This window comes from Hoplias malabaricus, chromosome 6 (genome assembly GCF_029633855.1).
Source record: "Hoplias malabaricus isolate fHopMal1 chromosome 6, fHopMal1.hap1, whole genome shotgun sequence".
NCBI lineage: Eukaryota > Metazoa > Chordata > Actinopteri > Characiformes > Erythrinidae > Hoplias > Hoplias malabaricus.
In genome coordinates this window covers 9,683,657-9,942,796 of record NC_089805.1, presented here as the reverse complement: position 1 = coordinate 9,942,796, position 259,140 = coordinate 9,683,657, and the positions used below count along the sequence as shown (strand labels likewise).

The 259,140-nt window shown below is 42.9% G+C and overlaps 10 protein-coding genes across 17 annotated transcripts in view; 6 read left to right on the top strand and 4 right to left on the bottom strand.

The window, feature by feature from the left end:
* Positions 1-25,151: 25,151 nt before the first annotated feature.
* On the bottom strand, positions 25,152-34,468 carry polr1f (RNA polymerase I subunit F). Of its 2 annotated transcripts, none has more exons than XM_066674983.1 (5): positions 34,147-34,468; positions 32,850-33,067; positions 27,327-27,468; positions 26,862-27,070; positions 25,152-25,882 (listed from the first exon to the last, which is right to left on the bottom strand). In XM_066674983.1, the coding sequence occupies exons 1-5, from the start codon at positions 34,207-34,209 to the stop codon at positions 25,450-25,452; spliced, it is 1,065 nt and encodes a 354-aa protein (XP_066531080.1). In that variant the 5' UTR covers positions 34,210-34,468; the 3' UTR covers positions 25,152-25,449. The 2 variants fall into 2 exon arrangements, with proteins under 2 accessions (XP_066531080.1, XP_066531081.1); XM_066674984.1 differs by lacking the exon at positions 34,147-34,468 and adding an exon at positions 33,876-34,114.
* Positions 34,469-37,509: 3,041 nt separating this feature from the next.
* On the bottom strand, positions 37,510-47,557 carry LOC136700538 (transmembrane protein 196). Of its 3 annotated transcripts, none has more exons than XM_066675926.1 (4): positions 47,378-47,557; positions 44,229-44,285; positions 38,947-39,201; positions 37,510-37,619 (listed from the first exon to the last, which is right to left on the bottom strand). In XM_066675926.1, exons 1-4 carry the CDS (start codon positions 47,540-47,542, stop codon positions 37,551-37,553), a joined length of 546 nt encoding a protein of 181 aa, XP_066532023.1. In that variant the 5' UTR covers positions 47,543-47,557; the 3' UTR covers positions 37,510-37,550. The 3 variants fall into 3 exon arrangements, with proteins under 3 accessions (XP_066532023.1, XP_066532024.1, XP_066532022.1); XM_066675927.1 differs by having other exon boundaries at positions 47,396-47,557; XM_066675925.1 differs by having other exon boundaries at positions 37,551-37,640.
* Positions 47,558-47,637: 80 nt separating this feature from the next.
* On the top strand, positions 47,638-74,992 carry LOC136699447 (uncharacterized). Its single transcript, XM_066674157.1, has 7 exons — positions 47,638-47,831; positions 71,199-71,349; positions 72,135-72,318; positions 73,579-73,698; positions 73,802-73,888; positions 73,980-74,084; positions 74,892-74,992. The coding sequence occupies exons 1-7, from the start codon at positions 47,638-47,640 to the stop codon at positions 74,990-74,992; spliced, it is 942 nt and encodes a 313-aa protein (XP_066530254.1).
* A 489-nt stretch (positions 74,993-75,481) lies between these two features.
* On the top strand, positions 75,482-78,469 carry LOC136699446 (uncharacterized). Its single transcript, XM_066674155.1, has one exon. It carries the CDS (start codon positions 75,482-75,484, stop codon positions 78,467-78,469), a length of 2,988 nt encoding a protein of 995 aa, XP_066530252.1.
* A 22,650-nt stretch (positions 78,470-101,119) lies between these two features.
* On the top strand, positions 101,120-128,894 carry itgb8 (integrin, beta 8). Its single transcript, XM_066674921.1, has 16 exons — positions 101,120-101,467; positions 103,303-103,388; positions 104,684-104,855; positions 106,666-106,912; positions 110,162-110,327; positions 114,393-114,551; positions 114,959-115,054; positions 115,168-115,257; positions 116,287-116,430; positions 118,902-119,097; positions 119,661-119,861; positions 120,043-120,265; positions 120,414-120,517; positions 121,172-121,282; positions 125,368-125,528; positions 126,217-128,894. Exons 1-16 carry the CDS (start codon positions 101,386-101,388, stop codon positions 126,340-126,342), a joined length of 2,364 nt encoding a protein of 787 aa, XP_066531018.1. The 5' UTR covers positions 101,120-101,385; the 3' UTR covers positions 126,343-128,894.
* A 5,150-nt stretch (positions 128,895-134,044) lies between these two features.
* sp8a (sp8 transcription factor a) lies at positions 134,045-137,030 on the bottom strand. Its single transcript, XM_066675611.1, has 3 exons — positions 136,938-137,030; positions 134,711-135,262; positions 134,045-134,653 (listed from the first exon to the last, which is right to left on the bottom strand). The coding sequence occupies exons 1-3, from the start codon at positions 136,956-136,958 to the stop codon at positions 134,045-134,047; spliced, it is 1,182 nt and encodes a 393-aa protein (XP_066531708.1). The 5' UTR covers positions 136,959-137,030.
* A 58,225-nt stretch (positions 137,031-195,255) lies between these two features.
* Positions 195,256-209,713, top strand: sp4 (sp4 transcription factor). 2 transcript variants are annotated; one of them, XM_066675899.1, is made up of 6 exons: positions 195,256-195,476; positions 196,431-196,516; positions 198,383-199,871; positions 204,424-204,628; positions 205,795-205,991; positions 206,342-209,713. In XM_066675899.1, exons 2-6 carry the CDS (start codon positions 196,448-196,450, stop codon positions 206,653-206,655), a joined length of 2,274 nt encoding a protein of 757 aa, XP_066531996.1. In that variant the 5' UTR covers positions 195,256-195,476; positions 196,431-196,447; the 3' UTR covers positions 206,656-209,713. The 2 variants fall into 2 exon arrangements, with proteins under 2 accessions (XP_066531996.1, XP_066531997.1); XM_066675900.1 differs by lacking the exon at positions 195,256-195,476 and having other exon boundaries at positions 196,251-196,516.
* Positions 209,714-211,734: 2,021 nt separating this feature from the next.
* Positions 211,735-218,756, bottom strand: cdca7b (cell division cycle associated 7b). Its single transcript, XM_066675107.1, has 10 exons — positions 218,615-218,756; positions 217,586-217,714; positions 216,985-217,116; positions 216,225-216,623; positions 216,058-216,120; positions 215,759-215,923; positions 215,352-215,498; positions 213,949-214,098; positions 213,580-213,716; positions 211,735-212,801 (listed from the first exon to the last, which is right to left on the bottom strand). The coding sequence occupies exons 1-10, from the start codon at positions 218,630-218,632 to the stop codon at positions 212,783-212,785; spliced, it is 1,359 nt and encodes a 452-aa protein (XP_066531204.1). The 5' UTR covers positions 218,633-218,756; the 3' UTR covers positions 211,735-212,782.
* Positions 218,757-224,190: 5,434 nt separating this feature from the next.
* si:ch73-345f18.3 (uncharacterized) lies at positions 224,191-230,642 on the top strand. The gene is made up of 4 exons (XM_066675579.1): positions 224,191-224,391; positions 226,922-226,979; positions 227,741-227,956; positions 229,163-230,642. Exons 1-4 carry the CDS (start codon positions 224,308-224,310, stop codon positions 229,531-229,533), a joined length of 729 nt encoding a protein of 242 aa, XP_066531676.1. The 5' UTR covers positions 224,191-224,307; the 3' UTR covers positions 229,534-230,642.
* Positions 230,643-231,126: 484 nt separating this feature from the next.
* Positions 231,127-259,140, top strand: part of hycc1 (hyccin PI4KA lipid kinase complex subunit 1) — a 38,543-nt gene continuing 10,529 nt past the window's right edge. Inside the window, exons 1-8 of one of the 4 annotated variants that reach the window (XM_066674501.1) lie at positions 231,132-231,310; positions 236,986-237,130; positions 251,414-251,495; positions 253,624-253,725; positions 254,876-255,055; positions 257,078-257,158; positions 257,261-257,376; positions 257,752-257,847. In XM_066674501.1, the coding sequence (XP_066530598.1) occupies positions 251,445-251,495; positions 253,624-253,725; positions 254,876-255,055; positions 257,078-257,158; positions 257,261-257,376; positions 257,752-257,847 (626 nt within the window). In that variant the 5' untranslated portion in view covers positions 231,132-231,310; positions 236,986-237,130; positions 251,414-251,444. Of the gene's footprint in view, positions 231,311-236,985; positions 237,131-251,413; positions 251,496-253,623; positions 253,726-254,875; positions 255,056-257,077; positions 257,159-257,260; positions 257,377-257,751; positions 257,848-259,140 lie in introns of all 4 variants that reach the window. The other 3 variants (XR_010803655.1, XM_066674502.1, XM_066674500.1) reach the window with 3 other exon arrangements.

Sequence of the window (259,140 nt, the reverse complement as noted above, 5' to 3'; positions counted from 1 at the left end):
ACCAAGGCAAACTTACAATTACCTAGGATACTTGTGCAGGCTACGGTGTATAATCTGCATTGATTGAGTTCAGAAGCATACATCAGCCTTCACCCTGCCCCTAACCCTAAGAAACCTAAACCTATGACTTAAATGTTAGCTCCCACTCACTTTTATCAGAACAGGAATCCTTGAACACTACTTACTCATGTTGCTAATTACTCAGGTCTGATCTAATGGATGAAGTTACTTGTTTGTATCTATCTAGCCATTAGTGGCAAAATCTCTGAAGGCCTATAAGCCCTAAGCATTTCCCACTGAGATGCAGTGACACAATATATATGTTATTTTTTATAAGTCACTATGATATATAATATATAGTGCTATAAATGTCCAACAATATAAATTCAGCGTGTTGTCCACATTCATAAAGTAGCCCTCCAGTCTCTCCCCACGTCTCTCAGACTGGACCCGAGGGTGTTTGCACCACACAAAGGTTAGTTTAATCATTTTAATGGCTCTACAAACTGTCATTTTTCATCAAAGAGCAATGAACTCTGTTCCCTGTTTGACCCACCCACGAGAGCCCACTGTGGTGAGGCCAGTCCACCTGCAACTGAATGGACAGTGACGGCAGGTGGAACAGCTGGTCAACAGATGTGAAGGCCATTCCGAACGCACGCACCATCCCACTATCAACTCGGACCGCCGCCTTATGAAAAACATGCAGCGGTCACACGTGGCCCTGGCAGCCATCTTGTTTCTGTGGCGCATGGCTGGGTTTCCTGTTGTGCGCCCGGATAGAGGCCAGTGCGGTGGGCGGCTGTCCGGCTCAAAGGCTGAGGTTAGTTAGGGCCTTTTAGCACTTCTTCTGCTCTCCTCTGGATCTGGTTGAGGAGAAGCCTGTGGAAAATCTCAACCAGATGTCCAATTTTTCCCCCTCCTCTTTCTCTAAAACATGCATTTCCAATTAGCCGCCAGCCACTGAAGCTGTGCGCCGCTCGCTGCTAAACCCAACACAGCTTTGCGCTAATGTCCAGGAAGTATTACATCACTGAAAAATAAACTGGGCTGGGTGTAAATATATTTGTGTGGCTAGTTAACAAACTATAAATAAACCTATTACTCCCAGATCCTCTTAAATTTCCCCTGATGACGAATGGCCACTACGCCTAATATTGTTCCCTCTGCCAGAAATATGAGCACTGTACATAAATCCGTAAAGCGGCTATCCAATGCAATAAAGTAAATGCAATTATGGCTCTAAGTGGCAGAAGGTGGGTACACCATTTTTATGACCTCGCAGGAAGTGTTTTGCTGAAGTGAAAATAGATTGTGAGCAGGTTATAATGGTCAGCATGAAGAATATGTAAGCCTTTTTAGTGTCTGAGACTTGGCCAAAGCTGGCCTTTGAGGCACATTCCTCAATGGGTAAAGATTAAAGGAACACTAGGTAGTATTTTTACCCTAAAATTACAGCTTCATCATTGTGATGCTTCACTAACCTGTAATAGTAGAATAGAGCCTCTGTTATTGCTACTCCGGGCTCGGCTCTGTAGAAACTGCGCTATGTAACATTTGGAGGAGGATTGGAACCCCGCACCCCCCTCCCAGCTTTGATTTCAGGACAGTGCTATAAAAATAAATAACATTCTGCAAGTGCAGGGGCAGGGGCGGCAGCAGGTAGTGTCGCAGTCACACAGCTCCTGTGTTGTGCCTGGAGGTTGTGGGTTCGATTCCCACTCCGGGTGACTGTCTGTGAGGAGTTGATGTGTTCTCCCCGTGGCCGCGTGGGTTTCCTCCGGGTGCTCCGGTTTCCTCCCACAGTCCAAAAACACACGTTGGTAGGTGGATTGGTAACTCAAAAGTGTCTGTAGGTGTGAGTGTGTGAGTGAATGTGTGTGTGTCTGTGTTGCCCTGTGAAGGACTGGCGTCCCCTCCAGGGTGTATTCCCGCCTTGCGCCCAATGATTCCAGGTAGGCTCTGGACCCCCCGCGACCCTAAATTGGATAAGCGGTTACAGATAATGGATGGATGGATGGATGCTATAAAAATAAATAACATTCTGCAAGTGCAGGGGCAGGGGCGGCAGCAGGTAGTGTCGCAGTCACACAGCTCCTGTGTTGTGCCTGGAGGTTGTGGGTTCGATTCCCACTCCGGGTGACTGTCTGTGAGGAGTTGATGTGTTCTCCCTGTGTCCGCGTGGGTTTCCTCTGGGTGCTCCGGTTTCCTCCCACAGTCCAAAAACACACGTTGGTAGGTGGATTGGTAACTCAAAAGTGTCTGTAGGTGTGAGTGTGTGAGTGAATGTGTGAGTGTGTGTTGTCCTGTGAAGGACTGGCGCCCCCTCCAGGGTGTATTCCCGCCTTGCGCCCAATGATTCCAGGTAGGCTCTGGACCCATCGCGACCCTGAATTGGATAAGTGGTTACAGGTAATGAATGAATGAAAGTGCAGGGGCAGCCCAGGAATAAAATACCAAATCTTACGTAGTGTTCCCAATTCTAACCATTTGTCCACTAGAGGACACAGTTCTGGTAAAAATAACAGAAATCCCAAACACCACAGCAGCATTCCCCTGTCTAGACAGCCCTATCCACAACGGCCAGGAAAATGAGTCTCTGTGTAAAGCAAGTGCAAGAGTCCAGGAGCAAAATGCAGAAAAGCTGGCTTTAGTCACTTCTTTAGTCTTCCATCCTCGCTTTCACTATATTTAATCAGCTCACTTATTTCCCCTGCGTTAATTGTGTTTGTTTTGCTCCTTTTAACTTTGTCTTGTTGCTCTCGCATAAACGCAGGTGCAGCTCTGTGATTGGAAATATTCAGACAAGGGGGCGGGACAACTCCGAAGTGCATGCTATCCATAAAACACGCAGAATAACATAATAATGACTCATTTTATTTCATGTTTACTGACTGCCTGGGTTGTTATATTTCACAATGTGTGGGTTGGTAGGCTCCAGATTCCTAGATTAATGTGCTAATGCACTCCAAAAGTGCTTTTTTTTCATATCATGTCTCCTTTAAGTGAACTCTTGAGTGTTTCTAAAGCACTTTCCCAGCAATCAGCCAGTTTGTGTACACAGAGAATCTCATCCCCCCTAATTAACAGACCTCAGCTCTCATTTGCTCATGCCATCGTGCTCAACTTGGAATGATGCACATCACGTTATGCATGGAAAAACCCCTCAGTGCAATCAGGCGGCTAAAATCAACAGTCTTCATGTGGTTCCAGCTGAAGTTCTGCTACGTTTATGTGGCAATCCCATTAAATCACGGCACGCTCGGTTTTCTTCCTGCACCTTCTCCTGGAGGGCTGACGCACAGCTTGTTGTATCTCTACTTTGACACTGTCCTGGTGGGCACAGTTTGGCCCTGAGTTTGGCCTCGGTTTCCAGTCTCTCTCAGCGTCATCTCTCTAAGGATCCAGGCGTTTGGTTTCGAGAAGGAGAGCCCGGGCCTGATAGTGCTGTCTGGGTCGGGTCCAATTCGGGAGTGAGTCCTCCTGGGTCTTAGTTTCACAAAGCGTGAGGAGGGAAAAATGAGCAAGTGAAAAAGAACATGCACCGAGCGAGAGGAACAGGGGAGCAATTTTTCGAGAGGGGGAAAGAGACAGCGGAGTGATATTTCTCCTTTCCTCCCCAGCTGCACAGTCTCACATCTGGCTCCATCTTGGCCAGATTAATGCCAGTCTGTCAGGCAATGGTGGCCTTACCCCACCGACGGGAAATGTTGTTTTTGGAATACCTCACCACCCATCGAACCCTCAAACCGAGCCACCACCAACCCCCACCCTCCTCCAACACTCTCTCCTCCCCCACATTCCCTCCTCCCTCTCTCGGTCTCTCTCCTTCTCTCGTCCGCCAACACAAACCCCCAAAGCCGCAGCCGCTTCACTGCTGACGGGCAGAAATTAATCGTGAAGGCCTTACACGGAGTGATTTATCAACGGCTACTCCAGTTCACAGTCTGCGGCGAGGCAGGCCGGGGCCTGGGAGCTCTCAGGAACCCCGCCACAGGGGAAGTCCGAGAGAGAGAGAGAGAGAGAGAGAGAGAGAGAGAGAGAGAGATATTTGGACAGAGCAAGGAAGCATGTGAACGGTACCAAGAAATGAAATTGGGTAACGAAATGGCTATTATTCAACCATTGATCCAGAAAGAGAGAGAGAGAGAGAGAGCGATAGGCAGACAGACAGACAGACAGACAGGCAGACAGACAGACAGACAGACAGACAGACAGACAGACAGACAGAGAGGAAGGAGGGAGAAAGAAAGCATGTGTCAGATCTGAAACTGGACGACGAATGGGTTTTTATTAAAAAAAAGAAGAGAGAGAGAGAGAGAGAGAGAGAGAGAGAGAGAGAGAGAGAGAGAGAGAGAGATAGACAGAGAGAGAGACAGAGACAGAGAGAGACAGAGAGAGAGAGACAGAGAGACAGAGTGAGACAGAGAGAGACAGAGAGAGAGACAGAGAGAGAGAGAGCATGGGTAATGATCCAACTAATGATTCAGAAAATGAAACTCTGACTATATGTACTACATTTAGCCTGCTTTTTGGAACAACCGAATTCTGGGAAATTCAGAGCGGGGGTGACTCCCGTCTCTCCCTATCCCTTTTTTTGAGTGTCACTGTGCCCATTAGACCTTACTTAGTGGTCCAGTGGTTCAAATCTCAAGAGCCTGAAGAGCAGCGCTTCATTCCCAGGCGACTAGAGGTGCTCTGTTGGCAGCTCTGCAAGTCTGCACTGACGTCAGAGAGCCCTGGACCTTAGTTAAATTTAAGGTGTCAGATGATTTTGGAAGCATCACATATTATCACTCACTCCTAACTCTTCTGTGACATTAAGCCAAATCCAGCTTCTAATTGTGTGCCTTTCTGTTCGTGTGTGTACCCTTCCAGCTCCACCTATAATTTGGCAGCAGCCTCAGGAGCCAGAATGTAATGGCTTCACCACTTAAGGTGGAAATGGAAATTTGCTAGCTAACGACTGAGACGTCAGCCACTACTAGCACAATGCAAGTGATAATTCTGACATCTGTGGGTTTCTTTGTAACTGCACGGAACCTCGCATCTGAAACATCTCAGTTTAAAGGGTCATGTCGCCCTCACACTTCACCCTACCCCTCTATCCCAACAAGAACTGAGACACCCCACCCCTAGGCAAAACAAAGTGGTAGGGCCAAGTGGTGCAACCTGAAGTTGAGCAACAAATATGTTCATTTCTAGCCATTGAAACTAAAACTGCATTCCATGTCTATCTTTACAGCATTATTAGTAAATGGAATTGTAACCGAGTTCAGGGGAAGTCTGTGTGAGAGAGAGAGAGAGAGAGAGAGAGAGAGAGAAGGGGTGGGAGGCGGGGGTGTCCTGAAAATAAAACAAACTGTTTAGCATTAGCATGTGTGAAATGCCCAGAAACTAATATTGTGCAATAAATGGGTTATTTTCCAACCATTGATCCCGAAAATAAAACTGCATGCACTGTCTATCTTTACTGCCGTATGTTCTAAATGTTTTGGAACACAGTACAGGGGAAGTCTGAAAGAGAGAGAGAGAGAGAGAGAGAGAGAGAGAGAGAGAGAGAGAGAATAGCCAGTGTCAACATTAGCCTTTGCCAAGTCCCAAGAACCGAAAACTGAGTAACCAATGGCTCATGGTACAATTGCCAATGCTGCAAATGCATGTCCTCACTACTTTTATCTTACTCTGATTTCTTTAGAGTTTGTGGGCAAGGGCAGTCCAGACTAAAGAGAGAGAGAGAGAGACAGAGAGAGAGAGAAGAACAGAGTGCTGAATAAAGAAGAGGGTGTTAGCCTCCATTGGCCTGTGTTATGTACCCAGATCCTAAAAGTGCTCAACAAATGAGTCGTGGAGGAATGGCTGAGTGTTCCTTAGAATGTGTAATACATATCCTAACTCCTTTTGGGCTCTCCTAATTTTTTTGGAAGTCTGCAAAGGTGTATAGAATTCCGGCATTGTCTTGTAAATAGGAACCATGACAGTATCCTCCGGTAAAATTGCAATAAATGGCTGGGAACGTTCCTGTTAAATGTGCTGAATTGTCATCACCTTTTCTTTATCCTCTTCTGGATGCTTTGGTAAGTCTTCCCCAGAGTGAGACAAAGCTGTGGAGTCTGATCTATTCTGGTTCATGTGGAACATCACCAAACGAATAGGAAGGACACCCTGCTTCTCTCGCACATCAACAAAGCCCACCACCACCTCGGAGTTGGAGAGTCCGACTGATCCCATCAGCCATGTAAACACTGGCCTGGCCTCAGCTCTGGAAATCAGTTGCTACGGTCCCCAGAAATGGTAAACAATGGCTAGGTCTCAGGAACACAGAGAGCTTTATCCCTGAGGGCTGGAAAGAGAACACACATGCAGGTCTAGTCAAACACGTAAAAATTTAATCAAACATCGCTGCGCAACACTGTGACCGCGGTGGACACGGCCAGTCTGGCTTTCTGACCAAGGCTGAACAAGCATTCGGTGCCAAGTACATGCATCTCCAGGGCCAAACACATCATGTTTATGGCCTGACCTCTTGCATAAGGACACTTAAGTTGCCTGTGTCTGCTGGGCCTTGTTTCAGCCCAACAGCAAGATCAGAGGGAAACTCAACAGAGTCTCACCTACTGCTCAGATGTTCCTCTAAAGGGAAAAGAGTCCTCTTCAGTCTTCTCTTGCATGGAATCATACATATTTGACCTGTAATCCATCCCTGGGATCGGTATAATGCGTACCATACAAAGTTTATCATTTGTAGATGTAGATGTGAACATTTTCAGTTCTACGCAACCTCACAAATGAGACTAAACACTGACCATGACCCTAAACGTAAACCTAACCCCGCAGCTAAACCGAGCCTTAAAGAAGAAATCCTTGACAAAGAATACTGACAGGAAGTGTTAAAATGGGTACTTCACTCCAAAGAAAGTTGTCAGCCCCAGTCCCCCTCCTCCCAGACACGAAGCTTACACTCGTTGCCAGGTCGAGGAAAACTGAACCTAACAGAAGGAGTGCAAGATGTGTTCAATTTATTTGAACCTTCATAGCTAAAAAAGAATGTGTCATAACCAGCCTGTTTACACAGAAAAGTGTATATAATTTCACTAAAACACCTCCCAACGCTACAGCGAAAGGTGAAGATTTATTTAAAGGAAGGCAAAAGACAATGATTTTCATTAATGATTTTCCATTTCCACCTTAAATGTTTCTCTAGATGAAGCTGATGTTACCTTCCTCGTTGATTTTTCCCCTTCCACCTTAAATATCATGCTAGGACCCCACAATATTTGCTTCTTATTTGCAATTTTAGTATTCAAACTTTTAGTTCCTCCTTAAATGGGTCAGATTTTAATGGCATTATTCACCAGCTTCTTACTGGAATTTTCTGTTCCACCCTAAATACGTGACTATGCATTACCTGTGTATTGCTGTTACCTGTTAGCTAACCTGTGTATTCCTGTCACCTGTTAGCTAACCTGTGTATTGCTGTTACCTGTTAGCTAACCTGTGTATTGCTGTTACCTGTTAGCTAACCTGTGTATTGCTGTTACCTGTTAGCTAACCTGTGTATTGCTGTTACCTGTTAGCTAACCTGTGTATTGCTGTTACCTTTTAGCTAACCTGTGTATTGCTGTTACCTGTTAGCTAAATTAGCATCTGTCCTGTTGAGCTCTAAGCTGCCTCCATCTTTCAAATACAGCTCCAAAATTGGCTGACTGCTTGGTACAATCTATTTTTATCTCACTTCACTTGCAGTCTTCCATGGCTGTAGCCAACCATTTCTCATCAATGCTAATGCTACAATGTGAATGTAGCCTTCTTAGTTTTAGACACATTTAGGAATCTAAGTGACCTACACCCAAGTACAGTGTAATATGTTTAACACAAAAGCCATCGTTTTTTCACCCGCGCAGTGCACTATGCAGGGAGCACAGAGTCGTTTGGGACACAGCCTGCAGTCACTGCCGGTGCTGGCTGATGTCGACCGCACTAAGCACAGGCAAAAACACAAATTAAATCTCAATGACTGTTCACATTCATATCGCATTCTTATGAATCGAATACGTATCTAAGTCCACATACAAAAGTGACCAGATTTAAAAGATTGGATTTGACATGTCCACACAGCCCTGAAAAAATCTGTGTTACATTAATACAAACAAATCAGATAAGAGTTATATCAGCCGGGTAATGTGAACGTAGCCAAAGAACCTTCTCTGTTCCGAAGCCCTGAGTAACTGTAAATATACCATAATTATCTGAGGCAGAAGTATCTCATGTTTTCATTTTGTCTGATAATGTTTCTCCTAAAGGGCTTTTAAGAGAATAACCAGGATGTCTCTTGAGTCATCACTGAGCAAGTCTTGAGCAATAAGATTTTCCTCTGGACAGTGCTTTACACAGAGGGTCCCACTGCAGTGAACTCTCGTCTCCGCTGAGGGATGTAATAGTGTCTCTTAAGCTCCACTGTGCAGAAGCTGGAAAACGTTTACTGGCTCTGACTGTCATTTTGTTATTTTTGCCCTAACTGATTACATCTCCATAATCTTTCTTGAAATGCACTCTCAGTAAAAAGAGGAGGCTCTAGAAGCTTAACAGCGATGTTCATGATTTTAATCCAATGCCCTTTTTGTTTTATATAAAATTCAGGCAATGTTTCTTCGTAATTTGCTAGCTCTCTGGTTTGTTTGTTTGCTGGAACAAAGTCCGATGTTAATACGCAGCCCTGGCTCGATAAATGGGAAACAAAGAAAATGTCTTGTTTCAAGCACCTGGAGGTGTTTGTTTAGAGAGATCCCTGAATGATGAAAAGCATGTTGCAGTTACATTACTTAAGGTGGAACTGACTGTAAATTTGGGAGATTGCTAATTGCATGAAAGTAAACGCAGACTGTGCTAAAAAACTGAACAGCTTGAGTTTCTGTTTCAAAGAATGAATAAAATCTTACAGACAAATTAATGTTCAGCCATAAACAAGTTACAGTTGCCTTCTAACATACTGTTCCACCTTAAAAGACGTGGAACATATCCATGAATGAACACATATGTTGTGCAGGGGGCTTGTATTTCTGCTTGGTATCTAGTCCTATTGAGAGTCATTTATCTCAATAAGCTGCTACACTACCCTCCAGTATCAGCAGGGCTTTCTTTGACCCTCGTAAACTCCAGCCCTCTCTCGTCCCATGGGCTTTCCATCCCGCTGACGGAGGGGCATTACCTGTGTCTGGCCTTTCTGCGGTGACCGAGCCCCCAGGCATCTGGAAGGCCGTGAGAACCTGGGTGAACGCCTCACTGTGTCGTTTCTAAATACCCCTCACATATAACATTACCCCAAAACCCCACCAAGACCACCAGGCTCACCCCTGGGTGAGGAAAAAAACACAAACTCCTTCCTGTTTGAAAGAGGAGCGACGAGGATGGCAGTTTGTTTTTGCGGCTCAATCACGAGCGGCAAAGATTTCGCTTTTTTGACCGTGCTAGGTTTGTTGATCTTTCCCTCTCGTCCAATGTCATTTTAATGCTGATGTTTTTAATGGTCTAACCACAGCGTTAGGACTCTCTCTCTCTCTCTCTCTCTCTCTGTGTCTCATTCTCTCTCTCTTTTCCCCTACTATCTTTCTCTCTCGTTTTTTTTCCTTTGACCCTATCTTCCTCTCACATCCTCCCTAGTTTTTCTCTCTCTCTCTCTCTCTCTCTCTCTCTCTCGGTCTGTGTCTCATTCTCTCTTTTTCCTTACAATCTTTCTCTCTCACTCTCTCGCTCTCTCTATCACTCTCTCGCTCTCTCTCTTTCTTTCTGTCCGTGTGTCTCATTCTCTCTCTTTCCCCTACTATCTTTCTCTCTCGTTTTTTTCTTTGACCCCATCTTTCTCTCACATCCTCCCTAGTTCTCTCTCTCTCTCTCTCTCTCTCTCTCTCTCTCTCTCTCTCTCTCAGCCTCCTGTTTCTGTGCCAGCTCTTGCTAGATTAATTGGGCTTTCTAATCTGCTGGAATTCAAAGGTTTTAAAGATGTCTAGACAAAGCTTAATTGTGTCAAGGTCCTGTAAGGCTACGGCTGTTCGTTTCTTTTTTTTTTTTCTTTTGCCCTTTCCGAGCTTTTTATTAAGGCATTTACGTTGACGTGAGAATGCCAAAAACATAAACAAAAACGTCTTATTAGAAAGAACCGATAAAACGGGAAAAGGGCCTGGGATGTGAGTCGTAAATCTCTCTGAATCTTGTAAAAGCACCAACGTCTTTTGAAAAACGCCTCAAGATAAATTTGTCCAAATGACTTTGCAGCATCGGGGAGGTTTGAGGAGAAGCTAGAGCCCTCCCCCTCATTTTCCAGCAACACCTCGCCCTGTCTGAGAGCGCTTCTCAACACAGGAGCACCAGCAGAGGAGTGGGACATATAGCGGAGGATTTATCAGCCTGTGTGTGATGTGAGGGAACAGAAGCATTCCTCTGCTCTCCAGGGCACTGTCTCTCTCCCCACTCCACTCTGGGTGATGTATGTGGGGCCAAAGGGCCGTTCAGCCCTTAATTCATGAGATGATTTAATGCAGCACTTGAGACAGTACTTTCTACACATGCACCTAGATACACTCACACACACCTACACTGACAGAAGCCAATGACACAGGCTTATTGCTTATGGATTCCCACATTACAACATGATGCCGTAATCAGAAACCACCATTCGTCAGTTTGTTGCTTCATTCACTCATACATTCATCCATTTATTGGTCGTTCATTCATTAATTTATCTCCTGTAACCACTTATCAATTACAGAGCACTACACACTCGCTCAGTCCATCACACACACACACCTGTGGACACATTCACACACTTAGCCAGTCCCTCACACACGTGAACAGTTTCATACAGTCACTCCTCCTACCAACGTGGGTATGGACTGTGAGAGGAAACCCACGGAGACACAGGGAGAACACACCACACTCATCACTGACAGTCACCCAGAGGAAACCCACGCAGATACAGGGAGAACACACCACACTCCTCACAGACAGTCACCCGGAGGAAACCCACGCAGACACAGGGAGAACACACCACACTCCTCACAGACAGGGACCTGAGGCAGGGTCCCAAGGCCGCTATGTCGTCCCTTTCATTTGTTTAGATTCCAAACAAAACTGACATCAGGTACAAGGTTTTCCGTTCATTTCAGAGAAATCTGCAGCTAGAATGTGGGAATCAGGTGTGTTTGATTAGAGCTGCAGTAAAACACTGCAGGGGGAATCAGCAGCTGCTCGACTCATTAAAAGACCGACATCATGGAAAAACAAATCTCACTTTTATCCAGTAAAAGGGTTTAATGTGGGATGTAGACATTGTTGATGTGATGTCATGAAAGGAAAACGTACATTTACATATTTATGCCTGTTCAGCCTGAGGCTCCCTACCTCCCAGTCCGGTGTGAGTGTGAATTCGTACATATTTGACTAAAAAAACCATAGGAGTCAAAAATAAATGTGCAAAATACAGTTCACACTTGTGCAGGAGACTATTCTGGTGTCTACTCAGTGTGAAAAATCAGCTTTAACTCTGTCTCTAAACATAACACTTACCCCAACCCTAACCCTAACTCCAGAAGGTCAGTAATATAATGTTCTCTCATAGCAGTTTACTGCAGGCACTGTTTCTGTAACTCTTCTTCGGTACATAATAAAGAGTTTGAGTGAATTTAGCGAAACAGTGCCACCAGTGGATGGGAGCTCACTTAATAGGAGAAAAAAACGCTCCACAAAACCTATTACAAACATCTGTAATCGTCTATGTTGGCCTGTTATCACAACTGTTTTGTTTTTGTGGTCGATACATTGCACCAGAAATAATTGCAATAAACAATTTAATTTTCATTTTAAGATAATTTTATGCCACTGATGTAATGATAATATTAAATCATAATAATGCAATTACGTACCATATTGAGATATTGCAATTTGAATATTAAAATATTTCAATATTATATATATTAAATAAAATATAAAATATTTAAAAAATATTTTTAAATAAAAGCAATTAAATACAGCCCGTCTTTTCAAACAAAACAACATAATGGCTACAGAACAGAGAACAGAGAAAAGAACATATAATATATTTGTCACGTTCATTCTTATGTAAACAATGGACAATGCTGAGGTCAGCAAAAAGTATTGAGGAAATGTCTGTATATTATATGATAAATCGATAATGTAATTATTGTGAAAGACCTAACTATGGCGGATGTGCTAGTTTTTGAAGATCTTTTTGAAGCGCTCTTGTTCAAATTAAATTATATGGTTTATAAAGTTTTTCGCTAAACAGGGAAATCAATCACTGCAGGCATCAGTTGAATATATCAGTTTTAAATGTTTACAGAATCATAAAGAAGCTGTTAAATTCTAAGCAGTGAAGGAGAGGTTTGAAATGAGCTTAAGGACCTCAGGGAAAAACGAGAACAAATGTGAAGTGAATCATTTTTGTCTCGTGTACAAAAAAGTAACACACACTTTCTCTTTCAGTGTTTGTATGTATGTGTGTATGTGTGTGTGTGTGTGTGTGTGTGTGTGTGTGTGTGTGTGTCTGAGAGAGAGAGAGAGATAGAGAGACAAAGTCTTGTTGACGGATTTCATTAACACACCTCTTATCCGTCCACCCCAGGCCTGAAACACAAGACTGTGATTGGAGTGGGCTGCTGAGAGATGGTCAGGGTCAAACGAACAGTCTCAGAGTTGAGTTTAATTCTTTACAGCGAGAGCGTCCAGCTCCGGCCTGAAAGGCTATAGTCCAGCACTGCTCTAAAACATCTGTTAAACCTGCTCAGTTCAGTCAGATGTGTTCGGACACTCCTGCTGGACGTTCCGTGTCTGATAAAGCATGGATCAATGAGAACTGACGTTCTGAGCTGGAGTGAGACCTCCAGCTGTAGCTGACCTCTTAAAGGAACAGTATCTAAGATTAATATTTTGTATGCTCCTGAGCTCCCTCTACAGTTGCAGAGTGTAATTCACTTGTACAGCACTGTCCTAAAATCAAGTGAGTAGGAAGGGTCGTCTCCTATCCTCCTCCAAAAGTTACGTAGTGCAGTTTCTGTAGTGCTGAGCAAGGAGTAGCAAGGACAGAGGCTGTATTCTCCTCAGTACAGCTCAGTGGAGCATCACAGTGATTTTGAAGCTGTAATTTTAAGGTTAAAATACTACCTAGTGTCCCTTTAAAGACAGAAACAAAGCAGAAGTGACTGAGTGTTTTAAACTGAAGCCACATGTGTGTAATGACTCAAGTATTTCCTCCAAACAATAACTGCAACTTCTAAGACTTACAAGAACTTTGGAGGTATGAAAAATATCAACTTTTCCTCTTTTTATTGTTTTTGTTTTTCAGGAGAAATATCTAAAGGGAAACCCTTTCCATCCGATGTCATGTTTGTGAACAAGAAATCCCTGAGATGTTAAAGATGTCTGTCTTGTTGTGTTGTCACTGATCCGGGACAGTGTTTGATGGTATTTTCAGGCTGGATCTTTGGGACAGAGCAGAGGAATGCGAGGGGCAGCTGGCATGCGGCCTCAGAGAGACACCCACTGACCTCACAGCACTTTTAATTACATCAGCAGACATCCAGAGAGGGGCCAGGCCTGCAGGTGCGGACTTTCTGATGTCTGCTGAGAGTGTGAATAATGGCCCCAGCAGATCTGCCACGCTCCTGTAAAGTGACTGGACCCGCCCCCTGTCTTCGTCTCTGTCTCTAACCCTCACCCTCAGCCCATCCATCACAGGCATTATCACCTTACATCACAACAGAGCAGGACTCGGGGGACCCAAGACACTCCAGTCGCCCGCTCGAGTCACACTCGAGTATGTTGACTGACATTGGGAGTGTCCTTTGAAGTAGGAACATTAACACAGCACATGAAAATATAATTATTTAATGCATCGTTTTGTTTCTGTTGCATGTCAATGTTGTTCCTCTCTGTTTATGGAAAAAGCTGCATAAAGGAATGCCTTGTTAGTGTTTTATATAAAATATTTAGAAATTACAGCTTCAAAATCATTGAGTTGCTGTACCGTCCTTAGACCTAGGCTTAGGTTTCTAGGAGTAGGACCTGTCTCTGCTGATCAGCTGTGTGTGGGGTGTGGTGGGAAAACTGTGTAAATTTGACTTGCTGGTGGACAGTTCTTTTAAAACGAATGAAAATTTAGCCTCTTTCTCTGAAGCTCATAACAGAGGCAGCTTTTATAGGCGCTGGTTCTTTGAGGATTATTTGTAAAGTGCCTTTCATCTTTAAGAGTTTTCTCCCAATCTCCAGCTTTTAGTACATACAGGTTCACATCAGCTGAGATTCTCTCTCTCTCTCTCTCTCTCTCTCTCTCTCTCCTGGTGCTTTTGCACTACATGGAACCTACACAACTCGATTTGACTCTGCTCGGCTCTTTTGCGTTTTCACTGCTCCCTAGAACCAGGTACTTTTTTAGTCCCTGCTCGCGCCTGGTTCCAACAATACTGAAAATCGAGATTTGTAAACCCTGCCGAGCGCTGATTGGCCAGAGAGACCAGTCAATCCACCAAATACAGAGCTCCAGAACAAACTCGCCGCATGTAAAATCTCTGGAGATACAGCAGCTTTCATATATATATATTTTTTTTCAGACTCACAACAGCAGCTGCTAGCATTACCTCCGGATGTTTTGAAGAGGTTTAAACGCTCCTTGGGTCGGTGGCTGACGAAAATCTCCAGTGAAAGCTGCACGTGAGACAAGGAAAACTGATCAGAGCCACGTTCAGTCAAAAAAACAAAAACAACACGAGTAAACAGCATTTGATTGTGTTGCTGGGTTTTCAAAGCGTGCGGTTTCTTTTAGAGACAGGGAGCTCAAAACAAGCCGAGCCAATCCCATGAAGTGGAAAAGCATCAGACCACAGTTTTCCCAGTCCATTTTTCCTCACTTTTACTCTTTCCCTCTTTCTCTTTCCCATTCTTTCACTCTTTCTCTCACAAAATCACTCTCTTTCTTGCTTTCTTTTTCTCTGTATTTTCTTTCTCTCTCTACTTCTACCCCCTCTCTCTCCTGGCCTCCTCATATAAACCCTTGCTCTCAGAGCTGCTGGATTTATAGTGGAAAATCTTGCCTCCTCAGTTCTAATACCTTTTCTTGGCGCTGCTCCTAAACGCCGCGTCTCTTGGTGGAGTGTGTGTTTAATGTGCTTTTACAGAGTGGGGGGCCGAGGGTCAGGGGCAGGTCTTCCACCTGTGCAGGAGAGTACACTGATCTCCCGTTCCTGGACAGGAAGCTCCATCACAGGATGTCACATGGCCAAAAGGCCTCCAGACCCACAGCACTGTAAACAAATAAATACAGCAGGAAAAAAAAACTTGCCACCCGTCAGCAGACGGGGAGACGGCATTATTTCCTGCCGAGCTTCCACTGAGAAATAAGCGCCAATGAAAAAGTTTATAGAAACAGTCGTCTGCGACTATAAGTCGTCCTTATAAAAGCAGCAGAACGCCATAAAGGCTTTTACAGAGGTGACACCCAAGTGTTCACCTGGGCTGCCAAAAGGTAAACACATCAGCAGAGCCCTCATATCTGCACCATTTTTCACAGTTAATTAACTTAGATTTGCTTTAGTAAAATAAATGGCCAGCGATGTTGACCTTCCTAACCACGGTGAACTGGCTTCGAGCTCAGAGGGCTTTTTAAAACTGCGGTAAACCACCATTTAATACCGGATATTTCAGGCTCTGAGCATACCCCCCTTTTGCAGTGTTGTTTTTCCTCCAGGCCACCAGCGCTCATACAACATGATCGATATCTATCTACCTGAGGATAATTGGCTGTTTGAGCAAGTGACCCGGTCTAAAGTTGCCCATTTCTGTACACAGAAGACTTTCTTTGCCTCCCTCTGTCAGTTGATACAGTACACATTTCATTATATCATTTACAGTTTAACACATGAGCAACAGAATTAAAAAAGACAACTCCTGTGGGTGGCACGGTGGTGCAGCAGGTAGTGTCACAGTCACACAGCTCCAGGGACCTGGAGGTTGTGAGTTCGAGTCCCGCTCCGGGAGACTGTCTGTGAGGAGTGTGGTGTGTTCTCCCTGTGTCTGCGTGGGTTTCCTCCGGGTGACTGTCTGTGAGGAGTGTGGTGTGTTCTCCCTGTGTCTGCGTGGGTTTCCTCCGGGTGACTGTCTGTGAGGAGTGTGGTGTATTCTCCCTGTGTCTGCGTGGGTTTCCTCCGGGTGACTGTCTGTGAGGAGTGTGGTGTGTTCTCCCTGTGTCTGCGTGGGTTTCCTCCGGGTGACTGTCTGTGAGGAGTGTGGTGTATTCTCCCTGTGTCTGCGTGGGTTTCCTCCGGGTGACTGTCTGTGAGGAGTGTGGTGTGTTCTCCCTGTGTTTGCATGGGTTTCCTCCAGGTGACTGTTTGTGAGGAGAAGACTCCTAACACTGCATTAAGTTAATTGTAATGATTCAGTACTTGCCAATTCACTGCTGATCTGATACTAATATCAGCACAATTCCATTCATTTTGTGTGTCCAGGATTTACACTGTAAGGAACAATCATTTCAAAGCATTGTTTCACTTTTTGTCTGCCATATTAAATTTGAGACAAATTTAATATTTAATATGTCATATTATTTTCCACTCTACTGCTTTTGTTTAAAACACTGGCTAGATGAGTAGAAGAGCAAAGTAGTTGGTGTTTCTAAAAAGTGGCCAGTGTGTGGAGCTGAGGAGGTGTTTCTGATAAAGTGGCCAGTGTGTGGAACTATGAAGAGGTGTTTCTGATAAACTGACCAGTGTGTGGAGTTATGAGGAAGTGTTTCTGATAAAGTGACCAGTGTGTGGAGCTATGAGGAGGTGTTTCTGATAAAGTGGCCAGTGTGTGGTGATATGAGGAAGTGTTTCTGATAAAGTGGCCAGTGTGTGGAGGTATGAAGAGGTGTTTCTGATAAAGTGGCCCGTGTGTGGAGATATGAGGACGTGTTTCTGATAAAGTGGCCAGTGTGTGGAGATATGAGGAAGTGTTTCTGATAAAGTGGCCAGTGTGTGGAGGTATGAGGAGGTGTTTCTGATAAAGTGGCTAGTGTGTGGAGATATGAGGTGTTTCTAATAAAGTGGCCAGTGTGTGGAGATATGAGGAAGTGTTTCTGATAAAGTGACCAGTGTGTGGAGCTATGAGGAGGTGTTTCTGATAAAGTGGCCAGTGTGTGGAGGTATGAGGAGGTGTTTCTGATAAAGTGGCCAGTGTGTGGAGATATGAGGAGGTGTTTCTGATAAAGTGGCGAGTGTGTGGAGCTGAGGAGGTGTTTCTAATAAAGTGGCCAGTGTGTGGAGGTATGAGGAGGTGTTTCTGATAAAGTGGCGAGTGTGTGGAGCTGAGGAGGTGTTTCTAATAAAGTGGCCAGTGTGTGGAGGTATGAGGAGGTGTTTCTGATAAAGTGGCGAGTGTGTGGAGCTGAGGAGGTGTTTCTAATAAAGTGGCCAGTGTGTGGAGCTATGAAGAGGTGTTTCTGATAAAGTGACCAGTGTGTGGAGCTATGAGGAGGTGTTTCTGATAAAGTGGCCAGTGTGTGGAGGTATGAGGAGGTGTTTCTGATAAAGTGGCCAGTGTGTGGAGATATGAGGAGGTGTTTCTAATAAAGTGGCCAGTGTGTGGAGATATGAGGAAGTGTTTCTGATAAAGTAGCCAGTGTGTGGAGCTGAGGAGGTGTTTCTAATAAAGTGACCAGTGTGTGGAGCTATGAAGAGGTGTTTCTGATAAAGTGGCCAGTGTGTGGAGGTATGAAGAGGTGTTTCTGATAAAGAGGCCAGTGTGTGGAGGTATGAGGAGGTGTTTCTAATAAAGTGGCCCGTGTGTGGAGATATGAGGAAGTGTTTCTGATAAAGTGGCCTGTGTGTGGAGCTATGAGGAGGTGTTTCTGATAAAGAGGCCAGTGTGTGGAGCTATGAGGAGGTGTTTCTGATAAAGTGGCCAGTATGTGGAGCTATGAGGAGGTGTTTCTGATAAAGTGGCCAGTGTGTGGAGCTATGAGGAGGTGTTTCTGATAAAGTGATCAGTGTGTGGAGCTATGAGGAGGTGTTTCTGATAAAGTGGCCAGTGTGTGGAGCTATGAGGTGTTTCTGATAAAGTGGCCAGTGTGTGGAGCTATGAGGTGTTTCTGATAAAGTGGCCAGTGTGTGGAGGTATGAGGAGGTGTTTCTGATAAAGTGGCCAGTGTGTGGAGCTGAGGAGGTGTTTCTGATAAAGTGGCCAGTGTGTGGAACTATGAAGAGGTGTTTCTGATAAACTGACCAGTGTGTGGAGTTATGAGGAAGTGTTTCTGATAAAGTGACCAGTGTGTGGAGCTATGAGGAGGTGTTTCTGATAAAGTGGCCAGTGTGTGGTGATATGAGGAAGTGTTTCTGATAAAGTGGCCAGTGTGTGGAGGTATGAAGAGGTGTTTCTGATAAAGTGGCCCGTGTGTGGAGATATGAGGACGTGTTTCTGATAAAGTGGCCAGTGTGTGGAGATATGAGGAAGTGTTTCTGATAAAGTGGCCAGTGTGTGGAGGTATGAGGAGGTGTTTCTGATAAAGTGGCTAGTGTGTGGAGATATGAGGTGTTTCTAATAAAGTGGCCAGTGTGTGGAGATATGAGGAAGTGTTTCTGATAAAGTGACCAGTGTGTGGAGCTATGAGGAGGTGTTTCTGATAAAGTGGCCAGTGTGTGGAGGTATGAGGAGGTGTTTCTGATAAAGTGGCCAGTGTGTGGAGATATGAGGAGGTGTTTCTGATAAAGTGGCGAGTGTGTGGAGCTGAGGAGGTGTTTCTAATAAAGTGGCCAGTGTGTGGAGGTATGAGGAGGTGTTTCTGATAAAGTGGCGAGTGTGTGGAGCTGAGGAGGTGTTTCTAATAAAGTGGCCAGTGTGTGGAGCTATGAAGAGGTGTTTCTGATAAAGTGACCAGTGTGTGGAGCTATGAGGAGGTGTTTCTGATAAAGTGGCCAGTGTGTGGAGGTATGAGGAGGTGTTTCTGATAAAGTGGCCAGTGTGTGGAGATATGAGGAGGTGTTTCTAATAAAGTGGCCAGTGTGTGGAGATATGAAGAGGTGTTTCTGATAAAGTGGCCAGTGTGTGGAGGTATGAAGAGGTGTTTCTGATAAAGAGGCCAGTGTGTGGAGGTATGAGGAGGTGTTTCTAATAAAGTGGCCCGTGTGTGGAGATATGAGGAAGTGTTTCTGATAAAGTGGCCTGTGTGTGGAGCTATGAGGAGGTGTTTCTGATAAAGAGGCCAGTGTGTGGAGCTATGAGGAGGTGTTTCTGATAAAGTGGCCAGTGTGTGGAGGTATGAAGAGGTGTTTCTGATAAAGAGGCCAGTGTGTGGAGGTATGAGGAGGTGTTTCTAATAAAGTGGCCCGTGTGTGGAGATATGAGGAAGTGTTTCTGATAAAGTGGCCTGTGTGTGGAGCTATGAGGAGGTGTTTCTGATAAAGAGGCCAGTGTGTGGAGCTATGAGGAGGTGTTTCTGATAAAGTGGCCAGTATGTGGAGCTATGAGGAGGTGTTTCTGATAAAGTGGCCAGTGTGTGGAGCTATGAGGAGGTGTTTCTGATAAAGTGATCAGTGTGTGGAGCTATGAGGAGGTGTTTCTGATAAAGTGGCCAGTGTGTGGAGCTATGAGGTGTTTCTGATAAAGTGGCCAGTGTGTGGAGCTATGAGGTGTTTCTGATAAAGTGGCCAGTGTGTGGAGGTATGAGGAGGTGTTTCTGATAAAGTGGCCAGTGTGTGGAGCTATGAGGTGTTTCTGATAAAGTGGCCAGTGTGTGGAGTTATGAGAAGGCGTTTCTGATAAAGTGGCCAGTGTGTGGACTTATGAGGAGGCGTTTCTGATAAAGTGGCCAGTGTGTGGAGTTATGAGGAGGTGTTTCTGATAAAGTGGCCAGTGTGTGGAGTTATGAGAAGGCGTTTCTGATAAAATGGCCAGTGTGTGGAGTTATGAGAAGGCGTTTCTGATAAAGTGGCCAGTGTGTGGAGTTATGAGGAGGTGTTTCTGATAAAGTGGCCAGTGAGGATGTGTTAAATTATTTCTGTAAACTTCAGAAGTGCTGTCTGTGAGTGTGTGCCGCTGATGCCTATCTGTCTCTGGTCAGACGTCATTAGGCAGTGTACGGTGCAGTGTGTGTTGTAAAGACCTTCACACACTTGTGTAGAGCACATTAACACACTCCTGTGAGTGGACATCACACAGTGAGGGCTGCAGCGTGATGAGCCGTAAACACTCACTAAAATATGACACATACTTCTGTTCATTCTGCTCTACACTCACCTAGACACCCATCAGCCACAACATTAAAACCACTTCCCTGATTCTACATTTATTCTCTCAGCTCCAGTGTATAGTTCTACAATTACAGACTGTAGTCCATCAATTGCTCTGCATACTGTTAGCCCCCTTTAGCCCTGTTCTTCAGTGGCCAGGACCCCAACTGGACCTCCACAGAACAGGTATGGTGTGGGTGGTGGGTCATTCTCAGTGCTGTAGTCCCTGGGTGTCAGTCAGTGTTACAGTTAGTGTGTCATTCGAGAGGATCAGGCAGGTTTTGCTTCAGTGTGTTGACCACGGGGGTGGGGGGGGGGTGTTCCTCTTTTGAGTCTTGTGGTGCTTTTCCACTGCATGGTACCCGCTCTACTCTACTAGACTCTACGGGACTCCACTCACTGTTTGGTCTCTGGTCCCTAGTTCGTTTTCCAATGCAACGGTTCCCCACAAAATGTGGCTGGTGACATTACAAACAACCACCTACAAAGGGAACAGCGGGCTTTGGAAACCACAACAATGGCAGCTGTTTGGGAGTGAACACAGCTCCGTCATCAGTTCAGACAGATCAGTAGAGTTGGTTCCTTCCTTTTTGCAGCGTCCAGCTCTCCCTGGATTCTTTCCTCGGCCACTGATCCAAGGAGCGTTTATCCAAGAGTCGGATAAAAACAAACGTGATCTCTGCTGCAGCTGGAGATTTTACAGATGGAGAGTTAGTGCTGGATGTCTGCGCTTCGTTGTAATGGAAATAATAAAAGACATGTCACCTGTGGTCACCTGAGGCTCGGACCCCAAACTCAGTAAAGCGCCTTTGTGACAAGTGTTGTAAAAAAGAGCTGCATGAAGACAATTGAATTAAATAAAATAAAATAAATTACATTTACATGTGAGGTCTCCTGAAATAAACCCTTTAACCCCCTGAGGGCTGGACTACGCGTCTAAAAATAAAGTAAACAAACAAACGGCCGTGGACCGGCTCAGAGAGAAAAATGTAAAGCGCGCAAGTGAAATACAGAGGTGCCAACGCTGCCATAAATTTGCCTTTGAAAACACCATAAAACGATTTCATGGATGTCAATAACCCCCAGGAAGGGCCTTTGATATGATTCAATTCCAGCAGTTAAGCCAAGATACAGGCTCTGGCTTTGAAGAGGAAGAAATACAGGTCGGGCTGTTAGAACACTTAAGAGGGTTTTTTTCCCTTCTCTCTCTCTCTCTCTCTCTCTCTCTCACACACACACACACATACACCCATTCTGTCTCTCTCTCTTCTCTCTTCCTTTCTTTCTCCCTCTCCCTCTTCTCTCTTGCTTTTTTATGGCTTTCCAACACTGGAAGCTCTGGAAAGGCTGGGCAGGACTGCTTACAAATCACTAATTAGGCAGCGGGTGGGTTGATGGTTGGTTTGGGGGGTGGGGGGGGGGGGGGTGAGGGGCGTGTCCACGTCAGAGCCCACGGGCCTTTCCCATAAATCCCTGCTTCTTTCATGTGTGCGGTTCAAAAGCCTGTGTGTCCGGCCTGGAAAGTCTGACACAGGACCAGTGAGGAGTGAAGAGACTGGGCTGATTAGTGTCCATCCCCTCAGTCAGAGCATGATAATATGGACACTATGGACAAGAGAGAGAGAGAGAGACATAATGCTCCTCTGTGGTGGTCCTGATCATGAAGGACCAGGATGAAAGGGGCCACAGAATGTATGCAGAGTGACTGTAGGAATTACATTTTATTTATTTATTTTTTAATTGTACAGAAATCGTTAGGCCTTAAGTGCATAAGGCAGCACCCTGGTCCCTCCCATCCCCCACTTAGTTAATAGGGCTCTTTTAAGGAGAGTAACGATTACCCAATTACAGGCCCACCTTCCAAAACCTCTATTTTCCAACACAATAAAAATGGCCCATTTGGGCGTGAGGCGACCTCATTTGGCGCAGAGTCCTAAAGAAGGCGCAGGGACTGGGGGGAACTTGGAAGAAAAATTATAGTCGGCATAAATCACCTTGGGCTTGGCTCATTAACCCCGACTCCGAACACTGCACTTCAAACTGAACACGGGAAAACAACAGTAAAAGCGAGAGTGGGGTTAGACAGCGCAGCGAGGGGATGTTTATTAGGAGAAAGCTCGCTAACGAATGATCAATTATTCCAGGCCCAGTGAAAATAAACAAGCGAATCAAAAGGGGGATACTCAAACAGAGATGATGTCATTTCCTCCTATCTCCCGGGGGACAGCGTCTTTATGTAAACCGACATCAAACAGGCCGGCGGATCTCTGAAAGCCCTTGGCACTCGCCGTCTATTAATTGCTTGTTTTTGTTTAGTATGTTACCAAATAAAAAGCCTCCCCCGAAGGAATTAAACATGGGCTGTCTCCAAAACAGTGCCATCTCCATGGAAACCCGCTGGGGAGGATTGTTTCCGCGCAGCATTACGGGCCATTATAGATGTTTGGATGTGGAATCTCGGGCCTCGGGGACCACGCTGCGGTTAGTGCTGAACCCCGGCCCAAAAGCTGAGTCAGCGGTTCGCTCCAGGTGAAGCACCACAGTCTCGGCTCCGTGTGAGGACGAGTTCCCAGAGTGATGGAAAAACAAAGAGGATACTCCTCGGTGTCTTTGTAGTTAAAGGAAAATACGGTGGAGAGCGGTAGTCTCCGGCGGCTCAGGTATTTCTCTCGTGTCAGGAGAGGAGCTTCTCCAGGACCAGAGTTGGAAACGATGGGTCTATTGGCTTTGCTTGTTCCTCAAGAGATGCTAAGGGCCTGTCCCTGTCCAGAACAGGGAGACTGTGTTTAAAGTCAATGTGACCTGAAGGGAGTCAAGCTGCTGAGTGGGAAGAGTACACTCCTGTATCAGCGTATGATTTAAGGGCATCGGCGTCCACCCCAAACTCTCCTATCAGCTCCTAAATCATCATTAATCACAGCGGGGGCCATTTATCCGAGCCGGAGGCCCAGAAAAGCTGCTGAAGCTGCCAACTCTCACCAGCTCCAGGTAGTGGAAAAACAAAGAGCAAAACAATTCAAAATACAAGCGTCACTGGCTTGCATCCTGCAAAAGGCTGAGAGATTCCCAAGAAAAGTCCTCGGTCTGGGTCTCGTGGGGTAAGAGTCTCAGTCTGCCATGAGCTTGTGAAAACGACCCGGTTCTGTCTATTTCAAACAAAGGGGCAAAAGAATAACACTATGTATCAGTCTGTGCTTAATCCCCCAGTGACTTAGAGCTGAAATAAAGCCAGGTGCTGCTCTGTGTAAAACTCACACACTCAGGGGAGTGCACTACTGTAAAAACGGTGCAGTCTGGAGCCATGAAAATGAGAGTGGAGCACGATGAGGACACGAGAAGAGTCTAACTGGCAAGATCAGCAAGTTCGGGATGTTCCAGCTCAGTTTAGATGATGGAGAAAAAAGAAAAAGCAAAAAAAGCAAATAAAAGGCCCAACACAAAGCAATAAACAAGTTTCCCACATACACAAGATCCCACGTGAGTCTTAACTGCAGAGGAGTAAAGGATCATACACTTTCCAGAGTATTCCAGACACTGAGATTCCCAGAAGCCTAACAGAGAATGAATATCTGGGAATCATGACATTCATTGGCTAATGAGCGCTTTAAAGCAGATATTCTACATGTTTTCTACAAGTGAACACAGTTCTCTTAATTAATAACTCGAATAAACACAGGGATCACAGAAGCGGTTTTCTCCGTCTATACAGCCCTGTTCAGAACGGCTGGCTCCTTTAAATGATAATGAGCCACCGTTCACCCTGACCTGAGCGCACAGCAGTGAGGAGTGAGGATCCAAAGCTTTGTTTTCCACTGTTTTTACTTGATCCTCTTGCTCTTCTCTAATTTACTCAGCGCTCTCATTGCTTCACACTTGTGTCTGCTCTGCTTTGTTAAACCTGGTCTTTGCACTCACTCATAAACCTGGGTCCAGTGCTGTGATTGGACAGACTCAGGTGAGAGGGTGGGGCATTAATAAAGTCTACATTTTATCACGTTTTATGACAAAGGCAATGTCTACGATTGTGGGTAAACACAGTTTTCCCTGGTTGTTAACATTCAGAAGCTTAGCATCTTTTAAACGTGGAAATAAACCACTGTTGTTTGTAAGTGGCTGAAGTGTGTCCAAGTTTTATACACTGTTTAAATTACCTGAGAAACTCTATACTGTCCACAAAACGGGCAGGAAATACAGCATATATATTTATATTTATACATCTACTACTAATATCAAAATACATCATTTGTAAGACACAAACACATACTGTAGCAGATCCTTCTTCACGTTTCCCTTTCCACCTTAAACTGTTGAACCTGTGCTGACGGATTAATGCTGTGTCCCACCTGCCTTCACTTTACCTTCTTTAATACTGAATGCCTCTCTGATAATGATTATTTATTATGTTTTATACCCAGTGTAGTGTGGTAGGGTGCAGTTTGGGACAAAGCAAAGTATCACAGTGGGAATCAGCCATGTACATTTTAGCTTTCTTTCTTGTTTACTACAGTAACACGACATAAACCAAGACAATCAATGTGTGAGACTGGAGAGAGGTGTTACTCGTGTACAACTCTGAACACTAAGAAGGGAAGAGACGGGGCACCTGCCAACAGTGCAGTTTTTCCTTGGGATTTTTCCCCCCATCTGGAGTCAGGAATCTTTTTTTTTTTTCCTGACGTTTGGAATGGCCCTTTGTTTCCTGTGCATGTTAAATTAGAAACTTTATACCTTCGACATGAAACGCTGGCGCTAAGCTGGGTTCTGAGAGGTGGATCCAACTGGGGAAACCTCTCTCAGACAGGTACAAGAGGAGACACTTAAGATCTTTTAAAATCTCTGGGGACTGTTATGGAGAAAGTTTTGATGCTGAGATGATGGCATTAACAGTATTTATTTTATTAGAATTCAGCATATTCCAAGGGGTGTATTGTACAAAAGGGCAATAGGTTCATGTTTTAAAACTGTTCTGAAATTCAACAATCAACTCGTTTCAAAATCTGGAAGCAGTAGAGTTGGCTCAATCTTTGAAAACAGGAACAAATTTGAAAAGAAAAAATCTGCTGCCCTCTATTGGTGACAAGGTGAAAATGTCATTTCCACACTGTTACCAACAATTCACTGCCAACAAGCACTTCTCAAAATAAAAAGTGGGAAAGTCACAGTTCAAACACAAAAATCACTTGGTCTTCTTTTTCTTTTTGGACACAGGCGTGTCAGAGTTGTCCTGAAGACCCTCGCTGTCCTTTGCTTTCCTCTTCCTGTTGATTTTATCGCTGATGTACCCGCTAGAGTCACTGTTTAACAGATCCGTGGATAATGGAAGCTCCTCAATGGCCTCCTGGGTTTTGTCCTTTTTCTTCTTCTTCTTTTCTTTAGAATTATTAGAGTCTATCTCCACTGCGATACTCTCCTCCTTGACTGCCCGGTTGCCGTTCAGGTCTTCCACCTCCTCTCTGTCCACCTCTTTGTCCCTTTTCTTCTTTTTCTTCTTGGGTTTTGACGCTCCGGAGCCTTCTGTCAGTTCTTCTGTGGTGGTGGCGTCCGGTTCAGTGGCTGGTTCTGTTTCCAAATTTTCACTGTTGCTAAATGATGCAACCAGTTCTTTAACCCTGGAAACACATCCAAACAGAACAGGAACGTCACAGGAAAGTCATAACAGGTAGGTCACACAGTGGATGCTGGAACAAAACCTTGCGAACTGTGATGTCGTCAGTGGGCATGTCATTGTTCAGTAACTCAAGAAACCGCTCAGAACTTCAGATACAGCGTTATAGCCCAGTGGAGCTGGACGGGGTCATTAACAACGTTTCATATAAATAAATAATAGGAGATAAAACAGGAACATGCTCTGTTTGTGTGTGTTTCTGGGGCTGTGTTTGGCACGACACCATGCGTGTTGGTCAAAGCCGCGGCTCTTGGTTATGTTTCTCCGCTGTATAAAAAGCTCAGCAGGACGCCTCTGAACTCTGCAGCATTTACACACTATTATATCTCACTCTGATCTGACTCCACGGTAAACAAAACATAAACAATGACCCTATCATGACTCTGACAGTTTGTCTGTGGTTCTGACGCTGTATTCATGCCCCTCCGCAGATGACATATTACTGGCTCACCTCAAAACGTGTAGAAACGTTATCCTGAACAATCCATCTCCACGTCTGAGCCTCCTGCCGCTAAGGCTACATGGCGAAGTGAAGACGCATTTAACAAATATTACTCAGCTTTACTTTTCTGGAGACTGCAACATATGTACTGTTTTGTACAGTATTCCCTCTGCCAAAGTGTGTTTGTATATGGGCTGATAACTTCAATAACCCCCAAAATATTTGTGAAATCACAGCCTCCATTCAGCGAAAAAGCTAAAAAACGCAGCTTCTGTCTCTCAAATCTGTGTCAGTGACAGGGGATTCATTACAATATTAAGACCAGGGGTCTTACAAGAGCATTTTGGCCATTTTTGAGGAGTGTTTTATCATATTCCTGCTTTGTGTTTTCTTTTTAAACCTTGCTGAGCACTTCACAAAACACTCAAATCTGGTCATAATAAAAGCTGTTGATTGGACCAAAGCTCTAGAGAAATCCTACCTGGCTTTTCCCAGTCTTCCTCTGATGAGAAGGACGCCTGCCACATCAGCATCCAGCTGGAACACTTCAAACTCCAGGGGACTTCCCACCATCAGGCCGCTGTCCCTCCACTGCTCAGGGGTCAGTGAAGCTGGCTTCACCACACAGGCGTTAAAGCAACCATGCACCAGGCAACCCACATGACCAACGGATATCTTGTTTATGACACCCTGAAACACACACACACACACACCACATGAACAATAAGAACTAAGGAACTATTAGGAGAAAAACATTCTTTACATTGGTCATTTGATGTGTCCAATGTTTTATCCAAAATTTCCAAGACGCAAGGCACACAAAACATTGTTATTTCTCATATTTATCTCCAAACAAATCTTTATATTTATAGCAGAATGCCTGGAGTACATTCTTTAGTCCAGTAACTTTAATGTTTGATTCTTTATTGTAAAATCTGACACTCACCACAAGTTTTTGTCCTATCTTTGGTTTGAAGATCACAAAAGAGGCCTCGATGTCCAGGTGGATGAAGCCCTGGTCGTCAAATATGTCGCCGCGGTGTCCTAAAACTTTAATGTCGTCGTATGCCAGGGGCACACCTTCCACACTAAAAGGAGACGAGAGAAATGTTTAGTGTCTGTAGAGCATCTGTTGGTGAGTCTGAAGAGTGTTTAGTGTGTGTATAGTAAATTATGGTGTGTTTAGTGTGTGTACAGTATCTGTGGGAGTATTGGAGAAGTGTTTAGTGTGTGTATAGTATATTATGGTGTGTTTAGTGTGTGTATAGTATATTATGGTGTGTTTAGTGTGTGTAGAGCATCTGTTGTAGGGTTTGAAGAGTGTTTAGTGTGTATAGTATATTATGGTGTATGTAGTGTGTGTGGAGCATCTGTTGGAGAGTTTGAAGAGTGTTCAGTGTGTGCACAGTGTCTGTTGGAGTGTTCAGTGTGTGCACAGTGTCTGTTGGAGTGTTCAGTGTGTGTACAGTATCTGTTGGAGTGTTCAGTGTGTGTACAGTGTCTGTTGGAGTGTTCAGTGTGTGTACAGTATCTGTTGGAGTGTTTAGTGTGTGTACAGTATCTATTAGGAGTGTTAAGTGTGTGTACAGTATCTGTTGGGAGTGTTTAGTGTGTGTACAGTGTCTGTTGGGAGTGTTTAGTGTGTGTACAGTATCTATTAGGAGTGTTAAGTGTGTGTACCGTATCTGTTGGGAGTGTTTAGTGTGTGTACAGTATCTGTTGGGAGTGTTTAGTGTGTGTACAGTATCTATTAGGAGTGTTTAGTGTGTGTACAGTATCTATTAGGAGTGTTAAGTGTGTGTACAGTATCTGTTGGGAGTGTTTAGTGTGTGTACAGTGTCTGTTGGGAGTGTTTAGTGTGTGTACAGTATCTATTAGGAGTGTTAAGTGTGTGTACAGTATCTGTTGGGAGTGTTTAGTGTGTGTACAGTATCTATTAGGAGTGTTCAGTGTGAGTACAGTGTCTGTTGGAGTGTTCAGTGTGAGTACAGTGTCTGTTGGAGTGTTCAGTGTGTGTACAGTATCTGTTGGGAGTGTTTAGTGTGTGTACAGTGTCTGTTGGGAGTGTTAAGTGTGTGTACAGTATCTGTTGGGAGTGTTTAGTGTGTGTACAGTATCTATTAGGAGTGTTAAGTGTGTGTACAGTGTCTGTTGGGAGTGTTTAGTGTGTGTACAGTGTCTATTAGGAGTGTTAAGTGTGTGTACAGTATCTGTTGGGAGTGTTTAGTGTGTGTACAGTGTCTGTTGGGAGTGTTAAGTGTGTGTACAGTATCTGTTGGGAGTGTTTAGTGTGTGTACAGTATCTATTAGGAGTGTTAAGTGTGTGTACAGTATCTGTTGGGAGTGTTTAGTGTGTGTACAGTGTCTGTTGGGAGTGTTTAGTGTGTGTAGAGTATCTATTAGGAGTGTTAAGTGTGTGTACCGTATCTGTTGGGAGTGTTAAGTGTGTGTACAGTATCTGTTGGGAGTGTTTAGTGTGTGTACAGTATCTATTAGGAGTGTTAAGTGTGTGTACAGTATCTGTTGGGAGTGTTTAGTGTGTGTACAGTGTCTGTTGGGAGTGTTTAGTGTGTGTACAGTATCTATTAGGAGTGTTAAGTGTGTGTACCGTATCTGTTGGGAGTGTTTAGTGTGTGTACAGTATCTGTTGGAGTGTTTAGTGTGTGTACAGTATCTATTAGGAGTGTTAAGTGTGTGTACAGTATCTGTTGGGAGTGTTTAGTGTGTGTACAGTATCTATTAGGAGTGTTAAGTGTGTGTACAGTATCTGTTGGGAGTGTTTAGTGTGTGTACAGTGTCTGTTGGGAGTGTTTAGTGTGTGTAGAGTATCTATTAGGAGTGTTAAGTGTGTGTACCGTATCTGTTGGGAGTGTTAAGTGTGTGTACAGTATCTGTTGGGAGTGTTTAGTGTGTGTACAGTATCTATTAGGAGTGTTAAGTGTGTGTACAGTATCTGTTGGGAGTGTTTAGTGTGTGTACAGTGTCTGTTGGGAGTGTTTAGTGTGTGTACAGTATCTATTAGGAGTGTTAAGTGTGTGTACCGTATCTGTTGGGAGTGTTTAGTGTGTGTACAGTATCTGTTGGGAGTGTTTAGTGTGTGTACAGTATCTATTAGGAGTGTTTAGTGTGTGTACAGTATCTATTAGGAGTGTTAAGTGTGTGTACAGTATCTGTTGGGAGTGTTTAGTGTGTGTACAGTGTCTGTTGGGAGTGTTTAGTGTGTGTACAGTATCTATTAGGAGTGTTAAGTGTGTGTACAGTATCTGTTGGGAGTGTTTAGTGTGTGTACAGTATCTATTAGGAGTGTTCAGTGTGAGTACAGTGTCTGTTGGAGTGTTCAGTGTGAGTACAGTGTCTGTTGGAGTGTTCAGTGTGTGTACAGTATCTGTTGGGAGTGTTCAGTGTGTGTACAGTGTCTGTTGGAGTGTTCAGTGTGTGTACAGTATCTGTTGGGAGTGTTTAGTGTGTGTACAGTGTCTGTTGGGAGTGTTAAGTGTGTGTACAGTATCTGTTGGGAGTGTTTAGTGTGTGTACAGTATCTATTAGGAGTGTTAAGTGTGTGTACAGTGTCTGTTGGGAGTGTTTAGTGTGTGTACAGTGTCTATTAGGAGTGTTAAGTGTGTGTACAGTATCTGTTGGGAGTGTTTAGTGTGTGTACAGTGTCTGTTGGGAGTGTTAAGTGTGTGTACAGTATCTGTTGGGAGTGTTTAGTGTGTGTACAGTATCTATTAGGAGTGTTAAGTGTGTGTACAGTATCTGTTGGGAGTGTTTAGTGTGTGTACAGTGTCTGTTGGGAGTGTTTAGTGTGTGTAGAGTATCTATTAGGAGTGTTAAGTGTGTGTACCGTATCTGTTGGGAGTGTTAAGTGTGTGTACAGTATCTGTTGGGAGTGTTTAGTGTGTGTACAGTATCTATTAGGAGTGTTAAGTGTGTGTACAGTATCTGTTGGGAGTGTTTAGTGTGTGTACAGTGTCTGTTGGGAGTGTTTAGTGTGTGTACAGTATCTATTAGGAGTGTTAAGTGTGTGTACCGTATCTGTTGGGAGTGTTTAGTGTGTGTACAGTATCTGTTGGAGTGTTTAGTGTGTGTACAGTATCTATTAGGAGTGTTAAGTGTGTGTACAGTATCTGTTGGGAGTGTTTAGTGTGTGTACAGTATCTATTAGGAGTGTTAAGTGTGTGTACAGTATCTGTTGGGAGTGTTTAGTGTGTGTACAGTGTCTGTTGGGAGTGTTTAGTGTGTGTAGAGTATCTATTAGGAGTGTTAAGTGTGTGTACCGTATCTGTTGGGAGTGTTAAGTGTGTGTACAGTATCTGTTGGGAGTGTTTAGTGTGTGTACAGTATCTATTAGGAGTGTTAAGTGTGTGTACCGTATCTGTTGGGAGTGTTTAGTGTGTGTACAGTATCTGTTGGAGTGTTTAGTGTGTGTACAGTATCTGTTGGAGTGTTTAGTGTGTGTAGAGTATCTATTAGGAGTGTTAAGTGTGTGTACAGTATCTGTTGGGAGTGTTTAGTGTGTGTACAGTATCTATTAGGAGTGTTAAGTGTGTGTACAGTATCTGTTGGGAGTGTTTAGTGTGTGTACAGTATCTATTAGGAGTGTTTAGTGTGTGTACAGTATCTATTAGGAGTGTTAAGTGTGTGTACCGTATCTGTTGGGAGTGTTTAGTGTGTGTACAGTATCTGTTGGGAGTGTTTAGTGTGTGTACAGTGTCTGTTGGAGTGTTAAGTGTGTGTACAGTATCTGTTGGGAGTGTTTAGTGTGTGTACAGTATCTGTTGGAGTGTTTAGTGTGTGTACAGTATCTGTTGGAGTGTTTAGTGTGTGTACAGTATCTATTAGGAGTGTTAAGTGTGTGTACCGTATCTGTTGGGAGTGTTTAGTGTGTGTACAGTATCTGTTGGGAGTGTTTAGTGTGTGTACAGTGTCTGTTGGGAGTGTTTAGTGTGTGTACAGTATCTGTTGGGAGTGTTTAGTGTGTGTACAGTATCTGTTGGGAGTGTTTAGTGTGTGTACAGTATCTATTAGGAGTGTTAAGTGTGTGTACCGTATCTGTTGGGAGTGTTTAGTGTGTGTACAGTATCTGTTGGGAGTGTTTAGTGTGTGTACAGTATCTGTTGGGAGTGTTTAGTGTGTGTACAGTATCTATTAGGAGTGTTAAGTGTGTGTACCGTATCTGTTGGGAGTGTTTAGTGTGTGTACAGTATCTGTTGGGAGTGTTTAGTGTGTGTACAGTATCTGTTGGGAGTGTTTAGTGTGTGTACAGTATCTATTAGGAGTGTTAAGTGTGTGTACAGTATCTGTTGGGAGTGTTTAGTGTGTGTACAGTATCTGTTGGAGTGTTTAGTGTGTGTACAGTATCTATTAGGAGTGTTAAGTGTGTGTACAGTATCTGTTGGGAGTGTTCAGTGTGTGTACAGTACCTGTTGGAGTGTTCAGTGTGTGTACAGTATCTGTTGGGAGTGTTTAGTGTGTGTACAGTATCTGTTGGAGTGTTTAGTGTGTGTACAGTGTCTGTTGGGAGTGTTTAGTGTGTGTACAGTATCTATTAGGAGTGTTAAGTGTGTGTACAGTATCTGTTGGGAGTGTTTAGTGTGTGTACAGTGTCTGTTGGGAGTGTTTAGTGTGTGTAGAGTATCTATTAGGAGTGTTAAGTGTGTGTACCGTATCTGTTGGGAGTGTTAAGTGTGTGTACAGTATCTGTTGGGAGTGTTTAGTGTGTGTACAGTGTCTGTTGGGAGTGTTTAGTGTGTGTACAGTGTCTGTTGGAGTGTTCAGTGTGTGTACAGTATCTGTTGGGAGTGTTTAGTGTGTGTACAGTGTCTGTTGGGAGTGTTCAGTGTGTGTACAGTATCTGTTGGGAGTGTTCAGTGTGTGTACAGTGTCTGTTGGGAGTGTTCAGTGTGTGTACAGTGTCTGTTGGGAGTGTTTAGTGTGTGTACAGTATCTATTAGGAGTGTTAAGTGTGTGTACAGTATCTTTTGGGAGTGTTAAGTGTGTGTACAGTACCTGTTGGAGTGTTCAGTGTGTGTACAGTGTCTGTTGGGAGTGTTTAGTGTGTGTACAGTGTCTGTTGGAGTGTTCAGTGTGTGTACAGTATCTGTTGGGAGTGTTTAGTGTGTGTACAGTGTCTGTTGGGAGTGTTCAGTGTGTGTACAGTATCTGTTGGGAGTGTTCAGTGTGTGTACAGTGTCTGTTGGGAGTGTTCAGTGTGTGTACAGTGTCTGTTGGGAGTGTTTAGTGTGTGTACAGTATCTATTAGGAGTGTTAAGTGTGTGTACAGTATCTATTAGGAGTGTTAAGTGTGTGTACAGTATCTTTTGGGAGTGTTAAGTGTGTGTACAGTATCTGTTGGAGTGTTTAGTGTGTGTACAGTATCTGTTGGAGTGTTTAGTGTGTGTACAGTATCTGTTGGAGTGTTTAGTGTGTGTACAGTGTCTGTTGGGAGTGTTAAGTGTGTGTAGAATACCTGTTGGAGTATTTGAGCAGCTCTGTGTTGAGCTCTTGCTGAATGCCTGTTCTCTTCTTGTTGAGGTAAAATGGCGACAGCAGAATGTGTCGGCGGCGCGTGTCCAACACGAGACACGAGTACGGTGACTGCACGAGCGCGCAAGCCTCCGCGAACGACGGTAATATCCCGGGAGAATCGCCGCTAGCTCCGGGTTGCTGAAAGTTCGCCATGCTCCTCTACAACACGGAAAACACACGTGGTTTGTGTCGCTGTACTTCTACACAGAGACGCTCTACTGCCGCCCGCCGGGGAGGAGGACAAACAGAGGTATTGCACGTATTACCAGAGCAGCAGTCCGCTAACGCTCGCCTGCCGTAATAATAAGCTACAACTCTGAAGAGGAAAATAGGCAGCGTTTTATACAATTATTCAACGGTTATTAAATTCAGGCATAACTTAGCGCCTTCATCCCTTCAAATACTTCCTTAGACAGCGTTCAGTGTTCGGGTCGTGTTCCAAATCTCAGACGGATCCCTACTATCATCTCTGAAGTGCACACTTTCGAGAAAAAAAGGGGCAATGACAACAGGATTTGGCTTTCACCTGCAAAATTTGATATGGTTAAAGTCAGATGAAGAGCATTTTGCATAATGCAAACAAAAATATAACAATACAATTCTATGTTACAAATAAAAACATCCAAACTCTGCAGTTTCTTTTTAAAAAAATAATAAACTCTAAGGCTGGATTAAACTGAACTATAGTGACCTAGTGCCACTCCTTATGCACTGGCCTTCTTCCATGTATTAATCCCTGCTCCTGGCCTGGTGTATAACCTGAAAGGCCTCTGGTGCGACTCTGAAAGCACTCCACTGGCTCCGCTATGTCAGTACAGATCAATACAGGACTCTACTTTCTTTGTCAGCCTCATTGTGCTCAGTCCTGTTCATCCTCCAAAAACCAGGGCTCAGAACTACAGTCCAGACTCAAACGTTTGAAATCAAGACCCTGAGTATATCATTCTCAAAGAGCACACATGCTTACACAGCACTGTTAAAAATCGTTGTGCCTCTGAGGTGGAACGTTCATTCATAAATTCATTCATTTTCTGGAATCACTTCACCCTGCTCTTGGTCGTGGTGGGCTGGGTGCAAGGCAGGATCACAACCTGGACATGGCAGCACCGAGGACGCCAGTGTCCATTTACATTTTCAGTGTCTATTTACAATTATCCTCATAGAAGAAACTAATAAAATATCAGAGCTATCAGCAACGTGTACAGAAGCATTATGTGCTGCGCATGCGTGATTCAAACCTGGTAGTAACAGGCCTCAGTGTGGAGTCTGCCAGCTGAATTCTGATTGGCTATCTGCCTCATTACACGTCAGGCCATCATAGCAAGCTTGTGTTTGGTCCTTTTGCACATCAGTCAAATTCCTTTTCCTGCAGTAGTAGGCGATTTATGGCCATATTACATAACGCACCAGACTCCCTAGAGAGTATGGAAATGCGAGTATAGGACACCACACTCTCGCCCTGTCCCTCACAACCATGGATGGACTGGTTCTAATAAAGAGTACTGGGCTTTGTCCCAAATAATAGGCCCACCACAGTCAGCACGTTTTCTCCTTTTCTTCTTAAAATGAAAAAGCCAAAGGGACCACTCAGTTATAGCCAATTAATTGTTTCATTAGCGCCCTCTGCTGTCAGATTTCAGTGTCTCTCTTTCTCAAATTAATTACGGAGCCAGGCTGAAGACTACAGCAAGGGGACCTTTCTGGACCTCTGTCCGCCCTTGCTCTTACACTCACAGCTGTGGACAATGTTACATAATCGACCTAACAATGTGTTGCTGGAGGAATCTGGAGCAACCGGAGGAAACCTACACAGACACAGGGAGAACACACCAAACTCATCACAGACAGCACCACCCAAACTGGGGTGAAACAAGCATCTGCTAAACTACCGTCACCAGTCTAACAAGAAAAACAGGCATGTAAATAGGCTGCCGGAAACAACACACAGGTGACAGCCAGGTGTGTGTAGAGCAGAGAAAGAGCAAACATGGGCCAGTGTATGTTTGGCTGAAAAGCCAGAGGCTGGAGAGACCTTGGTGTTGTATGTGTGTGTCACAGTGCAAAGATGCTACTTATTTATGTTGTGAATCTTTTAAGACACTACAATTGACATTGTTCAGAAGAGCATCCTCCAACCATCTTTAATATTGACCGTCTGAGTCTTTAGCACCATAGTTGACACAGCAGAGGCAGCTCCAGTGAAGGTCAGGCAGCTGGACAGTGTACAGTAACCACAGTGAGTTTATATGTGGGCAGTGGACAGCGCTGTGTGGTGACAGGTAACACGCTGATGAGTAACGACAGTAAAGCTTACACAGCATTGGCAGCGGGCTGTTTGTGCTATGGTGGTCCTCTTTCTCTCACACATACACACACACACACACGAGTGAGAACAGCACTGAGCCATCGAGCTGATTTAAGCAGTCTATGGTGATGTGTGATTATTTGTGATAACACCACATCAGTGTTCTATTTTCAACCAAATCATAGTCCATCCGATCTTTTATTTAATTTACGCTACACTCAATATATCTATTAAGCAGGCAGTATCTGTACATTTAGGAAATATATCTGAGGAGGTCAGACATGTCATAATACACTTGGAAGGCAGGAAAGTTACAATTAGCCCTAAGTGAGGAAAGGAAATAGACACGAAAGAAAAACACTGGCAAATTAAACAATGACGCTGCTGATGAACGTTTGAGTGCAGTTGATGAATCACCTTCAATGTGTGAAACCAAGTGCCTCATTAACATATTATTTACAGGAAACCCCCACCCCCCTCCCAGGTCTGCTGAGCTATTAGCTGCACTCAGAGGTGGTGTTTTAAGCAATGAGTGCACAGCCCCCTTTACTGGCCAAACATTACAGTGTTTTATATCATTTTTCATTCATTCATTATCTGTAACCCTTATCCAGTTCAGGGTCACAGTGGGTCCAGAGCCTACCTGGAATCATTGGGCGCAAGGAGGGAAAACACCCTGGAGGGGGCACCAGACCTTCACAGGGCAACACAGACACATTCACTCACACACTCACACTTTTGGATACTTTTAGCTGGATACTCACCAATCCACCTACCAACGTATGTTTTTGGACCGTGCGAGGAAAGCGGAGCACCCGGAGGAAACCCACACGGACACAGAGAGAATACACCACACTCCTCACAGACAGTCACCCGGAGGAAACCCACACAGACACAGGGAGAACACACCACACTCCTCACAGACAGTCACCCGGAGGAAACCCATGCAGACACAGGGAGAACACACCACACTCCTCACAGACAGTCACCCGGAGGAAATCCACACGGACACAGAGAGAACCCACCACACTCTTCACAGACAGTCACCCGGAGGAAACCCACACAGACACGGGGAGAACACACTACACTCCTCACAGACAGTCACCCGGAGGAAACCCACACAGACACAGGGAGAACACACCACACTCCTCACAGACAGTCACCCGGAGGAAACCCACACAGACACAGGGAGAACACACCACACTCCTCACAGACAGTCACCCGGAGGAAACCCACACAGACACAGAGAGAACCCACCACACTCCTCACAGACAGTCACCCGGAGGAAACCCACACAGACACAGAGAGAATACACCACACTCCTCACAGACAGTCACCCGGAGGAAACCCACACAGACACAGGGAGAACACACCACACTCCTCACAGTCACCCGGAGCGGGACTTGAACCACAACTTCCAGGTCCCTGGAGCTGTGTGACTGACACACTACCTGCTGCGCCACTGTGCTTTATATCAGCTGTTAAAAAAAAAGAGAGTCCTTATTCTGAGTCCAGAATAAGGACAACAGAGGATCGACTCTCCTTATTACAGGTCAGAGAATCATCACAATGAGTTTGAAAGGTTAATTTTACGGTACGTTTAATACCTAATGTTCCTTTAAATTTACACGCACAAGCACCAGACATGAGTTTAAAATCCCAATGGTCAGTGAAACTTTCTAAGAGCTTCTTTAACGAAGAAATCTGACCGTTCACAGCTGAGGTCATTCTCTCCCATTCAGAGGTGAAAAACCTTACAATCATTTTTGTGTGCTGTGGAAACAAGCAATTAAAACTCCATAGATCCATTTCATTCATTTTTATTACATATTCATATGAAGCCTCTATATAAAAATACGGTAAATCAACAATTTGTTCGTTATACAAGCATTTTACATTGTGCATTTTGTAGGTTTTTGAGGTCAGAGCATTCAGGATGCCATAAAGGTCAGCATTACAGTTTCAGCATCGACATTCCAGTGTCCGATCACCAGGGATTAATGGATAGTTGCAGGAGGAGGAGGGATAGCAGGACAGGAAGAGAGAGAGAGAGAGAGAGAGAGAGAGAGAGAGAGAGAGAGTGAAAGGATTATGCATGCTCATTTTGTGCACATTTGGGGGTACGAAGTTCTAGGCATGTCATCGGTCCACTGTGCTCATTACTGACCTCTCCTGGGGTCAGTAACTGGATGCTGATTGGCGGTCAGTCCTCAGAGGTGAGGTCGTTTTATGCCTCAGCAGTGTAACCGGACCCTGAGAGCCTGAAAGCATCTCAATAACGTCAGTACCAATCAACACAAAGCGGTGGTCTGCCGAGACTCTGGAGACAGCCCACCCTCAGGGCGATGCACTGTGGCCATTATAAGTGATCTGGGGGATGCCATTACTGGAGTTATCTAGAACCTCCTGAAAGAGACAGAGAGCAATCTGTTTACACACTCACAATATTAGTACACTCACATTGTGGGGGCTTATTTATGTTGATGAGCTCTTGCCCCTCGCTGCCGTTGTATGATTAGCTGAAACAAGGTGTGCTTTTAGGTCCTTTACACCTTTATTTGCTACACAAAACATGGGAATTCATCCGTGAACTTACATTTATGTTTCGGCATAGCTGCTCGAGATGAGGGTAGGTACATGACCTTTGCCTCTGATGTAAACAATGACTACTGACATGCAGACTGACCAATTAAATGTTTACAGAGAAGGTTATCGACCAACAACAGTAGCTCTACAGTCAGATTGTCCAATCAGAAGATTTTAGGCTACTTCACCACGCCCCCTTCTCACTCAAGCGAACCCAACACTCAAGGGTGACTATCGGAGTAGGGGAGGGCGGGACTAGTTTGTGAACGAAACGCTTCTCGAAGTTCTATGTAAGCTCTAGAAAAACAAAATCCAACTCCAACTCCAACATTTTTTTAAGTCTAAGAAAGAGGACATGTCCGGGTAAAAGAGGACGTCTGGTCACACTATGTAAAATGTACCCACATTGCCATTGGTGTAGGAACCGCGGGGGATGGGGGGGGGGCATCCAACCGCAAAATTGGATACAGCTGCATTTGCCCCCCCCCCAAACATATAACACTACTGAGAGATATATGCTTTAATTTGACAAATTTTTATTTTCAAAGTGCGCCACCATGTTTTGGCAGCAAGTCAGACAAGTTGTGTCTTCTTTTAGTCTTCATTAAGGCGTCTGTTCAAATATAAAGCTGCTCCAATCATCATCTTCACTGGCCTCCACTTCACCGTCAGAGTCTGGTTTATAAAGTTAGTGTTGACCAGCTCTGGGCCTGTGGTCAGTAACGAGAGCACAACAGATAACACTGACGGCTAAACATGCAGCAAGTTAATGTTAGTCTTTAGCCGTGTCCCAAACTGCACTGAATATTGTGTAAAAAAGATATATATATACCATCCTTAGCACTTTCTAACGTTAATGTTAATCAAACGCTGTTCCACAACATTATAAATGCAGGATTGTACTGCCTTATCTACAGGACTCAGCTTATAGTTAATATTTTGAGTATGGAGTGGATTTTGACAAATATGCCTCACTCCTACGCCCTCCCACATTGCCCCCAGTGGTTGAGGGGCTGAGTATTTGTTTAAAACAGTTAGCGTTTCCTTACAAATCTTCACACAAGTTTAGCCCCTGGTAAAACTGTCAAAAGTCACGATTCACACATTTGCAAATCGGGACGTACATGTGTGTGTTTGTGTCCCCTACCTTCTCGGCCATCTCGTGAGAGTGGTGCAGAGAGTGCTCGCGCTCAAGGAACATGCGCTGCTGCTCGCTGCTGGCCAGTCTGCAGGTCAGCCAGGTGGACAGTGTGCAGCTGCTGATGCCCAAACACGCCAAAGACATGGTAGCGAGGTGCAGTGACCTCACCGCGTCTGGGCGCTTGACCAGCGCTCGGACAAACTGCAAGTTCAGAATTCCTCCAATCAGACCACAGATACAACAGGCTGAAAATAGTATCATCTGAGAGAGAGAGAGAGATGAAAAAGCATAGCATGTAATAAAACAAGTTGCTCTAGAGCAGCCACAAACCTAAAGTTATCACGTCCAATGCCATGTGTTGTTTAGAAGGGTATAAACCCACCGGCAATAGGTGGTAGAGCTGTAGAACTATGTTGTGTTGCAGCTCCATTGAAGTACTTTATAGTCGTTCTGACAGATTGTAATACACAGCAGGAAGTATAGGGGGCGATATGGCTTTTGTTGTTTCATTCATTCATTCATTGTCTGTAAGTGCTTATCCAGTTCAGGGTCACTGTGGTTTGGGAGCCTACCCAGAATCACTGGCCGCAAACCAGGAACACACCCTGAAGGGGGCGCCAGTCCTTCACAGGGCAACACACACTCACACATTCTTTTGTTGTTTCATTGCATCCAAAATCCTAAACCCTAATACTAATCTCAGTACTAAGCATCAACTTTAACCTATCCTCAACACTAGGTAGAGATCATATCGTCGATGTCCAAAATAAAGCATGTATCTCCAAAATAGTAACTTCACAGGGGAAGGAAAAAGTTTTGAAAAAGTACTATGATGTAGTAAACTAAACATCCACAAAAATGGAGAAGCATGTTTTGCTTTGGAAACAACCATGGAAAGAATGAAAAATGAGACTGAGACTGAGACTTACATTCGAACAAACATCTTTAGACATGCACCGAAGAAGCTATAAGCGGCTACCGTTAAACAAACTCCAGGCAACCTTCGTTATAAAGTTTTGCCATTGTGTATATTTTAAGGATCCTAAAGGTTAAAGCACAGTCAGCGAAAGTGAAACAGAATGAATGAGAGATGGAGGGAAAATGCAGAACGTTTTGTGGCCATTCCGGTTTGTGCTGGCCTGTTGTTTTTAATTGTTCGGACGGGCTGCAGACAGAGCCGTTATCTAATGTCAACCAAACCACCCACTCAGCACTTTCCAGCAACTTTTACCTCAGATTACAGCGAGAGTAGACGCTCTCTCGTGCTATTTAGTCGCGGTCAAGGCTCTCTTTATCACTGTACCCTTGATTAGACACACACTGACTCTTTTTGCTCAGAATGCACTAGAGTACGCGCTGTAAGAAAACACACACTCTGCTCCTCATTGATTATTAATGTTACCAATCCTGCAGCAGTGGTTCAGCTAAAACACTAGTTCACACTATTTCCCACTTGGCACAAATGTAGTCTATCAGCCGGGGCATGTCCAGTGTCCAAAACGTTGTTAACAAACACTTGAACTCGATAGTTACCAATGTTCGCAGTGAATGAATGCAGAAACCTTATCTCAATCCCTAGTTCAGATCTGTTGATGTGGTTACAGACAGTGTGATTTACTGTAAACCATAAAACTCTACAAAACTTCACTGTGTAGCTGAAAGCTTCGGTCAGCCATTTTTGACAGATTAGATTGCTGCACATAAAGAGACATCAGACTAGTCCTAGTGTTTGCTAGCAGCTCTAGCTTAGCTTTGCAGTTCCAGTTACAAGCTAATAAGAAAAATGTGGACACAATGTGTGTTTTGAATGATAGATTACATTGAAAGTCAGTTTAAAATAGTCCTTGGGCAGAATTGTATTTTAGTTGTTGTGTACTTGAGCAAACATCGTTCCATTGTTGCTGTTAATTAATCAAGCTAGGCTAACGTAGCATGCTAAAGTGGTCCTCAGTGTTCTGTAACAATTCTAAACAAACACGGCAGTGGTTCAATGCATTTAGCCTTTGTCAAAAACAATTGCCCATGCTCTGCCCACAAATGCATCAATTCTTAGCTGCTATAGTGAGGTTGGGCCACTATTTGGACCCTCAAAGTTATTCTCTTTGGCATGTTTAATTCAGCTCCGCTTGCTAGCATGATGTGCGCAACTCACATAATGCTACCAAGTCTGTAGGGGAAGCTCAGTGCTAACAACCCTTGAGATGTGTGTTTAAGCACAGCTTCATTATACACCTCCACACACTTGGAGAAGAAGGCTAGCTAGTCATTCTGATGTTACCTAGAAGATGTACAAATTGGTTGGCACTGTGTATAGCTCTGTTTCAGTCTGTGTATGAATTCTGCAGTGAAGCCTACAATCTGTGAAAAGCAGTAGAAAGGCACTGGGTCACACACCGGCTGTCCACCCTTAACTGGCCATATGGCGATTCTGAACACAAGCCCAATGCTGTTAAACCCTCTCCTCACTCAGATGGTCTCTTCCCACTGTGGTGCTTCTGTGAATTTCTGATATTTAGATAGTTTTGGTAAGTTTTAGAGCACTTATGTGCAGCCCACTCGGACACTGTGCTGTTTACTGGAGAGAGATGAGGCAATGGAAAGTGAGAGGGAGTGATTTACAGTGGACATTGAGATGGTAGAGTGCCCTGAATGCCATAACAAACAGCCATTACAGAGGAGAGGGCGCATCAGTCCAGTCATTTTTCCACTGTGTGCATAAAATAAATCCAATCAGAGGGAGGGAGAGAGAAAAGGAAAGTGAGAAGGAGAAGGGGGAGAGAGAGATAAAGAAAACACAGAGAGAGACAGAGACAGGAGCAGATGATGGAGAGAGAGGAGGAAGGAATAAAAAAGACAGAGAGAGAGAGAGTGAGAGAGAGGCAGCCAGACTGAGGGAGAGGTGAAGTCCTTCCAGACTGGGTTTCACTTTGCTATCGATTGGTCATTAACACTCTCCCCTGTGACTCCTCCGCTCTTCTGAAGGAGCTTAATTGAATCTGCAGCAGGTTTATGGCGCATGTCCGTGCACACACGCAGCACAGCGCAGTGGAGAAATGCATGCACAGGACTGGAGCGCCATTAACATCAACATGAAGCGTGAGAGTGGAAAGGGTCATGGTCCGTCGTTAGAGTATTATGGGCTGTGGACACCTGTTCCTTTAACATTAATAGGGAGCTGCCCCAGCCCTACAGTAATAGCCTCTGCTCGTCGGATAGGGCTGTACACTAGGTGATGGAACACTGCTGTGAGGATTTGATTGCATTCAGCCTCCCTCAACACCCATGGCTGAGGTGCCCATAAACAAGGCGTTAAAGCCCCAGTTGGTCCCAGGGCTCACCCAGTGTGTGTGTGTGTGTGTGTGTGTGGGTGCACCACCATAAATGTGTTAAATGAAGAGGCACAGTTTTGTTGTACTGTTGCTCAATAACAAGAAAATCGTATGTGTGTCACATGATCTATGCCGTGCGTACACTGGAGGGGCTTTATCCCCCTTCATACACGCAGTTATACTTCAACACTGCCCCTCAGTACTTCAGAGTATTTCTATTTCCAAGTCTGTGGGTCCATGCTACTCCATGCTACTCGACTCTGCCTGGTACCTGGTTCTTTTTCTACTACAACAGTGGGCTTTGGAAACCACAACGGTGGCGGTAATGTTAAGCGGTATTTACTCATGGTGTACTGGTGTGTTGTTGTTGTTTGGGACTGAACACAGCTCCGTCATCAGTTCAGACAGATCAGTAGAGTGTGTTCCTTCCTTGTTGCAGCATCCAGCTCTCGCTGGATTCTTTCTTCGGCCACTGATCCAAGGAGCGTTTGAACCTCTTCAAAAAACGACGGCGTAATTTTACGAGCTGCTGTCATGAGTCGGATAAAAACAAACGTGATCTCTGCTGCAGCTGGAGATTTTACAGATGGAGAGTTGGTGCTGGTCGTCTGCGTTGCGTGGTGTAGAGTGACGACTCTCTGGATGATCAGTGCCAGGGTTTAGTCCCTACTCGGACTAACAGCGACTAAACAAGAACCCGCTTCCAGAACCGTAAAGTAATGTAGGTTCCATGCTGTGGAAAAGCACCATTAGAAACATTAACCATATCCACTGTATGGCCAAAACTTTGTGGACATTTTCCCATTCAATATGAAGATTCAAAATGAAGAGTCCTGGGTTTTTTGTTTTTTTTTTGCAGTAACAGCTTCCAAGCTCTGGGAAGGTTTTACATAAAATATGTGCCATAAAACATCACAAAATGTAAACCTAAGTGTACACAATGCCCTGGAGCTCTGTTGAGGGTGTGTTCCCGTCTGGCGCTCAGTGATTTGGGGACTCACCGCAGTCTTAATCAGGATGGAGCACTTACAGAAATGAATGAATGAATGACTATTCACAGCACTGCAGCGGTAATAAAGCGTTTTAAACATTTTAAACATTTCACAACATTTGTGTTGCTGCACTTTAACTAAAAAGATAAATGAGATACTTTTGCTTTTATTGGAGCTCTATTAAAAATGTATGAAGTGTATCTTTATTTTCACTCTAGTAGACGATCTGCATGCATTATCCTCCTTATCCTCTGTGGTCATGAATATAAATATATTCACATCTCCATTAACATTAAAGTCAATACAGCGTATCATAATGAATATAAGTTAGAGGGGGGTGTAAAGTGGAGCTGCGTTCTCTGTGTTGGATATTCGTCTGTGAACCTGACATCACCAATATCTTTGTGGCTAAATGTCATCAGATCCTCACAGCTATGTTCCAGTATCAATTAGAAGGAGTGGAGGCTGTTACTGCTGCAAAGAAGGCAGATGGAAGTATTGGATGAGCATGGGCTGTGGCCCACTCCCCTAGAAGAATGGATGGAGGGGGCTCAGTACGACCTCACAGCTGGCTGCCCACCTCCCTGCTGAGGACCCGAGCAGGAGGCTGACTCTTCTCAACTGCTTCGGCCCTAGTTACACACCGATGCTGCTCTCAATGAGACACTCCTGGCACAGCTGTGCTAATGGATATAAAGAGAGAGTGAGAGCGAGAGAGAGAAAGAAAGACGGAGGTTTGGTTTTGGTTGAGCTGTCGATGAAAAGCTGTTTTGATGATGCTTTGTGTAAGTCCAGACTGCTCCTGTCTCCTGGGGCCACGGGGGGCTTGCCATAACCACAACTACTGCATCGACTGCAATGACTGAAGCTTTCAAGAACTCATGGCCTATTCTCCACTGACACACATATGACCGGAAGAAACAGAAACAGGTGTTTAGGGGAAAAGCTGGAACAGAAATGCACTCACAACCAGGCCAGTCCTTTTCTTTGCACACAGCATCCCACAGAGGCCGCACACCAGGAACTGAGAGAGAGAGAGAGAGAGAGAGAGAGAGAGAGAGAGAGAGAGAGAGAGAGAGAGAGAGAGAGAGTGATGAGAGAGAGAGAGTGAGAGAGAAATAGGAGACAGAGAGACAAAGAGAGAGAGAGAGAGAGAGAATAGAGAGAGAGAGAGAGAGAGAGAGAGAGAGAGAGACAAAGAGAGAGAGAGAGAGAGAGAGAGAGAGAGAGAGAGAGAGAGAGAGAGAGAGAGAGAGAGAGAGAGAGGTTATTGGCGAAATTGCTCATGACCCCCTGAGAGGCTTTCAAACTTTTGGCAAAGAAAATGTAACAAAAAACAGAATCTGACCATCTGACCAAATACTTATGGACACACTGGTGTAGCACTAAAACAATGCAACACAGTGGCTCACTATAATTGACAAAAACACCTCCAGTTTATATCTCAAGCACAGTACAATATAATCTTAAACACTCCTTATAGTTTCAGCATTAATGGGTGGGCCTTTAAGCTGAGCATCTGTTTTTGTGACATCACAAAAACATCGGCGCCATTTTAACAGCTTAGTTGACATATAATATATATATATTGTAATAGTTGTAAACAAAATATATAGAAACATAAAAGTGTATTCATTCATTCAACATCTGTAAGCGCTTATCCAGTTCAGGGCGGCGGCGGGTCCGGAGCCTACCCGGAATCACTGGGCACAAAGTGGGAAAACACCCTGGAGGGGGCGCCAGTCCTTCACAGGGTCATTCACATTCATTGTGTTTTTGAACCATGGGAGAAAATACCAAGAGTCAGCAAGAGAGCCCCGGCACAGGCTATGGATTAAACACTGTATAAAAAGAGCATAACTCATACCCAAATAAACTTTATCAGAGGAGAAATAATGGACAGGGACTGTCTACCTGGTCTACAGCAACGATCACAGAAATTTGTTTTTTCAAAGCATGGACTTCAGTCCCATCTGATAACTTTGGGTTGAGGTGGAGTTTGTGATAGAACTCATGCAGCATCAACACCTGACCTCACTCATATTCTTACAGAATTAGAATCACTTTACTGACCACCATTTGTTCTCCGCATTTAACCCAATCCGTGCAGTGAAACACACATTTACACACTAGTGAACACTAGGGGGCAGTGAGCACCCTAGTGTTAAGTGCCTTGCTCAAGGGCACTTCTGTCATGACCTGCCGGCTCTGGGGGTTGAACCAACAACCTTCCGGTTACACGCCCAGTTCCCTCACCACCAGGCCACGGCTGCAATCAAATCCTCACAGCAATCACCCAATATCTAGAGTAATGCCTTCCTGATAGAACAGAGGCTGTTACCGCTTTTCTAAAGAAACATTAGTCGAGCAGTGGACGCAAACTTTCTGGACGTTGCGTGTGTAAAAGTTGCGCTCCAGCAACTACAGCCCGACAGCTTTAAGACTAAACTGTGTATGGATCAGTTACACATTGTTTAAATACAAACCAAAGCCTAATTAACCACAGCTATGGACAATCAGTGCATGGAAGGCATGAAGTAGTTTGAAAGAATAAACAGCGCATTGGTGTGAGGCTCAAAACAGAAGCGTTCACAACAACATTAATGCTTTTCCTTTTAATTGAGAACCCCACAGTTTAAAATTATGCATCAGTAACCATTTAAAATGTAATTAGAGTCATTCACAGAGCTATTAAATGTGGTTAATTCCTTCCTTTAGAAAGAACTTCTGGCCCAACTTCGACAGCAGCAACAAACTGTGTTTAATTCCACTCTTGATTTATGTTTAATTTTATTGCTTTTTATTACCCTCCAATCAACCATTTAATCTTTTCTAAAACAATGGATATATTTGTATTTTTAATTTAACTTTTTATATTTAACATGTTTTTATCTGTGCGTATGTTTTATTTTTAAATGTAATATTTTTCACTGCAGATAAATCACACGTTAAATGACTTTCACTCTTATTCTACTAAAGTCAGCATTATATTTTTCAAAATAAAAGCCCACTATGCAAAGTTTGCATTTGTAATTAGCATGTAATAATTAGATAGTAATATGATTAAATTATTCGGTAGCTGCATGTGTAAATATTTATTTTATAATATTAAAGATATTACTCTTAAAAGTGTGACGTTTCTGCTTTGTCTTATGATGTCATAACCTTATAATTACAGACAGAAATGACAGCGAATGTCCACTGTGTTACAGCTGTAAAACACACTTTTTTCATCCTATTCCTCAGTGACTGCGCTTCACGTCAGACGACAACAGCATCACTGTAGTGTGTGGCGCATGTAGTGAGTAAAGCCACTGGTTCGATTCGCTGCTCAGGTTAAGCACAGATCTTTAAGAACCCATGTTCTCAGCTGGTGTGAGGTGCAGTAACTCTGGACATCACACTGGAGCTGACCACTTAAAGACAGAACAGGTCAGAAACCACTTCAGCAGAACTACTGTCCTGTGTTTGAGAGAACGACCCTATAATATTATACACTTCACCAGAGCTGCATTTACTGCACTGTTATTTACTGACAACTAGGGTGCTGATATTTCATTTAGCCAATAAAACATGATTTCCATTGTTGTTGATTTTAGTTTACTGCAATATTTGAACACAGCAGATGTCCTTCACATCGTGTGAAAATGCTACCAACAGAAATGCTACAGTATTAATTGCAATATCTTTCTATATTCACATTCATTGAAAGTTAAGAAGGGTTTCTCTGTTACTATTTTGGGACATGATTTTGATTGGACAAAGTAAATACAAATTATTACTGTGTTATTACCATATTGTTGTCATTTCTGTGAAATCAAGCGCTACCTAGAGTTTCCTGCCCCTTGCCATCGAGGAACCACTGGTTTCCTAATGAACCTCTCAATTCATGGTCCTTTGGAGAAGTTTAAATCGTGAAGTTCAGTGTTATGCAAATCTAAACACATCCGGTGGTCCTGGGTAGTCGATAAATCAGCTCTACCCCGGTTCTCATCACTGTAAACAAAATCAGAGTCAATGCACGCCTTCGCTGTGTTTCTATGTGCACCAAGTGCACACGTCACCACGTCACCACTTCACGCATTCAAAAAGATCCAAGTTAGAAAAGAGACGTACACACACTCCGCTCCACACCGGAGACGCGTCCCCCTGCTGGGTCTTGTGGTTCCCGTGCGCTCTGCTGAGCGCCACGGCTCCGAGCGCGATGCTGGACACCCCGAGCCCCAGCTCGAGCGCCGACAGCACGAGCAGGCTCCAGATGATCTTGCGGCTGGTGCACATGCTCGCTCGCGCATCCTTCCCGCCGGAGCACGCGCTGTTAATCCACGGTCCGTGCGCTCGCCCTCTCGCTCGCTCACTCACTGGGTCCAGGACGCATGGCTGAGGAGGAGGAGGACGAGGAGGAGGAGGACGAGGAGGCTGGCTCTCCGCGCGGACGCTCCTCCATGAGAAGTGATGACGGAGCCTTAACGCTGTCCACGGTCCTGAAACTCTGCGGGTCAACACACCCCTCCCCAACCCCCCCACCACGCCCTCCAGCACGCGCCCGGGCCCGCCCCTTTCCTGGCAGGTTCACGTGCTCGTAGTAAAGCAGCGGAACTGCACTTTGTCCGGTTCTACAGCTCCTCCCCCTTTTTCCACCACCACACATTTACCCTTTGTGCTCTTTCCAAAGTGCAGCCTTTCGGTCAGTGGTGTCCAACAGTTTGTGGGGAGTAAACAAAGAGGCATGAACACACTTTACATACTACACCAAACTCATTGATTAATAAGTGAGTGAGTGAAATATCCCACAGGTGTGAGGTGGCGGAGCGAGTGATGTCCTGTGATGGTCTGGAGCTCTATCCAGGCTGTGTTCTAGGCTCCAGACCCACCACGAGTCCCTGATCAGGTTGAAGCTCTTAGAGAAGATGAATGAATGAATGAATGAATGAATGAATGAATGAATGAATGAATGAATGAACAAATCTCAAAATTCTGTCTCAGCATCTCACAGTGTGACTCTGTCCTTTCTCATTTCCATCAGAATATATTTACAATAACAAATAAAGATACAGCAAGATCCGTGATCCATAATTAGTGCAATAACACCTCAGTTAGAAGCATATGCACGAGGCATGAGCAATAAATATTAATAGGAAGGTCTTGGCTGGAACTTTAAAGAACCGTGTTTGTAAACGACACATAACCAGTGGGTTCTCTACCAGTTTATGGTTTTGTCTAGAACCATGTGTCAGTGTCAGGAGTCATTAGGCAGGTTTTATTTTTAGGAGTGTCGTTCTGTTGAAATCGATTGGAGTGGAGATCAGACTGACTTCAGCACTCCACACATGAGCGCAGGAAAAAATCAATGAGCTGCAGTAAGTGACTGCTTGGCATTTTCTCTGCAACAGCTGGAAGTGTGTGTGTGTGTGTGTGTGTTGTCAGCAGGTTCCAGCAGTGAGATCTGGGGAGACTAGTTTATTTAAGAGGGTTGGATCATAAATCAATTTGTCTCGAGTAGTTTAGTGGTTATTTTTGGTCAGTTCTCACTGAAGGCCATTGCTAGTTAATGGTTTCCGTTGGAGAAACTCAAAGAAGAGTTTCCAGAGACCGCCGACTCCGCAGATCATCACAAACATGCATTCTTTCAATTTGACGTGGTGCCCTTTCTCAAAATGCTGTTCTTATATTGTGTTTATTGCCTCTGTCTCGTTTATTACCCGTGTCTGGACATCAGTAATGATCCTCAAAGCCTTATATAATCAGAGAATTCAGCCACATTAAGGTGTGCCCAGTTTGGACTTCTCCTTTCTGTAGAAAGCAGTGGCGGATGCTGGTCTTTCAAGGAGGGGAAGCTCAACTTCGGCCTACATCATAAAATGTGTCGGTTTATTTATAGGTAAATTCTGCCCTCCGTTCCTTTTCAAGAAAATGATCTGTGACCCTGTCGTACCAACAAGGCGTCTTTTCCAGGGACTTGACTAGTGTCCTCTCAATGGCCAGCAGAGCTAGGCTGCTTAAATGGATCTTTATACCAAAGGATCGCTGATTCGCTCATTTCTCTGTCAATCAAAAAGGGATTCAGCCTCAGACAGATCATCCAATCATCATGCAGAAGCTGAGCGTCCGGGCCAGCCGAGGTCAGCCCACTGCCCCATAGACCCCCAGAGACGCTGAGCGTCCGATGGGCGGGACAAAGCCCAGCATTTATCCAACGACTCGTCTCGTTTCGCTGCACTTCGCTATTGAACCGTTTAAAGCACTGTGAAGCTGCGGGAATGATTGAGAGGAAAGCCGCGTCTTTACCAGTGATAAGAAGCTGATTCTGAACAAAAGTTGAGCGCGTTGTAGTGCATATTTATTCAGTGACATGTACACACAACAGTATATATTTGATCACTTATTTTTTTTACATTTTAGGGGAAGCTGAGCTTCCCTTGCAGTCTTAGAGCAATCACCGCTGGTAGAAAGCTTAAAACACTATGGGCCACCCTTTAGCACCTGTACATGAGCCTATAGTCACTAGGCTCAGTCTGGGATCCCTGCACTGAGGCAGCCTTCCTGTATCTTTGGGATGGGTTGGAGTGGTGTTTGTGATTCACAGCTAATACCTTCAACATCAGCACCCCACTCATGTTCAAGTGGCTGACTACAGTCAAATCCTCACAGAAATGTACTAACATCTAAAACATTCACAAGAGGAATAAGAGGCTCTAGTGATGCCCTTTATTTCAGAAAGTATGCCGGACAATCTGTTGTCCATTGTTGTAAAACTGATGACCAATCAAACCAGTGATACTCAGTTTTTCCAACCTCCGAGAGCTAGATCAGACCGAGCTGACAGAGGTCTGTACAAACTAAGACAAACAACCCTTTCATGTCATTTCTGATTATACCCATTACATCTGGCCCGCAGTCACAACAATAGGTGAAACATAACAATAATGAAGGGCTCCACCCAAGCCCCTCATTCAGCCAATCTTCAAATAACAGGTTACGCTGGCTGACAGCTGTCCAGCAGTTCATGCTTTCTGAAAATACACGCTATTGTTAGCATCATTCCCTGTAGGCTGTTTCAACAGGAGGCTGCCATTATGCAATGTTTTATAGGAAAGAATGCAGCGGTCAAAATAACAAACAAACCACAGAGGTCAACATAACAGTCGTATGGTTTTAACACATGGGAGATTCACAATCAGGGTCCACACCACTTCTTACACATATGCTGGGGGCGTATCATCTGCGAACTGGTCAAGCTACAGATACTTTAGCTGGGCTTGTGGGTTGTATTGGAGGCATGTCATGGATGTTGAGTTCTCGTACGGCATGACCACGCTCCTAAAAACAAATGTGACATAGTAAAACCACTTTTGTTTCCATAAGGAACCTCTTAAGCTTCTTTACCAATTTGAACTTTATCAACAAAAGTGGTTCTTAATGGAACCCAAAGTGGTTCTTCTATGGCAGTGATCAAGTAACCCTTTATAGCACCTGTATTTTTAAGAGCGCATAAGCACCTTCCACAACATCCTCCATTCATCCTACGTTCATGGCTTGTTTGAAACATGTGAGTCCCAGTGAACCGTACTGCAACACCGTGACCCACCCCAGCAGTGTGACTGGCCTGACTACAGTCTTGTAGATCTGACATGCTCTTATTGCATGCAGCTCTAGTGATCTGCAACTGCTTCAGCACCAGCTTTCATGTGGGTTTTTTTCCATTCGTGGTATCAAAGGAACCCAGGCACTTGAATGGACTGGCTTGGACAAGGTCTTGGCAGTCAATCTTGAGTCTGTTTGCACTACCACAGACCCTTAGTCCTTTTCCACCAGTGTGAAACTGGCATGTTCTTCAGTGTATCTATGACAACAAGACGATCCAGAAAGAACACAGAGCCTCAAATAAAGTGTTATCACACAGTGGATGCGGTTGTTTACAGCATGTGTTACGTAAATAAAAACAAAACAAAAGCAGGAATAAACTGTGACTAAGTGATTTCTGAAGCTGTGATCAGCACAAGAGGCACATTTTTTTTACTGTTCTACTGTTCACATGCTATTTACTGACGTGCATAATGCCATATGTGATCTGAAGCCACTGCGAACAGTAGATTAACCAGGACTCTGTCCTGACTCTAACTGTTTATCTCTGGCTGTGTGGCTGGAACTGAGCATCCCTGCAATGCCCCCTGCTGATGACGTATACTTGGTTCCCAACAAAACTGGTGGAAACGGGCCGGTTACAAGAGACCTGAAGCAAACCCGTTCAAGGACCATTTTTTATTTAACTCCAACATGTCGGGCGGCACGGTGGCTCAGCAGGTAGTGTCGCAGTCACACAGCTCCAGGGACCTGAGGGTTGTAGGTTTGATTCCTGCTCCGGGTGACTGTCTGTGAGGAGTGTGGTGTGTTCTCCCTGTGTCTGCGTGGGTTTCCTCCGGGTGACTGTCTGTGAGGAGTGTGGTGTGTTCTCCCTGTGTCCGCGTGGGTTTCCTACAGGTGCTCCGGTTTCCTCCCACAGTCCAAAAACACACGTTGGTAGGTGGATTGGCGACTCAAAAGTGTCTGTAGGTGTGAGTGTGTGAGTGTGTGTTGCCCTGTGAAGGACTGGCGCCCCCTCCAGGGTGTATTCCTGCCTTGCGCCCAATGATTCCAGGTAGGCTCTGGACCCACCGCGACCCTGAACTGGATAAGGGTTACAGATAATGAATGAATGAATGAACTCCAACAACTCTGGCGAGATGAAACCCCAGCCTATAGGAATGTTGCCCCCCGCTGATCCTGAAATCACTAAACATAGGGACAACCAGGCAGGGTGTGGAGTGCATTAGCTTGACCTTAGGAACTGATGCTCTACCAACTGAGTTTATATCCCACTTCTGGAGAGTTGATACTGTAGACACTCCCCTGCTTAAGGGCAAGGCTGCCCTGTTTCTGTATGTTACAGTTTCCTCTCAGGAGAGATTCCTAATTTTCAAGTTTCAGAGTTTCAGGAGTCTCTGGAGCTTTGTCTGTATTTGTGCAAGTAGTCTACTACAGTCCGGCATCTGCCGTAATGGCTTTATACTTTGGAAACAGACCTACAATACAGATGCAGCAAATGTAGATGGAGCTTTCATTATAGCAGAGTGAGCACAGGTCCATTCACACTGTTGATGGGCTTCTACTATAACAACAGGATAATGTTCCACTTCAAGTGTCCATTGAAAAACAAACCTATTGCTGTCTTATGATATCTGACCTCCAAGTATTTTTAGCATCGTGTAGCTGGTTATCCCTTGTTACCATCAGGTCCCATGTCACCAGGGGAACTCCATTTGTCTCACTGCTACTGATCACTTTAAGGAGCGCATGCCAGCGTTCTGCTGACTCATCAAACTCCTGCCTCATCTTTTCGGGCGTCTCTCCTCCCTTCTTGCGTCTTCTTTCCTCTCTCCTCCTCCTCCTCTGTGAACCAAGTGATAAAAATAAATAGAGCTGATGGTATTGTCAGCCCCAGAGAAGAGCCGGTGGAGAGCGGACCTGGAAATAGAGCCCGAGCTGAAGGGGAAGCGATTATTTTTAGAGCTCCCTGCCACTCAGTGTGGGCACTGGAAGAAAGAAGGGTGGAGCTGTGTGTCCCTGCAATTCATACCGGAACACAGCTCCAGAGAGGAGTGAGAAAACTCTTCGCCAGTTCTCAGCAATACTTGCTGTTTACATTGCGTCCTTTTCGGAGCTGGATTACTCACTGAAACACTCTGAGCATGTCACTCTGGTCTGGTTCTTGGTCTAAAATCACTTCCTGTTCAATCTGACATTGACTAAAAGGTCTCGCTCATGACTTTTAAAACTCCTAATGGCTTGACTCATAATGGCAAACCTTCCTGATTTGCTGAAGCATTACTGCACTCTCAGGCTGGCTGTAAACTCCTCAGGACACTTACAGCTTGGTTTTCTTCTTGAAAACTGTAGAAGTGCAACCTTGATAACTTTTAGATTGAAAAAATGTGGTGGTGTTTTGTTTTTATTTTGTAATATTTATGCAATTTGAGATCGGATTGAAAGCGGGGTCTACAAATACAGATGTATTATCATTAATTAATTGATGTTAATTAAATAATTAATTAATTCATTCATCCATTAATTCATTGTCTGTAAGTGCACTTATCCAGTTCAGGGTCGCGGTGGGTCTGGAGCCTACACAGAATCACTGGGTGCAAGACAGTCCTTCACAGACCGACATTCTATTATTCATTCATTCATTGTCTGTAACCCTTATCCAGTTCAGGGTCGCAGTGGGTCCAGAGCCTACCTGGAATCATTGGACGCAAGGCAGGAAATAACCCTGAAGGGGCGCCAGTCCTTCACAGGGCAACACACATACACACACATTCACTCACACACTCACACCTACGAACACTTTTGAGTCTCCAATCCAATCTCATGTGTTTTTGGACCGTGGGAGGAAACCGGAGCACCTGGAGGAAACCCATGTGGACACAGGGAGAACACACCACACTCCTCACAGACAGTCACCCGGAGGAAACCCACGCGGACACAGGGAGAACACATCAACTCCTCACAGACAGTCACCCGGAGGAAACCCACGCAGACACAGGGAGAACACACCACACTCCTCACAGACAGTCACCCGGAATGGGACTCGAACCCACAACCTCCAGGACCCTGGAGCTGTGACAGAGACACCACCGTGCCGCCCCCATTCTATTATGATGATGATGATGATTATTATTATTATTATTATTATTATTATTATTATTATAAAAGGAATGGAAAGACAGGGAATTCCCTCTGACTTGCAGAGTTAGACATCCTGCTTTAGACCGGTGCCCTGTCCGGGGTGTGTTCAGTGATCCCTGATCAGGACAAAGTTGCTACAGAAGATGCATGAATGGTATATATGTGTGTGTGTGTTTGTGTTTATATCATATAGTGGGGACCTTGGCCAGTTTGCAGGGACTTCATATTGTGGGGACTTTTCTTTTTTGGGGGGCCACAATCTGGTCCTATTAATATTAATAATTAAACCTTAAGCTGAAGACATTTTAATGCTACAGTAGCGTTCAGGTAATGGTTAGGCTATTGGTACTTAACGGTAAGTTAAGTGTAAATCTCTGCAAAATGACTGGAAATCTAGGTAATGTCTCCTCAATACATGGAAAAATGTGCATGTTTGTGTGGGTTTTTTTCTCTCTGCTGGCACCTTGTCCTGTCCTGTTCTGTTCTGTCTCTCTCAGCTTACATCTCTGAGCCATATTACCTCCTATTAACATCACAGCAGCAGAGCAGGAGGAAGTCTCAGTCATTTATCTTTTTAGAGACTGCATCTATAACACAGATTATTATTTTTTTATTATTATTTTTATTTATTTTATTCTTACAGCAAAAACAGCCTGAATCTGAGACAGGACCAAGACAATGTTCACTCACAACACAGTGTTCCTCTCAGTATTAAACTTTGTAATTCATAGGCCATATTTTGACATCCCTAACTGATTCCCACTGCTGATGATGCTCAGTGATAAAACTCCATTGCTATTCATTCTAAAGGTAATTATTTAGTGTTGCTGTCACACAGCTCCAAGGTCCTTGATGTTGTGGGTTCGAGCCCTGCGCCAGGTGACTGTCTGTGAGGTGTTTGGTGTGTTCTCACTCTGTCTGGATGGGTTTCCTCCCACAGTTCAAAAACACACATTGGTAGGTGGATTGATGACTCAAAAGTGTGCGTAGATAGTGTCTTCTAGATATTTATGGAGTCCTACACAGGGCAGTAGCCACATTTTTAGCCTTTTTAGTTGACCACATTGACCTGCTCCCCTCGGGCAGTAGGAGAGTGATAACTGATAGCCTGTTCACATGTAATGTAAATTTATAGTCTATAATAGTACTTGTTCAGGGTATTAAAAACAAAGCTCAGTACTGTGAGAAAGTGACAAGAGTTTTCAAGGCTATCCCCTGGAAATCTATTGCTAATGCTGTGAAGGCTGAGACACTTCAATTAGCCTTTAGCCATTTTGTTATTTATTCATGGTCTGTAACTGCTTATCCAGTTCAGGGTCGCGGTGGGTCTGGAGCCTACCCAGAATCACAGGGTGCAAGGCAGGAACACACCCTGGAGGGGGCGCCAATCCTTCACAGGTAGACACACACACACACACAAACATATTCACTCACACACTTTTGAGTCGCCAATCCACTTACCAATGTGTTTTTGGAGTGTGGGAGGAAACCGGAGCACCCGGAGGAAACCCACGCAGACACAGGGAGAACACACCACACTCCTCACAGGCAGTCACCCGGCGGAAACCCACACAGACACAGAAAGAACACACCACACTCCTCACAGACAGTCACCCGGAGGAAACCCACACAGATACAGAGAGAACACACCACACTCCTCACAGACAGTCACCAGGAGGAAACTCACACAGGCACAGAGAGAACACACCACAATCCTCACAGATAGTCACCCGGAGGAAACTCACACAGACACAGAGAGAACACACCACACTCCTCACAGACAGTCACCTGGAGGAAACCCATGCAGACACAGAGAGAACACATCACACTCCTCACAGACAGTCACCCGGAGGAAACCCACGCAGACACAGAGAGAACACACCACAATCCTCACAGACAGTCACCCGGAGGAAACTCACACAGACACAGAGAGAACACACCACACTCCTCACAGACAGTCACCCGGAGGAAACCCACACAGATACAGAGAGAACACACCACACTCCTCACAGACAGTCACCCGGAGGAAACTCACACAGGCACAGAGAGAACACACCACAATCCTCACAGATAGTCACCCGGAGGAAACTCACACAGACACAGAGAGAACACACCACACTCCTCACAGACAGTCACCTGGAGGAAACCCATGCAGACACAGAGAGAACACATCACACTCCTCACAGACAGTCACCCGGAGGAAACCCACGCAGACACAGAGAGAACACACCACAATCCTCACAGACAGTCACCCGGAGGAAACTCACACAGACACAGAGAGAACACATCACACTCCTCACACAAAGTCACCCGGAGGAAACCCATGCAGACACAAAGAGAACACATCACACTCCTCACAGACAGTCACCCGGAGGAAACTCACACAGACACAGAGAGAACACACCACACTCCTCACAGACAGTCACCTGGAAGAAACCCATGCAGACACAGAGAGAACACACCACACTCCTCACAGACATTCACCCGGAGGAAACTCACACAGACACAGAGAGAACACACCACACTCCTCACAGACAGTCACCTGGAAGAAACCCATGCAGACACAGAGAGAACACATCACACTCCTCACAGACAGTCACCCGGAGGAAACCCACGCAGACACAGGGAGAACACATCACACTCCTCACAGACAGTCACCTGGAGGAAACCCATGCAGACACAGAGAGAACACATCACACTCCTCACAGACAGTCACCTGGAGGAAACCCATGCAGACACAGAGAGAACACATCACACTCCTCACAGACAGTCACCCGGAGGAAACCCACGCAGACACAGGGAGAACACATCACACTCCTCACAGACAGTCACCTGGAGGAAACCCATGCAGACACAGAGAGAACACATCACACTCCTCACAGACAGTCACCCGGAGCGGGACTCGAACCCACAACCTCCACGTCCCTGGAGTCCTACACAGGGCAGTAGCCACATTTTTAGCCTTTTTAGTTGACCACATTGACCTGCTCCCCTCGGGCAGTAGGAGAGTGATAACTGATAGCCTGTTCACATGTAATGTAAATTTATAGTCTATAATAGTACTTGTTCAGGGTATTAAAAACAAAGCTCAGTACTGTGAGAAAGTGACAAGAGTTTTCAAGGCTATCCCCTGGAAATCTATTGCTAATGCTGTGAAGGCTGAGACACTTCAATTAGCCTTTAGCCATTTTGTTATTTATTCATGGTCTGTAACTGCTTATCCAGTTCAGGGTCGCGGTGGGTCTGGAGCCTACCCAGAATCACAGGGTGCAAGGCAGGAACACACCCTGGAGGGGGCGCCAATCCTTCACAGGTAGACACACACACACACACACACAAACATATTCACTCACACACTTTTGAGTCGCCAATCCACTTACCAATGTGTTTTTGGAGTGTGGGAGGAAACCGGAGCACCCGGAGGAAACCCACGCAGACACAGGGAGAACACACCACTCTCCTCACAGACAGTCACCCGGCGGAAACCCACACAGACACAGGGAGAACACACCACTCTCCTCACAGACAGTCACCCGGCGGAAACCCACACAGACACAGAGAGAACACACCACACTCCTCACAGACAGTCACCCGGCGGAAACCCACACAGACACAGGGAGAACACACCACTCTCCTCACAGACAGTCACCCGGCGGAAACCCACACAGACACAGAGAGAACACACCACACTCCTCACAGACAGTCACCCGGAGGAAACCCACGCAGACACAGGGAGAACACACCACTCTCCTCACAGACAGTCACCCGGCGGAAACCCACACAGACACAGAGAGAACACACCACACTCCTCACAGACAGTCACCCGGTGGAAACCCACACAGACACAGGGAGAACACACCACACTCCTCACAGACAGTCACCCGGAGGAAACCCACACAGACACAGAGAGAACACACCACACTCCTCACAGACAGTCACCCGGTGGAAACCCACGCAGACACAGGGAGAACACACCACACTCCTCACAGACAGTCACCCGGTGGAAACCCACGCAGACACAGGGAGAACACACCACACTCCTCACAGACAGTCACCCGGTGGAAACCCACGCAGACACAGAGAGAACACATCACACTCCTCACAGATAGTCACCCGGAGCGGGACTCGAACCCATAACCTCCACGTCCCTGGAGCTGTGTGACTGCAGTTTTGTTTCTTGTTTTTTCAAAAATCTGTAATGAAGGCTGTTAACTGGTGTTCATGCTCCTCACTGAAACACCATCTCTGGGCCTGTTTCTCGGCGAGCTGGCTCCTAACAGTGGAGTAATGCTCATGTGAAACAGCATCTTGTGTCCATCAGGCCGTAGTCCACACAGTGCTGACTGGGGACTATTAGATTTCAGCTGTGCTGCGTTAGCCACGCTGATGTGTAAATTTGATTTTGGCCGAACAAATCCTTTAATGCCACAGAGCTTTCTGTATTTGAGGGCACAACTTCTCACATTTCTGGCTGTAAGACCGACCTCGCAGGCTGGGCTTTAATCCAGTGTGAGCAGCTGCTGCAAGCCCAGCCTCTGAGCTTTGTTTAATGGACCACAAGGGACCGCTGGTCTCTAGAGGCATCTTAACACTCTTCAAGGGCTTTGGCCGCCACATGTGAGGTTGACTTATAAAGGAATGATCAGTGACTGATAAACTAGACATCATTAATGGACTGTAACCTAACAAGGAAAGACCCTGTCTAAGGCGGAATGAGCTTGAGGTTTTGGAAATCGAGAGGCAAACATTGTAGATTGTGAATGTTAACGTTCACCCAAAAGAGCTTTGATTTATTTTTATAAGTCGGATGGAAAGATGGGGCTGCACTAAGCTTACGGTTAGATAAATGAAGAGAGAGCAGAGCTATGTGTTGGTGGAAGCCTCTTTATTGGGCACAGTGTACGCAGGCTCATTAATCTACTGACAAAACTGTGGAGTAAACAGCTGAACAATGCAGTGGTTTCCAATAAAGCACCAGTATGCAAGTCTGCACTGCAGTGTTTTCTTCGATATAATGCTGTTTGCCGCCTTTATATCATATAGCTGTGTTTCCTCCTGGTTACAGCGGAGAATAAATATGCGGGAAAAGGGTTACATCATGTGTCCAAAAGTTTGTAGACACCCCTTGTAACCAATAACTTCTGCAGCTGCACCCACTGTGGACACTGAGGTTAAAGGAAAAATATTATCCACCTTTTTCCATGAGATAACACAGTTCTGGGGTCTTACTGATGTGTGTGTGAGACCTGTTTAGGTTAGAATACCACAAGGATCAAACAACACAGCATCATTCTCCCCCCGTCTAAACAGTCTTGTTCAGAACGGCCAGTTTCAGCTACTGTTCCTTTAAATGATAAAGAGCCACACACCCTTCACACATGTGTAAATAAGATTGCAGAAAGCCATGAAGAAGCACTCTTCCTTCTCTCTTCTGTTGTTTTGGCTTGATTTTCTCATGCATCCTCTCTGTTGATGTCGTAATAACACAGTTTAATGCCCTGCTCAAATGAACCTAGCTCCAACACAGTCACTGGACATGCTCAGTTGGGGGCGTGGTATAATTGTACTCAGTTGTCCAGTTCTGGTGGGTCCTACCCGGAATCACTGGGCAGAAAGTGGTAACACACCCTGGAGGGGGCGCCAGTCCTTCATAGGGAGCCACTTTATACAGTTTTGGAAAAAAAAAGAAATTCTAATCAAGAACTTTTCAATACCAAGTTTTACAAGAAGGAGATAAATCTATTGCATTGGGACCCACATTGCGGAATGGTGGAATTGTGTAGCATTCTGGGAAAAACCATCCAGAAGATCACTGATGGTTCCTCTTTGTCGTCATTCCAACGGCCCCTTCATTTTTAATGAGTGAAGAGAGTAGGAGGCAAACCTAAGCCTGGAGACACAGTGCCATTACCAGTGTAAACCACTCTCCACTGACCTGGCTCCTTCTGACCTTCTCACTGGACCTTTACAAAGTCAATCTGAAGGGTATTGAGCGTGCCCTGTCAGGCTTGTCCAGGGCTTTGTCCGAGTCTGCGGTTAAGGAGACAGGGTCATATGGTCCAGTGGATAAACACTTCAGAGATACACCCCATGGGTCACAGGGCGAGCTCAGAGTGGATTTTAATGGGCCTGTGTGAGCTAGTGCACTGCACATTAGTGTTTATTGGGAAACAAGGGAGCTGCCCTCCCTTTTCTGAGTAAATGCTTTCAAGAGAGAGTCACAAATGATGGGAGAAGTTGGTCTGATTAACGCCAGCTCTCTAGGGGGGACGTAAATGCATTGACAGCTGTGTTTTAGCATTGATCGGCTGAGCACTAATCGCAGATATCAATGAACTCTAGCTGTTGGGTCTGGAAGGTCACCTATGTTTCTTCTAAAGTGATCTTGGGTGGTCATACAATATCTTTTTACAGGTGAAAATAACAAAACTCTACACCTGAATACATCGTAACCCAATCAAGACACAGTAGCCGTCCCCAATGTCCAGCTACTTCAAGCTTTACCCTGCTCTGAATCAGCTGTACACAAGTCTATGCTCACTCTGCTCAATGCAAAGTGTCAGCTAAGAGAGTAAGGCCCTGGGCTGTGGAGGAGTGGCCCTGCAGTGTTCATTACCTGACCGCACCAAGATTTTCATGGCTGGGTGCCATCGTATTTTCACTGAAATGTTTGAATATTTACTCTGAACCTTTCCTTAGAGGTTATTACTGCAGAAAACATTACTTATTGATATCTTTGATGAGCAAGTGTTTGCTGGTGGTCAGGGGTGCAGCCAGGGGTTTTGGCCCCATGAATGGATATCACAATGAGCCCTTCATCCATCGTCTGACCTGGGGTCAGGGGAAGTGGTGGGGGATGTTGCTGAACTAGCGATGGAGGGAGAACGTGCATTGCATAACAGGACTGTGTACACGGTGCACTATCAATGGAGCGGAGGGTGGAGAGTTGTTAATCAAACACATTAAGCATTCAGTGTGGCTCCTGAAGTCCTAACCAATGGAGAAACTCGCTTGGCTGTATCTACATGCAAAGGCACTTTATGAGGGGGTAACGTCAGGGCAGATCTAAAAAACCATGACTCACTGAGGCACAGAATAGTGATAATTATTTGTTTGTTGAGGTCTGTTGTGATCTTTTTTATAGTATCCAAAATCTGTGGTGGTCTCCCTGTCCAATGGGTGGAAAAATAATGACCGGAGAGGTCTCCACTGAACGGTGCATGAACTCAACTCTGTTGTTTCTAATGAAACTGTAGCAATGAGATATGATAATTAAAGCAAAACTTAATTTATGGTTGTCTAAGGACAGATCCCAAGTCTCAGAGCTCATATCAGTTATGCTGTGAAGCCCAGTGGACACATGTTCTGATAGTGAGTCTGAATGGGAAGAGAGGAAGTCTCAGATTGGATGTCAGTACATCAGCATTATCATCAGAGCAGCTCTGTGAGACAGCAGTGAGACAGAAACACAGTCTGTCTGCCGTCTCAGCTCGGATGTGTTGACCTTGTTGTCATAAGCCGGGTCTGGGAAGAAAGTCTGTCATAAGGTAAACATCTCTGAAGGCAAAGGACAACTTTTCTGGGATCAGCACTTTAACTCTGGGCCATATTATTGTTGATTCATTCATTCATTATTTGTAACCCTTATCCAGTTCAGGGTCGCGGTGGGTCCAGAGCCTACCTGGAATCATTGGACGCAAGGCGGGAATACACCCTGTAGGGGGTGCCAGTCCTTCACAGGGCAACACACACACACACATACATTCACTCACACACTCACACCTACGGACACTTTTTTGAGTCTCCAATCCACCTACCAACGTGTGTTTTTGGACTGTGGGAGGAAACCGGAGCACCCGGAGGAAACCCACACAGACACGGGGAGAACACACCACACTCCTCACAGACAGTCACCCGGAGGAAACCCACGCAGACACGGGGAGAACACACCACACTCCTCACAGACAGTCACCCGGAGGAAACCCACACAGACACAGGGAGAACACACCACACTCCTCACAGACAGTCACCTGGAGGAAACCCACGCAGACACAGGGAGAACACACCACACTCCTCACAGACAGTCACCTGGAGGAAACCCACACAGACACAGGGAGAACACACCACACTCCTCACAGACAGTCACCCGGAGGAAACCCACACAGACACAGGGAGAACACACCAAACTCCTCACAGACAGTCACATGGGGGAAACCCACGCAGACACAGGGAGAACACACCTTATTAACTGCCTTATTATTGTATGATAGGATAATGTAGTACACATATAACAACCCATCTTCCACATTTTTAAATGGAAAACATATCTGTTCAGGGGTCAGTTTTTTTATCCATGTTTTTAAATGTATTGGTTATGTCCTTTAAGTTTCTCAGTTTTCCAGAAATATTTCCCAAAATTGTATAAATATCTGACTCCTAACAAAGAGCTGATTAAGACGTTTTTGGTGTGACATCAGGTCTTGTGCGATTGTTAGGAGTCTAATTATTTAATGTAGTAAAACTCTGGTTTTGAGACAATTGGGAAATTCATGATTTAATTGTCTTTAATCTCTTATCCAGGGAACACACCCTGGAGGGGGCGCCAGTCCATTGCAGGGTGACACACACTCACACAATTCATAAGGGAAATATTTTTCAAAAACTTACTGTGAAAATTTTCGACACATTGTTCTGGGCACTCCAGCCCTCAGTGTTTTTGTGTCTATTTGTTTTTCTGGGTCTGGTGTCCTGAAAGGACATGTAGCTGTTCAGAAGAGTGCAGACTGCTCCCTTTTTGTTGATGCTTTCGGTTTGTTAAATATGCTCTTGTCATTTTGGAAGGAAAATATAAAAAACAAAATCTTTAATTTTTACACATTACTGGAGCTTCACAATAAGAGATTACCTCTGCCCTGGGCATCACAGCACTGCAGGTTGACTGGGGAGTCTGTGAGGAGTTTGGTGTGTTCTCCCTGTGTCCGCGTGGGTTTCCTCCGGGTGACTGTGAGGAGTTTGGTGTGTTCTCCCTGTGTCTGCGTGGGTTTCCTCCGGGTGACTGTGAGGAGTTTGGTGTGTTCTCCCTGTGTCTGCGTGGGTTTCCTCCGGGTGACTGTCTGTGAGGAGTGTGGTGTGTTCTGCCTGTGTCTGCGTGGGTTTCCTCTGGGTGACTGTCTGTGAGGAGTGTGGTGTGTTCTCCCTGTGTCTGCATGGGTTTCCTCCGGGTGACTGTGAGGAGTTTGGTGTGTTCTCCCTGTGTCCGCGTGGGTTTCCTCCGGGTGACTGTGAGGAGTTTGGTGTGTTCTCCCTGTGTCTGCGTGGGTTTCCTCCGGGTGACTGTCTGTGAGGAGTGTGGTGTGTTCTGCCTGTGTCTGCGTGGGTTTCCTCTGGGTGACTGTCTGTGAGGAGTGTGGTGTGTTCTCCCTGTGTCTGCGTGGGTTTCCTCCGGGTGACTGTGAGGAGTTTGGTGTGTTCTCCCTGTGTCCGCGTGGGTTTCCTCCGGGTGACTGTCTGTGAGGAGTGTGGTGTGTTCTCCCTGTGTCTGTGTCGGTTTCCTCCAGGTGACTGTCTGTGAGGAGTGTGGTGTGTTCTGCCTGTGTCTGCGTGGGTTTCCTCCAGGTGACTGTCTGTGAGGAGTGTGGTGTGTTCTCCCTGTGTCTGCGTGGGTTTCCTCCAGATGACTGTCTGTGAGGAGTGTGGTGTGTTCTCTCTGTGTCTGCGTGGGTTTCCGCAGGGTGACTGTCTGTGAGGAGTGTGGTGTGTTCTCTCTGTGTCTGCGTGGGTTTCCGCAGGGTGATTGTCTGTGAGGAGTGTGGTGTGTTCTCCCTGTGTCTGCGTGGGTTTCCTCCGGGTGCTCCGGTTTCCTCCCACAGTTCAATAACACACGTAGGTAGGTGGATTGGAGACTCAAAAAAGTGTCCGTAGGCGTGAGTGTGTGAGTGAATGTGTGCGTGTGTGTCTCCCTGTGAAGGACTGGTGCTCCTTCCAGGGTGGCATCCTTTCTTGCGCCCAGTGATTCCGGGTAAGCTCCAGACCCACCGTGACCCTGAACTGGATAAGCGCTTACAGACAATGAATGAATGAATGAATGAATGAATGAATGTTTCTGCTCTGTTTTCTGCTCGTGTTTATTTCAGCTGGCCCTCAGTCCAGCCCATGCCAGCTGACATTTCCTCTGGACTCCACGGAATCTGAGTCTAGGGGATTTTCCCAAAAGCATAGTGTTATTGTTCGAGTCAAAGCAGATTTATTCAAACCCACAGCTGGTCTCAGTGCTGTCTCTGATCTGTATGTGATGTAACATCATCGATCACCCATTTCCTGTCTGCATGTAAACAAACTCAGTGATGCGAAAGAGAGAGAAAGAAATAAAGAGAGAGAGAGAGAGAGAGAGAGAGAGAGAGAGAGAGAGAGAGAGAGAGAGAGAGAGAGAGAGAGAGAGAGAGACAGAGGGTGGGGTTTGGATGAGGGGCTGATGTATTGGGTCCTGTGCTGGAAGTCTGTAAGTAGGTGAAGATGAGGCTGGGAATCGATCAGCTTCCAAGCACAATGCATCCATAACTTCTCACCCAGTAGCTCAAATTAAACATCTGGAGAAAGCGAGAGAGAGAGAGAGAGAGAGAGAGAGAGAGAGAGAGAGAGAGAGAGAGAGAGAGAGAGAGAGAGAAGCGAGAGAGAGAGAGAGAGAAAGAGAGAGAGAGAGAGAGAGAGAGAGAGAGAGAGAGAGAGAGAGAGAGAGAGAGACAGAGGGTGGGGTTTGGATGAGGGGCTGATGTATTGGGTCCTGTGCTGGAAGTCTGTAAGTAGGTGAAGATGAGGCTGGGAATCGATCAGCTTCCAAGCACAATGCATCCATAACTTCTCACCCAGTAGCTCAAATTAAACATCTGGAGAAAGCGAGAGAGAGAGAGAGAGAGAGAGAGAGAGAGAGAGAGAGAGAGAGAGAGAGAGAAAGCGAGAGAGAGAGAGAGAGAAAGAGAGAGAGAGAGAAAGAGAGAGAGAGAGAGAGAGAGAGAGAGAGGAAATAAAGCCGTCACACCCAAAAAACAAAAAACTGTTGTGAGTTTTTCCTAATCGTAGTCTAAATGCAGTTAAATGGCACGGTAAATAAAACACTCTGAGAAGTTTTCTAGGAACTTGTCCCCCTAATGACATCCATTGCCATCAGCTGAGATGCTGCAGTCTGCGTCAGCAGATTTCTGAACCACAGGCCACACACTACAACACTGGAGCTGTAAACATAACACCAGCTGTCATCTCTGTTCTCCTTTTGTGTCTGTTTCCTTTTCTCAGTATGAATCTCTAAATAGCTCCACATCCTTTCAGACCCATAGCGTGGAGTCATTCTTCTCCATGGACACAGACATCTTGACTTCCTCTCAGGGATGAAAGCCGAATGCTGTGTGTCTGATGGGGATGGGTTTGATGGCCTGCCAGGACTCGAGCTGTATAGTTAAGACTCCCACATATGATTTGTTGGACGTCCCCTTCCTTGAGCAGGGGCTTATCTCATATCTAATCTCTTCAGAAATAGCTCCTCAAGATGAATGACTTAGATGAGAATAATATAGATGTTCACGGCTGTCCTCAGGCAATAGAGACTCTATGTAAAGACGTATGGAAAGAAGATGAAAGCATCTGTGTGGACAGAGGGACGGTTTTGTTGAGTAAAGAAAAAGAGGACAGTATAGACACATGGCAGAAGTGCTGAGCCTCAGGATCATACACACACACACACACACACACACAGCAGGAATGCATGTCCTTCAGTGTCTGTCCCCCTTCTCCAGTCAACAGGACCTGGCCTTAAAAACAGCACTGGTCAGAGAGTAGGTTTAAAAATATTCTCATCTATTTAAAGGAGGCACTGCAGAAAACGTTTGGGAACCACTGCTGAAGTCGTTAATTACAGGACGCTGTTGGCTGGATGTTTTTGGTCGGTGGACTATTTCGAGTCCAGCAGTGACACCAAAGGCTTTAAAAACTCCAGCAGCAACTGCTGTGTCTGATCCACTCACACCGGCACAACACACACTAACACACCACCACCACGTCAGTGTCACTGCAGCACTGAGAATGACCCACTATCAATAAAGATAAAGGGGGTCCTTTGTGGGTCCTGACCGTTGAACAACAGGGTGAAATGGGGATAACAAAGTATGCAGAGCAACACGAGATTGAGTGTGTAATTGTAGAGCTTCAAAGTATATGTTCAGTGGAGCTGAAGGAGGTGGCTTTAATGTTGTGGCTGATGGGTGTATATGTTGTTAATGTTGCCTGTGGAGTTTGTGGCTGTCATTTCTCGTGCCCTCTGGTTATTCTCTGGATTAAAATAAACTCCTTGCAGCACTGAGATGATGAGGCTCCAACGACACACAAACTGCAAAATGTCCTCTCTGTGGGACAGGGCTCCAGTAAACAGCCCTACGGATATTTATCGATGGGGTAATTTGGATATTATGCCGTGTAACGTGTCCGTAGCAGCAGTAATAGCAGTAGTCTGGAGGAGAATGGACTCTTCCCTGTGGTGTTTATAAATTATTTATAGAAAACGTCTGGAATATAATGTATGTCATGTTTATATGAATTTAAAGAAGTATTGTTTTGTTTGTGCAAAATTAATCACCAACACTAATGTAAAGGACACAGCGTCATTGACGTAAAGCACTGAACAGTGCCCCTTGTGGCACTTAATGAGATTGAGTGAGTAAGTTAATCAGTGGGTCTGTATGTGAATTAATGTATGAGTGAGTGAGGGAAGGATTATGTATGTAATTGAGTGATTGAGTGAGTGTGTGAATGAGTGATGAAAGTGAAATGAACTGTGCCCCTTGTGGAGCAAGGTGTTGAATGTGAGTGAGTCAGTGAATAAATGGTGAATAAATGTGTAGCTCTGTGACTGAGGGAATGAGTGAGTGAACAAGTGAGTGTGTGAGTGAATGAGTGAGTAAAGTATTTTTATATCACTGAGGGAGTATTTGTGTGAAAAGTCTGTGAGAGTGAGACTCTGAGGTAGTGAGTGAGTGAATCTGTGTGTGAATGAGTGAATATGACATGAGTGTGTGGCAGTGAAGGTGAAAATCCTGCTGAAGGTCAGTCCCCAGCTGGATCATCCCTCTCTCTGAGCTGAGAAGAACAGCAGTCCTCTACCTGCTGATCACACCATGGGGGTCAACTGTCTCCCTGAAGAAATCTGATCTGGGATCAGGATTTAGGGCTCCAGCCTGGAGGAGTGTGTGGTGGTGGGAAATGATTCTAGATCAGCGTTTTTCACTGAGAGTTGTTTTTATCTTTGTGAAAGCGAGAGAGCTGCTGGAGGCACTGGGGCGAGGAGTTTGGCTCCAAGCCCTGGAGTAACTAGCATCACCCCCCCCCACCCCCAACTAACCCTCCACCCACCAAACTGCTGCTGCTTATAACAGCAGAAATCAGCTCTCCTGAGAGTGTACATTTCCTGCAAGCGGTAAAAGCTTATTGCTGGTAATTAATCTGGAATGAATACATGTACTTATAATAAAAACTTGTTTTATTGCTTTGTACTTGAGGCTATCTTAAATCATCAGATATTGTTAAATAAACAGATGACCCTTAGCACTTGCACTGAGTATGATTAACTTAAGCTCTTGTATGGCTTCTCGGGAACGTCTCATAAAAACAAGATTGTATTTTTTATGGAAAGCCATCAAAGTGAATAATCAGAAGTGCTGAATTCACATTCAATTTAATTCAGTTTTATTTGTTTTGTGATTTTAACATTTGGTGTTGAAACACTTTGATGCTAGCAGGAAAAGTTGTTCATAACATGAGGAAGAATCCTTGAGAGGAATCGAGATACCAGTCGACACCAGAGCAACATTTAACCAAGAAGAGTATATAAACAATGAGCAGTATATAAACAATGAGCAGTATATAAACAATGAACAGTATATAAACAATGAGCAGTATATAAACAATGAACAGTATATAAACAACGAGCAGTATATAAACAATGAGCAGTATATAAAAAACGAGCAGTATATAAACAACGAGCAGTATATAAACAATGAGCAGTATATAAACAATAAGCAGTATATAAACAATGAACAGTATATAAACAACGAGCAGTATATAAACAATGAGCAGTATATAAAAAACGAGCAGTATATAAACAATGAGCAGTATATAAACAATGAACAGTATATAAACAACGAGCAGTATATAAACAATGAGCAGTATATAAACAACGAGCAGTATATAAACAATGAGCAGTATATAAATAACGAGCAGTATATAAACAATGAGCAGTATATAAACAGAGCAGTATATAAACAATGAGCAGTATATAAACAATGAGCAGTATATAAAAAACGAGCAGTATATAAACAACGAGCAGTATATAAACAATGAGCAGTATATAAACAACGAGCAGTATATAAACAACGAGCAGTATATAAACAATGAGCAGTATATAAACAATGAACAGTATATAAACAACGAGCAGTATATAAACAATGAGCAGTATATAAACAACGAGCAGTATATAAACAACGAGCAGTATATAAACAATGAGCAGTATATAAATAACGAGCAGTATATAAACAATGAGCAGTATATAAACAGAGCAGTATATAAACAATGAGCAGTATATAAACAGAGCAGTATATAAACAGAGCAGTAATAGAGGGCAGTGTATAAGCAAAGAGCATCATTAGATCAAATATAAATGAAAGATAGTGTATTAAAACCAGTTTTAAAAACAAGGAGCAATATAACCAATAACTTGTGTAGTTACAGTGAGTGTAGTCTGTGCTGTCATGATTTGGGTGTGTTAAGATCTGATTTATTATAGCACACATGTAGCTCAAGGGAGATTAATTTGGAGCAGTTCTAGTTAGAGTAAAATCCCAGTCTCATTGGTCATTTGGAGGCTGTGAATGTGAGACACTCAGACACATGCCGAAGGCTCCATGGAGTGCGATCAGGAAGCCCTAACTCTTCTGGAGGGTGGGCAGGACATTTAGGCCTGAGATATTAGGTAGGCAGTGACACTAGGACTAGGCAGTCAGACAGGATGGGCGGAGTTCCTGATGTCATTTAAACTAGATAAGAGTTATTAGAGGTGTCCAGAAACCTTTGGACAGGTTTTGTACCATGTTCATAAAGTTAAAATGAGATCACAGTGGGATCATTTTCCTTGCGGCTTCCCAAAAGAGCAGATCAATGGCATCTGTTTCTGAAGAGTTCTCCATTGATTCCCACTGAATTTCCACGACTCATGGGAGAAAAGGAGACACTTATTTGCACAGATGTGACATCCGTTATCCGTCCTAGAAAGGTTCACTGCATGTCTGTGTGTGTGTGTGTGTGTGTGTGTGTGTGTGTGTGTGTGTGTGTCGGAGTTGATTGGGCCTTGTGGGCAGTAGATGTCCAGTGGAGGGTCCAGACTCTGTGTCTGACTGAGGCTTGATTGGATCTCTGGGGTGTGTAAAGTATCTCACATCAGCAAACTGAATCCATAGGTAAACAAAGGGTATGTGTTCACTGAAACTGAATTGATTGCAGCAATAAAATATCAGTTATAAAAACATAAAGTTTTCACAGTAGTCAGTTTTGCACATGTTCTAATGACTGTACCATTAGACAGAGGCAACCAGACTGCCCTTCTTTTTCAGCTACCGTTGTTTTTATTCTCCTCAATTATCAGTAATCTCCTATTGCTCTTGTCAGTGAGTCTCCCCTGATCTCACACAGTGCCTTCTAGTGTCTCAGTGCATCACTTGTTTGCCTCCACCCTCCCAACACAAGAAGTCCAACCACTGCTTCTTTTTGAACTGATGTCGCCAATGCAACACCACTGAATTGTTACAGCACCGGAGGAGAATGTAAACTGCCTAGATCTGTCACATCAGCTGACAGAGGAGATGGGGAACAGGCAAGACCAGTCCTACCCTACTAGAGAGAGTCAAGCTAGTGGTGCTGTCTAAGATTTCCAGCCCTGGATATCAGCGACATCAGCAAAGATCAAACCAGCAATCTCCTTATTTTTAAAGAGAATTCCATATATAATTGCTAGATTCTTAAGGATTTCACAGTGGTGTTGATAGGTACCAGACGTCTAAAGACTATAATGCCTCTAAAAGCTCCATTAAAGGAGCACTATATAGTATTTTTAATTTAAAGTTACAACTTCAAAACCATTGTGATGCTTCACAGATCTGAAACAGTGCGAATAAAGGCTCTGCCATTGCTACTCCAGCATCTAAGACTGCACCGAACATTTAGAGGCACTGATACTCTGCACTCAGAACTATCTCAGCTTCCATCATCGTTGTGTCTCTGAGCTCATGTGGAAGGAGTGGAAGGAGAAGGAAAGGAGGGAATGTACTGTGCTGGAAGAAGAGAGATAAAGTCAGTGCAGGACCAGAGGGAGCTTCAAATGAGCTCACAAAGTTTGGGAGAACAGTTCCCCACTGAAGGGTCACTCTTAGTGAAGAATGTTTCCAGGGCTCAGGTTTAGCGGCTTTCTGGAAAGACTGGAAGGAGCTCTTCATCTCCAGAGAAATAGAGAAGAAAAATAAAGGTAAAATAGTAGCACACAATACATTCATGGCTTTCAGTGTGAGTCAATGCGACAAGGTGTAAATTCTGTGCATTTCTGTTGTTGCCATTATGTGAATATTTACTGCAGTAAAACTGCAGCTGAAACACAACATACCTGCAACTTTATACGTGAGCGTAATACATTAATAACTTGTAATGTAAGTCCATATATGCCTCTCATATTAGTCCACACTCCCACAGTGTTTGTCAGTGTCAGTAAAAGTTGGTGTTTTCGAATTATGAAAAGGAGAGATATGAGAGTTATGACAGCGCTGTGAAGGACTGGTGCCCCCTCCAGGTGCATTCCTGCCTTGCTCCCAGTGATTCCGGGTAGCCTCTGGACCCACCGCGACCCTGAACTGGATAAGCGCTTACAGACAATGAATGAATGAATGAGTTATGATATTTACATATTTCCTCTCTCTTCAACTCCTGGTTCTACCTCGAATTACAACATTGTTATACGTTTTAAGCACCTGAGAAAACTAGATTTAAAAAAGCTATTTATGTGAGCCTTAAGTGTTTGTTTCCTCAAAAAACACCAGGCTCAAAAGCACCAGGCTTACTGAGAAATGATTTTAAATGACTGTAATAATCTTATGTGCCTAAGACAGCACAGTACTGTATCATTTCCCAGAGTGCTGAATCCTGACTTGTGTGAAACAGAGGTTTGCCGACGGAAATGCCCTGCAGCTTCGTCTAATGACGAGAGAAGAACCCAGAGCCCTGCTGCTGGAGAGAAGTGCACTGAGGGGGAGAGCGAGGGGCAGAGGGGGAAAGTGCTGCTGGTGACAGGTGTAAAAGATCTGTGACTGGCCTCTGTGCCTTTATGGCCCTGCTGACATTCTTCAGTAAATGTTATGGCTTTTAGTTCTGCTGCTTCTGCCAGAACCGGCTGAATCCATTCTGCTCTCCGCAGTTGAATTTTTTTTAATGCAAGCTTTGCATTTTCTCTTTGACACTCATATAAACGGCCTGTGAATCACTCTGGCCGCCGAGGCTGGAGCGCGGGGGCACTCTTTTTATACACTGCATGATCCTCATCCAGCATTTCTTCCCAAAACAAGGGGATTAATTGGGAGTTCATTCCTCTGTTGCTATGCTAACAGCCTCGGTTCGTCTGGGAAGGCTTTACAATAGGTGGTGGAACATTGATGTAAAGGTCTGAAGGCATTCAGTCATCAGAATGTTAATGAGGGCAGGTGCTGATAGTGGATGATGGGTTCTGGATCATGAAATCTCTCCATGGTCTTTCCAAAAGTATTAGATGTAGCTCCTTTACTTCTGAGTTTTTATCCCCTCCAGATGATGTTTATAGGTTGCTAGTGTTTATACATCATGGCTAAAAACCTTTGGACATGCAGTGGTAGTTGGACAATATAGAGATCTGTGCAAAGGTTTTAGGCACCTGAGAAAAGGACATTTTGAAAAGCTATTCATATTTTTTAATATCTCATTCATTATCATTAATTTCTATCAGAGGCCAGGGGTGTCATTATATGGGCATAACATCTGCTGCAGAATGTTGAGGACCTCAGTGTTACATAGGCTCTGATGTATTGAAAATCTGAAGGAGCCTGGTTGTGATGTCACAGAGATGAAAGGGAGTCAAAAGAATGTTCCTCTGCAGTTCAGGGTCAGAGTGAGTTACGGCGCAGAAGGAGTATCACACAAAGACAGAGAGAGAAGCCAGAGAGTGAGGAGAAAGAAAAAACAAACCTCCAAGATGGAGGAAGAGGCTAAGCCCTCAGTTATGAGTGAGTAAATATGTTAAATATATATACTTTACTTTAATTAATTTACTTTAGTTACAGACAAATTTATTATAGCTTTTAAATAATTCATTTTAGATGCTGAAAATGCTAGTAACTTTATATTTATAGGAACTAATGAGCATTTATTATTGAGATAATCATAGAGAAGGGAAAGGGAAAGTTTTTCAGTCAAAAATCAGCTCTCTATGTTTAAAAAGCTGCCTTGCTGTTGATATGGGCCTATAGTAGAGGAGTGCTACAAAATGGCTGACACCCTGAACTGAAGTCTGAACAGTAAGGGCCCCCAGGGGCTCCTTTGATCCCTGCCCTGTGTCCAATGGGGTCGCTGCACTTAAACCCGCGCTGTGCCCTATTCACTATATACACAGTAAATTCAGCAGTGTTAAATCAACACTATTAGTGTTAAATTAACACTATCAATAGTGTTGATTTAACACTGGTGAACTTACTGTGTAGTGCACTATTTTGGGGTTCCGCCATTTTGTAGTAGTGTCTGAAAACATAGTATACAATTTTCAGTGCACGCAAACAATCCCACAATGCAAAGAGTAGTGCACAACCCATGTACACTAACAGATATCAGGTTACCCATAATCCACTGCGTTGTTTGGTAACAACCCACATGAAGTAGTGTCCGAAATGTCTCCATATTCCCTATATTATTCACTATATAGTTCACTATTATAGGGAACTGAATTCAGGAGGGTAGAGAATGATTTTGAACACTACCTCATGCAGGTTTTCACCAAACAACGTAGTGGTTATCTGTGAGCATACTTGGGTTGTACGCTACTATTTGCAGTGCATTGTGGGATTGTTTGAGTGCCCTCAATAGTATGCTTTCAGACACTACTACAAAATGGCAGAACCCCCAAATAGTGCAGTGGATAGTGAATACAGTTTTTAACACAGCAAAAATCAGTTTAGTACAGAACCTGTGACACATACAGGCCACTAGGTGTCAGTACAATGACCGAAACATCAGGTAGAATCATTGGAGAAAAATCCGAGTGCTTCTTTAATGATTCGTGAACTTAAACGCTCAGCTTGCAGTTAATAAAGAAGGTAAAAATAAACAATGTTTTATGTAAACGACTTAGTAATGTGTTATTAATTTGTTTATTTCATGTATTAGTAACACTTCTGAGTATGTTATTTACTGTTTGTTCCCTCATGAGTTAAATGCAGATACGCTGAATCTATATGAAATAGTTTCTAAATATTAGCTGTGTTTGTTGACAGAGGAGAGCACTAGAAATACTCTCACAGCGATGATGATGCTTATGGCTGGGGATGTCATCAGAGACCTCTATCAGCTCTACAAGCAGCAGCTGGAGGTCAAGGTTCTGGACACAACTCTGGGTAAGAAACAGAAGACATCATTATAATATCATCCATGACATTTTGTGAATTCTGTTTATTATTAGGATTAATGTGTATAAATAATGTGTTTAACATAATTCAGTGAACATCAACGCCCAAATCAAGGCTGCCACTGAGGTCTTAAAAATCCTTGTTGACCAGCTCAGGCCCCTGAGACACCACCCCCTGAGTGAGTAAATTACCATTGCCAGTGTCGGTCGACCACAGACTATGATACTGACCCCACTGTAACACTGTTAATATTTACTCACATGAAACAGTCGGAATCATGAAGGACATAATGAGTTTGAAGGAGGAGGATGGAAAAGTCGTCGAGTTTCTGGAGAAGCTCCTGAAGCATCAAAGCTCCGACACCCAACCTCTAGGTGAGTAGCCAGAATTTGATTAACAAAAATTATTTGTTGTAATGAGTTGTAACTCTACCTGTTACCGTGGCGACCAAGTAAACTGGGCTGCTATTGGTCCATTCCTGCTGCTTATTAAGTCATTCAGTGGTTCCCAAACTTTTCCTGCAGTGCCATCTTCACACTTCGGAACAACACAGGATATAAACACTTTAAATCACTCAAAACTACAACTTATTATTGAACCAAAAAAATTAACAAAATGATTAATCACCTTTAGCATCTTTTTTTTTTTGCTTTCCACTTTGGAAATCACTGAATTAATTTACCAGCTGATGATGATCAGCTAAACTCAATCAGGTCAGATTTACAATGATTGATCAAAACATACACTATGTGGCCATAAATTTGTGGACACCTGTCAGCCAACATTTCTTCTGGTGCAAAACGTATTAATGGAGACGTTTACCTCCCTTGACCCTTTTTGGGAAGGCTATACACTAGATGTTGAAAGCTTTCTGTGAAGATTTGATGGCATTCAGCCACAAGGAGTGTTATTTTCAGGTCAGGTCTGGGTCTGATGATGAGTTTTGGATCATAAACACTGCACCAAATCATACTATAGATATAGAATGGAGCACCACTTCACCAGTGAAGCCCAGTGCCGAGGGGCTTTAATACCCTTTTTGCTCTGATTTATCGTTTGCCATGGTGACCTCGCACTCATGTACAGCTGCTCCAGCTTTATTAAGGTTATATAGCTCTGATGTCTGTGACTATATAATGGGTATATTTTGAAGTATCTGAAACCTCTGCTGATTCTTTCAGAGCATGACTCAGGAACGGACCTGGAGGCCAAGACAGGCTCTGTTTATTCCGCATTCACTGGTGAGTGGTGGAAACAGTGTGAATACATGAGGAATGAATAGGGATTGGAAAACTGACTGGGTTTATTTATGTTAAAGGAGAGCTCTTGGCAAGAATGGAGGAGGTCATGCAGAGGGTGAGGCACCTGAAGGATGATGCAGTGAAGATGAGGATGAGTGAAGCAGTGGGTGAGTAAGATCCAGCAAAATTAACTTGTGGGAGAGAAGCAGAAAGAGCATGGTCCAGTGGTTTTTAGAAGGTTGCTAGGTTGTTGCTAGGGAATTGGTAGGTAGTTGCTATAGTGAGTTGTATTGTTCCTATAGGCAAAGAGGTTAAGTGTTTTTTTCCTCATCAGAGATAATTCAGAGATAATGAGTTTGGACCCTGAAAAATAAACCAGACAACAGTGCTCCAGGTTCAATAATTAATAACACTCATTTCTTCTAACAGTAGAGGAGAATAAGACAGGTGCCAAGGAAGAGGAGTGTGAGACAGGAGGAAAGGAAGAGAATGAAACAGGAGCAAATGAAGAGGAGTGTGAGACAGGAGGAATGGAAGAGGATGGTGAGACAGGAGGAATGGAAGAGGATGGTGAGACAGGAGGAAAGGAAGAGAATGAAACAGGAGCAAATGAAGAGGAGTGTGAGACAGGAGGAATGGAAGAGGATGGTGAGACAGGAGGAATGGAAGAGGATGGTGAGACAGGAGGAAAGGAAGAAGACTGTGAGACAGGAGGAAAGGAAGAGAATGAAACAGGAGCAAATGAAGAGGAGTGTGAGACAGGAGGAATGGAAGAGGATGGTGAGACAGGAGGAAAGGAAGAGAATGAAACAGGAGCAAACGAAGAGGAGGGTGAGACAGGAGGAAAGGAAGAGGATGGTGAGACAGGAGGAATGGAAGAGGATGGTGAGACAGGAGGAAAGGAAGAAGACTGTAAGACAGGAGGAAAGGAAGAGAATGAAACAGGAGCAAATGAAGAGGAGTGTGAGACAGGAGGAAAGGAAGAGGACTGTGAGACAGGAGGAATGGAAGAGAATGAAACAGGAGCAAATGAAGAGGAGGGTGAGACAGGAGGAAAGGAAGAGGACTGTGAGACAGGAGGAATGGAAGAGGACTGTGAGACAGGAGGAATGGAAGAGAATGAAACAGGAGCAAATGAAGAGGAGTGTGAGACAGGAGGAATGGAAGAGGATGGTGAGACAGGAGGAATGGAAGAGGATGGTGAGACAGGAGGAAAGGAAGAAGACTGTGAGACAGGAGGAAAGGAAGAAGACTGTGAGACAGGAGGAATGGAAGAGGATGGTGAGACAGGAGGAAAGGAAGAGAATGAAACAGGAGCAAATGAAGAGGAGTGTGAGACAGGAGGAATGGAAGAGGATGGTGAGACAGGAGGAATGGAAGAGGATGGTGAGACAGGAGGAAAGGAAGAAGACTGTGAGACAGGAGGAAAGGAAGAGAATGAAACAGGAGCAAATGAAGAGGAGTGTGAGACAGGAGGAATGGAAGAGGATGGTGAGACAGGAGGAAAGGAAGAGAATGAAACAGGAGCAAACGAAGAGGAGGGTGAGACAGGAGGAAAGGAAGAGGATGGTGAGACAGGAGGAATGGAAGAGGATGGTGAGACAGGAGGAAAGGAAGAAGACTGTAAGACAGGAGGAAAGGAAGAGAATGAAACAGGAGCAAATGAAGAGGAGTGTGAGACAGGAGGAAAGGAAGAGGACTGTGAGACAGGAGGAATGGAAGAGAATGAAACAGGAGCAAATGAAGAGGAGGGTGTGACAGGAGGAAAGGAAGAGGACTGTGAGACAGGAGGAATGGAAGAGGACTGTGAGACAGGAGGAATGGAAGAGAATGAAACAGGAGCAAATGAAGAGGAGGGTGTGACAGGAGGAAAGGAAGAGGACTGTGAGACAGGAGGAATGGAAGAGGACTGTGAGACAGGAGGAATGGAAGAGAATGAAACAGGAGCAAATGAAGAGGAGTGTGAGACAGGAGGAATGGAAGAGGATGGTGAGACAGGAGGAATGGAAGAGGATGGTGAGACAGGAGGAAAGGAAGAAGACTGTGAGACAGGAGGAAAGGAAGAAGACTGTGAGACAGGAGGAATGGAAGAGGATGGTGAGACAGGAGGAAAGGAAGAGAATGAAACAGGAGCAAATGAAGAGGAGTGTGAGACAGGAGGAATGGAAGAGGATGGTGAGACAGGAGGAATGGAAGAGGATGGTGAGACAGGAGGAAAGGAAGAAGACTGTGAGACAGGAGGAAAGGAAGAGAATGAAACAGGAGCAAATGAAGAGGAGTGTGAGACAGGAGGAATGGAAGAGGATGGTGAGACAGGAGGAAAGGAAGAGAATGAAACAGGAGCAAACGAAGAGGAGGGTGAGACAGGAGGAAAGGAAGAGGATGGTGAGACAGGAGGAATGGAAGAGGATGGTGAGACAGGAGGAAAGGAAGAAGACTGTAAGACAGGAGGAAAGGAAGAGAATGAAACAGGAGCAAATGAAGAGGAGTGTGAGACAGGAGGAAAGGAAGAGGACTGTGAGACAGGAGGAATGGAAGAGAATGAAACAGGAGCAAATGAAGAGGAGGGTGAGACAGGAGGAAAGGAAGAGGACTGTGAGACAGGAGGAATGGAAGAGGACTGTGAGACAGGAGGAATGGAAGAGAATGAAACAGGAGCAAATGAAGAGGAGGGTGAGACAGGAGGAAAGGAAGAGGACTGTGAGACAGGAGGAATGGAAGAGGACTGTGAGACAGGAGGAAAGGAAGAGAATGAAACAGGAGCAAATGAAGAGGATGGTGAGACAGGAGGAAAGGAAGAAGAGGGTGAGACAGAAGGAAAGGAAGAGGACTGTGAGACAGGAGGAAAGGAAGAATTGGATGATATCAAAGCAAAAGCAGAGGAGGGTGTGGCAGGAGCAAAAGAAGAGGGGATTCAGAACGTAAAGAAGGCAAAGGAGAGTGAGAGAGGACAGAGACAAGAGGAAAAACGGAAAGCAATTAGCAAACAGCAGAGCGATCGAGGACAGAGGGAGCAGAGGTTTGGAGGACGGAGTGGACAGCATAGAAAGGGAGGACGCTCAGAACAGCAGAGGCTGAAGGAGCATAGGTTTGGAGGATGGAGTGAACAACATAGAGAGGGAGGACGCTGGGAACAGCAGAGGCCGAGAGAGCAGAGGTTTGGAGGATGGAGTGGACAACATAGAGAGGGAGGACGCTGGGAACAGCAGAGGCAGAGGGAGCAGAGGTTTGGAGGAAGGAGTGAACAGCGTAGAGAGGGAGGACGCTCAGAACAGCAGAGGCTGAAGGAGCATAGGTTTGGAGGATGGAGTGGACAACATGGAGAGGGAGGACGCTGGGAACAGCAGAGGCAGAGGGAGCAGAGGAGTAAACAGGAGACAGAGGGAACAGACAGACGCTGGGAACAGCAGAAAGAAGGAAGACAGAGTGAGGGGGAGACAGTGAAAGGAGAGAAAATCACCAAAGGACAAAAGAAAACCTTTAAACTCATGTGGATGATGATCCATAACCAGCACTGATTCAACCAAAAAAAAAAAAAAAACCACCCCTACCCCAAACCCCCATATCTCCCCACAACCCCACCACCCCTACCCCAAACACACCCACCCCAAACCCCCCACCACTACCCCAAATCCCCCCACACCTTCAAAAGCATAAATAAAAAATCAAATAAAAATGATCTATGTGCGTCTGTGTATATGGATGTGTGTGTGTGTGTGTGTGCGCATGTGCGTGTGTGTGTGTGTGAATGTGTGTGTGCGTGCGTGTATGTGTGTGTGTGTGTGTGTGTGTGGGTGTGTCTGTGTATATGGATGTGTGTGTGTGTGTGGGTGTGTGCGTGTGCGTGTATGTGTGTGTGTGCGTGTATGTGTGTGTGTGCGTGTATGTGTGTGTGTGTTAGTGTGTGTGTGTGTTAGTGTGTGTTCCCCTGTGGGAGCTCTCTGTTTGTGGTCCAGTTTAGAGATGTTGATAATGAACTCTAATTGTGGAGTTGATATTAAACCTGTCCAGTGCATTCTCCTGGTGGGACGCCCTGCAGGACCCTAGTGGGCTATCTTTGAATTACTAACACACCTACAGCCCTCTTCTGGCACTTCAAATGATCTAATTATAACTCTAATTAATAATGAAAACAGGTAATTAAATAGTGACAGAGGACAGTCCTCTGAGGATTAGATTTAAAGGCTAATGAATGGTTTAAATGTATTCTGTAATTGAGCTGCTCCCATTTGCTGCACTAACAGTCTTCACTCGTCTAGGACAGATTTACAGTGCCGTTTCGAACATCCCTGTGAGGATTTGATGGTTTTCAGGCATGAAAATTTTAGTGAGGTCAGACACTGATGTTGGATGACTGGTTCTGTATCGCAAACTCCACTCCAGCTCATCCCAAAGGAATTGGGTGCAGTGTGTGTAACATCCACTTGTAATCGGGGGCGGTCCTATGTTCTACTACGGGACACTTAAAGATGGCATTCATTATTCCAATCAAAAACACTTTTTATGCATTACGTTTCCTCACCATTTGCTGCTCTGCAGTTTGTCTGTGCACTGGAAACCAGTCTGATGTGTTTACGAAGCCCTAGTGTCAGAAAATGGGTAAAAAAAAAAAAGCATCTCGGTTCGGAATGCTCCTCTTTTTCTCTCTACTCACGACAGAAAAACTTCATCTGGACCTCTAAATGTCGAAAAGCATGAACCCAAATGAGGATATTGCTCTCTTCCTGCTCCAAAGCTGGGTAATATTGACTTATTTTTGCTGCCTCAAGTGACCTAAGGTGGAGACGGCTAACTGCAAGAAAGTAAAAGCAGATGAATGTGCTACAAACTAATCACGATTTACAAATGTGTTTCTGTGGTAATCCAACCTCAGCAACCTACAAACTACAGTCATTTATTTCCTCAAACATAGAGTTCCACCTTCAAAGAAGAAGTGGAGCTTCTGAACGTAAACAAACCACATGTGCATGAAGGATAGCATGTACGGATAGAAGAATGCTGACAGAAAGAGGGTAAGGAAGGAGGACAGTGAAAAGACACTACATCAGCATTCATAATATGGACATATTATTCTCTTATTAACCCTTTAAAATCAGGTTATACTTCAATAAACAGGGTGCTTATTATTATTCATCTTTCCCAAAACTGTCATTAAATATAAGTTAATACATTTTCATGAGATACTTCTGGGGAGTTTGAAGAAGTGGAGGCGGCACGGTGTCGCAGTAACACAGCTCCAGGGACCTGGAGGTGGTGGGTTCGATTCCCGCTCCGGGTGACTATCTTTGAGGAGTGTGGTGTGTTCTCCCTTTGTCTGTGTGGGTTTCCTCCGGGTGACTGTCTGTAAGGAGTGTGGTGTGTTCTCCCTGTGTCTGTGTGGGTTTCCTCCGGGTGACTGTCTGTGAGGAGTGTGCTGTGTTCTCCCTGTGTCTGCGTGGGTTTCCTCCGGGTGACTGTCTGTGAGGAGTGTGGTGTGTTCTCCCTGTGTCTGCGTGGGTTTCCTCCAGGTGACTGTCTGTGAGGAGTGTGGTGTGTTCTCCCTGTGTCCGTGTGGGTTTTCCTACAAACTACATTCATTTATTTCCTCAAACATAAAGTTCCACCATCAAAGAAGAAGTGGAGCTTCTGAACGTAAACAAACCACAGAGAACAGAAGTTCCCCACAAACGGAGACGTTGCCTTTAAGTCGTATTCCTTTGTTATGAAAGATAAATTAATATTTTAGATAACCATTCCACACTCGTCATAAACATGTTACTAAAACTTCAAACATAAAAAACGTCACCGCCTCAGAATTACACATATGAGCCACGGTCCATGAGGCAGCGCTTTATTTGTGTTAACAGTAAAACAGTTAATATAAAAGTTAAAAGCTGTGCCATCCCACCTTTGGAGCAGAGATGAGGATACATTGTTGCTGTTTTCTCAAGCAGAGCAAACAAGAGGGAGATAACTCACCAGTTGGCTACAGCGCCCCCTTGTGACAGACTGGTGCTGCTTTGATGGTTGGTTAAGAAAAATAAAAGCAGAGAAAAAGAGTCTAAAATTTAATTAAACTTATTTTTAAAAGGTTTTTGAAAACAAATTCATGCCATTATTTTTGTCACAAACTCTGTAGGGTGTATCATGTTCTTAAGGGAGTCTTTATGACTTTCAGGGGGTCCAAAGGGTTAATTACATGGGTCCTGGACACCCTGGGACCCACTCCATAGAAAATATAATCCACTGCTCCACTGCCCAATACAGGGGATTTTATCCTTCTAGCACATGTCTGGCATTGAGCATGATAAGTTTTAGCTCATGTGCAGCTGCTCCAGAGCATGCCGTTCTGTTGAATGCTTTTCTATGGAGTCTCCATAGAAACACAAACTCTGTTTATAAAGATTCCGTCCTAAAGAAGCTAAAAATAACCAATTATGGGTGTCAAAATACTTTCGGACATACGGTGTATGTCTGAATCATCATCACCCCCTCAGTGATGTGAGGCAGTGAATCAGCAAGGTAAAAAAAAAGGCATTTTTACATTCCACCTTAAATAACCCAGTAGATAGTGTTTGGAAACGTGTAACTGCTGCATCATTTAAGGTAGAATTCCAACCAAACAGGAGCACACCCTGTATAACTCTTTAGAGGCTAGTGGATTAAAGAAGTAGAATTAGGTGTGCTCCTGCAGCCACACCAGTCCTTTGTGGATAACATTGTTGACCCATGCCCATCTACTGTACGCCCAGCTTATTATTTAAGGTGGATCTGAAAGGTTATTTCATGTCTAACACCAAAACACAATCAGGCACCAAGGCCGTAAAAGTTTAGACACTGACAGTCACACACTGCAGGCTGGCACATTCCTGCAACTGAATCCACAATCAATACGACCTGTGGGCAGAGGTGAGGGAGTAACTGAGTCAAAACATCCCTACCCTGCTGTAAGGTTCAACTCTAATCATTAAATACACCATTAGTTCCAACATTCGTAGAGACTTCTTACAGTTAGTTAATTCACCTACTTTAAGGGGCACTCATGGACGCTGGAGCAGCTGCACATGAGCTTACTTCCTTATGCTCAAGGCCATGGTTAGAGGTGTTTAGAGCACCCAGTTCTGGACTGTGGAGCTGTGGAACTGCTTTCAGTAAAGGATTTCCTATGAAGATTTTGCATGCTTTGTACATGTTTTTATATATTTGTGAGGACTTTTGTTGTATTGTTTAGTGTGTGTCTGTTTGTGTTTCTGTGTGTGTGCACTGCCACGCATGGGTTAATTTTGTTGTGCTCCTGTATTATGACATAGTCATAAAAAATAGTTTCCCATTTAAAGTAGCAATTAACAGTAGAGTGTTAGAAGTGTCCACAAACTTTTGGACACACAGTGTACCTCACAGTTCTGTCAGCCTTTCATTGATTCCCCAAATGAAACCACTACCAGAGCCGCATCTGTAGCAGTGTGACCCGCTTTCTGTTTTTGAGGTCATTCTGAAACACCCTTGGTGCATCCAAGAATAAGGGCAGCTCCTGTTAAAGGTAATAAACAATGCTAGGACATAAACAAACCTGAGAGAACTGCACCTCCCCAGAATTGTCAACGTTGCCTTTAAATATTTATAAATATCCATTACTCCGTGTGAAGAAATGAAATAAACTGGCTCTGACTGAAAGGGTAAGCTGCTCAGGTTTTCAGAAAGACGCAATACGGCATTATGGGAAATGTAGTCCTGTACTTCCCCTCACCAATCCAGGATAAAATTGACTTTTGTTGCCGTGGGGCACAGCAACATTTTACCGAAACACATGCCCCAGTAAATTGGGTCTAGTGATGCCCCTGGACCCTGGGTTCTGCAAGAGATCCAAGAATTTTACACATCTGCAGTGTCAGGTCACTTCCCTCGCCAAGTAAACAAGTGCCTTATTAAGTATTAATTGACACTGAGAAGAAAAGGGTGAAGTGCACACTTTCCGAGGTGTGTGGGAACTGTCCACTAAGACGGTTTAAGGCCACGGAATGGCTGTGTATTCTTTAGGGATGGAGCAGTACCTTCCGGTGCTCAGCGAAATTGAAACACACTCTGGTGATCAGGAGAGAGTAAAGGCCCGTGTCCCACATAAAGCATGTGCGGATAGAAGAGTGCTGACAGAAAGAGGGTAAGGAAAGAGGACATTGAAAAGACACTACATCAGCATTCATAATACGGAGATATTATTCTCTTATTAACCCTTTAAAATCAGGTTATACTTCAATAAACAGGGTGCTTACTATTATTCATCTTTCCCAAAACTGTCATTAAATATAATTTAATACATTTTCATGAGATACTTCTGGGGAGTTTGAAGAAACCGTATTCTTAAGAATGATAATAAAGGATATTGAAGGCGGCACGGTGGCGCAGCAGGTAGTGTCGCAGTTACACAGCTCCAGGGACCTGGAGGTGGTGGGTTCTCCGGGTGACTGTCTGTGAGGAGTGTGGTGTGTTCTCCCTGTGTCTGTGTGGGTTTCCTCCGGGTGACTGTCTGTGAGGAGTGTGGTGTGTTCTCCCTGTGTCTGTGTGGGTTTCCTCTGGGTGACTGTCTGTGAGGAGTGCGGTGTGTTCTCCCTGTGTCCGCGTGGGTTTCCTCCGGGTGACTGCCTGTGAGGAGTGTGGTGTGTTCTCCCTGTGTCTGCGTGGGTTTCCTCTGGGTGACTGTCTGTGACGAGTGTGGTGTGTTCTCCCTGTGTCTGTGTGGGTTTCCTCCGGGTGACTGTCTGTGAAGAGTGTGGTGTGTTCTCCCTGTGTCCGCGTGGGTTTCCTCCGGATGACTGTCTGTGAGGAGTATGGTGTGTTCTCCCTGTGTCCGCGTGGGGTTCCTCCAGGTGACTGTCTGTGAGGAGTGTGGTGTGTTCTCTCTGTATCCGCGTGGGTTTCCTCCGGGTGCTCCGGTTTCCTCCCACAGTCCAAAAACACACATTGGTAGGTGGATTGGCGACTCAAAAGTGACCGTAGGTGTGAGTGTGTGAGTGAATGTGTGATTGTGTGTGTTGCCCTGTGAAGGACTGGCGTCCCCTCCAGGGTATATTCCCGCCTTGCGCCCAATGATTCCATGTCCTCACTCTTGTGCACCTTGTGTTTGGTTTAAACAGAGGTTCAATCTCAGGACTCTTCAGACAGGGGAGGACACTGCTGTGATGTTTGATCCTTGTGGTGTTTTGACCAAAGCATATCACTGACGTTTTGTTAAGACACCAGAACTGTGTTCACTTGTGGAAAAGGGGTATAATATGTCCCCTGTAAATATGCAGCAAATAGTGGAATTCCCCTTTAACATTGCTTGGATCTGTGGGAATTTTTTTTTAGTGATCAGCTCTACACTGATTCATGCTGCAACCCTCGACAACACAAAACATCGCAACGAACAACATGTGAACACAAAAAGTGCCTCACAGTACAATGTGATATTAATTAGCGGTGCATTTACATGGAGTCAGTCAGCCGTGCACGGAGCATGTTCTCGCTCCCTTTAGATGGCGACGTGTAATTTATACACAGGGAATTCCCTGTGAGATCAAACCAGATGGAGCCTTTCTAAGATAAAACACTGGAAATGAGTTCACCGTGGGCACAGATACTGCTGTTATTACTCCAGATGTGAATCCCAATCACAGTTCACGGCTCTACATCCAGCTGCAAAAGTGCAGGCCCCCGCAGGTCCTTCGTCAGCGTGACTCAGGCTGAAAACTCTGCAGATGGAGGAACATCTCGCTGTCGTGTCATGAGAAAGTGTCTTGACAGCGGAATCCTGCTTCTTCGCGAAGTTTAGAGAAGCAGAAAAACACAGTGACTCATAACAACAACACACGGATCCAATGAGAGCGGGAAAAAATGGCTCAGGTGGAGATGCAGAGTCTGACCACATGTCTGCGACTAGCCACTAGATGGTGGTCTTTCTTGGTTGCCTCTTTATATAAAATAACATATTTATAAGGAGTTACAAACTGATTCTAACACTGATTAATCAGCTTTAGAGTGTAAACACCACTTAAAATCATCCTAAAAATACTGGCAGGCCCTTCATGACTCCGGAGAACACTCATTATTCTTCTCTAGCCAACACTTGGCTCATGTTCAGCTGCTCCAGAGCATATCCACTCTATTAAACACTCGTGTCAGTAATGGATGCACCCTAAAGTAGTGGACATTACTCGTTAGAAGAGATGTTAACAGACGTTTGGTACAATGTTGTTAGCACTGTTCTCAGGTCTCCTGTGATTGAGTGGAGACATCTTGTGGCTACAGTATTTAATACAGGCGCAGTAGAGCAGACACCTGGTCGTTTCAGTAAAGGTTAATGTGAGCAGGAGTTTTCTGAGTGATGTGGTTTTGGCTGTTTCTCAAAGTCAGGGCTGTGGCTGATGTGCGCTACATTTAGTCGACGCAACGTCAGAGAAGGCTGTTCCAACGTAAAGGATCATAGTAAAGCCCCCTTCTTTATGAAAGTTTAGGAGGATTAGCCCAATGTATCCTTCACGTCATTCCCCTACCCACAATTCAATGTGTGTCACGAAGGAAAAGCACAATACACTTAGTGAAAAACAGTATCCAAAATGGAGGCTCTCTTTAAAGTAATTTATGCTAAAAATAAATAAGAGCAAGGAGGTGGCGGACCACTGTTGACCCACTGAGGGCAAAGTTGGGGGTCCACTAGTGTTTTACACAGCGTTTTCTGGGCGGACCGCTGGTGATTAAACAGAATTTTAGACAAAATGTGACATTTTAGCACTTTTCCATTCACAGTCCAACTTACATTTTTTTCCTTCATTAGGTTCTTTTTGTTATTTTTTATAAATAAGATTAGTATATCACTTTAATCCAGCACAGTGTCAACATTTTTAGCATTTAATCATTTTATATCAGGCTTATACTCATTGTTATATCTCTCATAGTTGTTGGTAATGTTTGTATTAGCTTGTTTTTCAGAATAAAAGTCTCTGTGAATGTAAAATCTGTTTGAGGAGATTATAAGTGAGTTATATCCTGTACAGGACAGTAATCTGAGTGACCCCATGGTGGACCAGCAGTGGTCTACAGTCAGGGGTGTGCCAGCCTTTTTATGCCAGTGGACCGATATATGCTCGATGTCTGGGCGTTGCATGAGGTGGAAGCTTCCTAATGATGTCACCACACAGCATTACAATGCTGCATTTTAGTCCTGTCACAAATATTGTAATTACGAGACGAGTACACATAAATGCCACCATAATAGTCCTGGCCCTAAGCCCTGTGGTCCTCCTAAATAGCCTGCACTTGCCGATGTCAACAACATGCAGACCTACAGGGCCAAAGACCTCAAGGGTGGTGTGTTTTTGGATCTAATGTGTGTGAGCTGCAGGCTCTACAGGCGCCAGGCAGGGCTTGTGCTTTCACATGAGCTGATTTGGGATTCTACAGCGGCTCAGTTCAGATCACAGCAGAGGGGATCAAACAAATGCATTCTTGGCGCCCCCTCCAGGGTGTGTTCCCGCCTTGCGCCCAGTGATTTCGGGTAGGCTCCGGTCACACCGCGACCCTGAACTGGATAAGCGCTTACAGACAGTGAGTGAATGATTTTCCCCAAGAACAGAACAAATCCATCACATGCTTTTGCAGCGTATTTTCTTAATGGAGCTCATAACGAATGCAGCGAGCAACACATTTCAAAATTATTTAATTTTAGGTTATACTTTGTTTAATAAAATGATAATTATCATTTTTAATACTACACAACAGATACCACAGTATGGCAAAAGAGTGGGAGAATGCCTGAGCTTACAATTACGATCACAAAAAACCTTTAAAACTTATTTTTCCACCTAATAATTAGGCATCCATGAACAAAGGGTGTATTCTGATTGGCCCTTGCCGGAATATATCCTCTGCTGAGCCTGCATCCTTAGGCTGTCCCTTACAGAGAGAGCTGTAGGCCCCTCAGGAGGAGTCTTGGGAGGTCTTATCTAATAAGGAACCCTCCTACCGAGGCTACAGCTTTGGCTTCGAGAAGCAGTCTTCTATCTCTGGTTGTTCTTCCTGAAGACTCCCCGCTCAGTGTTTGTAGCCTTTGTGGCTTCTTTTGACCTTGAGAATGTGTAATTGTAAATGTATTCTGTACTCACTGGCCGCCTGTCTACTTCCAAGGAAAGTCCCCTGAACTCCACTCCCTCCCTCAGAAGAAAACAGGCTTGTATTTCTCTCAGAAATCAGCTCCAGGTCAAGGCTGTCCCCAGCAGCTGGAGGAGGGAAAGCACAACCAAACCAAAAAATGTGAAATGTGGCTTTTTTTTTTTTTTTTTGTTCCTTGCCTTTGTTTCCTGTTTATTTTTTTTTAGCATTTTTTTATTTACCATTATCCCTCTTTCTTTTTTTGCTTTTGATCTTGTTCTTTGTTCCCTACAGTATTGTAAAACGTGGAGTGGACTTCCTAAAAGGAACGACAGGCTTGAATTATCTGGCTATATGAAGAAACCCCGCTTTGTGAAATAAAGTTCTAAATATAAAATGCCAGCCAGCACACCCTAGTGGGGCCCACGGGGTTTAAACCTGGGCTAGCTGGGTCTGAGCCGGCCCTGGGCTCTGGGTGTGAGGGTACATGCGCTATTAATGGGACCCAGGTGGGCTGCCTGCATGGGATAAACGTGCACAGCCCGGTTACTCTCTCCACATGGGGCATACATGGACCCGTTTAGGAAGACGATGATGTGTTTTTAGGTGGGCTGCACATGTGGACCACATGTTAAACCCTCCTGGTCCCGTCACTGACCCCAGAGGGCATGCATATGTGGGGAGTTTAAATCACATGTTTTGTTGGCTTGGGAGCCTTTGTTTCCAGTAAAAGTCACAGGATTGTGGCTGTAGTGTAAACTATTAGTGAAATAATGTTCGAAAGACATTCAAGGAACAGTAGGAGCTTATTCTCAAAATAGTACTCAATAGTCCTCAAAATTGTTTATTTTGTTTTATTATTAAAAATTAAAAAAAGATGAATTTGTTCTGAAAAACATTTGTGTGGATTAAACCCTCTGACTCTTCTTTGCTGTTGTTCCCAGCGGTTTCCCTGCGTTTAACTTTGCTCTTCAGGAGCATGGGCAAGATTCAGTTTGTCTTGGGTGAACGAGTGAACATTTATGTGCTTTTCTCTGCGAAGGAATTGTGAAACTCAAGTGGACAATTCAAACGAACAGCGTGAATGAAAACATCAGAGCTGATAGAATCTCTTTCCGGCTCCTGGGTTGAGAATAAGGTCACAGATCTTTTACAGATGTTTCTGGAGCTACATTTCTTCTGGTTGTTCGGTTCCCCCTTTTGCTTCTGGGAAGACTTTGCTCCAGATACTGAGGCATGAGACTGAGAACGTGAGGATTTGATTGCGTTCAGCCACGTGACACATTAGTGAGGTCTGGTACTGATGCTGGGTGATAAGGTGATAAGGTTTGGTAGTGGACGACGCTCCGGTGCTCCACAACCCAGAGCTTCAGGGAGTTGAAGAAGCTGGAGCTTGTCTTTGAGCCTGGGGACTTTAGGCTCATGTCTGAGAGAGCTGAACATGTCACATCTGATTTTGTTAACATCTTAAAGGAGGTTTCCACGCCCAGTGGAGTTTCCCTTTATATTGTTCACAGTCTTCAATCATTTCTATCATCATATGGAAACCTCTGTCATCTTACTCACTATTTTTAATGCTTGAAAGCCAGTGGTTTCAGCGTGGACTTTTTGTGAGAGTAGTGTCATTAGTTTTTAAAAGCATGTTAGTCATTATTAACTGGATACAATGGTTTGGTTGCTGTGCTTCTACAGAAAACAATAAAAGAGTGGAGTTGACTAACCAGGGAGAATGAAGCTAAAGTCTGCCTCATTGTGGCACATGTGAATTCCCATATTTTGGCCTGAAAGCCACAGGCTTCCTGTGCTGAAATATGACAACAGAGGGGAGGACAGACCACTAATGTTTATTGGTTACTACATGATAAGGACAAGACTTGAAAATGAATTAAATGTGTGTTGTTATTTCAACAGGACCACCAGTAGTAAAGCTAATCTCCTTGATACTTAAAGAACACACATTCACAGTATTAGCCTTTTTAACCCAACTTTTAATATTTTTTATAACATTTAAAGGCGCATATATGGGAAGCTGTGCCCTAAGCATTAGAGCAGTGGCCTAGGGACCAGAAAGTGAGTGGTTAGAGCTTCTGAAGCAGCAGAGAACAAAAGGTGGGTTGGGGAGTGATCAGAACTTTCTCATCCTTCAACATTCACAGCTGAGGTTTCCTTGAACAAGACACATGCTAACAGTTCTAGGTGTCTGTGTGTGTGTGTGTGTGTGTGTGTGTGTGTGTGTGTGTGTGTGTGTGTGTGTTTGTGTGTGTTCACTGCCACAGCCACAGATTAAATGCAGATACTCAATTTCTCAAGTTCTTCTTCTTATTTCATCATTTAATAACCATTTTCCATCCTCTTTATCCCTGATTATCACACGGCCGGTTTTTGTTACTGTACCTTTAAGACCGATCTACGTAAATGGCATTTATTCTGATTGAGAATCCGAACCGAACTTTATTGTTAAACATAAATAGCTGTGCCTACGCAAGCTTTACGGCATCTGTGTTTATGGGCGGGGCTAGACTGCTGTAGGCTGAATTGGTGACAGTGTGTATGTAAATGTGTTGGAGTTTGTGACATCACAAGTTGAATGTGGTTGTAATTAGTCAATTTAGTATTTCACAGTGTTTAAATAAAACATCCACGTTTTTAATTTCAGAAAGTTTAAAGGGTCCATATGAGGGAAAAGCTTTTTATAATATGGGCCCTTTAAGTGTTTTTATTTTTCTACTTTAATAAGCTAAAGCACTATCGTGGCCACTGTTTTATCAAGTGTTTTCCCACATAACGTAATGTGCCAGTTTAAAGTGTACTTTACATTTTCCCCAGTGTGGTTTCGACCACAACCTGTTTACTGTGCGTCCAGCTTCCTGTGGTCATCCTGAACCTCTGAAGATTTCACTGGTCTTCAAGCACAGTCATACTACTGTGGTCTAGTATGATTACATGTAGGGTTATGTGCAGAAGTTAGTGCACCCCTGCTTAAGCATTATGCTCTGCTAAATTTCTGCGCAAAAATAAGTCCACATCCACTTCAGGAACAGACATATGTTTTAACCCTTTGAGATCTGAGGGCATTATCCGGATTGTTGGGGATCTTCCTAAACCAGGGGTGGGCAATCTTATCCGCAAAGGGCAGGTGTCGCTGCTGGATTTTAGCCAATTCAGGCCAGAGCACACCTGATTTCACTCCTTTAATTAGGTGGTCTCAGTAAAACAACAGATCATGTGACCTCCAGGTTGTTTGGGGAAAAAAAACAGCAGCCATACTGACCCTTTGGGAATAAGACTGCCCACCTCTGCCCTAAATAAATCTTTATATTCACCTGATCTTCATCTGTTTCATAAACAGAACAGTTCTCTCTAATGAGCCTCGTTTGACCCAGAGCACTGTAAAGAAAGATTTTTCAGTCATGGGCTGAAAAGCTGAAGTCCAATTATAGAAATTCTTCAGACTTCATGTTACTGATGAGCGTGCATTAGTCAGTTTCACACACAGTGTAGACGAACACACAAATCCACCAGTTAAATATAGTTTTGAATGTGAGTAGAGTATGGTCTGCGAAAAAAGGGACTGGAAAGGGCAAACCCCTCAGGTTCATGAAATGTATGAACCTTAACAAATATAATAACTTCATAGACCCCAGAGAGCTAATGCACAACTCAAATTTAGTGGAAAATATATTATTGGTGCAGCAGGTAGTGTCTCAGTCACACAGCTCCAGGGACCTGGAGGTTTCGGGTTCGAGTACCGCTTCGGGTGACTGTCTGTGAGGAGTGTGGTGTGTTCTCCCTGTGTCCGCGTGGGTTTCCTCCAGGTGACTGTCTGTGAGGAGTTTGGTGTGTTCTCCCTGTGTCTGTGGGGGTTTCCTCCGGGTGACTGTCTGTGAGGAGTGTGGTGTGTTCTCCCTGTGTCTGTGGGGGTTTCCTCCGGGTGACTGTCTGTGAGGAGTGTGGTGTGTTCTCTTTGTGTCTGTGGGGGTTTCCTCCGGGTGACTGTCTGTGAGGAGTGTGGTGTGTTCTCCCTGTGTCTTTGTGGGTTTCCTCCGGGTGACTGTCTGTGAGGAGTGTGGTGTGTTCTCTCTGTGTCTGTGGGGGTTTCCTCCGGGTGACTGTCTGTGAGGAGTGTGGTGTGTTCTCCCTGTGTCTGCGTGGGTTTCCTCCGGGTGACTGTCTGTGAGGAGCATGATGTGTTCTCCCTGTGTCTGCGTGGGTTTCCTCCGGGTGACTGTCTGTGACGAGTGTGGTGTGTTCTCCCTGTGTCGGCGTGGGTTTCCTCCGGGTGCTCGGTTTCCTCCCACAGTCCAATATCACACGTTGGTAGGTGATTGGAGACTCAAAAAGTGTCCGTAGGTGTGAATGTGTGAGTGTGTGTTGCCCTGTGAAGGACTAGCACCCCCTTCAGAGTGTGTCCCTGACTTGCGCTCAATGATTCCGGGTAGGTTCCAGTCCCACCGCAAACCTGAACTACATAAGCGCTTACAGATAATGAATTAATGAAAATTAAGGCATATTTTATGCCTTTTTTTTTTCTAATGAATTTAACTCTACAATTATATTACACTGCATTAAAATTATATATTTTTCCATACTGTAAATAGCCTGCCTTGCTTACACGTTAGACATGTGTCGAGGGGTGTCCGGTCTTTGGCACACATCTGTATGTAGGACTGGAATGAGGCCTCCATAGGCCAAAGGCCAAAACAGCAGAGTCTCAATTATAATGTAACCCAGGAATCTAACAATTTGTGGCCATGTCATGGTGCGTTTATAGCACTTGTAGACAGCGTGGAGTGGACTTGACCACTAAAGGCCTTGTGAATGACTCTGACTCTGGGCTCACCATGAGAAGAGTGTGTTGTGGTGGAAATAAAGCTGGATTTGTTGTCTTTTTGCATGGCTCAGGCAGAATTGCGATGGAGTATTAGCACAGACAGACTGGAGTGGGCCTTACAACGAGGAAGCTGGTGGTTTTCGTGGACATTTTGTGAGCTGGAGGCGAGATTCGTTCATAGGAAACCACACTGGGACTTGGCCCCAGAGCCGTTTTGCAATAGAAGGGAGCCAATTTTGTTTGGTGTTGCATTACAGAGTGACGTGAGGGGACAAATTAAGGACTCATAGGAAACATAATCCTGATTCACTCTGCTGCTTGGTCCAAAACAGACCACCTTTCTTTATTTCATTTCCAGCCCAAACAGCCATCCACTGCATTTTATTCACTTTATCAGCATCAGAATATTCAACGGGAATTTAATGTATCCACTCTTTGCTTTTACGGCGGCTTCCATTCTTTTCCTGTGACCTAGAATTGCTTTTCCGTGCCTCTAAAGTTTAGTCTTAGAGGTTTTTCTCCAGCTCATGATCCATGTTCTCATCTCATCCCTCAAAAATGACAAAAAAAGGTGCTGTTTACCTTTTATATTTTTGGAAAACACTAATATTCCTTTGACTTCCCTACTTCCTATTAGAAGGGCATTATCTAATCTTCTCAGAAGTATCCTAAAAAATAATGACTGGTTCTTAGAGGGTATTTTGACTGGCAAAAAAATAACAAACAAATGCAGTCATTAAACAGAAACTGTGATTAATTTAAGGGTGACACAGATATTGCAGGTTAATGTATTTATAAAACTATGTGTTAAAAGATTATTGTAAAAACAAAGGAAAGGGAAACAGTCATGAACTACTGTGATGTACATAGAAGAGGAACATAATACGAGAATGAGGAAATGATGTCGTTCAGACGCATAAACATTATGTGTCATTAGAGCACTGCATTTCTGTCTGTCATTGTGCATATGCTTGTGTGTGTGTGTGTGTGTGTGTGTGTGTAAGCTGCCTGAAGACCATTTAAAGTAGGCCTACCCACTTCTGCACATCTTACTCTTTCAGAACGTGGGCATGTTTTCATTTTCACTCTGACGTCCTTCAGTCAAGACCACAAGGCAAAGATATATGTTATCTACATGTGAGAGGGGAATTCAGCATTTGTCTTATGGCCTTTTTCACTAGATTAAAAGTGGAAAATACAGATACAACACCGTGACTGTAACAGCAGGCCTTGAAAGTGTCCCGGAGATTTGCGATGAATTTTGTGAAGACTCAAATACACAGCCAGTGGGAAAGGCCCCTCATATTAGAGATAGGTCTAAATGCAGCCTTGGGTTTGTTTCTAGAAAAGGAATGTGTAAATGTGACCAGAGGCAATGTGGGAAAGACCAACACCATGAGAGAGATATTGAAACCGTGGTAACAGCTGCCAGTCATTGACTCTTATTGATTATGATTTCCTATTGTTTTTGTTGTATGTCAGTTCTGTTGCGTCAAAATCCCAGTTTCTCATTGCAACAGATCAAACATCAGTAATATGCTTTATAACTTTTTATAAAGTTGTTGCAAAGCAGCTTTGGAGAAATGTAACCCACCACTCCCACCCCCAGGTGAGCCAGCCAAAGGAAACAGTGGCAAGGAAAAAACTTTCTCAGTGCTGGAGGAAGAAACCTTGGAAGTAACAAAAACTCACAATGAGGGCCTATCCTTCCATCCTCTGGTCATGACCACTGGATTATTGATACAAGGTCTCAGTACCATCAGATATGTCCGTTGTTATGCTCAGATGCACTGATATAATAACAGTAGTGATACTTTCACTAATGATGGTTAATGCTAATAATAATGTTAATATCAGTTAATAACAATTAATAATTAGGATTCAAACTTCAATAGTGGTGCAGCAGGTAGTGTCGCAGTCACACAGCTCCAGGGGCCTGGAGGTTGTGGGTTCAATTCCCGCTCTGGGAGTTGGTGTGTTCTCCCCGTGTCTGCGTGGGTTTCCTCTGGGTGCTCCTCCCACAGTCCAAAAACACACGTTGGTAGGTGGATTGGCGACTCAAAAGTGTCCGTAGGTGTGAGTGTGAGAGTGAATGTGTGAGTGTGTGTTGCCCTGTGAAGGACTGGCGCCCCCTCCAGGGTGTATTCCTCCCTTGCGTCCAATGATTCCAGGTAGGCTCTGGACCCACCGTGACCCTGAACTGGATAAGCGGTTACAGATAATGAATGAATGAATGAATGAATAAAACTTCAATACAGTTGGTAATGGAGGGTGGGAGGCAGGTAGAGGAAGGCAAGATGGTGAGCAGCTGGTCTGGGGGTAGTAGCAACCCCAACTTTCGTTTTCAATATTCCAAACCTGACTGACATTTGGGAATTTGGGACTTTCTATAAGCCACTTTTGACACACTCTAATTAAATGGCTTCCCATCCTCATTAAATTATCTATATTTAATTGCATTACACCATCTGAAAATGGCAGAAACAAAGAGAATTTATGTGTAGTTTACCCACCCTTTGCCAAAAAAAAAAAAACAGCTTCAGCTTCGATGACAAGGCATTACTCTAAATATTGGAACACTGCAATGAGGATTTAATGACTTTCATCCACATACGCCTCAGTAAGACCAGGAACTGGCGTTGGATGATTACGTTTAGACCATAACACCAATCCAGCCTGTTCCCGAATGTATTGTGTAAGGCTCCATTACCCAAGAGAACACTGTTTCATTGCTCTGCTGCATGGTGTTGGTACATGGCATGAGCTTAGACTCGTGTGTAGAAGCTTCAGAGTGTTGCATCTATGTGTATGCTTTTCTGTAGGTATTATACAAACACAGTGCACAGTTAAAATGGACCTGGTGGCGGCTCAAACTTGGGCTTCCTTACACCTGGGTAGATCTTCGAGAGCACCTCTGCTCAGTCACCAGGTAGGTTGTTAAAAGGTGTTTCCTCAGGCTCTTGCGTAATGTATGAACATTGGGGAGCTATGGTGAGGGTCTTGTTTGCTCTGGAATGACTGGGATGACATTGTTGGTCAGTTTTGTTTTTTTTAAGGAGATCCAACGTAAACAGACAAGAACGGACATGGGTGTAGTGTGGGGCTGGGTCAAAAACTCCAGGGTCCCCATTGGACAGCTGAATTCAGGTACAAGGGGTCTGTTTAAACCAAGCACACTATTAATATTTTGCACTGTTTTTGTGACCAAACTTATTATCACTGTTTGTATACTATGTATTACGTCTAATATTAGGTGTGCAAATAAATGTTTTTAACATATAATTCATTCATTGTCTGCAACCGCTAATCCAGTTCAGGGTCGCAGTGGAGGGTCACACCCTAGAGGGGGCGCCATTCCTTCACAGGGCAACACACACACACACTCATACCTATGGACACTTTTGTCGCTAATCCATCAACCAACGTGTGTTTTTGGACCGTGGGAGGAAACCGGAGCACCCGGAGGAAACCCACGCAGACACAGGGAGAACACACCACACTCCTCCCAAACAGTCACCCGGAGGAAACCCACGCAGACACAGGGAGAACACACCACACTCCTCACAGACAGTCACCCGGAGGAAACCCACACAGACACAGAGAGAACACACCACACTCCTCACAGACAGTCACCTGGAGGAAACCCCCACAGACACAGGGAGAACACACCAAACTACTATCAAAAGTATATGATGGATTTGTTCTGTTCTTGGGTATAATATTGTATCCAAAAGTATGTGTGAGTATTAGTTAAAAATTGTGATTTCATTGTTTAAGTTCATGAATTTAGAGCATTAATAATTCCTTCTTAGGTTATTTTTTGTTGAATAAAATAACAATTTTTATTTTTATTACTACGCAACAGTTACCATAAAATGACAAAGAGCAGGAAAATATTTGAATATTTAATTACAATAATACATCACATAAAATCGCTTTCAAACTTATTTGTACGCTTAATATATTTTGCTGTTTTAATTCAGTAGGCCCAGTGCCTTCACTCTGTATTTAACTCACGTCTCTTTATGGACGCTTCAGGACACTGAAGCTTCTTTGTTTTTGTGTGGCTCAGAGGTCACAGCCCATAATCCACAGACTCACTATTTGTTGTACAGAATGACTGAGTGGATCAGGCTTGTCATGATGGAGTCACCCCGGAGCTGACCCCTGATTACACCGTCCTGCGAGGTCTGGAGACTACTGTGAATGGCTGGACTTTCTCAAGGTGACCTCTGGCCTCCGCGACATGATCGGTCATTTCACAAAACACTGATATGGACACATCCGTTCATTCACTTTCTGTCTACCTTCAGCTCTGTGCTTCAATCCCTCGCCCTCACACACCAGATACAGAACAGTCCCAGAATAAAAACTTGGTCAAAGGACCTCCTGAATACGACCTCCTGAATACGACCTCCTGAGAACGATATCAGCCAGGACTGATTCTCTGTGGCTTTGTCATTAAACAAATATTGTGTATTTCTGTGTTAAACAAATCTCCAAAAGGGCAGGTTTTACTGTTGAAGGCAGCAGAGCTATATTTAAGGTGGGAGTCTTCTGATTATGCTAAAACAAACTCCCCTTTATTGTCCAGACCTTACCCTCCAGTGTCCACCTCCCACTTTGAATCAGCCTTTTAAAGGCTTTACCAAAACTCACAGTACTAAGTAGACAAAGTGGACAGCTCAGATGCCATCCATTTAGAGGCTGGGTGTGTTTGGACGGTGGAGAAAAGCTCTGCAGGTCAACAGTCAGCGGCAGCTGAGAGATGTGTTGTGAGGCAGGCCAGGGGAATGTGATGCACAGTGGCAGGGAGATTAAAGAGGACCAGTAATGACCCAAAGCCCATCCGAGCAGTAAAAACAACAGAGCCAAGGGAGACAGACACCGAGGGGGAGTGGGAGAGTGCCAAAACGACCCCACTCCAATGGTCAACATTCTCCTCTTAGTCCAGATGTGCTCCATCAGCCGAGACATGTTTGGTGTCTAAACTCTGCTCTGAGGCTAAGGTTGATACTTAACACTAGCCATATTCACCCAAATATATATAATATATAATTGCAATTCGGAATTCAAACATTCTCTTGCTCTTTTCTATTTTATCGTAACTGTTGTTTAGTATTAAAAATACAATGGCCATTTTATTTTCAGGGCGGCACGGTGGCGCAGCAGCCTGGAGGTTGTGGGTTCAATTCCCGCTCCAGGAGACTGTCTGTGAGGAGTTGGTGTGTTCTCCCCGTGTTCGCGTGGGTTTCCTCCAGGTGCTCCGGTTTCCTCCCACAGTCCAAAAACACACATTGGTAGGTGGATTGGCGACTCCGTAGGTGTAAGTGTGTGCGTTGCCCTGTGAAGGACTGGCGCCCCCTCCACGGTGTATTCCCGCCTTGCCCCCTATGATTCCAGGTAGGCTCTGGACCCACAGCGACCCTGAACTGGATAAGCAGTTACAGATAATGAATTAATTAATTAATTAATTTTATTTTTAAAAAATTAATACAATAAAAATAATAAAAAATTAATTTTCACGAACATCGAAAATAAAATTTTGAATTATCTAAACTAAACCTCACATATACTTTTGGATACAATATTATCCCAAAAAGTAGAACAAATCCAAGCGCATTATTTTGCAGCTCTTTTCCCTGAAGAAACTTGTTTTCTCACTTGCCATTTTTAGACACCTTTAACTTTAGATTTAGATTATTTTTGTTGAATAACATGACCTTGTGTTTGAATTATAAATTACCATTATATTTTACCCAATATCTCTCACCCAATTCAAACCAACCCCCCAAAAAGCTTAATATATAATTGGATCACAATGAAGCAATGGTTCTCTGAAGAGACATCCATGGAAATTTCTTTAAATCAAAACTAGTTCATCAGTGGGATCAAAGGGTATAGAGATGGCTTTATGTGGTTGTTAATCGGGCTAGGTTTTATTTAATAGATTAAGTGTCCATCTTAAAAGCATGGTTATATTCTAATGGCAGCGATATGTAGTGTATGGATGTTTACACCACAATCAGCATGACCATATATGGTGATAGGCTAAAGCAGCATTGGATAAGCATTAGCCAGTATAAAGCAATTCATGAAGCTGAGGGGTACAGTGGTAATGAATAACATTTTAATTACAAATATGTAGTGATGAAGTACCTTAAAGTATATCAAAGTTCCTCACATTGATAATGTTGAACAGGAGAAGACCATTCATTCATTTATTCATTCGTTCACTCACTCATCTTCTGTAACTGCTTCATTTTGATCAGGGTTGCCCTGGGTCCAAAGTCTACCTGGAATCATTGGGCACAAGACAAGAACACACTCTAGACAGGGCCCCAGAATGAGAGAAATGTTTCCAAAAGCCATTCTCTTTAAGACTATCCATCTGTGTATCTATATTGAGTTACTAGTTTATAAACCCAGAAACGTTCTCTCTTGGACCTTGAGAGACTAAAAATCTCTAGAGTTACATTTTGGACACAGATTAAGCCTAGTCTCAAACTACAAAGGATACACTTTGCATCGTTATGGCTTTAATGGGTGCATATGACGTCATGCTGAGTTTGTTCCAATGAAAGCATTAGTGCTCCTGAAAAAACAAAAGAGAAAATACAAAGCCTTTACAATTAATGCAGGGCTCCAGGGCAATAGCCTACATTACCCCTCATTAATTTTGGCAGCTTCCCCTTGCTCTCTTCTTTTGATTAGGGGCCATCCACACTGCTAAACCTGAGTGGAAACATGTTAAATCTAAGCAGTATCTAATATTACTCATTATGAGATTAAGAGTCAGAACATTATAAGGCATAATAAATACAACAACAATAAGTACAAAATATTTCTGGTAAATGTACTTGTTTAAAGTAATTTTATTAAAGCCAAAAAATGTTTTTCCACTTAACTTGCCTTTGAGAACTAATGCTTGATTTCATCCAGTGAATGTTGAATATTCTCCTGACACACACACACACACACACACACACACACACACACACACATATATATATATATATATATATATGGGGAGAGAGAGAGAGAGAGAGAGAGAGAGAGAGAGAGAGAGAGAGAAAACTGTGAATTCATTTAATATTTATATTTAATTTTTTTGAGTTAATTTACCCACAATACTAACTGAAATTAGACCAATGAACTGCCAGTGGGATAAATCACATTATCTGGCAATGAAATGAGACCCCTCCTCTGGATACAATCACATAAACAAGCAAAAACATCTAGAAATTGATTACATTATCTTAGAACATTCTTACAACCATCTTATAATAAGAATTGTTTTACATATGGACTACATTTACAATGATTTCACTTGCCAAGAGACCGTTTTTTTTTTTGCATCCACTGGGGCTGGATCTTTTCCTAACTCCCTTTCACAGCTCCATTCAGGCCTGTTTCCATGTGGAAGAGTGGAGTGTATTGTCTTCCGCCTCCACCCTGCGTGGTGCAGGACTCATCCTGGCCCTGGAGCACCATTCGAGGACTATTTGTTTGACATTTTCCCACTTGCTGAAGACAGGATTTGTGTTACATAAATTATATGGTACAAAGGCTGTTGGCACTGGATAAATGCTTCACACTGAAGCCCTGAGGCTTTGCTGGTGGACAGATAAACAAAAGACTGTAAAAAAAAACACACTGTAAATATATAATGCTATATCCCAGCCTGGGTCACACTAGACCTTCTGTTTGTGTATGGTCCCGAGTAGTTTATAATTACAGGAGCAAAGTTATGAATCATGTTCATACAAGTTAAGGCCTTGAAGCTATATAAAAAGCATTACTAGTACTTTGTCATAGGAAAAAATAAATAAACCGTCTAGCCACATTACAGCTCTCTGTTTCTTCCCATAGACGAGAGGTGGTTTATCTGTATGCTAGGGCTTGACCTTGACATGCCTTGCTAAAATCAGTTTTATGTTCAAGTTTAACATTTTAACAAGGGACATAAAGATAAGCCCCAGTGTACACATAAACCTTCGTTCTCTATGGAAAGCAAAGTAAGTTCATCTGTAAGATGAAGTCAGATACTGCATGTGAAAAACTGGAATATTCAAGGAGTGGGTAAACATTGAACCAAGGCAGTGTTCAAACACAAGCAAAAGAATTTTATGCCAAGTGTGGACATGTTTATTTACTTCTGCTGTAAATATACCTCATAGCTTGGGTGGGGAGGTCTAAGAATCAGTGATGAATCTGTAAAAATATGTGGCTAAACTTTAAACGTCTGTATGGGTGGCGGTTAGGTTTGAAAACGTTTCAGTTTGTATGTTACTTGCTAGCTAGCTGACAAGCTAGCATAAAGTTAGCGCTTGGTTACATCCATACGTATACTGAGTTTACCAAACTAAATATTCAACATGCTAAACTACGATAGACTATTATTTAAATACTCCAGTTGCATTTTGTAGGGGGCTTAACGAATATAAGTTCCTCGTGTCCCCATTTGTAGCTCTTTCTCTATCATGTTGAATGGAACTGGCCGAGGGGGAAGGGTCAGGGGCGGATTTGAGGGCAGACAACTAGCCGAAGGTGATGGTAATATCAGGAGAAAAAAGTGGGTTGTGGGGTAGCCGTTTTTAGCCTAGCTTACTCCTCTGCTCAGAAGGAAAGCGTAAATTAAGCAGCCCCCCCACACACACCCTTCATGAGAAGAAAGCTACGTGTTTTTAAAAGCTGAGAAGAGTATTTTTAGTTAATGAAAGTGGAACCAACGTCACTTCACAGTCTGTACACCTACACACGGCCTCGACCACAGAATACAGAATAATAATAAATGAATGAATGACGTATGGGAGGTGTTAAGTCTGACACAAAACGTCTCAGTCACAAAAAAAAAGAAAAATACAATATATGTCAGCTAAAATGTGTGTTTGTGTCTGTGTGTGAGAGACAGCCTATGTGTGTGCAGTTAAAAAACAAAAAAGAAGAGAAAGAGAAAGGGACAGCAAAAAGAGAGAGAGTCCAAGAAAGAAAGTGATAGAGAAAGAAAGGATATACAGAGCGTAACAGGCAGGAAAACGAGGGGCAAGAGAAAAGACAGAAAGAGAGAGGGAAAGAAAGAAAGAACTACACAGTAGTGAGACAGAAGTAGAAAAGTCCCGAGTCGTGTCCCCCGCCCACAGTGTGACGTCAGCCCCATTGTCCCCTCCCCTCCTGCCCGGCGCTGTTAATAAAGTCACAGCGCGCGCGCGAGCCCGGCGATGCGTCCGCAGGCCGGACCTCTGCAGCTTCAGCGGTCACCGGAGCACGGGATGGCCGTGTCCTCGGCACCTGCGCCCCGTAGCGCGCGCGCTTTCGCCACGCTCGAGCTAAGGAGCTTTCGGCGCGGTGGGGCTTTGGCGTGATAATCTGATTCCTGCATTTTTCTTTTTTGCTCGTGTGTGATGTGAAAAAAAAAACAGCCGGGTTTAAGCTCTCTTTTGTTCGGGAGCGCGCGGACGTGAAGGACTCTCTTTTTTCCGAGCTTCTCTCGATGATGCCATGACGTCCTGGCTGCAGAAGAAGTGCACAGCAAGCCTCCTGCTCGTCAGCATCGTGCTAGCCCTAGTGTCCAGTAATTTGGGTGAGTATGACCAGGACACTGCACTGGACACTGATTTTACTGATAGAGGAAACATTTTATTGGATCAGAAAGTGTAAATACGTGCAGCATATGAGCAAAAGTTTGTTGACAGCTCTTAAAACCGGTCAGTCCACCTGCATAGGTGTTAAACTGTGTATGCACAGCTTGTATAAACAAGAAAAGCAGCACTCTGCAGCAGCTGCACATGAGCTTAAGGTCACAGAGCTGTCAGCTTTAAAGCCCTGGAGTGATGGAGCACCATCCTGTACCCAATCCACTAACGTCTGACTTAACATCAATAGCTGGCCTCATTTAACACTAATGGCTTAATGCCATCAAACCCTCACAGCTAAGTTCTGATATCTAGAAGCTCTTTCGAGAAGAGAAGAATCTGTTACTGCAGCAAAGAGGGGACAAGACTCCATTAGCAAACCCTTCAGAAGAAATATTGGATGCGCTTCTGTTGGAGGTGGACATTGTCTATTATCCATCCATCCATTATCTGTAACCGCTTATCCAATTTTAGGGTCGCGGGGGGTCCAGAGCCTACCTGGAATCATCGTGCGCAAGGCGGGAATACACCCTGGAGGGGACCATTGTCTATTATTTAATGCTTAAACATGTTCCTAATATACTTTTAAGAATTAATAAATATATAAGGGATTATATTGAATAAATCAAAATAGCTACTGTACTGGGACATTCTTGTTCATGCACAGCACGTACAATCCATGTCCAAAAGTGTGTAGACACCTCTTATAATGTGTGAATGAGGTGCACTCATCGTGGACACAGATGCTCATTTGTGCACACAGCGCTATGACAGTCTCTTTGGAAAACCGTAAAACTAAGTGGGATGCTCTGAAGCAGCTGCACACGAGTTTAAGATCCTAAAACACAATGTGGGTCTAGTGGGATATAAAAGCTGGCAATTGTCTGTGGAGCAGTGGAACTGCATTCTCTGGAGTGATGGGGCATCATCCAATACATCTGGCAAAAGCTTTGGACTGATCCAGAAGCAGTCACCCAACATTAGTGCCAGAGATGTTCCCAAATCTAGTTTAAAGCCTGAAGATTAGAGGCTGTTACTGCAGCAAAGGGGGGATTTGGGAAGACATGTTGAAATAGCAGGTGTCCACAAAGGTTTGAACATGCAGAGTAGGTGCTCCAGTCGCTAACGCTAACGTTTACGTTAACATTAGTTGCTAGTTTCTTGGGAAATAATAGACCGGAGTAAAATATCTTCTTTTGCACAGGGCTAATACATTTTAAGTCCTACGCCAGTCAGAGCTAATATAGACACATTGAGTATAATTTATTGTCCTTTAAAATGTACTTGAATGAGATATAATGAGTTTTAAAATGGGATATTTGACTTGTGATGAGCATTTAAAACTAGGTCATCAAGCAACTCAAACACACACAGGAAGGAATACACAGCCAGAAACATGACATCACAGTGTGAGTCAGTGCTATTTCAGGACAGATTTGTTACAGTATTGAATCATATCGTTCCTTTTCATCCAGTGTTTTCTGCTGATATTAGCCAGAAACAGATGCTAATCTATATTCCCTCTTATCACTGCATTACACTTCTAAAGACATGATGTTTCACTTCAGACTTGAGTGCAGCAGGTGTGAGTGTGAACCAGGCTTTATTCCTCTTCACTGAACTGACCTCCAGAAACCTGTAGTTGCTCCGGAGGGGGGGTGGGCATTGGTGATGTTTTTTCTTGTAGCGTGGAGCAGCTGGACAAGCGCTCAAAAAGGAGCTGACGCTTGCTCCTCATTCATGTGTAAATGTTGTGGTTGTGTTTTTTTTGTGTGTGTTGCAGCGGAGAAGCGTTGTGCGTCACCCCTCGTCTCCACGTGTGGAGAATGTCTGAGCCGGGGACCCGAATGTGCCTGGTGTTTTCAGAAGGTAATGTGAGGGCTCCGGAGCCAATAGTATTTGTTGTGCTCCAGATCTGGGGGACAGATTTGGCTTCAGAAGGGGTTGGCCGGGGGTTGACAGGGTTTGGGGTGGAGTGGGGGTTACCTACATATTCATTCTTAAAGACATTGTTTACCAGGGTAAATCCCCTTTTTATAACATTAGCATTGGTCAGCCATTAATCTTACTGCAGTAAAGATGATGAAAACAATTCATTGACCACACCGACTACATCTAAACCCTACTCCAGCACCTCAGAAATGGGAAAGGGCCAATATCTGCTCACCCTTGCACCACAGATTTAGCGCCAAATCTCCTACTTGCCAGACAGTGTCCATTCTGATTTGCAAGAGCCCTGTTGTACCCCACTTCCAAGCCTCTCAGCATTAGACCAGCATTACGTTTGCCGGTCTTCATCATCCACAGAGCCCCCTTAAGCTCCAGCACCCTCTTAAAGAAGCTGCTTAGAGCTGCCGCGGCCGTGGGAACCCATAAAAAAAACAGGCAAAGAGGTCTACAAACAGAGGCTGCAAGTCAGGTGCTTTCCCAGCCCACACACACACCATGACTGCCCTCTTATCTGGAGCCAGGAGATGGGGGTTCACGCTTTGACAGATATTGTGACCTGGTAAGAAGCCCCATGACGAAAGACATGCTTCTCTCAGTTCAGAACCAGCCGAGGTTTAAGTGGTGTGTTTTATCACTTATTCTTAGTAACCTTTTGTTCTCCCACACACATCCACTCTCTCAATAACACAGCTGGGCTGCTTCTTTGTTGGAAACATTGTGTCTTTGATGTTCCTTCCTGTCTAATATTTCGAGTTTTCAAGGAGGTTTGTACCTCATCATTTACGTCAATCAAATTAGTGTGAATTCTGTATCGATTTCCAATTAAGTCATGGCTATATTCAAGTAAACACCACGTATAAGCGTATTTTTCTTGTAAATGAAGGGTATTATTGGGGACTTTGCCCCATATTTGCTGAAGTTGCCTCTTCCACTTTTCTAGGATGGCTTTATACTAGGTGTTGGACCAATGCTGTGAACATTAGAAAGATCTGGTACAGATCTTAGATGATTTTTGTCACAAAACACCCCTCCAACTCATCGGCTGGAGATTTTGGATACATTCCACTTCTAACTGATTCCTAGCCTTGGGCTTGGAGTCTGCTACAAAAGGTCACAGTCTGTTGGTTGGTGCATATGTTTGAGATATGTGTGTGAAAAATGTTAGGACAGTTAAGATGCTGAGATGAACTTTGACCCTTTTTCTCTCCCGACAGACGTTCCTAGATGGAGCGTATATAAGTGAAAGGTGTGATTCTGTTGATCAGCTGTTGCTAAAAGGCTGTGGGGAGGAATTCATTGAAAATCCCAGAGTAAAGGTGGAGGTGAACACCACATTGAGCAGCTCTCAGGTGGCTCCCAGTGACATCTCCATCCAGCTACGACCAGGTAAGGAAAAGGGTCCACAAAGGCAAGACTTGCCCACCAAGATAACTCTCAGTCTGCAATTAATCAGAAACTCAGAAAAACACTTCTAGCATAATCTGTTTACTGTAAAGTTGGTTCCATTTGTGAAGTCAGGTGTTGATGCTGAATAAAGTCAGGTACTGATCCTGGATTTAGTCAGGTGCCGATGCTGGATGAAATCAGGTGCAGATGCTGGATGAAATCAGGTGTTGATGCTGGATGAGATAAGGTGCTGATGCTGGATGAAATCAGGTGCTGATTCTGGATGAAATCAGGTGCCGATGCTGGATGAAATCAGGTGCTGATGCGAGATGAAATCAGGTGCTGATGCTGGATGAAATCAGGTGCTGATGCTGGATGAAATCAGGTGCTGATGCTGGATGAAATCAGGTGCTGATGCGAGATGAAATCAGGTGCTGATGCTGGATGAAATCAGGTGCAGATGCTGGATGAAATCAGGTGCCGATGCTGGATGAAATCAGGTGCTGATGCTGGATGAAATAAGGTGCTGATGCTGGATGAAATCAGGTGCTGATGCTGGATGAAATCAGGTGCTGATGCTGGATGAAATCAGGTGCTGATGCTGGATGAAATAAGGTGCTGATGCTGGATGAAATAAGGTGCTGATGCTGGATGAAGTCAGGTACTGATGCTGGATGAAGTCAGGTACTGATGCTGGATGAAGTAAGGTAATGATGCTGGATGAAGTGAGGTACTGATGCTGGATGAAGTGAGGTAATGATGCTGGATGAAGTGAGGTAATGATGCTGGATGAAGTCAGGTACTGATGCTGGATGAAATCAGGTGCTGATGCTGGATGAAATCAGGTGCTGATGCTGGATGAAATCAGGTGCTGATGCTGGATGAAATCAGGTGCTGATGCAGGATGAAGTGAGGTACTGATTCTCGATGAAGTCAGGTACTGATGCTGGATGAAGTCAGGTACTGATGCTGGATGAAGTCAGGTACTGATGCTGGATGAAGTAAGGTAATGATGCTGGATGAAGTGAGGTACTGATGCTGGATGAAGTGAGGTAATGATGCTGGATGAAGTCAGGTACTGATGCTGGATGAAATCAGGTGCTGATGCTGGATGAAATCAGGTGCTGATGCTGGATGAAATAAGGTGCTGATGCTGGATGAAATCATGTGCTGATGCTGGATGAAATCAGGTGCTGATGCTGGATGAAATCAGGTGCTGATGCAGGATGAAGTGAGGTACTGATTCTCGATGAAGTCAGGTACTGATGCTGGATGAAGTCAGGTACTGATGCTGGATGAAGTCAGGTACTGATGCTGGATGAAGTCAGGTACTGATGCTGGATGAAGTGAGGTAATGATGCTGGATGAAGTGAGGTAATGATGCTGGATGAAGTGAGGTAATGATGCTGGATGAAGTCAGGTACTGATGCTGGATGAAGTCAGGTACTGATGCTGGATGAAGTTAGGTACTGATGCTGGATGAAGTAAGGTCCTGATTCTGGATGATTACTTCAGCTGATCCAAAAAATAGTGGATGGAACTCCATCATTCTAATGAATGGAGTTCCACTGCTGTACTACCCAGTGCTGAGGGGCTTTACACCTCTCTATCTAACCCTTAACATTGGGCATGTACTGATGCTCCAGAGCATGGAGTATGGAGATTATACAAGCTATTGTCAATGTCCAATAAAATATATGTAACTTCATTTTTGTTGATTCTTTAGTTAAATACATCATTTGAACAGTGTGATCAGTAAATACTTCAGTTGAACAAAATTGGCTGGTAACGATGTAATTTTGTGCCTTAGGCAGCGAGGCGAGCTTCATTGTGGAAGTGAAGCAGTTGGAGCGCTACCCTGTTGACCTGTACTACCTGGTGGATATCTCTGCGTCTATGCAGAACTATCTGGATAGTCTGAAGACAGTGGGAGTGACCCTTTCTCACCGCATGAAGGATCACTCCAGCGACTTCAGAGTGGGCTTCGGCTCGTTTGTGGACAAACCCGTCTCCCCCTACATTGATGTGCACCCTTCAACAATTGCTAACCCTTGCAGGTGAGGTTTTGCTTGAGTAAGCTATTATATTTACCTCCCAAAGACACAGGTAAAACTCCATGTTTAAAGTCACAAACGTTAGATACATGTCTTGCTGTGTTCCTAGCCACTGCAAGTGTCTTAACCCAGGTTTTATAGAGAGAAAGCATATTATTAACACTGCTCTTTCCTCTGGTTATCTGTTGACCCAGCACATATAGAAAACATATAGGTTTTAATGTGTTCTTTAAAATATATGATGAATATGTTCTATAGAATTTGCTAAACAGAAGCAACTGTAAGTTTCCATGCAAACAGAAGGGAGATTATCTCCAACACGGACTCAGAAAACAACCATGGATTTGTTGTTTTTCTTATGAAAGAGACATTCTTGAGAAAGTGAAAACATCAGGGCACAGGTGCAGGGTGAGCCAAGGTTATGTGATTGGTCAGCTGAAGACAATGCTGCCTTTTTTGGAGTAAGCCACAAATTGTTTGCTCAATAAGTACATGTTATTAACAATTTATTTGACATTATTAAAACTACAATTGGCCAGTTAAGCTGATTAGCTAATTATCTTTCCTCCTAGGTGTTTATATCATGTTACTCCCAAAAGATGTCAGAAACAGCTTGAGCTCAAATAAACAAACATTCACCATTGCCCTCTAATGAAATCATTAACAAACATCAAATAAAGGTATATCATGCATCGTTGCCCTCTGTATGAGTTGTTAACAAACATCAGATAAACAAACATTACTCATTATCGCCCTCTAAAGGAGTTAATATCAAACATCGGATAAACAAACATTACTCATAATCGCCCTCTAAAGGAGCTAATATCAAACATCGGATAAACAAACATTACTCATAATCGCCCTCTAAAGGAGTTAATATCAAACATCAGATAAACAAACATTACTCATTATCGCCCTCTAAAGAAGTTAATATCAAATATCGGATAAACAAACATTACTGATCATCGCCCTCTAAAGGAGTTAATATCAAAAATCGGATAAACAAACATTACTGATCATCGCCCTCTAAAGGAGTTAATATCAAACAATGGATAAACAAACATTACTCATAATCGCCCTCTAAAGGAGATAATATCAAACATCAGATAAACAAACATTACTCATAATCGCCCTCTAAAGGAGTTAATATCAAACATCAGATAAACAAACATTACTCATCATCGCCCTCTAAAGGAGTTAATATCAAACATCAGATAAACAAACATTACTCATTATCGCCCTCTAAAGGAGTTAATATCAAATATCGGATAAACAAACATTACTCATTATCGCCCTCTAAAGGAGTTAATATCAAATATCGGATAAACAAACATTACTCATTATCGCCCTCTAAAGGAGTTAATATCAAACATTCGATAAACAAACATTACTCATTATCGCCCTCTAAAGGAGTTAATATCAAACATCGGATAAACAAACATTACTCGTTATTGCCCTCTAAAGGAGTTAATATCAAACATCGGATAAACAAACATTACTCATTATCGCCCTCTAAAGGAGTTAATATCAAACATCGGATAAACAAACATTACTCGTTATTGCCCTCTAAAGGAGATAATATCAAACATCAGATAAACAAACATTACTCATTATCGCCCTCTAAGGGAGTTAATATCAAATATCGGATAAACAAACATTACTCATTATCGCCCTCTAAAGGAGTTAATATCAAACATTCGATAAACAAACATTACTCATTATCGCCCTCTAAAGGAGTTGATATCAAACATCGGATAAACAAACATTACTCATTATCGCCCTCTAAAGGAGTTAATATCAAACATCAGATAAACAAACATTACTCATCATCGCCCTCTAAAGGAGTTAATATCAAAAATCGGATAAACAAACATTACTGATCATCGCCCTCTAAAGGAGTTAATATCAAACATTGGATAAACAAACATTACTCGTTATTGCCTTCTAAAGGAGTTGATATCAAACATCGGATAAACAAACATTACTCGTTATTGCCCTCTAAAGGAGTTGATATCAAACATCGGATAAACAAACATTACTCATTATCGCCCTCTAAAGGAGTTAATATCAAACATCAGATAAACAAACATTACTCATCATCGCCCTCTAAAGGAGTTAATATTAAACATCGGATAAACAAACATTACTCATCATCGCCCTCTAAACAAACGTTGCACACTTTATCCATCAATTTATTATCAATAAACATCAAATAAACAAATATTTATCATCATTGCCCTGTAAAGGAAAGTACATGGAGCATCAGATAAAGAAATATTACTCATGGTTGCACTCTAAGGAGCTGTTAACAAACATCTAATAAACAAACATTTCTCACCCCTATCCTCTAGTGATGTATAAACATTTTTCAAATGAACATTATTCAGTCACCCACCATAAAAGTTTTATTATCTATTATCAAACATGAGTTAAATGTCAAATAAACAAACATGACTCACAGCTGCTTGCTAAACATCTCATAGGAGTAGTTAGAGGTGTTTTAATTTCCTTTTTGTCCATATTTGAGTGAATAAAGACTTTGTGTGGTGTCCGACTTACAGCTAATCCCTGAGAAATGAGCAGCTTATTCTTTAAATACATACAATGATCGTTTTGTTGAACGCGACAAAGAGGAAAGAACAGTGAGAACTAAGCGTCTTTAGGCATTTTGGAAAGGCCAGCTCTTTTGTTAGTGAGCTTTTTCAGCATTTTTGGGAGTGATGTCTAATAGTGACTGTTCTGGATGAGTAATGTGTTTCTAATTCACATGAATAAGCCACGTTTAACCACACGGATGGAAATGTTTAAACAGGGAATGACAGAGATAAGGATATGTGGGGTTTTTATTGGTTTCATTAGGTTTTTATTTTATACATTTCTTTCAAATAATCACATAATTCTACAAGGTTTTAAGCTTTCCTTTGAAGCCTTACAGAAAAATGTTCCTCTCTCTGCAGTAAAATCATGAACTGCAGTCGGACGGGGAACACCAGCACATTCCTCAGTGACCTCATTCATTGTAATGTGGGAATATGCTCGAGAGAAACTCATGTAATCTCTGTCCCCTACACGGCCTGCGTTCTTCTCTATTTGTTTATGTCTGTATGCTCTCTTCCCCCCTCTCTCTCTCTCTCTCTCTCTCTCTCTCTCTCACCCCCCCTCTCTCTGTCTCTAACCCCCCCCCTCTCTCTAACCCCCCCATTTCTCTCTCTCTCACTCTCTCTCTCTCTCTTTCTCTCTCTCTCTCTGTAGTGATTATGAAGTTCAGTGTCGTCCAGCTCACGGTTTTATTCACGTTCTGCCGGTGACGGAGAACATGACGGATTTTATGCACGTGATCCAGGAGCAGAGGATCTCCGGGAACATGGATGCTCCGGAGGGGGGCTTAGACGCCATGCTGCAGGCAGCTGTGTGTCAGGTGAAGATACATTAACATCAGTGTTTCTCTGCAGTCTGCGAAAATATGAGCCCAGTCGTTTTCTGCGTTTGATTCTTCTTCACATAATAAAATAGCATTTATAGTGACACCTAGTGTCCTGGTTGCATCAGAGCATACTTTAAATATGGCCACCCTCATGTGGAGGGCCCTATCTACAAATCATACACAGGCCTATTCTGGGATTTTGGTTATCCCCTATTTAGTCCTTTACTGGACCCGGGCTCCAGAACAATAGTTTCCATTGCTTCACAATCCAGAGTTGGTGGGGGCTTTGTACCCCACTCACTGCTGTAAATATGGAGAGAAGTACTTGCAGAATTCAAGCTTTGATGAAGGCTTCACTACTACTGTTCTTATCTGGCGTATCTGTGTCTGTCTTTACATGAGCCCCCCAGTCTGACTCCTCTGGCTTTTTAATGAAGTTTATATCAGCACAAGTTCAAAAGAATTTCTGAATACCTCAAGTGTGGGGGATTCCACAGAGAACCCCTACACAGTCATGCTGTGGTTTGCTGGAGTGCTGGGGTGAGTCTTCTGACTGGTCAGTTAGGTCAAATTGCATGATTAATGCAGATTTAAACCTGTCGGTCTGTAATCCAGCCCAGGGCTATTTTGCATTCCGGCCTTTTGTGGTGGCTGACTGCACTTCAGCTTGGTCAAGGCTTAAGATCGTACTCTCATATTGACATTGTTACTGCTGCTCCCTTAGACTTTCAAGTCGAACGAGCGTGAGGTTTAGGCGACTGAACGCCAACCGCTCAGGCAAGAGAAACATTGTGCAAACCGCATGCCTGCATAACCGCGTACTTGCCTTAAGCTGTTGAACACTTAACAAGTTCATTGAGTATGAGGAAATAGTGTGATGATGATTAAGGCATGTGGTTTACACAGTGCTGATCTGGCTGCTGGGAGCTTCTGCTGCTTGTTAGCTAATAATTTTCTCCGTAGCTGTGCAAAATGACAAAAACAAACCTCAGATATGACATACGTCGCGGCTGAAGGGACTACGTTTGCGGTATGGAGGGCATTATGAGGAAATCAGAGTTTCTATCTTTAGACCAGTCACTGCAGAAGCTCACAAACAATGCCTGGGAAAAGTTACTGAGTTACCCCCCACCTCTGAGAATGCAAGTAGAGACAGGCTTATTTACAAGACATGCTGGGGGTCTGAGTCACTCTGTGTCACTGTTTTTTAGTGATACCATGAGGAAGGCTTCCAGCTTTATTTCAGGTGCAGAGTGTGGGGTCTGATTCATGGCATTAGACCGTGGGGCGTGAAATGAGCAGTAGGCTGACTAGGCTCATGGAAAGAGGGTAGATTGTGTATTAGACTTGGATGATGATTCCTATGTGGCATGTATTTATTTTAGAAATGCGTCTATAGGGTGTATTACAGCAGTAAGTTCTGACCTAGTAATCTGATTGGACCACACACAGTCAATGAGGGTTGATATAAAGTAGAACAGCACTAGGACTGTGTTCTGTTGATTCTAATATCTCTTGAGAGGGAGTTTTAAAGAGGAGTTCTACAGCAATAGCAGCAAGGTTTGAGGAGTTTAAATTGCTAGGCGGCCTTTAGACAGTGGAGTGGAATCGGCTCTAAATACCACTATGTCTACGGTAGGATGCGGATTCCACTATTTCCACTCAAACCTCCACAGAGTATTTTTATCCCTGTGAAGGTTCACAATCAACTTAACAATCTGAGCCCAAAAACACTGCCCAAAAAACCCACTTCTGCCGTAACGTAGACCTACACAAAGTAGCAAGCTAGTGTGAAGGAAAAGGGAAACGCAGCAGTCCCAGTCTGGCTACAAAAAATAAAGTGCACAAATACGTTTTTAAGCACTTTTTTGTGTAATGCATGGCTCTAATTCAAAATTCAAACATTCCCCATACCTTTGTCATTTTGAAGTAAATGTTGAATAGTACTAAAAATGACATTTATTATTATAAAAAAAAAAAAAAAGGATTCATAAACTACATTGACACACTTTTACATTGAAATCACCATCTTTAAATCCTCTAAACTGAAACACCAACTCCTCACAGACAGTCACCGGGAGCGGGAATCGAACCCACAACCTCCAGGCCCCTGGAGCTGTGTGACTGCGACACTTCCTGCTGCACCACCGTGCCGCCCCGATTTTGGAATTATAACATATATAAATGTGTATAAGGATATTATAAACATTATAAAACACTGTTAACAAATTCTGCTCTACAGTGTTCTTACACGTTAAGGGGAACTGACTTCATGAAATCCAAGTCAAGTTAAACTATTTAAAGGAACACTGGATAAGATTGCGGTTTACTCTCAAGATTACTCTTGAGGTACTGAAATCAATGTGCAAGAGGAGGTAGGGAGTGGTTTCTGCAGTGCTGGCCCAGAGTAGCAACGACAAGAGGCTCTGTTCTCCCTGTTACAGCTCAGTGAAGCACCACAGTGATTTTGAAGATGTAATTCTGAATTAAAAATATTACGTAGTGTTCCTTTAAGATCAATTCTGGCAGATTTTATAAAATTGAATGTGTTTATTAGGTGTTCTAAGGCATATACTGTATAATGCTTTATGGAACCTGATTAATGATTTCATATACTTTTTTGTAAAGTGATAAAATAAAATATCACGTAGACAATACCACGCTATAATGAAGGTTTACAAAAATTGTCGTAATTGTTCCAGATTCGATGACCATTGTTTGTGTCATAAAATACTAATAACACCTTATGAACTCTGGTGTTACATGCCAGATATGATAAAGTATTAAATCGGCCAAAAACAACTTTAGTAGCCTTACGATGCACAGGAAGCATTACATCAGTGTTTTTCTCTGTGAATCATTGCAGATTTTTAATTTGTTTCACCCCCTTTGGACATGACCTTTAACAAGCAGAGGCTAGATAAGTCTTGGCTCACTTTCTGGAACTGAAAGTAGAACCAAACAACTATTAATGAAATACTTATATTAACAAGGCTTTCGGTAAAAAAATAACTAAAGCTGCAGTTAATACCGGACTTGTCTTCCTTTCTCTTTCTGTTTGGACAGTTGTGCACAAAAGGCCAGACTCTGGACACTGGCTTTCATAGTCCACCGTTTGGACGGAAACACAAAAGCTGTGTGCAGTTCAAATTGCTTCATGCCTGCCAGGGGTTCCCACGTGTTTCTAAAAGCAGCCCTCAGTTCATACACAGGCCTATTCTGGGATTTTGGTTATCCCCAAAGCTTAATTATAGTTCCCGCGGTGAACGCTGTTGAGCAAGGCCATAGGATCTGGACCAGATCTGCGAGATCTATCCGCTGATACGATGCCTGTTTTTGAACAAAAACCCAAACCGAACCATTATCATAACCCTAACCCCAAAGCCCAGATTGTTAACACTGACCTCACACACGGTCAGATATGTGTGATTGTATTCGCCTAAAAATCAAAGCACACACAGACTTCCAACAGCTTCTCACAGAGGGAACTAGACAGTGTTCTAGACCACATTTGTTTTATTATTGTTTTTAAATGTAATTGTCCTGTGTATCTAGCGTTAAGCATAAACACATTTGCCCCTTTACTTCAGTTGTAGCGGAACTGAAATTTTGAAATTTGAGACCTGAAGTTGGTACTTTTAATGTTATTGTGGGCTTTTTACTTAGTTTTCTCCCCAATTTAGTACCTCCAAATTCCACTCGTTATCCAGGACTCCCCCAATTACACAATGTTAACAATCTGAAGGAGCGAAGGCAGAACAGGCTTCTGCCATTCTTCAGAGACTTGGAAAGATATCTTCTTCGTCTATTGAATCTGAAGATCCTCTACAGGGACCTTGGTTCACTGAAGCATCACCAAGCACTGCACTCACTGATGATCTCCTGATGATGGGATCCACTCTTGTATCAAATTAAGAAGCCCTCTATGTTTAATGTCGATATATAACCACTAATGACAGCCAACTTTTCAGCCTGTTAAACACGATCGAGTGAGTGAGCTTAAGCTAGTCTGTATGTGTTTCGCTATTTCAGATCATTAACCATGAATCATTTTTGCAGAAGGAAATTGGTTGGCGTCCCGAGGCTAAGCACCTTCTCATGGTGATGACAGACCAGCCGTCCCACCTAGCCTTGGACAGCAAATTGGCTGGAATTGTGGTGCCCAATGATGGGAAATGTCACCTAGTGGACAATGCCTATTCCCAGTCGACCAAGATGGTGAGCTCAGGATAAACTCAAACTCTGTTCTGCTTTATTAAAGCAAGTTGCCTTAAGATGGTGGCATTTTCTCCCAGTGAAGAGGGTATGTGTTGTTAGGCCTGTTGAGCATGGAGATAAAATAACGACTACATTGCTTTTATAAACTGATGTAATATAAAGTATATTAAAATGCTATTTAATTATATGTCTGTGGTAATCTCACTGTAATTCATGGCCTTCCTGGCTTACAGCATGTGTACGGCCTTATTTGAATATATGCCTAAGCCAGTTTATTATTATTATTATTATTATTATTATTATTATTATTATTATTATTATTTTACCATATTGGCCACCTTTCTTGAGCCCAGTGGTGCTTACTCTTTTTACGAAATGTCATCTCCCAACTTTTCATTGTCCTCCAGGAGCACCCCACCATCGGGCAGCTGGCCGAGAAGCTTCTGGGAAACAACATTTACACCATCTTCGCTGTGGATCAGATGCAGTATATGTGGTATGAGGTAATTTCTCACAGAAACAAGATTGAGACAATGTTGATTAGGTGGCCCTCTGAACTCGAGGCTCAGGAACAAGCACGCTCCTTTATCGCTCTTTATTATTTATTTCCGGACAGGATTTGGTGGACTTACTTCCAGGGACTTACCTGGGCAAAATGCTTTCCAAAAACTCTAATCTGACCAACCTGGTGGTGGACGCCTACAAGGTAAATGATCCGAAACTCTTTCGCTTTCTGTTTGACTCTGTGCACGTCCGCATAGGACAGGACTCCTTTGTAAGGGCCGAAAATGACGGCTTTCATGTGTGTCAAACACTCACCACCCCCTGGTGCTTTTCCTTTTGGATTCACGTGGATGCTCACATCTGACTCACGGATTCTCAAGCCGGGAATAAGGGGAATTTGCTCTGCTTGTACTCAGCGACCAAGGTCGTAATCTACAGTCAGAGGCAAAAGAAATCTATTGTTCCTCTTCTGGGATCTGGAAACACACAGCTCCTGCAGAACAAAGCCTCTGATCACTGCAGTGACACTCTACTGTGTCCCACTTCAGCGGCAACAGAGCCCTGCTATTAATAGATTTGCAGTGTCCCCATTTAAACCTGCTTTTATCAAGACTCCTCTCATCCAGGAACAATAGAGGCTCACTCATACTGACTACTATCTCTCTCTTTCTCCCTCTCCTCTTTCTTTGGCTCTCTCTATGTCTCTATTTCTCTTTTCCTTGCTGTTTTGCTCTTTCTTTCTCTTTCCCTCTCACTCACTCTCATTATATATGAGAAGAATTTTGTCTCTCCTCTCTTTGTCTCTCTTTGTTCTTTTTGTTTTTTCCTGCTCTATATCCTTCTCTCTTTCTCTCTCTTGGGGATAAATGATAAAAAAAGACATAAATCTCTTTTTTATCTCACCTTCTAACTTTTTTCTTTATCTCTTTTGCTTCTTCAGTTTCTCTCTCTCTCTCTCTCTCTCTCTCTCTCTCTCTCTCTCTCTCTCTCTTTTCCTTGTCCTGTTCGTTCTGGGGTTTTGAAACTGTAATATCTGTAAATTTGTGTTGAACCTATAAGATGATTCAGTGTAACACTTCCTTTCTGTGAGTTTAATGTTTTGTATTAAAGGGGTTTAAAATAAAAAAAGAGTTTCTTTTTAAACTGTGCTCTCTCTCTCTCTCTCTCTCTCTCTCTCTCTCTCTCTCTCTCTCTCTCTCTTCTCTCTCTCTCTCTCTCTCTCTCTCTGCAGAAACTACTGTCTGATGTAGAGGTGGAAGTAGGAGTGGAGGACAGTGAATCTGACAGATTTTGGGTCGACGTGACACCACTCTGTCCGAACGGATCCATCCCAACCAAAAATGGGAAATGCTCCAACGTCCAGCCCAAACAAACAGTAGGGAACCCTCTGCTCCTAAAGGGTTAACTGTGTTAGAGCAATGAGTTTTTAATCCACTACCATTCCAAACTTTAGAGTCACCCTTTATAAATCATACATAAATCATAAAGCACTGTAAAAGTGGTTCTGAGGTGTCATCTCACTCCTTTTATGTTTTTACTGCTGTTGGACACTGTTTTTTTGTGACAAGTGTTTCCTAACAGTTGGATGGCAGTGTGTTTTAATACTCTTCATCCAAATGTCGAAAATGTCCACCTTAGACACGTACTCTCATTGTCATCTTATATTGTCGTTTATATTGTGCTCAACTTTCATGATGAATCGACCAATAGAAACTCTCCAAATCTGACTTCCGTTCTCCCATACGTTCCCATTCAAATTAGTTTTCTCTTCTCCTGGAAAGGAATAGGTACACTGTCAACATGAACATTAAAGGCACCTCCTTGTATCCACAAACATTGGCCATTTTATCACCTCCACTGACCACACAGGGGCACTGTGTAGTTCTACAATTGCAAACCTGTAGTTCGTCTATTGCTCTGCAAACTTTATTAGCCTCTTTTCACCCTGTTTTTCAGTATTCAGGACCCCCATAGAGCAGGTATCATTCTGGAAGTGGTAGTGTTGTGTTAGTGTGGGTTGGGCTATGTACGAGTGGATCAGACACAGCTGTTCTGCTCGAGTTTTTAAAACACTGTCCACTCACTGTCCACTCTGTTAGACAAACCTCCCTCGTTGTTCCATGGTGTGGATGTAAAGTCAGAGACAGTCATCCTCTAGTTGGTGGCTGGTTATTTATCAGTGCAGCACTGGCAGCAGGAAAATATTACCTGCTCTCTGGGGGTCTTGACCACTGAAGAACAGGGTTAAAAGGGGTGCTGACAAAGTATACAGAGCAACAAGTGTAATTGTAGAATTACAAAGTGCTCCTGTATGGTCAGTGGAGCTGAAACAATGGACAGTGAGTGTATAAAATGTAATTTTATAGCTGATTAATGATTAATATCTTCCTTAAGACCTTTTTTGCTAATGTCCCATAGCTTCCTTCGCATTTTAAAATAATACATTCTAGGATCTCTCTACCTCACAAAGGCCTTGAATAGAGAGATAGAGAGGCAGAGTGTGCGTGTGTGTCCTCTTGTGGTTGTTTATAAGTGTAAGTGAGTGAGTGTGTACGGTATTGTGTAATTGAAGAGGCGATTAGACAGTGCTTAGCAGATTATTACAATCCAGTTTACAGGAAAAGACCCCATGAGCTGGAATCACATGACCTTTATGCAACACAACCTTTCTTTGTGTCAGACAAAGCTTTTAATATGTAACAAAGTCGTCCCCTGCCTTCAGGGATACAATAGGCTGTTATAACCGAGCTGCAGCACAAAGGCTTTGGAGACTTCATTCTGAATCGCTCTTTATTTTCAGCTGTGTTCCTCGAGGAACAGTCATTCAGCTGATCGAAACATTCGAGAAAACACAACCTGGGTACCACCAAAATATATCCTTCAATGAGAGCCAATTCTATCATCTGTGATCATTGAACGCAGCTTGTTTATGGTACAACCATTGTTCTGTATGTAGCACAAAAACAACACAGCATGAAATGATATGAGATGCTTTAGAGCAGCTGCACATGAGCGTAACGCCACCATGGTCAATGCCAAGAGTGCCTCAGAGTTGTATAAGGACTCCCAATACTTGATGAGTGAGTATAGTGTTTATGGTCTACTCTCATGGCAGAATGCCATCACATCCTCACAGAAATGTTCCATCTTACATAAAGTCTTTCCAGAGGAATATAGGCTAGGGTAGTGTCGCAGCAGGTAGTGTCGCAGTCACACAGCTCCAGGGACCTGGAGGTTGTGGGTTCGATTCCCGCTCCGGGTGACTGTCTGTGAGGAGTTGGTGTGTTTTCCCTGTGTCCGCGTGGGTTTCCTCCAGGTGCTCCGGTTTCCTCCCACAGTCCAAAACCACACGTTGCAGGTGGATTGGCGACTCAAAAAGTGTCCGTAGATGTGTGTGTCTGTGTTGCCCTGTGAAGGACTGGCGCCCCCTCCAGGGTGTATTCCCGCCTTGCGCCCAATGATTCCAGGTAGGCTCTGGACCCACCGCATCCCTGAATTGGATAAGCAGTTACAGATAATGAATGAATGTATATGTAAATGTAGCATTTGTCTATTTCTAATCCCAGCCAACACCAAGTGTGCACTAACAAGGAGGGTCTGCAAATGAAGGGTTTCTAATATAGAAGTGAGACTGTCAGGTTCTATTTTTGTTCTTACAAAAATAGCTGGACATTCAGTAGGACTCCCCCTGCACTGTCTTAGTTTCCCTTCTTCTATCTCACGTTGCAGGACTGGACTCAAAGGTGAATGACCTGAAGCATGTTCGGTCATGGGAAAACACCAATCCAAACACTGTAGGACTCATCTGACACTGACAAATTCTACTCTTATCTGTCCATCTCTAAGGTCTTCTTCAACATCACGGTGGGAATGCGTTCGTGTCCAGTCCAGGGCCTGAGAGAGGGGCAGGAGGTTGTTGTGGTGGTCAAGCCTGTGGGATTTAACGAATCCGTGACGGTGCGAGTCCGGCAGGCCTGTGATTGTAGCTGTGGAGAGGCGGGACCTTGCCACGAAGAGCCAGAACCTTCCGCCTGTGTTCCTGGTAGAGTCTGTTTTTACTGTTTGAGTTGGATAATCATAGTTTTGAATTATTACAGTGAAGAATATATTTTAAAAAAAAAAGAGCAGCTCCCTTTTGGTATTGGGGGATGTTCTTGTTGCTATGGTTACCATGGCCAAGAGTCCAAGGGAGCATAATTGGCCTGGCTCTCTTCCCAATTAACCAGTGTGATGTTGTGCAATCTGGGTGTCTGTTAGCTGGCATAACAGGATTAGTATTCTCCTCCAAGTGTGTTGAGATGTCCAGTGAAGTTGTGTTAAAGGCATTGTGTTGCAGAGGCACAGCTTCGTATGCCTTTGCTCTCCCAGCTTAATACCATTTGTTAGTGGTTAGAAAATGCTGGTTAAAACGAACAAACTGTACCTTACTATTCATAAATGTACAAGACATAAGTGACATATTCCTACATACAAATCTATAAAGACTTATTGCATCAAGCACTTGGCTATAGCAGCTTTTATGGCCAATAGAAATAGTGATATGACTAATATAGACTAAGATGTGTTTGAATATTCATATACTTCCACAACTTCACCTCTTCCAAGTTCCTGAAGCCAGTCCTGGGACCGAGCGGAGTTTGATGGACAGCTGTCGAGAGGAGGCTGGTGGTCCTGTGTGCAGCAGCAGAGGAGCTTGTGTGTGTGGAGCGTGTGTGTGTGACCAAAGCAACCTCGGGACCATCTATGGAAAGTTCTGTGAAAAGGACGACTTCTCCTGCCCCTATGTGGGGGGTCTAGTGTGTGGAGGTGTGCTTAAATTCATGAGTATTACTTATTAGTACAGAGTTTACATCAAACATACACTGTATTTACACAATACAGAGCAACTAATCAGAACTTCTATCTCTTCACAAAGCCACCCACCATGTTGACTGACTCTCACACTCTGACCTAACTGTGTGTGTGTGTGTGTGTGTGTGTGTAACAGGCCATGGTCAGTGTGTCTCTGGGGAGTGTGTGTGCCGGCCCGGCTGGATAGGTGAGAATTGTGGCTGCCCACTGTCCACAGAAAGCTGCTTAAGTGCGGATGGCTTGGTGTGCAGCGGCCTAGGAAAGTGTGTGTGCGGCCAGTGTGTTTGTGAGGACCACCGACATTCTGGAGCCTTCTGTGAGAAGTGTCCCACCTGTTCCAGCTCCTGTCAGTCACACTGGTAAATAAGTCCCATGCTTTTTTGTTGGTTTATGGGTTTAAATAAATAAACGATAAATCTATAATGCTCTCTCTCTCTCTCTCTCTCTCTCTCTCTCTCTCTCTCTCTCTCTCTCTCTCTGTCTCTCTCTTCACTTTGAATCCTGTAGGAGTTGTGTGGCCTGTCACCTGTCAAAAGGTTTTGGACAGGATGATACACAGCAATGCAATAAAAGCTGCTCTTCACTGGTGTCCTATGTCGATGACATCACTGGTATGTAAATGAGGATGGTTCTGGTTTTAAAATCTGATTGGCTGAGCATTCAGTCACTCACATACATTGTGAAATTCTCAAAATGTCCTCAGGTATTACAACAAACACGCAATAAAATAAAAGGTCTATCCCTGACAATGCCTCAGCTGTCCAAGTCAGAGAGTCATAGAGAGTACATTTGATCTTGCTTCATGGCTGGGTGGAGCAGCCCCTCTCCCCATCTCTGCCTGTGGTTTTGGCTAGCACAAGCATTTCTCAGTTGATATGACAGATCTGGACAGTTTGCGTGCTCCTGAGACTGGTGGCAATGTGTGCAATCAGGGGAGATTTACTGGTGGTTAGAATAGGAGATGAATAATAATTGGGGAGAAAATTAGCAAATTATAAAATGAAAACCTGATGTTGTCCATGGACCGAATTTTCAGTCTGGCTCACCACACTCAGTCAGATCACACTGCTGCAGAGAACAGAGCAGAGTAATGCAGATCAAAGTCACAGTCAAAAAGACTGAAATAATTATGGCACATTAATCACCCACAATTATCCTAAACCAGGTTAAATAGGCGTTTATATGAAGTGCTGCCCTGAAAGCTGCTGACGCTTCTTCTGAAGAATGCTTTTCACCAATGTGTTGTTGTACTTTGTGTTGCCCAGAGCTGGTCAGAGGGAAGTATTGTTTGTACCACAGCAGAGACCAGTGCTTTTTCAGATTCCACATGGAGGTGGCATCACATGGACCACAGCTGCACATTAGCAGGCATGCCGGTGAGGCTCAGAACTCCCCCCCCCCCACACACACACACACACACACACTGGCCATTGATACTGACACTGATTCTCTTTCACTTCTCCTCATAAATGAATGCTTTGGGATGATTAGTTCTTGATCACAAACACCACTCCAAATCATCCCAGAGGTATCAGATGGTGCTTCATCACTGCAGAAACTACAGATTTACCGCTCCACTGTACAATGCTGGTGGGCTGTATGCCTTCTATTCAAGTCAATATATGTTCACAATGAGTGAACTTCAAAGTAGCTGTGTTTACTTATATCTGCAAGATTTTCTACAATGCTGCTTGGGTGGGTGTTTTCCATTACATGTCAGCTATGAAACTAGGGCTGAGCAATTAATCGAAAATTAATCGAAATCGCCTTTCAAAACTACTAATCGACATAATCTTGTCTATATATTGTTAATTCTGTTATGTCCCCACTGTGTGTTCATGTACTGCCTCTTTTAAACCTCACTATCATGCTGTAGTCATGTGATTCTGCCCCCGTTTGCCACATGGAAGCAACATGGAGGAAAGCCTAAACACTGAGGCCGACCGAGCAGCTTGAGCAGCTCGTACCAAAGAAAAACACAACGTCTGTGGTTTGGACGTGTTTAATTAAGATGACACTGAACAAAAAGAAGTCAAATGTAAACACTGTGGAAAAAACAGATTCAGCCAAAACACAATCACACATTAAATATAAACAGTGCAATACACAGCAATGCAAGAAAAGCTGCTCTTCACTGGGTGCCTATGTCGATGACATCACCGGTATGTTAATGAGGATGGTTCTGGTTCTAAAATCTGATTGGCTGAGCCATGATTAAGCATTAATTTTCCGCTTCCTTCCTTCATTCACTCACATACGTTGTAAAATTCCCAAAATGTCCTCAGGTATTACCACAAACAGGCTGTATTTTGTGTGAATGCAGGTTAATAACCATAAAAAAAAAGTTCCATCCCTGATGATGCCTCAGCTGTCAAAGCCAGGGAGTCATAGAGAGTACAGTTGATCTTGCTTTATGGCTGGGTGGGGCAGCCCCTCTCCCCATTCAATTATGAGGGTCAAAAATACAGAAACATAATAATTGTTCATTAATCGTTATCGTGGTAAAATGTACAATTAATCATGATATTGATTTGCTCTCATATCGCCCAGCACTATGTGGAACCCTCTATATAATAGCCAACATTGTTACAAGTAAATACAGCAGCATTTTGAGCTGGAAAATATGGTAACCATATAGCAACCATAGCAACATTTGTTTTTAGGTTTCCCTGTGGCTTAATTCTAATAGTTTGCCCTCACTTCTTTCGCTGTATTGTAGTCTTCATTCATCTACTCTGTTCACCCTTGAATTTGCGCACAGAAATGTCACAGCAACCGCACCCCACACCCCCGGTTTGAGATTTTGGAAACAGTGCAGGCTATTGTGTGTGTGTGTGTGTGTGTGTGTGCATCCCTGCTCCCCTCTTCCTTGCTCCTCCTGCCCTTCTCAGCGTCCTTCTCCCCTGCTCCGCTGCCAGGTCGCCATGGCAACATGCTGAAATGTCAATACAGTACTTTAGCCTCTTTGTGCTTGGAGTGGTGGCCCGGTGCCAGTTCCACTGCATTTCACAGTAACAGATGAGCAGGGAACATGCTTTAGATCTGTAAAGTGTCTGGATCTCACCTAGCTGTTGTTGACAGATGTATTTTAGCCCCATCCAGACAGCTTTAGCTTTAGTAATAATCCCCATGGGCCTTCGCTCTCCAGCTGTTGCTGAAGACTTCACTAAAGCTAACATAAACATCTGCTTGATTCATGTTGTTGTGAATGGATTATTTCAGCCAATTCCTGGCATTCATTCATCCTTAGTTGACCCCAGTCCAATAATTAGCATTTTGTGTTGAGCAACAGTCTATTGTTCTTACGTTTTATTTACTGAATTTCATTTTCCACCTACACAGCTTCAGGGACCTGGAGGTTATGGGTTCTAGTCCCGCTCCGGGTGACTGTCTGTGAGGAGTGTGGTGTGTTCTTCCTGTGTCCGTGTGGGTTTCCTCCGGGTGACTGTCTGTGAGGAGTGTGGTGTGTTCTCTCTGTGTCCATGTGGGTTTCCTCCGGGTGACTGTCTGTGAGGAGTGTGGTGTGTTCTCCCTGTGTCTGCGTGGGTTTCCTCCGGGTGACTGTCTGTGAGGAGTGTGGTGTGTTCTCCCTGTGTCCGCGTGGGTTTCCTCCAGGTGACTGTCTGTGAGGAGTGTGGTGTGTTCTCCCTGTGTCTGCGTGGGTTTTCTCTGGGTGACTGTCTGTGAGGAGTGTGGTGTGTTCTCCCTGTGTCTGCATGGGTTTCCTCCAGGTGACTGTCTGTGAGGAGTGTGGTGTGTTCTCCCTGTGTCTGTGTGGGTTTCCTCTGGGTGACTGTCTGTGAGGAGTGTGGTGTGTTCTCCCTGTGTCCGTGTGGGTTTCTACCTGAATTTTACTTTTACAACTCTTAGACATCTATCCTGCTCTGGACTGTACCTGTATACAGCTTTTGGATACATTTCTCCATAGTAAGCCTCCAAAATTTTTGTTTTGACAAAACATCCATTTGAATGCAGTGAAATATGTCTCTAAACTTTTCACCAAAAGTTCATAGTGTTCTAATTTGGTCAGTTTTCCAGCGATGTCAAAATTGACATGGTCAGATCTGGGTAGATATTTCAGAATAATAGCCCTCCATCTTCTCCTCCATCTTTCTGTGCTTCATTGATATTAATGAGGGGCCCTAGAATGGGTGATGTCATCACCACTCAATCTCTCAGCCAAAGCTGATTCTGATTCCACTTTTCAGCAAAAGATTTTCCTCGAAAACATCTACAAAACAAACTGTTCTTGCTTACTCTGTATAACTTTAGTCACAATTCAGTCAACAAATCGTCCTTACCTGAGCTATGTCTTTACTCAAGTGGTTTGGGAAACTTGTTCTGAGCTTTGAGCATTTCTTTGTAGTGAGTGAGGAATTTTATTACATTATTAAATCATTATTATTTATTATTTAATAATGTAAATTATTAAGTTTAATCAGCCCCTCCCACTTGTTTTTAAGCTAGAAAACCCAAACATTGCAGCATTGTACATCCTATACCTGAAACTGTGCTTTTGTTTTTAAGGGTTTCTTTGCGTGCAGCATTTTCATACAGCATTTGTTCAAATATGGTTTCCAGTAATAAATGACAGGCTGAATGTTTGACATAGTTCACAGAGTCACACACCCATATGGATGTATATGCAATCATAATATAGATACATTAGAAGCCACCTTGCATTCAGCATTTTTACACCTACAGTGTTAAACATAGCAGGATAGATCTTATGTCTGAATAGTGTGCTTAAGCTTTTTCAAGTATGTGTCTGAAGTGTGTGTGTGTGTGTGTGTGTGTGTGTGTGTCACAGTTACACCTCATTATATATGCTAAAATATATGCTATTATTAATATGTTAGCATTTGGATTCTTTAAATTAATTAGATTAGCTTCATTCTGTAATTCTAAATAAATCATAGTGCTAACATGCTAATACCTACCAGTCCTATATATCAGTTAAATATTTTTTCTTTCATCTTTAGTTAATATGTTATTATAATTATATTCTAATATTATACTTTTCTTTTCATGTTCTGTATGTCATACCTGTGCACTCACAAACACAATTCCATTGTATCTGTTACATACTCAGTGAGATGAAGTGATACTGATTCTGATGAAAGCATGAATATGAAAGCTATAACTGATCCAAATGAAAGCATGCTACTAATAACTAGATTATGATGAATAGCCGTGTTAGCCTTTATATAAAGTTTTAAATAACATATAATCAAAATGGTCCTTGAGGTTACTTGGAATTAGCCATTTTAGCATGTAACTGGAGCTGGTCAAAATAATGAAATGCTATTAATTAGCATGTTAGCATATTTTTAGTTGAGATCAAACCGTTAACCTACTCATAACAACTACACATACTTAGGTTGACACTTGATTAGCCACATTAGCATTTATATTTGATGTATATTTGACTTAAAATACGTCTATCTGTTGTTCCCTGAAGAGTGTGTGTCAGGTCAGCACAACTTCAAAACCTTTCTGAGTGTTTTCCTGTTGACCCTGGTGCTGGGGCTTGGAATCCTCACTGTGATCCGTCTACTTCTGTGGAACAGGAGCTGGATGTGGAGCGGAAAAGACAGCGAGCAGTTTGATGATAACAATAAGGTAATGTTTACTCTGTGTGCGTGAGTCATTTATTGGGAAATGTTTGCTGATGTTCTGCAACCCCAAAGAAACCAGGCTTATTAATTTTTCTGATGAAATGCATCACAGATCATGTGACATACACAATATGGCTATTCCAGCATTACACAATTGTTTTTTCAAACAGCTGAGAAGCAGCCTCTGCTCTTCTGGAACAGCTTTACACTATTTGGACATTGCTGTAAGGATTTGATAGCTTTCTGTATCAAAAACAGCACTCCATGTATTCCACCGCTCCACAGCCCAATGTTTAGGGGCTTTACACCCCTCTAACACACACATGGCATTGAGCATGGGGACTGCAGGGTCAGAACAACTCATTCTACTGGTCAGTGCTATTTCCTAAAGAGATTGTACAAGCTGTACATGCAGAGTGGGTGCATATGAAACTAGCTGAATTGCTAATTATGAAACAGTAATTATACTGACACCTAGTGGCTTATTTATAAACAAGACCATGCCATGTGGTGGGACCCGCTCTATGGCACATAATCTGTTCTTCTACTGACTACAAAGCAGGTTTTCTTCTCATGTTAGACGTGACATACAACGAGGAAAAATAATAATGCTGTTTGTAACTATTTGGAGTTAAAATCTCACTTCTTTAAATACTAAATAAACAATGTTTCCTGTGTGTTTCTGCCCACAGAACCATTCATATGCTCCTACCACTAATGAGAAGACCATCACCTACCGACGAGACTGCCTCCCTGAGCTGCCCATGGAGATGCACGTCCACGTTCCCAAGATGCCCCTCAATGACATCTGGCCGTGACATGACGAAGAAGTTAGGAAAAGACGAGCGAAAGCAATAAGCCACGTAATGCGCATTTGTTTTCATAAGCACACTCCATTCCGCCGTGAGGGTCAGTCTCTTCTTTTGGAATAGGTTTGTTTCCTTATGGTTTATTTTCTATGACATTTGGCGGCATTTTGGTTCTTTCCTCCTGTGGACACTAGAGGGAGAGAAAGGCTATAATTTACAGGGGCCTGGACACTGGATCATAATAATGTAAATCACACGCACTGGGCATTAGGCAGGACATTAATTTTGGGCAGCTGTTGCATGTCCAACCTTTAATGCTAGTATTGTTTCTGTGTGTTTAAGAGTGTCTTTTTGTGGTCTTCATAAACTTGTAAGTTCATAAAAATAACCCATTACCAAACCACAAGGTGTTTTACATTCAGGTGGTCAGTCAAATTTAGTATATTTATAATGTCCATAATAGCAAATATTTACATATGTCATATGCAAATGTTTCACAAGTGAAAATTATTCAACAGTGAAGATTTCAACTTTCAACACATTTATGGGCTGTGCAAACATTTATGGCATTTATGTTATGTGGTGTGTGTGTGTTTGGGGATGTGTGTGTGTGTGTGTGTCCTTGTTATTTTTAGTGGAAATTAATAGAACAATACTTATCCCCAAGTAACCTTGGTCAGCTGATAAAAATATATAATCATAATTGTAATATAAACCAGTGACTGGAGTATTTAAAATTTTCCAAAAATATCAAATCCTACTACAAAAATTTCGACATGAGTTTATTTGCATAGCAACGTCAGCTCACTCTAGCGCCCTCTGTGTATCTACCAGTTTATGAAGACCATCCGAGTGCTCAAAAAGACCTCAGTCAGGAATTACTGAAAAAGTGGCTGCCCCAAAACTAACATCGAAAACAGTAAACAAGCTGAATGAATTAAACACATGCTCTAATCCACATTCTTGTAGCATGAGCCTGTAGCATTCTTGACCACAGCTTGACCCTCAGCAGGTGAGGTCAATTAACTGAACTGAAATGGGGCAGCTCATATCTGTGTCCTGTTCTTGTCCACTGTATGTGGTAGATGAAGGTACTGTAGCTTTTATTTATGTATGAGTGTGCGTGAGTGTTTGGTCAAATATTATTTATGTTTTACGTCAAATTTGAAACACTACGTATTTTTGTTAAAAAGGTCCACACTACTCAGCCATAGTCATGAAAGGCCTCAATTTAAGACCAGTCCATTCTTAGCTTGCGTTCTGCTGGCACCTAGTGGCCCGTTATGGCATGACCCAATAAAAAAAACCTCCAAGCTCTTTAGCACACAGCATGATGCTAAACCCTTCATTTGTTTCATTTCCGTCCAGTCATTAGGCCGGTCCTGACCTGTTGTCCTTCAAAGTTCAGTTTTAGAAGTTGGTTGTAACATCTGCTTCTCACCGTTCATGTCCCAAACAGATTCAGGCTCTGGAGCGGTCAGTCCATTGTCCTGAGAACACACCAGCAACTTCTTTGTTTAATTTCATCTACTTTTTGAATCCATTTCTTGTTTTAACTGACAACCTCTTATCACCTCCACGTCCTTTCAGACCCATTGTTTTGAGTTGTTCTTCTCACCGTGGGTTGATGATCTCAAAAACTTGTGGATTTTTTCACATCCGAAGCGAAAGTAGAGCTTGATTTTTTCCCCTTAAAATAATGTATGACTTTTTGACTGAAAGTGATACAAATGAAGGGAGAACCCTGACATTTGCACAGAATCAATTCTCTGTATAAAATCAGGTACAGGCAGCAAGCCTAACGGGTCATATTTACATCAGATATTTACTGCACTTTGCCCACCAGATGTTAATGTTTTCCTGCTGCGGTACGCTCTTCAGAAACTGGAATTTTACTGTGGCTGTTTGTTTCTTTGTTCCTCACCTCACATTTGTTACTGTATTTTTTTTCAGTGTTTGTTTTGTTTTTGTTTTTGTTTTTTTGGTGGAGGTGGGGGTGTATACGTTTTAAAAAGTGTGTCATTTGTGAATGTGAATGTCAAACTACTGAAGTACAGCAATGGTCCTGATGCAGTTTCTGGATGGAAGGAGGAGCTGATTCAGAACTGAAGATATGAACTATAGAGTCTGCCACTGGCCTACTTTCTCCATTCAGTGGCGTCTCAACGGCTGGCTGCAGATTCCAGTCATTCCTGTGGCTCGTAGACCAGTTTTACCACTGTTTACATCAAACCATCTTCTAAACACTAAATAATGTTTTATTTATTGCCTCCTGTTTCTTAGTGTCTCACTTTGGACCCCTGCTTTTCTTTCGTGGAGTTTTTGTTGCTGTCATGTAGAATGTTTCTGAGAAATCCAATGGGTACTTAATGTTGATAATTCTAGATGTCTTAAGCACTAAATCTGCTCAATATGTATTTACTGCTGTCTGTGATTATTGTTTTCATCAAAAAATATACAGAATGCAACTAGTGACCATCTGTGGAAGCGAGATTATTGAATCATTGGGCATTACATTCAGTAACAGCACTTTTGTTTTTCTATTGCTATTTGATGTTAAAAGATTATTGTTTTCAATAAAAAAAATATTGTGATTTGGGTTTCTGACGTGTCCAAACAACCCTCACCACTCCCTGACCCTGACAGTGACCCAAACTGTATGTTACCATACCACTCATGATACATATCTGAAAGACTTCTTTGGTAGTATTCAGATTTTAATGCAGCCATGTTTTAAAATATACCAGCAGTGCACTTAAGCATTAAAGGGTTCATATTCTATATTTTAGAAACCAGTAACTATAAAATCCATTTTAAAATCTGTCTTTACATTTCTTTACCCAAAGTGCTAATCCTATAGATGTATATGGATTACTTCTGATAGTAACAACTTTAAAAAAATTTGACATTTTATTCCCAAGAGAGTAGAGCACAAAATATTCATTTCCCAATGCTGACTTCCAACAAGAACTCACCTGATCATTTTTCAATTATTTTTATTTATTTCACTGAAGGACTTGGGATTTGTTGTTATATTGCTGCCCCACTAGGGGGCTCTAAAGGAACATGGAAATGTCGAGAGCACTTCAGAAAAGTTAGCTTTTCGTCCTTTTTCAGGTGGAAAAACGTATCACTTGTGGGTTTATTAAAATGTAAATCCAATATATAAAATCCACATGCACACTTACATCAAATATAATCTATAAGTTAAGACGTATTTGGTGTCTGAAGTGTCTCTCTTTAGCTTTGTGAAAGTATCAGGACAATATAAATTCTGAAAAGGTTTTGGAAAAAATGAGGTAAATCCCTAATAGCTATTTACTCCCCATTTATTGCACTCAACAGATAACCGTCTCTACAGCTCATTAGCGAATTAAATTATATATATAATATTTGTGGCTCATCCTTAGGCTGCAGGTCTCCTTATTATAAGTTTAATGCACTATTTTTATTGTAAAAGCTACGTTTTCTGTGGCCGAAGTCATGCACGACCTAATAAGGGAGTTGAGCCTGAGCCGCAGAGGACCGTTGCGATATATCTCCGATTAAAAGACGTTTAAAGAAAGTTCAGATGGCAAAAATGTCTGTAAATATGACCAGATTTGAGGTAAATATGGATATTTTGATTCTGCTAAGGTGTTATTTAAAGCAGAAAAATGCTAAAAAGGCAATTGTTTTGTAGGTTGTAAAAAAAATGCCGTTGATTTTTTGTGTATCATCGGGAGGTAGCTCATAACAAAGGGTTTACGATAGGGAAAGTCCGCGTTTAATATTATAAGTATATTAAACACTTGCAGATGTTTTTTTTAAAAAATGTGTCTTTGTTAGTAGCATTAAATAAAATATTATAATTTGTTTAATACTTCGTGAACTTTTGTTTTGCAATTTACCACATTCCGGTTACTACATTCCCACACTCATATTTACGTAAATCAATTTACTAAATTCCAAAATAAAAGGTCGTGAGTTTACTTGATTTTCCCCAACAATATTTTTTTAAATCTGAAAAAAAATTTACACGACTACAGTATTAAGTTTTTTTTAGATATTTAGACAAATAGTAATTTACGTAGGGATATAAGTTAATAAAGTACTATGATTGTTTTAAACTTGAGTATTGCAGCTAAACGTTCAAAAATGAAAATCTTTATTTTTTTTACGCTATATTTATCAACTTCTGAGTATCACGCGTGTGTTGACAGCATTTGTTGAACTGGATATATTTTCAAAATTCAAAAGTCAACAAATACAATTCAAATAAATGATATCTCTTACATGTAACACCCATTTGCATAAAGGTTTAATCTATAGATTTTTTTCCCAAATATCACTCTCAACGGTTACTGAATTGTCCACATATGTTCATACACAAAGTTTATTTTACTAAAGAAACGCTGAGCTGTCCTGGTCCATTTTTGCAAAGCACAAAAAATAATTACTTCAAGTATAACTGTCATCAAACCCAATGTGACTTTATTATGAGGAATTAAACTTCGAAATCAATCGTCAGTAAATCCAAACACGCATGCGCAATTAAATAAAACTGAAAGATTAAATTAAAAAAAGAAAAGAAGGAAAAGCAAAGGGGAAAAATAAAATAAAAATAACAATTAACAACTTGGAAAATTGCCTCTATGCTAAACTCATAAATATGAATTCAAAGTGCGACTCTGATAGACTTCAAAGCACAAACTGGTGGATAAATAAACCGAGAGAGAGCGCTAAAGTATGTACACGATTTCAGTCCATGCGCTCCCACACACAGCAAACCACGGCTGTGCGAAGAATTAATAAGCACCACTGGTCAAACGACTCGTGTCTGTGGATATTTAAAGTGAAAATAAGTTAACACGCCTTTACTGTCAATTTGCTTCATATTAAATATTGTTTAATTAAACATATTCAGGTTGGGCTCAGGTTAAAATGAGAAATGCAGGCTCTCCTGAAATTAAACAATAATAATAATAATAAAAAAACAAACAAACATTGAAAGTTTCTGCTGCTTTGTGAATGTGTTCATTAATCAGGGGTCTGCTGTGTGCCCTGATCTGTGGGTATCACAGTGGTTTCACAGCATTCACAGGTGCGCAGAGCTTGAGTTCTGGTATACATTATGGGTTCTAATGGTGTGTTCATTTTAAATGGGATTCTAACTGGTTTTAGACCAGGCCAAAAATGTAAAGCCTGTAGAGAAAATGTTAACTCATTTGTTCAAAAATCAACAAACCCATCATTTGACCAGAGGCGCCAAAACCTTTACACACGCCTGTATCTCCATCCACAGAAGGGGATTAAAACTACAGCACAAAACCACACTGGGAACGACTGGACCCCTTTTTTTTCAGAATTAAAAATATAAAAAACATAACACAGCTGAGTACATCTGACTTGGGCTTCACTTCAACCACTTCAGCATTGTTTAAAAAAAATAAAACAAGCTCAGTTTTTTTTTGTTCCATCTTCTCTTCGAAAAGAAGAAAAGTCCGGCTCCATCCTGCTTTGGATCAAATGTAACGTTACTGCAAACAAACCGCTTTTCGTGTTCACACGGGAAGAGTAAAGTGCCTCAAGAGAATTCAATCAATTAAGACATTTCATGGTAAAACTCCAAATATACAATGTAAACATAAAACATTACTCTTTTAATTATTATCATTATTATTTACTGACGCTTCTTTGATCGACGTGTAGGCTGTATGGTCCAGTGGAAGTGTCTCTCATCCACACTGTATTTTTGTATTATTATTATTATTTTATTAAATACACCTGAGACGCACTGACTGATTTAACAATGTTTTCTGCACCACTTTTACAGTCTGACTACATTTATAAAGGCTGTATGAACGGTTTATTAATGCTTATTAAATAATTAATAAGCAGTTCGTTTAAATTATATTTATGTACCTGATATTCTTAGAAAAGTTTATGTTAATAGTTTATAAATGGTCACTAGTTTGGTTATAAATCATTAATGAAGCACTTACAGCTAGGAGGGACCTGTTGCCAAAAAGTGAGCCTATTTACTGTTAAAGCTCTCATCTTCCTGTTTACTGGGGTTTTTCATATCTCTCATATTCTTATATTAACATAAACTTCTTAAGAAATGACTGCTACCTATTGCCTTTTCTGTTTTACGTCTTATAACCACTTATTAATGATTTATAAGCCATTTATGACAACTTTTACTAACATCAATAAACTCATTTCATAAACCACTCGTTATAAACCATTCATAAACCCTTTATAAATGTAGCCGTACTCTAAATGGGTACATTTTGTCTAATAGTTACGTCATACGCTTCACAGCCTCGGCTTTAAGACGGAGAAAGTCCCAAATCACTGTTTCTTCCCACTGCACAGTAAAATCCTTCAAGCTGTGGTTGAACAGCTTCAGTGAAGTGTGAGTTTAACGCTTTATAGGAGTTCATTCATGTAAATCTCCAGTTCACAGCAGTGTCCAATGCAGATGCTCGAGCACAACACAAACCCCGTGCATATGAGTGATTTTAAAACTTAAAGTACTGAAGTAACATCCCTGTGAGCTCCAGCATGAAGCCGTGAACACTTCTAGACAGAAACATTGCACTTCAACTATGAATAATAAAAACATGCGTCCATTCAGAGCTCTTCCCAGTGCTTAGTTAAAACTTTCCTGGTCAGGGGTTCAGTCTATAGTTCTGCATTTTTTAATGGAAAATCTCCAAGTGAAGACTAGACGTTTGGAGCTAATACATGCCACTGTCTTATTGGTATTTTCACCAATAACTGCAAAGGAAAGGTATTAATAAGAATGTATTTAGAACCAGGGGTTCATTTTAAGTCTTTATTTTGGGGAAAATCACAACGTTAAGTGTATAAATGGAACACAGAGTTACTGTTTCCACCAAGTATTCCACCAAGGGTTAATGGTCATTAATGCTTATAAAACATTAATATCAGTTACATAAATTGCACATTTGCCAATTTGGACCAATGTGCCAGGGTTGGGGTGTCATGTCACTGTAGGGTTTTGTGTCACTGCACACCTCCTTCCACTAAAGTAAAACTACCCTTAGGTGTCAGGGTTATTTCAGTGTGGAGTTCAGAGCCCATGGTGCTGCCGTTTTAAATGCACACGGGCACGTCATGTTTGTGCGAGTTTGACCAGTTGTTTGTGATCATTAAACAGAGCTACATTCAACACTGTGAGTCTGAAATCGATGGCTTCATACAACACTGAATATCTGAAGTCAGCCCTGAACTCTGTGGACGTTCAGCTCGTAGTGGAGGACGATTTTAGGAGATTTCTTGGGTCTAGATTCAGGACCTGAAGTGTTCATTCTAGGCCTAAAGGTTTAGTAGTGTTTAGATCACCTTAACTGGGAGAGAGAGTGTTTAATGTAATGCTCGCTCCACCATTTAACCCTGGCCTTAGTTCTAAGAAGCCTTTCTTAAAGCCCCCACTTTCCCAATGAAGGTGGTGTAGGACACTCAGTGGATGACTTTCCTCCTTTTTAGACTCATTTACTTCTAGAGCATGCTCTGCTTTTTATAAAATCAGTATAAGAATCAAATCTAAATCTTCAGCTCATTGGAAATTTAATGAAAGCCACAGTGAACTCTTCACTTCTTTATTGACAGCTGTAGAACTCATCACTTGTGGATTTTACTGTGCGTTTCACTGTGTCCATACTCTCTCTCTCTCTCTCTCTCTCTCTCTCTCTCTCTTTCTTTACGCAGTCCTGTTGACGGCACCGTGTCCGTTGACGCTGCCCACGTGCTCGGGGCTGGCGGGCGCGCTGTGCTCGCTCTCGCTGTCGCTGCCCTTCTTGCACGCGCCACCCGCCTCTCCGCCGCCGCTGGCGCTGTGCGTCTTCACGTGCTTGCTGAGGTGGTCGCTGCGCATGAAGCGCTTGCCGCACACCGGGCAGGCGAAGCGCTTCTCGCCGGTGTGCGTGCGCAGGTGCCGCTGCAGCTCGTCGGAGCGCGTGAAGCGCTTGCCGCAGAAGAGCCAGTTGCACACGAACGGCCGCTCGCCCGTGTGCCAGCGCAGGTGCGCCTTCAGGTGCGACGTCTTGCCGTAGACTTTCCCGCAGCCCGGGATGTGGCAGCTGTGCAGGCCTTTGCGGCGTAGGCTCGCGCCCGCTGGACCCAGCCGCTCGGCTTCGTGGCAGTTCGGGCAGTCGCACGTGGCGCGGCCCGTGTAGCGGCGCGCGGAAGAGCGCGGGGACCCGGCGAGCACTGCGTTGGCGCTCAGCGCTGCGTTGGCGCTCGCGCTCGTCTCCGGGTATGGCACCGTCTTGAATCCGTCCATCGCGTGCTGCGCGCCCGCTACAAGGTGCTGAGCGCCGGCTACGAGTTGCTGCGCGCCGGCCACTAGTTGAGGAGCGCCGGTTACGAGTTGAGGTGGCGGCGGAGGAGGCGAGGAACCGGCGCCGAAGGCTGCGTGGCCCAGAGCCGTGTAATCCGAGCTGTAGGCGCCCAGCGGTGAGTGGTGGAGCGCGGAGGCGGCTGCTCCGCTCGCGCCCTGCACGTCGATCCACGCGGCCGGGCTCACGTCCCACCACGCGTCGCCCATCTGCGCCGACTTGAACCACGACTCGTACGCGTACGGGTGCGCCACGCTCATGCGCGGGTACATCCCCTGCAGCCCGTCCACGGACGTCTGGAATGCCGTGTAGTCGTTGGCGAAGGCGCTGGCTGACGCGCCGCCTCCGTTCAGGGTGAAGGCGCTGGACGCGGCGGCGCTGGAGCCGCTCGCCACGAACGGAGAACAGGACGAGGAGGAGGAGGAGGAAGAGGAGTCTGCCACGCCGCTGCGTCTCCACGGGTGGAAGCCTTTGGCGAATGCGGTGCTGTCTGAGAGCGCGGCAGAGGAGCTCGCGCTGCCGATTTTGTTGCACGTGGCGGCGAGCATGGCTAGAGGAGTGGATCCAAACTTTGGCTCTTCCTGGAGAGGCGCATTCAGAAGAGAAACACACACACACACACACACTGGGTGAAAACAGGGTTCTAGGTCGTTTACAAAGGGTTTTTACTGGGTAAAGTGCTATTGAATGTAGTAACAATTAAATTAACCGACTTTCCTGAACTTTCAATTAAATGTAGCCTAGAAACAACAAAAACAATATTTTACATCAACTGGAGGTTTCTTCCACCAAACTCCTTCTCTCCTGCACTGTTTACACTGCGTGCATTGACTCTTAAACTCGGAGAACATTTTGTTGAAGGAAAAACAACAAAAACAAAAACAAAACAAAAAAACCCTTTTCCAATCCATTAAAACGATGCGTTCATTGTTCAAGAACCAACAGTTTTCTTAAAGAACTCTTGGCGAACCCATTGTTACATTTATAAATAAAAATTGTGTAAAGTTAAAGTTAAGTCCAGGTGAAGCAGCAGGAACAGCTTTGTGCGCTGTTGACTTAATGTAACAGCTCATTTCCTCTCACAGTTTTATTTCATAGTTTATATTCATTTACATAGTGACGTTAACGCGAACACACCTAATATAAGAGCTGCTTATACTTCTGCACATGCTAAATTTTTGAGTTTATTTGCCTCCTTTTATTGTCGGTATAATCATGAAATAATCGCGGAGAAATTGTGTTAATTAAACGAAGTTTAAAAAAAGAAAGAAGAAGAAGAAGTTGTGTGTGTGTGTGTGTGGGGGGGGGGGGGGGGGTAACTGAATGATTCTGCATTTATTTCTTGACACTTCTTACCTGAGGAATACTACGAAGATGCCGCTTACATCACGTTACGTTTACGTTTACAAACATATGTCAAGGTAAAATATATTTTAAACAAAAATTATTTAATGATTATTTAGTAGTACATTGTACATATTTACATTTAGTAAAGTGTGTTTTGGATGACCCTAATCCATTATAACCACTTTTAAATTGAAATTTGTTTATATATACATATATATATATATATATATATATATATATTTTTTTTTTTTTTTTTTTTTTTAAATAATATGCAAAAAAAAACGTCCATCTGACTTTTTCCAACATTCATTCAATATTTTTACCGTAAAAACACGACGTCTGAAGTATCTGGAACTCATAGGCTACATTAAAACAGGAATTCATCCAAACTTTCTGAAGTTAATCACAGAAAAAATACGTTCTAATTTTCATTTTGCTTTTTTTCTGAAGGGCTGTTTTAGCTAATATTAAAACGCTGAGTTATTGAGTTATTGTCTGACTCCAAAAGTTCCACTTTGTTTCCTGAAATACAGTGTTAAAGCTGTAGTTTAACATGTAGTTTAAATAAATATAAATTAATTAAATAATTGGAAATACTTGTTAGCTTAGATGCTAGTTCACAATATTGCGTGTTCGCTAGCAACTTCTGGCTAAATTGTGAAGTCATGGTCAACAAATGTAGACCTGTAAAAAGGTTTTACAGTCAAATGTATGTTGTCCTAGCTTCAAAATGCGAAACAATAAAGCAGTTTGTAAGAGTTACAGAAACTAAATGTCCCTCCAGTTTGTGGCAATAAAATCTATGGTCGCGCGCAGGGGATGTTTTTATAAAGAGTTAACGTCTCCTATTTTTTAACCGTTTCTCACGCCTTAAACTCCCAGCAGAGGAAGCTAAACTCTGTTACTCACCCCTAGAAGTGAGGTTGCCATCCCAGTCGTGTCCGCGCGTGAGGAAAAAGCTTTACATTGATGAGCTGAATTCCCTCTGTCTGAGCTCCACGCGCTGCACTGAGCTTCTCGCCACAGTTGAGCCTTCACGCTGGCTTTGAAGTTTCTTTGGCGCTCCCTCAGCCAATCAGATTCGCCTAAGCCAATGCACTGGTGACGTAATGTTTCACAGACTGTGGCTTTGCCAATCAGATTCTTGAAGCCTTTGGGAAACTTCTATTTTGAAGTCATAATATTTCAGATAGATACATAGATAGATAGATCACAAACCCTCTACCTCAACCAGAAGTTCCAGATATATGGGGAGCCTTAGGACCTTTACGCTGGAGGTGCACTTTAAAGTAGCCAAATTCACAAGTTTGTTGTATCTACAGTCTCAGATAGAAAGGCACGTTTATTCTGAGAGCGTGCAAACTTTTAGACATATACTGCGTATGATGTCAGCAGTCACGTGAGAAGCATCAACAGGTATGGGGAAGGCTGAACTGTCAGGGTGACCGAGTCGTAGCAGTTCCAATCTAAAGTGCAGAGTGAAAGTGAAAGTGGCATAACGATATGAACGTATTGCTTTTGCGTTTATGGCATTTTATACTATATATATATATATATATATATATATATATATATATATATTGATATTTACATGGATATTTACATATATGATATTTACATGGAACTTACATGGAACTGGAACTTACACGGAACTTACATGGAACTGTATAGTGTAGCTCAACACTTTGTGTAGTTTACTGTTTATAACACTAAGAAAAAAGTAAATGTGAAATATTATTTGAACCTTCGCATTTATGTGTAAAAAATGCTTTGAGAATATGTGTTTACCCAAATTTATATAGTCTTTGACCATGGTTTATCTAAACCTCTGTGTTGCATTGTGACGTTATCATCCAAGGATACACCCATTAGATCAGTTGGAAACGTTTTCAAATGTGACGTCACAAGCTGTAGTTGGCCGGAGCCAATTGAAGAACTTAAAATGTCAAAATGCCATTTGACCAGGGATACCTAACATTTTGCACAAATTCATGAACATTTCTGTATTTAACTGTGACCTCATCAACCAATTAGATCTGTGAGAAATGTTTTTGTTCATGACCTCACAGATCCATTTTTTATCACTTGTCCAATGATGATTCCTTCCTTTGAAGCATTGTTATAACACATTAATGACTAACATGCTTTACTTTGTGATCATCCTCTTGTATTAGCCAATCTCTTAAAACTATATCGTAACGTGATGGCTGGAATGATGTAAGGTCACAGGTAGGCGGAGCCAAGTGAAGTTTCAGTTCTAGACATTCCTTCCTGTGAAGTTCTATTATGTTTATTATAACACATAGATAATTAACGTCTTCCATTGTGAGGCCACCAAATTAAATCTACTGGAACCTGTTTTTATTGTGACGTAATAATGGCTGGAATTCAGCTGTTATGGCGCATGAATGATTAGTACATAAAATTAAATATAACTTCCTTAGAAGTATTCCTTGGATGGAAGCTCTGTTACCTCATTCAGTATAAGCGATTATAAAGTCTACGTGTATGCATATGCACTGAAATGGGATTGGTGGGCTATAGTTTGTCCCAAATCACAGCCAATAGCAGTTTTCTGTGCCGGTGCTCACGCGGTAAGTGTTTGTGGGGCAGGGAGGGTAGTACGCTGTGTGTCGCGAGGCGAAGGCGTGGCGGACCAGCCCAAGGGGCGGAAGTGGGTGTGCACGCGCTGGGACAAGCGCTTCACAAATAAAAAAGGAATTAACTTCATCCTCACTGCCCTCCGCTTTCACTTCATTCACTTTAAAGGTGGACGCTGTCCATTTGCAATTCTTCTGCCTGCACTGTCTTGTTTGTGTGCCCTGGTCAAAGACGTGGGCAGCCCTGACCTATTTATAGAAGTCCACATTTATTGTGTTAAATTTGGTTAACAACAGCTCACCATTCTTATTATTATTGTTATTATTATATGTTTATCTTTCACTGTGAAAGTATTTACTAGCTTAGGGTTCCTCTATTAACAAGATATCCTAAAATTAAAATGTCTTGTTTAATAACTGTTGACTAATATTTTATTTTTTTATTTTTTTTACATTTCTGAACATTTGAGGAATTCAATTATAGACACTATATATAGTACATTTAGTGATGTTGAGGTCTGGGTTCCTGGACTGTACGTCCACCAGCACAATTGCCTGGGTTTGATTTGAAAATTATTCTTTTGTGAATAATTTTTTTCCAGAAATAGCTTCTTAACAGCTCCACATCCTTCAGACCCACACCGCGTAGTTATTTGTTTCACAGAAAAGTGGAACTACAGCCAGATAAAAGCTGTAAGTGTTGTTTGTCTGAAGATTAAAGTTTTGTGTGACCCCCCCCCCACGTCTTGCACGGTTGTTAAGATTCCCCCTTCCTCCATAACGTTCACATGTGGTTTTGAAAACATTGGTTGTGTACTTGTTATTCTTTGACTTTGCCCTTCATTTTCCAAGTGGATTAATTCATAGAATCTGATCTCAAGGGAATTGTAACAGATGAATGACAACTGATGAATCTCTCTCTCTCTCTCTCTCTCTCTCTCTCTCTCTCTCTCTCTCTTTCTCTCTCTCTCTCTCTCTCTCTCTCTCTCTTATTAGCATGCGGTGCACGCGCAGGGAGCACATTTCATTTGAAATTCAGATTTAATAAAGTGGGGGAGTTTTAATCGCGCCTAGTTTTTATTTGTCTGATGTGGCGCGCGCGGGACGGTGGAGGAGAAGTTAAAGTGAATGAAAGCGCGCTCCCGCGTCATGCTGCTGCTGGAGTCAATGCACACGAGCGTATAATCATATCTTTATTGAAACCTGCATTTCAGCTTCTTTAGATCTGACAACATCTGGGTACATTAGTCTTGTACTTGGTTTGTGCTGAATTTGCCTGAGGATTGTACTGGGTTTTATTTGTTGTGCATTTGGTCAGGGCTAGGGTTTGTTCAGGGTTTGGTTAAGTTTGGATTTTGATTGTGTTTAGTTTGGGTTGAGTTTGGTTTGTTCATATGTTGGGCCTTTGTTGAGCTTGGGCTTGGGTTTTATTGAGTTAGTTTTTGGGTTTGTGTTGAGTTTATTGTAGTTTGTGTTGAATTTTTTTGATATTGTTTTGAGTCTGGGTTTGGACAGTGTTTGGTTTGTGTGTTGGTTTGGGTTGAGTTTGTGTTGGATTTGTTTTGTGTTGGGTTTAGTTTGTTTTGGGTTGTTGTTAATACCGATTCTGTATTGCATTTTGGTGAGTTTTTGTTTGGTATTTGTTGGGTTTGTTTTGGATTTAGATTGATTTGTGTTGAGTTTGTTTTGGATTTGGTTTGGTTTGTGTTGGTGTTTGTTTAATTTGTGTTGATTTCTTTTTATTTGTTTTGGTTGTTTGTTTAGTTTGTGCTGGGTGTTTGTTTAGTTTGTGCTGGGTGTTTGTTTAGCTGTGCTGGATGTTTGTTTAGTTTGTGCTGGGTGTTTGTTTAGCTTGTGCTGGGTGTTTGTCTAATTTGTGTTGAGTGTTTGTTTAGCTTGTGCTGGATGTTTGTATAGTTTGTGTTGGGTGTTTGTTTAGTTTGTGCATGGTGTTTGTTTAGTTTGTGTTGGGTGTTTGTTTAGTTTGTCCTTGGTGTTTGTTTAGCTTGTGCTGGGTGTTTGTTTAGCTTGTGTTGGGTGTTTGTTCAGTTTGTGTTGGGTGTTTGTTAATTTGGGTTGGGTGTTTGTTTGGTTTGTGTTGGGTGTTTGTGTTGAGTGTTTGTTTAGCTTGTGTTGGGTGTTTGTTTTGTTTGTCTTGGGTGTTTGTTTAGTTTGTGCTGGGTGTTTGTTTAGTTTGTGCTGGGTGTTTGTTTAGCTTGTGCTGGGTGTTTGTTTAGTTTGTGCTGGGTGTTTGTTTGCTTTGGGATTTGTGTTTGTTTTGTGTTGGGTGTGACAGGGATATGCTGTATTTGTGCTGGGTGTTTGTTGGGTTTGTGTTGGATTGGTTTATAATGTTACTTCTTCTTGTTTCCAAAATTCATTATAATGAAAGGTGTGCAGTTGTGAATAAACTGTGAGTTATGAGCAGTGAGGGGGAGGGTGTCCCTGCTCTGCTTTAGGGCATAGTCTGGTCGTTTATAAATAAATAAAAATGATAATTGTAATAGTTTTATTTCACACACCGAAAATAGAATAAACTTTAAAGCACTGTCACATTTCACACATTCTGTTCTTTTCTTCTTTACTATTGTTGCACACGAGCTTGAAAGCAGTGTGTGTGCGTGCGTGTGTGTGTGTGTGTGAGTGTGGGTTTATGAATCATCTCTAAATGTGTGTGTCCTGTAGAAACACTCTGACTCTGTCCAGTCTCTGAGTGTGTGCTCTACAGGTCTGTGATCCTCGCAGCAGATGGTCTTCTTTTCACGCGCTCTTTTCCCACACGTATGCTGTGTGTGTGTGTGTGTGTGTGTGTGGGTGTGGGTGGGTGTGTGTGAGAGAGAGAGAGAGAGAGAGAGAGAGAGAGAGAGAGAGAGACCCCGTTTCAAACCTGTTCTATTGCTCTCTATAATAAGCGCATTAACGCGGACCAACGGACACGGACAAAGCGCGCCGGGCATCGCGTGCAGCTTCGCGCGCACTCGCGCACACCGAGAGCAACACGAGCCTCCGACGCCTGCGTATTTTATTTTTGTTTGTTTGGGGTTTTTTTTGTTTGTTTTTTTTGTGATATATTATTATTATTGTTTTTGTTGTAAAAAGTATTCTTACCAATATTTATATACCTCTAAAGGAATCAAATTAAATACATTACTCTCTGTATATTTTTGCTTTTGTTATGTCTTTGGTTCATTTATAATACACCAGAAATAAAGTAATATTTATCTGATTGTTAATTTACTCATACATTTAAGGATATTTAAGAAATATTAATTCGTTTGTCCGTTTATAAAACCTCTGTGGGTATTTGTTTATTTATTTGTTTGTTTATATTAAAGAAATAAGCATTGTCAGCATTGTCAGGTTTTTGATAGGTATCTAAAGAGAATTTAATGAAACTTTATTTTTTAATTCGTTCATGTATTTTTTTATTTACCTATGTTTATATATCTTCGGTCATAAATGTATGTCTACATTATTTCACTATAATTAGTTTTAAATGAAAGCAATAGTGTATGTATTTGTTTATGAAGACTACAACACGGACAGATTTTAAACCGACACCTGGCGCAGTTTGTTTATTTATTTATTTATCACATAATACACATATCATCTTAAAGCCAGAGCGGGGTGTGTTTGTGTGTGTGTGTGTGTGTGTGTGCTGCTTGTTTTGATCTTCTCCGAAGCCGTAAGCTCTGCTCTCAGCACCTCTCCGCGCGCGGATTCTCAGGCACTTGTAGCTGCGCCATCTCTCAGCCCAGCAATTAGCCGCGCGCCATAAAGAAATTAGCCGAGCGCTGAAGCGTGAAACGGCTGTTTGAATGATGACACTGTGAAAGAGTGAATAATGAATTGGTAAAAGAGCGAAGAAGCGAAGTGGTGAAATGGTGAAACAGGAAAATGGAGAAATAGTGAAAACATTAAATAGTAAAATGGTGAAAAAGGTCAAATTATTTAAATGGTGAAAATATGAAATAATGAAACGGTCAAAAGGAAACCTATATTATATATGTTTTAATATATCATTACAAATATATTTAAATATGAATTACGGTAATTGTGAAATGCTAAATCATTGAAATGGTGAAACAGTGAAAATGTAAAATAGTGAAACAGTGAAACGATGAAATGGTGAAAATTCACACGAAGCTGCAGAGCTGTTGATTACATTCGATGCTCCGAGTTTACGCAACTTTTGTCTCCAAAACGTCTGGTGATTTTTGATTACGTCACAATGTACCCGCAAAAAAATAAATAAATAAATACAAAAATTGGAAGGGAAGGGGGCAAATAACAAAATCACGTCTCAGAAAAGTCATCATAAAGAAAATACAATACATTACACTCACATTCACTTTAAAAAAAGGCTTTCCAGCTGTTCTCCAGCTGTTCATTAATCGACACAACGCATCAACGGAGTTCTTTAGACTCAAAAACCTCAACCCTACGAGTTCATCGCCTTTCTGTCTATTATTAGCACTAATCTCTATCTATAATCTATCTTGCATTTAAAGGTATTGTATAGAAATATAAATCATATCTGTTCTTTAATATTGTTCCCTGAACAGTTCAGTAGCAAGAATCCTGAGTTTAATTTCTCAAATAAAAAATATATTCAGCGTCAGAGTGAGCCTCTGACGTTTTTTTGTGTTTGTTTGATTGTTTTTTGTTTGTTTGTTTTGTTAGCTACTTTAAAAAAACATTCCTTTCTCATCATTAATTTATTGATGTTTATATGTTTGTTTGATTAGGAGATCATTTGGAGGATATATCCCTCTATAAGAAGATAAATGTAAAAATTAAAAAAAAAGAATTTACAGTTCAAAGAATTATAATTAAATCACAACTTGTAGCTGCTAAATAGCAATTAAAACTTTCATTTTTGAGAGAAATTAGCTCACTACAGATCTGAACATGTCTGCAGCTGTCTGTCCATCTTTCCACTGTGAGAAGAACATCTCAATACTGTGGGTCTGAAAGGATGTGGAGCTGGTGGGAAGCCCATACAAGGAAACCGAAATAGACACAGAAGAAGAAATTAAAGAAGAAGCTGCTGTAGCTCCCAGAACACTGGCATCATGATTTCAGAGCCCCTCCCTCAACAACACTGAATACAAATCCACGAAATCCAACCAAAATCTAAGACTGAACTCTGGAGGTGTGGAAAATACCATTGTGGATTTCTCCTGAAATGGAGGGAAAATGCCATGAAGGCAAAAGAGTGGCACATTAAATACTAATAGTGTGATTTTACCGAATGGCCTTGTGACTGGACATTAAACAGAGTATTTGGCCATAGGCAGCCTCCAGTTAGGCGCAGTATAGTGTCAAGTGAATGCAAATAAATGGAGATTGTCGTATAGCTATTGTTTACAGTGTTAGCGCTCTTTCGGAAATTTGAGCTTTCATTTTTGTCACTTATATGACACCTAGGTTTTAGGTGTGTGTGTGTGTGTGTCTGTGTGTGTGTGTTCTCAGACAGGAACAGGTTGGGCAGCTGTGTCAGCGTGTATAAGCAAGCGTATGCTTTGTGTATGAGTGTGTCTGTGTGAGTGTGTGTGGAGGAGACGGAGTGACAGCTTCCTGTAATTATCCTCTTGAGAGGCCTTGTTTCTGGTCCCCGGGACATAATGGTGGAAGTTATTCGCTGTCTATCATCGGCGGTGCGTGAGGGAAGTGGGGGTAAAAGAGATGAGAAATAAAAACCAAGTGTCAGCTGGGAGTGTGTGATGCCATGAATATATAACACTCAGCGAGGCTACCTGTCTCACCTGGATGAACAGGTCTGCCATTTAACACACACTCTAATCCACAGGTGTCACAGCTGTTTGTGTTTTCAACTGCACACCAACACACCTCGGGTCAGATCGGTAATCCAAAGACCTGGATTCAGAACCTGGAACCAGAAATAGACCTCCTTCATCTAATACTCAGATATGATCCGCAAGTGCACGTGCATATTTGGTGGCCACTGGATACTATTAGGTGAGCACCAGATAATATTGGGTCAAGAAACTAACATACAGTAATAACAGATTTCAGAATTTCTCTTGTATTAATGCTGTCAGCAAATAGACAAATGATCATCAGTGCTTAACAGGAGCCCACCAGTTACCTTAAAGTGAGCACTAGATACTATCAGGTAAGAATTAGAGCCATGAAAGGTCACTGGTTATCTGGTGAACACAAAATAATGTTAAATGGACACAAGATTATATGAGGTGAGAATTACGCACTATTATGTGAGCACCAGATTCTATCAGGTGATCACAAGATACTGTAAACTGCACACATGGTGGGCATGAGGTGGGCATGAGATATTATAATGTGGGCACAAGATACCATAAACCAGGCACCTGATTCTATCAAGTGAACATCAGATACTATTGAGTGGGCACAAGATAATAAAAAATGAGCCCATGACTCTATCAGGTGAGCATCAGATATTATAATGTAGTCACAAGATACTAGAAATACCAGGCATAAACCAGGCACCCGATTCTATCAAATGAGCATCAGAAACTATTAGATGGGAACAAGATACTAGAACGTGAGCAACAGCACCAAAAATTAATAGGTGAGCACAACATACTGGAAACTGAGCAGCAGGTTCTATCAGGTGAGCTTCAGCACTAGAAAACTGATCATCAGATTCATCTATCTATCTATCTATCTATCTATCTATCTATCTATCTATCTATCTATCTATCTACTACAAAGGCTTAAAGCATGGAAATCTGGACATGGATTCTCCCGCAGCAGTAGCAGACTGTAAGGGTTAACCCCGTCATGCATTATTCCCGTATGGAATGAGGTGACAGTATCATTTCATTAGTGAAAGGGAAACTGTAACCTCCTGTGGCCCGTCTGAGTCAGTAGAGTGAATAAACAGGGATCGGCAGGAGAGCAACAATGACTTAATTAGAGTTCAGAGCCTCAGATTTCCCAGAGGAGAAAGCCTCTCTCTCTCTCTCCCTCACGTCACCCCTCATTCTCTGTGTCTCTCGGCCGGTGTCTTCCCTCATATATTAACCCGGCTGTATTGTTTTTAATCAGACAGTGGCGGCGATAATTTATGCAGGATTGACAGGGGCTGGAGGTGGCTAATCCTGGCCGAATTGAGCAGAGGAGCTCCCGTGGGGTCACAGGGGTCAGTCTTCATCGGGACGTCCCACCGAGGACGCGTGGGGCCAGGATAATGTAATTACAGCAATGGCAAGTCATCACAGTTAGTCTCATGCATACATGCACAAACACACACACATGCCCACATATACGACAAGGTCCCCTACATATCACACTCCCTCATCAGCCTTGTAACACACATTGCAGACAGGAGATTAATGGCGTATGGGACACACGCATACATGATCAAATATAGGCCTCATGTTACGCCCAGCACCACCCACAACAACACAAGGATACACACGGGGGAAGTATAAAGTGTACACCTGTACGCAGTTGTGTATTTATAGCCTCATGACGAATGCAAATTTACATACTATAAAACACGGCTCTAATTAACATGCATCTCCTTTTTTTGTGCTGTAAATAATTGGTAAATCACCTAAAAAGATGCGTTGAAATTCATGTTAATCACAGAGGAATCCCTAAAGATACAAACCTAATGATGTGGAATGGAACATGAAGAAAATACAGCTGTCATCTTTATTTAATATGTATTCATTAATATCTCCATGCTCCGCGTCCTTTCAGGGTTCTTCCACAGCAGACGTTAGAGCATCAGATTCACTTCTGAGCTGATATAATATTGGAAATCCCATAGGGAGGCAAGAGAACATGATCATTATTGTATAGTTACGAGTTTGGGATAATCGTTTCTCATATGTAATATCTGAAAAAGGGTCTGCCACTGCTCTTAAGTGTATCTATCTATCTATCTATCTATCTATCTATCTATCTATCTAATATAATATAATATTTATTCTGTATTTTCCAATCATTTTGATCAATCTCATGTTTATTTTGTAGCACATCTCGTTTTTTATGTGTGTATTGTATGTTAATGTTATACTCTTAAAGATTAGTGCTTAATAAAACAGTGGTTTCTATAAATTGAAAGGACAGTGAAATATTCTGACTCTGCATTTCCTCTGATCTAACAATTCACTTCAGCTCTGGTTTAGTGAACACTAAAATACCCAGGATCTATGTTAGAAACCAGTGGACCAAGGCATTGCACCACTGTATATACACAGTATTACAGTGAACAAACACACACACACACACACACACACACACACACACACACACACACTTAAACAAAGAGGACAAGGCTTTGCTGCCACCCCTCCCTTCACACCTTTGCGAATCCGGGGCTCAGCTAGTTAACCTCGGTGTCAGAGAGGAGTGTCGGAGAAAACAGGGCTCTTCTCATTCAGAGAGAATCAGACCCAGACTGCAGGGAATTATAGGTCAGCTCTCACAATCATACGCCCAATCATAAGGACATCATCTCAATCAGGGCCTTGTATAGAAGCAGGCACAACAAACCAGCCGCCCATCAACAGGCCTCAATTGGGTTTGGATAGTGGAGGGGGTAAGTGATGTGTTTGGGTGGATGAGGGAGGTAGGGGGTTGGATAGGGTAGTGGATAATGTATGTGCGGCGGGGGCTATGGATGTTTTTATTATCAGAGATGATATGTGGGTATTTTTGTACATTTTAAACACAACGTTTGGTCGTTTTGTCTCTACTGTGTTGTGTCTGAGACTACTGGACGTCTGGGGTGTATTCTGGCAAGTGTGTGTGTATTTGTGTGTGTGTGTGTGTGTGTGTGTGTGTGTGAGTGTGTGTTTGTTTCCCGTTCGGGTTTAATCACAGCTTTCCCTCAGACCTTATTGAAAGTCGTCCCATGGAAGCCGTTAGCGGCGGCCGTCCAAGGTTAAATGAAATTGCAGTTTGTCAGAGTTTCTGAGGGTGGAGGGAGGAGAGAGAGAGAGAGAGAGAGAGAGAGAGAGAGAGAGAGAGAGAGAGAGAACTAAGACAAAACAAAAACAGCGAACACAAAAAGAGAGAATGAAAAACTGAGGAAGAAAGAAGGAAGAAAACACAGAGTAAGAAAAAAAGACAAAATAGTGAGAGCATGGGATAGAAATGAAAGAGAGAATCAAAGTAAAACAGACAGAGAAAACAGAGAGAAAGCAGAGAGAGAGAGAGAGAGAGAGAGAGAGAGAGAGAGAGAGAGAGAGAGAGACAGAGAAAGAGAAAGAGAGAGGTGCTTCCTCTCGCTGGGGCCAGTGATGAATGTGGAGGGCGATCAACACAAGAGCTTCATTAAGCCATACATCACAGGGGTAATTTAACATGTCATCACATCTGCTGTCTCTCATCCCCCCATCTCCTGCTCCTGCTCTGCAAGTGTGTGTGTGTGTGTGTGTGTGTGTGTGTGTGTGTGTGTGTGAGAGAGAGAGAGAGAGAGAGAGAGAGAGAGAGAGAGAGTCTTGTCAGCGAGGCAGAGATATTTATCTGCGGTCGCATTAACAAGCTTTCTCATATGTGTTGACATGGTGCTTTGGGACTGTTTTTTAAAAACACAATGACACACGCATGTAAACTATGTGCACACACACACACACATTTGTTTATGTGAATTTAGGGGACATTATACAAACATTAACCTTACCTTTTACTTGGCATACCTTTACACTAACTCTTACCCTAACACATGACTTCACCTTGAAACATAATGATTTATATTGTGGGCATCAGCTTGTGGTCCCCTCAAAGAACAGAGGTCCCCGCAATGTATAAATGAGTTTGTTTACCCATGCCACCACTTCACCCCAAATAAATACAAGCTGATGGTATATCGGCCGGCACGGTTGTGCAGCAGGTAGTGTTGCACACTCATAGAACACTGGGTGTGGTGGAGATTGTATCTAGGTGAATGTAAAAGTGGCAGAAATCAATAGTAGTAAAGTGTGTCCACAAACTCTTGGATATATATTTTATACACTGATCTGAGTCTGTACACCCATCAGAAACACACACACACACACACACACACACACACACACACACACACACACACACGGGGGTCCTCTGTAATCACAGCAGGCCCCATCACTTTGGCTGCCCACTACTTTCATATAAATAATGACATGTTATTATACCTTGTTTATTACATGAGCCATTTGTTTTTACAGTGTGTGTGTTTGTCTCTCTCTCTCTCTCTCTCTCTCTCTCTCTCTCTCTCTCTGTGTGTGTGTGTGTGTGTGTGTGTGTGTGTGTGTGTGTGTGTGTTTACAGCAGAATGGCCATCAAGATCACTGGCTGTAATTAGACATCAGTGTTTTTTATGGAATCATTTTGCCAAAGTTAATTGACACTAATTGTTTAATATCAAATCCCACACACATTTCAACACACAAACCCACACCCACGCACACTCACTCACTTTACGCACACACACACACACACACACACACACAAATGTTGGGGTGCAAACATAATGAGAACACACAACACTTTAATATGTCTGAACTTTGGTGAAGGGCAGGTGTGTGTGTGTGTGTGTGTGTGTGTGTGTGTGTGTGTGTGTGTGTGTGTGTTTGTGTGAGGAGATTTCCCTTGTGTGTATCCCGTACATTAGACTGTCACTCACCTTCGCTACTAACCATCTGGGCTCTGACAATGACACAGTGACACACACACACACACACACACACACACACACACACACACACACACACACATTGTTCCATGCATTTTGGGAACTTATCATTGACCTACATTCAGTTCATTAAAACTTGCCATAACTACCACATTAGCATAACTAGCACTTGCCGTACCCTGTCTTACCCTGACCTTACACCTCACCCCAACTTCATTTTAACACACATTACGTTTTCACAATAATACACGTTGTGGGGACCTTTCAAGAAAGACACGTCCCCACAATGTGAGTGTGAAAAAACTTTGATTTTCATATTTATTTGTATTATTATTTGAGTAAAAATTAGAGTGAGGAGTGAGCCTCTCTCTCTCTCTCTCTCTCTCTCTCTCTCTCTCTCTCTCTCTCTCTCTCTCTCTCTCTCTCTGTGTGTGTGTGTGTGTGTGTGTTAAATCATGTCTCCTCTGCATCAGCAGATTAATGGGTAGATGACAGATGACTACATACAAACATGGCATCAGCATCCAGCATTATTACATTTAACTGCAATTACACACATGGCTTTTTTCATCAAGCTCTGACTGAGCAGTATTAATGACGGCACAGCTGGTGGGAGAACTGTGTGTATATATCTGTGTGTGTGTGTGTGTGTGTCATGCACAACAGCCTCTGATTTCACTGATTGAAATTTGCTGAGCCAATTGGCTTTAACCCCTGCCACTACAATGCTTTATAACCCTGACCCTGCACTTTATGAAGCCGCTGTGATTCGTTTTGATGTTGTTCTAGAGACGTACACATTTTAATCAACTTACAAATGCACCCTTAGGGCTCCTGCCCAAAAGCCTTAATTTTTCATTTTTAATTTCATCCCAGTTTTCTCCTCAATCATTAACTGTTGCCATTTCCACCGGTTAAGGAGCTGGTGTCACACACCTGGGAGGGTGAAGGCAAGCACATACAACCTCTGAGACCCCTTTAGGCCTCCCTTCCACACACTGAGATCACTGACATTCTCTCTCTCTCTCACTCCCTCTCTGCGTAGTGCACTACATAGGGATTTTACATTAATTTGGGACTAAACCTCAGGGTTAGTGGGATTTCCAAACAAAACAGCAACTGGCTTCACGTGCCTTGGAGTGCACATATGCCACAGGACAACTTAACATGCTGAAGAAGAAAGATCTGCCCCATCAGACAGCAGACATCCGTGCTGACCAGCTCTGTGTTTGTGAGATGAAGGAAAGGTGACCCTTCCTGCATGTGCTTTCTTGGACTCCCAGCTCGGAACGACAGAAGCATCACCAGGGATCAACACCTCTAAGGAATCTTATTGGATAAGTGTGGTGTTCCTGCCTGAGCTTGGAATTGAAGCCCTCTGTGAAGAGTAGTGGTGTAACCCTCTATGGCATACCAGCCTCCACCATTGTTCCTACTTGTATGGCAATTATAAAAATCAATCAATAAACAAATAAATAAAAACAGGGGCCTGGTTACTATTTACATATTTGGCCCTCCATTTCATCCCCGAGAGTAAAGTGAATTTTTTGGTAAATAAAAAAAGCCAAGAAAGAAAGAAAGGGAAAAAAAAAGCCCTGGCTTCTCAAATGAAACACCGTGTTCTCTGAGAGCGCTTGATGGAACTATTTGTCACAGGACGAGTCGAGTCCCAGGTCTCTGTATGAATAATGGATGCTTCTGAGATCCATTTAAAAGTCAATATGAAGTGGGGGGAAAAATGGCATTATGAAAAACACAAACTTACAGGAGGGCGGATTAGAGCTGATAGATTACTCGCCGTTACAGAGCGGGAGAAAAAAAAAAGATCTGTTTTCTTTCCCTTTTTTTAAAAACTCAATATGTCAGACTTTGCTGGAAATAACAGCTACATCTGAGCCAGTCAGTTGTGGTCCAGCACTGCGGTCTTAATACCGGACTGTGTCAAAGTGCATTTTAAAGCCGCAGTATGTAAGACTTTTGTGGTTTCAATTGAAAGAAGTGGGATATCTAAGTCAGGGGGAATAAAACCCACTGAAACATGGTGTACGTGCTGATGAGGCTTTCAGAAAACCTGAAATACTGAGTTTATAAGTCAGGGGTGTGGGGTCTTAGCTTTTTGAATGGAATTCAATACAATGCTGCTGATAGATATGTGTCTATATGTGTCTACAGTCACTGTACCCACTGACAAGAGCAGGCTACAGGTGTGTAAAGCCTCCCGGGATTGGGCAGTGGACCTGTACCTTGGAGTAGCTTCTGTGATCCAGAATTGATCACTCAGTATCAACTCCTCACCTTAGTGATGATCTCATGGATACATTAATTCAAATCCTCACAGCAATGTTCCACCATCTGTCGAAAAGATCTGGTCAAACAGGGGTTTTTGCCTTTTGCTTCATCTGGTAATGCTTCAAACTTCTCTAACGGTTAGAGAAGAGGACTTAAGACTGAGAGGTTGTTGGTTCGATTCCCACGACCATCAGACCATCAGAAAAATTGGGGGCGGTGGGAGTGAAGGAACAGCACTGTCCTTCCCCTCAATCCACGGATCAAGGGCACTTGAGCAAGGCACCGAACACACAACTGCTGGAGATGGCTGCCCGCTGCTCTGGGTGTGTGTTCACAGCCCCTAGTGCACTAGTGTGTGTGTGTTCACTGCCACAGATGGGATGACACATTTTGTTGTACGTTGTACAATAACAAATAATTGAAGTTTTCTTTTTTTCTTTTTCATTTCTGGGAGGTGGAACTCAGCATCATTTTGTGTGTGTGTGTGTGTGTGTGTATGTCCGTGTGTGTGTGTATGTATGTGTGTGTGTGTGTGTGTGTGTGTGTGTGTGTGTGTGTGTGTGTGTGTGTGTGTCTCTGTGTGTGTGTGTGTGTTTGTGTGTGTATGTCTGTGTGTTTGTGTGTGTGTGTGTGTGTGTGTCTGTGTGTGTGTGTGTGTGTGTGTGTGTCTGTGTGTGTATGTGTGTGTGTGTGTGTGTCTGTGTGTGTGTGTGTGTGTGTGTGTGTGTGTGTGTGTGTGTGTGTGTGTGTGTGTCTGTCTAAGCCACTGTTGGATTGCCGCTCAACTTTCTTGCACATGTGCAATGACAATAAAGGACTCTTATCTTATCTTTTTGAAATAAATGGAATTTTGCACAAGAATATTCACCACAACCCAAATATAACACCAACCCAGTGTGACTGCGGCTTTAAGCCGTCCCAGAAGAGTAAAGGCTGCTGCTGCAGTAAAGAGGGAGAAAGCCCTGACTAACAGCCTTGATTTCAGAAGGATTGTTGGGCAAGTGGGTGTCTCCAAAGCTTTGGCCAGATACAGTGCTCAGACACATCTCATTGTGTTGATTTGTTTAATTGGCGCGGTTTTCGTTTGGCCCCATTGATTCCCTGACCCCTGTCCTGGCAGCCGCGGCTGTATTCACGGCCTACAAACCCGTCCGGCCTCCTTACAGTGGGCAGAACCAAGGGAGAGCTCCTCAAGACTTATTTGCATGGCAATAAACTTTTTGTCCCGTTCTTGTCTGTTTTCAATAAAGTGTGTGTGTCTGTGTGTGTGTGTGTGTGTGTATGTGTGTGTTTTCTCTCTGTCTGATTTATAGCGGAAGCATTGCTTTACTCCACACGCTCTTAATTGGATGTGACTGAGAGGATGAGTTTTATTGATTCGGGTGCGCGGCTCTCCCGCTCGTATGTAGAAGATCTGGATCGATGCCCGTGGCCCTCCCTCTCCCCCACACCCCAGCCCAAAGCCAGCCACCGGCAGCCACTCGAGACTTTGTTTTATTTACTTCTGCCCGGATGGATGGATTGATTGAAACCTGCAATAGTTCACTGCGGTTTTGTCACTTTTGTCACCACTGTAATCATTTATCATCTCGCTCCGAGAGCCTGACAATTTTAACATCAATTGTGGCCGGTCGGTGAGTAATTGTTTAGCGCTCAATTCTTTCGCCCACAGTTGCATGGCTCTCCTGGAGAAGTAGAGACTAATACAAATTATCACCACACGCTCTGGAGTCACGTTCAGCAGTTCCTTAAGTAAAGCTGGTCCTGGTCCTGTTTCATTTGGACCTGTTGCCTGGAATCGCAACCAAACACTGTTTGGATTTGGACTTGTCTTGAGTACACTACACTACTTTGAGAGTTGCAACACATTATGGAAGGCAGGGCATCTTTTCCCAAAGGAGATGTGCAGACTGGGGGTCACTCACTATAGTACATCTCACTTGTTGCTGCACCGAACATAATACTCCTTCTGTAACCTACAGAGATCCACATGGAAACGAGGAACAGGGACCTGGAGGTGCTTCTGAGTTGAGTCAATGTAAAGTCTATGCCGTAATCTTTGCAAGTGACCTACCGCCTTGTGATTGTTTATAGTTATGCGCTGATGTGTCTGCATTGCTCTGCAATTACACGGCCAAACCACTAGGGATTAGTCTCAAATACATTCTCCAACCTATGTAGTGCACAGTGTAGGTCATAAAATAACTTTCTGCACTCTGTAGGGAGTAAGCTGCTTTTTGAATTAAGGTGTAGTTTAAAAGTGGTGCCAGGAAAGAAACAAATACAATCATGGCACTTTTTCCCAACTGGGTCAAGTTTCGTTTTTTTTTTTGGAGGCATCTTATTCTTTATGATTGTGCCGCTATCTGCAGTCTCTGTAGTATGATGGAGAAGAGCTAATATTTCTGATTTTCTCCTTTAATTTCTCCTCAACTAAGTACATGTTGTTGTGGGTTCAAGCCCTGTTTCGGGGGACTGTCCGTGAGGGGTTGTGTTCTCCCAGTGTCGGTGCGGGTTTCCTCCGGGTGCTGTGGTTTCCTCTCACGGTTCAAAAACACACGTTGGTAGGTGGATTGGTGACTCAAAATGTGTCCAAAGCTGTGAGTGTGTGAGTGAATTTGTGAGTGTGTGTCACCTTGCGATGCAATGATGCCCCCTTCAGGGTGTTTTCCCACCTTGCACCCAGTGATTCCAGGTGGGCTAGGGGCCCACCGTGACCCTAACCTGTATGTTCGGTTACGGACAATGAATGAATAGATCCATGTCCATCCAACTATGGACCAATCATCATGATGTGGAGTTACACTTTTGGGGAGGTGTGGGATACACAGCTACCTACGTATTGCTAACTATGCTGATTCAATGCAAAAGCACACCTTAAGTGTGACGCTAAAAGTAGCTGTGTTCCTCGTACACGACTAAATATTCTCTATCAAACGTCAACACCCACTGACCCAAAATCTTCCAAATTCAGCCTTGGCCCAAAACTGGACAATCAGGCAATGTACACTCAGCCTTAGCCAATAGGCTACAAGTTCATCAAATCCTTCTTGTGTGAGCGTCTGTTAGCATAGCATGTTAGCATAACAGACCTGAGAATTTAGGGCTCTTCTCCAAGTGTGTTAAGCTGTCCAGTGATGAAGTGTCCAAAGTGTCTGAAGTTTTGCATTTGGAAAAATTGTCTTATCAAAGAATAGCGACATTAGTCACTCATGTCAAACTCCAAATTAGTACCAAGCACTTCAGTACAGTGGACAAGATTAAAACCCATCGCCTTTAGTGTCCCTCAGAGACAGTGTCTGGTTAGGACAGTGGACTGGACAGTAGACTGTAGTGGCTCCACTGGGAGCTGTTGGACATTAGAAGCCCTTCTCTATCTCTACCCTGGATGAGCAGTCCCTCTGGTTCTTTGAGACCTGCTCCCTGGTGACCTCGAGCTGCAATAAAACTGTATTATCTGTCTAGAGCTCCCAGCAGATGGGAGGGGGGCCAATTAGTTTGAGGAAAGAGCATGAAAAGGTTAGAGGCCGGCTGATTAAAGAGCAGATACAGTAGAAAAACACAGCAAGATCGTCTGAGCAGCTTCCCCTCTGACTGCTGCGTTATGACCTGCATCTTTCTGACCACAGTGGGCTCCCAGCCAGCTCTCTAACATGTGTTTCACAAGTGTCTAAAAACATTTTTGAATGCCTAAAGTCATTCAGGAGGTGGCTTGCTGAAGAGATGTTATGGTGAATATCCTTCATGTTATGTAAAAGTTTTCGGAATATCCTTTGTTTTGGTGTAAGTCCTTTAAATACACAACTATTCCCTTTTCAAACATGTTTTTTTAAAGAACATGAAGTGCTTCTTTTGTGACATCAGACCCTTTGTGCACCATTTTTTAAAAAAGTATAGCCAGAAGACAAAGACAACTATACACTTCTATGGGTTAATGGGCGCTTAAGCCTTTGTAATTATCTGGTGAGGTGAGTGAGGTGCAGGATAAACACTCAAGGATTCTCAGAACACAGCTCTAAAGTAGTGTACTCTAGGAACACAGAGTAAGAGTGCTGTTCTGGGATCAGTTTCCTGTGCTGTGTGTGGACGAGAGCACGGCGTGTTGTATGAAGGGGCGTCCCATGATTTAAGTCCACTCTTAGACTGAACTGATATCGCAAATTAAACATTAAAAATAATATTTCTCACCCAGTCACTCACACACTCACACCTGTGGACAATTTCACACACTCACCCAGTCACTCACACACTCACACCTGTGGACAATTTCACACACTCACCCAGTCACTCACACACTCACACCTGTGGACAATTTCACACACTCACCCAGCCACTCACACACTCACCCAGTCACTCACACACTCACCCAGTCACCTGTGGACAATCTCACACAGTCAAGACACCTACAAACATGTGTTTTGTTTTGTTTTCTCGACCGTGGGAGGAAACCAGAGCCCCTGGAAGAAACCCAAACAGACACAGGGAGAATACACCTCCCAGACAGTGACCCAAGACAAGAACCTGGAGTTGTGTGGCTGTAACACTTTAGTACCACAATGCCATCTGTTTTTATTAATAACCTGTTGAAAATTCTTTATTTTCTCATAAAACTTATTTTTTTCTGAATTACTTAAAGTTTCAGGGTTTTGTAATTTGAGTGAATCATTGTATCTGAGTTTAAACTGGGGCTTTTAAATCTGCAGCTCAGTCCTTTCTTATTTTATTACAATAAATGTGTCAAGAAAGATTTTTCTGAGCTAAAGAATAAAATAAAACACTTTTAGTCCTTGACAGACTCTCTCTGGTAGCGTAGTAATAGCACACAGTTATTTGTTGGAGCAGAGAGAGAGAGTAAAAGAGTAATAGTGCTGTCCTGGGATCAGTTCCTTCCGGTGTGTGTATTGTGAGTGAGCGGTGTGTTGTTTGAAGAGGTGTCCCGTGAGTCTTTCTCACTTTATTGAGGGTTTTTTTTTGTCTTAGAGTGGGTTGAGGCATTCGTCCAGTTGGCTGCAGTGAAGGGAAACGCAGGATTATGTTCATGAATAGGAGCAATTCCCAGAAAAAAACAAGAAAAAAAAAACAAGAATGCACCATCTGATACCCTGGAATTAGCACCTTTTGTGTGTAATCCGCTCTAAGTGTGTGTGAGTGTGTGTGAGTGTGTGTGTGTGAGTCAGGCAGACTTCTCAGGTGAAGACTCACCGACAGCTCATAAACAACAGCTCACTCCTTACTGTGTACTTTTTACAAAGATTTATTTGTTGGTCTTTGTTGTTTAGAACTTTGTTCCCTCTTTTATTTTAAATGATCATTTACTACTAATAAAGGACTCCATTTTAAACGCAAGATTACACAAGGATTCAGAGTTTTATAGTTTTCCGCACATCTGAAGTTCAGTCTCAGAAGTTGGTTGCATTTTCAGCTTCTAGTTGGTGACAGCAAGGCTATTAAACTGAAAACCCCAGCAGCGGCTTCAGTGTTTACTGTCATTTATTCTTTTGTTTCTATTTAATTTTCTGACTAACTGCTTCCCGACAGCTCCACGTCCTTTCAGACCCATAGTACTGAGCTGTATTCTCACAGTGGAAGAAGGGACACGAACCACTGTGAATGTGTTCAGAGCTGAAACCGCTAAAGTGCTGTTTAAGGTGATTAGGAAGTCCCAATTTTTTTATCCCCTTCCGAATAAAAAAATCAAGAATAAAAAATAAATAAATATAGTCAAGTGATCTCCTACATGACAGCGATTACACTTTTGAAAATGTGGGATCAAAGTAAACGGTTTAAATTAAATTCATTGTTTGTGCTTTTTCTTCTCACTGTACTGAAGAGTGATTCCTCTGAAAGTCAGTCATGGCTCTTGCCTCCGCTCCGACCTGTGGAATCTGCCTCATTACGAGTTGCTTTGTGCCGAGGTGCTGCCTCCGTGAGCCTCAATAAGTGAGGATATCCAGCGCAGTTTCCATTGGGCTTTATCTGGCCCTGCCGTGCTCCATTGTTCTCTGCATTGGAGATGTAGAGAAAAGAGGCGAGGGACATTGTCCCCTTTGACCTCGCTCAGTGGGACACTTCCAGGTTCATATCCCCCTTGGCAAAAGAGTCAAATGAGCCTGGAGGCCACAGCTGGGACTGCTCTAGTGACCAGTAAAGGAGAGGCCTTGCTTCGTTGGCCAAGTGTTCCCAGTGGAGCTCTGGAGAAGTCTTACAGCTGCCCGGGAGCATTGGACGCATCAAAGCCGGGCATGGCAGGGTGCTATCACCCCCGTCACTCAACACGCTAAGGGTTTATTTTGGGCGCTGGGCGTTCCCGTGGTTCCAAAACCCAGGGGCAATACACCAGTTAAACGGCTGTGTTTATTTTGCTGAAGTAAATAGCTCCATGTTGAGTGTGTTTACAACACATAATAATCTGATAAGTAAGAAATATACCTGAGAATATTTAATAAGGGGTAAGTGTCACACAAACGTGAGCCTGTGGTCATTATTTCAGCACTGCAATTAGTTTTTTATGTTTTCTTTTTTCTGTAGATGTTTACTCATCTACTATTTCTACACAGTCACTGATGGACTCATTATAACATCACTGAGCTGAAATCCAGGACTCTTTATAACAGCTGATCTAAGTCTGATCTAAGAAATCAGAGTGTGCTGTTCCTGTGACCTTCTGAACAACCAGACTACTATCTATAATCCGATAATGATCGTATTATTTCTGCACATGTAAATACATACATCGTGTTCACACGCCTCCTTGTTATGACAGATGACGCCTGTCACTCATGTACCGAACCTAAACAGCCTGAGATGAGTGAGGAACTGTAGAGAAGGCCTCAGACCGACTCTGATAACACTCATGCGTCGTGTACGCACAGGTCCCACAAGCTTAGAACCAATTCCACGTTTCAGAACCACTGCATTTGGTTCAGAATTACATTATAGTGATACATTATAAGTCATTATTTTGGCACAGTAGATAATTATTCGGATAGAGCAAAGCCTATTTTGACAGAGTGAGTCATAAATTGGAGACGCTACTTTCAAAATTTTATTTTTTTAAATAACTGACCAAATAGGCTTCATATTTTTTGATGTCTCTCTGTGTGTGTGTGTGTGTGTGTGTGTGTGTGTGTGTGTGTGTGTGTGTGTGTGTGTGTGTGTGTGTGTTGAGAAAAATAGCACAAGACAGAGAGATAAATTGTAGGATTTTGGGGTCCGTCGTCTCTTTAATGTTAGGGGCAGCAAAAGATTGTGGGATCACTGTGACCAGACACATTTGAGAGAGAGAGAGAGAGAGAGAGAGAGAGAGAGAGAGAGAGAGAGAGAGAGAGACAGATATTCTAAAAAACTCGCCCTTCATAAATATAAAGAAGAAGAAGGAAGGAGTCGTCCCGAAGGCAGGCCTTTGGCGGTGTGTTTACCCACCTCCGCCATCTCCATCTCCATCTCTCTCCCTTCTCCCGTTCTCTCTCTCTCTCTTTCATTCTCTTGCACTCTCTCTCTCTCTCGCCCTTCACTTCCACTCCACAAAATTGATGCCCCCACAGATTGGAGCGAGGAAGAGTTGACAGGTAATAGTTAGCATGATAACTACTCAGATTTCATCAACCGCCTCTTCTTCCTTGCTCTCTCTCTCTCTCTCTCTCTCTCTCTCTCTCTCTCTCTCTCTCTTGCCCGCTCACTCGTGGGTGTGCTGTCTTCTGGAGTAACTCTCAGTGAGATTACTTGTCAGGCGGCGAGACGGGATGAAAACTGGGCTCGATCCTCCACTAAAGCCATAAAAATGCCCTGGAGGAATCGCCATCATTGTGCATCAGCCGGCGCCTTTCTTTCGTCCCGGAGCCTCGCAATCACACCTTCCCATATTTTCTTTTTGTTGTTGTGTAATAGATCGAATAGAGACGGACCTCTTTGAACCTCTTCAAAAAAATATATATAGAAACAGCCTGCCTCAGTAATCTGGCACTGTTTTCATACGAATATATATGTAACCTTTTGACTGGCAGGTGTGCTGTTGCCATGGGAGCGACACACACACACACACACACACACAAAATAAAAATAAATAAATAAAATAAAACAGTGGACTAATACAGTGACATGCTGCATGCTGGTTGTCATGGCACCTGGAAGGACACAACTTTTCAAGCAGGATGCTAAAATTGAAAGGTGTCTAAACTGTTATTATGTGCTATTTGCTGGTGGCGCGTGTGCATGAAAGCGTGAAGAGAAAGCGGCGAGGAAATGGCAGGCGGCAGCTGACAGGAGAAGTTGGTTGGAGCTGCGGCTCGGATGGAGAACTCCATGGCTGCTGCTGATGAGGCTGGCGGCTAGTTGTGTTACTGTACACAAGAGCGGGAGGAAGTCCTCTATCAGGAATGTTTGTGAATGTGTTTAATTCTTATTATATTTACTGCATTAGAAACAGTAGTAAACAAAGCTTGGATGTGATTAAGTACAGTGTAATTCAAATGTGAAAGAGTGGTGTGACTGAAGGGGGTACTGGCTCTAGCATCATCTGATCGTAAGTCTGATACCCAGTGATGCCATAGTCATCCGTAACAGGAAGTCCTTATGATCACTGGCATCGGCCTCCTTTTTCCTATCACTCACCGCAAATCTACACAATGCTTGTGTTTCTGATGGATAATATAACTCAACTGGGCTTGGGGACTCAAAAGTGTGAGTGTGAGTCGCCCTGTGAAGGACTGGCGCCCCCTCCAGGGTGTATTCCTGTCTTGCGCCCAGTGATTATGAACCCACCGCGACCCTGAACTGCGTAAGTGTTTACAGGCAATGAATGAACAAATGAATGAATATTGTAGAATGACTTTAATGGGTTGTAGAGCAGTGCAGCAAACTCAGAGCTGACACTTTCATAAGGAGAGCCCTCGTCAAGGAGAGCCACGACAGTCAAAGGTAAGGGTAAAGCTGTCTGCTGACAGATGGGGGCAGATCTGGGAGGTTTTCTAACTCCACATGCATTGGACTTTCCAGTGACTTTAAATTAGCAGCAGTTTGAAAAGAGGTGGTGGTTAGGGTTAGGGTTTGTCTTCATGTGTTTTCTTTCACTGTCCTCGTTTGGCACTGTGTCGCTCACAGGGTGGAACTGGCAAGCTGTACACAACAACTGAAAAAGAAGAACTGAATTGAATTCAGAATCAACAAATCGGCCGATGTATTGCTACACCAGTGTCCACAGGCAGTTCATTTGCATTTACATTCATTTACATTTCTCTGAACCAGTCTGGCTAAGAGCCTTTGTTTAGAAGGTTGTAAGGGATCAGACGGAGCACTGTTTCCGTGCTGATATGATTTCTGAAAATGGAAATTACAAAAGGCTTCAACAATTCCGATGTGTTAATCACAATCCTTGGACGTTCAGAGAGAAAATAAAGTGCACTTTGCCAGTTTTCCCAGTGCTGGTAGTGCATTATAAACACTCTGACACTATTACATAAAACATGTCAGTTTTTTGATGGGCATAAAGAGAGAGGGAAAAAGGAAAGAGGGCAGGCGTAAAAAAAAAGAGGCATTCTGACATTGAGGTGGAGGGGCTTTCTCCCCCACACCTCCCTCCCCACCTCCACAGCCGAGGAAAAACAGCTGTGGGAACCCTTATAATACGTTAAGTATTTCAGGCCTTTCAGATGGTGAAATTGGGCGGAAAATGTCTGTGCTGCGCTTCTTTTTTCCTCTCGGAGCTGGAGCCATTACAGAACATCTGGTCCGTCCAGAATAATCCCCCCCCCTCCTCCTCCTCCTCCTCTCGCTGGCTGAGGCCTGCTGCTGTGGTTCCTCAGACTCAGAAACCCCAGTACTTTCAAAGAAGTATAAAAGAAAAAAAGAGAAATGCATCATGTATGCATGAGTGATTACAGTCAACAATGACTAAATAGGCAATACATCAAAAAATTTCCTCTGTACCTGGTAAATATTATCCGCGTTTGAAATTGATAAACCTGAAGAGCGTAATTAAGTATCGACAGAGGGAGGGCGGTGAAAAATTAGATGTCTGATGAGATGTCCCCCTTGAAAAAGCAAGGAACGCTGTCTTTGTTTAGCACCGTTTATGGATTCTGTGTATTGTTTAAAATGAATTAATTTCCATTTCAAAGTTAATCTCTTTTCCAGGGTCTGGAACCAAAAAAAAAAAAAAAAAAAAAGAAAACAGAAAAGTACAGACACCTTGAAACCATTAGCACACACATTTACATTTCCACATCTGTGTCTTGGGCACAGCTTATTTATAAACATATAAAAGTTCAGTCGTAGAAGTTTGTTCCATTTTTTGTAGCTTTTTAAAATTATTATTCATTTTTTAAATGAGATTCTTTCTTGTCAGTTTCCTTTTCTCAAAGACAGGGAAAGATATCGTCATGTGCACTTTGTGTGTACTTTTCTCTGCATAAACTCACTGACCTCCTCTCCTTCTCATTCTCACTTCTCCCATTTAACTCAGGAAGGCCTCCCAGGTTTCCGACGTAATTTAGACTAATGTGCGCTGACGACTTTGAAAATGACGTTGATATTTAGCCGATGAGCATAAGTGTACACAAGCTGTGGGACGTGTGCGAGCTCTCTGTGGTGTTTTTACTTCGGCGGTGGCTCTTTGGCTTCGCGTGTGACGTCACGGCAGCAAACTAAGGGAAATGTCAGAGCAATTGCAATGCGCTCTATCCACCAAGGGGACGCTGGGTAATTTCAGCGCAGATGCCACATCCGCCTCTCGGCCCGAGCGCAGCGTCTTCCCCTCGTATCTCCACGGCTGCCGCCGGGTCTTTTTCTCTGACATTTTGAGGTGCAGATTTCTCACTGCACTTATGCTAATTGTCGCGGTCACATGTCGCCCGTTCCCGAGTCGCCTGATATTTTCGAGTCGCTGCCATTTGAGGCAGCTGAGAGTGAGGCTGAAAGCAGACAAATTGCGCTCAAATTGCATCAGATTGCCAACACGGCGCAAAGGTAAATTGCTTGCAAATTTATTGAAACCCCTGGCCGGCTCTCCTTCCACCACGGCTCCCTGCGGAATGGCCTTCAAGGCCTTCAGAGCGGCATTCAGAGCGGCCTAATTGGTGACCTGTTCCCCATTGTGGGCGCCTGGTAATGAGAGTGAGCACTTGCTCAACCAATTACCCTTTTGTCCACTGGATTTATTCCTTTCATATCCCGATAATATTTTTGTTTTGTCGTCTAATATATGGAAAGTGTTTCTTTTCACCGAGCTGAATGCTTTGGCCCAACTCCATTCCGCTAATGGCAGCGGGTTTATTATAAAAGAGCGTGAAGGTTGATCGTAGGACAGCGGTAGATCCTACAATGACCAGTCCGTGCAATTATGACTCAGTTGAAAAAAGGTAGTTCAAAACTGCTGTTTAAAACCCAGCTTTGCTCCATTTCTCCAGAGCAGCTGTGGTCCAAATAAAACCCCAAATCCTGAAAGTTCTGGACAGTGTGAGTAAGGGGTGGTGACATGATGATTCAGGACAGAGCCATTATTGTGATTTTTTTCAGCTTTGCTAGGTTAGCTAGCTAGAAGCTACCTAGCATGCTAATCCACAGATAACCCTGATCTGCCAAACCTTGAACCTTGATCCGGTGTTAAGACGAGGTGTGCTGCCTATCCACGTGTGCTTCTTAGCAGTTTGGCCCGTTCGGACCCACAATGTTTTTGTTTTTGTGTGTTTTTTTATGACAAATATCTTAGCATTATGTATTCTTAACTTACTGCTATTATTCGCTTAAATATTCCAAAACTTTACATGGTGAATCGAATTCATAAATACAGATTTTACCACTGTAATTACCTTATGTTTTCCTTGATACAGGGATTTAGGCAACAAACATCTCCCGCTAACTTCTGCTGGGAGCATTTTCTGATAAGGTACTTTTAGCCTGTCGAAAAATCCACCTACCTTTTTATTTAGGCGGCTGTTCTTATAAATGTACACCATGGTAGCACATTTTGACAAGGCAGCACCACATCTCTGCTTACACAGGTTTTATGTTTGGTTTGGTTTTGTCAAATGGCTGTAGCCTCTCTCTCTTTTTTTCTTCTTGCTCTCTCTCTTTCTCTCTGACTAATTTGAGGATAAAGCTGGGTTGTCTCTCTACTTTTGTCTTTTTCCCTCTCCATATCACTCTCTCTATTTACTTTTATGTCTCCTCTCTGTCTCTCCTTATCTTCTCATTTTCCTCTCTACTGCAGCTTTTATCGTCTTGCTGTGCATTTTTGGTTTGTGTCCTTATTTACTATTTGGAGCTTGCTTTTCATGTAGATTGATACTTAACCTAGTTTCTCTCTCTCTCTCTCTTTCTTTCTCTCTCTCTCTCTCTCTCTCTCTCTCTCTCACTTTGTGTCTGTCCCTCTATCCTCTTTCTTTCTCTCCATCTTTCTCACCACTGACTGATTAACTCTGAGATGAAGGTGGGTTGTCTCTTCTCTCTCTCTCTCTCTCTCTCTCTCTCTCTCTCTCTCTCTCTCTCTCTCTCTGCCTCTCCCTCTCCCTCTCTCTCTCTCCCTCTCTCTCTCCTCGTCCTTCATCAGGACCAGGTTGTGTGGGGCTCATTTGTCTCGATGTGTTTGGAGGAATAACGCGACTCATGCTTCTGCTGGAGTCTTCACTCGCCCTGTCCCGTAACAAGATTAATCCACTGCCTCTCCTCTTTCTCCTGCACTCTGTTAGAGCCTCGCATGTCTACTCTCATCTGCCTCTGTAACAGACACACATACACAGATACACACACACACATATACACACACACAGATGGATCAGAGTAATCAAAGCCCAGAATCACTCATTTTTCACTCTCTGACCTGAAACGTTTTATCTGAACAACCCCCCAAACCCCCCTTCCCCCCAACCCCCCCTCCCTGTCTGTGTGTGTGTGAACTGATCATTTGAAGTCTACACCTACACACACAGTACCTCGTATAAATAATGTAACAGCCATTAACTAAACATTAAACATTATTAATTTTTCAGGAATTGAAATCTACAGAAATGTCTTGATAAATCCGTAAACCCAGTTATAGAAGTTGGTTGCATTTCCTGCTTCTCACAAAACACATTCAGATTCAACAGACAATATCCTTAGATTAGCACCTCTTTCAGAGTTCAGAGCCCACACCCCCTTCTCTTTACAGCCTCTAATCAGTAACAGCTACACATTCTTTCAGACCGCTTTCATTACTTATAAACCCTAGCTTTAAAAATGTACTTCTTTAAAAGTTCTTCTTCTTTATGCATTTTTGTGTGTGTGTGTGTGTGTGTGTGTGTGCGGCCACTTCAATCACCCCTGTCTCTTGCTTAGCACTGTCCGTCACATCCGTCTTTTTGCTTTAGAGATCCTCCTTGTCCCGTGGTTCCGTCCAGTGGGGGGTCATTAGTACCCTGCGTGTCCCATGAGGAGCTCTTCCCACTGGGTATAATTCCCTCTCTAACCCCACCCACCCCCCTCTCTAAACATTCAATGGGCTTAGTGCACTCACCATAAGGTCTCTGGGACCTGTGGCATGTGTGTGTGTGTGTGTGTGTGTAAGACATTAGGTTTGTAGTGATCACTGAGGATACTAACATAATAGAGACTGATTGGATGAACTGCACCCAGGGGAAGTGACCACAGTTTTTCGGATCATCTGAAGCCGCGGTGCGGCCCCTGTCTTGACATTTCATTTTAAACTCTCCCCCGCTGGGCCTCGCTGCAATAAAAGACTAAAGGAATAACCTCACCCTTGATTCTTTTTCTCACTGACCACCAGTGACCTCATTCATTTATAGTACTTTAGGTATAATCAGAGCACTTATAGACTCAGGTAGGTGAAAGTAGGCAAGCCATCTTCTTCGCTCTGTCACAGTCTCTGTCTACACTGCCTGTCAAATATTTGGGGACACCTAACAAGCTGTTCTGACTTTTAAGAAGCATTTTTTTTATTTGGTAATATTTAAGAGGCAAATTTAAGAGTCATTGGGGCTATTTGAGGCTATTATAACATTTATAAAAAAAAAAAAAAAGCAAATGTGTTTTATATAAACAGTTTTACATGCTTCAGATTTGATATGGCAGTCCACACTGTCCATATTTGGAAACATTGCAGTACACTTTAATTCTCTTTCTCCTTTGGGCACCTCCTTCTACTCAGCTTCAAGCAGTTTAGCCCCACCCTCTCACACTGAAGTTATAAGGAGTGTTTCAGCAGGACAAATGGGTCTACTTACACAAGCCAAATGTTTGATAGTTAAATACACTAAAGATTGGTTTAGAACTCACAATGTGATTGGGTGAGAGATATTCTAAGAAAGCCAATGATAATGGCATTCTGACTGAAACTCTTCAAGTATTGCTCCGCCACATGCACAGACAACCTAGTAACTGCGCCAGCGCTTACAAGGCACAGGGCAGGAGCCTGATAGAATGGAAGTATTAAGGTTGATAAACAAACAAATATTTGTTCTGTTTTGAAGATTCCTTCTTTAATTTTAAAATCTGCCAGTAAACAGCGCTAACAGAACTGTGGTATAATCGCAATAATACTCTGAATGTATGTGTATTAACAAGAGATACGGATGCTAGTGGGCTGATCTGTGTCCACATTACACCAGAGCCAGTGTCTCATGTTGTAGCCAGACTCTCAAGTGTATTACTGCTTCATTATTTATAAATAAACTTATTATAAGATTCTTAAGTTCATAAGTGACTTTGATAAGCTTTATGTGCTTTAAAAGTATTTCCTTCTTTGTGATGTCACAGTGAAAATACAGGCAATTATTCAAACAATTACTTAAGGGGTGTCCAAAAAACTTTCACTGGGGCAGGGTATATATCTGTTTGTGTCTATCATGTGAAATCTTTTTCAATATGGGCTGGAGGTGGTGGAACAAGACTCTCTGGGGGAGAGAGAGAGAGAGAGAGAGAGAGAGAGGCAGCAGTTTGGCACTTTAAGCGTTCCTCCTGACTGGAGTCTCCATGGAGTGTGTCTGAGGGAGCTAAAGCACTCGAGGCGCCTGAGCTCCTCATTGTTGGCGCCTCCACTTTAACCCTGCTCACACTCGAGGGTGTCTCTTCCCTCTCGCTCTGCTAATCGCTTAGCTACTCTTTTTTAATGGCATTAAAATGGGGAAAATAGGCTCAAGAAGTCAACTACCCTTGCTTACCTCCTCCCCCCTTGCTCTCTCTTCTCTCGCTAACCCAACGCCCCCACCAACCCCACAAACCCCCCAACCCCAGCCACTCTCTGTGTTTCACTGAATACGAAAATGTGGTCAGCTTCGGCCCTGAAAACTGTGAAGACGCTTCCGGGTGCCCACTTGCCCCGAGGCGCCCTTCCACAGGAAGCAACAAGTGGGATTAAGAGAGGTGCGACCAGAGGAGAGAGGCGAGAGAAAAAGGGGAGCACAAAGAGAGATGCCGAGAGAAAGAGAGAAGCACAAAAAGCGGTGGGAGGGACCGGGAAAGGATTAGCGAGCTGTTTTGGTGCTACGCAAGGAAAAAGAAAGCCATTGATGAAGAGAGGAAGAGGGAAGTGGGACTGAGGGATGGAAGGTAGACACAGGGATGGACGGATGGACAGATAGATGGATGGAAAGACAGGAAGGCAGCTGGATAGATGTCAGAAGCACTAATCTCTCCAGGCCGCCAGTTAGCTAGCAGTATCTAGCTGAAAGAGCAGCAGTCTCTTTATAATAGACACAAGTCCCCCCCTCCGCAGTGCTGTTTGACTCAGCGGCAGTGTGGAAAAGTGCCATTGTCCTTCCGAGTAATGGGTCACAGTCTCCGAGGGGGGCAATAAAAGGGGGTGCAAAAGAGCCAGGGCCTAGAGAATTTATCAATCACTCCTCTCCCCCCCCCTCATCCTTTCGTTTTCTCTCTCCGCCAGCGAATGAATGGAAGGCCGCCCGTGAAGCGACAAACTAGCCTGCTTTGCACCGCCGGGCTTGCCCATTCATCTCCTCCCAGAGCCGTCTATCGTCCACTAGCAGGAGGGCCGCGGGATGAATAGGGGAGTGACAGTTCTGAGGGCCAAAATAGACTTCCGCGCAAAAAAAAAAATAAGGAGAAGAAAAAAAAAAAGTAAAAAAAAAAAAAACACCAAAGGTCCATTATTTGCTCAAACAGACAGTGCTTAGCATAACTGCTAGCGCGCTAATCTCACGCTGCGTTAAGAAAGATGCTCTGTCCTTTGTAACCAATAGCATTAATACTCACTATGATCTGGATTTCAGGCCAAAGAGAGTGGGCAGAGTAGACTCCGTTCTTACTCCTTAAGTAAAAGGATTCTTGCTTCAGTAAAATAGTAATTAGCTTTGAGTAAAATAGTAGTCTACTTCCCAAATATCAAGGTCTTTATAAAACTTACTGGGAGCTTCTTAGCACATTCAGCGTCTATCAGCACAGAGGCTAAAGCTTGTTAGACACTATTCTTCATGTTTTGGGATTGATTTGGTCTAAACTGAGATGCTAAAGCTCCAAAATAAGAGGGAAAATATTAAGCAGCAATTACATAAACAGCTAAAATGTAACTGGGTAAAAACTACTGACAAATATTCGTGTACGCATAATTCTGCAAGCATGCACATATTTGCAAACAGGCCTAGGTCATTGTTCCTAACTGCTATCATGCTCGCTATCTGGATGAATCCTGGCTTGTGCTTCTATTGGAGTCTTAAACCCCTATGAAAAAAAGGCATATGACCCTTAGACTGTAGCCAATGTGAACCTTCGGCCCTCAATAGACAGAGTGAATAGGACTTGGCCCTTTCTGTGGCCCTGCACCCACCTCTGGCCCTCTTTATCTGAAAGGACTGTTTAAAGGGTGAGGTATATCACTGAGAAAGAGAGAAAGAGAGTGACAGAGAAGGGGTGAATAAGAAAGGGAGCAAGAGAGAGTGAGAGAGTGTGAGAGAGAGAGCAAGAGCAAGAGAGAGCCCTTCAAGAGGCCTCTGTTGTTCATCACTTAGGGATTCAGACACCTCTTTTTTTCTCTTTCTGGACGGGCACTTCTGAGGACAGCTGCCCAGGACCGGGCCTGACTGTTCATATGGATATGTATGGTAATGACCAGGAGAGAGAGAAGGAGAGGGTGAGAGAGACTCGTTTCACTGCAGCTCAACAAAGAGGGGAGTAATAAAAGGGGTCCCGGGTGTCGCTCCCTTGTGTGGTCTGAATGGGGCTTATATGAGACCCCAAAGGCCTCGTCCCAAATGACACGAAGCGCCTGGATAGGGAGGATAATTATCGACTGGTTCAAGAACAGCCTACACACTCCTCCCTCCCTCCTCTCCTCCACCAACCGCCCCCCCCCCATCTCCTTCATGCCCTACCCCCCACCCCCCCACCCCCCCAAAACTAGCTCATCCTCTCAGTCGCCACACGCCAAACACACACTCAGCTCGCCTCATAAACCCAAGGGCTTATAAACTCTTTCAACTCCACTCATCCCCTCGTCCACTCAGGGCCCTTGCTTTGGTTCTGTAAAACCATTAGAGTGGAATTCTTCATGCGCTGATTGATCTGTTTCTTTGTGTTCAGACCCAAAGACGACATTGATCTTTCTGTTCATCTCTCTTCTGGTCTCTTTAGAGATTCAGGTTTAAACCAAGCCTCATTCTCAACAAAACGCCTCAAGCCCAAGATATCGGCCTCAGAAGCGGCGGAAAAATGATCCTGTCTTTGTCCAAGATACCTCACAGACCTTGGAGTGGGACAAAGTATAAAAACGTTTTGAGTTTGGAGAACTCTGATTAGACTGAACAACAAGGACACATACCACACACGTTTAGAGCAGTTGTTAGACAAAAGTGAGTGTGTGTGTGTGTGTGCGTGTGTGTGTGTGTGTGTGTGTGTGTGTTTTGGTAACAAGCCCGTTCCATGAGGTGAGAACTGAAAAGTAAGAAGCTGCAGGATTGTCTCCTGTGTAACATTCTCCTTCAGCAGGTTACAGCACTGTTTCTGCGATTATCTTCAGGTAAATACCAGGCAATATGAATGTATTTAGTAACCCAAAGCCACACGTGGACAGGAGCTCATTATGAACAACGACCACGACCCTGATGAGGATGAAGTCGTTATAGAATATGGCTGCATTAATATATCTGATATGGCAATTTTTTTTGCACCATCTCTTCAGAAATGTAAAAACCGCCTTAAATAATCAAATGCAGTATTTAACGGTCTCTAAACATCTGCAATTTAATTTGTAAAAATGTTGTTTTTCTCTCTTTTTCTCCAGTGATTACAGTCTCCTCTAAGACCTGCCGAGCTGGTGGAGTGTCTTGCGGCAGCGGAGGCCCATTTGGGTTGGCTTGGAGCTAATAGATGCTTTAGTGATTCGGTTAAATTGACTGGAAAAATGCTACCGCGATTTTATGCAAATTGAAAGTGGGCTAATTGTTATTAAATTCCAAAAAGCCTATGGACAGCAGCGTTGATTCGCCTCAGTCTTCATGGGGGATGGATTTTCAGATCTGTCCTCAGTGTTTTACACAGGAAACAGAATGTAAACACCGTGGATGAAATATATATTTTAGCATGTTTAAGGTGTTTGTTGCTCTTATAATAATGCTTTCTTTGTCCAGTTTTCTTTCAATCTTCCTGAACCCAGGCTGTTTTTGGGTGTTAATCAGAGGCTGGAGATGAAAGGATGAGACAGGGAGCAGGTGTGTGTTGAGTAAAAAGGGGTGTGTGTGTGTAAAAAGGCAATAAAGAATGACTCCTTTTCTTATGCCTTTTTCATTTTCCTTCTGTTAAATTCTGTTTTTTTTTCATATCCCTCTCACTTTATACCTCGTCTGTTTCTGTTTCTCTCTCTCTGTCTTCTTCTCTCTCAGTAAGTATATGTAAATTGTAAAGACAGAGTGATGGTGTACCCCCTGGCTGGGTGGGTTGAGCGGTCATTAAGGGGCTCAGTTGGATTATTGGTCAGTCTGAAGTTTCTTTAGTTCTGAGTGAAAGAAACCACTGTGGCACTAATCTGACCCTCTCTCTCTCTCTCTCTCTCTCTCTCTCACACACACACACACACACACACACACACACAGACAAACACACTTAAGTGTCCAACACTGAGAGACGCGAATCAGAGGGCTAATTTCTACACACACACACACCCACACACACACACTCACACACAGGAGAAATAGCACTCTGTCCCTGAAGTTCCCCTACTGTGATTTTAATGTATTAGAATTACAGTACATTACAGTAAAATGCTGTGCAGTCCAGTTGTGTCTATGAACAGCACAGATTTTTCATGGTGTTCACAAGGCATTGCTGTTTCTAAATGAAATCTTTAATTTAGGTCAAATTCAGGCAGTAATTCATGATTAATTCCACAATGCGACTCGATATTACATCTCTAATATTTCTTCTCCATAGACCTAGAAGCACAGAGGTATTCCCACTGCTACGTACCTGCTGTAAACACCGCCTCCCAAACCCCCCACCCACCCCCAGCTGTGTAAAGTTATGCCTTTAGCCGCGGCGTGGTGTCAGAAAGGTTACTGATGGTTGCAGAATGGTAGAAGCTGCCGGTGACCTGGATGTCCAGATGTGGATTTATCGCTCCGGATCCATCCAACAATTTCATCAAAAGCCCATTGGGTCCTGGAGCTTCTCCCCCCTTTTCCCTCCCACCCAACACTCATGATAAATCAAACCTGGAGGGTGGGAGAGGGTCAGCCATACGAGAGACGGATGGGTCAGCAGAGCAGAGGTCACCACCCATTCATCGCAGCCCACACTCGGTCCAGGGCCTGTCACCACAGCCTGGATGCTATACGCTGTAACAAAAGCACTGCCCAGGCAGATTTACAGAGACATTTCTTCACATAAAACCACACAATGCATTTGAGACGTGTGAGACGCTCCCGCACCCCTGACGCTACAGTACAGAAAACAAATGCTGAGTACACAGTGATGGACGGCAATTACCGTGTCTTCTGGAGCCACTTACTGACCTCACTTTAGCTGCAGGTCCACTTTTAATGTTTAGCAAAGGTCAACACATTAGTTAGGATTCAGAGAGAGAGAGGATTCAGGGAGGTCACTCAGTCCGGTCATTAAATATGTACCAAAACACATACTTAAATATTCAGATATTACAACTAGCACTAATTATTAACTACTGTTTCATAAACAAATCATATCCTACTTTTAAATGCCCAAATAATCACAACTTTTAGAAGTGTAACCTCTATTAAGGGGAACGTCTACGTTTGTGGGCAAACAAAAACACAGTTCTCTCTGGTCGTTTACATTCAGAAGCTGAACGTTTTTTAAGGTGGAATGGTGTGTTTGAGGGAAAATAAACACTGCTGTTTATACATGGATTACGTTTTAATTCACTGTTTGAATTACCACTGAAACTTATTTGTAACTCATTTGTGTTGTATGTTCGGTGATGCAGTTAGTCGTCTCCTGAATTTGGAGACACTTCCACCTTAAGTGATCTGAAACAGCAAAAATAAGTCGAATTATCCACCTATGGAGGAGGAATAGAGCAATAGCCTTATTTCGACTCGTGCTTTTTGATGGAAGGGATGGATAACTGACTGCAACTTACCAAAATAACAATTGTCAGCTTTTTGTAGGAATCTTTTTTATTCATTAATTCATTCATTACGGTAATAGCTTCATAATAATCAGGGTCATGGAAGGACCAGAGCCCACACAGAATCACTGAGAGCAAGGCCAAAGGAAGATCATTCATTCATTAATTATCTGTAACCGCTTATCCAGTTCAGGGTCGCGATGGGTCCAGAGCCTACCTGGAATCATTGGGCGCAAGGCAGGAATACACCCTGGAGGGGGCGCCAGTCCTTCACAGGGCAACACAGACACACACACACACATTCACTCACACACTCACACCTACGGACACTTTTAAGTCACCTACCAACGTGTGTTTTTGGTGATGTGGCCCACATCTGCAGTTCTCTTATGGTCCACATGTGGCCTTGAATGACGGTGTTGATCAGGGTGAGCAGCGCTGCCTCTGCTCAGTCACAGCTCCACCTTTATATGGGCCAGATATCAGGTGTGTTGTGGATCAAATCTATATTCTGGCTCACTCAACAGGTGCCAGGGCTGTAACTTAACTGTAAGTGCCAAAGGTGGGACAGATATGGCCCAATGTATCTGGTGCCTGGGGTCATCACTTTTATGTTCCCACTATGAAAATGGCAACTGGTGCTGTCAGATTATGTTTAATGGTCCATGGTCCATTTAAATTCATGGAAGAAGTAATTATATCACAACATGTGGACACAGAATTCTGTTCACTAATTTCTCCATTGAGAGAAACAGCCCAGAAACATTCCAGTGTTTTCGGACATCTACTGGGGGACTCCAGAAGACCACACATTGGAACTGCACAGTGCACCTGCGAGTGAGGCTTAAACTATTGGCTACACTGCCCTCACAATGTCTAGGGGTACTTCATACACCCATTTTGTCAGGCTAGGACACAGTCAGATGCTAGTTTTTATCTGCAACAGTGTTCTCCTCTAAATCTGTGAATGAGAAAGTTTTCATTTCCAATGCAATGTTTTTAAACAGATTTTCCAGTGCGACTGAAATGTCTTTACTCTCTATTCCAAAAAAACACACTGATGGACTACAATTGCAGTGTCTCCCGGCCCCATTTTCTGACCATTCGAATAATAGGCTGTGAGTAGATCCACTTTAGATCCAGGTCCACTTTTAATGTTTATCAAAGGTCAGCACATTAGTTAGGAACGAGTCAGTCTTCAGCAGAAATACACAATAATGGACAACGGTGTTGGGATTTTTTTATACCATTTTTTTATGCACTACACATTTTTGTGAACCCATTAAAGTGAGTGAATTGAGCTGCTTTAAGGGGCACCCACTACAGACATTCAGTTCTGACAACTACATAGAAAATCATAATAATACAGAGTATTCTGGGCCTTTAAGGTCACCGTGTTCAATGCCAATTGCTGGCTCCAGGAGCTCCATCCAGTAAATTAGGGATAAGCTAGAGTGGTGTTTTTATTCAAGAATCAGCATCAGCATCAGCACCTGACCTCCACAAAGTTATTACGGCTGTATGCCATTAAATCTGCACCGAAATATTCCAAAATCAACATCTGCCTGGAAGAGACTGAGCGAGAAAAGGGGAGAGAGAGAGAGAGAGAGAGAGAGGGAGAGAGAGAGGGAGAGAGAGAGAGAGAGAGAGAGAGAGAGAGAGAGAGAGAGAGAGAGAATGAAAACAAAGGAATAGAAAATAAGGAAGTGGTAAAGAGGTGAAGAAAGAATTAAGAAGAAAAAGTGGAGGAAGATACATAAAAGCACGAGTAAATTTGTGATAGAAATTGAAAGACAGAGAGAGAGAGAGAGAGAGAGAGAGAGAGAGAGAGAAAGAAAGAGAGAGAGACAGAGAGAGAGAAAGAGAGAGAGAATGAAAATAAAGGAATAGAAAATAAGGAAATGGTAAAGATATGAAAGAAGAATTAAGAAGAAAAAGTGGAGGATACGTAAAAGCACGAGTAAATTTGTGATAGAAATTGACAGACAGAGAGAGAGAGAGAGAGAGAGAGAGAGAGAGAGAGAGTGAGAGAGAGAGAGAGAGAGAGAGAGAGAGAGAGAGAGAGAGAGAGAGAGAGAGAGAGAGAGAGAGAGAGAGAGCTCTGTTTGCGTTTGAAGTGGGTGAAGTGGGACGGCGCTAATTCTCCACAGGGCCTTTCACCAAATGAAGTCAGAAATACAAGCCCAAAGCTCACTCTAATCACAACTCAAATATTGACTCGGCTTTTCACAGACGTCAAACAACTCTGACACACGCTCAGTGCTAACACACCACCACCATATCAGTGTCACTGCGATGCTCAGAATGATCGAACACCCAAATTATACCTGCTCTGTGGTGGTCTTGTGGGGGTCCTGACAACTGAAGAACAGGTTTAAAAGGGGGCAAACAAAAGGGGAGCAACAGATGGACCAGAGTCTGTAATTGTAGAGCTCCTATTGCAGTGTGCTCCTGTATGAGCCCTAGAATGAAACCAGGAGGTGTCCATAATGTTATGGCTGACTGCTGTACTCTAAAACATATTATATACTATATATTATTCTGTACTGATTTGGGAAAACCTGTTCTGACTGAAAAATAGATTTTACAATATCATCATTTCAAGAACAAATCCATTTTTTGTTTGATTTTACTTTGAATTCACAAATGTCATAAAGGATAGACAGATTACTAAGAATAAAATTCATTCATTCATTATCTGTAACCAGAGCCTACCTGTAATCATTGGGCGCAAGGTGGGAATACACCCTGGAGGGGGTGCCAGTCCTTCACAGGGTGACACACACTCACACATTCACTCACACGCTCACACCTACGGACACTTTTGAGTCTCCAATCCACCTACCAACGTGTGTTTTTGGAGCATGAGAAGAAAACCGGAGCACCCGGAGGAAACTGACACAGACACAGAGAGAACACACCACACTCCTCACAGACAGTCACCTGTAAGAAACCCACGCAGACACAGGGAGAACACACCACACTGCTCCGGTTTCCTCCCACGCTCCAAAATCACACGTTGGTAGGTGGATTGACGATTCAAAAGTGTCCGTAGGTGTGAGTGAATGTGTCGCCCTGTGAAGGACTGGCGCCCCCTCCAGGGTGTGTTCCTGCCTTGCGCCCCCTCCAGGGTGTGTTCCTATCTTGCGCCCAGTGATTTCGGGTAGGCTCTGGACCCACTGCGACCCTGAACTGGATAAAGGTTACAGATAATGAATGAATGAATGAATGAATATGATTTGCTATGATTTGTGGAAGTAAAAAATGACTTACTGTGCTTTAAATCTAATTCCTTGCAGCAGGGCTGGCCCTGAGGAGTGTGTTTTATTTGGGCCGATGCTAATGGGATTGGGCTGATAGCCCCTGGCCAGATGAAACTCAAGAGTAGACACAGGGCTGGGGAACTGGCGTCTGGCTTTTTCTCCCCAACCAGCCGGGCAAGCCAAATCCTGCACACCAGTTAGTGCAATAAGGACGGGTTTTTCCTCTCTCTCTCTCTCTCTCTCTCTCTCTCTCTCTCTCTCTCTCTCTCTCTCTCTCTCTCTCTCTCTCTCTCTTTCTAGCATTATCTCTACATCAATCTTTATGATGTGTGCTGCACCTACCACTTAGTGCTCCTGTAAAATGCCCTTCATGTGTTCTCTCTCTCTCTCTCTCTCTCTCTCTCTCTCTCTCTCTCTCTCTCTCTCTCTCTCACACACACACACACACACACACACACACATACATTCTCCCCATTCAGTTAGATCACTAACCTGGAGCATCTTCAAAGCCTTTTGAACTCTTTCAAACACAATGCAGTTTGCTGGTTTCACTGGAACATGGTAATGTTCCCGTTTCCTCTGTAACAAATATACACCAATCAGCCAAAACATTAAAATGACCTACTTTTTAAATGCTCATTATCAATTTTCAGAGCTCGACTGACCATACAGGAGCACTTTGTAGTTCGACGGTAGACTGGAATCCATCTGTTGCTCTGCAACCTTCTTAGTCCCCTTTCAAACTGTTCTACAATAGTCAGGAAAACCAAAGGGCAGGCATTATTTGGATCATTCTCAGTGATACTAACACACTGACGTTGTGGTGGTGGTGTGTTAAAGTGTTGGGCAGGTACGAGTGGATCAGACACAGTAGTTTTGCATAGAGTTTAAAAAAATGACTCAAAGACCAGCAAACTCCATGCTCAGGTTTGCTCATGTTGATGTTCTTTTGTAATTTAAATGCAATACATTCTATAAACGAATCACCAAGCTTAATTTTGAAAAAAATAAAACTCCAGCACTTCCATTTGTTGAAACCTAAGGAAATGTTCAACACAACATAGATATCCTTACATTTATCCTTGTGTAAACAGTGATTGGTTGAGTCCTAGTTAAACCTGGCCTCTGCAGAGTGAGGTCCAGGCCTTTTGGTCTTCTCTGTGACTCTGTCCTGTGACCTGTGTTTGACCTCAGCTCTAATCTTTCAGTTTCATCTGGGGGCAACTTGTCTTACAGGTGTCTCCGCTGCCTTAGAACCTCAGAAACACTCAACAGCCTCGAGAAACCGGACAATAAGACGACAAAGGCTATAGATCACTCTGTCAATGTGTTGAGACACACACAATCTTAGCAGACCTTCTGTGGCAAAGAGATATTGCTTGAAGATTTGGAAATTTAAAATCATTCTTGCTTCGCAGTGAGAAAACTGTTGATACAGGACACAAAAGGACTGCTGATGTAATGCATTGCTTAATTCACTGGGTAGATACATTCATAATCACTTTAGTTTTAGAGCTCCAAAAGTAAAAATAGAAGACTAGAAGACAGGAGTCACCCACATCATTACAATAAATACATTCCTCTAACCACATCCTGGTCTTTCTTAAGGTCACCCTTGCCTCTTGATATTGATTAGGACACAGTGTATCCCACAGTGTAGCTGAATGCAGTTAGACAATAGTGCATTCTTCCACATGCACAAACATGACTTCACAAGCATATGGATGATGTTTAAACTTCCATCCAGACTAAGTCTAAAGGTGAATTCATATCAGTGCAGCAGGTAGTGCCACAGACACACAGCTCCAGAGACCTGGAGTTTGTGGGTTGGAGTCCTGCTGGTTTCCTCCGGGTGACTGTCTGTGAGGAGTGTGGTGTGTTCTCCCTGTGTCTGCGTGGGTTTCCTCCGGGTGACTGTTTGTGAGGAGTGTGGTGTGTTCTCCCTGTGTCTGCGTGGGTTTCCTCCGGGTGACTGTCTGTGAGGAGTGTGGTGTGTTCTCCCTGTGCCTGCGTGGGTTTCCTTCGGGTGCTCCAGTGTCCTCCCACCATCCAAAAACAAGTTGGTAAGTGGATTGGCGACTCAAACGTGTCCGTAGGTGTGAGTGTGTGAGTGAATGTGTGAGTGTGTGTCGCCCTGCAAAGGACTGTGGCAAGCGTCTGTTACCGTCTTGTGCCCAGTGATTCCTGGTAGGCTCTGGACCCACCACGAACCTGAACTGGATAAGGGGTTACAGTCAATGAATGAATGAATTAATGAAAGACTCTTCTCAGGATTCATAAGTTGTGTATGAGTTATAAATGGCATTCATAATATGTGTACTGTTCATGTTTGTGGATATTCACATGATTTTCCGGCAAGTCTTAAAACTTCCTCTCTCACCATGAACCTAACATTAACCCTAAGCTTAAATGTAAACAACACTTACCAACTCTACACCTAACACTAAACTCAGGAGCTCACTTAGAGATCATAAAGGACTATGAATTATCAGTCAAAACATAAAATAGTTGTATCTATCTGGAATGATATATTGAGTAGAATAATATCGCCTTCTAACTACACAATAAATGTGTGTTACATTCCCAGCATTTTGTGTCTTCATCAATCTGGGCCAACTTGTCCTTAACTGTCCGGATGTGTCTGACATTGCAGAGTGGTCAAGGTTAAACATCTGTGATGAAAAGAATGACTTTAAGATGGATTGGAAAAGGAGATGAGGCCTCAAAACATGGCCACCAGCGAAGAGTAGGATGGTATAACTTATGACCTGAGGAGATCTGAGGGATTGCTCCAGCACCATTTATCTGTAGGTGTCTGGAGAGGGTGCATGGAGTGAGAGAGAGAGGGAAGGAGAGAGTGGGACAGAGAGGAAGTGAATACAGCCCTTAGCATTATGACGCAACCTTTACAGAAAGTGTTAAAGGGATCCAGTTCATTCCCTTCTCAACGCAACTCAGCAGCTTCAGAACCAGGGCTAAAGGGCTCTACACAATCCTCTCTCTCTCTCTCTCTCTCTCTCTCTCTCTCTCTCTCTCTCTCTCTCTCTCTCTCTCTCTCTCTCTCTTCTCTTTCTCTCTCTCTCTGCCCTCTTTTGAAGTGGAGTAGGTTCAGATGACTGTTGTAAAATAACTAACCCCCCCCCCCCTCCCTAACCCAATCCATCCTGAACGGCCAGACAAAGACCTCAAGGTGTCTCGTGAATACCGTGTAATTAGCCAATGCTTTTTTTCTTTTAGCATCACAATAGGCATTTAGCTGGTGAAAAGAGGCCATTGTTTTGTGATTGCACACTTGTCCAACTCTCCCGACACCAGATTGGGTCTCAACTACAACAGGAGGTCGAGAAAAGGTCCATATAACAGGGCAAGGCCTTTCCCAAACGCTGAGTTTTGCAGCTTCTCCTGACACCATCACAGCTTCTGGCCTGGACATCTATGTTTCACAGGATCAAGAGCCATCCACCGGAGGAAAGCATATGGACCGCAGAGTCAGCTGAATGGTGATATACATTTCATATTGATTTACCAAATAACCTGCATCTAAATCAGGTTATGTTCTACACGCCAGGGAAATGAATGATGCTCACTGAATAAAATCAGGTGCTCACCAGTTTGTAAAAGAAAAATACACCTCTTCAGGTGCTCCGTAGAAATCAGATGAATCAAATCCTACTTAAATTAATTAATTAATTCGTATTCTGTAAGCACTTCATCCTGTCAGCCTGGAATCATTGGTCACAAGAAAGGAGCACACCCTGGACATAGTGCCAGTCCATTGCAGGTCATTCACACACTCATCTAGTCACTCACACACTCAAACCTGTGGACAGTTTCACACACTCACCCAGTCACTCACACACAAACATCTGTGGACAGTTTCACACACTCACCCAGTCACTCACACACTCACACCTGTGGAGAATTTCATACACTCACCCAGTCACTCACACATTCACCCAGTCACTCACACACTCACACCTGAAGACAGTTTCACACACTCACCCAGTCACTCACACACTCAAACCTGTGGACAGTTTCACACACTCACCCAGTCACTCACACACAAACATCTGTGGACAGTTTCACACACTCACCCAGTCACTCACACACTCACACCTGTGGAGAATTTCATACACTCACCCAGTCACTCACACATTCACCCAGTCACTCACACACTCACACCTGAAGACAGTTTCACACACTCACCCAGTCACTCACACACTCACATCTGTGGACAGTTTCACACACTCACCGAGTCACTCACACACTCACACCTGAGGACAGTTTCACACACTTACACCTGTGGAGAATTTTATACACTCACCCAGTCACTCACACATTCACCCAGTCACTCACACACTCACACCTGAAGACAGTTTCACACACTCACCCAGTCACTCACACACTCACACCTGTGGAGAATTTCATACACTCACCCAGTCACTCACACATTCACCCAGTCACTCACACACTCACACCTGAAGACAGTTTCACACACTCACCCAGTAACTCACACACTCACACCTGAGGACAGTTTCACACACTCACACCTGTGGAGAATTTCATACACTCACCCAGTCACTCACACATTCACCCAGTCACTCACACACTCACACCTGAAGACAGTTTCACACACTCACCCAGTAACTCACACACTCACACCTGTGAACAGTTTCACACACTCACCGAGTCACTCACACACTCACACCTGAAGACAGTTTCACACACTCACCCAGTCACTCACACACTCACATCTGTGGACAGTTTCACACACTCACCGAGTCACTCACACACTCACACCTGAAGACAGTTTCACACACTCACCCAGTAACTCACACACTCACACCTGTGAACAGTTTCACACACTCACCGAGTCACTCACACACTCACACCTGAGGACAGTTTCACACACTCACACCTGTGGAGAATTTCATACACTCACCCAGTCACTCACACATTCACCCAGTCACTCACACATTCACCCAGTCACTCACACACTCACACCTGAAGACAGTTTCACACACTCACCCAGTCACTCACACACTCACATCTGTGGACAGTTTCACACACTCACCCAGTCACTCACACACTCACACCTGAAGACAGTTTCACACACTCACCCAGTCACTCACACACTCACATCTGTGGACAGTTTCACACACTCACCGAGTCACTCACACACTCACACCTGAGGACAGTTTCACACACTTACACCTGTGAAGAATTTCATACACTCACCCAGTCACTCACACATTCACCCAGTCACTCACACACTCACCCAGTCACTCACACACTCACACCTGAAGACAGTTTCACACACTCACCCAGTCACTCACACACTCACACCTGTGGAGAATTTCATACACTCACCCAGTCACTCACACATTCACCCAGTCACTCACACATTCACCCAGTCACTCACACACTCACACCTGAAGACAGTTTCACACACTCACCCAGTAACTCACACACTCACACCTGTGAACAGTTTCACACATTCACCCAGTCACTCACACACTCACACCTGAAGACAGTTTCACACACTCACCCAGTAACTCACACACTCACACCTGTGAACAGTTTCACACACTCACCGAGTCACTCACACACTCACACCTGAGGACAGTTTCACACACTCACACCTGTAGAGAATTTCATACACTCACCCAGTCACTCACACATTCACCCAGTCACTCACACACTCACACCTCTGGACAGTTTCACACACTCACCCAGTCACTCACACCTGTGGACAATTTCACACACTCACCCAATCACTCACACCTGGGGACAAAATCAAACAGCCTATACACCTACCAATATATACCACTCATATGTACCAATACCACTCATCATGAAGAGAAGGTGACCTGAGGTGATGATCAAGCCCAGGACCCCAACACCCTGAAGCTGTGTGTCAGTGACACTACCTGCAGGACCACCGCGTCAGTCCTGGCAATATCTGAGTCCCCGCTAAGACTATTAATGCTGACAGTGTGAAAATCATTAAGAGTTTTGAAAAGCATGATACACTGGCAATGTTGGGCTGAGGAGGGATAACAGTCTTGAGTGATGCAACTGTAAACAATACAATCACATAAAAAACTATTAAAATGTCCCACTTAAATCATAATACCACATCCCTCACCCTGCTGAATCATGTCTGTGCTCTCGCTCTCGCTCTCGCTCTCTTTCTCTGTGTCTCTTAAACACACACACACACACACACACACACACACACACATACACATACACACACACACACAAGCACACACACACACACACACACACACACACACACACACACACACACTTCCCCTCTCTCTACCCTCCACTCTGGGCTCATCCTGCTGAGTAAAAAAGTGCACGTCGGAACGTGTCCAGACTCTGGTTTTGTTCCCAAGGCAATTAACCAATCAGGCCCTCACCTGGGGCTAAAAGGTGTCTAGGGCAAAGAGGCCTCACCCAGTGAGAGACTCTCTAATGGGAGACGAGAGGAAGCTTTAACCTGCAATGCTGGACTCCTTTATGGTGCTGTTCTGTTGTTTGATCTTAAAATATCTCACTTGACCAGGTCACTTCCCATTAACAGGGGGCACTCAGTTCTGGAGGGAGGCCAAAAGGCTAAAGCAAGTCATGCTGGAGAGACTGAAGGGCCAAGGCCAACAGAGTTACCGGCAAAATGTTCTGAAACCTGTGTGTGCATGTACTGAACTGGTGTAGTGCATTGGGTAACACCGCTGCCAATAACACTGCTTCAGATGCACTAGGGTTTGATCACATGGAAATGAGGAGAATCTTGCACTGTGCACCTGGAGGAAACCCATGCAGACACTGGGAGAACACACCAGACTTTTCAGACAGTGACTCAAGGTGAGGATGGACATCACCAAGCATCCTGCATCTTCAATAACAATATTTTCAAATGTATCTGAGGCCATTCCAAGTTGCTAGAGCTCTAAAAGTAAAAGTCATGCTTTACCCTTTTTTCTTTTTTTCGCATCCAGTCATTTTCTAGATCCCCCATTAATGGAGCTGAGTGTTCAGCATTGGATATGGATCTTTAGAAAACATGATAACTGCAGTCCAGTGAGGCCTGTCTGTATAAAACATAGCTAAAGCACAACTCAGATAGCAAATGCAGGGCATTGTACTTGACGTCTGGATGAGTAAAACTCAGGAGGTGTAGTAAAAACATTATGTACAGAATGACAAAAATGTACTATTCTATAAGTCCCTCCTTGCATTCTCTGGAAATTACAAGTCAGTTGTGCTGTTGAGAGTTTGAGTGAACGGGGATCCAGAAAGTGCGGCACTTATTTGGATTTAAGAGCTTCTGGTGATTCTGAAGCCTGATTTATGAGGGCCTTTTTGCCTGAGGGGGTTCCTGCCTGCTGTTGTGTGTATGAACATTAATAGCGCACAGTTAAGATTGATGGAAGACTGTTCTGTCTCCCTTGGGGACTGGGTTAGTATTGCAGTATGATAAAGTTATAATGGTGATGATAATAGAGAAGAGAGATGTACTGGGCTGAGACATTAAACCAGCACTTATAAAGAGGACTAGTGAGATATTAAAGCCCTGCTGTGTTGACTGTGCGGAGTTGCACTACATTCCCCCATATACACGGGATATTATTACTCACTGAGTTGGATTTAAAAGGTTTATTTTATTTCCCTGAAGGGGAGTTTATCTTGAAGTACAGCTCTTATAAACCATCACTGCAAACAATAAGCACATTGTACACATAACACAGATGAAAACAAGGATACAGTGTGGATCTGATGGTGAAGCACTGAATACCCCCCCCCCCCCCTTGTGGTGCAGTTCTTTACTATATGGGTGAGTGAGTGAGTGCATGAGTGAGTAATAGTATGTATGTATGTATGTGAGTGAGTGAATGAGTGAGTGCATGTAATAGCATTAGTGAGTGAGCGAGAATTTGAAGGAGTGAATGAGGGTATGTATGTATTTGAGTGAGTGAATGAGTGAGTGATAGTATGTATGTGAGTGAGTGAATGAGAGAGTGAGTGAGTGTGAGTGAGTAATAATATGTATGAGTGAGTGAATGAGTGAGTGTGAGTGAGTGACAGTATATATGTGAGTGAGTGAATGAGTGAGTGTGAGAGTGTCAGTGAGTGATAATATGTATTTGAGTGAGTGAATGAGTGAGTGTGAGAGTGTGAATGAGTGATAGTATGTGAGTAAGGGAATGAGTGAGTGGGTGAGTGAGTGAATGTGAGAGTGTGAGTGAATAACAGTATGTATGTGAGTGAGTGAATGAATGAGTGTGAAAGCGTGAGTGAGTGATAGTATGTATGTGAATGAGTGAGTGTGAGAGCATGAGTGAGTGATAATATGTATGTGAGTGAATGAATGAGTGAGTGTGAGAGTGTGAGTGAGTAATAGTATGTATGTGAGTGAGTATTTGAATGAGTGAGTGTGAGAGTGTGAGTGAGTGATATTATGTATATGAGTGAGTGAGTGAGTGTGAGAGCATGAGTGAGTGATAGTATGTATGTGAGTGAGTGAATGAGTGTGAAAGCTTGAGTGAGTGATAGTATGTATGGGAGTGAGTGAGTGAGTGAGTGAATGAATGAGTGAGTTAGTGTGAGTGAGTGATAATATGTATGTGAGTGAGTGAATGAGTGAGTGAGTGAGTGTGAGAGTGTGAGTGAGTGAATGAATGAGTGAGTGAGAGAGTGTGAGTGAGTAATAGCATGTATGTGAGTGAGTGAATAAGTGAGTGTGAGTGAGTGAATGAATGAGAGTGTGAGTGAGTGATAGCATATATGTGAGTAAGTGAATGAGTGTGTGAGAGCGTGAGTGAGTGATGGTATGTGAGTAAGTGAATAAGTGAATGAGTGTGTGTGAATGAATGAATGAGTGAGTTAGTGAGTGTGAGTGAGTGAGTGATAATATATATATGTGAGTGAGTGAATGAGTGAGTGAGTGAGTGAGTGTGAGTGAGTAATAGCATGTATGTGAATGAGTGAATAAGTGAATGAGTGTGAGTGAGTGAATGAATGAGAGTGTGAGTGAGTGAATGAATGAGTGTGAGTGAGTGATAGTATGTGAATGAGTGAGTGAATAAGTGAGTGAGTGTGTGTGAATGAATGAGTGAGTCACAACCCAGTTCTATGAGGTGCCTAAGTATAACACAGAGTACATTAAGAGCACAATGACTTACAATAACAAACCTGTATTAATATAAAATTACATTAAAACACATAAATGTGTTCTTGCTTTATTCAATTGTGCCATATTACATTTTTGCAGTGACACTTGTTTATACTGTATTTATTTATTGTCACTGGCGGAACTAAACCTCCTCTCCATTTTTATAGCTTTCCTTTTTAGTTGTAGTTTTCTTTTTTTTTCTTTTCTTTTTTTTTGACTAATTAGGGAATGTCTGCTGCCCGTTTTCTCTGTGGCAACATTTAATAATGAATGAATAGCATGAATGCATCCAGATCTCTTGGTATATGTTTTTAATGTTCTGCTGTAAAGTTTCCTCCAGGAGGATAGGTTACAATACTACAATGTATTGTTCTTATTTTTTATTTATACAGTAGATTAAATCTTACGTAATATAAGATATAATGTTGTATATAAGATAAAGCACACACACACACACACACACACAGAGAGAGAGAGAGAGAGAGAGAGAGAGAGAGAGAGAGAGAGAGAGAGAGAGAGAGAGAGAATTATATATATTAAATATTATATGTATATAAAGAAATTTATTTTGGCACAAATTAAATGTTATTTTCCCCCTCGGTCTTGTTCTCTCACATCTACATATCTGTCTATTTTTCTATTTATCTAGAAAATCAAAGATGCATTATCCCAACAGAAGTTCTGAAGCTCAGCAGTAGATGTATTTTTCAGTGTGTGTATAAAGTGGTGGTTATATATTACATAAGAGACTGAAGCAGAGAAATAAAGCACTCCTAACACAAACCTATATTCAGGATCAGGCAGACAGCTAAATTATTAACCAGCAGTTCTGCTATTGTCAAGGCTTAACAACATCTCATACCACACACACACACACACACACACACACACACACACACACACACACACACACACACACACACACACACACACAGAACCACACTAACATTTATCACACACACACAAAATATTAATCAGTGGGTGGTTTGACTTACAAACTAAAAGTTTGTTGACAGGAAATGACTGATTTGTGTCTATAAATCACTGATTTAAATTCACATCTGCTTTATTTTCTCATTCGGATGGAAGCCGTGTCGCGTGTGTTCCATCAACAGCTGTAATTCCTGTGAAGAAAGTCTGCAAATGCTAACTCTACTTTGTTTTTTGTTTTTTTAAACCACAACCTCTCCCACCAGAGAAAATCACAGCAAGCCCAACTCTAAATATTAACCCTTTAAAGTACCAGGTGTATTACATCCTTTGGTTATAACACATGGAATTTTATGGAATACAGTGCTGTTCCTAAATTATATAAATGTGTAATAATATGGATATGTAAAGGTTAATAAATATATGATAGCAGCATTTATTTGTCGTATGTAGTGGTGATTCATAAAGGCTTTCTCCAAAATCTTTAAACGTCTATTTTTTTTCTATCTACGATGGCCGAGAGTGGTCTTTACTCATGCAGTCATATGAATGGTATAATGATGTCATTATTACAAGAAAATGCCATATAAGTATTATATATATATCTCCAGTGAAGCGTGAAGCCACAGGTGTCTCCTGAGCATATGTATGGAGTGTAATTTTATTTGTGGTGGTAAATACCTTAATAGCAATTTATACGTTTTCTTTGTGAAATTTTAACATTTGAAAACACTGCTAAATAAAATATTTAAGTCTAAATAAACTAAATAAACCGTATACATGATGTTTGGGTTTTAACTGTTTATTTTCGTAGTGTATAATTTGGATTATAGGTTTCTTTACAGGATTTTTAAGGGTTTACTTTGTTTAAGAAAAGTGGAACTTTAAGGTGGACTCCTGAAGATTGCAGCTCCCTGCAGGGGGTGGGCCATTTTAACCAATGGTAATGTCTGGAGTCATATACATGGACTGCTTTAGACAATTGTTTTTTTACTATGACAAGTGAATGTATAAACAAAGACAAAACACTAATTAATTGATTAAAAGATGAGTAAATAAATATATAAAACATAAGAGGTGTTTACGTACGCTATACATCCCTCTCTGAGACTTGAATTATTTTACCTAAGGAACAGGGATCTAGGCTGCTCTCCCCACATCTGGTTACCTACAAGATACAGTAGTAAAAACAGTGTGAGTAGAAGCTGATTCCTGGCAGCCTTACTGCTGATCCGCACCTTTATTGGCCCTGGCTCAACAACAGAGACCTTAAGTGCTAGACATTCATGTTGTCTTCTTCACTTTGTGTGAGTCCGGAGCCTTCAAGATATTAACAGCAATGAGGAAACAGAGGCTAAAGGTACAATAACAGAAGGCAGTCAGTGCCAACTTTCTGACAAGCTCTCCATCCACGGTACAGAGGAGAACACACTGCTGAGACAATTGCGTTCCAGTTCTCAGGAGAAATGGGTTCCTGTGAAGAAAGTCATGTTATTCCACAGTAAATCAGAAAACACACACATTCCTGCGGTTACTCGCCCAGGGGGGACTTATCTTTAAACGTCCTGTTAACACTCGTTCTCTCTCTCTCTCTCTCTCTCTCTCTCTCTCTCTCTCTCTCTTCTCCCTCTCTCTCACACACACACACACACATGCTAAATGACTGTTTATAATGCCTATACATTCATTTTATTTTTTTATTATTTTTATTCAAGAGACAGCTACAAAGACACCTCTAGTTCACATCACAGTCACGCACAATTACCCTCACACACCTCAGCTGCCTTAAACATTTAAATGTGCTGTTAAACTGCACATTAAGCAGTAGGGTAGGACCATCCTTTCACCGTGAGAATGACAAATCCACGCTATGGGTCTGAAAGGACGTGACGCTGTCAAAATGCCCATACTGACAAAAGCAAATAGACACAGCTGAAAACATTTGCATTCTATACCTGTAATTGGGAGAAACACGGATTGTGAGAAGAACAACCTGTAAACAGCGTCTAAGACTGAACTAAGACTGAACTTGGGAGGTGTGGAAATATCCCAGCAGACGTCTTTCAAAACCGAAGGTGGGTTTCAGGGAAACAATGGCAGCGGTAACTCCTGAAAATGAGATATATTTAGTCTTCTGTGTAATTTTCTGTTAAACATATGTTTTCTGCTTTTGTTTCCGACTCTGAAAAATGACAACTTGTAATTAATGTAGAAATTAAATAAATGAAAATTAGTAGAGTTTCTACATACAAACACACCAACACAGAGAGACACATACATACACAAACACACTCTCTCTCTCTCTCTCTCTCTCTCTCTCTCTCTCTCTCTCTCTCTGTCTCTCTCTCTCTCTCTGTGGTTTTAATGTGAGAGAAATAATTCACCCCGAGGGCATTGACAAACACATAGCATCTCAGTTACATCACACACTTCTCTGTGCTTTTACTTACGCATTGTGATGAAAAGAGGAGAGAGCAAACAACAAGTAGAGAGAGAGAGAGAGAGAGAGAGAGAGAGAGAGAAAGAAAAGTGGATAAACAGAGAGAGAGGATGACTGAGAGAAAGAATGAGCGGCAGAGACAAAAACAGAGACAGAGTAATAAAGAAGGAAAAGGAGAGAAAAATAAGTAAGAAAGAGAGACAAGAGACAAAACGAGAAAAAAAGAAAGAAGAAATTACCTACAAAGTAAATTTATGGCTCAGTATCTCTGCTATACCTCCTTTCCAAAATCCGCTCTCGGATCCACCTGTTGACAGCATCAGCTCTGTCAGTGCACACGACTGAAAGGGTTAATACGAACATGCGGCAGAGCAGAGGGTTAAAGGGTTAACAAAAACAAGCTTGTGTTCTTCTGTCAACACCTTCCACACATACAACACTGCAGCCTGCCAAACACAACGGCCGTAAATCTCCCACATTTCAGCCGCCACGTACAGACACACAGACGCCACACACACACACACACACACACACACACGCAGGTACATTCACATCTACAAAGCACTACATGAGCTCCAGGGAGCAACCCAGAAGCACTTACACTCAAAATTAGGTTACAGCACACACACACACACACACACACATTCATGAGTGGTGCCATCATTCTCAGAAGGTGTTTACTGATGTGGGTGCTCACACCACTGAAACCAGCTGTTTTTTTTTTTACAGCTCTGTTTTGTCATGAGTGAATGTCTTCCGAAACCTTTGACACCCCCTTTAGTCACAACATCTGTTCTTATGGGATGACTATGTAATTATTTTTAATTTATCATTTTTTAATCGTTTGATCACATTCAGCCACGTAAACATTACTATGATCAGGTCCCGAGGTTGGAGGATTAGTTCTGGGTCATAAACCCCACTTCATTGCTCCACAGAACAGTTCCAGTGCTCTTGGTTGGTAATGGTGTAAACGTAGGCTCATGTGCAGCTACTTCTGTTCTACACTGACCAAATAAAACGGTGCTTTGAATTCACAGGATCCACATGTGTCAAACTTCACAATAATAAATAATGTTGCGGCAACTGATTTCCTGCCAAGATAAGCTCAATGAAAGACAGCAATAGTAGAGATGTTATTTAACATGCAACTTTTTGACACGTCTGATTTATGGATGTTTTAATTTAAAGGGTATGTCACTGTCATTTTTATATTACGTTAGATTTTCATCCAGAATCCACTGATAGAAATGGAGAACAAAACTAAGTTCCTTTATATAATACCACTATTTTTCATTCTACTGTAAAACTGTCCATTTAAGGTCAAATTTTGACAAGGTATTTCCTGTAAAAGGTTTTTAAATGAAATGCTGAGACTTCGAAATGAATTTGGAAAACATTGGACAAAATGTAAAAAAAAAAAAACCTGTTATATGAGGCATTAAAGAACTATTCAGTCAGAATCATTAATCATGCCTTACTCAGTGTCTATTTTAAATCAAATGTGTGGGTAGATCTAATACCTTCATAGCACCCTCTTCTACTGGTCAGTAATTTTCTACAAACTTTACAAAATGTGAGTGTACACACTCTTTAAAACAATTTTAAAAATGGCTGCACACAAAGGCGACCTAGAGCACATCTACACTCCAAGCTTATTTGGGAATCCTGAATTACACACTGAGGAAATGGAAAACCGGGAGGTACACAAAAGTGGACAATGCAATGATGGATTAAAATAACGCTCAAGCGGCCGTGAACACACCCAGGCCTAACCTTTATTTAAATGTGTGTGTAGATGTCTTATCTTGTTTTGGGGCTAAAGCTACTACAAAAGCACTTCAACTTCACACAGATTTTTGTGTATTGTGACATTTCACAACATCATTTACCCTCGAGACAATATCTGAGTGAGTTACAAGGTCTTGACAAGCTCTGAAAGTGACTCCTTTGTTGTGTGTGATGATATTTAAGGGACGCCCGGAAGCCTGGGGCCTCGGCTCCATGTTTGAACCCCAGTGCCACAGGTCTGCAGGACTTTTATTGTCGTGTGTTGTGTTTTGTGGTTCGTGTGTGTCAGTTGTTGAAGAAGTAAGATTGACGTTGTGAAGACTTTTCAAATCATATACTGCCCCCCTGTGGACGAGGGATGAAGTAGCCACTGAGGAAGCAATAGGAATGTAGGCATTTACAGAAGAAAAACCCAGGGACGGCTTAGTGTTGAATTAAAAAAAAAACAACAGCAACAAAGGGTTAAGTAAGCTTTATTATTTTTTTTATTGTTCATCTCCTATTTATTGTTATTGAGGTTTTACCAGAATTCCAAATTGGGCCCTCAATCTATGTAGTATATTTATTTATAATACATTTTTACCTGACTATCTTCTGACCACTGTGTCCCTTTGAATGCTTTTCACTGTTCCTTTAAAGAGAATATATAATGAAAATTTAGCATTCACTTGGGCATCTGCATCTCTTCCCAACACACAAACTGTGAAATAAGAACACAAAGAAAACCCAGTCAGTTCTGTGTCAGAGTGGTTCTGATTCTGCTTCGCTGCTGAGGTCAAGTGCAGGGACTTTAGGATTGCCCCGCCCCCTCGTCTGAGTACCTCCAATCACAGCGCTGGAGCTTGTGTTTATGTGAGAGCGCAAAGACGAGGTTTAATATGGAGACACAGACACAACGAGCGCTGAGAAATAAGAGAAGTGAGTAAAAACAGACAAAACAAGAACGATGAAGAAAGAAAACCAAGCAAAAACAGCTAAAAAAAACAGCTTCTGCTCGCTTGTTTCTTGTGTGCACATGATAGAGTAACGGGTGTACATTAATGGAGCCTTCCTGTGGTTCATTAGGATAGTGATTTTACTCCTTTAACTTGCCAGTTAATCAAGAGTGAGTGTGCAACCCCTCTTAATTTAGCACAGTGTATTTATTTGTTTTTTTAAAAAGAGGTACTGATATACAGTATATTTTGTCTAGAACCAAAGGCACTTTGATTCGATACAAAGGACGGCCTATATTTTTTGTAATTAACATTTGCTTAGTTGTTGTTAAACGTCACAGAGTGAGAACAGTGGGTGTGCGTGTTTCTCTGTGGCTGTACGGTTCTAAGCACGCTAGCTACATCAGTTTGTTAAGAAGTTGTTAGCTATGTATGACCTGAACTAATGATCTACATCAGTTCACTACTGGTTCCTACTTCCTACTGTGACTGAATTGCATTATCACCCCAAGCACCAGCAGTGAGCCAAAACAAACGAGGTCATAGTGGTGCCCCTGGGTCATCTGAAAATTTGTCACAGCCACAGGTGGTTGACAACGTTAGATTCAACTGTTTCAACATCCTCATGTATTTAAGATGTGAATAAAGCCGTTCGAGTGTGGTTTGACGTGAAACACCGACCGAGAAACTGACCCAGGCAGAATTGTTCACAGTGTTGGTGACAGGACCCAGACATCTGCAGTTTGCAATGCTTATAAAAGCTCCCTCACAGAAATCTGTGTGGGTTTTAGAGGCAATTAAAGCTTAAAGCAGCGGTTCACAGTGTTGGTGATAGGAACCAGATGTCAAAACGTCTGAAGACGTATGAAACCTATACTACTTTCCATGAAAGAGCTTTTAAAAAAATGGAATGTTGCTTTAAAGGGGCAGTAGGCAGTTTCAATGAAGTCCCTGTCTGTTGTTGTAGTTCACTTACATAGCAGCAAGAGGTCACTCATCCTGAATCCTTAACATTACACCAGTGCATTAGTCAAGAGATTCTGTGAGTCGGTAGACAAGAGCGACTGCTAAATGCTGTAAATGTAAACATAAATGTCAAGGACACCTCCGGTGGCCAAGCAGGCGAACTACAACAACAAAGACAGCTGAAAGACGGCCATGGTTTTCCAGTTCATAGCGCTATAAAGTACAATTTAAAATATTGCTAAAATAGTAAAAATATGTTCTATGTATTTTATAGTGAATTTGCACTAGCAACAACACACACTAAAATTATATAGTGCTCCTTTAAAAGCAACAAAACATAATTTGTGCAAGTGTGTCTTTATTTTTCCCTGCGAAGGACTGGCGCCCCCTCCAGGGTGTGTTCCTGCCTTGCTCCCCGTGATTCCGGGTAGGCTCCGGATCCACAGCGACCCTGAACTGGAAAAACGTTTACAGACAATGAATGAATGAATGAATGAATGTCTTTATTTTTATTCACACCTTTACATAGAGTTTTTATAGCCATTAAATTCTTAATTACATCTGGTCCCTATCAACCCCACTGTGACCTTTTCAGCCTGGAAGTTTCTCTAGAACGGTATTTCACATCGCACCTCTCACAGTAGCTTTGTTTATGTCATAGCCGTTTAATTACGCATACGTGTTGGAAAATCTGTTTGCGTATGGTGCTCAGGCATCAAGCTATGCTAATATAACTGTCAGCGCTACCTGATATGGATCTGTAATTATGTAGCCAGGGTTACAGCTAACACTCTCAGCACAGAACTTGAATGAGAACCAACCTGAAAATCCACACTCTTAACAAGGGTCGCCTCTCAGTTGCGTGAAGCTATAAATCAGCCCTCATTCTGGACACTGAAAGCACCGCCCTTGCTCCTCCACACCCTCTGTCACGTGTTTCTTGTTACTTTCCGGCCTCTACGCACATGTATAAACATGTCCTGTGGTGCTGCTGAGCTACACTTTCTTCTAGAACTGTGGTCAGATGCCGCTGAACAAAAAGAAAAAAAAAACGTGCAAAGCAACTGAGCTGAGAGCAGTTTCTCACAGTGGAACTAATGACAATTGGATGAAAATGAGAATGGATAACTCTGCAAGTACTTTAATACTAGTCTTTTTTGTTACATTTTAGAACAACAAAGTAAAACCTTGAAAGCAGTCTGTGCAAACTGGTTAATATAAAATGTATTTATATCTGTGGTATTTATGTAGACAAAGCCAAAGTGTGGTCTCCAAGTGGTTAGGACTTTGGAAGCTGCACTGAAGGCCTAACCTGTCAAATTAAAGCAACAGTATTTTTGCCCCTTATCTCCCTTTAGAGCTGCAGTGTGTCCCGAAATCAAGGAGGTGGGGTTGGGTGGGGTGTGTGTTTTCCTGCCCACCTCTAGAAGTTACACAGTGCAGTTTCTGCAGTGCTGAGCCCTGACTAGCAATAGCAGAGGCTCTATTCCCCTATTACAATCAGTAGAGCATCACAATGATTCTGAAGCTGTGAAAATAATGTAAAATACTACAGAGTGGTGCTTTAACCACTAATAAAATTAAGAGCTGATTTTAGTAACCATCGCACTTTGATTTACAAAGACTGGAGCTGAACATTACTCTAGGCGCCCTGAAAGTTCTACATACATCACTGAGTGGGGGTACAAGTCACAGCATAATCTGGTCAACTGTTAGAAATGGAAAACAGTGGCAACCAGATTATATAATACATGCAAATAGCTGGAGCAAATTTAAATAAAATTGAATGGAATGTATTTTACAGCTTCAAATGATCAGAATTAATCCTACAATATACGGGTTTACGTGTTGGTAGCCTAGCTCAAATTACTCATGTGGACAGCAGGGTGACCTTTGTTAATTTGTTATCACTGTTGGTAGAATTAACTGTTAAATGTAATTCATTCATTATCTGTAACCTTTATCCAATTCAGGGTCGCAGTGTGTCCATACCTGGAATCATTGGGTGCAAGGCGGGAATACACCCTGGAAGGGGCGCCAGTCCTTCACAGGGCAACACAGACACACGCACACACACACCTACGGACACTTTTGAGTTGCCAATCCATCTGCAACGTGTGTTTTTGGACTGTGGGAGGAAACCGGAGCACCCGGAGGAAACCCACGTGGACACGGGGAGAACACACCGACTCCTCACAGACAGTCACCCAGAGTGGGAATCGAACCCACAACCTCCAGGTCCCTGGAGCTATGTGACTGCGACACTACCTGCTGCACCACCGTGCCGCCCCTGTTAAATGTAATATTTTTGTTTATTGTTTTAATTGTTACTTTAAATATGTTGGGTGGGTCTGTGGTCCAGCAGGTAGTGTCGCTGTCACACAGCTCCAGGGTCCTGGGGTCATGGGTTCAAGCCCTAATCCGGGTGACTGTGTTGGTGTGTTTTCCCTGTGTCTACGTGGGTTTCCTCCGGTTTCCTCCCACAGTTCAAAAACAAACGTTGGTAGATGGATTGATGACTTAAAGTGTCCATAGGTGTGAGTGTGAGTGTGTGAGTGTTTGTCGCCCTGTGAAGGACTCATAAAAATATGATACCGATATTAGACAACTAGGTATTAGCATCTCCATTGTATAGACGTTTGTACCATGCACAGCTTCACATCAACATCTAATCAAACCACATCAAATCTTAAGAAAAATTTAATCAAATCAAGTTTATTGTCCCATTACATAACATACATGTAAAGTGAGTGATAAATGCCTCTCAGAATTAGTATTAACATTTAACAATTCACATCTCTGTCCAAAGAAAAACATTCATTCATTGTCTGTAACCGCTTTTCCACTTCAGGGTCATGGGGGGGTCCAAGGTCAAAGAAGTACATACACTGAAATACAAACATGAGTTTACTTCATCATTTGAACACAGCCACTGTCCTTCACACTGTGTGAAAATTTCATGAAGAATGGACCTGAATTATTTGGAATAAAATCTTATTCAACTGACTTCCACAAAAATATTTAGAAGGTTTTCACATTTCAAGTAAAGTTACTATTTTGGAGATACATCTTTTTCTCTGGACAACGATGATATAGTTATTAGGACATATCTAACATATTTATACAGATAAGATAGACATGGGCTTTAGATTATATAATATATAACATACATTTAATATATATTTAATGTAAATATAATATATACAAATTAGCTTTAGAAGACATACTCTAAATATATTTTTGTAATCAGGTAGTTTACATGGGGATGTGAGATTATTCTTTAAGTATTTACCACTACTTAGTGTGCACCTGTAACGTCTAAATGTCCAGCTGAGGCCCGAGGCACGACAGAAAGTACCTTCGAGTGAATGACACTCAGGCCAAATACACACTAACTGTACGTGTCTCCAGTGTGGAGGACTCTGTGGCTGTGGACGGTTCTAACTGTCTCGCGCTGCTGTGTCTCACTCTTAATGAGCGAAAAGCGTTGTAAGAATGTGGCTGTGACAGTGGCATGGGGGAAAAGAGAGGTCCACCCGCTTCCATTCGCCCAACCCCCACATTGCACAAGTCACCGCCCTTCTTCATCCCCTTCAACCGAACCTGAAAACACCCCCGCGCCTTCTGCCGCTAGGCCTGCTGGGAGTTGTAGTCTACGATAAGCACAGAAGAGTAGGAAACGAAGGCGCGTGAAACTACAACTCCCATGCCTTCTTTCCGTTCGCGTCCAATCTGAATATGTGGGCGGAGAGCGTCCGCCCACAAGGAAAAAAGACCCGTAGCAGTGTAATGCAATTGTGCAAAGTGTGTTTTATATTTGCAAGATACAAAAGTGAGCGCAGGAGGAGGACGCACGGAGGACACGCGGAAAATAAGTAAGAGTGTGCTTCAAAACACAAACCCAGAACAGGAGCGATAGAAAAGGGCGTATATTTGTTGCCGTTTGGCTTGATATTTAAATAGAAGTGGGTGGGCCTTCGCGCAAAAGGCAGGAGCCTCGGATTTGGACGCGTTTTCGTCGGAGAGCCTTTTTTGCTTGCGGACGCGCGGGGGGAAACACAAACAAACAAACAAACAAAGCGAGCACAAAACAAGCAAAGCATACACACGTCACAGGTCGGTCAGCAGGGTATGAGCCCTCTTTTGAGCTGCGTAGGCTTGTGGTTTTTTTATTCGTAGCTGTGTCTGAGCCGCTCTCTCGGTACCGCCCTTCCTCCGTGGCGGGGCTGGGCCTGTGCGTCACTGCGCGCGTTTAGCGCACGGCGCGGGGCCCAGCAGCCATTCGCGGGGAGGGAAAAAAAAATAGGCCGTCCTTCTGCGGGCTTCTGCCTGCCTTCTGCCTCCTGCCTCTACCTCCGCCGCGGCCGGCCTTCTCTTTTTTTCCCACTCTTTAACAACTCCTCTCCGGTTTTATTAATGCGGGATGAGTGGTACGTACCCTCCCTCCCCCTTTAACGTCTCCACCCCTCTTTCTGCTTGTCTGTCCCTCTATCTTTCTGTTTCTCCTGCTTCCTCTCTTTCTGTCCATGCACCGTCGTCTTGTTTTTGTCCTTTTTTTTTAAATAATTCCCTTCTCATTTTTTTTAAATTTGGGAATAATTTGGGAAAGGCTGTGTAAAGACTGCGCACTGTGTTGTTGTTGTTATTATTTTGTCTTCCCGTTGCTACAAAGCCCTCCCCCTTTCTAAGGACTTCAGCACTTTATGGAGGAGCTGCCAAACGTTATCTCCCTCTCCCTCTGATATTCAGCATTAAACACCTCTCGTTTTTAGCCTTCACCGCCGATATTTTCGTTCCCATTTCTCACTGAAATGACCTCCTCTTCGCAGAGCAAAAGAAAGAAGCGATGGCCACAGACGGGGGGAAAGCAGGTGGAGGAGAAAGAGCCACTAAAGGGAAAACTCCAGGAACACAGGTATGAAATGTCATTTGTTTTATACTCTCTGGGAAAGCCTTTTCAACTGGGGTCAGACCCAATCCGAGTCTAAACTCCCCTGTAGTGCACCACACAAGTCAGTAAGTGAATATAATTGTACCCTATTTTGATCAATAAGGATTCGTCTAACGTGTCTGTGTTCAAATTAACAATGTTACACCTCTTGTAGAGGTGTATTTTTTTTATATGTGAACGCCTTTATTTCGCGTCCTACACAGTGCACTACGTAGGGCGTAGTGAGCCATTTGACATACAGCCTTCCACTACAGTCACTTCCTAATTTGCATGTCTTAGTTTTAGCTCTAGCTCATTTCCTACACACAGCTACCTGCTTTCGTCGCATTTATTGCATTCGTTTTAAACTTTTGCTTCTTTATTTTACACATTGAGATGTGCATTTACTGCACTGACATATATCTGCTTCAAATGATGTGAGGTAAATTTGCAGAACTTTTAAAAATCCAATTATACACAGAAACAAAGGACTTTAAATGAGCATAATTTAATATAATGATGTTATGATGATAGTATATGAGATTTGTTGGTTATATATTTTATAAAAATAACACACTCCAACTTACATTATCAGTCAAGGACATCAGACTGGGTTTTTGAATTGCACATAGTTAATCAAACTGTTGATGCAATTGATTGGCAGCTTGATGTCACACCTACCGTTGATTACAAAACCCACGACTGGAAACTGGGACCTTTCAGACCTATGTTATTGATGACATATTATAGATAGTGATTTTTTTCCGCCCATGGCTGACATTTTTCATTGTAATGCACCCATCCTTACAAAATCCAGGACTGGAATCTGGACTCACACAACCTGGTCACGGTCCTATAATCATTCACTGGCCAAGGCCATTCATTAATTTTGTATTAATCCACACTCCATTAGTATTAACTAATATTACAACTGTTACTTTATTAATTGTCACACAACAGTTAATCCACACTGAAAAGCGTAAATAGATGGATAGTTTGCCCCCCCTCTACTCCTCTAGGAACCAATGCACTAAATGGAACATTTATGTGATTATTTGATTGTATACAATCAAGAAATCATTAGTGAGGTCGGGTAATTGTGTTGGGTGGTTGTTTATGGATCGTAAAATAAAATCCCCTCAAAAAGCATTTCTAACTCCGCTCTGAATGGGGCCAAACCTATTATGGGAAATGTAACCACAGGTGTGTGTTGTATGTACCATCCTGTGCAAAAGCCTTGGTTCATTTCAAAGTGAAAATACATTCACATTCTTTTCAGAGGACACTTTTGTGCAGATCTGAATGTGTAATTTTGCATAGTTTCTGAATTTAACATATTACACGTGAACTAAAATGAAATGTGGCCTGTACAAATGTTGGCAAATAGGTTTATTAATTATTTATGTACTAAAATCAGCAAAAAAAACGTCTGTTATCATATATTCAGTTATAAAATTGCTATATAAATTGGTATGTAATATTAATTGTAATTTACTCAGGGGTGTCCGACTGCTTCCAACATTGCAGACGTGTTAGGCCCCAGTTTAAAGGGTCTTTTTCCTGTTTGGAGACTAATCTTTCATCAGCAACATCAGTTGCGATGTGATTATGTCATATTTCTTATCATAACCATTAATTTTATTATCTTGTGTATGTGGTTCATCATTTGCTGTTGCTGTGACCCAGTTTTAGAAATAAATTGCATGGTTCTCATGGCCCCTTGTCGGGAAATGGAGAAACTGTGGTTCACACGCACCCACCCACTCTTCCTGTAATCCCGCCCACATCTGCTGACATTGACAGCTCATCTTTTTTCTCTCTCTCTCTCGTTTTCTCTCTCCTATCTCTCAGGACTCACAGCCGTCTCCTCTTGCTCTTCTCGCCGCCACATGCAGTAAAATAGGAGGTGTGGGAGGGGAGGGCCAAGCTGGAGCCCCCCAACAAATTATAATTGACCCTAGCCAGGGTCTGGTCCAGCTCCAGAACCCTCCTCAGCAGCTGGAACTCCTCCCTGCTCAGTTCACAGGGAATGGCTGGCAGATCATCCCCGCTTCTCCGGCCACCGCCACCACAGTCGGAAAGGACAACGTCCAGGTGACAGGGGTGGCCACAGTGGCAACAACCGCCAACGTGGTCACCATGGACGGCACGTCGGGCCGAAAGATCAAAGCAGTCGCCGCAAACAATGCATCGATTGGACAGCAGCAGCAGCAAGGCCAGCAGTTTCAAATCATCCAAGTTCAGAACATGCCCAATTCAACCGGAGGGATACAGTATCAGGTGATCCCCCACCTCCAGACCTCTGACGGTCAGCAGATCCAGATAAACCCCAGCAACGCCACAGCCTTAAGCGTCCAGCCTGAGCAAATTCAGCTCATCCCTGCCGGCAACAACCAAGCCATCCTGGCCACCCCTCAGAGGACAGCATCCGCTAGCATTATGGCCCAAAACATGACCAGTCAGGCCATCCCTCTGCAGATACGGCCCTCTTTCCCTCTTCAGGTGCAGACCATCCAAGGTGCACAAGCCCCTGTGGTGACTACATTGCCCATAAACATTGGCGGAGTGACCCTTGCTCTGCCGGTCATCAACAACGTCACGGCGAGTGGCGGGTCGGTCCAGCTGATCCAGACGAGCGACGGAAGTGTTGCCAATGGTAACCAGTTGATAGCCGCCACACCTGTCACGAGTGCAGTGAGTGTGTCCGAGTCAATGGTGGCTACTAGCACAACGACAGCTGGGGCTGGCGATTCTGTCACCACGGCTTCCGCAGACACCACTGCTACCACATCGGAAACAGACGGCCAGAAAGATGGCCAGAGCATGGAAGCCCAGGGCGCGAACCAGTCCAATGGGCTCCAGCCACAGGAGCAGCCGACTCAGGTTCAACAGTTCCAGATCGTCGGACCGCCGATGTTGCAGCAGATCCAGATCCAGCCCCAGCAACAACAGCAACAACAGCAGCAGCAGTTGATCCAGGGCTCCATCCAGACTTTGCAGCCAGTCCAGCAGAACGTGCAGCTTCAGGCCTTCCAGAACCCAGCACAGGTGCTGATAAGGACGCCTACGGTCACACCCACAGGGCAGATAAGTTGGCAGACGGTACAGGTGCAAAACGCCGGCGTCCCCCAGCAGCTCACCCTTGCCCCTGTGGCCTCCAGCACTGGTGGCATCACGCAGCTCGCGCCACTCACCATCGGAGGGACACCCATCACCCTGAATGCAGCCCAGCTGACGTCCGGGACGGGCGTGCAGACGGTCAACATCGCAGGCCTGGGCACCGCTGGGGTTCAGGGAGTTCAAGTACAGGGAGTGCCCCTCACCATCACAGGGGTGCAGAGTAAGTTTTCCTGTTTAGTGAGATTTGAATAGCCGCCTGTTGCCAGATCCTGTGTTATGGATGCAGTGATATTGTAATTGTGGGCTTATGCAGAAATACAGCATGAGCAAACTTGTGCAGATTTGGACACATACGAATGAGAAATGTAATGCTAATTTGTAGAGGGTTACAAGTCTGGAAGAATGTTTAAAACACACACCAACAGTAGTTCATCGTGGGTTAAGCAGAATGTCATCACCGATTAGCCAAAGATGATCAGATCTAACCTTCCGAACAGGACTGATGTATAATTTTTAAAACAAATGCTGACACTGATATGATTTCAGCTTCGTTTGGTGCTTTTCCGTGCATGGTAAACTACTGCTCAGCTCTACACGTATTTTGGGACCTGGTCCCTGGTAGCTTATCCACAAGCACAGCTCCCCAACATTGCAAAACCAGTCGTTTGGGAACCACAACAAAAACTACGGCTGTAAGGTTAAGCGTTGTTTACTTATTGTGTACACGCAGGTTGTTTTTGTTTTTTGGGACTGAACACAGCTTTGTCATCAGTTCAGATAGGGAGTTTTTTCCTTCCTTGTTCCATCAGCCACAGATTCAAGGTGAACCTCTTTAAAACATTATGGTGAAATTTTGCAGGCTGTGACTGTGAGTCGAATATAAACAAATGTGATTTTTGCTGTAGCTTGGAGATCTTACCGATGGCGTGTTTGTGCTGGACGTCTGCATTTCACTGTGATTGTCAAATCCCACTGGCCAATCAGAACTCTGAAAGGTTTACTTGTCACGGTTTAGTCCCTACTCCGATTGTTTGGAACCAGAAGCTGAGACTAGAAAAGAACCCTGTTTAAGGTACCAGGGACCGAATGGTGCTTTTCCAATGCATGAAACTAAGACGACTCAACTCAGCCTAGATCTTTTGTTTTTCCACTGGCCATATCTGGTCCTGGTCCATGTAACCAGGTACTTTTTCAGTCCCTGCTCGGTTACAGTTTCAACCAAGCCGAGTACACCCTGCAGAACACCGATTGGCCAGAGAGATCTGTCAATCATGACAAAATACAGCGCTCCAGCACAAATTCGACTGCTTGTAAATTCTTTGAAATTAGTTTTTAATGAGCAGCTCGTGACATTAGCCCTAGGTGTTTTGAAGAGATTCAAATGCTCCTTGGGTCAGCGGCCAACAAAAATCTCCAGCAAAAGCCAAACGTGCAACAACGGCTCTATTATGCGGGGGGAGCTGTGCTAGTGGAACAACAACAAATTAAAAGCGAGCCGAATCGGGTGGAGCTGATCCCGGTGGAAAAGCGTGGAAAAGCTCCATATGTCCACCGCTATTGTGTACTGAACTTAAACATACATACATACATACATATATAGACGCTTTCACATTATAAACATGTATCTTCCTAATTATTAGTAATTAGTAAGTAAAACACGAGAAGCAAAAAAACTCACCTTTCAAAGCAAGTCAGTGTAAAATATTTTATTCTAATACATTTTGGAGCTCTTTTATTGGTCTATTCATCATGACATTTTCACACAGCTGCTTTTAATTGGACAGTATTAATATATGTGTAGAGGGAGGTACGGTGGTGCAGCAGGTAGTGTCTCAGTCACACAGCTCCAGGTACATGGAGGTTGTGGGTTTGAGTCCCGCTCCGGGTGACTGCCTGTGAGGAGTGTGGTGTGTTCTCCCTGGGTCTGCGTGGGTTTCCTCCAGGTGACTGTCTGTGAGGAGTGTGGTGTGTTCTCCCCGTGTCTGCGTGGGTTTCTTCCGGGTGACTGTCTGTGAGAAGTGTGGTGCGTTCTCCCTGGGTCTGCGTGGGTTTCCTCCAGGTGACTGTTTGTGAGGAGTGTGGTGTGTTCTCCCTGTGTCTGCGTGGGTTTCCTCCGGGTGACTGTCTGTGAGGAGTGTGGTGTGTTCTCCCTGTGTCTGCGTGGGTTTCCTCCGGGTGACTGTTTGTGAGGAGTGTGGTGTGTTCTCCCTGGGTCTGCGTGGGTTTCCTCCAGGTGACTGTCTGTGAGGAGTGTGGTGTGTTCTCCCTGGGTCTGCGTGGGTTTCCTCTGGGTGACTGTCTGTGAGGAGTTGGTGTGTTCTCCCTGTGTCTGCGTGGGTTTCCTCCGGGTGACTGTCTGTGAGGAGTGTGGTGTGTTCTCCCTGTGTCTGCGTGGGTTTCCTCCGGATGACTATCTGTGAGGAGTGTGGGATGTTCTCCCTGTTTCTGCGTGGGTTTCCTCCGGGTGACTGTCTGTGAGGAGTGTGGTGTGTTCTCCCTGTTTCTGCGTGGGTTTCCTTCGGGTGACTTTCTGTGAGGAGTGTGGTGTGTTCTCCCTGTTTCTGCGTGGGTTTCCTCCGGGTGACTGTCTGTGAGGAGTGTGGTGTGTTCTCCCTGTTTCTGCGTGGGTTTCCTCCGGGTGACTGTCTGTGAGGAGTGTGGTGTGTTCTCCCTGTTTCTGCGTGGGTTTCCTTCGGGTGACTTTCTGTGAGGAGTGTGGTGTGTTCTCCCTGTTTCTGCGTGGGTTTCCTCCGGGTGACTGTCTGTGAGGAGTGAGGTGTGTTCTCCCTGTTTCTGCGTGGGTTTCCTCCGGGTGACTGTCTGTGAGGAGTGTGGTGTGTTCTCCCTGTGTCTGCGTGGGTTTCCTCCGGGTGACTGTCTGTGAGGAGTGTGGTGTGTTCTCCCTGTTTCTGCGTGGGTTTCCTTCGGGTGACTTTCTGTGAGGAGTGTGGTGTGTTCTCCCTGTTTCTGCGTGGGTTTCCTCCCACGGTCCAAAAACACACGTTGGTAGGTGGATTGGTGACTCAAAAGTATCCATAGGTGTAAATGTGTGAGTGTGTGTTGCCCTGTGAAGGACTGGTAGCCCCTCCAGGGCCTGAACTGGAGAAATGATTACAATGAATGATTTGCTGTGCGTGTATAGCTGTAGTTAGTGAGCAAAGTTGAACATTTGTTGACGACATTGATTATGAAAGAATGTTGATGGGGAATTTACACTGATACCCCACTGGTACAGGCTGATAAACACAGAGGTGATATCTGACCTCTTCCTGTATTTGCCAGCTAGCAGAAAAAGAAAAAAGAAACACATTTCATGTAGTCAGCCTTTGTCTGTCCTTCCTAGGGTGTTTGTAGTTATCGAAAAAAAAACCTTCACACCTTCAGATTACATCATCAGAGGGGTGTTTTCCTAATTTGTGAACTGGAAACTCTGTAGGAGGAGAGTAGGCATGTTCACAAAGGATTTAGCAATAATTTATTTTTTCCTTCTAACTCAATGTTCTTTAATATTTCTGATCAATAATGATTCACTAAATAATCGCTGATCAGATCAAGTCACATGGAAAGCATAAGAACATTACTATGTATATTATAATTAATAGGTTATGCACAGCATAAAACACTGTAAATGTGCAAGGTTTTATAAATCCAGGAAGTCAGGAGTCCCTGAAACGGCTTGAATCTAAACTGGCAAATTGGGCTACAAAAGCATATCATTCATTAAAATCTTAATGATTGTTTGGGAAATAAAATTAAAGTTACAGAGGTGTGGCTAAGATATAAATTTGAGAATGCATTGAGGAAAAAAAATGGATTACTAAACGGTGGTAGATTTGAAACTGTGCTGTGTGAGCTTTTAAAAATAAAATGAATACCCTGTTTTTATACACATTTGTGGATCCATGCAGGTTTACTGTGGCCTGTCCTTTGCTTACAGGGAATTTGCTCTGGGGAAGTCAGAAAAAATCTTTAGACGGTATAAAAAGTAGATTTTCCTGTCTCAGTTTTAGCTCAGAATAGCACTGAATTCTTCAGTAAAAAGCCGAGCTGAAGCATTATTAAAGTGTGCGCTGCATTTTGACAGAGCTCCAGTCTACCATAAGCAGATGCAGATGTCTGCTGACTATTTCTCCTCACTCCGTTCTCTGTGCACTTGCCCTTGTCCTGAAAAGTAAACTTTAGCTCAGCCACCAAAAGTTTCAGGTGCAAAGATTCACAGGCATGTCAGGACACGCAGCTGTCCCCCACAGAGGTCGCACTGTGTTTATTACCCATTATTAGCCCTTCAGTTTTGATTAGGCGTGTCTGTTTTTAAACCTCCAGATTTTGTAGTCACTTCCCTTTTATGTTCTGCTCCCAAATATCAGAGGCGGTCTCATTTCTGCAGCATGGCTGTCACAGTTCTGTGTCGTTCAGTTGTCAGAATTGCATAGAAAATATATAACATTAATAGCTGGTGGGCCTGATATTTACTTGTTTGTTTTAGATTTTATTTTCTACCTCATGTGTTATGTCTTATAGTCTCATAATTTAATATGCAATTAAAATACAGTAACTCACTGTAAGATGATCATTTGTAGCACTGGGGGCGGAGCTACTCAGATTGCATTGAGCGTTTCTTTACTTAGTGTAAAGATACTAAGATATCCAGTACTCATAAACATATACAATTTATACAAACTCACAAAGATGCCTCACAGCTGATAAAACAATGATAAAACATCACGACTTTGCTGTCCGCTAATGCATAACATTTCCTTTTCTCGCTGCAGGTCAGCAGCAGGGTCAGGCCGGAGTTAAAGTTCAGCCAGCACCAGTGACTGTCACTTTGGGGAACATATCTAACACCACCCTGAATGCAGTGAATCTGGAGCAGATGGGTCAAGCTCAGAGCCCCACGGAGCAGGAAGGTCAACCCAGCAAGAGACTGCGCAGAGTAGCCTGCTCGTGTCCGAACTGCAGGGACGGAGAGGGCAGGTGCGTCCAGAAAAATATAACAACTACAGTAGTTTCACAGTTTCAGGACACACAATGGTTTTAGTAAAAGCAGTAGGGGGTTCCCTAGTAACTTCAGGCAAGACTGTGTAGAGTAATTGGATATGAATCTGAATCGAGGGTTACACCCCTGTACACGACTCTTGGCACTGAGCATGTGCAGTGGCTCCAGAGCCTCCTATTTCTATTTCTATTTCTATACTTTGTACATGAACCTATTAACTAAATATAAGGGTTGTCTAAAAACATTTGGAAATATAAAATCTCTTTAAGATACTTACTTATAAAAGTGTTATGGTGGTGTAGGGAGTTCCAGTCTTATTTGAGAGTGGCTGGTGTAGCAGGGTTTTGTTCCAAACAAGCTAAAGGACACCTCATGTAACTAATTAGTTAAACATAAAGGGGTGGTATCACAGACAGTTTTGTTGATTCATGCTAGGTTTCATAAAAACGTAGATTTGAGTTTGAGAAGTGAAAGCACCATTAATGGAAAAGGGCAAATTCTGCCAAGAGTGAAAGAGAGTGGAGATTAAATCTCTAAATCTCTAGAGCAAAATGTGAAACTATTGCTGGTTTCCATTTTAATACACTTCCTGATGACGGGTAAAAATAATAGAGTTGCTAAATAATGGAGCTACACACACGTTGTGATTATTATATGGTTCACTTAAAATATAGATGTTAATGAAGTTTAAGATTAAATTAACCTTGGATTCACAGCCAGTGTGCAAACTGAACATCACGCAACAAGCTCCTGGCAATCATTTGACCAGCATAAGTCTACATCCTGACCAAATGTTAATGGAGTTTTCATTCATTTAATGAGTTACTGTAGTTACATAGTCTTTAGAAAGTTTGTAAATGACCCTAGAAACAGCAGTGAATCGTGTTTGGATGTTTGTGTGTCTGATGTTTAACCCCCTAAACAGGCAATAATGAATTCTGCTTCTTTATTTGATGTTTAACACCTCTAGGGAGCAGCAGTGAGTAATGTTGGTTTATTTTAACTCAAGCTGTTTATCAACATTTGGTACCAAATGCTTAAAACACATGTCAAGGACCTCCGATTAATCAAGATTGTTTGATTTGCATCCCTGAGTTTACACCTCCACTCTCATGTTTAAATGTTTCTGTGTGTTTTCCCATAGAAACAGTGATCCATCAAAGAAGAAGCAGCATGTGTGTCACATGGTGGGCTGTGGGAAGGTTTACGGGAAGACGTCTCACCTGAGGGCTCACCTACGCTGGCATACGGGGGAGAGACCCTTCGTCTGCAACTGGATATTCTGCGGAAAGCGCTTCACTAGGAGTGACGAGTTACAGCGGCATCGTAGGACGCATACAGGTATATACACACACACACACACAAACTGAACCAGATATGCATGCTCATATACAAGCCTACGTACAAAATTATGTAGATTATCATGGTGAAATGCAATATAACACAGGTGTGTTTTGCAGCACCCACACAGAGAAAACAATTGCCTTGTAGAACAGGGTGCTCTAATGCCACCATGTCCTATACCAAGTGTTTAGTTAGAGGCTCAACCCGTGTGCTTTGGGCTCTAGAATAGTGGAAGTTCGGATGAGATGTGTTGGGGTGCTGTCTGTGATCCAGAACTAATGCAGAACTGCTTGAACACAAAGTTTTCTACTTGGATCAATAAAATATAAATCTAATCTGATCATCAGGTGAGAAAAGGTTCGAGTGTCCAGAATGTTCCAAGAGATTCATGAGGAGCGACCACCTGTCAAAGCACATCAAAACCCACCAGAACAAAAAAGGCGGCACAGCTTTGGCCATCCTGACCACGGAGGACATGGAGGATGAAGTAGAGGAAGGCCTTGGTTCGCCCAGGATCGTCACCGTGGCCCCTCTTTCTCAGGAGGATGAGGTGGAGGAAGGCCTCGGTTCGCCCAGGATCGTCACTGTGGCGCCTCTTTCCCAGGATTCCAACCCGGCCACGCCCACAACATCTAACAATCTAGAGGAGGAGTTCAAGTAGCTCCTCCCACAACTCCTTGGCTAAAAGCACCACTTTTTATTTTGGTTTCAGTTGTACATTTCTGTTTTTCCGTTGTTCCTTTTCTAATGAAAATGGACAGCTGTTTGAGTGCACCTGATTTCTTTTTTTTTTTTTTTTTTTGATTAAATCTAAAAGTATAAAATATTATAATACAAAAGAGGAATCTAAAGAAAATGGAGAAATACCATTTGGATTTTATAAGACATACAAATAGCTATTGGTAATAATGAGATGGAGTATGTCCTATTTACAGTAGCACAAGGAGAGATCGTTTCCCAGTATAAAAAAATCCACTATGAGGAGTCTTTCTTTAGGATTAAAAAAGAAAAAAATCTGTTTCTATGCACAAAACTGTATAACTTTTTGTCAGATTGATCATTGGACGATTCTACAACCTGATCAGCTTGTTGAAGTTGGGGACAAGCAGTTATCTAGTTTTACAGAGGGGCAAATGGGTGATAATCTGTGGATTTCAACACAGATGACTGAGGGAATTGAACCCAGACTTTTTTCATGATCCTCAATTGCTCAGCTCCTTGATAAACCTTAGGATCATCACTGCTCTCAAATCTGATAATTTCATCACATGAGAAAACAACAGGCGATATTTCACAAAGCAGGATTTCTGACTAAACTTAAGCCAAAAGTCAGGCTTGTCAAGAAATAAAGTTACTTAGCCCTTTAGCTTCAGTTGTTTACTACGTTCCAATGTATGCTTCAGTAGCATAATTAAATTTACTGCAGGCAATTTTCCTGGATATAGAAATAAATAAAAAACCTCTGTACTTCAAGCTAGCTGACCAAACCGCCAACTATTCTATTAATTTATCAAGCTAAGTGATTGGCTACTGTTTAACACAGCTATTAGGCCAAGGAAGAAGCTTACAGACTGGTGTTTTATTCTCCTATCCAACTAATAGTGAAGCTAATCATTTGGCTAATGTTTTGGCTAACAGACTGGCTTATGTTGTGATCATTTAGCTTGGTAATTGGTAATTGCTAACTGATTGGCACCTAGTGTACTCTGTAATAGTGGGTTTTCTTTGTAACTGATATCTGATATATAGTTCATTTACATTCTTACATGTGGTTATATTTAGTTATTTTGCTAAGGAATACTAAATTTAGCCCCTCAGCTAGTGAGATAATGCTGTCATCTGTCAGTATTAATTTTTCTAGCTAACTGAGAGGCTATAGAAGTGGGTTCTACAATATTCAGTAATTTAATTTTATTGAAAAGTGAATTAACTCCTTATTGCTTCAATTATCTATTGAGGTAATTGTTTTACTACTATTTCATTTGGTGGTCTAGCTTGCTGACAAGCAAACTTATGCAGTTAGCGAACAGATTTGATTCTGTTCAATTCTGTTCAATTCTTGTGAATGGAGAGATCTTGCTTTGCGAAATAGCCCCAGGAGTGTTCAGTACCAGATTCCTAGATGAGCTGTGAAATAAACCTTTCAATAAAGAAACGAGAGAAGATTGAGAAAGTTACATTGAAAGGGTCACAAAAAGCACATATGACATATTTAAAGTGTTCTAAAAACAATGCATTCCTGTGTAGAAAATGTTGCTTTTAGAAACAATGTGTCTACCGAAGACGTGAAAAAATGTATAGAAAGGGGGTTTTAAGAAGGAAAAAAAAACAATCTAGCTTTCTACGACTTGCTACGTTAAATGAAAGCAATACTTTAATGACAATCCTTGCGAAACCATGTTTACATTAGTAAAAAGGGGGCAGAACAGACTTCTTGTGTATAAAAAAAATTAAAAATTAAAAATAAAAAGCCAGAAAAAGAAGCTCTTTTGGTGTCTAAGTCATATAAACTGTACTACAATGCCTTAATACAGACTGCAGGACCATTCTATGGTTTTGGTGCGTGGGGGTGGACTTGGGGGGGCTTTAAAATACTAGGAGTCGACCGTATTTCTTTTCTACAATAGCCAACACTGTGGCCAGTTGGGACAAGCTGGGTGCATTGTTTTTAGCCCCACTGGAACAAAGATATATGGGTATCAACCTTGTGACATCAGCGTTTTGTTTTATTTTCTGCCTCTTTCTGCCCAGACTTGTGACCTATGTTACATTAGCAGTCCCAGAGTTTGCCTTCCTTCTTCCCCCTTGTGCCCAAAAAAGGGACTTTTTCCATCAGCTTTACACCCACTCTCTTTGCTCCATCCAATGCCCCCACCAATCCAAATCCACTTCACTTTTACAGAACCGGGGCCACTTATTGCTTCTGCTTCTTTTGCATCTGATGGGGTCCAAAAGCCCCACTTTAGCTCAGCTTTTTGGTGTTCTGAGATGTCTCGTGGAGTTTTTATTTGTGGAAAATGTTTCTTTTTATTATTTCCTTTTCCTTTCCCTTCCCTTCCCTTGCCCAACCCCCCCCCCCCTTTCTTTTAACCCAAACTTGTGTATATGGCTAATTTATTATTTATCCTGATTTCAATATTTGCCTTTTTGCAAATCGCTGATTGTGTATTGTACGCTGTCCAGTCAGATTATGTGCAGCATGTCTTTTATTTTCGCTCTAGTAATGATTTATGATTTCTAGTTGTGGTCTTTTTTTTTTTTTTTTTTTTTTTTTTTTTTTCTTTAAGTATAACCATAGCTTTTTTAATTTATACAACTCTTTTTCTCACACCATAACATGTTTCAGAAGAAAGAAGACAAAAAATATTATTAATAATAATAACAATAATACATGGAAAAAAAATGTTCATAATGAATGGTTGATACCAAACAATGTAGATGTCCTTTTTGGTAATATTTTGTGTGGCGAGCAGTTTTTTTCTTTTCTTCAATATTTTCTAGTGACATCTCATTTGTAAATCTTTTTCTAAGATGTTTGTTTGTCCTCATGACATTTGATAATGTTTTCTTTTTTGCCAGGTTAGCCTAAAAGGCTGCAGTTTATTGATATTTTTAAAATAAATTTGTACAAATGTGTTATGTTAATGGATAAAAAAGAGGGATAAAAATAAATTAAAAAAATATCTGCCTGCATAACACTGGAAAATTAAAAGTGAATAAATCTGTCTTAAATATACAACGTTTCTATCACATTATTCACTTCAATCAGTGCTCTTTACCAGATCTTGCTGTCATTTTGTTGGTATAAATGACCATTTCCATGTAAACACCTCTAACCTCATGTCGAATGTGGGCTGTCCACCGAGTCTGATAAGGTCAGCAGACTTTGATCGTGTGCTACAGAGTGTAAACTTCAGTCTGGAGAGGTTTCTGCCTGGGTTTTTATATTGAGAACAATTTCATTTCAACACATGAACCTACATTTATCACAACCACATACAAATTTAAACATTTACTTTAGAATTAGAATCACCTTATAGGCCACTGTGCTTGCACACAGGATTTTTTTCTCTGCATTTAACCCAATCCGTGCAGTGAAACACACATTTACACACTAGTAGACACTAGGGGGCAGTGAGCTCACATGCCCAACTTTAATTGTAAGGACTCAGAATCTGGGAGCTTTATATTGTCACTGTCTGGTGAAATACACGTCTCAAAAAATGGTAACTTTACAGGAGCAGGAAAAAAGTTAAAGTCCATGTAAATATATTTTATTCCAAGCAATTTTGGAGGATTTCTATTGGTTCATTTATTATGAAAGTGAAGGACAACTGCTGCCTTCAAATGATATAGTAAACTAAAAATTGGAAACACATTTTTCACACAAAAGATGTGTATAGGTGTATGTGTGTATATATATATAATTACATGTGTTCAGAGACAGAACCCTCTAGTTGCAACATTGTAGTTTCCGTATTCTTACTTCCATTCACTGGCCACTTTATTAGAAACACCTACTCACTGACCGATATAAGTCCCACTATTCAACTTTTTTTTATTTTTAGTATAAAAGAAAAATGAAATTTTTCATTCTTTATCTGTAATCCGTATCCAGTTCTGGGTCGTGGTGGGTCCAGCGCCTACCTGGAATCATTGGGCACAAGGCAGGAATACACCCTGGAGCGGGTGCCAGTCCTTCACAGGTGTGTGATTTTTGGACTGTGGGAGGAAACCCACGCAGACACAGGGAGAACACACCCCACTGCTCACAGTCAGTCACTCAGAGTGGGACCCGAACCCACAACCTCAAGGTCCACGGAGCTGTGTGACTGCGACACTACTGCACCACCGTGCCGCCAAAATGAGAGTTATGAACACGCATTAAAGTGTAAACCCACGGAAATCTTGCTGGAGACGCGACTCCTGCTGGAACATGTTGATAAACCGGTACATGGTTCAATGTTAGGAGATAAGTAGTTTCCCTTATGCAAAGTCAGTTTTCCATCTCTCCGTCCTAGCCTACCTTCTACTTTATTAGAAAACAACTACCTGGTGTTTCCATTCACTGGCCACTTTATTGGAAATGCCAACCTTCCACATCCAGCCCTTAAACCTGTTATAGTTATAGTTACAAACCACTCAGCAGACATTGTTCACACACCGTGACTTCTCTAGAACTTACATGAAAACTAAGAGCAACACTCAGCGCTAAGTCTTTAACAAACTTCGTTAAATACAGTTTGCCCCTGGAATAATCCAAAGACCCCTCATAGAGCGAGACAAAACACAAGGAGGCTGGGTGGTTAAATAAAGGAGAAAAGCACTGCGTGTCTGTGTCCCTATAAAAAGCACCAGCAGGTCCTTTAAATATCCTGTTATTATGGGGAGGGTTGTGCCAAACCCTTTGGTTAATTTAATCCCACCATGGAGAATGACACTAAGGGACCCCCTGAGGGTTTCAAGAGTTTCTCAGTTCACTCACATCGTGTGAATGAGGCCACATCATTTATAATCTCTCCTATGATGGATATTCAAAGACATAATTAGCTGAAGTACATTAACCTCAAAGAGAAGTGGACATTTAACAGTTTTCTAAATAAATAAATAATCACAACAGAATTATAAAGCTTGGGATGATAAATTATACCTGAAATTAACGTATTTAAGTTTCTTAATATTTATTAAATGCCGAACCGATTGCCTAAATTCAGATAAATGTCACAAAATCAATCATATAACAACAAACCAAAGGGTTTTATTATAAAAACAAGTATCAGAGGTGATTAACATGTTCTATTGTTCTATAAAAACAGGAGAATGAAATCAGGTCCAGAGCTTTTCATTTAAAAAAATGTTTTAAAGATTACAATCCCAGTTAGTGTGATTATACAACTAAGAAAAGCTTTATCGGGAAGGTAAATTTGTAAAACGTTTTGGATTAAAAAGCGTAAAGATTCATAAAAGACTAAGGTGTTAAAGCTGAAATCTGGATACATTTTGTATACAAGTCTTGAGCATAATTCAGTTGACTGATGGAGGACATATTCGATTTATTCACTGTTTAATTTCAGTGGAAAAGTGCTTGAGTAATGGGCCAAAATAACAACAACAAAATATTGCATCTCAACAACATCAGAAAGTAAAAAAAGATGTGGCGTCCAATTCGGTTTTGAAAACACTTAAAGTTTCCATGTGCTCCATTAAAAATGCTTTCAAAGCTTCAAAACAGAATCAAAATATTTGTGTAAAACCATTTCAGATTATTCTGGGAGGACTGTACCTTCTCATACATTTAAATCTAAAAACTGAGTGTATGAAAACAACAGATTCGACTTAAACTAAACTGTGCTGCTTTTACCCAGTAAACCCAGTGCATGATCTTCTACTTTAATACATTGGACTCTATTTTTATCAAGTAGCGGTTTTGAGTGGCCTTATAATCCCTTGCATATCAGAGCCTGTACATACTTGCAAATACACAGTATAATGATTTCTTAAACCTACAAGGCTAATGATTAATGACAAAAAAAAATGTGCAGGTTAAAATAAAGAGAGCATAGCCAACTCTTTAAAATCAATAACAAAAGGATTAAATGGTTAAACTGGACCAAGCACCTTCAAACTTCCACTACAGGTGAAACTGTACAGTTACACTTAGACAGCACCACCTTTCAGTCAGAATCTCAGCAGTTTTAGGGGTTTGGAGACTCCCCCTCTCTCTCTCCTTGTCTAAACACTTCGACTCACACTGGATAAAACGCTCCCTCCAACATCCCATCGTCATTTCACAGCGTCTTCTGTATACTGCAAAAGACAGAAATGTGTCAATATATTTTGGGTTTTTAAAATACACATTATTTAATTTAAAAAAATTAATTACAGAGCAGTATGCAAACATTTTGTTGGATTTCTAACTGATAAAAAGCATTAGGTCCAGCACCCTTCGTGGACTCTATCTGCACCCATTTGTGGACGCTTAACTCCCTTGATATAAAATAACGTTTTGAATTTAAATCTACACGCATGCCTCTGTGTACTTTAATACAATGTATATGCTTTAAATGGTTAATATATTGCACTGGTTGGGGAATAATGATAAGAGAAAAGGTCTGCGCATTTTCTGTAAGAATGCAACCATCGCAGAGCTAATTACATAGCGCAGGCTGAACGAGCAAACAAGACACGAGGAAAACAATGCTCAAACAACGGGTGCTGGAGAGAGCCTAAGGATGTGTGAAATGGCAGGAGGCTACAGCAGGGTACGCCCACACATCACTTCATGAGCCCTGCACATTCAAGTTATGCTTTTTGCAGCTTACTGGAATTTTTTCCTGAATATTTTTAACCTACTGCTGAGTTGTGACTGTAAAATATAACTAATATATTATAGAATTATAGAAATATATATCAGTTGCACACTTAAAGAAAAAATGCAAAGATCTGACAGATTGCAGATTGTGTGGCTTAAGTTTTTAGTTTTGAATCAAGTGCTTTATCAGTTTTTAAAAGCTTTGTTTCATCTGTATTAAGATTATATTAGTGTAGTTCTGTATTTATACACTTCCATACAGTCTGTTCATACCTCTCCAGGTACTCTTGGACACTTCCATAGCCGTAAAACTTGGCCAAGTGGGAGAGAGACCCAGTGGCACAGCGTCCATCTCGTTTCCGGCACAAGCTGCAGTTGCACACACCTCGACAGATGGGACACTCCCATGTCTATACACACACACACAGGTCAACACAAAAACAAATCTCAATCATCTCTATGGACATTATGACTTCAAATGAGTGAATAAAAATGATTGGAACAGCTATGTTTCAGTTATTTCTTCATTGTGCTTCCTACAAATGACCTGCCAACTTTTACCACTTTACAAGGCCTCATCATATAATTTAATGATTATTTACAACTACCAGAACTCTTAGAGATATTGTTTTCAAGGCTCACCGGGTCAAGCAAGGCCGAGCGAACATCTTCTCCATAACGGTTCCTCAAGCAGGGTCCACAGAACTGCCCTTTGACCCCCCCACAGTAAGGGTTCCTGCACTCAGTCTTGGTGTCTAAAGTCTTCTGTCGGCACTGATGACACGTGCTGCCCTGAGGAACACAACATCCCATTTTAGTTGAGGGAAAAGGAAAACACACTTTACACCATTTAACAATTGATATGGCACAGTCTATTAATATAACAAAAACACACTAAAGAAGTAGGATGAACAGAACTCCCAGTTATCGTAACCTGCAGCCTTTTCTGTTTGGTGTATGTAACATTTACTCATTTACAGCTCTGCGTTTTATTTATGAACTAGTCAACATGCTCTGGGTCAAGGAGAGAACTAAGTCAACTGGGACCGAGCCCTGCTGCAGAAAGTGGGTTCTTCTGATAGTTCTAGGTCAAAGCAAGAGATCAGAGCTGCTACATGAGTCTTGCCCCTACCAAGACACACAGTTTACACTGCCCTCTGGTGGTAGTACAGAGCTAAGTCATGTATTTAGTTTTGGGGCAGTTAAGACTCAGGACCCAGTGATTACTGTGGTCAAGGCTTAAAACTAACACTACCTAGATACTTGCTTCAGAGAGATGTATTTATGCATTAATAAAGTTTTTTTTTTTCCAGTGAAAGAAACCACATAAGCAAGACAGAGCAAGTGGAACATGCTTATTAACTATCCATCCATTCATTATCTGTAACCCTTATCCAGTTCAGGGTCATGGTGGGTCCAGAGCCTACCTGGAATAATTGGGCGCAAGGCAGGAATACAACCTGGAGGGGGTGCTAGTCCTTCACAGGGCAACACACACACACACATTCATTCACACTTATGGACATGTTTGAGTCGCCCATCCACCTACCAACGTGTGTTTTTTGGACTATGGGAGGAAACCCACGCAGACACAGGGAGAACACACCACACTTCTCACAGACAGTCACCCGGAGGAAACCCACGCAGACACAGGGAGGACACACCACACTCCTCACAGACAGTCACCCGGAGGAAACCCACGCAGACACAGGAAGAACACACCACACTCCTCACAGAGAGTCACCCGGAGGAAACCCACACAGACACAGGGAGAACACACCACACTCCTCACAGACAGTCACCCGGAGGAAACCCACGCAGACACAGGGAGAACACACCACACTCCTCACAGACAGTCACCCCGGAGGAAACCCACGCAGACACAGGGAGAACACACCACACTCCTCACAGACAGTCACCCGGAGCGGGACTCTGGAGCTGTGTGACTGCGACACTAACCTACTGCACCACCGTGAGGCCCTTATTAACTATTCAAATTTGTATTCAATTCTGTGAAGATTTGTGCAATCTTAATCCAAACCTACATTTTCTTTATCAAGAATTTTGTCTTTAGCACGGTCAGCGACGTTGTCCAGATCCTCCTCAGTGATGTCCTCTGGCATTCGTATAGATGCACGCTTTCTGCATCTCTGTTTCTTCCTGGGTGTTTTTTCTCGTAAGTCAAAGTCCACCTGAGTAAATTACATCAAAGATTAAAAGAAAACTAAAACGCCATTCCGCATTCATTTTCTTATGCAGCGCAACTAAAACACATCATCAGAAGACGTGTGGCAGCAGATAATGAAAAGTAGGTTTATTCTTGCAGTTAGACGTATTGTTAAAAAGCTTTACTCTTGGTTTTGACGGCATCCAGGAAACTGGCACTTGGTTTGTATATAGCATGCATTCATATAGTGCCTGTATCACAGGAAGAGTCTGTTGCGGTTTTTACCTCCATTAGTTTCTTTATGTCAACTACGATGGTCTTTTCCTTTGGTTTAATGGAAATGTCCTGCTCCAACCCAAAATGCTCCGGGGGCCTGGCCTTGCGGCTGGGGTTCCGCCTCTCGCTCTGAGCTGAAGACACATGCTTTTTTGGGGTGTTCTGCTTCCGTTTCTTCAGTTGTTCAGAAATAACGACAATGTTGTTAAATGTGGCAGTAAGTAGCAAAAAAAAAAAAAAAGGCTTGTGTATGTATGGACAAGGGCCAAGAGTACACACTAAACGCAGTAAAAAAAAATAGCACTTACTGATGGTGTTGTCTTTGGGGATAATTCTGATATGGAGCTCAGATCTGCAAATAGCTTTGCAAGCTGTGAAAATGCACACACACACAAAAAAACCCACACAGAGATTTAATATCATTCCTAATTCTGCAAGTATTTTGAACAGGGATCTTTGTAACTGAAAGTTTTACCATAGCTTTGTTCTCTTGAATATTTTGAGCTCTTCTGTTCATTGCCTGCATGTCTGCCTCCGTCAGTTCATCCTCCTCCTCCTCCTCCTCCTCCTCAGATTCATTGCTGGCTCTTACAAATCTTTTGTCTGTTTTTTCTTTTTTAGACGCCACAGGTGCATGTGCTTGGCCTCCTCTCCTCTTCCTGTATCTCACTGCAGGCTCAGTGCTGGTTGGTGGAACCCCTGTCTTAGCTGTCCTGGAGAATTTCTCTGGCGCAGGTCTGTCATGGGCGGAGCTTCGTCTGGCAGGAAATCTGAATGCGACACAGAGTCCGGAACTTTGTCTTCGTTTTGGGGCAGGATTTTCATCATCTGAATAAAACCCTATGTCATCGCTGTCATCCTCGGACTCCCAAACCTAGCAGTAAAAGGTGAGAATTAGCAGAAATAACAGAAAAGGTATAGAGCCACTAAATATAAACTTACAATATTTGGCCACAGTTTACCGTAGCTTAGTGTTTTTAAGGCTTCCTGATATCTACAAAAGCTTTCATAAAAGCTGACAAGCATTTAGAAACTACACAGGATTAGTCCAACAAGAATCATTTGTCATACTTTAGTTAATCCCACTCTAAAAAGCGTTATGACAACTGACACTCTTTGGAACAACTATTAGAGATGCTTATTTAGGCATCTCTGACAAAAGGCATATGTTAGTGTTTTGTAAATGTGTGAACAATGATCTACGGTAAAGTTTAGCCAAAAATCGTGTCACTTACTTTGGGGCTCGTCCAGTTGCTACATAAAGAACTCTCCTCATTACTGAAGCCTTCAAACTCCTCTTCACTGTCTGTGTCCATGAAGATATGTGCCAACTCATCCGTAATGAACTTAGACCTGAAGTGAAGTGCCTAAAAGAGAATGAGAGAAATGATGATCACAAAATGCACATCCACTGTCTGTACTTTGGTGGTGTAGTCCATTTACATCCATCCATTATCTGTAACCGCTTATCCAATTCAGGATCACAGTGGGTCCAGAGCCTACCTGGAATCATTGGGCGCAAGGCGGGAACACACCCTGGAGGGGGCGCCAATCCTTCACAGGGCAACACACACACTCACACCTACAGACACTTTTGAGTCACCAATCAACCAAACAACGTGTGTTTTGGGACTGTGGGAGGAAACCGGAGTACCCGGAGGAAACCCACGCAGACACAGGGAGAACACACCAACTGCTCACAGAGCGGAATTCGAACCCACAACCTCCAGGTCCCTGGAGCTGTGTGACTGCCACCATGCCGCCCCAGTCCATTTACACATTAACAGAAATAACAGAACACACACAGATCCACAACCTGAAAAATGTGACACTCACTGGTTTCCACGAGGCTTGGGATTGAAGACTGTCTCGACTTTCCTCTGACACCTCCTCCAAAGAATCGACTCCAAAACCGAGAAACTCTTCCTCATCGCTAGGGCTTTCGAATATATCTGCCAAGGCTTTCTAAATATTTAACAAAGATAAAGAACATGAGGCTCCATATAAACAAAAAAATGAATAAAAAGTAAAAGAAAAACACTCCTTCAGAAAGATACAACTACAATGGAAGGAATTTAGCTTGAAATAATGACAACAAAATTTATTTCCAAGTGAGAATCATCTACTGTTTGGGTAGTAGCTGGAAGCCATTGAGTATTGACAGTACTATGCAACTAACGAGGATGCAGTAAAATCTGTTTGGATGCTCCTGGCCTTTTTTGGATCAAAGCACAAAAGTCAGCAGTATGATGAAAACACAACATGAACAAACAAAACGGAGCCCAAAAACGCAATCACTTACTGAATACTAAATATGAACATCTAAATATAACAGTATAAACCTGATTTCTTTACTCTGTAATAAGCCTGTCCAGTGTGTAAACTAGTTTTTTTCTCCAGAACCTGATATACTCTTGTTTCCATTACGTAGGGAAGACATTATCTACATAGACTTCCATTCATCTTGTAATTCTATTCCTAACTCTTACCTTTATTCGGGTTTTCACACCAACATTTAAATATATAGCTACATTAGAGGAATGGCTTATGAATGGTGTAGGTTTTGGACCCCACAGGGTGAGATATTGGTGGTACGTACACACACACACACACACACACACACACACACACACACACAAACACACGACACCCAATTATTAGAATTAACAGTATTTGACTATTTACTAATGTTAGCTGCGTTCACGTTCTCTACGGTTGCGATGAGTTTACGTCTAACTTTATTCAGCTGCCGAACGTAACTGACAGACATTATATTTTCCGGCTTTAAACCTACACAAAAGTGACCTCGTGCCTCATAAACTTTCGTGGTTATCTATCGAAAAACGTCGGCTTCGTCGTTCTTACCGTTACTGGTGCAGACATGTTGGAAAACAGTAAAAACACTGTAACGTTTATAACTTTAGGCGACTGAAATGGATCGTATTAAAACCCCATTCATACAACGGAGAGTTTAAAAATCAACAAGAGAAGAACGGCACATGAACTTAGAGCGAAAATGCGAGGGGTGGGTTTGCAAACACAAAATTGTAGTGAAACGCTGGTGAAAGATTTCTCTAGTCAGTACCCGACCTTTAAATATTTAACAGGTTTTGTTTGTACGGGACATAGGGGATCAACTCGGTTTATCACAAATTAAGACGGATATTCTAACAACGGTTTTACTGGCGACCCCTCCCCGGATTCAGCATGGTACAGTCTACGGTGAGAGCCTTTGTAGTTTCGCGGGAAATCTTTTCACCCGTAAGGAATGAGTCATTCTTTTGAACCGACTCAACTGAATCGAATTTCTTTTGAATCACACACCGTAAACAATGCCTGAAATGCAAAACTCTTTAAACAGAGTTCGTTCAGCCCAAATAATATCTTAGAATAAACAGTGATATCAAAATGGCTTTTTTGATCAACGAAAGTTACATTACACACCAAATGTAAATCTAAAAGCATCAAAACCCAACGTATACTCTGTTTTTACCGTGCATGTAGCATACACAAAGAAAATATGGTGGTATATGAAATTATTTAGTGCATACGTAAAACAGGTATGTCAGTTAATGTCGTGGGGAAAATCACTCTTAAAAGAAGCTTATTCAAAGTAGTACGTCTTGTTTATGTACAGCACCCCGGTTTTGCATTTGTTGCTGAAAAGTCTGAGGGCCATCCATTTTTGGCCTTTTGTATATCGTATAAAATCTCGTATAATCTAAAATGATGTACTCCTGGACCCACATGGCTACTTATCGCAGTTGGATGATGGCTTCCACATACATTCAACAGTGGTGCCCAGTCTACCAGGGCTGAGATCTGGGTTGGGATTATATAATGAAAGATTTACATGCAATCTTGTTTAAAGGTTTTTTTATTATATTATTATTGTTATATTTTATGAACGGACTGAAAACTGATTTCAAATACTGATTCTTTATCAAGTAACCAGTGATACTGACAACTGGTATCCTGGGTGTATCAGAGATACTGTGCCAAACCTATTTTAAACATGGCCGACTCCATGTCAGGGGGACTCGCTCTATGGAGCATAAAGTGTTTAATTAGAGAAGACATATCAATAAATCTTTAAAGCATGTTTATGAGCTCCTTTTGCTGTTAAAAACTATTGCACAACTGACAGTGCTGGCTTTTTAGACATTAGCACTAGCAGCTTTGCACACAGATGCTAAATGCACATGGTTCACATGTGTATTGCTCAGCTAGACGTCTCTCTCTCTCTCTCTCTCTCTCTCTCTTTCTCTCTTTCTCTCTCACTCTCTCTCTCTCTCTCTTTCTCGACTTTCCCAGCAGCTCCTTTCTCCTTGTTTCTGCTCAATTGGCGCCTAGTGGGCCGCACTGTCTCTCCGCCTCGTGTTTGTCAGCGCAAGCACCTGCATCCGGAGACAGTCTGCACCCCCCACCAAAGGCGCATCGTCCATCAGGGCTTCTTTATTCCACGCGCTCCCATTAGCTCGCTCAGCTCTAACGACTCCTTCGATGACAGCGAAATGATACGGTTCCCGTGAGAGCAAATCACAGAGGCGCGGGCGCACAGCAGGTAGCCGGGCTGCAGCATGCTGCATAACACGCAAATTACAAACAGCTGCTTAAGCATTGTTTAGCTCACGCTCCTCTGTGTTGTGCTTGAGCACTTTTTTGGCTCCGGGGATGTGTGTTTGTAATACCATGGAGGGAAAGATATAGACAGACACATTCCAGCCATTAAATCACTAAGCAGTAGGAAAGGTGGAATGGAAATCTTTTAAGGGTTCAGTTGTTAAAAACCCCTCTCTAGTGGAAAAAGTGTTTAACCTTGTGAGCACACATGTGTGGTGGTGTTTAAGCTATGTATGTTTTTCACTTTGAAACAGCAATGGTCCTGAAACTGTGTCAAAAAAACTAGGATTTCATACATTACAAACCTAAGAAAACCAATTCCAACAGCTCACTTTTAAAGCATTGGGGCAGTGATTTTTTTGGGGACACAGCAAGTGAATGCAGTGCGTAATGCATGGCACTTATAATAATTCAACTTTCAACAGAAAGTTGCGGTTTTGTATGAACTACAATGTTTACAATAAATTCCATTGGAGGCTGGAAACCATAGGTGTGTGGTGTGTTGTTGTTGTGTGGACACTGCATTAGGGGCTTTGGTTTATGGACATTCATTCATTCATTCATTATCTGTAACCCTTATCCAGTTCAGGGTCGTAGTGCATCCAGAGCCTACCTGGAATCATTGGGCGCAAGGCAGGAATACACCCTGGAGGGGGCGCCAATCCTTCACAGGGCAACACACACACTCACTCACACCTATGGACAGTTTTGAGTCGCCAATCCACCTACCAACATGTGTTTTTCGAGCATGGGAGGAAACCGGAGCACCCGGAGGAAAACAACACGGACACTGGGAGAACACAACACACTCCTCACAGACAGTCACCCGGAGGAAACCCACGCAGACACAGGGAGAACACACCACACTCCTCACAGACAGTCACCCGGAGGAAACCCACGCAGACACAGGGAGAACACACCACACTCCTCACAGACAGTCACCCGGAGGAAACCCACACAGACACAGGGAGAACACACCACACTCCTCACAGACAGTCACCTGGAGGAAACCCACGTAGACACAGGGAGAACACAACACACTCCTCACAGACAGTCACAAACCCACGCGGACACAGGGAGAACACACCACACTCCTCGCAGACAGTCACCTGGAGTCACCTCGAACCCTGGAGTTGTGTGACTGCGACACCTACCTGCTGCGCCACCGTGCCGCCCCGGTTTATGAACATAGGTTCTACAATTATGATGAACAAAGATGAGCTAAGTCTCCATTCATTAATTTAGCGATGAGTAGAAGTGGTGTTTGTGATCCACAACTAATCATCCAACATCAGCACCTGACCTCACTAATGCTCCTGAGGCTGCAATTATATCTTCACACTAATGTCCCTGCATCTGCTGTAACGGCCTCCCAGAAGAAGAGGAAGTGATACTTTATTGATCCTCTTGGGAAAACTGGGACTCAGTGTTTAACCCGTCCGTGGCAGTGAACGCACACTTTAGTAAGCACACACAGTCAGCCCACGCAGGGAGCAGTTGGGGGATAGACACCTTGCTCAAGGGAGCTTCAGCCATGATGTTAAAGGAGCCATGAGTAAAACTCATCAGAGCCCCCCTCCATGAACAATGAGAAACCCGAGCTAGTACACGCTGACGCAAACATGTCATTCTCTGTTAAGACTCAGATGTCCAAAGCCTTTTAATGTCCAAAATATTTGCTTTATTAATGCTGCCAAGTGCTTTAAACCCCACTTAAAGCAACCATCCTCTTTACTTTGAGCTGGAGATTAGCTGTTGTTTATAAAGCCAAGCACATAACCACCAACAGCAACGGACACCAGGGAGGTTATGACACAGGCAAAACTCAAATGTGGATTAATGGCAGATATGTGTATGCACTAATAGAGACAGTCAGAACATTCCTAGCTTCAGATTCAGATTCAACTCAGTGATGAATGTGGTGTGTTCTCCATGTGTCTGCATAGGTTTCCTTCAGATGTGCCAGATTCCTTCCGCAAACCTAACAAACGCTGCGCTGTACAAATCTGTTCACAGGTGAGTGTGTGAGAGACTACAGAGTAAATCTGGGTAGGCTCCAGTCTTAACTGTGACCTGTACCTGTAACACGTACCATAAACTAACCTGTTCCATTAATTTAACATGTTACAACACATTACTTAATATATTATGTAATAATAATGACTGTAAACATAAAGACAAACTAAACCTTAGTGCACTAAATTCATTTGCACATTCTACCAGTCTGTTATTCCTTGGGCAATTTTTCAATGCTGTTGTGTGCTGGTGCAACAGCATCAACAAATGTGGCCTAGACAAACTGATCCGGAAGGCTGGCTCAGTTGTAGGATTCGGACTGGACTCTCTGGTGGTTGTGGCAGAATAGGGACTCTCATTAGTTCCATGCCATCACAAAGGAACAGTATATATATATATTTACTTAATATCCCTATTGTTTCAGGAATTAAACTTTCTTATTTGTATTTTATTTTTATATTTTACTTCATTATAATTATGATTTTTAATAGTGGTCATACTGTTGTCTTAAAGAAACTCTGTAAAGAACTTTGAGCTGCATTTATGTGTGAAAGGTGATACACAAATAAAGATTATGGCAGTGAAGTGTTGACATCTTTGTGAACGCGGAGCAATGGCGCCCTCTGTTGCTTCAAGTGGGAAATTCATGTTGGAAGTTCAAATAAAACGAGAACTCTAAACAGCAGCGAACATTCAGTGAGAATTTATTAAAGGCTAAGCACCGGCGATATGAAAGTGTCAACAAATAAATACAGTGGAATTTGAGTTCCTAACTTGTGTTTATTGATAGTCAGAAAACATGTTATTTCTTACTAATTCAAGGAATAAGGTTTAAAAGACCGTTGGTCCCCCCCCAAAGCGGTGTTCGGAAACTCTAATAGCTCATTTCACTGGCGCTTTTCCAACAATATGGGCATGTAAGGACACCAACGAAAGGTGTTCAAGAGCCTCTGTAACATGGAGGTAAACAGGGTAAGGACACTCACTTCGCCTGTTTTAGTTGGTGTTAGTTAACGTTAGCGTGACTCGCTAAACTCGGTGGCTCAGATTATACTCGGCTACGTAGCTGCATTACGGAGGTTTATAGTGTCGGATGAATTCCAGTTCGACTTCGATCACATTTAAAAGAATAACGGTACCTCTACATTTGAGTTTAGCTTATTGCTAGGCTATTGTCATGAATAATGTTGGTTATTTAGCTAGATACTGTCATAACAGTCAGTCATAACGGTGTTTTACCGCGGCGTTGTTCAGCTGTTGTTCACCAGTGACGTCACGGTTGCGTTCAAGAATTTCCGTAGCGAGCTCGGGTTTTTCCGTCAATTTAATAAAAATGTCAGTTTTAAAGCAAATTAAGCTGCTGTTTTCATTTTAATTCATACTTGTATCTGTCAGTAACTAAAATAATGTAAAATATTCATGGAGGTCCATTAAGTGGTGCTTAGCCTTTTATTACACAGTAGCAGAAAAAGACTTGCTTGGTTGAACACCCCCTGGATTTGTAAACTATCCAGATAACTTAATCTCAGAATGCCTCATCAGGACTCACCAGAATGATTTAGGCTTAAGTTATCTGGTTTAGCAACATTAGACGTTATCCAATGGGAAAGATACTATCCCCTGATATTTTAAAGACTTTATTCTGGAATTTAATAATCTGGTAAAGTGAGAAACCCTGCGTTGTTGAAGTCCTTTTATACTTCACACAAATTCACGTGCCCAGTCAGCTGTGATATCCAAATACAGCAGTAAAACGGAGAAAATCGATGAGTGGGCGCCGCAGTGTTTGGGACAGGGACGGGTTGAACGCGGTGAATTCCGCCGGAGTGAGAGCCTCATGACTCTGACGTCACCGCGGACGGACAGGTTGTCTTGTTTTTCCACAAACCCGCGGCCGTTTTTTCCTTACAAACTCACTCATGGAGGAGGGTGGTCCTGGTTTTCTGTGTAAATTACTCTGCTGTGGCAGCTGCTGTCGTGAATTTGAGTCTTCTTCCGACGAGGTAGGGCACTCACCTGAGGATATTCAATAGACATTTACGAGTAAATCCCAATTTACTCCTTACTCCCTACAAAGTGCCCCTACACAGGAAATGAAACTAATGAATTCTACACGCAAATAGTGATCCTTGTGTTAGAATGGGAGCGGATAGTTGAAAATAAGTAGCTTATTGTTAGACATAATGCCCTACTTTGGTGATGTAGCCATTTTCCAAATTTATGTTGTACACTACATAGGGAGTAGGGTGAGATTTGAGATGCCCAGCCTTCGTGAATCAAAAGTCTTCCAAAATATAATAAATTCGAAGCACATTGCAAGTGTTTTAGGCGTTTTTAAGGTCGCACCGCAGAACTAAAACAGCTCTGTGGTTCTTGAATCTTTTGTTGTCGTGTTTTCCTGCTATTGCACGGTTCAACGAACTTTATTGCAAAAATTAGGTCACGAGAGTTGAATTTAAAGAATTAAAATTTAACACCAAACAGCTTATATTTACTCCATTAAGGTTTCAGCTGTTACAGCAAGAGTGCATTTTGAGTGAAAGAGAGAATTTTGTCTGAATTCCAGGTTTGCTATGTACACTATGTAGTACATTTCAGGGGTAAATAAGTTGTGTTCTGCCCCTAAACGGCGCACTAGGGAATTAGCGTAAATACAGCGTACGACTGAATATTCACAACTCTTGTTTGCCCGCAGAAACCCTTATTTCATGAGCTTGAAAGTGAACCATTTAGGGAGCATTTGAGCTGTTTTAGAGTTAGTGTGCAGATTATAAACTGCTTTTTAAAATCATGTCTAATATAATAAATTAATACCTTCCCACAGAATGTTTCAGTTTTGACTTGAAGTGTCAGTGAATGTGTGATTAAAGGAGGCCTGTGACCAGACAAACGTCCACCATTTTACACAAAGAGCCCTCAGTTTTAACAAAAGAACTGGACAATATTTGAGTTTCCATAGGAAAGCTATGCCAGCTAAGATACTGCCCTATGACAACACCATGCAAACACAGGTGAAATAATGTGTGACTGTGACACTACCCGACTACTACCTGTTGCATTATGCTGTGCCCCCCACCCCACCCCTTTACAGTCAGAGAAACTAAAATCTACAACACATAACACTGCTGAAAAAAGCAATTTGTGCCTTTTATAGTTTAAAACATATGGTTTCGACTCTTGGGTCGAGGTTTGTCGACCCTTTGGACACATTTACCTCAGGCTTGAATACTTACGAACAGAAACTGAATCAATCCCTAGTCACCTGTTCCCTGAGACCAAGAAGACGGCGGACCACTGTTGACCCACTGAGGGCAAAGTTGGAGGTCCACTAGTGTTTTACACAGCGTTTTCTGGGCGGACCGCTGGTGATTAAACAGAATTTTAGACAAAATGCCACATTTTAGCACTTTTCCATTCACAGTCCAACTTACGTTATTCTCCTTCATTAGGTTCTTTTTCTTATCGTTTATAAAGAAGCTTATACTCGTTATTATATCTCTCATAGTTGTTGGTAATGTTAGTATTAGGTTGTTTTCCAGAATAAAAGTCTCTGTGAATGTAAAATCTGTTTGAGGAGATTATAAGTGAGTTATATCCTGTACAGGACAGTAATCTGAGTGACCCCATGGTGGACCAGCGGTGGTCTACAGTCAGTGGTGTGCCAGCCTTTTTACGCCAGTGGACCGATATATGCTCGCTGTCTGTGTTACACTGTTAGGATTTTTTAAACAGTGATATATTCCAATCAGGAAAACAAAAATGACCAGCACTGCCTTTTTGAGACCTTCAGGAACCAACAGAGACATTTCAGACATAATTTTTGTTTCAGCAGAGAGATCTCCACTGGGTAGTTTATTTGGTGCTTTGCTGCGAGGCCTGTGAGTGAGTCATTTAACAATTTCTGCATGTGTTGTGGTCATTTGAATGGGCCTTTAGTGGTTAATATACTCCTGTGCACTTGAGAATACATCCTTTACTGCTGACAGTAATCATAAATGAACCAGTTCCACCACCATCAGTACAAACTTTCATTCTTCATTTCCTTTTACTCTGGTGCTGTTTTATTTGTCCAAAATATTTAGTCTGAAATATCTACAGACTTATAATGTAGTATTTTGTACCTTTTTGATCGTTTACAGTGTATATTTTGGCCTATCTGCTCCTGTGGTGTGCATTCTGCGGTTAAAACTTCTGAAACCATTCATTTCCTGTGAGGGCGTGATCCAGACCAGGGTCACGGTGGGGTCACACCCTGGAAATGGCGGCAGTCCATCACTCACTCACACACTCACACTTAGATAAAGTTCTTGATTTCATTCTTGAAGTCCTCTACTGTGGTGTTCTGCGGTCTGCTGTCCAGGCCACTAGATGTCAGCGTAGCCGTTTATTTCTGTGAAGGAGACTGACTGGAGAAAATTACTTGCTGCTGCTTTGCATGTTTAGAAACAGAGTATGTCTATGTTCTGAAATAATACATAGGATTTTTAATAATATTTATTTATTTATTTATTTAATGTTTTTCCTCTTTTTCAGAGAGCACCTTTAATCATGCCGGCAGGGTCAGCAAGATCACGACGACCATCCCATAATGGTCGGTGCATTGTGTAAAGAAGATTGAACAGCATTCACTAGCCATTTTGATTTAAGCCATATATAATAATGACTTTTTTTGTATATATCATCGATGTTATAACAAAACCTTGCATCTCCATTTTTTGATAATGTATTTTTTATCAGCATAATTTTGACAATTTCAAATGCTGATCATGTGCAGAATTTCTTGACGTATGAATTAAAAAAAATCTCCAAAATTATGTACTAAACAATTCGTGATTCATTGACTTTAATTGAAGCTATGAATGCTTTTGTAAAGTCATTAGTTTTGAGATCCTGACCATGGCAACATACTGAATTTAAATATATAGAAATAGTTCTGAAAAATGGCAGAAAACATCATATTTAAAGGAACACTATGTAAGATGTAGTATTTTTGCTCTTGGGCTCCCCCTACATTTGCAGAATATAATTCACCTTTACGGCACTGTCCAGAAATCAAGAAGGAAGGAGGGGGTTATTTTCTACCCTTTAAATGTTACATAGGGCAGTTTCTGCAGTGCTTAGCCTGGTGTAGCAAGGTCAGAATTTCTGTTCTCCCTGTTACAGCTCAGTGGAGCATCACAATGCTTTTGAAGCTGTAATTTAAAGGTGAAAATTCTACCTAGTGTTTATTGGTCAATGAACAAGTCTTATTTTCAAAGTCCTTTCTGCTTCTTAGCTTAATACTAAATATATCATTTTGAAGCTAAAAAGTGCTTGTGACTGATCGTGCACTAATGTTGAGTCACTCTTCAGGTTCAGGTTTGGAGCAGAGGTCTGGACGGATTATTATCCGTCGTGTCGGAGTGCCAGATCTTGACCAGCGCTTTGAAGAATTTGCAGAGACTTTCAACAAACAGCACGAGCACTATGAGTGTATGGAGGAGAAGAGAAACACGCTTGTGTTCCGCTATCGCTGTTCTTCTGGAGACAGTCTGTCCCAGTGTCTGAAGAAGATTAAGGATGAGCACGGTAAACCACAGCCTTTTAAAGGAGCTAGAAGACATTTTACCACAAAAATCAGTAAAAAAATGTAAAAAATATTTAGGAAAAGTGGGAACACACCCTGTAGTTTTTTGAGAACACACCAAACTCCTCACAGAAAGTTACCTGGAGGAGGACTCGAACCCACAACCTCAGGCCCCTGGAGCTGTGTGACATTGACACTACCTGCTGCCCCTTTACAAATATATATTTTTGAATATCTCATCCTCCTATTGGCCTTGAGCACATGTCAGATCCTGAATTACATTAATGTGATGTAATTCGTATTTAAATTAAAGCATCCAAATACCATTAGGAATCTGTCTCAAATTACATTTTAAATGGCTTAGAAAATGGCGCAGCAGGTAGATGTCGCAGTCACACAACTTCAGGGTCCTGGAGGTTGTGGGTTCGATTCCCGCTCCGGGTGACTGTCTGTGAGGAGTGTGGTGTGTTCTCTCTGTGTCTACGTGGGTTTCCTCCGGGTGACTGTCTGTGAGGAGTGTGGTGTGTTCTCTCTGTGTCTGCGTGGGTTTCCTCCGGGTGACTGTCTGTGAGGAGTGTGGTGTGTTCTCTCTGTGTCTACGTGGGTTTCCTCCAGGTGACTGTCTGTGAGGAGTGTGGTGTGTTCTCCCTGTGTCTGCATGTGTTTCCTCCGGGTGACTGTCTGTGAGGAGTGTGGTGTGTTCTCTCTGTGTCTACGTGGGTTTCCTCCAGGTGACTGTCTGTGAGGAGTGTGGTGTGTTCTCCCTGTGTCTGCATCTGTTTCCTCCGGGTGACTGTCTGTGAGGAGTGTGGTGTGTTCTCCCTGTGTCTGTGTGGGTTTCCTCCAGGTGACTGTCTGTGAGGAGTGTGGTGTGTTCTCCCTGTGTCTGCGTGGGCTTCCTCCAGGTGACTGTCTGTGAGGAGTGTGGTGTGTTCTCTCTGTGTCTACGTGGGTTTCCTCCAGGTGACTGTCTGTGAGGAGTGTGGTGTGTTCTCCATGTGTCTGCGTGTGTTTCCTCCGGGTGACTGACAAAACTATGCTAAAAGGCTAACTTGACAGGAGAAGGAAAATAAAACTCTTTACTTTGAATGTAAATCCATGTATTAAGACCCTTTTGTGAAAGAGAAATACTTACAGGGTTTGTCCTGACAGTATCAGCACACACACACACACTGTCTTGCTTTGACGTGGCCTCTTTTACCCAACAGACTCTCACCACGTCCACCTGCAGATGAAAGGCTATGACTTCACCCTTGTGGTGACACCCGAGACTGAAATTCCTGATAAACTAAAGAGAACACAGGAGAACATCACTGAGCTCTGCCAAGCTGCCAAAGCTGTGGTGGCGGTGGGCACCAAGCTCCAGGAGCTGATCAGCTGGCTGCTGAAGGCAGAGGAGACCCTGAAACAGCAGGTCAAAGAGAAGGCTGGGAGCCACCAGGAACAGAGGCGTCTGGCAGGAAACCTCCAGCAGAACCTGCAGGAGGCTCGAAGGGCTAAAGATCTCAGCCCTCGATACAGAGAAGAGGCTGGGAAGCTTCTTAATGAGGCCGCCCTACTGTCTGGGGTCACTCCATAAGTCTGTCCTTAATAATTCTGTGTCAATTCAATTTCTATGTGCCCTTGCTGACGCCCCCTAAAGATAGTGTAGTATCAACATCACACAGCATTCAGGGACATCAAATGTATAATAAACTGGGAGTGAAGAAGGGCATATACCTCTGAGGGAATATAAAAGAATCACGATCTCAGTCATTTCTTGACCTGAAACTTCAGCATTATTGAGAATTTTTCTACTTGGTGTTAATATGTAAATATGAAATCTAATGTTATTGTGCCAACTAACAAAACTGTGATCAGGCTCCGTTTTAACTGCTGTGAATTACATGGAAGAAAAGTCTGGTCCAATTGTCCAAAGTTGTTTCTACCACTAAACATTCTGAAAATTACAATCATTAATTAAACAGGTAGAAAATGGTAATGTTAATATAGATAATGACTTATAAGATATGATTTTGACAATAAAACCACACACTTTAGGACCCTTAAAAACCTATGTTGGGATTATTTTATTTCTTGTATTTCATTTTTTACAATGTTTAACACTAAAAAAACAGTCCGATTTGTTACATTTTTAATTGGAATTTTTTTTACGTAAAAAAGTGCAGGGATTAAAGATGGGGCTAAATATATGATCAGAAAATGAGAAAAGAAACGTGACCCCAGTTTATGGAAGTTTACTCATTGGATTATGTACAGCACTGCTATGATTTATGGTTTGTATAACTTTTTCCATAACCTTTTATGGAGTCAACTGTGTGTTTTAAAATAAGGCTTCCCACAAAACACTAAATATAACTGACTAGTTTTTTTTTGTGTTTTTTTTCTCTGAGCACTGAACACAAAAAGTCTCAGTGAAACTACTTTAATACACTTTTGGAAACGTTTTGGACACCTCTGTACACTAATACACTGTTGAATGATGATTTTGTATTGTAAGCCCTGTCTACAAATAACATTCTACCTGTGATTGTTGAGTTTATGGTTTTACTAATTATGATTTTAAATATGGTATGATTTTTGTTTTTTATTCATTCAGTCATGTTGCTATTGAACACTAAGCTTGGCAGTGATATGAGGATCTAACCCAGGCCCCCACCCGTGGAGTTGTGTGGTAGTTAGGCTACCTGTACTGCCTTATTTTGGCCATTAAATAAGTAAATTTATCAGTGTCATTTTTTTTAATAAAAACGTTTAAAATTCTGTACATTTTCCTGGACATACTGGCATTGTATTTTCATAATATAACATGGTCCTTGAAATACTGACGTATTTTCCTAATATCCAGTTAAAGAGGAAATATTGACATTATAACTGATATATTAATAGTGTCCATTAAATGTCTTCCTGTGAAATTGACTTATAAATATTACAATAAGGTCTTTATAACTCTACAAATTCGCACCCCTTGGCCCTTATGTGGTCTATGTAGGGTGTATGTATCAATTTGGAACGCAGCCCTAGTTTTTACAGCCTTGTTTCAATCCGTGAATGGAGAACTAGGGTCAACCGAACGGCGCCCCAGTATAATCACGATGTCCCGCCCTAAAGGCGATGCGATTGGCGGCTATTTGTGGACTCTTTATATGGTCCTCGGTTATTGGTTTGTTTTGCTGTCTCTTTTCAGTAATTCCCCCAAAGCTAAGGTAGTTTGAATTGCGAAAGTAACGAAGATGAAGGGCTTGGTGCGAGTTCAATAATTCAGAGCGTTTTGTTGAAGTATTTGAGGTCCGTTTCTTGATGGAAGGGGAAACAAACGGAAAAGGGAAGGAAAGATATATGAAGATAGCACGATTGTAAGTATATTCCTAACGTTTAGAAACTGTATCCCACTTATTATCATACAAACCCAAGTTATCTTTATATTTACCAGCTCCTAATTTCGAATTTTCCGTTCCACCTTAAATGGTGTTGTAGTTCTATTGAATGTGTAGAATCGTTCCAACGGAACTACTGCATCATTTAAGGTGGAATGAATAGTTCGACACATGGAGCTGGAGAATGGACTGCTTTAACATTCTAAACGCCTGACTTCTACTTTTACGCTCTTAATTAATAGGTGAAATATATTGAGTGTTACTTTTCAGGGTCTAGTAGCAGTTAGAAACTTTTCAAACCACAATTATTGTGTAACATTTAAGACAATTTTCAGAGGGTCTGCCGCAGCCCCTTCATACCGAGGGGAAACCTTGCTGTCTGAATAATTAAGGTTATTGTTACAAAAATGGGTTGCGTCCCAAACCGCTTACTTTCATACTAACTAGTACAGACGATCCGATTTGATTTCCTCCAGTGTGAATATTATACATCTATATTTATAACGTTTACATATACTAACACGCAACGGCATACCACATACCATCAGTGATTCAGTGTCACACTTATGTGGTCAGGGCTGAATGCCATCAAATGGTCACCGAAACGTTGTGTCAAAATCCTCAAAGTTTTCTAAATCATTCAAGAGAGATATTGTATTTATTAGTGTATGTCCCAACATCAAAATTACCTTGTGTAGGCAGATATGGATTTATCCGAATGGTTTGATGGCACTAGGAAGTAAGATGCTGTAAATGGATGAACAGTTAGCTGTTGGGTTTTCGCTTTATATGGACATTATTTCAAGCTGCTGTGTTGCTGAAATTTATACAACACAGCTGCATTTCTTCTTCCTCTTTTTTGACCGTCTCTTACATCAGATAAACCACATTTGATGAAATTTCTGCTCCTGATAGACGTGGAACTGATGTGTAAGCGGAGGACAGGGTATTAACAATTTATATGTGTGTGTGTATAATTTTGTGCTGCTATTATATAATAAATATAATTATATAAATATAATAAGTGGAGTAAAGGCTATTTTTATATCCCACTATAAGATGAATGTCATATTTATAGTTGCAAAGCATGGAAATTGGACGGGTTTTAGGCTCCTGGGTTTTATCCTCGCCTTTGATCAACGTCTGTGTGGAGCGTTGTGTGTTCTCTCTGTGTCTGTGTGGGTTTCTTCTGGATGCTTCAGCTTCCTAATACTGTCCAAGGACATATGCTGGTAGTTAGATGGACAGAGAGAGGTTTTCCACAGGGGTGTGTGTGTGTGAGTGTGTGAGTGAGAGAGAGAGAGAGAGTGTGTGAAATGGTCCACCTGTGCTAGTGATTGGTTTGACCCATTTCAAACATCTCTCTGTTCAAATCTAATCATCTGTCTGACAATGATGATGATAAGAATACTTGTCGATTGTGTATATTGTCCATACCTTATTTTCAGTGAAATTGGGCTTGGCCTTTTGAGAACTGCTTTTGTTCGGGTTGGTTTTCTGCACCTCCACACCCCCCATTTGCTTGCATTTTTGCAAAGTGGCCCGGTTGCCAATTTTATAGTGTTGATTTGCAGAGTGTGTTGGCAGTGAAATGAAAATGTAATTTGTTTCTGTTGGGGCAGTTTCCTTATCTTGTAATAGAGTCTGACAGCAGCCTTAGTCTCCAGAGGGTCCGTTTTGCCGGGGGCATGGTCATCAGAAAGAAGACATGTGTGACTTGACACAGAGAAGACGGGCTGCTGTACGTCCGTATGCTTCTGGAGGAAATTCGTTAAGCCTTGGTGAGATGGCCCTGTGACCAGCGTCCTCTTTTGAAATGGAGATTTGAGCTTGAAAGGAAAATCGAGCTTGCTTTAAGAGGATTCTGTGGAATATTTTTCACCTGTCTTATGTAAAGGTATCTTGGCTTTTCTGTTATAATTCCAGACAGAGAGAGCAGCCTCAGCACAGGGGCTTATTGTTTTTACTCCAGTGATTGACCGATGGTGTTCATCAGTATGGTGAAGCATGTTTGTGTGGGCTATGTCTGATTTTGTAAGATAAGATCAGTCACAGCGGTGTTTAGCTGCCTTATCCAGAAGCTACTAAAACTATCACAAGGCGACGCCTTTAAGACTGAACCAGGCCCGTCCTTGTGTAGTTAAATGCTTTTGTGTTGAGCATTGTCATGGTTGTCGTGTCATGATTTTAAAGAGAAAGCAAAAGGCTGGAGCCACCCTTGTGACTACAGGATTACTCATTATGGTCAGATCCTGAGTTGCATAATTCTGTAATGTGTGCCTGGAGTCAAGCTGTCCTCAGAGTTTATGCAAAAATAAGCTTAAAATGAGTTAACAGACTGGCATGATCTCAGAGCAGTGTTCTTTTATTCATCCTAAAACTGCTGTTGATGTTATCATCCTAAAAAACAACCTAGAGGATCTAAAGTGCAGTCTATCTGACCAGGCAGAAGGATGCGGTAAGTGCATTACGGAAAGTGTTGTCCGTGGGTTGACATCTAATGCCCTGTGCCCATGGCCATGTCATTTCACATTTTGGCTGCTAAAAATGCAAAGGCTGTGACCTAGATGACCGCTTGCCTTGGAGCTATTTTTTCAACGTTATTATAAGTTAGTATTAACAAAGCTTCAGACCGTCTTCATTCCCATGCGTTCATAAATGTACACCTTTAACAACAAGTCAGATGCGTTCATTATGATCTCATTCCGTATGAGAGCCATTGGCAGTTTCCATGGCACACTGTAGATTCGTATTTTACTACTTTTGAATAATGCCAGATTTTTATTCATTTATTTATTTATTATTATTATTTTCCACCTTTCTTTCCTCTGTTCCTTATTTATCTTCACATACACCGTCGTGCCATTATATGAGATTTTTATCTGCCATGCAACTCCACGGTTCTGGTTTTGTCTGTAATGTGTGTGCTGTGTTCTCCCTGTGTCTGTGTGGGTTTCCTCTGTGGTTTACTCCCACGGTCCAGAAACACATGCTGGTGGATTGTGGTTGTGCCTGCATTTGTGTAGAATGTTTCATAGGTGTGTGTGTGTGTGAGAAATTGCCCATGTCTGTGTTTTCATTAGAGACAATGATTGAATTTATACAGGTCTCAAAATATCAGAATGCCTTGATCGCTAACATTTTATAGTAAGCTACAAACCTTTTAGGCTACTGTCAGCCTGAGTGTATGAATACGTCACATCCCCAAGATTAAGCAGATTCCACGTTTGACAGGTGCTGTATTCCCTCAGGAAGAGAGATTTGACTTTTTTTTCCCTCCTTCTGGTCCATTTGACTCGCGCCTCTCCGCAGAGCTTTTAGTCACCGAGCCCTTGGGGTTTTGTCTGTGTTATTGATGGCCTGTGAACAAGACATCACTCTGACTTTTACATTCAACCTGATGTCACTGAAGGGATCTCATGTGGCTTGTGTAGATTAATGTGCTGAACTAATGGCCTGTCTTAAGCAGGGCATTCTACTGGTCTCCCAGCGTCCATTAGGCTGGACTTTTCTGCTCTCAGGAGTGACTTTCAGCCTTATATAATGTGCTGGGTTTAATTCTCACTCACCTCCAGGGCCTGTCATGATGTTTATGAGAGAGAGAGAGAGAACAAACTAGGGGTAGAGACAGAGACAGAGAAAACTAGGAGGAGAGAGAAAACTAGGGGTAGAGAGAGAGAGAATGAGAGAACAAGGGGTAGAGAGAGAGAGAACGAACTAGAAAGAGAAAACTAGGGGGAGAGAGAATGAGAGAACTAGGGGTAGAGTGAGAGAAAGAGGGGGGTTGGAGAGAGACAGAGAGAACTAGAGCAACAGAGAGAGAACTAGACAGAGAGAGAGAAAACTAGGAGTAGAGCGAAAGAGAGAGAGAAAACTAGGGGTAGAGAGAGAAAACTAGGAGAGAGAGAGAGAGAACAAACTAGAGAGATAGAGAGAATGAGAGAACTAGGGGTAGAGAGGGAGAGAGAATGAGAGAACAAACTAGGGGTAGAGTGAGAGAGAAAACTAGGGGTAGAGAGGGAGTGAGAATGAAAGAACTAGGTGTAGAGAGAGAATGGGAGAACTAGGGGTAGAGAGAAAAAACTAGGGGTGGAGAGAGAGAATGAGAAAACGAGAGAACTAGAGAGAGAGAGAGAGAGAAAACTAGGGGTAGAGAGGGAGAGGGAGAGAGAGAGAGAATGGGAGAACTAGGGGGAGAGAGAAAGAGAGAATGAGAGAACTAGGGGTAGAGAAAGAGGGGTGTTAGAGAGAGAGAGAGAGAGAGAGAGATTTGGAGGAGAGCTAGTTTAGTGTCCACACAGGAGAAGATGAAAGGTGCAGCCTAAATGGTGTGAGTAGGCTGCTGCAGGACATGGTTTATTTGGAGGTAATCTGTCCAGTGCAGAGAAAACACCACCTCAAGTTTAAAAGCACAAGGTCCTCTAATGATTGAAACAGAAGCATAGTTTTTAATGAGACAGTGGTTTTTTTGTGGTTGATTAGACCATTAAAGCAAAGCTGGGAGTTATTTTTACCTCTGTACAACTTCAGAGTCATTGTGATGCTCCAGTGAGCTGTGACAGGGACAATAGTACTACTCCAGGCTCAGCGCTGCAGAAACTGCACCGTGTAACCTCTCGGAAAGAGGTCACAAACCCACCCTCCCTCCCCTTTCTGTCTTAATTTCAGGATATAGCAGTGACATTGAGTTACGACTGTAAGGGGAGCCCAGGAACCTAAGTCGTACCAGGATCAAACACGAGTAAATATAGAGGTATAATACGTCAGAGAGAGAGAGCCCAGCTGTTTCCGTATCCAGAGCTCGTAATACCAACTGATGGAAATGGTTATGAGTTTCAGTGTTTCATGCCCGGGTTCTTCCTCCACTGTCCACGTGTTTGTGCTTCACAGTTTGGTCAAGTGAGTTTCCTGCCTTCACTCGCTTCTTCCTGTTTCTCCTGTGTAAACACTGCTGCCACGTGTCCCGTCGCAGACGTCCTTGTGGTTCCGACTGGAAAGGTTTCTCAGCTCTCATTCAGGTGTCCTTCATTCCTTCAAGTAATTATTCTCACATGGAATTCTTGGCATTGTTTGGCTGTAAGAGGCTGGACAGTTTGTTCTTGAGAAGCTGGTTCTTTACCTCTGCCCTCTGCTTAGTTGTGTGAAGTGCTGAGGTCATCATGAGTTTGTTTAAGACTGTGTCTGCTTCATTTGGGTCATTCTGGGACATGGTGGGAGAAGAACATTTGGCCTGAAACGCTGTCTTCTTGCCTCAGTGTTTAGATATGAGAGAGGGGAATGAGGTCATTTTGGGTTGTGGCAGGACAAAGTGCATTTTCATCCAGAATTTTTTTTCCCCTCCTGTTTATTGTGATAAAACGACTAGAGTTTAACTCTCTCTTTCACTTCGCGTGACTTTATCCAAACACTAAACCGACACTTTTCTCTGAGAGATTACTCCCATAAACAGACGTACTCAGTCAAAATAACACAAGATTAGCTTCCAGATCCTGTTTTTTTTTGAAAAGCAGTGTGCATATATGTTTCTTGATCACATACATCTGGTAGCACAGGAAAAAGCAGCCAGGGCACATTATTCTCTCACTCACACCATATCGCTCCCCCCCCCACCGTCTGCTCTCTGATTGGCCCCTGCATTTCCTACCGCTCTGCAGGACTGAGCCTGGGTGGGTGGAGCCTTGGAGTTGGAGCGCAACAGGAAATAAGATGAGGTTTTTGAGTTGAAGAGGGTTAGTCCGTAGGCGTGCTGTGGCTGAGGCGAGCGCTCTGCCTTCTCGCGACTCTGCTCCGCTGGACTGGGTGAGTATATTTAAACCATCACATCTCTCAGCCTTCAGCAATAGGGATCCTCTTCAGCCGGTATGAATCCGTCAGGCTGCGCAGCGTGGGAGTGGGCGAGTGTGAATGTTTCCACCCGGCGTCTGCGTGGTGGAATGAGTCACTTTTCTAAACTAAAGCCTGGGCTGAAAAGTACAAGGTGTCTGAAAGTAGAGATGGGGGCAGTGTGGTTAGATGTTAGCAGTTGTGTGCTGGTGATAAATGGTATGCTTTACTGAACGTCAGAAATTGAGGACCACTGAATGAGTGCATGTCTTATTACAAGGTGAGTGAAGTCATAAGGCTTAGAGATTTTGGTGTCAGTTTATAAATGTGGCACTTGCTGTGATATTAAACCTTACCCCCCACCACTATCTGAAAGTTGGAGCTTAATATGAACTTTTCTAGAACATACAGGATGCAGCTGACGTTTGTCATGGTATTCTTGCCATATCCCCCACTCTTATCAGAAGGTAAGAGCTCATATAATTGCTTTTCTGTAGGATATAGGATGTTAAAATTGACCTTGGTTCTGCTTTCCTTTGTATATACACTTCCCCTGGAGGAGGCACCGGCTGTTGAGTTTTCTCCAGCGTTGACTGAACTGCTGCCACATGATCGTTTCAAATGACAAGAGCTGGGTGGATTTCTCCCCTGTGGGTGAAATAACCTGCTTAATGTAGTACTTTGTCACTCACACAGGCTTCCAGTGTGGGCTTAAGTGAAGGGAGGAAGGGGAGGTGAGCAAAGAAAGTAGCTTTGGGTTTGCCAGAGATTAGCGTATGAAGAAATTGCAGTGGGGCAGAGGTCACAGTTGTTTTCAGTAGCTCCGCATGAAGTCGTTGAGGTGAAGTGAGTACAGATATGTAACGCATGCTTGATGCTGCAAAGGCTTGGAGTATGCTATATATGTTCATCTAGGGCTGGGGGTCATTCAATGTCAGTATATATCACAATATAAAATGCTTCAATGACGATATGATTTTTAAACACATTATTTACAGAATCTGTCACTGACTATCGTTCACTACACCACGCTGCCATCAGTTCATTGCACACAATTTTAAAGTTAGTTTAAAAATATTTATATTGAAAAGGCCAAGGTAATGTTTGACGATGATGTCATAATTCATGTTTGTTTTGGCAGTTTTTCTGTTGGAATTATATTAGAATTATATCGTATCAACCAAAATGAAGAAATATATTGTGATATAAACATTGGCCATATCGTCCAGCCCTATGTTCATTTTTTACTTTGTACAGTATTTGATTAGTATGTGCTCCGGGTGACTGTCTATGAGGAGTTTGGTGTGTTCTCTCTGTGTCTGCGTGGGTTTCCTCCGGATGACTGTCTGTGAGAAGTGTGGTGTGTTCTCCCTGTGTCTGCCTGGGTTTCCTCCAGGTGACTGTCTATGAGGAGTGTGGTGTGTTCTCCCTGTCTCTGCGTGGGTTTCCTCCAGGTGCTCCGGTCTCTTGCCACAGTTAAAAATAAGCCTTGGTAGGTGGATTGGCGACTCAGAAGTGTCAATAGGTGCATGTGTTGCCCTGTGAAGCACTGGCGCCCCCTCCAGGGTGTGTTCCTGCCATGCTACCAGTGATTCCGGGTAGGCTCCGTACCCACCGCAACCCTTAACAGGATAAGCGGTTACAGGCAATGAATGAACGAATGCTTAGTATGCAACAGCCAAAATCAGCACATCTGGCATTGACTCAGGGTTAACAGTAACAGTGGATCCATACCGGAAAGTTCAGTTTTAGAAGTTGGTTGCATTTTTCTGCTTCTCACCAAGTAAGCTAATGTTAAACACATGACGTGATGCTGAGGTATGGGCTCTGGGGCGGTAGGTCTATTTCTCTAAGAACACCAGCAGCTTCTCTCTTGCAGACTTTCTTCTTTTTTGTCCTTTTCTTTTTTTATTTTATTATTAAAAACATCAAGACAGCCACAGATCCTTCCAGACCCATAGTGCTGAGTTGTCGTCTTACAGTGGAAGGTTTTACAGCACAAGCAGCTGTGAAGACTTTACTGTATCTCTGAAGAGGAAAGGTTTAAAGGAACTCTAGATTTGGTATTTTTGCTCCTGGGGCTCCCCCTACAGTTGCAGAGTGTAATTCATTTTTACAGAATTGTTCTGAAATGAAAGGAGAGGAGAGGGAGGGAGAGGGTGTTTTCTACCCTCCTCAATAAGTTGCATAGCGCAGTTTCTGCAGTGCTGAGCCCAGAGTAGCAAAGACGGAGGCACTAATCTCCCTATTACAGGTCAGTGGAGCATCAAAATTATTTTGAAGCTAGAATTTTAAGTAACAAATATCACGTAGTGTTCTTTTAAGTACTCTGTTAGATTGAGACTGTGTTGGTGCTCTACACTTTGTTTTATGGTTGTTAGCAGTCCCATTTCCACAATATCTTTTAATAATTTTACAGACTCTATATGTTATATCTTACTTAATGAAGGGAAATGTGACAGAAAATTAAGTGGATTAGTTATATTTTTGCTAATCTTACAAATATCTCCTCAAACAGTTGTTTTGAGCTAAAAAAAATTAACTAAATGACAAGAAGCTTTTCGTGGTTTTCATTACATATTCTTATATACCTGCATGTCATCGTTGGCCCAGAATGTCCCTATTGGTGCATCCCTAGGGTTGATGGATTGCTGTAATCTACTGTTATTAGAACATGAAGTGAAAAATGAACGTGTCTCTGTGTGCTCTGTCTGAGTTCCTGCACTCAGAATGCTCAGTTTGAAGGAACTCATTAGTGTTATTGCATCAGGAAGAATTGGCTCCCATTTCCAGGATGAAACATCCTCCGCAGTGCAGTGGTCTGGTCTGGTCTGATCTGGTCCGATGCATATTCCATTTGTGTAAAGTTTCCTCTCATTGTAAATGCTTCACTACTTTGTGGTTTCAAAGCTTGGGCCGCGAAACTGGTTTTCCAACGAAATGGAAAGAGACACAAATGAGCTCAGTGGAATGGGAGGGTGGCCAGAAATGGAGAAGTGGTGCAGTCAGAAGACATGCCCTTTTGAATGCAAGTTTCTTCAGCTGGATCCTGTCCAAACTCCCCCGGCTTTGGAAGGAGAATTTATTTAAAGTTGAATTCCACTAGATTTTTCTGAATCTGCATAATTCAGTCGTTACGATGTAAACAGACCTTCTGAGTGGTTTGATGTAAAATGCTCTGGGAACGAGGGAAACTTATCAGTCAGAAGTTTCCACAGTGACAGTGATAAGACGTCAGAGGAGTTTAATGCCTTTTGAACACTCTATCACAGAAAACGATTACATGAAGTTATCACAGATACACTGCCATATGTCGGAGACATTTTTTAAGATAAGCTTTTGGCTTAATATGTATTTCTTTAAATTCTTTTAAGGCAAAGTATTCCTGTAGCAGGTTTTAAGGTGGTTTTATTAAAGACCAAGGGCACAGTGTGGCCACTGAGTTTGTGGAATGGTGGAGATCAGAATATTGCATGTAGAAACACAGGAATCACATGTAGATTCACTAATTGATTAGGGTAAGAATTAAAATGGCTACGTTTACAGTACAAGCCTCATTAATCAATTCGGGTTGACTTGCTTTCTAGACAGTTCACATTCATAAACGTAATTGACCTGTATCTGTTTGTAATCTAAGTGGTTCTGTCCCTGAAATGGCACACATGCTCATTCAGCTACGTCTATGAGGCTCCAGCCCAAATGGGTCCCTAAGCCCTTTGTAGTGTCAATGTAGGTTATTAAATAATGGCTTCTACACCAAAGCACAATGTAGAACGTCTAACACAAATCCAATTATACTCAGCTCTCACCTGCCCAGCTCGTTTTATAATATTGGTGCAGATGGTGGTTTCCCCACTGTCAGAGTGCACCCTGTAGGAAGCACTGAGCCTGCAGTAGCTGAAATCGGATCTGACTATTCAAAGTCACGTGACATGAATCAGATATGTATCCGATCTAGGATCACATATGAAAGAGACTCATCTCTTTTTGAAAGATTGGATTTGACATGTTCACACAGCCCTTAAAAAAAACTCAGATCTGTTTTACATTAAGGCAAATTAATAAAAATAAAAAATAATTCATTTGATTTGAGTCAATTCAGGGCGTCATGGTGGCGCAGCAGGTAGATGTCGTAGTAACACAGCTCCAGGGATCTGGAGGCTGCGGGTTCAAGTCCCGCTCCGATTGACTGTCTGTGAGGAGTGTGGTGTGTTCTCCCTGTGTCTGCGTGGGTGTCCTCTGGGTGACGGGTTGGCTTCGGACCCACCGCGACCCTGAACTGGATAAGCGCATACAGACAATGCATGACTGATTCAATTCAGCCTACTAATGTAAAAGCAGCCAAAGAATGTGTTTCTTAAAACACTGAATCACTTTATCAATTATTAAAATGTTTTCTACCATTCCAGCTGACAAGCTTCAAATACCTGCTAGAACATTACAGCAGTCCAAAGTCATGCTGCTTGTTAACGAATCAGACGAAACCTAAATAGAAACCTTGCATTGTGGAAGCTGTGTTATAGTAGAAAATCCCTGTAGAGTATTTTTTCCATAAGGTTGTCGTGAAAACAGGATTAAGTTTCATTTTCAGGCATCTTCATAAACATAATTGGCCACATTGACGGGCAATTCAATAAAGCTCTCCAGATACCGCTTCACGTAGTTATGGTTTGCTAGCATCGCTACTATAATGGACATTGAGAAGGTCAAACGGTGGGGCTTAATAATCTCTCTGCTTGTCTGTTGTGTTCATTATCATCTCATTCATCCTCATTACCCACCTTGCCACCCTCAGAGTCTGCAGAGATACTCAGCAGGGCCTGCAGATGGGTCCAGGTAGGGATGAGAACTTTTCCCTTTAATTATTACTTCCCTCCTTTATTCAGATGCTGCCATCAGGCTTAAATTCTCATCCTTTTGCACCGTGTCATAACACAAGCCCATGTTTGGCTACTCTCTTCAGCCTCCATGAAATGATATCACCAAATATTGTCTGTCTTATTGTCAATAACTGTCAGCTGTCATGAGTTTAGCTGTGGCATCTGGATTTGATTCAGGGGCGATGAATTGAAGAGAGCCAGCGAGGCTGGAAACCAGGCTGAAACATCCTGCCTTATCACATCTCCGTGTTTATTTGATTTGCCAGATGAAAATCATTGCCTTGTATCTGAAACACGCTCCCTTTCCCCAAACGAGAGTCCTGATTCCATTAGCCATGGCTTTGTTTGCTCAAGCGATATTGTCGCCTGGAAACGAGGCAGTGCCTTGCCACGTTGTTCCTCAACATCGAGCATTGCAATGTGTCAGATGAGTTCCTGACACATTTGGCTTGTTCATGTTCTTTCTCAGTGAGACAAAATAGATAGAACAACATGCTCAAATTATTTGCAGAAATTTTAATCGACCCTGCTTTTAGCACAACAGCTGTTTATAATGGGTGACCATAGCATTCAGCTAACACGGTGAGACAGTGACACTCTGTGTCCTAAACCAGGGTTCCTCCACCTGTGGGCTGCAGACCACTAGTGGAGTGAGTACAGATATGTATTAACAGACATGCTTCATGGCCAACTAGTGGCCTGTGGGGCCCATCCTCAAGAACAGAATCACATCCTTGAATTGCAGGAGTTTATAATTAAAAGCAAGTTTGAAGTGGCGGTCAGATGACCAGCAGTTTGTGCTTCTAGTGTTAAACGTCATCAGTTTAAGCTCACTTTTCTATATGCACAGCTTTTTGTTTAAATTTACACAAAAACTGGCAAAATCTCCGGTTTATTGAAACCAAAACACCAGGGCGAGGTGTTACTCAAAACAAATGAGTCTGTCGATTAGTGACAGCACCGTTTTATCAGTCAGACACTTATAGAGGTTTAAGTCAGTAATATATATCTGATTCCCTGTTCCTAAGTGCAGGTTACTTCGTTAATAGAATGTTAAGGTGCTTGATATTAGAAATGTTCAAAAACTTAAATGTTAAAATGCTGCTTTCTGGTAAACGATTTGCATTAACTTCATCTCACACTGTGCTTCAGTTTTGTAGCTTTGTATGAACAAAAAATGACAGGCTTTCCATGATCTCACACACACTGTCAGCAATTGACAAGATAAACTATTTTTATAGTTTGTTATTATTGTAAACAAAAAGACAGATTTTTGAAATGCCAAAAAAACAACCTCTGTGACAATGGCTAATGGACCGGCTACACTAGACTTGCCTAGTTTCTCTTTGCTCTTGTTTAAAATTATAAACCAAGTGGAAAGTGGCAACATATTGCAGTTTGAGATATTTTTTGTTTAAGATTAACCAGCCATTTTGTGGGAAAATGCGCATAAGTTATTTGCATGATTATCTTCCACCATCTTCCTCTGTTCAGTAATTAGAAGCACAGACTGTAATGTGAACTAGTGACCCCTTCGTGCTGATACTTCCACAACTCTGAGGAATATAAATCTGGCAAACGAGCACACGACTGATGTAGAATTGGTTACTTTCAGTGCAATCTCCTCCATAGGCATGGTTCCATGCTTCAAGGCTCAAGAAAGCAGCCCTGCTCTTGTAATCCAGCAGCATCTATTACTGATCTCCAGAGCTTCTCCACAGAGTGTGACACCAGTCAGTGGTCATTAACGCTACACTGCTCTAAGTCGACTCACTCCTGTGCTCTGGCCTCTTCTCGTTTACCCAGAGAGGCTTGGTCTAATTAGGCCTCTTTAAGTGTTTGTTCTGCCATCAGAGTTCTCTTCTCACATCTCAGCCTCTATAATGACTCCATGTTCTGCAGAGTGTAAATACAGCAGGGTACGAATGCAAGCAACATGGCGGCGTTTTATGTGACAAAGAACTCCTATCTCAACATATGAATCACTAAATTCCTTCCATGAAGCAGTCTAAAAATACTCTCTACATCGTGTTATGATGGACACTCAAGCCCCCTTTTTCTTTTCTTGTTTAGTGTGACATGATGGGCTATTTCAGGAGGGATGTGGTTATGTAAAGCATGATGGGCGTGGCGACTGCAGTATGAGGAGTTATGAGAGGCTTGGTTCTGTCATTCCAACTTCAACACTCTTCTCGAAACCCTGACATTCCATGATAAGTTTAATTCTAAACCTGAATCGCTGACTGTAGTTGAGCTGGGAGGATTTATGTTCTTGTATACTATGAATTATATAAAATGTATTATATGCATGCAAGCGTACTCTGCTTATCCAACATTCCATGCATAATGCATCTAATTTTATCCAATAGATGTTTTCAGAATGTGTCCTCTCTTCCATTTAAAGCCTATGTTCTCGATTTTAACCAAAAAACACTTTTTATAAATTCAGAGGACGTTTCCTCACCGTTTGCTAGCTCTGCAGTTTGTTGGTGCACTGCAAAAAAGGTCTGTTGCCCTGTCTGAATAAATAGGGGTGGTGGGGTTTGGGTGGGATGAAGGGTCTCGAAATGGCAACTGGAAGTGATTAGATGGTGGAGGAACCTCCAGATGTTGAAAAGGACAATGCTTGATTTTGTTTTCTTAGGTGAGCATTTTATTTATTTATTCATTCATTCATAATTTGTAACTGCTTATCCAGTTCAGGGTCGCGGTGGGTCCAGAGCCTACCTGGAATCATTGGGCGCAAGGTGGGAATACACTCTGGAGGGGGCGCCAGTCCTTCACAGGGCAACACAGACATATTCACTCACATTCACACCTACGGACACTTTTTAGAATCGCCAATCCACCTACCAACGTGTGTTTTTGGACTGTTGGAGGAAACCGGGGGCACCCGGAGGAAACCCACGCGGACAAGGGGAGAACACACCAACTCCTCACAGACAGTCACCCGGAGCGGGAATCGAACCCACAACCTCCAGGTCCCTGGAGCTGTGTGACTGCGGCATGGTGCCGCCCTGTGTATTTATTAATTTTTTTATTTTTTTATTACAATCATGATCTACGCCTTTTAAGACCTTATTTCGACTATGAAATTACTGGCACACAGTGGTGTACATTTAATAGAAGGTGAAAGAAGCACTGTCAAAGGTGTCTAAATAGTTCAACCTTAAGGAAATAATTAATTTTGGAAGAATCTTAACAACTTTGTGTTGTGAATTCAGGTTGTTGCAGCTCTCTGATATTAACAGATGGTAATTTCATTTTGGGATGTTTGCTGGTTTATTGCAAGGTCAGCGTGAAACTGTGGCTGCTAATATTACAAATGTTTGGCAAGCTCTAGCATTAATACTACACCCAGCACTGGTCTCAGTGCCGTTCTAATATTAGTACAGTTTATTTTTTTCCAGCAAATGCCCACTTTCTTCAGGTATGGAGGAACTGGTTGGTTTCTGAGCATGCTCAGTAGAAGTGCACATCATTGGGGCTTTGATGACTAAGTGTGTGTGTACATGTGTGCTTCCGGTTGTGGGAGTGATTTTCACACAACCTGACAGTGTTGGGCCTTTTCTCTGTCTTTGGGCAAAACAGCTCTTCATTCTGCTGTTCACATCTGGATATAAGCAAGTCTAACACACGCGCACACACACAATCATATATGACGAAGCGAGTACAGGCACACACAGATGCCCACACACACACACCATCCCATTTTAAATTAATCTCACTGTTCAGCGAGATGATGGGGGATTAATGGTGGGTGTCTTCTTGAAATAGAATTCAGTGGCACACAAATCTCTCTCCGGCCGAAAGGCTTAAAGGGCTTCACTGCATCGCGTTGTTGATCTAGGGTGATATAGTTTTGATCCCAAAACAAGATCCAAGGTCAGCAACTCTACTGTATGTTGTTTTGTAAATACCTTTTCAGGATGGTCCCATTTTTGAGTTCATACTTTGTTTTTACGAATATGTCTTTAATGTCTTGTTTGTTCATTGTTAAATAGATTCCAAAGTATATTTGAAAAAAATTGTTTCAGGATTTTCATGTACCATTACCATAGAAACCTAAGGATAAGAAATGTGGAAATTCCTGGCCAAAGAAGCAATACATGTCCTTAATTAATTTATTCATTATCTGTAACAGTTATCCAGTTCAGGGTCACGGTGGGTCCAGAGTCTACCTGGAATCATTGAGAGCAAGGGGGGAACACACCCTGGAGGGGGCACCAGTCCTTCACAGGGCAACACACACACACACACTGACACATTCACTCACACACTCGCACCTACGGACACTTTTGAGGCACCAATTCATCTACCAACATGTGTTTTTGGACCATGGGAGGAAACCCATGCGGACACAGGGAGAACACACCACACTCCTCACAGACAGTCACCCGGAGGAAACGCACGCGGACACAGGGAGAACACACCACACTCCTCACAGACAGTCACCCGGAGTGGGAATCAAACCCACAACCTCCAAGTCCCTGGAGCTGTGTGACTGAGACACTAACCTGCTGCGCCACATTTTATACATTTTAACCTAGGAGCAAACAGCTCCTATGTAAAGGTATGTAGGAGTAAATTCCTGAGCAGAGAATGAGGTCGCACAGTGTGTGTTGTTCTCTGCCAGGCCAGCTGCACATGAATGTGGAATCACTGGCCTTCCCCATGTTTTGTTTTGCTCTTCGTCCAAATAAACTTCAATGAAATTCAAGGTTTGAGCTGCTGTCTGAGCTCGATTAGAACAGGGCTGCATGTTTCTGACAAGTTCCCACAGATATACATCTGTCCTATTTAAGTCTGTGCCCTTCACAGCATACACCGCCTCAGTCCTGGTGGTCCGTACACTGCACATTTCTGAACTCATTAACAAGCTCCTCATTTGGGCTCCAGTGCATTAACTAAGCGACACAAACCTGTTTGTGATTTCCAGGACTACGACTTAGGACCCCTGCCCTACAGGCTCAGCCTATATTGCTCCAGCATCATGCCAGTCTGCTTTAGGAGATCCCTGTTCTTTGTGCTCTTAATAAAACATGTGCAAACTGCTTCGGTCAAACTACCACTAGAGTCAAAACCCACAGCATCCTCCCCTTGTCCCTCTTGAAATTCAAGGTCTGCTGTCTGAGCTCGATTAGAACAGGGCTGCAACCCTAAAGATATAGATCTGTCCTATTTAAGTCAGTGCTCTTCATTCTTACTGCAAAAGGAGGCCAGTCCTCTGCCAGAATCAGTGTTACTAGAAGCAGATAATCCATTACTAGAAGCAGAAGCACCAGTGGTAAATCCTTTTAGCTTCTTTCGAGTATAAGGCACATGCAAATACAAAAACAAAGAAAAAATAGTTTCTCATAATTTCTTTAAATATCAACTGGCACTTGATATCTGTTGTGCATCAGTTAATATTTGTGGGACATTAAAAAGGAAACACGGGTCCATCCTGGATTGAATTGTTCTTGGTTGCTCAGTCGTTCACTTAAGAAATAAGCCTCTGTTGATTCAAACCACTCAGTTTTTTTCCTTCTGATATCAACCACATACCAACACTCACTGATAACATTATTTAATCAACTAAATGCCCCTTTTATGCTCTGTTTGCTTTCATCCCACTTTGCCTAATCACAACACTGCCATCGGTTATCTTCTTTTATGGTACTGTTTGTTTAAATAGCAGCTATTACCCCACCCACACACACACACACTTCAGGTGCAGTAGTGTGTCTGAATGAGGGCAAATCTCACGTTAGCATTAGAGAGCATTATGGAGTGTTCTATTTTAAGGATTGGAAACATCAACACATTGAATTTTCCATAATTAACACTGTGGAAAGCTAATGGTTACAGTGCCATTGCCAAAGCTAACGCACATAATCCCTGGACCGTCACTGAATCCGAAATTGTGAAAAAAAACTTGAGAGAATAAAAACTGAGCCTTTGCTTTTGGTAAACAAGCCCAGTTCCTCATTTAACCCAGCCCTAAGTGGGCTAATCCGGGAGGAGGAGCATAGGCACTGTCCACACCCAGCTAGATTAATCAATAAGCCCTGAACAAGTGGGCTCATATACAGATTTAGACAGTCTCTCTCTCTCTCTCTCTCTCTCTTTTCTCTCGTTCACACACTCTGTAAATACACTTTGTAGTCGAATAGACTTACGTAACGACATTGACCCGGGGGGAAGAACTGCTCCGAGCAGCTCTCTGCCTGGGTCTGTAGTGTGACACAGAGGGTTTGAGAAGTGGAAATTGAGAAAGGGGAAAACGGAAAGAAGCTGTGAGCCCTGGGACTGTGAGTAAGAACTGGAGAAATGGATGGGGGTTGGACCGACCGAGTGATGGAGGCAGAGGGTGCCGCTGTGAGGCGGGAGTGAGTGGCTGTAGTGTGAAAGAGACTCAGCTGTGAGTAGAGCATACTTTACTTTTGAGCGAATGTTACATGGATCACATGTTGCTAGTTGATAGCAGCTGACGATGCAACTGGCAGGGGCTTGTATCTGCATATTGTCTGTAGGTGCGTTTACAAGAGAAGTGTTTAGGTCCAGGTGTCTTCGTTCTAAGGTGACGAGCGTGATTTGTGACCATATCTATGTGTTTAGACGCAGTGTAGCCGAATTATGTCGACTATTACTTGACTTGCACTTCAAAACTTAAAATGCTTTTTCTTATATTTTATGCAAAGATATTCAAATGTCTTACAGACTCGGCTGAAAGGCAGTTCGCCGTACACAACCCTGCCCCCATAGTTTTCTGTTGACCATGCTTCATTTTCGACAGCTCAGCAAAACGCACAGTACTTGCTGAGTTGGTTTTCTCTGTAAAATCCAGATTTTCTCAGGAATCCAGGAAAACTGTGCCGTGATTGCAAAACTTTTTGTAAAGATTTAATCACAACATAGACTGTCTTAGAGAGACCCCTGTTCTTTGTGCTCTTAATAAAACATCTGCAAACTGCTTTGGTCAAACTCCTACAAGAGTCAGACCTCACAGTTGCATCACCACCTGGTTCTTTAAATAATAATGAGCCACTGTTTACCATAGCCCCCTCTCACATGGGGTGGAGTATGGCTTTGCGCTACCAGTGCAGCTGGAACCCTGGGAGAAGTCCCAACTGGATATTTGACTAAAAAGCGTTTGAATATAAGTTTGTCTCAAGTTTTTAACCATCATTCTGTTTGATTGCATGTAACTATTTTAAGGTGGAGCAGGACATTAGAATAACAAGTGGTAGAATAAAAATGGCTGTATCATTTAAGGTGGAACACAATCCAGGATGATGTCAGTGGAGCTGAAGCTGTGTTTAGTATCTAACAAAGCCTTTATTTAGTACTTTTAATACCTTTTTAAAGGTTTTTGAAGTTTAGCTCTGACTGCGTCATCTTCATTTTGGTAACTTTTTAAAGGTGTAAAAGTGATATGTAGATGATTTTAAATTTCCAGAGAATTTGGGTCAGTTTCTTCATCCTCCACACACATCTGCCTCATCTATCCACTCAGCTGCTCTGTCCTCTGAGGCTGGGTTCTGAAATTGGCGATTTGAGCTGGTCTGTGAATTCGTGGGTGGAGATACTCAGATGCGAGGGGTAGTTTAATTCTATGAGCCTGCAGTTGACGTTGATGTAAGAAGTCGAGCCAAATCTGAAAGGCTTATTGAATCACATATTGTCTGACTTGGGCAGCCAACAAAGCACTGACTGGTTGTCTTATTTTAAAGTTTGTGAGTTGATTAGACACGCCACATATGCAAACATGTGTACAAGCCCTGCAGACTGAAGGTGTGCATGGCCAGTGCACCACTCTTACAGGTGAACTCTTCTGCATCGTGATCTACACGCGTTTATGTGCTTCTTCAGAGAAGTAGAAAGAAACCGCCTTTTTTAAATGTAAATTTAATCAGTGTATCGGGATCCGATCAATACCTGGATGCTGAAGGTTTGTTTACTGCAATTTAAGACCGTAATCAATCAAAATTCATTTACTTTGGTGCACTCAGAGCGAAGTGGGCAGAGAGAAGGCAGAGCTTGGGCTGGTCTTGCCAAATGAAAATGGAGATGTAGTATATCATATTTTTATTGGTCTATGTCAAGTAAACTTTAGAAAAAAAAACTAAAGTTTGAGGAAGTAAGTTAACATACTTATTTCAAAGGGATAAAGAGTGAATAATGAGCAGGTTTTACACACAAATAGATGTCAGAGGGGGAAATGGAATAGAAGAAAAAGGGACCATTTCTCTTGTGCATTGCTGGTTGAGCCCAAGGTGAGAAAAAGCATCTGGAGACGTGAGAACATTGAAAAGCATGAAAAGGGTTGAGGATGTTGCTCTATTCCTGCTCAGATCCTAATTCCGATCACTTAAGGTACAGTTTGTTTGCTGTGGGAGCAGTTGTTCTCCAGAATCTTCTACGCTACCATTGTGAATACAATAGAATAGAATAGAACAGAAGCCAACGGGCATTTGCTTCAACTTGAAAAACGCCTTTAAGAAGAGGAGGTGTGTGATACAGTTCCACAGAGAGAGTGGATGGATGAAGTAAGGCTGTGCTGAGGCTGGGTGGCATTCTTCTGACATCCTGTGGTGTTGTGATGGATTTGAAGGGTCTGGATGGTGGTAAGAGCAACGGAGAACGAGTGTATTCTCTTTCTGAAAGATGAACAGCGTAATATCTTTACTCCCAGCTGCTGTGATTTACTGCATGTTTGCCTCCACCAAGGGAGATCACACAGATCTCTGGTGTAGATCTTAGTTGCTGGTGTAATCCAGTATTGTGTGTCTGTGTGTTTTAACTGAGTGATGCTTTCCCGTGTTAGATAACTCTGTGGGCTGTTGGACGCGGCAGGTAAACTGCTGTCATTATAGCTCGATTTAATTTCAAGCTCCCAGGAGAGGAAACTGAGGCTGGAGAGTGAGTGCTTTATAGTGCTGTTTGGTGTTAATCTGATTTGTACCTACCACGGGAGATGTGGAAGTGAACAGATTTGCTCCCATAGACTGTTGCTGCGATATTAATTCTTTAAATCCTTAGGCTCCCACACGCGTATTTATTCATGCACATTCCTCTAGCCGCTTTTCAAGATCGGCATTTATTAATATTGGTTTTATATTTGAAAAGTAATCAGGCGACAGTGTGATGTCACTGCCCCACACCTCCCCAAGGTCCTGGGTTTCATGCTCACCTCAGGTCCAATGACCAAAACTGTAATGCATTCATGTTTAAGCCTTAATTCTCTCTTCTCCAAGTGACTGTTGCAGAAAGCAGGCGCAAGAGCCCAGCAGTGCGAGCTCAAACTTCTCAACCATGTCACGTTTCCATTTCTGTTGTTGTGATACCTCCGTCCTCAATGGCACTGAGCGAACAGACGGTTTCTCGTGTTTTACAGATTGATATCTCTTCGTACCAGATGAGGAACGATGCTGGCCATGGATCAAGGTGTAGTGGAGGAATGGCTGTCTGAGTTTAAGGTCAGTGATTATTTTTCCTTCCTACTTTTTTGTCTGTCTTTCTGCTCACGTTCTGTTTGCCGAGTAGGGACAGATGGGTGTAGAGACGGCTCTGCCTCAAGCATATCAATCAGTCTCCTCCAACAGCCACAACCAAAATATTAAACACATTCACTCTGTCTCTCTCTCACGCTCTCTCTCTCTCCCCGTCTTTATCCTTCATGTTCCTTGCTCTCTCACCCTTCCTGTCTCTCCTTCCTTCTCTCTCACGCTCTATCACTTATATCACACACATACACCTCTTCGAGTGTTTATGCCTGCTGCAGAAGTGTTTGGCAGAAGGGCTCTCTCCATTGTCACGTAGGCTGAGGTGGAAGCCCTGCTGGATGGTGGGAGTATTTCTGAAGAGAAGAGGAAAAAAGGGAGGGAGTGGGAGAGCGCAGTGGCTGTGGCTCTTATTGAAATCACATCCTTTTGAAAGCCCCTCAATGCTGCATTATGCTGCTGTAATATTGTCTATACCATGTTTTCAGTTTTGGTGCTGATTTTTAAAAAAACTTCCTCAGGTACGTCATGATTTAAGTTCACAATGAGTACAAGGTTTTTAAATCTACAGTCTGTATTCTCTGTGTTAATGTGTGCAAGCAGAATTATATGATTAAAACTACTGACTCTTAAGTACTGTATTTATTCAGCTGTAAATCAGCAGGTCACAAAAACTCTAACAGTGGAACTAAGTTAAAATGGCCTGTCGTTGGTTCTAGCGCTCGCAGCCCAAGAAATGTTTATCAAGATCTCTGTGCATGGGGTTTCCATCAGCCTCACGCAAACATGTAATCACGATGAGTAATGGTAAGCCACGCCACCTTTAGACTCAGTGGGAACCCCTGCTCTGGAGTGATGAATCAGGCTCCACCATGTGGCAGTTTTATAGAAGAATCTGGGTTTGGAGAAATGATAGTATGGGCCCCTTGGTTGCAGCAAAGGTAATGAAAATGCCCCTGTGCACAAAGCAAGGTCAAGAATAGATCATTCATTCATTATCTGTAACCCTTATCCAATTCAGGGTCGCGGTGGGTCCAGAGCGACCTGGAACCATTGGGCGCAAGGTGGGAATACACCCTGGAGGGGGCGCCAGTCCTTCACAGGGCAACACAGACACACACACACTCACACCTACGGACACTTTTGAGTCGCCAATCCACCTACCATCGTGTGTTTTTGGACTGTGGGAGGAAACCAGAGCACCCGGAGGAAACCCACGCGGACACAGGGAAAACACACCACACTCCTCACAGACAGTCACCTGGAGCGGGAATCGAACCCACAACCTCCAGGTCCCTGCAGCTGTGTGACTGCGACACTACCTGCTGCGCCACCATGACGCCCTCAAGAATAGATGTTTTTTTGAGTTCGCAGTGGGCAGATTTTATTGGCCTCCACAGAGCTCTGATAGAACAAAGTCCAACATCTTTGGCTCAGCTGTGAGCCAGCTCCAATCACCCAGTGAGTGTCTGACCTCGCTAATGTAGTTGTAGCTGAATGAAAGGGAATCTCCCACAGCCATGGTTCAGAGTCTAGTGGGAAAGCTTCCCAGACGAGTGGAGGCTGTTACTGCAGCAAAGTGGGATGACCTGCATATTAATGGCCATATTAAACGGTTAAAGAGGAAATTTGGATATTCTTTTTTTTTAAACTAGTGTAGGATGGGTGTAGTGTTTTCTTAGTAAAAGTGCTGCTTGAATGAGTGCATTTTGCCAGTTATTTTGAATGGATTTCATGTGATGTAATTAGGGATGTTTAAGCTAATAACACAGAGTTTGTAAACTGACAGTCTGGCACACTACACTCAGCAGTTAATCCTCAAACCTGAGGAAATTTTAATGAAGTCCTGGAGCTTAATTCTGGATATTTTCCCTGTTCAGTTCTACATTTAATGTAGACCTCCAGTACTTGAGTCATGCCTCTCATCTGATTAAATTTGTATCAAAAACCCTCAGCGCAATCTCTGTTCCTAGAAGCTTTTAACAAAGAGTTAAGTCTGTATATACTCGGTCTCCGAGCCTCTTTCCCTTCACTTGGAAACGGTTATTGCAGGATGTGTAAATGTTATTCAGTCTCTGACCTTTCACCATGGTGTGTGTTACAGACACTTCCAGAGACGGCCATCTCCAGCTACGCTTCGTCTCTGAAAGAAAAGGCCTCGCTGGTTCCTGCACTTTACAAAGTCATCCGGGAGAATTACAGTGATGTAAGTCTTGACCTTCATCTTTCACTTTATTATCTCTCCCAGGGTTTTCTCAGCGTCTCTCACCTCTGTCAGCATTCTTCTGCATCTCGGCTGCTTCGAGGGCTCGTTTAATGGAAAAGTGAGTTTGATGGAAGTGTTGGCGATGTGGCCAAAAATAAAAATACATGCCCCAACGCATGATACTATTTCCTCTGATATAACTACAGTATGTGTTGCATCTCAGAAAAAGAAACTTCTTAACATCTTAAATTTCAACTTTTACTTAAACTACTTCAAGTAATTTTAGACTGTTTTATTTGGTCTGAAGATTGCCAAGGGCATCTGACTGTGTATTAAACAAATGGTTTTGTTCCGCAAAGAAAGAGCGTGAAAGGGACAGAGAGGGTTTGGTGTGTGTTTTAAATAGTCTGCTTTTTCCAGACTGGCATCAGCTGTGGTTCTCAGGGCAAAACTCTGTTTTTATCAGCACTTGATCCAGTGGCCTATTCCCAGATCCAAGCCACTCTGAGATTCTTAAACATGCTGTCACACTATCCACCAGTACACCATCTGCAGACACACACACTCCCACGCACAAAAACACAGACAAGCAGGCTGCAACACAATCAAGCATGGCCTTATAAATGTTTCATCACTTTCCACAAAATAAAACAAACCCTTTTTTAAATGTACAGCCTCACGGTGTGGAATAGAAGCGCGACCCTGCAGTTTTAGTTTAGATTTGCTCCTTGTGACTTGGGACAAATGAGGACTTGCAAATTTGACCTTGTTAAAAGTGGCCAAATGCAGGATGCTTGTCTTATTAGTTAGCAGCTGCCTCGCCCTCAGGAGCTAAGGAGTGCCAGACGGTTTTCTAGTGTCCCAGTATTAAGGGTGACCCACAGTGAGCCATATGCGACGGATCACGACACACTGAGCATTGTAGGGAGCTGTAACATGGTGTGACCACAGCACTTAATGTGGGCTGCTAGCTATTGAAACAAAGTGAGGACAAATTACACGACTCCTGGCTTTTTGTGTGGGGAAAGGTTACCAATTTGCACGGCCTGTTGTATGTACATTAGCTTATGTAACTTCATATTATGTGACCTTGAACAGCCTTGTCATGCTTTTTTCATTTTCAATTTCTCTTTGGTTTTCTCTCGCTCAGCTTCTAGAACCCGTATGTCACCAGCTTTTTGAGTTCTACCGCAGTGGGGAGCCTGGTCTCCAACGGTTCACACTGCAGTTTCTGCCAGAGCTGGTATGGAATTACCTGTCTGTCAGCTCTGTCAGAGACCCTCACTGCAGCGGATGCATCGAGGCTCTTCTGCTTGGCATCTACAACCTGGTCAGTGGGGTCTTCTCATATTTTTATGTTCATAATATATGACCAATGCTCTTATCCATAGTGACGTACAGTTTAAATTGTGTTACAAACGTAGACTTATGTAATGTTAGGAGTCTTGCCCAAGAAATCTTATTGTTATAGCATGGTGTTCCTGCTTGGCCTGGGAACTGAACCCTAGACTGCCCCATGGTCGGCAGAGGTATTACCTACAACGCTGTAGCAACCAAAAAAACAATACTTTTATAAACAAAAGTGTATCGTTTCAGCAAGAATTATTAGTTCACTTCATTCTTTGATTTATTGTATTTATTATATGTTCTTCTATACTTTTGTTTAAGGGGCATCATAGTTGATTTGTTGGCTAGTTTTACACCCCTCCAGCCAACACTTTGCAGTTAGAGATTTAGGGTCATGTGCAGCTGCTCCAGAGGGTCTTTTTTCTGTGTAGAGTTTAACACCAGGGTCAACACCTTGAATATACTAGTTATCCTGTGGCCTCCGCATAAACCCTGGGAGAAAACTGATTCGGGAGCTTGCTTGTATTATTTTATGCACCAGGCACGGCTGGGGAAGGAGGAAGCCCAGAAGGGGTGTTCCTGTCTGGGGCTTTTAATGCTCCTTACTGTGCCTTCTCATCTCCCCAGCATCCTGAATAACAGAGTAGGTCATCTGCCAATCAAATGCCATCCGTGGTGTCAGGGGGGCCTTAATCATCCTGACATTATGGGCTCTGCAATGGACTCCCTGCCCTGGGGACAGCGGACCAGTGGGCTTGGTGTCGGATAAAGGCCAAATGCGGATATGTTATGGACTCATTTTCGATGTCTTGGAGATGCTGGTTTAAAAACACACAAACACTGTTGTCAGATTGTATTTGTGGAAACACTGCCCTCTGGTCCATACACTTGGCTGGTCATAATAGCTTACAGTGCCCTAGAGGGGGAGCTTTTTTTTTTTTTTTTTTTTTTTTTTTTTCTTCTATCTGCTGGATTTCAGGTCAAACACAAAGATGCATTGTTTCTGTTTGTTGTTTGACATGCACAATTTTGTAATGCATTAGCCTGTGATTAGCAATTGCATCAGTGCTTCTGAAGACTGTTCATTGACCATTGCATTGGAACCTGAACAAATGCCCCTTTTCAATCCAGTTCCCTTTACGCGTCCCATTATGAAATTCCATGGCATGACTGCAGCAACATGTTCACTTGGAGTCTGCTTCTTGTTGTTGGTTTTTTGTCAATGTCAGAGACCTCTGTATACTTTTATAGGAAATAATTCCTATGAGAATGAAAGATGTACACTTGTGTAATGGAGGGGAAAGGAACGTGGGCTCTGACTGACACGATCCTGTCTTGAAAGAGCCGCTCTGCTAATATACAGTACCAAGTACTTTCACTCCCCAGCTGTAGGGTAACCCCCAATATCAGTCTGCTTTCTACTCACTCCATCTATCCACTCAGTCTCCGTTTGCACTTTCACATGGAGGGCCTGTCTTACTGAGGGCTGTCCCTGGCTGATTATTGTGGAGGGGTAGTGGGCTTTAAAACCCTTCAACAGTGCGTGAGTTAGCATTGGAGCACTCTAAACCCTCTGTAAATCCACGGTAGTGCCGCTCTGAAACAGAATGGAGGAAACCTCTTATAAATACAGATTCCAATATTATATTCAGTCAAAAGTCAGAAGGCAGAGGTTGACTTCATAAGCAGCGTCTCTCTGTAGTGGAATGTCATTGAGGAGGGAAGGGTTTGGGATAAGTGTTCTGCCATGATAGTGGGTGTGGTGGAATCAGTGTCTAACATCTGCTGTTAAACAGGCCAGACAGGCTGGTCACTCTTTCTGTAGGATGCCTGTGCAAATGACACTTAACTCATGGAATTGTACACTGTGTACTGTACATATTCCATGCCCTAAAAAAGGCCTTCCAGAACCATCAAAATTGTTTACGAGTCTTTATGGATGTCCTCCCACAACAATAATCATAGAAAACCTACGTAAATAATTGTATCCTTCTCTCTGTTGCAGGAAATAGTTGATAAAGATGGTCAAAGTAGAATATTGACTTTCACTGTCCCCTCCTTATCCAAGCCGTCAGTATACCATGAGGTATGTTCAGGACATATGTATTCTGTGTTCATGTGTTTTGCCAGTTACGTAATTCTAGAGCTATTCAAGTCCGTTCATTTCCATCACTGTTCATTCCCTCAGCCCTCTGCTATTGGTTCCATGGCCTTAACCGAAGGAGCTCTAGCCAATCACGGGCTGAGCCGTGTTGTTTACAGTGGACCCCACATCCAGAGAGAGACGTTTACGGCGCAGAACAGGTGTGGCTGCTCATCAAACATTCATCGTTTTCACTGAACGCTTTCATTTGCTCCATCTATTATTTATGCATCAATGAGGAGTGTTTATACAGGCTTTAGACCTCAAGTTCCCAACCATGGTCCTGCATGGGTTTTGTTTTATTCCTGTTTAAACATACATGTATAAACTCAAGCAGGTTTTCTTAATGAGCTGATTAGTTAGATCAGGTGTGTTGGTGCATGAATAACACGAGTACACTCAGTATTTTTGGGGATATGTGGGGATTGTGATAACGGTCTGTAACCGTCAATTTGTGTGTTGCTATGATGATATGAGGAAATGGACGTCATGTTAAACTTTTAATACATGCCTCACGGTGTCTTGTTCTGTCTCAGGTTTGAAGTGCTGACATTTCTGCTGCTCTGCTACAATGCTGCACTAAGCTACATGACCAGCTCTTCCCTCCAGTCTCTCTGTCAGCTGAGCTCCAGGTTAGAGACACAAACGCATAAACATGAGGCCTGCAAAATGGAATAATGTGATAATAGTGTTACATTCTGCGATTGCATTTAGGATGGTCATGTTTGTAAAATTTTAACAAAAGATTCCTGTTAAGGTTCTAGCCTAAAGTTGCAGCACTCACCGATTTATCGTTCTTGCTTTAGAGCTTTCAGTACCTCAAATAAACAAACATTACTCACCGCTGCCCTCTGAAGGTCTCATAAGAACTGAGCAGTCTCAGTGGATGCTCTTTCTGTTATTCATTCATTCATTCATTATCTGTAAGCGCTTATCCAATTCAGGGTCGAGGTGGGTCCAGAGCCTATCATTGGGCGCAAGGCGGGAATACACCCTGGAGGGGGCGCCAGTCCTTCACAGGGCAACACAGACACACACACACCTACGGACACTTATTGAGTCGCCAATCCACCTACCAACATGTGTTTTTGGACCGGAGCACCTGGAGGCAACCCACGCGGACACAGGGAGAACACACCAACTCCTCACAGACAGTCACCCGGACACAGACAGACACTCACAACCTGGAGCTGTGTGACTGCGACACTACCTGCTGCGCCACCGTGCAGCCCTCTTTCTGTTATATTTAGAAGCATTTGTCTCAGTACAACAACAAATTTGTTGTGATGAAGCTAACAGCTGTGAGGAAGTAACTGCACCTAATTGTGCCTAATCGTATTATGACTTGGAGTAAATAGAAAAGACATTATCGAAGCCTTGATTAGACTTGATTCATCTCATGAGCGTCTCAACTCATCGGGTTGTATGAATATTCAGGATGCTCACAGCTCAGAAAAGCGATTTGCATATTGGAGGTTGCCAACAATAAACAGTACAGTGTAAAAAGAAAAACAGAGTCCCTATTTTCTCTCTCCCTAACCTCTCTATAATGATCATGTGGAAGTTTCTGACAGCAGCCTGTGAACAAAACCTAGTTGTTCAATGTGTATGCGAGGTTTCCATATTTGGCTCCAGCACTCCCTCTCCTGCTACCTTTGCACACTGTTCCAGAGGTGCCGCCACGGCTAAAGCCTCCGTCTTCCTCCTTTCCCTCCTGATCCTCTTAAAGACTTGGACCTTGGAACCGCCCCAAGCCTCCTGCCAGGCCCTTGAGACAGCATAGGCCTGCCATTGGTCTTTTCCCACCCTGATTACAGCAGCTTAATCGCCAGTGCACAGCTGAGCAGCAAGCGCATTGAACTCTGAGCAATCAGAGCTGGTGAAAACCCTGGCTGTAGAGAGCAGAGATCACCACATACTGCTGT

Bases quoted from the DNA above. Each gene is read 5' to 3' on its own strand.
- polr1f (XM_066674983.1), bottom strand. From the start codon at position 34,209: ATGAGGCAGATAGCCAATCAGAATTCAGCTGGCAGACTCCACACTGAG. The intron at 27,469-32,849 runs GTATTCTACACA...GTCTCCTTTTAG, and splicing joins CTGCTCAAATACTCCAACAG to TGTGGAAGGTGTGCCCCTGG. The intron at 25,883-26,861 runs GTAGGATTTCTC...ATGTGTTTCCAG, and splicing joins GGAAGACTGGGAAAAGCCAG to GGTTAAAGAACTGGTTGCAT.
- LOC136700538 (XM_066675925.1), bottom strand. From the start codon at position 47,542: ATGTGCACCAGCCGCAAGATCATCTGGAGCCTGCTCGTGCTGTCGGCG. The intron at 39,202-44,228 runs GTGAGTGCATTT...TCTCTCTCTCAG, and splicing joins AGAAAAGGACTGGCCTGGTT to ATGATACTATTTTCAGCCTG. The intron at 37,641-38,946 runs GTAGGGGACACA...GTGTGTAAACAG, and splicing joins CTCACGAGATGGCCGAGAAG to ATTGCTCTCTGTCTCTTTCA.
- LOC136699447 (XM_066674157.1), top strand. From the start codon at position 47,638: ATGGCTGAGGAGGAGGAGGACGAGGAGGAGGAGGACGAGGAGGCTGGC. The intron at 71,350-72,134 runs GTGACAGGTGTA...GAAAATCTGAAG, and splicing joins AGAGGGGGAAAGTGCTGCTG to GAGCCTGGTTGTGATGTCAC. The intron at 73,699-73,801 runs GTAAGAAACAGA...AACATAATTCAG, and splicing joins GGTTCTGGACACAACTCTGG to TGAACATCAACGCCCAAATC.
- LOC136699446 (XM_066674155.1), top strand. From the start codon at position 75,482: ATGGAAGAGGATGGTGAGACAGGAGGAATGGAAGAGGATGGTGAGACA.
- itgb8 (XM_066674921.1), top strand. From the start codon at position 101,386: ATGACGTCCTGGCTGCAGAAGAAGTGCACAGCAAGCCTCCTGCTCGTC. The intron at 104,856-106,665 runs GTAAGGAAAAGG...TTTGTGCCTTAG, and splicing joins CTCCATCCAGCTACGACCAG to GCAGCGAGGCGAGCTTCATT. The intron at 114,552-114,958 runs GTGAGCTCAGGA...ATTGTCCTCCAG, and splicing joins ATTCCCAGTCGACCAAGATG to GAGCACCCCACCATCGGGCA.
- sp8a (XM_066675611.1), bottom strand. From the start codon at position 136,958: ATGGCAACCTCACTTCTAGGG. The intron at 135,263-136,937 runs GTGAGTAACAGA...GCGCCTCTCCAG, and splicing joins TGGCAACCTCACTTCTAGGG to GAAGAGCCAAAGTTTGGATC. The intron at 134,654-134,710 runs GTAACCGGCGCT...GCCGGCGCTCAG, and splicing joins CTCCGCCGCCACCTCAACTC to CACCTTGTAGCGGGCGCGCA.
- sp4 (XM_066675899.1), top strand. From the start codon at position 196,448: ATGGCCACAGACGGGGGGAAAGCAGGTGGAGGAGAAAGAGCCACTAAA. The intron at 196,517-198,382 runs GTATGAAATGTC...CCTATCTCTCAG, and splicing joins GGAAAACTCCAGGAACACAG to GACTCACAGCCGTCTCCTCT. The intron at 204,629-205,794 runs GTGCGTCCAGAA...GTTTTCCCATAG, and splicing joins TGCAGGGACGGAGAGGGCAG to AAACAGTGATCCATCAAAGA.
- cdca7b (XM_066675107.1), bottom strand. The intron at 216,624-216,984 runs GTAAGTGACACG...TTTTACTGCTAG, and splicing joins GCAACTGGACGAGCCCCAAA to GTTTGGGAGTCCGAGGATGA. The intron at 216,121-216,224 runs GTAAAACTTTCA...GCATTTTCACAG, and splicing joins TTCAAGAGAACAAAGCTATG to CTTGCAAAGCTATTTGCAGA.
- si:ch73-345f18.3 (XM_066675579.1), top strand. From the start codon at position 224,308: ATGGAGGAGGGTGGTCCTGGTTTTCTGTGTAAATTACTCTGCTGTGGC. The intron at 224,392-226,921 runs GTAGGGCACTCA...CCTCTTTTTCAG, and splicing joins TTGAGTCTTCTTCCGACGAG to AGAGCACCTTTAATCATGCC. The intron at 227,957-229,162 runs GTAAACCACAGC...TTTACCCAACAG, and splicing joins GAAGATTAAGGATGAGCACG to ACTCTCACCACGTCCACCTG.